The sequence below is a fragment of the Mus caroli genome, unplaced genomic scaffold (assembly GCF_978045245.1).
Source record: "Mus caroli unplaced genomic scaffold, Mus_caroli_1 scaffold_2, whole genome shotgun sequence".
Lineage (NCBI taxonomy): Eukaryota > Metazoa > Chordata > Mammalia > Rodentia > Muridae > Mus > Mus caroli.
This window is the reverse complement of record NW_028227257.1, coordinates 141,943,007-142,191,219: the sequence shown is the minus strand read 5'-3', so window position 1 is coordinate 142,191,219 and position 248,213 is coordinate 141,943,007. Positions and strand designations below refer to the sequence as shown.

The following is a 248,213-nucleotide window of genomic DNA, read 5'->3' as shown; positions in this document are numbered from 1 at the left end:
TAGGCAGCGGCTTGTTAGCGACTGGGTGGGAGTGGGACCTGATTTATGGCCTGCTCCCTCACCAGGCTGGGAGTTTCTCCCCTTGAATGGCTTCCTCCCTGGGTCCTTGCCTGGGCTGCGTGGTCCAGCTTGTCCCAGATCTGAGTGAGGAGTCAGAATGGCTAGTGTGGAGAAATGGCATGGTGGAACCCATCAGGTGGGGTTTGTGTGGCCTTTTTGGTGGCTTCTCTGGGAGCTGCAGATATGGTCCATTGGTAACTGGGGAAACTGAGGCTATGCCAAGTCTGCTGGACTAAGGGTGTGGCTTCAAGGACTTCAGGTAGGACTATGTGGGTACTAGGATCAGATAGGAAAGGAGGTGGGGTTTTTTGTTTGTTTGTTTGTTTTGTTTTGTTTTTTTGTCTAGATGGCCAGGCATCCCTGCTTAGCCAGTTCCGGAACTGGCCTAGCTCTATTGGATCCTGATGGCTGAGCCCTTCATGGTCCCCCATCTCACACCTCTCAAGTAACCCGTCTGTGCATTCCTTCCTTCTACATCTCCTATATAAGTGAGCTTTGTGAGCCAAGCACTGTTCTAGGCATTAGGGGACAGCGTGATGAGGACCAGGGAGCCTCTGTCACAAGAGAATTTGCAACCATTTGTTCTGAGGGGTGGTTCAGGGGCATGAGTCCACAAAGTAGGGACCCCTGCTGAGAACCCCAACTTCACTTGAAGAGACAGGCAAGTCAGGCAAAGCTTCTCATTTCTGTAGCGCTGGATGATAGGGCCTTTTCTGGATTACTGAGCCAATTAGATTTGGGTTCAGAGTGTCTTCTCCTCATGTTACCACTTAGGGTTTTTTGTTGTTCAGCTTTGAGACAGTGTCTCATTATGTAGCTTGGGCTGGTCTCTGACTTTCCAGCTACTCCCTTGTGAGGGCTGGGATTATAAGCATGCCCCATTGCAGCCTGCTTCAAGTTAAAAAAAAATACTGAGTTCCTATTAATGATACTCTGTTATGCTTGCAGACAGGAGCCTAGAGTAACTGTCCCCTAAGAGGCTCCACCCAGTATCTGGCTGAAATAGATGCAAAATAGACCTACAGCCAAACATTGGAGGGAGCCCAGGGAGTCTTGTGGGGGGGGGGGAGGGAGGATTGAGGGCTCTGAAGGGGATAGGAACTCCATAGGAAGATCAACAGAGTCGAGTAACCTGGACTCTTGGGGCTCTCAGAGACTCAGCCACCAACCAAAGAGCAAGCATTGACTGGACCTAGGCCTTCCCCACATATGTAGCAGATGTACAGCTTGGTCTTCATGAGGTCCTCCAACTGGAGTAGGTGCTGTCCCTGACTCTGCTGCTGGCCAGTGGATACTGTTCCCCTAACTTGACTGTCTTGTATGGCCTCAGTGGGAGAGGATGTACCAGGCTGGGTTGGTACAGAGGAGAGAGGTCCCCCTTCTTGGAGGAGAATGGGAGGGGGAGGGGGAGGGGAAGGAGGGGTTATGCAAGAGGCAGGGCTGGTGGGGGGCTTCAATAAAAATAAGAAAAAATAGTGAGTTCCACAGTGATTTTACTACTGTTCGACATAATATTTGAGTAAGTTAACCTTGCTTGTTTGAATTATATCTGTATCATTGCATGCAGTTTTCCTCAACACTCTGGCTTCGGTCATGCCTCTTTAACCTAGAAAGTCATAGTTTTCTTGTACAGAGCTAGCATTTAACCCCTTTGTTTTGTTTTTATTATTTCTCAGTCCCCCACTTCATTATTTTTGTTTCATTTAAACATTTTTTTTCTGATATTTAAATTTTTTTTGTTGGAGATAAGCTACCACTCTGTAGTCCAGACTAGCCTCTGATTGGTGGCAATTCTCCTGCATCAGCCTGGAGTGCTGGAATTGCAGATGTAAGCTGCCATGCCTGACTCTATTCTCTGGCTGTCATGTACAGGGTCTCACTTTGGAATCCACACTGTTCATCCTCTGAGTCTAGTAAAGAAATGGACCAGAAAACGACATTTTACCCTGTGGCACACACAGTACCACAAAACCCTAACTCTTTGCACCCCTTTTGATGGGAGACTTCATGAAGTAAGTTCTATATCTCCTGGTGTGTGTGTGTGTGTGTGTGTGTGTGTATGTGTGTGTGTTGTGTTACTGGGGTTCAAACTCAGGACTTCAGAAATGCCAAGCCTGCCTTTTTTTTTTTTTTTTTTTTAGAAAATATTTTTCTTTTTTATATATTTGGTGTTTTTGTTTGTTTGTTTGTTTGTTTTGAGTCAGGGTTTCTCTGTGTAGCCCTGACTGTCCTGGAACTCACTTTGTAGACCAGGCTGGCCTCAAACTCAGAAATCTGCCTGCCTCTGCCTCCCAAGTGCTGGGATTAAAGGCATGCGCCACCACTGCCCAGCTAGAACCTGACTTTTTAAACAGGTTAAGTGGGATCTTTCAGCACCATGGTGCTTTGGAAATAGCCAGCTAGCTTAGCTGTGATGTCCTGACAAGTCCTTGAGATTTGAGAGTTGCTGGCAGAGACTGGGTTCCATTCCAACTTGGCCCATCTCTGGCTGTGTGGCCTGTTTACATCTCATGTTCTTCCTTTATAAAAGGGGTATGAGGTGTGATGGCACACGTGACTTACCTAGTGTCCTCTTAGGATGCCATGTATGCTCAGTAAATGTCACACACACACACACACACACACACACACACACACACACACACTATCTGCTGAAAGCTTGGCTGCTCTGTCCTTAGAGGCTTTTTCCTTGTTGAGTCTGACATTGAAACATCACTGTTGACATTTCTTGCCCTTCTGTGAAAGTGTGACTCACTAGGGGAACCCTCTTTGGAAGACTTGCTCTATCTCTGGGTCCTCAGCACTGTTGAATGCATATCTGAAGGTCTAAGGCTCTGCTAATTCTTGTGTTGTCTCCTCTAGGTGTTAGCTGTCAGTAACACTTAGGCAGGGTGTTCTTTATTTCTAGCCAACCTTGGATATGATATACCCACATCTTCAGGGCTGCCTCCTATTCTGGCCTGCTGGCCTCAACTCATAGAGGTGCTCCACCACTGGACCAGACAGAGCAGGAAGGAGCTGGGGTTGTGGACATGGGAATAGCGTTATATATTCCTGTGAATCATTACATACCTAGGTTTAGTCTCAAACCCTTGCTACCATCCTGGGAATGGGGTAGAATATCTTTATTTCACCTGCTGTGAGCAATGTTCAGGGCCTAGCAGAGTCAGGAGGTATCTCTCTAACGTTACCCAAGCACGGACAGCTTAGCAGTAGGAAAGCAAAGACTACACTCCATCGCCTGTGTCCTGGGCAGCCTGCGTTCCTGTGTAAACTCAGCTCCGACGCTGGGGGTCTAGGCTAGGAGACCTATGGCAAGGAAACAGAGTCACAGCCCTGATTCAGCACTGCCCCCCAACCCCCCAAGGCAAACAAAGCATACAGGCTCACTCCTGAGGAGGGACTTTCCCAAAGTGCCAGGCTTGTTTCCTGGAGGGAGAAAAAAGGACAAAAGAAGCAGAGACCTAGACACTGAGAGGAAGGGGAGGGGGGACAGTTGTGATTGGGGGACAGTGGGGAGAAACAGCTAGAAAAAGAATCTAGGGAGAGAGAGGGAGAGGGACAGAGACCTGCTAATGGTAAGGAAGACCCCCAGACGGTGGAGGAGAAGAATGGGGGGACTTCAAGAGGAATAGAGAAAGAATTGTGCAGGAAAGGAGAGGAGGGGAGGGGAGAGAGAGAGAGAGATAGAGAGATGGAGGCAGAAAATGGACTAAAGGCCAAGGGGCCCAGGGAGCTGAAGGCAGAAGAAACTAGCTGTGGAGACCCCATTCCGGGCAGTGTAGGGGGGCGGGCCTGCTGGCAGCAGCAGAGGCTGTTTCCGCTGCACCCCTTATCAGCCTGCTGCCAGATGTTCAGATCCGATGCCAATGTCAGAGAAGTCCACAGTGCTGGGTCAAGGCCGTGGAGGAAGCCTCAGCTGCATCATGAGGAGGGTGGTGGCGGGGGGGGGGGGGGACTTCATTAGACCTGCTGGCTTTTCCTCCTCCAGTGGCTCACTAGGCTGGACCACCTGGTGAGGGGTGGGGAAGACTGAGCACATCTAGTGGCTACTTCTGAAGACTGAGAGGCAGGGACTTGTGGAGGCAATCTGTAGAGTCTGCCAACTCGTAGATGAGAATACTACTGCACCCCTACTCCAACACTGGAGGTAGTGTGTGGACACACACACACACACCACAGTGCAGAATCACATGGGGACAACTTTGGGTTCATTCAGAACTGACTGCCTCACTATCTCTCTGCATCCCAACCTCCCAGCACTCCTGTTCTGCAAGAACCCCTTAGTGTTCATCCCTTTCCCATCCTCCAAACCTGAGCCAAGACTGCAGCCAGCCCTGGAGCTGCCAGGTAAATGCCTCTTGGTGCTATTCCAACAGATGCACTTAGAAGCTGCATGACTTCCAAGGAAGGCAGGGCCCAAGGGACTCGGGACCTTCTAGAATGAAGCCCGATAGAGCCCCTGCAGGCAGAGGCAGGTGCTGGGTGTCTGGCAGGGCTGAACCTCTAGCCTTGGGCCTGGGCCTCTCTGCCACGCTCCTGGAGCGCAGCTGTGGCCCCTTCCTGGGGCAGTTTATCTCAAAGCGCACACGCTTGGCCCTCAAGAGGTGACCCAGCCTTGCTCCCCACATTCCTCTCCAGTTCTGCAGCCGGGTGGGCCCCCCACAGCTCTGAGTCCAGGCCTGAGCTTGGGAGGTAGTCAGAGCTGCCACTGGGCCCAAGCCCATTGCACTCTGGGCTTTCTCTGCTTCTTTGCCTCGATGAATCTGTTTATTCCCATATCTTTGTCTCAGATTACCCCAACTTGTTTCTCTTTGCTACTTTCAATGTTCTAATATATTTTTTCTTTGCTTTTTCTCCAGGGTCTCTGAATTAGACCAAATCTCGGGGACATCTCTGCTCTTATGACTAATGACCAACATCAATGGGAAGAGTCAGACTGTGGCGAGAGGACCAAAGGGCCAGGGAAAGGGGAGTCTGTCCTGGGAACAATGGGGTGACTGGAACATTTAGGCCCCCTTCCACCCACCTAGGAAGCCATCCCTAGTAGATACATGAAGCAGGATCTGGTGGGCTCTTCCACATAGTGGAGGAGGCAGGGGCGTGAGGTGGGTGGGGGTTGGGGGGAGGGGAGGAAACTGGGACTGGAGGTCTTAGCCTAAGGACCTCCTTCCTGTTTGTAGGGAAGCAACTGCCTCAGAAAACTGCTGGGGGAGAGGAGGGAGGCCATGGTGACTTCCAGGAAGAAGGCCAAACCTCCCTGTGCCACATGGGATTCTCCAGTCCTGGCTTAAAATAGTGCAACTCTGCCATTGATGCTGGACCCAGCCTGAACCTCGAAGGGTTGCAACCATGGTTTGTGCTGCCAGTAGGAGCGGTGTTTATGTGTGAGGGTCTACCCAGCTATCTAGTTCAAATCAGACTGTGCCCCATGGCCACAGGGACTAAAAAAAACCAAAAACCAAAAAACAAACACAGATCCCAGACCTGAAGCTTTGGATGCAAGTTTCAGCTCTTGCACTGATCAGCTTTGAGACTTTGGTCTGGTGCCTGCCTGGCTTTCAACCAAAATGAAGACAGTAGCATGGCACGGTCTGGTGCCTTTCAACCAAATGATGACAGAGCCTTGCCAGACATAAAGTGGGTGCACAGAACTGGACTCCTGTTGTTTTCATACTGCACTCTGCTGTACCTGCATGCTCTAAGGACTGGGTGTAGAGCAGGGAAGGCTTGTGGAGAGGGAGCTTGCAAGGAGGGCAAGGATGGGGCTGTGGTCTCCATGGTGAGACTTGTTGCCAAGGGAACAAAGTCTCCAGGAGCCCTGGGTCTGGCAGTTGGGCACTTTTGCCATAGGAGCTGGCAGGCTAATTGTCATTGCACCCAAACTCCTGATGGGCCATCAGGCCAAGGCCGGGCCGAACAGAGAGGAGGCTCCTGGCTTTGTTTGGCCTCTGCTGCTGGAGTGGAGGGGCTGCAGCTTCAGCACACAGCCTCCATGTATGTCTGGACTTCAGTGAAGCCTGTTAGAGCTAGCCATTGTCATTCCTAAACTCCTCAGCTACAGGTACCATCCTCGGCTGATGCCAGTGGGGACCAGGGAGGCATCTATCCCCTTGTTGATGTTCCTGTTGCTCACAAGCTGCCTGAGGAAAGTGGACCCTGGAAAGGACTCTCTGCAGCCAGATCATCCAATCCCAGCAGCCTCCCCTGTCACCACTTCTGGATGTTTCTGGCTTCACCGTTGGAACCTGGAGCGCTAGATTTTACTGCTGGTTACACAGAGATATCCTTGCTCATCTCCAGCCTGGAGAGGAGCTCAGAGAACATAGATACTTCCAAATAGTCACCCAACATTTATTCCTATGAATTCCTGAGTGCTCCCTAGTTAGGTCTCCTTACGCAAACTATTTATTGTTTGGGGCTTCAGTTTACTCATCTGTAAAATGGGATCATTCCAGCACACACTTCACTGAGCTGCTCTGGAATGTGACCTCAGTCACCCACTCTACATCTGTATCACTTAGGACTTTAGTGCTGGAACAGAACACTAAGCTATCACCCTCCATTCGTTCTTCCTAGACTGTCACAGCACAACCATTCAAAGTTCAAAGCTCACCATTACTTAAGAAGCAACTTAGATATTTGGGAGAGCACTACCCCTAATTTTACCCCATGGAATGCTGACTCAACAGAACTTTTACAGATGACAAAAGTAAACCCAACAAACAGGTAGTTTTGGTGCATCCTGGCTGGGCTAAGTGGGGTGTTCCTTCATGTAGGGCTTTCCAGAGCCTTGGCTATAGACAAAGGAGGGCTGGGAGTCTGGGATTAATAGTGTGGCATTTCCTCAGTTTCTGGCACACACTTCACTTCCAGAACTGTTTCTCTTTTGACAAAACCTTCATGAGTGACTATGTTCAGAGAAATCATAGGCTGGGGTCTTGGGACACCATTGCTTTTCAGCCTGATTAGGTTGAGCCTGTATGCAGTTTATAGGGTTAATCTTTCTTGGGTTGGCTTGTTTTTGAATAGTGAAAGGTTCAACCAAAGGCTGTTTGTTCCTAAGCTTTGTTACAAACTCCATTTGTGCTCAAAACTGCTGAAAGAACAGGGAGGAAGCTGTTGTAACTTTGGTATCAGATAGACCTGAATTCAAAAGTTAATTCTCCAGCTTGCTCATGTGTCATCTTAGCCACGTGGTTAAACTTCCCTGGGCCTGTGTGCTTCTGAGCAAAAGGGATGGCGGGGCATGGTGCAGGTGGCTATAGGGTGTGACTGTCGCTAGGCAGCCAGTATACTCCCTTCTCCTGAGTCTGTTTCTATCTGCTCCCTCTTGTGAGGCTGTGAAGACAGCCTATTACCTCCTGCTGCTGTGGGCCCTTTGTTTCAGATCACCTCTTTCAAGCCTCAAGAGCTCTTTGGTACCTTGTGCTGGGTATGGAGCACAGAAGGCAGCTGGGTGTTTCTGTTTCATGCAGGACAATGTAATAGACTGATGAGGCTCTCCTGGCCTTTATCTTGCCATGGAGGACCCTCCCCCTGTCCTCACAGCCATCACCCTGCCAGAGTGTGTCCTGGCCTTTATCTTGCCATGGAGAACATCCCCCTCCCCCCCCGTCCTCACAGCCATCACCCTGCCAGAGTGTGTCCTGGCCTTTATCTTGCCATGGAGAACAACCCCCCCCCCCCCAACCTGTCCTCACAGCCATCACCCTGCCAGAGTGTGTCCTGGCCTTTATCTTGCCATGGAGAACCACCCCCCCCCCAACCTGTCCTCACAGCCATCACCCTGCCAGAGTGTGTGAGCAGGACAAGATGGCTGGGTTTTGTAGCTGGGTGGACCTGGGTTCAAGATGCTTCCTGTGTTGCCTCTGCCCTGTCCCTTGACTTTTCAGTCACTATTTGCTCACATCCTACAGAAGTTATAAAGAACCTTAAGAGTTGTTTGGAGGGTCAGGTATTAACTTGCTGGACCACTCATTGAGCAGGACAGGCAAGCTACCACTGCCCAGCATACTGTTGTCACAGACACAGCTGAGACTCAGCATGTGGCCTTCTCTCAAACTTCAAACTCCTTCCAGCAGTGCTCCAGGCCCCCTGGTGTCCCCAAACTCAGTCCCTTCCTCGTGTTCAAAGTGCAGTGGTGACTCTACCCTCGTGGATAGTTCTCAGCTTGGAGACTTTCTCATCTGGGAAGCCCTCCTCACTACCTGTACTCATCCCAAGACCCAGTACTCTCCTCACAGCACTTCTGAGGTCTGTGCATCTCCCATCTAGTTCCCCCTCTCCTCACAGCACTTCTGAGGTCTGTGCATCTCCCATCTAGTTCCCCCTCTCCTCACAGCACTTCTGAGGTCTGTGCATCTCCCATCTAGTTCCCCCTCTCCTCACAGCACTTCTGAGGTCTGTGCATCTCCCATCTAGTACCCCCTCTCCTCACAGCACTTCTGAGGTCTGTGCATCTCCCATCATCTAGTTCCCCTCTCCTCACAGCACTTCTGAGGTCTGTGCATCTCCCATCTAGTACCCCCTCTCCTCACAGCACTTCTGAGGTCTGTGCATCTCCCATCTAGTTCCCCCTCTCCTCACAGCACTTCTGAGGTCTGTGCATCTCCCATCTAGTTCCCCCTCTCCTCACAGCACTTCTGAGGTCTGTGCATCTCCCATCTAGTACCCCCTCTCCTCACAGCACTTCTGAGGTCTGTGCATCTCCCATCTAGTTCCCCCTCTCCTCACAGCACTTCTGAGGTCTGTGCATCTCCCATCTAGTACCCCCTCTCCTCACAGCACTTCTGAGGTCTGTGCATCTCCCATCTAGTTCCCCCTCTCCTCACAGCACTTCTGAGGTCTGTGCATCTCCCATCTAGTACCCCCTCTCCTCACAGCACTTCTGAGGTCTGTGCATCTCCCATCATCTAGTTCCCCTCTCCTCACAGCACTTCTGAGGTCTGTGCATCTCCCATCTAGTACCCCCTCTCCTCACAGCACTTCTGAGGTCTGTGCATCTCCCATCTAGTACCCCCTCTCCTCACAGCACTTCTGAGGTCTGTGCATCTCCCATCTAGTTCCCCCTCTCCTCACAGCACTTCTGAGGTCTGTGCATCTCCCATCTAGTACCCCCTCTCCTCACAGCACTTCTGAGGTCTGTGCATCTCCCATCTAGTTCCCCCTCTCCTCACAGCACTTCTGAGGTCTGTGCATCTCCCATCTAGTTCCCCCTCTCCTCACAGCACTTCTGAGGTCTGTGCATCTCCCATCTAGTTCCCCCTCTCCTCACAGCACTTCTGAGGTCTGTGCATCTCCCATCTAGTTCCCCCTCTCCTCACAGCACTTCTGAGGTCTGTGCATCTCCCATCTAGTACCCCCTGGTTGTGCCTTTTTCTGGCTGAGAAACTTGTGCAAGCCTTTTCATCATTCTCAACCTTGGTTTCTTTGTTTACAAAAAGAGTCAATAGTCCTCAAAACTCATGGTGGTCTGGGTTTATGAAAAATTAGCACAGTGCCCAGCAGGCCACAGGCATGCACTGGCTCCTGAGGTTCAGGAGCAGACCATTTCCTACAAGCCCTCAGTAACAGAGATGAGAGTGGTGTTGACTATGAGCAGGAGTCCATGCCTCAGGACACCAAGCCATCCCTCCCCCAAGCCCAAGATAAGCTTCACAGACAGATGGCATGTGCAGAGGATTCACATTTATTGGTTCAAATACAGTACCTAATACTTGCTAAACATGCATTTCATACTAATTGGTCACATTTCCACAGGTAGTCAATTCACAGAACAGGGCCCACCCCTTGCCAGCAGGCAAGTGTGGGAGGTAGCAGAGGGCCTGAGTAGCCTGCAGAGCCCGCCAACTATCATTTGGTCATGCAGGGTTGGTGGAGCCAGGCTGGCAGGCAGCCCTTGGCCGGCCCTTTGGGAACAAGGGCTCAGAGACATCCATTCATTCGATTCCTACATAGGACTGTGGGAGGACTGGGAGGTAGCCTGAGGTAGGTTCATGATGCACTTGCCATCAGAGTCCCTGAAATCCAAGCTATGGAGCATAGGAGGGGGGTGGAGGCCTCTTCAAGCGATGGCTTGTCCCTAGTTGGGCAGGTGAAAAGGACTCCCCAGACACTGCCCAGACATTACAATACAGCCACTAGCTCCTATCACAGGCCTGGGATGGCAACACAGACAAAAACACAACAGTCCAGGGTTTCGTTCCCGACAGAAACATGTAAACAGCACGGGAGCTACAGTATTCTTTTCCCACAGGACTCCTCAGAGAGGAATCGACCAGGATGTCACTCAAGAGGTAGTCTTTTTTCCCCCATGGAAATCTGAGTAAAAAACATTATCACCTATTATATTTCGGCTAAGAAAAAGGTCAGCAAAGAGCAAGAGAACCCTTTGGCTGGCTTCCAGGTTAGAAGACTAGCTTTCACCAGTAGCACATTTTTTCTTGGGTTTGGAGCAGGCCTTAGCCTTTCCCACAGCTTCCATTTGAGCCTACAGCTGATACCCAAGCGAGCTGGGTGTACTTAGGACTGCCAGATAAGACCCTGGGCAGAGGGTCTAGGCTTCTCATGAGCACTAGAGAAGCTCACGTGTAAGACAGTCAAAAGTCTTGAGGAAGCCCAGACCCATAGGCAAGCTTGCTTTCAGTTCAGTGGCCTGGGGCTGCTCACTCTGAGGAAGTTGTCAGGGTCTGACTCTCAAGTCCAGGAAAGATGCTACTTGTGGCAGCCAAGAGAGGGCTTTCTGGGGACCCTGTAATTAAATACACATCCCTGAGCTGTGGTCCCAGAAGTGCCTGCTTCAAGGCTGACCAGTTTCCAGCACCTGGTGGGATGATTGCCGTTTTTCATCCTAAGAAACAGATAAAACTCTACTTCACAGACGCTGCATGAGGAGAAGGGAGGAGGACGGACGGCAGAGTGTGCGGGCATTCCCACAGACCAAGGTGGGGGAGTCACTGAGTGGGCTTTCTTTCTTTCCTTTTCTTTTTTTTTTTTTTTTTAGGTTTAAAAAAGCAGTAAAGAAAAAGAATCAAAGTTTAGTGGAAGGGCTGGTCTGAAAGATTGAATTTCTTAAAACAACTGCAATTAAAAAACCAAAACCAAAACCCCAGTATTCTAAAGCCAGAGAGTGTGGGGTGTTCTTCACTTCCACTGTTCTAAGATCAGGACAGGGAGGTTCCTGCCTGCTTCCCTCTACCCTAGAGGCCTGCCTCCTTCACTTGTAGGCTGGCCCTGGGGACTGGGTGTCCGGACCCAGGTAGAGTGCTTTGAGATGAGTTGTAGGGAATTTCATCAAACTAAGGGTGAGACTACCAAACCTTGAAAAGGACAAAAACGGCCTTTAAAGGGAGCCAGAGAACAGGAATTACAAAGCTCTAAGACTCCATACTTCTGCCTTGGGTCAAGAAAGCATACATAAGAAAAGGCAGGGGGAAACCTCTATGTTTCGGCACAGTGCAAGGAGGTGGGCTCTCCTTCTCCACATGGCTTTGGGGGCTATATGTTTTTATGGTTGAAAAATTCTCACTCAAAGTGAGTATTTTCAGTGGTCTGGATCAGAGAGGACAGGAGAGTGAGAGAGAGGAATGAGATATAGCATGCACAAGTTTTTCCTTCTTCCACTAGCTAAAAGGCTGCCTGTTAACCAAACATTATAGGAAAAAAGGCAAAAAACAAGCATACCAAACCTCCTCCTCCAACCTTTCTCTGTGTCCTTCAAACCAAAATCACAAATACATCTAGTGGCTGACCTAATGTCTCCACGCTGCTAGCTACACTCCTACCTTCTCCTCATAATACCTGAGTTTGCAAAGCAGCCCATTTACTTTACCCTGTTTAAAAGAAGCCCATGTCATAAAAGGACTGGGTGCAGAAGACATTAAAGGCGGTCCACAGGTCAGGCTCCAGCTCGGAACACACAGCCACTTGGCTCAGAGATTCTGCAGGGCTCTTGGCAATGAATGGGCTCTTTGTTCTGTGGAATCTGCTGCAAACATTTGTAAAAATGGATTTGTACAATGGCAACTTGCAGAACCTTTCCCCCACTCTACAAATTAACAACTTGCTCTGTTTAATACTACATTATTGGAAAGATATGTTCTTGTCTCATCAGAGCTTTGACATTCAACATAACAGGTAAAATGCTAATTTGAAAAGCAATTTAAAAAACTACCAATTTGATAAATGGAAGTCTAAGCAAAGAAGGCTGCTGTGTGCACAGAGGTGCTGTCTCTGATCTGTGTCTCTGATTTCTAGCTTGAGGAAAGCAGCTGAGAATCTGACCCAGAGCCAAATAACGTGATCTGGTTGGTTAAATATAAAAATTCAGGCAAACAAGAAAATATTGTGAGCTCAGAAACAGACACATCGATACATATATCTTCCCACAAACGTGAAAAACATTCTATTTGGAACTTTCTCGAACTTTTCTCTTCTCTCTCTCTCTCTCTCTCTCTCTCTCTCTCTCTCTCTCTCTCTCTCTCGGCTGGGGAATAAGAATGAGAAGAAATAATGTTCTGAACTTTGGACATCAAAGGACATATTGTCACTTTGCTGGTACCTGTAACATTTCACTAAAGAGAAAAGCTGACAAATGGAGGCACTACCTAGGAGGCACAGGATGCTGTGGTCTCCAGGGTAAGTTAATAGGCTTCACTGGGAGAATGTAAACAGTTCCTGACAAAACAGGCTAAAAAAGATACTGTGGGTGAGGCAGACCCAGCACGAGAGACAAGCCGCTTAGTGGAGCATGTATCTGGGGTACTAGTGGTAGGAGAGCCTGGTACAAACAAAGGGAAAAGCAGCTGAAACAGCTCTAAGACAAACCTAGTTGGTCTGGCCAAAGTCTGGAGGGTAAAAACTCTTCCTAGAACTAGATGGGGTAGGCAGTAAAGCACAGGGGTCCAGGCTGCAGCTGCAGAGCAGCAGCCTGGCCCTTAGAAACATGAGGTAGTTTAATGCCCCTTTCCTTTCTAGGTCTTTCTGGCTCCATCCCTCCAAACCCTGGTAGGTCAGACCCCTGATAATACTTGAAGGAAGAGCTGGTCTTCTCTGGGTCTTGACTTTCTGTTCTAGACCCTGGCAAACGAATCTCATTTTGGAACTAATGGGAGAACTTACAACAAAATTTTGCTGCAAAGTTTCTGGTCCTTTCTACTGTTTAAAAGTGGCAGTTTTGGATTTTGGATTTGGTTCAGGGGATAAGGTGGGGTGAGAACAGGGACTTCCAAAGGAGTCTTTATTCTTTCAGCAGCCTGGTCTTTGCCCCTCTACCTTTTGAGGGAAACAATGTAAAAAACAAATCAGAAATGGCATCAGAATTCAGAACATGGCATTTTCCTGTCCCTTTCTAAAGGACTGACAGGAAGTCAAATTCATAAGAGGGAGGGATGGGGTCTGAAGAAGGTAGGCCTTGGTAGATCTGGAACAGCAAACTAGGCAGCTATGAGCCACAAGGGTGCTGGGAGGCAAGTCCTATATACTGACTTATTGTCAGGACTCTACCTGGATGAAAACTTGACAGCAGCATCAACAGACAACAGCGTATGGGGGAGGGGTGCAGCAGAAGGTAAGGCAGAGTTTCTGCCCTTCAGGCTTGCGGGACGAGATGACCAAAAATCAAATTGCCTCTCAGATGTCCCACTGGCCATTAGTAAATCTCCCTATACCACTTCGCTCCTTTGTTTGCTTCTTTTACTTAGAAGTCTGTGGCTATAAAAAAGGCAGTTTGCTCTCTAACAGACAAGTGTGTATCTGTTGAGAAAATGTGGAAAAGGTAGGGATGGTCATACACCTGTTTCCATTGAGGTAGTTGTCTTTGTCAACATTATGGAAATACTCATCTAGTCCATCCTACCCTCTCCCTCAAAATACAAAAAACCTATCTCTAAACAATGACAACACGGTAACATTAAACATCTTCACATTCTGTAAACTGCAAGGAAATGCATCTGCTGCATTCACACAAAAGCATGTGCATCATGTTGAAGGCCATACATTCAACTCTGTCGTGAAATAAATATATAGAAAAATGAGGTTAAAAACAGACAAACAAACAAATTCTTCTTGTGATGGAGGTAGCTGCTCCACAGTCTCCATCTTGGTCTCTGGCTCTTTCCTCTGGAGCCTGTGCTGCCTACCCAAGGCACTGTGGGTGGCCCAAGGAGGTGCAGGGCACAGGTCACTCCTTCACGGTACTTGTCTTGCAGGAGTGCAGCACCACCTTAAAGAGGAGGGGCAGCTGCTCCAGGGGCACATTCACCATCTTGCCTAGGTAAAGGGAAGAGACAGTTAGCAGCGGCCAGGAGGGAAGGAAAGCCTGCCTTGTCTCCACTCAGGCTGCTGATCACCTTGGTCCAGGATGAGGGCAAGAGTACCAGAAGTACTGAGACGGCCACAAGGGTTTGATAATATCAGGGTGTCTTCGCTCACTCTCCCATCTGCTACACTTGCTCTGTGCCAGCCAGTTTAATGCATTGTCTCATTAGACTCCATATTTCTGTCTGTGATAGCCTCTTATCCCTGTTTTAGAGCTGAAATGGAGAAGGAGTCTCACTAAGCTTTTCACAGCTGAAAGACTATAGGAAACTTGCTTCCCACCAACTCTCTAGCATTCTATAAAAAATTACTCTTCAAAAGAAAGTAATGATTAATAAAAGTTCTAGGAAAAGTAAGGAGAAGAATTACAGGGAAAAATAAATTTGAAATGTATGGAGATAAAGTTTGACAGTTTTTTTCACTGATAAACTTCTCAGAGCTTTAAGTACACAAATTCTGCAAGCAAAATACCCAAGGCTGTAGTTCTCCCTGACAGTACCTTAGAATCACCTTGAGGGCATTAAAAAATACTGATGCCCGGCCTTCACCCCATACCAGTTGTCAGAATGTCTGGAGATGCAACCTACTAAGCACTGCTGTTTTTCAAAAGCTTTCTGGGTGATTGAAAATACTGCCAGGTCTAGTCTACATCTGTAGACTCAAGAAATAGAGAAAAAAAATTCTGTCAGACTGACATGTTTTCCTTGAAAAGTTGTGCTGCTAAATTTTACAGAAAAACAAAACAAAACAACCCAATCTAAACATCATCCCAGTGAGTGCTGGACAACAAAAGCAAGAATCCTCGTTAAATGTCATAAAGCAACAACAAAGAGCCAAGGTTATACACTGAAACAGGCCTACTGATTTTTAGGAACTTAGCAGAAGGTGCAAGACCATGAACACAACACACTGCAACACACAAAATCTCTTTGTAGACACATAAGCTTAAAGGTGCCACTTTATATGGCCCTGGAAAGAGTTTGCACAATCCTATGAAATAAAGTCTTTGAAAATTGGCATATAATTCACATATAAAATTCATTATCTAAAAGTTGAAAGTGTACAGTTGAGGGTCAGAGAGATGACTCAGTGGTTAAGAGCACTGACTGCTCTTCTAGAAGTCCTGAGTTCAATTTCTAGAAACCACACGGTAATGGATCCAATGCCCTCTTCTGGTGTGTCTGAAGATAGTGACAGTGTACTCACATACCTAAAATAAATAAATAAATCTTTAAAAATTTTTTTGAATAAAATTACTTCTGAGCAATATATATAGTTCAGGACATAGACACAGGCTGCTCTCCTCCTCCACACTATCTGCATACCACAGGAGCCTGGGAGACGCCAGTTTCTCTTCCTATTATAATAGGACTTATCTGAGGACAAAGGTACTGTCTGCAGTTGGTGATAGCTTAGAGTGAATACCCTATGAACACTGCTCATCTCAATCCCTTCACAGGCTTGGAGAAGCTAGGAAGGTTGGAAGCCTGGACCCAGAATATTACCTGCGATGTATCGAATCTCTGGCAAGCACATCATCAGATCAGGAAAGCGGTTTGGCTGATGTGTGTATTTATATTCAGTGAAATCCTGACAAATGTACCAATACCGCTTGTTCAGTTGTTCCAGCTGTGAGGCACTGGTCAGACCCCTGATATCTGAAAACAAAAACAAAAATCACCCAGGGAATGGGGGGCGGGGCGGCGGCGGCATCAGATTTATAAAAAATGAGACATTGTTAAATATAGTCATAACAAAGATTTTTTCTTTTTCTAATGTGGAGAAACTAAGATCTGGATAAGGGAAAGTAAGATAGAAAAGGGAAAATATGCAAAGGTTAGCCCTTTGCCTGCACCTTAAGAGTGCTAAGCTCTTAATAAAGGGTATGGTGGCACAAAACAGGCACCAACGAGTGTGGTGGCTAACAGCTTATTCAATAACCCTTCAGAGCATCTTTGAAGCAGAGGTTGTCAGGAGCCTGACATCTATCATCTCCATTGTCCCTGTGTTCTTACTATTCTGTCTTGCTGTACACACATATGCATGCATGGACATACATATGTATATCTATCCTTATGTACAATGGATAGGAGATGAATAAAGCATTCAGCATGGAAAGTATACCAAGCGCTTGAGGTCCAGTACACATTTTTCCTCCTCTAAGAAGTTGCTACCGTCATCCCCCGTATACAGTACAATTACTGTGTAGAGTGTTACTGGAATGTAAATTCTCCAGGGACTTGGGGGCTGGCCTGTTTTTTTTCTACTTTCCCCAAACCCTGCCAATATCCTTAATACATAGTATAGGGCTTGACTAGAGAAGGCATGTAGGTCACCTGATAAATGCATGATGGTATACAGACTGGAGTAGTATGCTTATACTGCACTGGAAAGTTGAGTGGGGAACAGTGGTAGAAAGGAAGGGCTGATCAAGTCTTCGGATTAGAAAACTGAGCACTTTTGAGGCTACGGTAACAGAATCACTCAGGTCCACTCTGAGATTGGGGCATTCGTATGCTACTTTTTCTTTCACAGGCCAGTTTCCAGCAAGTACCACATGCTACTTGCTGGCACTATGCCTATAAATCAACTGGATTCCTCTGATGAAGAGTGGGCTTCATGTGCACATGGAGGGTTGCGTACCACCACTCTTCCCTGACATCAGAGCCATGGTCAGCCTGTCAACTAGCCTTATCTCCAACAGTTTCATCAGTCACCCTCTCTTCAGTTGCTGGTAAACTTGTACATATTTTAAATGACGCACGTTCTGTCCTTGATGTCTGTGTTTAAATGCATTAAAACTGACTAAACAAAGTGAATCCTCTTCCTTCCTCTGTGAGTTATAGAGATTGTGGCATTTAGACTTCAAGAAAAAAAAAATCTAAGCATTCCTTGCACTGTAGAGTACCAGGGTGATGACTAGGGGAGTGCAGGCCTTCCAAGACTTATGGTCACATGGTGTGACAGATTCTGTGACAGTCCTGGGGACGGGAGGTAGGGGTGGGGGATGGGGAGTTGTGTTTGTGATACAGAAGGGCAGGGGCTCTTGCCTACCACCTACTCACCTTGATTCAGGAAGTTAATTGCTTTCATGCATGCGTACTCCTCATTGCTGACCTTTAGCTGATGAAACTTGTGATATAGGTAGATGAGTCGTTCAATCACCTCCATCCCTTCATCACTAAATCTGGAGAACAGATACAGGTTTTTACCTTGGATAGAAGCAGAGGCCTGGAAGGGCACACAGACGTTATCTATGATAGGAAAGAAGCTCCACTTGTGGGAGAGGGAGCCCACAGGGAACTCTGCTTTGTATGGCAGTCAGTATAGGTTATGTAAGCTGCTGTTTCCAAGGTCAGACAGTCAAGTAAAACCAGGTTCGGATCCAACCATACCACAAACAGCTGTGAGATTCTGGGAAAGTCATTTGACCCTGTAAGCTTTTAGGCCTCCCGGTGCAAAATAATGTTTGTTTGCTTATGCTAACAAGAGCTGAAGGAGATCTGGGGTAAAAATGAAGAGGAATGTGACAATATTAAGATACAGCTTTTGTGGAGATGCAGTCTCCAGTATCAATGACAGCTGCCATGGTGACTCTATGAGAGCCTCAGCCACAATGTGGAAAATGCTTCCAATTATGTTTGTTTAGGTTCACTGTTTCTAGCAAGGCTGAGATTATATACAATTAAAAAATCTTACTGGCATTCCTGACTTCAACCCAAGGTAGAAGGAAACACTTGCTGAGTCTTTATACTACAAGAGGCTTTGTGCTGGGCACCTTCTGTGCATTCTCAACCCTAAGAGCTGGGTAAAACAATCACTACCAACATACAGCTAGGAAACTCAAGTTCAACATGGAAAGGGGACTGGCCTGCCTAAACACAGCCAGCTGGTGGTGGGATGAGAACCTGAAACCTGGACTAGCTTCCCAAGGCTCTTCTAGTATCCAGGGTAGTTGGCTCATGCACAGCTGATAGGCTTCTTGAACTATTTACACATAACTTCTTTTCACCTGATGAATTCTTTTTTTTTTTTTTTTTTTTTTTGGTTTTTTGAGACAGGGTTTCTCTGTACAGGCCTGGCTGTCCTGTAACTCACTTTGTAGACCAGGCTGGCCTCGAACTCAGAAATCTGCCTGCCTCTGCCTCCCGAGTGCTGGGATTAAAGGCGTGCGCCACCACGCCTGGCTGATGAATTCTTACATAGGTAATAAAAAACAGGTATACAAATCTAACCTAACACTAATAATAAACCATAGTGGAATTCATCTTTACTCTTTTTTATATGGTGTATGTGGTGTGTGTGTGTGTGTGTGTGTGTGTGTGTGTGTGTGTGTGATACATAAGGAGCCAGAAGTTGACACTGTGCCTTTACTATTGTTCTCCACCTTATTTTTAGGGATACCAGTCTCTAATTCAATTCCGAATCTCACTAATTTGGCTAGACTGGCTGCCCAGCAAGCTGTGGGGACCTGCCTGTTTCTGCTCCCATTCAGGGCTGTGGTTATACACATCTCTAGGTTTTTACACGACTACAGGTACCTGAACTAAGTAGGTATAAGTACTTTACCTATTAAGCACTTTTTTCCAGTCCCAATAGACTTAAGGCAATTCTTTGGCATGTAATTCTACCATTAAAGATAAAATCAATTTTGAATACAAATGAGATAGACATGCTGCTTTTTTTTTTTTTAAAACGAAGAATTAAATTGCTTCTGTGTGACACTTCTGGTTGACACTGCAGGACACACACCAAAGTTTTTAGAGTTAATTTTTTTTGTTGTTGTTTTTGTTGTTTTGAGACCAAGTTTCTAGACCCTGGCTGGGCTAAAACTCACTATATAAAACAGGATGGCCTCAAATTCAAAGATCTGCTCATCTCTGCCTCCTGAGTTTGTGGATTAAATGAATGTTCTACCACATCTGGCTTAATTGATATTTTGATCTTATAACCATCAATGGTGTAGGTATGAAGTAGCAGAAGTATATTTAGGGTTATTTCAGAAATTGTTAAAAACCGCACCCTAATCCCAAGTCAAATTCATTTAACACTTTTTCAAAATTAATTTCAAGTCATAAACTCAGACAGGAAACTTTTTTTTTTTGAAATAGGGTAGCCCAAGCTGGCTTTGATCTCGGCATGCAGTAGAGATGGCCTTCAAATGCTAAGGTTTCAAGACTACATGTACCACCACACCTGGCTAAAATAAAACTTGACATAATCTAAAAACATCTAATTTGATACTTAAAATAATGAGGAATGGATGAGAGGATGATCCTCAAAGTCTTTGTTTTCCGTAATTACACCATCTTGTTTCTAGAAGAGCAAAAACGACAATAAGCTGGGATCTAAGCTAAGGTATCTGCGGCAATATTTATGTATGAGGGCATGTGTGATCAAATGAGTGCTGAGAACCAAGGTGGCAGGGAAGCTCTGGTCAACACGTTTGATTGCTGCCAGAGACACAGTGTTCACAGGGAGACACTGAGGATACATAGTGAGTTTGATTTTGAATTAATGTCTACTTGTATAGAAGGTTTAGACATCTTTTAGTAATGCCTTTACATTCAGTTACACAGCCTCATGCAGGGTTGTGACACACAGTTTAGGAAGCTGGGCTCTAGCAGCCAGGACCAAGTTTGGCTGCACTGTCTACTTTGGGCTAGGAAATGGGCACCCTGGGGATAGAGTATGTTTAGGTGGAGAGGCCCCAGACATGCCACCAAAGCAAGAAACCTCTCATTTCCTATGTGAGCTGCTGTAAGCTGTGAAGGCTAGTTCAAGTTCCTCACTGTTCTAGCCCAATGGCCTTTAGGACTCTATTACTACTGTCCCAGACTGATTAATGGACAAATTCATATTGAGTACCCACTCTAAAACCCTTACCAACCATTCTATTGCATGTTGAATGCTTGGTACTTTCAGCATTATATATATATAGCCTTATCCTCTCAATTAAAAATAAAGAAGTGGGCCAGGCGTGGTGGTGCACACCTTTAATCCCAGCACTCGGGAGGCAGAGGCAGGCGGATTTCTGAGTTCAAGGCCAGTCTGGTCTACAAAGTGAGTTCCAGGACAGCCAGGCCTATACAGAGAAACCCTGTCTCAAAAAACCAAAAAAAAAAAAAAAAAAAAAAACAACCCCCCCCCCCAAAAAAAGTGTATTAATCAAAATCTCCTTTGTTCCTGTGTGGGAATGATGGCTTAGAGCAGCCACTGACTGTGCTCCTGACATAAAGACCTTTTCATAGGCATTCTTATTTTCCTGATAACTTGTGAGATGAACCATATACCTCTGTATTAGGGTAAAGAAGAGGTGACTCTCCCAAAGTAACTAATAAGAAAGAGTCAGGACTTTTGAATTCCAAGCACAGGGGCTTTCCTAGTGCTGTACTACCTACCCCAACCCTGTCAAGTTCTTATGTGCTACCTGGGAAAGGCTGCCACATGCTATCTCATCAGAAAACATAATAACATCTCATCTTGGTGCCTGGCCCTAGGAGGTGCCAGGTACTTCTGTTCTACTTGCTTGATGATGAATCTTGTAGGAAGTAGTATGCCTGGGGGTGAAGACCACTCCTTATAATAGTACTTGCTGGCTACTTAAGCTGTTGAGAGAAAAAAGGGTTTACAGATGATTCCCTATACTGTCTGCATGGAGCAGTAGGGTGGAATAAGTAAGGTGGAGCATGACAAACAAGATGGGGAGGATGCTGTTGACATCTGTCTGGTAGTCGAGCAATGCAGCCAGCACAAATAATGCTCTGTCCCTTAATCAGCAAGCTCTCGCTCCAAGTGCTCACCATTGCATGGTAGGATCTGCAGGTGTGTGGCTATCATCCAGACCCTGAGCTGGCAGTGCCAAACCTGTTCCTGGCTATCTTGATTTGGGGGACACAAAGAAGTTCTCAAGTGTTTGGACCTGTATATATATGCCCAGGATCTGTCCTTTCTCTTGGGAATAGTACACCCCTCTTTTCCAAATATCTTACAAGAAGCCATCATAGTCCCTTGGCAGTGACTAGGGTTGGCAGCCAGCCCAGCAGTCCCCACAGCTTGGCTGTAAAGCTTTCCTCCACACCCGCATCCCACCCTTTGATAAACAAAGTTGTTCTCTGTTCCACGGGCCTGCTTTCTCTTCCAGCCGTTCCTCCTCCACATCTGCCCACTCTGCTGTTCTGATGCCCCTGTATTCCCTGTCTACAAATTATCAGCATTCAAAGCCATAAAGCCAGACAAACACACCCATTCTTCTCCCAGGTTCCTATCACACAAGCATTCTAGGACAAGGAAAACATTCCTGCCAGGATCCCCCAAACCACTGGACCATTCAGTCAGCAATTGAAGCTGACACTATGTAAGTTATATCCTCTTCAGGGGCAGAGAGGACCAGCTCTGTTTTTCCATTCATCTAAATGTAGCCTCCCCAGCAGCAGTCTTCAGCTATAATCTTTAAGGAACGGTCATCTTCATACCACATATAAATCAGATTACAGCTCCATGACACATTCTAGAAAATCATTCCTCCTAAGAACATGGTATAGTATAATGGTGGAGAGCTCTGGCTTTGGAGTAAACAGACCTGTATAGTAATCTTAGAGTCATCTTTTTCTACCTTTGTAGCCTTACATTTTATTTTCTCTGAAACTCAAGGTCTATATATTTACAGGGGCTAATAGTACTAGTCTCATAGTATGGCAGCAAGGACTCAACAATAATGTAGGTAAAACAATAATACAGTTGGTGCAACAAGCCCTGTTGATTGTTATACACTTAAAGTGTCTCTATTGTTGTCATTCTTCTGTTAAAAAGGAGCAAAAGGACTGTGTTTGCCCAGCTGGAGAACTAGTACCCATTAAAGTCTCTCTAACTCAAAGCATCTTCTCCAGGGAGTGAAAGGGTGTTGATTAGGGCTAGGAGCAGTCACTGGCTGGTGCTACAATCTGCTTTAAATCACATTTGTCCACCTCTCTGTCTGATAACAGTCTGATGAGGAATAGGCACCATAAACTTGATTCAGTATTGGGAAGAGAAACGGAGCTGGCCATGCATCATCTGGGAAGCCTTTTCCTGACAGCAGGCACTCACACTCAGGAACTGTGACGAAGCAAAGGCTGCCTGGGGGAGTGGGAGTAGGACAGCAAAGTAGGAAAGAGCTATGGCCAATTAGACTCCTCACCCTGGGATTCTAGCAGAAAGGGGATGCTTGGCAGTGATTAACCTAACCCCAGAGGCTCAACTTCCAGATCTGATGACCTCCTGGTCCTTCTTGTATGCAACTCAGACTTCAAGATACCCAAGCCAACACAGAATGGGTTATTTCCCACCGTTCTTCCCAGGGCTTGGTCCTAGCTAAGACAACTTGGGCCCACAACCATCCTTTCTCACAGAGTCCTGCTGAAGCCACATCCCTGACAGCCCTAGCTTGGTGCTGCCCTCTCTTCCCAGGTCACTGCTGTGTCATCCTGCCTTGTTTTCCTCTCCAATGGATACAGAGTAGCCTCACCCTGTGCTCAGCTGTGCTCTAGTCTTGCCCACACCAAACACTTCCTCAAATGCAACCTGTCCAACACACCAAATCCAAAGTCTTCTTTTCTTATTAAAAAACAAAAACAAAAACAAAAAACCAAACAAGGTGGTAGTATACATCTTTAATTGCAACACTCAGGAGGCAGAGGCAGGGAGGAGGATTTCTGTCTCCATTCACTTCTCTTCCCTCAGTTTTCTGTTCCCTAATACCCAGGACTGACTTTGGAGCCTTACACATACAGTCACCTAAGATTATTCCCTCCCTCCCTCCCTCCCTCCCTCCCTCCCTCCCTCCCTCCCTCCCTCCCTCCCTCCCTCCCTGTCTCTTTCTAGGCAAGGTCTTACTGTGTGTGTCCTCGGCTGTCCTGGAACTCACTCTGTAGAGCAGGCTAATGAACTCAGAGATTTTCCTGCCTCTGCCCAGTTCTGGGACTAAAGACACGAGTCACCATGCCCAGTTCTTATAGGAGTTCTTTTAGTCTCCTGCCTTCACATTACCATCTATACTGTACTTAGAAAATTCTCACTTCAAAATGCAGCTCAAATGTCTGTCCTTGGGGTAAGTCAAGTACGAAAGTACAGCCATCTTTCCCTTAGTCAGTGTTTGAATAGTTCTTACACCCTCTGAAATCTATTCAATGACCTTGCACTATAGATTGTATCTGCTACTATAAAATAAGAATTGGGACTCAAAACCATGTCTAAGTTAGGTGTGGTACTCGGGAGACTGAGGAAAGACAATTCTAAGTTTGAATCCTGCCTGGAAAATTTAGTGAGATCTTATCTCAAAGTAACTGAGAAGGAGTTGGGGATGTCATCTCAATGGCAGAGCACTTATATAGCATATGTCAAGAGGCTAGGGATATATCATCTCAATGATTGAGCACTTACATAGCACTTGTAAGATCCTGGGCTTAAATCTACGGAACTAGACATTAAGGAAGGGAAAGGAGGAGAGAAAAAGGAACAAAAGACACTTTATCTACATGGTCTCTGTTCTTAGATGCCTTGTTCCCAACATCTCCCAATACATGTAATACCTTCAGAGTATCTACCTGGAAAACTGTTCATGCTTGGGAACAGAACTTAGAGATTGATCATTTGTTATCATCTTCTACCACCACCAACACCACCACCATGACTACCACCACCACCACAGGCAGTCAGTCCCAGGAAGAGCTAGTAGATCCCAGGCAAACAGGGAAGCTGGGCTCCCTGAGGCCAAGGCTACAAACCAACAACAATACAGCAAGCTTACTGCTATCCAAACAGCCCTTCAATCCAAAGCTATGAGCTAAAGCCAGAAATCTGATAGAAACAATGAATTAGAGGCTATAGACAAGGGATTGAGTCATCTGTCAATAGGACAAAATGTCAGGTAGGTGCACCCTGAAGACACTGAGCAAGGCAATGACTGCCTGAAGAGCAATGGAGAGAGCAGGTTCCCAGGTTCCCACTTAGCTGTGCACAGCTCCTAAAGGCCTGAAGCTTTGCTCTCTCCTTAAGTGTTGGCCTTGTTCATATGTAATATATAGGATGGTGGGAACCGATATACCCCAACCTGTGAAGAGAATTATAGAAGCTGGTACCCTATCTTCTCCATATCTCATTTATCCTTGTTTTGGGTACCTTTAAATCATATAACTTCTATTATTTAAACTGTCCAAAAGTGGTTTATTTAATAAAAAGGTGGTGGTATTTAAATGTGAATTAAACTATGTAAAGCATTTCATATGAATAAATTAATAAACCAGAGGAATTATTGAAAAAAGTACTTGTCTTAATTTGGGGATCAGAAATCAAGGGTCTCATCTGCCCTAGATCTTCAAAGAAAGTGTGTAAGGTTATGGAAATAGCACGGAGGAAAAGAGCTGTTCTAGAGAAAACGTTAAATGATGTTGGTCAGCTAGAAGAGAACGTTACAACAGCCAGTTTGCTTGGCTCAGTCCTCTGTTTTCAATATCTCACAGCGCCTCAGGGACCACAACAGAGCCTAAGCAGCCAGGCAGGCTGTAGCGGGTGGGGATGCAAGGATGTGGGACAAGTTCAAGGGCCGCTGTAGACTGAAATCTAAAAGCCTTAATGGCTGGATTCTATGAACTTCAGCTTCCTCATCCTAAACAAGTGCAAAGGCACCTGTGCTACCACAAGCTGTGAGAGGGAGTCAGTAATATAAAGCTGCCTACAACTGATACCAAGATAACGCCCAAGTCCCCTAAGGTTAGAAGCTAGATTTTTATTTTTCCCAGATATACCATCCTACCAATCTAGATAAACATTTAAAGCAACAGCTTAGCACTCTGCCTGTCTGACTGCGTGGCGCTTACTCGCCATCCTCGCTTTGTGGGAGAGGGATTTACTGTTCCACCTACTCTATCCATTTAGAGCCTGAGATGGGCTGACCACACAAAGCTAGTATGTGCCAGGGTAAGGGTTACAGTTTAGGCCTGTGGGACTCAATGCTCCTCCTCGGAGGCTAGGCAGTCTTGCCTCACAGGGAGGATGGGGGCTTGCTTAGTCCAGATCGCCTCCCCAGTTCAGCGCTCTCACCTGTGGAGTTCTTCATCAGAGGGTGAGTACTTGGCTGTAACATCAGCCAGCTCCCCAAAGATCTGCTTGCTGTACACTGTGAGGGAGGAGAGCAGGATTAACTCCTGCCACGTAGAGCTCAAGAGGCACGTGTAATCCTTGATTGAGAGCTCGCAGAAGAAAGGCAGCTTCTTGATCCAGGCAATCTGCCTAAAGAGCAACTCATCGGCCAGACGGCAAAGCAGAGCAAACAGTTCTGCCTGTGTCACAGCATACCTGGGAGCAGGGACAGGACAGAATCATTTCCATCAGCCAGAGAGTGAGACTAGGAGCACAAGAGAGGGATTCCTTGGTAGTAGGCCTCTTGCTCTTGACCACAGATTTCCATTTTCACTCAACTTCTTATAAAGGGGTAGGGTTGAGGCCAGCAAAAAGCCGAGGTGGGGGAGGGGAGAGGGCACAATGAGAGGATCTGGTGAGAAGAAGCTGCTGAGGGGGAAGGGGGCTTAGAAACTTCTGGAACTATGAGGGAATATCACTCGTAATGGTGGTGTTCTCTGATGTTTCAAGCCTTAGAAGAAATTCTTACTCATTCCTATTCTAATTTTGGCAAAGTAAACTTCAATGGGGTGGGCCTGGGGCATACCCCCTATAAGGAACAACACCTACACATGCAGGAAAAATGAAACAAAACCCCCAAAACACGCCCTAGGGCCAGAGGCAGAGGAGATGCTGAGAACAGAGGCATTCAGAAGCCTTTCCTGTTCTCACTGTGCCCCCTAGTGGTGATAGTCCAGGAACCAGAGTTGCTCAGCCTTTCTAGCTATTTCTCTAGCCCAAGGCGGGTCTCTGAGTCTCATTTTCATTCTTCTCAAGGTCCATGTCCCCTCATCATCCTCTTCCTTATACACTACGTAAAAGCTTTGTGAGACCCTTTCTGTAGGTATTTAAGTCTCCTCTTCTGAAACTGGAGCCTAGCTTACGATCTCAGGATACCCTCTGGAGGCGTTAGATTAAGATCCTAGCAACCCTTGTTTTCTACCTAAGAAGTACTGGGTACAACAACAGGTGGCCCAGATGGCTAACTACACAACACTCAAGTAGAACTAAATGCAGACTAAGATCTCTTCCACATATTCAGGCCTACACCAGAGGCTGTCAGTCATGTGCCATTGGTTACTCAAGGGCATATTAGCTAGGTCATGTTTGACCTGTTTGACAGGTCAAAACCAGTTAGGGTTTGAATGATTTAAAAACCCAAGGCCTGATACAGAGCCTAATTTTGTGCTAGAAGGCACATGAGCAAACATTCCAGGGCTTGGTTTACCTAGACCCAATGAGAAACAAAGGCCCTGATATCCCAATTTCACAGGAACTGAAAAGTAACCTGAATTCTCTGAGAAAATATGATTAAGGAAACATGAAGGACAAAGCTGGGATACAACTGATGCGTGGTAGGGACATTTTGGAATTGTAATGGGTCAAACAGGACAGAATTAACTCACCCATCTTCAATCAACATAGGTGTGCCCAATGGCTCCAGGTCTTCGGCTGACATCAGCTGATGAATCAGACTGTAGGACTGAGGGTCCAGGCTTCGAGCTTGTGGGGGCAAAAGTGGTGAGTGGCCAGAATAGCTAAAGAGGTGTGGTATGTATTGATAATGTGGAGGCACCGACATCCCCATGTACTGATCCCTGAATGTCATGAATCCATTTAGTTCCACAGACCTACTGGAGAGAAAAACTTCACATCAGGAAAAGCCATTGCAGGTTGAATACCTGCTCAAAGAAAATAACTTGGAGAAAAGTTGTTCTCTGGTCATGAAGTCTGTGAATCATCAAGGTATGGGAAGGAATTAAAGGTTACATATATGTCTATGCTATTAAATTCCACCCACAAGACAAGGATTCTGTGTGGGCTCACCAATGTGGCCAGCAGAATAGGACTAAGTAGTTATGGATTGGATGAAGTTTTTGTACTGATGTCACACCTAGCACCTTGCTAATGCTAGGCAGGTGCTTTGCTACTGTGCTATATCCTAGCCCTCTTTTAACATATTTTGAGACAGGGTATCACTAAGTTGAAGGGCTAATCTTGAATTCACTCTGAAGCCCATGAGCCTCCGCCACCTTGATAGCTGGGACAGTAGATCTTCATCACAAGGCCCAGCTTTGAAGAGTTTTTAGTATATACTAGTAATCTATGATAATAAAAACGTGTGCTTTTATTGTTATTTTACTGTTAGGAAAACAACAGCATAAGACAGGCTAAGTGGACTTAATTAGTCTAAAATCCTAAACAAGTATCTAGCATGGAATGTACCCTGAGGCCCCTAAGTCCCTAACTATTAAAAAGAAGAGGGATACAGCTGAATGGAATAAAAAGCTCTAGTTGCCTCTGAAGATTGTTTCCCACTTCCTCTCCTTTGGAGAAACCCAACCATTTTCCCAATTAACAGTAAAAAATTACATCTATACATATGTGTATATACATGTCCAAGAATGCACGAGTGAGTGAATGCCACAATGCATGCGTGAGAGGACAACTACTGTGACCCAACCATGTGAGTTCTGGGTCATCTCAGGTAGTCAGGCTTGGCAGCAGGAGCCTTTACCTGATGAACCACCTCACCAGCCCACTGTTAATTAACATTTTAAAAATCATTTAGCTTTCCTATAACTGTGTTTAGCAAACTGCACCTATAGGCCAGATCTAGCCTAGGACCGATTTTTTGGTGAATTAAGTCTTACTTGAATAAAGCTGTACTCATTGCTTTATATAGGGTATGTGCTATGCTGCTTCTGAGTCACTAAAGTAGAGTTGGAGAGCTGGAACCTAGGCCAGCTTACAAAGTGTAAATAGTAACTATATGACCTTTTAAACTTTTGTTTGTTTGTTTGTTTGAAGGCAGGCTCTATGTAGCCCTGGCTGTCCTGGAATGACCGTTTTTAAAAAGAGAATTTCTTCCTTTCATCATTTGTGTATGTGTTTGTGCATGTGTGTGTAGGCCTGAAGTTGACATCAAGTGTCTTTCTCAACTGTTCTCCACCTTATGCTTTTGACATAGGATCTAACAGGACCTGGAGCATATCGATTCAGCTAAGTTAGCTTGCCAGTGAGCCCCGGTGATCTTCCTCTCTGTTTCTCTAGTGCTGAGAGGAGACAAAATCCATTTGTTCCTCATAGCACCTAGCTTTTACATGGGTGCTAAGGATTGAACTTAGGGTCTCACACTTGCAGATCAATCACTTTACCATCTGAGCTATCTCTACAGGCTCTATCTACTCTGTGATATTTTACTTATTTATGTATATGAGTGCTCTGTCTACATGTTTTGTATGCATGCTTGGAGAGGTCATTGGATCCCATTATAGATGGTTGCTGGGAATTGAACTTAGGACCAGTGGAAGAGCAGCCAGTGCTGTTAACTTTTGAGTCATCTCTCTTGTCCCCTACTCTGTGACATTTCATGAAAATATCTGTTAATTCTTGTCTTATATGAAAGATTTCTGGGGTAAGGAGCCCTTCCAAGGTACCTCAAAGCTATACTTACAACCATTAGCTAACTTAAGAAAGCACGATTGCCTCAAGAGGCTTTAATTTTGAATTCCCTAATAACACTACCTCTGGCAAGTCAGAAAAACTGTATCTCAGTTCAACCGTCTATTGAAATTTTACTGCTAAATGAAGTGGGCAAGTACAGAAGCAGCACTTAGCAATCTGCAAAACAGATGGCTGATGTTTTGTTTTGGTATTTGTTAAAGACCTGGCCTTGCACCATCCTGTTCCCCAAGAGCCTGAGGGCCCTAGGGCATGAGGGCTGGGACAGCCGGGCAGAGGAGCACTCCACCAGCAGTTCTTTGGAGGATGACTTACTGGATGGGACCTAGATTATGATACTGGGGTTACTTTTAGCTCACCTGGATGACAGTGTGGAGCCTGGTGAGGGCTGGTTGCTCTCTGAAGCCCTGTTCCCAGGGGAACTGTGGTCGCTGTCACCATGGTTGCTCCAGTGATTGGCTTCTTCCTCAAACTCCTGCCCAGACATGATTCTTTCGATTTCTTCTTCTGATATCTTTGACAAGAAATGGATACATGTTAGCTTTGGTGCCAGAGATACCTCCTGTTCTCTCTTTAGGAGTCAGAGTTTTACTCAAGGTCTCTGTTAATCTTTAGACTTCTTTGGATTGCCCGGTATATCTGGGCACAATCTAGAACCATGGTTTACTGCTACTTTCCCCTTGACCATTTACTTTACCTTCACAATCTCCTACTTGCCCTACCCAATAATAAGTATTCCCTCCTTTGTGAAATTATCTACTGTTATTTACCCACTCATAATTATGTAGATTCTGAGAAAGGAAGTACAGTATTGTGGATAATGGTATAAATTCTGGAGGCAGACCTGTATTCAAATCCACTTATAACCTAACCTTGAGAAAGTTACTGAATTATCTGAGGCTAAGTACCTCCATCAATTTGGTAGACAGAACAAAAGCTCTACCTACCTCATTTGATTCTTGTGAGGATTAATAAAATCAGATACTTAGAAAGGGGCCTAGCCAGAGTAACAACTATGGAAGCATTGAGAGTTACAATATTATCTTTTTGGGGGTTGTTTTTTCTTTTGAAAGAGGGTCTTGTTACAGTGCCCCAGGCTGGTCCCAAATTTCTAGATTCAAGCAGCCCTACTTTAGTCTTCCAAGTAGTTCAGACTACAGGTGTGTGCCACCATACTGGGCTGTTACAATTATAGAACACTTAAGAGTAAGGTATCATAAAAAAACATCCTCTGTAATACTTAAGACCAAAACAGGACCTAGAAAAGAAGAAGTACTCAATAAGTGAATATTGAGTAAGTAAATGTTTATTTGTTAAGTACTGGTATGAACTTTCATATAGAATTTTTTAAAGAAAGATCTCCCCAAGTCTATTAAATAAAACTTGAGGAAACCACAGTTTACATTAAGTCATACTGTGTGTGTAGATGTGGGTCAGGAGTATGAGGAAGGAATAGAAATATGTAGTAATCAGTCCAGTACTCTATAGAGAACAAATTACCTTTGATACAGTTTCTATCCTAGGACTGAGGCCTAACTGGTCACAGTCAACACAGCAAAGGACTAAGGAGGAGCTGCCAGAGGAATTTTTATATGTTGTTTCTATGGAAACCTCAAAGGCCATTTTCTCCCAGGCCTGTGTGGCTCAAACTTGCATATTAATTGCTCTAGTAGTCTCTGAGAAAACCCTTAACTGTTCTGATCATAAACAGAAGCTTTTGGAAGTCTAAGCTAGCAGGGCCAGTCAGATGGCTCAGCAGGTAAAGGTGTTTGCTCTGCAGGTCTGAGGACTCGACTTCGACTCCTAGAACCCAAATAAAGGCATACATCACACATATGAGCATTCATGGGCTCACACGTGTAAAAATATACACAATAATAATAACGAAAGTTTTTTTTTTAAAGAACCAAATGCTAATGACACTACAGGGCAGAAGGATTTAACTAGTAGATAAACAAAGAGGTTGGTCTAGAAATTGTTTGGTGTATACACTGAAATGGAGTAATCGTGTATAAAAATTAGGTCTTAAATACATAAAAAACAAACTCCAGCTTTTCTTTTCAGGGTCCTCAGTACTCTGAAATCACTGCAGCCTGACTGATGGTGGGGACGGCAAGAACAGAGTTTGAAGGGCATGAAATAAAGGCTGGCTGCGTGAAAAGAGCCAACCCATGAAGGCAGTTTACTCCAGCTGGGGGTTGGACCATCTCTCCCCTGGAACCCCATGGGACAGGACTGTGGGCAGTCACGGATACACTGACAACATGAGGGAGAGAACTTGTTGGGAAAGCTTAACCTGGGTCAGGCTTCATTTGTTTTTCCCAGCTAGATGCTTCTGGGCAAGTCAAGTCCCACAAGCTCTCTGTGTTTCACTTTATCTGCCTGCAAAAGAGGCAGTATTACTCTTCTGTAGCTCATGGCTATCACACTGAAACTAGAGCCAAGATGTACAGGTCAAGGTCGGATAGACTTGGAAGTTAACTAAAGATAAAGTTATAAAATATGAGACAAAATATTTTTTCAATAAAATGAAAACCCATCTCTCCTTTATTAAGAATAGCTAAGCACAAGCTGGGCACATGCACATACTTTTATTTTAACCCCAGCACTCAGAAGGTGAGGCAGGTGGACCCAATTAAGAACTTACAGCTCTAATATATCAATAAATAGGGAAAAACAAAACAAAACAATATGTCCAGTATAAAAAAACCAAACACAGCAGCAAATGAAATGGCTTTTCTGAGCATTGGTGTCTCAGTTCTGAAAGGAACAGTTTACACTTCTATGACCTGAGTGTCTGTCCCCTGGCAGAGCAAAAGACTTACACAGCACTAAGAATGCATTAGGTGCTACTAGAGCTGTGACTCTTTAATATAGATCCTCATGTTGTGGTGACCCCAACTATAACATTATTTTTGCTGCTACTTTATAAATGTAACTTTGCTACTATTATAAGTTATAATGTAAATATCTGTGTTTTCTAATGGTCTTAGGTGATACCTATGAAAGGATGGTTCAACCCTCCCAAAGGGGTTACAACTATACTAGAGTATTTTTTTCATTGCGAAAATACTTAAGAATTTTCCCCAGTAGATGATCTATCCCACCTAAATATGAAAAGAATGAATAATGGTCAGGTATGAAAGACCCAAAGCTAGTGTCAGATGTTGAATATTGAGAGATTTTCCTCTAAATTCAAGAGCAGAATAAAGGTGCCCACCTCAGTCTTCTTATTCAATGAAGTATTAGAAATCCCAGCCTGAGCAATTAAATAATAAAAAGAAATGCAAGGAAGCTAAGAAGAAAGAAGTTAATTATCTGTGTTCATACAGGACATGAAATAGAAAACTCTTAAGATCCTATAAAACTGTCAGATCTAATCCACGAATTCAACAATGTTGTAAAATACAATTAACATAAACCAATTCTTTTGTCATATGCTTTCAAATAAACATTCTAAAGAAAATTTTAAGAAGATAATTCCACATAAAATAGCATACAAATGTAACAAAGTTATAAAAGGATAAAAGACCTACACAGTGAAAAGCATAAAGTGTCAGTCACAAATTACACACAAACATATTTGTGGGCCACACAACTTAATTCTAAAATTTAAAAAGCATCCTAAAATCCATATGCAACCAAAAACACTCCAAGCTTCCAGGATAATCTTAAGAAAGAATAATGCAGCTACATACTTCTGGTTTTAAAGCATACTTCAGAGCTACAGTAATCAAAACATGGTGGTACAGATTTACACTTTAATAAACTACACTCAGAAGTATATGGTCAAATGATATTCAACAAAGACACAGGACTACACAGTAGGGAAAGAATAATCTCTTCAACTAACGGTGCTAGGTAAACATGTATACAGGTAGGAGTAAAGAAGGAAAAGGAGAGACCTCTTGTCTCATACTACACACAAAGATCAACTCAAAGTTTATTAAATGTAAAGTCTAAAACTGTAAAATTTCAGGAGGAAAACAGAAGAAAAACCTTTTAAGGCGGGTCTTGGGAACAATTTCATAGATAAGACAATAAAAGCCCAGGGGGCTGCTGAGTAGTTAACAGCACTGGCTGCTCTTCCAGAGATCCTGAGTTCAATTCTCAGCAATCACATGGTTGCTCACAACCATCTATAGGGAGATCTGATGCCCATTTCAGGCAGGAGGATATATATGCAGCAGAGGGCTCATATATAAAATAAAATAAAAGGCATCAAAAGCCTAGGCAACAAAAGCAAGAAGCAGGACTATGACCAAGCTCCTGTGTAGCCAACAATCAACCCTTGACAGGCAGCCTGTGCAACCAGAAGAAGAGCCAGCATCCGAAAGAATGGTGAATTCAACAAGCAGAGTTTTTAGTTATGCAAGATGAAAAATCTCCAGTCTACTGGACACAGAGTTAAAGACACTAATATTAAAAATTAAGAGAGCTCAATGAATAAAGTGTTTGCTGTGCAAGTAAGAGGGTATAAATTCAGATTCCCAATACCCACAGAAAAGCCAGGTGTAGTGATGTGCCTGTAATCTTCGTGGAGGTTCATGCCTGGGCTCTGGTCAGGCAGTGTAGCAGCAATAGCAAGCTTGAGGTTTAGCGAAAGACCTTGTCTCAAAAATAAGGCAGTGAAGCAAATAAAGACATGTCAAACTCAACCTCTGTCCTCCTGCCCTCCACAGGTGCCTATGTGGATGACAGCACCCCCTCATACATGTAACACACACACACACACACACACACACACACACAAGCAATCACGTTTTTAGTATAGACTAAAATAGATTAATTTTCAAGAGATAAATAACAGGCATAAAATGCTTGATTAAATAAATCAAAACAGTAAAGTTAGGAATTTTACATACAAATATATACACCCTGGTTTTAGTACATACTGTGTATTCCCATAGCAGGAAATTTCCCATATATCAGTAACATATTTCTAGATTCTTGTCTTCCATTTGTTTATCTTTAACTGGAGAAATTCTACTAACTTTCTTATGAACAATCTCTTGGTTCTCTTTCCTCCTTCTTTCTGATTTGTGCTCATTGTCCTACTTCAAACTATTACCTGTATCTCTTTGAATACGTGTGTCTCTCTGCAAATCCACTTAAAACCATCCCCGTAAGTATTTATTCATCTCTATATGACACTCTCCCTTATTTTCAAAAGCAACCGCTTCTTGGCACATAGCAAAAATTCACAAAACTGATCCCAGCTCTTCACAAGCTTGGGGATTCATTTGACAGGTACGTCATAAAAGATGTCCAATTCCCTTAACTCATGAGGCTCTTCTGTGAGCAAGAAAGAACAGGAAGTACAGGCTGTTCCCACAAACGTTTTACTTAGGAGGTGTGGTAAAGACAGCTGAGGTCACTCTTTAGAGAACTGATTGAAGTTCAAAGACTCTGCCTCATTTGCTGCCACTCTATGACACGTGCCCAATGTTCCAGTTTCAGTGAATACCTCCGTGATTCTGTAAGGATCTGTCTGCGGGTCACTTCAGTCCATTCTCTCTAGCTTTGATAAACCTTGCTTAGCTTCTTAATACAGCTACTTCTTCCTTTCCATTCAGAATCAGGTCAAAAGCATCATAAAGATTCATTTCCTGAGTGTTTCCAGCCTCCAAAAGAAGGGAAGCTTCCCCGGGCATCTTCTTTTAGCTCTCATTGTTACCTGGTGCCTATCTACTGACTCTCTCATTAGACTAAGCCCACAGTATATAGATCAGCAGAGTAGGAACCTGGTAGATACCTACGGGACAGAGTGGAATATTATTATTCCTATTTTACTACTAAGAACATGAACAACAAGGTGATTTTTTCTGATTTCTGGCAGGCTAAATTACCTATAACTTTAAGTAATGGATCAAAGTAGGAGAATAACTTTTTGTATGGTTTAGAATCAGAACTGCCTATGACATTTTAGGAAGGATTGAAGGATCATAAGAAGAGCTTGAATCTATTAACTCACTCCAACACTTAAAAGTGGGGGATGGAGAAATGGCTCTGCAGTTATAAGCACTGAATGCTCTTTCAGAGGTCTCAGGTACAATTCCCAGCACCCAAATAGCAGCTCTGTGTGAAATTCCAAAACCTGGCACCCTCACCCAGATATGCTTGCAGGCAAACACCAATGCACGTTACTAAAAAAATACAGACTTTAAAAGTGTTTTCACGCCGAGCGTGGTGGCACATGCCTTTAATCCCAGCACTCGGGAGGCAGAGGCAGGCGGATTTCTGAGTTCGAGGCCAGCCTGGTCTACAGAGTGAGTTCCAGGACAGCCAGGGCTATACAGAGAAACCCTGTCTCGAAAAACCAAAAAAAAAAAAAAAAAAAAAAAAGTGTTTTCACATTTAGATTATAAAAGCAGTTTTTATAGAAGTAAAAACAAAGATGGCAGAGAAGAGGATCAAGGTAAATGGCCTGGGGAGCTTTACATTATCACGCTTCTAGACCACACTTAGAGAGTGGTATAGGACTCACCTGGACAGGCCCAAATGCTCTTCTAGACCACACTAAGAGAGTGGTATAGGACTCACCTGGACTGGCCCAATGCTCTTGTTCCGGCCTCCAGGCATGCCATCTTCTCTGATAGCTAGAAGGAAATGTAGACAGAAGCACACTCAAAGTTGTTTATGAACAAAATGAAAACTTAACTGTTCCAGTTCTTAGTAGACAGAGGCAGGCAGATCTCTGTGCCTTCTAGGCCAGTCTACATAGCGAGTTCCAGGACAGCCAGAGCCACACAGTTAGACCTTGTTTCAAAACAAACAAACAAACAACCACATATACATACACAAAAACTTACCAGGCTAAAAGTAAAATGTAATAAGTAGTGAAACTATGATTAAAACTCAGGTTTTTCTGGATCCATATTGTACTTTATTTCTGTAAGTTGCCCCATAAGCAGCAGATACTTTTGGGTCTCCAAGGCACTAGATACATACTGTACACATTTAAGATATTCAGCAAAAATGGTGACATTGTTAACAAGTCCCAGTTTCAAATATCCCTCCAGAATATGGCACATCTCAAGACTGAGAGATATTTTAGTCAGAGTTTTATTGGGAGAAGTGAACAACACCTGCATTTTAATATAAAATATATTTCATTCTCTTCCTAAGTTTAAATTTAAAGGATCAGGACAAGGTTTTTGGTTTTATTTATTTTATCTTGTTGTGTTTGTGGGACTTGAACCCAGCAGTTCATACGTGCTAAGAAACACTCTGCTATCCAGATAGACGCCCAACCCTGGAGAACATGGCTTTTGATTTTTTTGTTTTTATAAACTGGAACATTGGCCTCACTAATTTCTCCTTACAAAAGCAGGAAGTTGAAGCTGAAGGAACTTAAACACACACGCACGTATGTATGTATGTATGTATGCATGCATGCATGCCTGTCTGCCTGGTGCCCACCAAGATTATCTGGGTCCTCTGCAAGAGCAGCATGTGCTCTTAACCACTGAGCCATTTTAACCAGCCCCCAAATGATACTTAGATGGGGGGGGGGTTATTGTTATTGTGTCTCAGTCAGGGTTTCTATTCCTGTACAAACATCATGACCAAGAAGCAAATTGGGGAGGAAAGGGTTTATTCAGCTTACACTTCCATACTGCTATTCATCACCAAGGAAGTCAGGACTGGAACTCACGCAGGTCAGAAAGCAGGAGTTGATGCAGAGGCTGTGGAGGGATGTTCTTTACTGGCTTGCTTCCCCTGGCTTGCTCAGCCTGCTCTCTTATAGAACCAAGACTACCAGCCCAGAGATGGTCCCACCCACAAGGGGCCTTTCCCCCTTGATCACTAATTGAGAAAATGCCTTACAGTTGGATCTCATGGAGGCATTTCCTCAACTGAAGCTCCTTTCTCTGTAATAACTCCAGCTGTGTCAAGTTGACACAAAACTAGCCAGTACAATTGACCCCTTGTCAACTTTACACACAAACACATCACTAGTAAGCCTCAACCCTTACATTCTTATTCATCCCCAAGATCTAAAGAACTTTAAACGTCCCACAGTCTTTACATATTCTTAAAATTTCTATCTCTTTAAAATATCTTATCTCTTTTAAAATCCAAAGTCTTTTAAAATTCAAAGTCTCTTAACTCTGGGCTCCGCTAAAATAGTTTCTTCCTTCAAGAGGGAAAAATATCAGGGCACAGTCACAATCAAAAGCAAAAATTAAACTCCAACTATCCAATGTCTGGGATCCAACTCATGATCTTCTGGGCCCCTCCAAGGGCTTGGGTCACTTCTCCAGCCCTGTCCATTGTAGCACACAGCTTTTCCTCTAGGCTCCAGATGCCTGTACTCCACTGCTGCTGCTGCTCTTGGTGGTCATTCAAGGTCCTGGCATCTCCAAAACACTGCATGACCCCTTCAGTCCTGGGCCATCAATTGCAACTGAGGCTGCACCTTCACCAATGGCCTTCCATGGCCTCTCACAGTGCTGAGCCTCAGCTGCTCTGCATGACCCCTTCATGCCTTCAAAACTAGTACCATCTGAGTGACTCTTACACATTACCAAGTCCAGTCACAGCACAGGTACAACCTTGGCTCTGTGAGAGCCTCTGTGCTCTCAGAAAACACTTCCCAGAAGATGTCACCTCAGTGATGCTGGTCTCTTCTTAATCACCGCTAATTTCTTAGCTCCTGCTAACCAGCATCAATAGTCCCAGTAATGCAAAAGTTTCACTTTAGTAGTTCTGGTATCTTGTTAATCACAGCTGATTCTTCAGCCCCAGCTAACCAGAACCACGGAATCTTACCAATCAAAATAGCAATGGCCCTGAAAAGAGTCTTTAATTTTCCCTATGAAATTTCACAAGCCAGACCTCCATCTTCTGCACTGTTCTCAACATTATCTTCCAAGCTCCTACACAACTTCAACAGAGCTCTTAACAACGAATGGATCTTCAAGCCCAAAGTTCCAAAGTCCTTCCACAGCCCTCCCCAAAACATGGTCAGGTTGTCACAGGAATACCCCACTGTGCTGGTACCAATTTGTCTTAGTCAGGGTTTCTATTCCTGCACAAACATCATGACCAAGAAGCAAGTTGGGGAGGAAAGGGTTTATTCAGCTTACACTTCCATACTGCTGTTCATCACCAAGGAAGTCAGGACTGGAGCAGGTCAAGCAGGTCAGAAAGCAGGAGCTGATGCAGAGGCCATGGAGGGATGTTCTTTATTGGCTTGCTTCTTCTGGCTTGCTCAGGCTGCTCTCTTATGGAACCAAGACTACCAGCCCAGAGATGGCACCACCCACAAGGGGCCTTTCCCCCTTATGGAGACACTTCCCCAACTGAAGCTCCTTTCTCTGTGATAACTCCAGCAGTGTCAAGTTGACACAAAACTAGCCAGTACAGTTTGTTTTATGCATGTAGGGGTTTTGCTTGCATATATGTCTGTGCACCAAATGTACCTGGTGCTCTGGAGGCTAGCAAAGGGTGCTAGATACCCTGGGACCAGAGCTTCAGACAAACAAAATAAAACAATATCAACAACCATTATTACTATTTTTATCATTGTTTTGTTTTTATTAATCAATCAATCAATTAATTAAAAATTGAAGATAGTCTTATTGTAACACAGACAGGCTTGCTTTGTAGACCAGGTTGACCCCAAACTTCTAGAGATCTGCCTGTCTCTGCCTCCCAGGTGCTGGGATTAAAGGAGAACATCTTATATATAGTGAGTGTGAACTCTGGTGGAGGCTGAGCTAGAACTCCCTTTTGTCATCTCTTCACATGTGCTGGTATTATAGGCATGGCATGGATCACTATGCCTTGCATCATTATTAATGAAGGTTCTTTTTTTTTTTAAAGATTTATTTATTTTATTTATATGAATATACTGTAGCTGTTCTCAAATACACCAGAAGAGGGCATCAGATCTCATTACAGATGGTTGTAAATCACCACGTGGTTGCTGGGAATTGAACGCAGGACCTCTAGAAGAGCAGTCAGTGCTCTTAACCTCTGAGCCACCTCTCCAGCCCATGAAGGTTCTTAATATGGGGGCACAACACAGGAAAAGGCCTCAGAAAAAGACATCTTTTGAAGTGAATCTTACAGGAGGATTTAGGAAGGTAGAAAAAGATTGCTTCAAGTTCAATAAAGAGCGACCTGAAAGGCTCAACAGGAGGTAGTGGTGCTCTCCCTTAATCCCAGCACTTGGGAGGCAGAGACAGGTAGAACTCTAGAAGTTTGAGGCCAACCTGGTCTACAAAGTGAGCTCCAGAGCGGCCAAGGGTACATCCTGGAGGGAGGGAGGGGGGAGGGGGAGGGGGGAGAGGGAGAGGGAGAGGGAAAGGGAGGGAGAGAGAGAGAGAGAGAGAGAAGAAGGAGGAGGAGGAGGAGGAGAGAGAGAGAGAGAGGAGAGAGAGAAAGAGGAGAGAGAGAGGAGAGAGAGAAAGAGGAGAGAGAGAGAAGAGAGAGAGGAGAGAGAGAGGAGAGGAGAGAGAGGAGAGAGAGAGAGGAGAGAGGGAGAGAGAGAGAAGAGAGAGAGGAGAGAGAGGAGAGGAGAGCGAGGAGAGAGAGAGAGGAGAGAGGGAGAGAGAGAGAGAAGAGAGAGAGGAGAGGAGAGAGAAGAGAGAGGAGAGAGAGAGAGAGAGGTGAGAGAGAGAGAGGAGAGAGAGAGAGGAGAGAGAGAGAGAGAGGAGAGAGAGAGAGAGAGAGAGAGAGAGAGAGAGAGAGAGAGAGAGAGAGAGAGAGAGAAACTAAAAGGCTCAAAGCCTATTCATTCTGGGAACTTCCAAATGGTTAAATCAGGAGAAAGCATTCAGGGAGGATGAGTTAGTTATATGTGGGAAGAATAAGTGAGTAATGGGGCCAGAGAGACCAAGTACGGCAGATCCTAAAAAGCCAAGGCTATCAGGCCTTGTGGATTATAGCTGATGGGGCTGGAGATAGGCAGCAATGCAGGGGAGTGATACGGTCCAGAGCAGCACTTCTGAAAAACTGTGATGAGGGCTTGAAAAAAGCAGTATTAACTCCAGCAACCAAGGGTAAACTAACACGCCATGGAACCAAGTCTGGCTATAACCTTGGGGTGGGGGTGTTGCCTCAAAAGGTGATAGCTTCAAATATGAGTTTCTGTATTAATGAAAGGCTAACAGGAGTTGCATTTTCTTTCAAGTAAACATTCTCGGTGTGCTAAAAAAATATATACTTCTGAATAGACGAGTATGGATCTAAATCCTGCCTGCTCTGTGTAATTATGGTCAAATTTCTTCATTCCTCTGAATCTAGGCTATCAACAGCAAAGAGCATATTGGTTCTTATCATCTTATATCACTAACAGTGTGACTAAAAACTGTGGTTAAAAGCTGGTAGGAAAAGTAGGCTCATAGTAACTATTCCTTCTCCCATCTCTTTACTATGAACACAGAGGTTAAATAAACCAAGATTCCTTTTTCAACTTTGCAAGAGTCTGTATACTGTCATCTGTATAAGGGATACCATATTCTACTGAATTTGGAAAACATACATAGCCTATATTGAAAATAAATGTACACTAACTGTTGTCCCAAACCCTTCTTTCAACATAACTTCAAATTTTAAAAATCTTTAAAATACTTTCCTCATCTTTCAGGGTTAATGGCAATACTGAAACACTCCCAATTTCAATAATGACATCTCACATGTTTTATTTACCTTTAACTCCCAGTTACAGAAGGAAGGCTTATCACTGGCAGATAAAACATGCAGGGCAGTGGTGGCACTCACCTTAAATCCCAGCACTTGGGAGGCAGAGACAGGCGGATTTCTCAGTTTGAGGCCAGCCAGTGAGTTCCAGGACAGCCAGGGCTACACAGAGAAACCCTGTCTTGAAAAAACAAAAAACCCCCAACCAACCAACCAACCAACCAAAAAAACTGGGGACATACTTCAGAAGAGATCTCACACTCACTGTTCTGAAGATGAGGAAGAACTTTGCAAACCGTACTCTTGCTTAAAGGACCACTCATCTCAGACCTTAAAAAGTGCACATACTATGTGTTAAAATACTATTGTCTTGAGCAAAACCCAAAATTAGTCCACTCTCACTGAGACTCAGAGAAATGAAGCAACAGAGATATAGAAACTCAACAGCAGAATCAGTCCTAGTTTTATTTCTTATACTACAAGTGTCTTATAGTAGAAATAAAAGACTTTTAGAGCCATGCAGTGGTGGTGCACGCCTTTAATTCCAGCACTTGAGAGGTAGAGGCAGGCAGATTTCTGAGTTCGAGGCCAGCCTGGTCTACAAAGTGAGTTCCAGGACAGACAGGGCTACACAGAGAAACCTTGTCTTGAAAAACAAAAAACAAAAACAAACAAAAAATAGACTTTTAGATGGTATATAAACTCTTAACTATACATTTACTTTATTGTGTATTAAAATACTTAGTTGTAGTGGCTTATGCCTTTATTCCCAGCACTCAGGAGGCAGAAGCAGTCAGATATCTAAGTTCAAGGCTAGCCTTGTCTAAAGAGTGAGTTCAAGGAAAGCCAAGATGACATACAGAAATCCTGTCTTGAATACCATCCCCCTCTAAAAAAAGCTGATTTAAAGCTGGCAATAATACCCATTAATCAGAGATGGTAAATCTGTCAAGATAGCATGAAAATGCCTTATGCCTTTGTTAAAATAAAACCCATTTCAAAGCTTATAATACACTGTCAGACAATCTTTCATTAGATCTTCACAATTCCCCATGCATTTCTCAGATAAGGTAACCAGGTAGACACCTGCTCAGAGCTGCACAAGGAAGAATGACAGCTTGAACTTCAATCTAGGTCTTTTAATTCTGAACCACTTATTCTCATTTATTTTTTTATTATTTTCTTTATAGTTTGTTGGGACAGGGTCTAATGTAGCCCAAACTTGCCTCAAGCTAACTGTAGCTGAGGCTAACCCTGAACTTCCAATAGTACCAGTACACAGAACTCAATGTTACAGGAGAGCCTCTCCTGAGGTTCCAGTCCTAGCCTATGACAACAGAGCTGCATCATTTCTTTATCTGCCCAGAAGCAGCATGCACACTTTTCCTAAACTGGACCTCACTTATCTGTCATTCCTCAACCAGAAAATGCAAACACATGAAGACAAAACCAAATCCCTGTTCAAAACCTGTTGGTGGCTTTCTCTAGTCTAGGGCTAAGTCTGAGCTTGTCAGATTGTTAAGATTCTTTGTGATCTGTTTCCTGGGAGACTTCCAATCCTTATTTCTTACCATAAATGGGCATCTTCATCTACAGAGCTCTTTATACAAGTGACATCATTTCACTCTACTGATTCAAGTTAATACCAGGATTGTGCAACAAGTATATCAAATGCTTTCGTTATCTTTGATATACACTACTAAGGATGTAGCATCACTTCTATGACATTCCTGCCCAAAATATGTAACCTGAATCTAATGGTGAAGGAACAACAAATCCAAATTGAAGACTAATCCATAAAATAAACCACCTACTTGCTTTAAAAATCAACAATGTTACTTCGAGGCCAGCCTGGTCTACAGAGTGAGTTCCAGGACAGCCAGGGCTACACAGAGAAACCCTGTCTCGAAAAACAAGTGCTAGAAGTAAAGGCATGTGCCACCACTGCCCGGCATATAGCATTTTCTTAATCAGTGACTGAGAGAGAGAGGGCCCAGCCTTCATTGTGTGTGAGGACATGCCTGGGTAGATGGTTCTGGGTTTCATAAAAAAGTAGCCATGAAGCAAGCCATGAAGAGTAAGCTGTGAGCAAGCCAGTAAACAGTAAACAGCACCACTCCATGGCCTCTGCATCAGCTCCTGCCTCCGGGTTCCTGCTCCAACTTCACTCCATGATGAATAGTGGTACCGCAGCAATAGTAACCTCACTAAGACACCAGCCTTCATCACATTCTAGCTAAACTCTCCTTGGAAACAATTTTCCCTATCTAGCTATTAATTATTTTTAGACTTCACTTTTGGTCAAACCAATGCTCATTTCTGTTGGACTCCATTCAATGGATTTGGCTGCAAGTTAGAACTATTGTGTTGTACGCCTAATAGTGACTAGTATTTCTATCATGGATACTGGAATTCTTTCATAAGGAAGAATGGTCACTTGTGTTCATTCAATTACATCTTTCTCTCCTTCCCTCCCTTCCCCTCCTCTCTTTCTTAATATTTATTATTATAAATAAGTACACTGTAGCTGTCTTCAGATGCACCAGAAGAGGGCATTCAATCTAATTATGGCTGGTTGTGAGTCATCATGTGGTTGCTGGGATTTGAACTCAGGACCTTCGGAAGAGCAGTCAGTGCTCTTACCCACTGAGCTATCTTGCCAGCTCCTAGTTATTTCTATCAGTATGAGCACGCACATACTTATTCCTGAGCCTACAGACAAATCTAAAGATATTCTGCTATCAAGTTAGAACCACTGTGTTTCCTGGAAGCTCCCAGGCTGAGTTCTATGCCCTTTCACTGTGCCCTGTGTGCTCACTCACACAATCCCACATACTGTCTTTCTTTCTTATTTATTATGTGTATGTGGGTTCCTGTGGAGGTCACAAAGGGGTCCTGAATCTCCCAGAGACTGACTGAAAGGTGATTGTGAGCTGCCTGACATGAGTGCCGGTGTCCAGACTCTGGGTCTCTACAAAAGCAGCAAATGCTCTTAACCACTGATCCATTTCTTCAGGCTCCCCACCCCATTATCTCTCCAAGCTCCTCCTATTTTTAGGCACTCTAAAACTCTCCAAGTTTTTACTTTTCTTGTTCTAGCCCTGCATCCAACTAGTTTTCCATGGAGACATCACTCTTTTTACTGACACTTAAAACAAGATCTGGGTGCTCTTGCTTGCTCTCCCCACCCCCATACCCCTCTGTGTGTGTGTGTGTAGCCTCATCCAGTGGTTAGAGTTTAGAAATACATGTATGTGTACTCACCCACTCCACCCACCTACCTACCTACCTACCTACCTACCTACCTACCTAATCATCCATCCACCCAGCCATCACACCCATATTGATACCACTGATTCTAACCCAAATTTTCATTCTGGCCTTTCTTGATTGATTAATCTTTCTCAAATATAGTGTATTTATTTGCTTGGCCAACTATTCAATTAGAGACAGAATTCCTTACATACAACCTTGAGAGAAACAATTTTACAAACCTGAGTGCTTTGTTTGTATACAATTGTTTTGTCCTTACCATTACAAAATGTAGTTAAAATACTGTTTTCCAAGGCCAGCTCTCTTCCCTCTATCATCTCAGTGTGGTTATGTGATTCATTTTAATACTAGTTGCATCCTCAGTGTTGACTATATCTCTCCACCACAACATATTTGGTTTGATAAGCTCTTTATCGCCATTAAAATTCACCTGTTTTATAATATGCAATTCTATGACTTTTGAGTTATAAATAAAATTATTATCACCAGCGATGAAAGTTTCAGAGTATTTTTTTACTTCCAAAATAGTCCCACTGCACATGTAATTTAGTCCTGTAATTTAGTTCTTAAGACCAACTAGAAGGTGGTAGTTTCCCTCAGCAGCCTTAACTAGGCTACTAAACCAGCTTCTGGGAAGGCAAACAGTCTGTGTCCATGTGTCACAGTCTCTGGGCTGTAGCTTAGGATTCTCAGAGATGTTATGTTGTCAAGAAGGTATCCTATAGCTGGGCAGTGGCAGCACATGCCTTTAATTCCAGCACTTGGGAGGCAGAGGAAGGCAGATTTCTGAGTTCGAGGCCAGCCTGGTCTACAGAGTGAGTTCCAGGACAGCCAGGGCTACACAGAGAAACCTTGTCTGGAAAAAAAACAAAAACAAAAACAAAACAAAACAAAACAAAAAAAGGAGGAGGGGGAGGGGCAAGGGGAGGGGAAGGGGAAGATGAAGACAAAGAGGAAGAAGAGGAAGATGATGATGATAATGATATCCTATAACCTCAAGGCTTGAGGTATTTAGCACTCACAGGCCCTGGGCAATGAAGGAAGATGAGAAAAGTGGAGTATAAAGCCAAATCAGGGTGAGGTTAGAAGGACATATTGGTCTGAAATTGGTAACTGACCAGGGTTTCTGAATGAGACAAGTAATAGTAGGGAAGATAAAGGACTTCCAGGTAGAAGAGCAAACTTGAACACATGTGGAACAGCATAACGTTGGGCCCTGAGACCTTCCTCTAGCCAGAGAAGTTACAAAGACAGGCAGGGAACAATCTTGGCAACCCTTCAAATGCCCTACTATGGTATTTGTTTAACATATAGCCAACACACATATTCTAATATGCAAATAGCTATACCACACAGGAGATTTGTGGATCAGTATATTGCCTCTGTGATTAGGCATAGCTCTGCTTAATAACACATTATAACTTCAAAATGATTAAATATGATCATAATCATAATTAAGCTAAGTATTACTAAGTGATTTTCTGCTCCTAAGCTGCATGTGTAAACTGGGAGTAAGAATCAATAGGATTAGTGTGTGCAACCAACAGACGAAGAATACAAAGTATAGAACAGTTTACAGCACATGTAAGTGCTCAATAAATATTAGTTCTATGAATAAACCGTAAGGCACTACATTATCTAAATGTTCTTCAATAAGTCTTACCTTTCTTTTTTTTTCCTTTTATTTTAGCGGGGGGGGGGGGGAGCATCTATTTAGTGTGTGTGTGTGTGTGTGTGTGTTGCACATGCCACAGCACACCTGCGAAGGTCAGCAGACAACTGTCAGGAGTTGATTTGCTCTTTCTTAAATATGGCTTGGTGCCAGGACTCTCTCACTTTTCTTCATAATTGTAAAGCTCTCAAAATAACATTTTTTCTTACCTATTATTTTTCTCATTTCCAGTTTGGTTTTTCATCATTTCTATTCTTCTTCTTTTTTTGGGGGGGGGGAGAAGGGAGGGGTGGGGTTTCTCTGTGAAGAAACCCTGGCAGGCATAGAACTTACTCTGTAGACCAGGCTGGCCTTGAACTCAGAGATCCGCCTGCCTCTGCCTCCTGAGTACTGGGATTAAGGGTGTGTGCCACCACTCTCTGGTTTTTCATCATTTCTGACTCCTTGATGGCTCAGTGGTTATAAGCACTGGCTGGTTTTGCAGAGGATCTGGGTTCAGTTCCTAGCACCCACATGGGAACATACATATGTCTGTAACTCCAGTTCCACAGGATCCGATACCTTTTCTGACCTCACAGGTTCCTTCCTATGTGCACATGAAACACATACACTCAGGTACACATATACCATGAAATTAAATAAATGTTTACAATTTTTATTTATTTGTGTGGGGTACATATATGTCAAGGTGCTCCTCTGGAGGCCAGAGGGCAACCATAGAGGTCCTATGGATAAAACTCAGGTGAAGAGTCCTGGTGGCAAGCACCTTTACTGACTGAGCCATCTTGCCATCCCAGTATTTTTCTTTTTAAATATTTATTTTAAAAGAATTTAAGTTATGTGTCTGTGCAGGAGATATGTGCCTGTGAGAGCAATTGTCCAGGGAGAAGAGAAGAAGGTATGAGATCTGAACAGGTATGAGGAGCTGGAGTCACAGTCAGTTCTGAGCTGACTCATGTGTGGGTGCTGGGAACTGAGACAGAGTCCTTTCCAAGAGCAGTACGTGCTCTCTCCAGGCCTCTCCTGGGCATTTCTAAGAACTTTCTAACTGGCTACTTTGCTTTCTCTACTCAGTCCTTCAAAGCTTATTCAATTCAGTTTACTCATGGCATCTCAGGCTAATAGCTCCCAGAAAACTTCTCAATAATAGGCCCAGTATCTGAGTAGGCTATGGTTTTGTTGTTTTTTCGAGACAGGGTTTCTCTGTGTAGCCCTGACTGTACTGGAACTCACTCTGTAGACCAGGCTGGCCTCGAACTCAGAGATCTGCCTGCCTCTGCCTCCTGAGTGCTGGGACTAAAGGTTTGCACTGTCACCACCGCCTGGCTGAGTATGCTGCTTTTAGTACACAAAATGACATCAAGTCCTACTTCATGCCTTTCCAATTAAACTCCTGTCATTTCTTGAAAGTTTGTGGAGTATACAGTACATGGTTAAAAACTACTGAAAAGTATAATAGTTGCAGATGAGTGAGGGGATGAGGGGTAGGCAGTGTGCCCTGAGCACCAACTCACCCTTCCTGTTCATGCCCATCTGGAGACACTTGAGCAGGCGGCAGTATTGACATCTGTTCCTCTGCTTCCGGGACATGACACAGTTCTTGTCACGACTGCACCGATACACCCGTTTGTTGCAAATGCTCCTCTTGAAAAACCCCTTGCAGCCCTCGCAGGAGATGATCCCATAGTGCAAGCCCGTAGCACGGTCCCCACAGATGAGACAGGTTCGTTGTTCAGCTCGATCATCTGGGACGGAAACTAAATTATGGATAAGTCAGCACTGTAAAAACAATGGGGTTAAACTCACAGTTCACAAAACCTTCAGCCCTGCTCTAGGTAAATCACAAACACCACAACTCAGGCTACCTGAAGTGCCTTCTCCAAATCATCTACCCATTAGCCTTTGGGAAAGAGTTGCTGTTGTAACTCCATGCTTTTAATCTAGTAATGCGGTGTTCTTCCTCTGTGTCATTCCTAAATCAGTGTTAAGAAAAATGGGCAAATAAGCACTTTATAGTCAAGACCAAAGCTCATAGTAGACACGGCTGAGGAAGAGTTAAGTTTACAACAAAACATGCCCCTGAAGCCTTGAATGAGTAAATTTATCAAAAAAAAAATCAATAGATGAAAAATAGTCTGGGCAATGGAATTTATCAGAGAAACAGCATGTTTGCAGTGGAAGGGCTCAGACTTAAAATGGTCTCTATATCAGCAGGATCTATGACACTTTGGGGGAATTTGCTGATCCCAGTAAAAAACATACAAGATGAGCTTTATTGTGGTATTCAAACCACATGATGTCATGTCAAAAGGGAAAACAAGACAGTATGAAAATCTTTCACTAGTCTAAAGATAAAGCAAGCTATACACCAAAAAGAATAATGAGAGAATGGATAAAGCATTTCACACTTAAGGCCAGTGAGGTGGCTCAGGAGGTAAAAGCACAGGTTTTTACCTGAGTTCAATCTCCAGAAGCTGTGGTGGATAGACAAAGCCAACTACTAAAAGTTGTCCCTCGCCAGCACAAGCACATGACCCTGACATACACCTCACACAATAAACTTTAAAAATTTCAAATTCAAAAATCAATAAACGTGCTAAGAACATTGAAAATGAAAAGTCTCATGAGTTATCACTGAAGGTTTGCCAGGACCTGAATTCAGTATTTTAAAAATATGTTAAATAAAGGAAAGGGGAGTGGAGTCAAGCATCTAACTCATGTCTTGTTCCATGTCCCAATAGTCAGAGAAGGGAGCAACATGGAAAGGCAGTTCAGAGTTATAAACTATTGAACTTCATGCTTAGTAGAGAATTATTAGGATTTGGTGAAGAGCTAGATATAGACAATATGGTGGGAAGAGCTTACCTGAAGGCCCCCAGCCCAGGAAGCCTTGAGGTACAGGAAGAAAGGAAGGTAACATTTGGCTTACAAAGCTCTAGAACAGGGGCAGGATAAGGCCTCTTTAGGCCTCTGGGCCCAAAACTAGGCTCTGCCACTTGTTAGCACTGTCTCTGTGAAAGGAACTGGCCATTTTTTAAAGTGTAAAAACCTACCAGCAAGACAAGCAAAGGTGGAGAAGAAGGTGTAACTGGAAGTAACCTTTGCCATGATGTAGTGCTCAATAGCGTTCTTCAATGAGAGTTTACTGAGAAAGAGTCAAACTCCTTTCTAAAGTACCCAAATAATTCACTAAGCTTCACCAAGAAGAGCTCCATGGAACCATCTCGTGACACAATAAGGGGATCTTACCCTAATATGGAAAAGTCATGATCTGACCATAACCTTAATCTGAAAATTGCTTTGTTGTTTTGTTGACTCAGGATGTTGCGTAGCTGAGACTGTTTTTAAACTTCTGATCTATTTGTCTTCATACATACATACATACATGTCTCCATACATGTGCTGGGATTATAAGCCTGTGCCACCATGTCTAGCTGTTTCCAAAATGTTTCTGGTCATTTATGGTAGCTAGCAGTAAGTAAAGGTTACATTACCCCCTGTTATTCACAGCATGCAAGAGTGGGGCAAGACTGCTCAAGGCAAATAGGTGGTAGCCATGTCAAAGAATGGCTGTGAAGCAGTGAAAAGAAAGCTTAGGGATTAAGGTAAATGGGACAAAACCGCAATTTCTTGAAAACATCCTAAATGTGGCCTTTATACATGTAGTCTTTCATATAGTCTTGCAAACCTTAAGAGCAATCTTAAGAACTTTTCTATAGTTAGAAATTACTCTACTATGAAGAACACATACTGTTATGTTGAATGTTGCTTTTTCAAACTCCTACTAAGAGAGTTAAGGCTGGGCATGGTGGCACCTTTAATCCCAGCACTCGGGAGGCAGAGGCAGACAGATTTCTGAGTTCGAGGCCAGCCTGGTCTACAAAGTGAGCTCCAGGACAGCCAGGGCTATACAGAGAAACCCTGTCTTGAAAAATTAGAGAGAGAGAGAGAGAGAGAGAGAGAGAGAGAGAGAGAGAGAGAGAGAGAGAGAGAGAGAGAGTGAGTGAGTTAAGAAAAGATCCAGACCTCCATGGACACATATTAGTACTCAAATGTAGAAATGTCAAAGTGAAAAAAAGAAGAGGAAAAACAAACAAACAAACAAACAAACAACCCAACAACACTGAAAATGCTAGGAGAATGTCCCCCGCCATTGTTTTAGAGCGCCACCATGCTGCATTTGCTTGAAATGTATGTATTCATCTTCACATCATTTAACAGCAACAAAAAAGCAAGTGTGGTCATTAATCTGACTAGAAGGTTACAAATTTTGGCTCTTGTTTCATAAAAGTGATGGGTCCTTTTAGTTACATCACATCTACCAAAGTTACTTTTGCGGGCAAATTTTAATCAAAGAATTAACAGTAACATCTGCTGCCAAGTACATTCTAGAAAAGGTATATTTTGTTTTTAGTTCTGGAATTTGAACCTAGAATCTCCCTTACTTGTTTGTTTGTTTGTTTGTTAAAACAGACAAGTCTCAGATATGTGTATAATTCTCTGCCTCACCCTCCCAAGAAGTTGAGATAATATCCCACACCAGGTCTAGCTTGTACACTTTCAAATAAATGTATAAGTGGGTAAACAGTATGACTTAGTAAAGTGGTTCAAAATTACAAATTATAACACATAGCATTGTGATTTAAAAAAAAATAGAAAATATTGGGTGGAAAATGGTGAAAAAGACACCCAATGTTGACCTCTGGCCTTTACATATACACATGAATATGCACATAAACCACACACACACTCACACACACACACTAAAATGTGTCAAAGGTAGTAAAGATAAAATATTGTCAAATATACTCCAGTTAAAGCAGGCACACATGTTTGTATGCATCCCAATGAGCAAAGTATCAAGCATTGAACAGTTCAAAATATAAATGACCTGATGTTTAAGACTAAAGCTGAGCCGAGCAGTGGTGGCGCACACCTTTAATCCCAGCGCTTGGGAGGCAGAGGCAGGCAGATTTCTAGTTCAAGGCCAGCCTAGACTACAGAGTGAGTTCCAGGACAGCCAGGACTACACAGAGGAACCCTGTCTCGAAAAACCAAAAAAAAAAAAAAAAAAAAAGACTAAAACTGGAGCCACTTTAATCCCAGCATTTGGCAAGTGGAGACAGTGGATTTTTGAGATTTCAAAGCCTGCCTGTTCTATGTAGAGAGTCCCAGGACAGCCAGGATTATGTAGAGAGATTCCTCTTAAAACAAACGAAAATACTGGACCTGGACATAGTGATATATATAAAATCTTAGGATTTGGGGGGGTGGGGGGTGGGAAACAGAAGTGTCTTGAGTATGACATCAGCCTAGACTACCTAGAGAGTATTTATCTCAAAAAACAAGCTTGTTTCAAAAAAAGACACATGTGCACAAACACATCCAACATGTCTCTTCCTAGCTTTGGAACCATGAGTAAGTAACTCACTTCTTGGGGGCTGGGGATATGGCTCAGTGATTAAGAGCATTGACTGCTCTTCCAAAGGTCCTGAGTTCAAATCCCAGCAACCACATGGTGGCTCACAACCATCTGTAATGAGATCTGACACCCTCTTCTGGAGTGCCTGAAGATAACTACAGTGTACTTACATATAATAAATAAATAAATCTTAAAAAAAAACCACTTCTCTGAGTCTCAATCACTATAAATCACTTAATGGAGATATGATTCGGCAGTTAAGAGCATTGTCTGCTCTTCCAAAGGACCCAGGTTCAATTGCCAGCATGAACATAGTGGCTACAAACACCTGTATCTCTAGTTCCAGGGATCCAAGCCCCTTTCTGATGATCTCCTTGGGCTCCAGGCATATTACATACATACATACATACATACATGCTAAACACTCCCTTACACACAAATACACAAATGATGATGGTGGTGGTGGTATTGCTGCTGTTGTTGTTTTCATTTTATTAAGTTAAAAAAAACTGGTAAAATAGAAAGAGTTATATAGTATGGAGAGTAGGGGCTGCTGGAATACCTTTAGATTCTGGAAATGTTCTATTTCTTGACCTGGGTTGCTGCTTGTTTTATACATTGTACACTACACTGCATTTCTCATACTTTTCTCTGAGTGTTCATATTTTACAATAAAAATCAAAGCAAAAAATGAAATACTCCAGGAATGGAAATAAAATCAACAATGGCAAAAGCTGTGAATATTTGATGAAACTGCATCAGATATTAATGCTAAGCACAGAGATCTTCAGGTGATAAGGCTAGAAAACTAGTTTAGAATGAATTGCAATGTACAGTTTCTGCTGAGAGAGCACTACAGGTCAAAGCAGTGTGCTAAGGGTTACTAATCCCACAGCCATGTACAGGATACAAAAGAGGGGGGAAACATGTGTCACAGACGCCCAGATAACAAGATGTTAAAGAATAGCTGAGTGGCAAAGAAAAGAAAGGTAAGAAAGCCAGAAAGTGTTGTCAACTGACTGGACAGCCAAGAATAAAAAAGGGAAAAAGAAGAAGGCAAGAAAATGTCTACTATGAATTCTATACCACGGTTATGAGAAACATGACTTCATTAGCAGCAAAGTAGCACTTAAAACAAAAACTGAGGAGGAGGCACAAGCAAAATGTTTGGTTTAAAAGAGGGTGGCATTTAGGAGATAAAGGCTAGGCCCAAATGAAGGATATGGGAGTAATCCGACATTTAAAGAGCTAAGGCTAGGGTCACAGATCAGAGCCACCATCTGGGCAGAAGGCTGGAGGAGATACAGCAACAGGATATCCAGGAAAAGGTACATAGTGGGGAAGTCAAATGAGACGGCAGTTTCCATAGAAGAAAAGAAAAGACTATACATCCATGATTACTACAAAAGTAGATAAAAGAGGGGCTGGAGAGATGGCTCAAAGGTTAAGAGCACTGTTCTTCCAGAGATCCTAAGTTCAAATCCTAGCAACCACATGGTGGCTCACAACCATTTATACTGGGATCTAATGCTCTCTTCTGGCATGTAGGCATACATGTAGGCAAATACTGTATAATAAATAAATAAATAAATCTTAAAATCCCAACTACTTATAGGTTACAATCCATATAAAGACTGATAGAGTGCTGGGAGATGGCTCAGTCAAAAAAGTGCCTGCCATAGGCACCACACCTTGAATTTAGATCCCTGACTCCAACAGTCTGTGAGCCCCCCACGACTGCACGCAGGAAAGGAAGGCTGGTGGAACTTAGATCACTGGCCAAGCAGTCAGTCAGCCAATCAACAAGCCTTGGTCCCTAGAAGAACAAGGCAGACAGAAATAAACAAAGACTCCAGTGTCAGCCTCCAGCATCCATATGTACCTGCACACACACACACACACACACACACACACACACACACACACACAGAAGTGCACACACATGTACTTGCATACACATGCGCACATGCCCTGGAAAGCATACAGCATGTACACGGATATGTATATAGTATATAAGAGTATCAGATAACAGTTTGTTAGAAGCAGCAATACAGTCAAGCAGATTGCTTTTAATGTATATTTAAATTAGGAAATATTTAAACATTTAAAGAAGACAAACCTAGAAACAAAGGCTTTCAAGAGAATGATCACCTCCACAGTACCAAGTGGGGTATGTGGAATAAAATATAATTCCGGCATATTTAACAAATTCAATTGTGCCTTAAAAGTAAAATCAATTAATTTTAAAAGTGACTCGTGGACTGGAGAGATGGCTCAGTGGATAAGAGTACTGACTGCTCTTCCAGAGGTCCTGAGTTTAATCCCTAGCAACCACATGGTGGCTTACAACCATCTGTAATGGGATCTGACGCCTTCTTCTGGGATGTCTGAAGGCAGCTACAATGTACTCATATACATTAAATAAATAAATAAATCTTTAAAAAACAAAAGTGACTCACACTGATCAGAAAACTAATGTGATTTGCTCAAGGCCATATAGCAAGTCAGTGACATATGTGTGCTTCGATGGCACCACTTTTCTAATGATAGACTTCCTGGGCTGCCAGCTGCCTCTTGTGAGGTAAGGGAAGGAAGGGATTGGGGATGCGACAAGCATGCCAAGACAGCTGCATGTAGCTTATTTATACAAAAATAAACTTCAGGAGTGATTAAAAAAATGTGAAAAAAAGAACTAACTACATAGTGTCCTCCTACCAAGCAATAAACAGGCGTCCACATAAGCAATGCACTCACTATAACTTGGCTAAGGACAGGCTAGAGCCTGTGACAGAAACACTCTGAGTCTCACTCTGTCACTAAGCCGGCTGTTACTACATACCATCCCAAGCCCCAAGGACAATTTACCCAGTTCATAGGCTCCGGTTACACAAATTACAACTTGGAAACTGATTTTTATCAAAACCTGTTATTCAAGCTGTGATGAAGACCAGATTTAGGAAACAGACAGTACAGCTGCTCACTTGACCAAAATTATACTAAGAACCAAAGCAATTTGAACATGCCTCGCTAAAGAGTTGTTAGAGCAAAAGGAATCTGTTTTACCTAAATTACCAGTTCCAACTTCTAGATCTGCTGCACATTTTAAGATCTGAATCCAGTTTCCTGGTTGCCACTGTCTAAAATGAAAGCTTCAAGGTGTATGACAGAATTGAAACTCAAATTCTTCTTTAGAAGTAGGGCTTCACTTTTATTTGCATACCACTCCTTCTCCACTTACTACTGTAAAAATCAATTTCAAGAGGCCATTTACTGAGCTCTTCAGAAGGCCTTTCCAAAAACTCACATCACTTGAGTGAAAACAAGCAAGCACCCCATAAAACTGGTATGAGCTGACAGTAGTTAAGTGCCAGTACTCTGGGGCTCAGCAGCTGATTCAGCTCACAACAGGTTATTCTGTATTCATGGAGTACTAGAGACTGATGGTTGCTAACTAAGGAAATGATACATGTTTAAGGAGATGGAATGCTAATTACCCTAAATCTGATTACTATACATTCTCTACATGTGTGGAATTATCACACTATATCCCATAAAAATGCAAGTTTTTAATTTTTTTTTTTTTTGAGATAGGGTTTTGCTATGTAGCCCAGGCTGGCCCCAAATTTGCTACTTGGGTCACAGGCATGCATCACAATGAACAGCTCAAAAAAATACACGTGGACTGAATGTTTGGGACTTGTTTTAATGCCTGATAAGTAGAAAATGGAGAAAAGGCAAAAGAAAAGCTGACTGATGTTATTAACTGCTTTGACCTAAAAGTAAAGGGGAAATGAGTCACAGATCGTAACTGGCTGAAGCTACAGTGATCCAAACAGAAGGTGATCCATTTACTCAAAATCCCAAATGAAGCCGGGCGTGGTGGCGCACGCCTTTAATCCCAGCACTCGGGAGGCAGAGGCAGGTGCATTTCTGAGTTCGAGGCCAGCCTGGTCTACAGAGTGAGTTCCAGGACAGCCAGGGCTATACAGAGAAACCCTGTCTCGAAACAACAAACAACAAACAAACAAACAAACAAACAAACAAACATCTCAAATGAAAACAGAGGCAAGCAAAATCTAGATTATAGTCACTGCTTCCCTCCTGTGCTCTGAGTGCTAGGGTCTTTGAATCAGGAGTCAGCTGTCTAGGTGTGAAGAAACTGTTTTCACGTTTATCTAAGTTTAGGTTTTCCAGTTGAGAAAAGGCCTTGTAAATCTGCTGTTTGTTCTACTTGGATTTTCATTGAGAACTTTAAGGATTTCTTGTTCATCTATATTATTAAAACATATTGAATCTGATGAAAAATATAAAATTCTCTTTAAAAAAAGACATACTTATATTTCATTAATTTATAGCTTGAGCAGATGCACTGTAACTCTAAACACATATTTTTGAAGTTAGAAATATAAAGGAAACATTGATTCACTACTAAATAATTAGTGTTTCTTGGTTCTAAACACCTTAAATGTAATCACTGAGTCAACACTTGAGTGGGCAGAGAGGAGTGGTAGTGTGAGACGGAAGGAAGAAAGAAATTACCCTGAGTACCACAGGGACAAAGCCTTGGGATACAACTGTGCCATCAGCACAGACCAAAGCTTGCTGGCTATAGTTGTAGTTTAGGAGTTAGCTGTTTGAGGTAGATGAAGATGAGGAGGTAGGCTAAGAATGCTAAACTGTGATTCAAATCAGCATGGCAAGTCCTGTCGGGACACCTGGCATGGTAAGATAGACAGACAGCAGATTCTGTAGCACAGGCCTTCTGAGTGTCTGTTTAGATTACACCATGTTTTCCTTCTTTGAGAACAGTCCATTGCTTCTTTGTAAGACACTTGGTTTACATTGTAGACAAGTGCACAGAGACAGTTATGGTTATGGTTACTGCTGCTTGGACTAAAAAAGGATACTTATCGAAGTTGATCCACTGAAATTCTTTGGCCCTGAGATTTTGAACTATAGACAGAGCTTGCTAGCTTCTTATGAGACTGGGTCTGTTTTAGAAAGCCATGCTTGGCTATGTGGAAGCGATAATGATCACGGACAGGGAATAAAGTAAGGCAGAGGTGCCTACCATATTGCTTCAGAGAGCCTGAAAGTGGTTGCTGTGTTTCCTTATGTCTTGTGCTCTGTTGCAGTTTTCTTCCAGTAACTTTTACTCAGGGCTTGAGTTAGTTAAATTTGATCACAATTTTTCTTACATTCAAAATAAATTCCACTATGACAAACTTTCAAGAAATCCTACCTCTATCTAGAGGTCAAAAAGAATATGGAGAGACAGAGAAATGGGTACTTTATCAGGAAGGGAAAACACAGATAGTACAATATTGGGGGAATCACAGAAAAAAACCAGTTGTACAAAATAAGGGGTAGCACAGAGAAACTAGACAGAACAAGCCAAGGAACAGAGTTAGAAGCAGTGTTAGGTCTGGTGGGTAGAAACTCACGGTGTGATTAAGCTGAGCAGTGGTGGCGCATGCCTTTAATCCCAGAACTTTGAAGGCAGAAGCAGGTGGATCTTTGAGTTCCACGCCAGCCTGGTCTACAGAGTGAGTTCCAGGCCACCCAAGGCTACACAGAGAAACCCTGTCTTGAAAACAAACAAAATGTATAGCATAAGGAAGAGTTCAGTAATGATCAAAGCTGTGCTATAATGTGAAGTATCGATAGTCTCATATACAAAATTATACTAGCATTCACTACTTTCTAAAAGCAAAGTACAAACAAACTGGAGACCTAGGAAATAATAGGAGGAGTACTATGAACATTACATGACTGGTAGTCTGTTCTGGGGACTGAGGTGCTCCCTAAGTCCCAAGCATTAGACAGTATGAAACTCTATAGGTAGTCATTTTCCCAAGGAATGGGCATAAAAGAGCACCAAAGTAAGGTCCAAAGGATACTGATAGTATTGTTCTGGCATGAGAAAGGCCAAATACACGATATAAAATCTAATGGTCTTTGTAATTTACTTGTTTGTTGTTCTGAAATGTTCACAGACACAAATAGTGCAAAACTGTCTGGATTCCCCAGTCACAGGTAATAAATCTGCAAACAATAAAGTGAACAAATAGAAGACCTTGTCCACCTGAAGGGCACCATGGAAGCTGCAATTTCTCTTGAATGGGTAGAATTTCAGCTCTTTGGTGCTTAAAGGGGCACCAGAAGGTCATTTACTCCAATCTAAGTAATATATGTTAGCATACATATCCAAATGAAGTACTATTACTTTGTCATTGTAGCTCTAGCTGAACACAGACATGCATTACTTCTATTCTCATGTTGCTGCCAAGGTCTGACAATCTCAGCTCAATCCCAGGGACCCACATAATGGAAGAAGAGAACCAACTTCCACACTGGTGTCCTCTAACTTATATACCAGTGGCACATGCACATCCACACAAATAAACAAATACGTTAAAAAAGCTTTAAGTGAGAGCTACACATTCAGGGAGTGTTGAAGTGGTGTTGCTAGTTCCACAGTATGGATTCAGGGACTCAAGAAAGAGCCTTTGGTTCTCACAGAGCAGTGAAACCAGAAGAAAAAATGTGTGACAGTGTGCTCATGTTTAAACAGCAGCTTGTGAGCTCAGAGTGATGAATGCAAACAGACTTCAAGATTTATTCTTGTGATATGGAAAAAGTTATAAAAACTCTTTTTTGGTAAATAGGATGAGAATGTTAAAAAAATGTGTGTGGCTACATTCAGGATCTATTATGTCAAATCTGGTCAGGATTCTAGAGAAAGTGACAATGATAGTTAATCTTGAGTGTCAATATGTACAGCAGACCTCTGCATGTGTCTATGACTTTTTTTCCAGAGAAGATTAACCAACAGAACAGCACATCCTAAATATGGGCAACACTATCCTACCAGCTGGGGAATCCAGATGGAATAGAAGGGAAATTGAGAGAGCGCCAGATGGACAGACATCCTCTTTCCTAGATGCCATGTGAACTACTGTGCTCTACCACAGCTTTTCTGGAAGGACGTACTACAGCTGAAACTGTGGACTACAACAAACCCTTCCTCCTTCAAATGTATGTCGTGTACTTGCTCACAGTAACTCCAAAGTTTTAGGACTTCTCTTAGTGAGGTAGTGTGGCAACTATACTCTGCACACTCCTAAAACACGTGGTTTCACTTAAAGCAGACTTCAGAAGGGACCTAAGGAGTTGATTACCAAGCTCTGGGCACATATACAAGGGCTCTGTGCTGGGCCCCTCATTTGCCACCTGGAGTTCTTATAAACTGTGCGCTTTTAAACAAAATTACAGTTCACTTATTTATTTTCTGTATGTTTGTACCTGCTTGTGTGGAGGTTAGAAGATAATCTTTGGGAGTCAGTCATCCTCTCACCATGTGCATCTGGACTCAGGTTATACAGCTTGGCAGCAGCTGCCTTTCCCCACTGAGCTATCTTGCCAAACAGTGTGCTTTCATTTAAAGACAGAAACTACACTATTCATTAATTCAACTGGTATTTTCTGGTGATCACTTTGTGTTTGGTTTGGGGATAAGTATTAGGGGTACAGAAAAAAAAATCCCTCTATGTTCTGTGATGCATTCTAGTAGAAGCAAATAGTTCCAAACATTTAAAAGGTCAGCTAAGTATTAGAAGCATAATGATAGCAACACAACAGGATACAGAAGGTATGCTGGCCTATAAGGACTAAGCCACAGCAGTGTGAAGTAAGTGTTTCCTAGGCTGGTGATGTGGAAAAGTCTCCTAAGCAGGAGAATCATGAGCAAACATGACAACTGTGGTGGTTTGAATAAGAACCTCCCTGTCTTAGTCAGGGTTTCTATTCCTGCACAAACATCATGACCAAGAAGCAAGTTGGGGAGGAAAGGATTTATTCCGCTCACATTTCCACACTGCTGTTCATCACAGAAAGAAGTCAGGACTGGAACTCAAGCAGGTCAAGGAGCAGGAGCTGTTGCAGAGGCCATGGAGGGATGTTCTTTACTGGCTTGCTTCCCCTGGCTTGCTCAGCTTGCTCTCTTATAGAACCCAAGACTACCAGCCCAGAGATGGCACCACCCACAAGGGGCCTTTCCCCCTTGATCACTAATTGAGAAAATGCCTTACAGTTGGATCTCATGGAGGCATTTCCTCAACTGAAGCTCCTTTCTCTGTGATAACTCCAGCTGTGTCAAGTTGACACAAAACTAACCAGTACACTCCCCCTCCTCCCAAGCTCATGTATTTGAATGCTTAGTGACCAGTGAATGGAACTGTTTGAAAAAAAAAAATCACAAGTTATAGAGAAGGTGTGGTCTGGTTAGAGGAAGTGTGTCACTTTGAGGTTTTAAAAACCCATGGCAGGCCCAGTATCTCTCTCTGTCTGTGGACCAGGATTTACCTCTCAGCTACTACTTCAGCATCATACTTCCTGCCATGATGACAAAGGACTATGCCTCTGAAACTGTAAGCAAGACCCCAATCAAATGCTTCTTTTTTTTTTTTTTTTTTTTTTTAATGAGTTGTCTTGGACTAGAACAGTGACTAAGACAACAATATAAAGATACTTGGTAGTGTTTGGAGCATAAATTAGTTTGTGACAGGACCTCATATCCCAAGCTGATCTCAAACTCCCAAATATTGTTAAGGATGACTTGAAAGGGGTTCTCCTGCCTTTATAGCACTAAGGTCATAGGTTATCACATCCAGTTAACCTTGTGCTAGAGATTAAACTCGGGCTTCCAACATGCTAGGTGAGCAATCTACCAACAGAGTTACATCTCCAGCTCCCCTCAAAGGCTCGTCACTTCAAGAGATTCTACTGGGATCTAGAAACAGTGTATGATACCCTCAGTTACCACTGTGATAAACTGCTGCCAGGAGAAGTCCATGTTAAGAGGCTCTAACGAGTTATATTCTCTGCACAGAGGCCATCTGTCCTGGGAGAATGTTCTACACAGAAATGAGGTAGTTCTATTGTGCCCAGCTACAACTCCAAATGTGAAAGAGAAAATGCAGTCTTTATAATTATCTATTTTTTTTCACTAGTTAAAAGTTTCTATTCTTTTTTGGGATGGGGGAGCAATGCTTGCTTTACTGAAATCATTGTATTCTTATTTGTATCTATAGTGTGAGAGTTGATCTAGCAACTAAAGTATCCCAGTTCTTTTGGATAGAGACTTTAAGGTTCTTTTGGTTTAAGTTTCATTTTATGGTCAATACTCAGTAAAAAACTGAGTTTTGCAGAGACAGAGAAGGAGAAGGGCTTACTGATCTAAGAACACGGATTTGTGTACCACTGTCACTACTACAGTCAAAATACAGGATAGTTTCCTTAGCCCCTCCTTCATTGTCTTCCTTCACATTGACACAGCCACTTTGCTCTCAGTCTCTACCATCTCCTGATCTATTCTGCTATTCTGGTATTACAGAGAAAGTCATACAGATGTAAAAAAAAATTTTTTTTAAATATATGAGTCATCAGTTTGTCTTTTTTTATTTTAATTTTGCAATGAGCTGTATCAAATCTAGGGACTAGTGCATATTCCTAAAACCAAGGTTGGCTTGTTTGTTTTTCATAGCTGAGCAATATTTCATCACGTTTGTTGAGGTATTTTTTTTAAAGATTTATTTATTTATTATATGTAAGTACACTGTAGCTGTCTCAGACACACCAGAAGAGGGAGTCAGATCTCGTTACAGATGGTTGTAAGCCACCATGTGGTTGCTGGGATTTGAACTCAGGACCTTCGGAAGAGCAGTAGGGTGCTCTTACCTGCTGAGCCATCTCACCAGCCCTGAGGTATTTTTTTTTAAAGACCTATTTATGTATGTGAGTACACTGTCTAGCTAGCTCTTCAGACATATCAGAAGAGGGCATTGGATTCCATTAAAGATGGTTGTAAGCTACTATGTGGTTGCTGGAAATTGAACTCAGGACCTCTAGAAGAGCAGTCAGTGCTCTTAAATGCTGAGCCATCTCTCCGACCCACAAACAATGTTTTTTTAAAAAACATTTTTAAAAGATTTATTTTTTATCTTATGTATGTAAGGGTTTGCCTCAATACAGGTAAATGAACCATATGCATGCCTGGTGCCCTTGGAATTCAGAAGAGAGCATCAGATTTCCCTGGAGTTAGGGATATGGTGTCATGTGAGTGGATGATTGTGGTGTCATATGGGTGCTGGGAACCAACTGCTGTTCCTCTACGGGAGCAGCTAGTACTCTCAATCATTGGGCCATCTCTCTTGTCCCTGAACAAGATGTCTTAATTAAAAGTTAAATGACAGATGGAAAGGGGATACAACTTCTAGTTATTGAAGTGAAGTGACCTGTTCATACCTCACATCCTGTTGCTCAGCCCTCTTCTTAATAGTCAGGAGAATCTCTATGAGACCTATTGGAAGTCTATAGTCCTTTGTGAGATTTTAAAATGTTAAGCAACTGAATTGATGTATTGTGATAGTCTTCCATAATCCTGTCACAGAGTAACCTGCTTTGGAATGTGGGTGAAGAGAAAGGATTATTTCTAGTGAGTCACAGTGAGTGGGAGAAGTGTAGAATTAAGTGAGGCCAGATAATTAGGCTGCATCCTAATCACAGCTTTCATTTTATGTTCTAGAAGTAGTAATTAGGATGGAGAATAAACTACAGGGAATCTATGAGGAGGCACACAGTAGGTGAAAGGTGGTCATCTAAGAGACAATGCTAGCTCAAGCTGGATGGTTAGAGGATGCCGTGTGCAAACTTTGCATCTATTGTGGTGGGAGAATTGACAAAGCTAGATGATGGAATATAAAAGAACATAAAGGAATTAAGGCGAGCTGGGCGTGGTGGTGCACGCCTTTAATCCCAGCACTCTGGAGGCAGAGGCAGGTGGATTTCTGAGTTCGAGGCCAGCTTGGTCTACTAAGTGAGTTCCAGGACAGTCAGGGCTATACAGAGAAACCCTGTCTTGAAAAACCAAAAAAAAAAAAAAAAAAAAAAAAAAAAGAATTAAGGAATTAAGGCATGACTCCTAGATTTCAGTTTTAAACAATTAAAGGATTTTCAGTGTTTACCAAGATGAGGGGAGATCACTCAGGAAACAGGCTGACATGAAGTAGTCTAGCATTCTGTTTGATACTGATAAGCTTTTGGTGCCCATCAGAAAGCTAAAAATTAAGACAGTTTAAACACAAAAGTCTGAAGTTCAAGGAAGGTTTCTGCTTAAAGATACACTTTGTGTAGCAGTTCCAATACAGACAGACAACCAAAGTCAACAAAAGAGAAAACACTAGCTGAAAAGAGGTTAAAGGACTAACTCCTGGAAATATACCAACATTTATAAGTCTTAAAGAATCTCATGATGTAGCCCTGACTGGCCTGGAACAACATACCACATAGACCAGGGCTGGCTTGGAATTCACTGAAATCCGCCTGCCTCTGCCTCCCAAGTGCTGGAATTAAAAACATAAACCACCATTGTAGGCAGAAGTACTCTTTCTTTTTTCTTTTTTGGTTTTCCAAGAGAGGGTTTCTCTGTGTAGCTCCAGCTATTCTGGGGCTTGCTTTATAGACCAGGCTGTCCTGTAAGTCTCAGAGATCCACCTGCCTCTGCCTCTCACAGCTAGGAATAAAGTTATGTGCCACTACTGTCCAGTTATCTGTGTGTGTGTTTTCTTTTCTTTTTATAAAACATTTATTTATTACTATATGTAAGTATACTGTAGCTGTCTTCAGTCGCACCAGAAGAGCATCAGATCTCATTACAGATGGTTGTGAGCCACCATGTGGATGCTGGGATTTGAACTCAGGACCTCTGGAAGAGCAGTCGGTGCTCTTAACCGCTGAGCCATCTCTCCAGCCCGTGTGTGTGTTTTCTTAATTAAAACAAACAAACAAACAAACAAACAAACAACCCACCCCTCAGTAGCCAAATGAACCCATTGTCTGATGATGGGAGCACCAGATCTTAATCATCATAAATTGTTTTGACGAATATTCCTGAGACCCTCTTTGGGATAAACCCAAAGACAATTTTCTTTGGTAATTGATTTTTGATATATTTTTGATATGCCCGTGTCTTTTAACCTCATTAGTAGATGGCTGTAAATTAAACTCATATTTAATTGGGATGCCTCTAAGAAGAATTATAGTCCCTGGTTGAGAAATAATAACCATAACCGGACAAAGTACAACCAGATTTATTGATTCACATCTTTACTAGGATACTACAAGTTTTTGGTTTTGTTTTGTTTTACCAACAATCTCTTGTTTTCACATCAACCCAAGTTAAGTACAGTTTAATCTTTCTTACTGGGTGTGTGTGTGTGTGTAGTATTTAAGAGTCTCAGTATAAGTCTAAGTTGGATGGTAGTGGTGGTGGCAGCTCACACCTTTAATACCAGCACTCAGCAGAGGCTGGCGGATCTCCGAGTTCCAGACGAGACTGGCTGGTCTACACAGCCAGATCCAGGATAGCCAGGGCCATACAGAGAAACTACGTCTCAATAAAACAAAACAAAGCTAAACAAACAACAATAACAACAAAAAGGTCAAACTTGTTGCATGGGTAATACTGTCGTTCCTTTTTTTACAGATGAAGGAAAGATGACACAGACAAATGAGGAACTAGGGCTTTGCCACAGAGCATAAGCAATGAAACCGCTAGTAAATGTCAAAACTAAGTTTTTAATCTAGATATTTTTGACTTGGAAGCTTATGCTATTAATCACCATTCTATACTTCTTTACAATGTAGGAGTAGTCTGAGATCATAGGCCTACCTTACTCCTTACTAACTTTTCACTACAGAAGGGCTAGAAGTATGTTATATAATCTGTGAACTTCTATTAATGCCCCAAAACTAGTGAGCTATGGAGGAGCTATGGGGGAAGAAGCAGTCTGAGGTGATGTGCTTTCTTCTGAGGTTCTTTGCTGGCAACATCACCAGCTCTCTGTGCTGCACAGGACTCCCCACCCCACCCAGTCTGATAAAGCATAAAGACTGGGATACAAGGCTAAGCAAGTTTATGTCATTTATAGGATTCATGTTAGCCATGATAGTTGCAAACGCCCAGTTCCTAGGGGTACGACTTAAGGCAAGCCACCACGTGGCTTAACGGTTAACCACGGTGTTAACCAGCTGAAATCTGCCCAAAGCCTTCAGTCTGTTGCTGAGGAGAGAGCTGGGTGCCATTGTGGGGCTTTGAGCACCCTAAATTCCTACGAGGTTGGTGAAGATTCCACATATAAATTTTTTGGGGTTATCTTCATTGATCCATTCCATAAAGCTATCAGAAGAAATCTTGACACCCAGTGAATCACTAAACCAGTCTACAAGCACAGAGAGATATGTGGGCTAACATCTGTTGGCCACAAATTCCACCACACTATTGGTGGCTCTATCTGTGCAGCCTGGAGAAGGCGCAATACACTCCAGCTCCACCATTACCTCTAATACACATGGTATCTGTAAAATATATATCCAATAAACAATTTAGGACAGTAAAAAAAAAAGTGTTAAACACTTGAAAAGTAGCTTTATACTCTAGAGTCAATGTCATAATTTATAGTTATGACAGATATCTATGTGCTATTCAACCACTCATATGATCACCACATTCAACAGCTTTTTCACAGAGTCATTCATGTGTATGAATGGGTGTTTTCCCTGTATGATATCAGTGTACCATTCAGTACCCATGGAGGTCAGAAAAGAGTGTCTGACCTCATAAACTAGAGGTACGGGTTGCTAAGGGATGCCTTGTGGGTGCTGAGAACCAAACCTGGGTCTTCTACAAGAAGAACCACTGAGCCATTTTCTCTAGCCTTACAGTATTTAAAACCACTGTGCTTGTGAATTTTATATTCCTGGTATAAGGAAGGGTTAATATTTGCTTTTATCACTTATCAAAGAAATAATAAGAATTAAAATGTTGCTGGAAGATTGTAGCACACACCTTTCCTTTAGTCCCAGCACTCGGGAGGCAGAGGCAGGCAAATCTCTGTGAGTTTGGGAACAGCCTGTCTGCATAGTGAGTTCCAGGACAGGCGGGACCAAAAAAACCAAAAAAAACAAAAAAAAACCCCAAAAGACAAAAACCATTCTCAAAAAACAGACAAGCGAGCAAACAAATGTCTTCTTGACTATCTTCTGTACTCTTCACACACTCAATGCATTGTTTAGTGAGTGTGTTATTAAACTTTCATCCACAGAAGTAACTAAACATCATATATATATATATAGGTACATGTATTATAGATTTTTAAAAGCTTTTTCTTTTTAAATGTTTAATTATGTGACTACTGTGTGAGTGCAGGAGCCCGTGAAGGATAGAAGTATCAAATCTCCTGCAGTTGGAATTACAGGAAGCTGTGGGCCCCTATATGGTGATGGGAACCAAATCTGAATCCTCTGCAAAAGTAGCTAGCACTCTTAACTTTTGGGCCATCTCTGTAGCACAATATATGTTATAAAAATGAAAAACCAGAAAGAGGATCACATCATTCTATACTTTGTCCCCACTTTCCTTTGGCTATCTTCCTGATGATACAGTTAAGTGACTCCCTATTATTCACTGTCTACCTGTGATAGTTTACATACGAATGTGTATATAAATCTATTCACAACTTTTCACTATTCATAAAATGTTTACTATCCTCTATTCTAGATTATGATTTGATCTTTCCACTGTCTTAAGGTTAACTCCAAAATTTTCTTTCTCCTCTAATCAACACAAAAGGTTCTAGCAAAGAAAAAGCTCAAGGAATTTGCAGGTATCCACTCAAATTTTCACTAGCATAGTACTTGCTCTAGAGAGTTCTCTGCAGCCTGTCTCACTGGTCCTACACCACTTCAAGGCTGCATTTCTAAAGCACTGATTATTGCCTTCTGAACTGAAGCAGTCGCTGGAGACTTTTCCCTTGAGGTATAAACAGCATGAGCCACAGGCTTACCTAAGAACTCTCTTTCCTAATCTTCCTAAATTTGCTACTCTCTGAAAATCATGCCCATTTCAAGCTATATTAAACATGTCACAGGCACTATCACAGATGCTCTCTATTTAGTGTCCCTAGCAGTTTGCCTAGGATAGGTGTTACTGTTCCCTATTGTATATAAATGAAACTGTGGCCCATATACTCAAATGATTTGGCCAAGTAACAGAATCAGGCTGATGAAATTCACTCCCCAATACCAAAGAAAGCCAGAAGCAAGGCAGTAGATGTAGTCAAGTATGAGTCATTGAGCCAGCAGGGGCTAGCCTTTACCACAGAAACCAAGGGGTCCACGAAGAGGTAACAAATAGCAGCAGTTTGGGGTTTGTTTTGATGGCTTAAAATCCTATGGGAATTATGACTACCCCTCCTGAAAAGTCTTAGAGAGCCATCAGCCTGGTAACTCCAGACCCCTCCCTGTTTCTCACCCTAATGAATGAAAGGTCCTTGGATCACAATGTGAACATCAAGACCCTGTTAGAGTAAGCGATTACCTTCATTTTTCAGGATTTTCAAAATATGTATAACAGCTGGGCATTGGAAATATCCTCCAACTCTCAACCCTGACATATAGATAGGTACCTTTTTTTCTTCCATAAATATGGTATTCTTATCCAAGGTTTAGAAAAATAATTTTTGTTCTACTAAAAAATATTTAAGATGTGAATGTTGGCCGGGCGTTGGTGGCGCACGCCTTTAATCCCAGCACTCGGGAGGCAGAGGCAGGCGGATTTCTGAGTTCCAGGCCAGCCTGGTCTACAAAGTGAGTTCCAGGACAGCCAGGGCTACACAGAGAAACCCTGTCTCAAAAAAACCAAAAAAAAAAAAAAAAAAAAAGATGTGAATGTTTTTCTTTCTTTCTTCCCTCCTTCTCTTCTCTTCTCTCCCCTCCCCTTTCCTCCCCTCCCCCCTCTCTCTCTTTTAGGTTTTTCGAGACAGGGCTTCTCTGTATAGCCCTGGCTGTCCTGGAACTCACTCTGTAGACCAGGCTGTCCTGGAACTCAGAAATCCACCTGCCTCTGCCTCTGCCGGGATTAAAGGCGTGCGTCACCATGCCCGGCCGTGAATGTTTTTCAATTGCTTCAACAAACTACTGAGGCATGTAGAAAGAAGAATCTTGAAAAAAAAAAAAATTAATTCCTTGGATTAAAAAGAAATCTCAGTAGCAAGGTGACACAAGAATGTCCTTTAAAAAATTGGTGGTAGAGGGATTGTTTGATTTTCATACTAGTCCCTCTAATATTCTTTTTTTAATCCTACCTCTAAATCAAACACGATCACAGCGATGTCTGTGTGTAAAAGTGACAAAAGCAATGAGCCCAAATCCCAACCTCATCTTGAGCCCTGAAGACTTTAATGGCTTTTCCCTTCACTAGACTCTCCCCTAATACTATTAAAGACCACATTGTTCAAAGAGATTTCATATCTCATTTTAATACAATGTATATGGTAACTAAAGTTCTGAGTTTGTTAAATAATGTCTTTCATTTAAGCTTGAGTGCAGAGTTACAATATATCTGAGATAGAGGAAAAAATGCTACCAGGCAGGCTCTAGTTGCAGTAATTAAATCAGAGTTTCTTTTCATTCATTTTTCAAAGGGATATGGACGAAAAGGGTGTTAAATATATATATCCAAAAGATCCATGAAATGTCTAAGTATTTGCCCCAATTGTCCAAAATAAGTCAGATCTTATTTCAAGCCTAAATAAATTGAACTTGCTGTTAATTTCAAATGCACGTTTCCTCCTCCCCCACTTATTCCATTTGTATGTCTGCAAGTCACATTATGGACCCCTAGCTGTTTTATTCATGTATTCCATAAGATTTCAAGGGAGGAGAATTGGAGGCTATTTTTAATTCCATTTTTTTTTTCAGTTCTTACCACTAATTGTCACCTATACTTTGACAGGTTAGTGGTAAAGAGACCGCAACCAGTCTTTCAGCATTACTCAACTGCCAAAAACAGTTTGCATAATAAAATAGCCACTGATGTCCTCTGGAGAAAGATGCAACAAAATAGGGACCTTACAGATGGACTTGGGAAGAGAAGCTTGGGGGATGAAAATCTTCACTGGAGCAAAGGGAGACAACCCTTTAAATCTTTAAAACTATAATTTAGTTGGCAGAACTGCTCACTTTCCCCAACTTGGACATTTCTGTCTAATGTTTGTATAATACACCAAAATATAACATGATTTTATAACACCAGTGTGTTTTAAGATAATCCTAGGATCTTTGCACAAACCTGGGTCTAAATAATCTCCAAATTACGTACTAAGAGCATCTGTGTAGTTCAATTCAAGTTTCAAGAGCCAATACCAGCTGTTGGGGGAGGGATTTCACACGTGTTACACAAATCCCAACCAAATCTTGTTGTCATCCTCTCTCCACCCCATTTTCTCATTGATGGAAAACCAGTAAGTAAAGCAAATGCTCAAAGAAAAAATGGGCGAAAAGGAAGACAAAATCCTTAGTGTTTAGACACACACAACCTCCTCCAAAATGCTCATCCTTTCCAGTCCCAGGCAGTGTCAGCATGAGGACAAAAGGCATTTAAAACTCAATCTGGAGTGATTTCTAACAGGAATTCCCTAGCTCTACAAGTTGGAGAATGGGAACATTCCCAAATGTTGAAAGGCACTTATTTTTCCTCTTTTAAGGAGCAATCCAGTTTTCACAGGAAATTCATTTTGTAGCATTGTTTTGGTTTTAGGTGGCTGTCCTGTAAGCCAGGCTGTTCACAAGAGCTGCATCTATCTTGAAGTGTGCACAATAGCCTCTCTTGCGGCTCTCTCTTCCTCTGTTATTGATCCTTACAGATGCTCCAAGACCCTTCCCCCACCTTTCTCCAAATCCCAACCCCCCATTCTGAAAGATAGCTTAAGAAATAAGACTTCCTGCCTAGCGACTGGCAGGGCTGAAAGACCAGATTGTATGACTCCACAGATCAGGCCGGCCACAGAGAAGCCTTGAATAGAGTTAACCCTCTGTGAACTAAAACAAAACATTTGCATGCCCAGCTGTGACAAAGGTTAATTTAAATGGACAAGGGCCCAATATCTAAAACCAGGGCACACTTTTTTTTTTTTTTTTACAGTAGCATTTTCACTGACTTTTGTAAGCAGTCAATTTTGCCTCTTAAGCTTCCAAAGACCTCATTCAGCTGTGATAATTAATTTTGCTTTCTGGCAGTTGGCATAAAGATTAGAGTGAAACAGATTAGAGTGAAACAATACACTTTCTTGTTTTGTACGTGCCCTTTTTTTTACTGCCCTAAGTTATATTCTGACACTAAATGGCTAAGAAAAATTGAAGTTTTAGAACTTAATAAAATATACACTTTGAGAGAATTATCCAGGCATCAGGAATTAGTAGATAAAGATCTCTATGAGATTCAAATTGGCTAGGGGAAAAAAAAATCTCCCAAGCCCTAAATTTTTCACAACTGCCCCTTCCAAATTCATGTACCCACTGCTGTCCTGAACTCAAATTCACATAACCACCTCTGCCTATCTCTAACCTATTCAATGAATCCCAAGAAAATCTTAGTTCTTAAACTATTCCTTTCTATAAATATGTTTAACAATTTCAAGAGCAATTAATAAAGAATTACTGTGCATGTTAAGGGGAAAAGGAAGCTATTTATGATAAAACTACAGATCTTACACATAATTGATAATTTCTGCACTCCTTTGTTTCTACTAATTTACAAAACCCAGTAATGCAGTAATGCTGGCATGTAATGTATATAAGGAAGGAGAGTAACAATATTATAAAGAACGCTACCGTGAGTGGAAGGCTCACTTCCCTGGTTCATGCATCCCCCAGAGTGATCACAAACCTGCAAAGCTGCCTATGACAGATGTTAGCCATGCTGAAAGGGGCTGGGGAAGCTATCCTCAGACAATTTCATGGGGGCACTGCCGTTACTAGAAATTTATCAATTGCTTCAAAGACTTAAGAGCTCTTTTCGCTTGATAATGTCTTTCAATAAGGAATCAAACTATTAGATTCTACATTATCAGCATAGCATCATTAATGCTAAAACTCACTTCTACACTGTTTGATAGCTGTATTTTTCTTTCCAGGCCAAATAATAATGTGGAATTCTGGAGTTTCTCACATAAGCAGGAGTTTATTCCATATAAAGTTATAACAATATCTAATCAGTGTTATTTACAATCACACGGAAAAAAAAAACACCTCAAAAATAAAACCAAATCTACTCACTTAGAAACACTTAAAAAGAAATTAGTATGGACTTAGTCTTATACCCCAAACCATAAAGCTTTAAGTCCCCTAAGAGGATGAGGCTACCTTATCAATGGCCTCACGACCCCAATCCTATCTATAATTAACAGTACTAAATAAGGTTTAGGCAGATTGTAAACTGGATTAAAGAATTTAAAATATAAACAAATTCTGTCAAGAGGTAAAACACACAATGTTTAAAGATAAAATTTACCGTGTACTGAAATATGAAGCTTAAGATTTTTTCAAATCAATATTAAACTCAAATCTATCACCTCTCCCTTTCCTGCTCTTTCTACAATCAATTAATCCACCAGTTTCCCATAGCTTCTTTTCTGTATCTCACAACATTTGCAGGCAGTTCCTATAATAAAACTTGACTGAATTCTGCCAAGCTACAACAAGAAAATCAATGAAACAAACAAACAAAAAACAAAACAAAACTCAGTTGTCTGTGAATCATGTCTAAACCTTCCAGGAATGTTTCTAAGCTTTCTGGTCCCAGAGTTAAGCAATCAATTCCTTTACCTTCCCATGTCTCCATTTCATGCTTCTCCAAGTCTGCTGAGAAGTTCTGCCGAAGCCATGAAGAAACCGAGATTACAGGGTAAACTCCGCTTGATGACTACCCTTCCCACACTTGCTCAGTTTCTTTCTCTAAGCCGAACTACGACCGGACCGACCGTCATCCTCACAGGTCAGTTTACAAGCCGGTCATGTGATTACAAAGTTCAGGCTCTAAGGTCACAGTGTGCTTGGAGTTCGTTTATTACCAAAGGTTATCTGAGTGGAACTGATAGACTTATTTTCCTCAGTTAACAATACTGTCGCACACACTTTCCTGAGAACTGATACAGGAACATTTAAAGTGAAATGCTCCTCTAGTTTAAAGCAGATCCTAATAACGACACAACACAAAACACAACAAAAACCAAAGACATTTTTGAAGAACTAAATTTAAAAGGGTTCTACTATGTAGGGTTTTTCTTTTTCTTCTTTACCCTAAGTCCTATGCTACACTATGTTTCTAAACTCTGGATTAAAACATTTAGTGCTAACTAAAAGCTTTGACAATTCAGGCAAGACAATTCAGGGCAAGCAAAAGGGGTTTGCTAATTTTTTTTAGGAGTTGGAGTTCTCTGTTTTTTGTCGTAATAATAAATAAGGACAGGCAAACTCTTTTTGCTAAGCGCTCTGGGCAGGGTCCCCTTACCTTTCTTCAGCCTCTGGACCAGTGGATACAAGATGATACATACTTGAAAGAATGTGGGAAAAGGACACTAGGACTTCACAATCCTTTTGAAAACCCAAAGGTTAGAATTCCTGCCCCTAGCCGAAGGAAGGTTACATCTTTTAAAGTAGGATTCTTGCTTCATTCCCCAAGTGCCAAAGATCTTAAGTAAGCACCTTGCCTCAGCCTTCCTGATTCCTGAACACTGAGTAAGAAAGGGTTTGCAGAAGCAGGAAATCTGGGTCACATGCAAATGACACCTGGTCAAACACTCAGCTGTCCATTGCTGTATCAGCAGACAAGCATCAGAAGGGAACGCTCCTATATGAAAGGCCTTGACTTTGATCCCCAGCACCACACAAAGGGTGAGGGTGGGGTAGGGTAAGCATGTTCCACTGAGAAGGTAGAATAGAACTGAATTCCTAAGGATAAATGCTACATATATATCTGTGATGTGCATTCACTCTAACAAAGTTCCCCTTTTCTCCAGCTTAGCTTAAAAAACAACCAATCAACCAACAACTGGAAGAAAAGGAAAGGAAAGGAAAGGAAAGGAAAGGAAAGGAAAGGAAAGGAAAGGAAAGGAAAGGAAAGGAAAGGAAAGGAAAGAAAAGAAAAGAAGAGAAGAGAAAAGAAAAGAAAAGTCTCCTTGCATACTAGTGGGACTTGTCACCCACCAGCCATGTAACTGAAGGGTGAGTAGTCCTATCACCATTAAGGGCTTTCTTAACCAATAGTATGCACCAGGATTATCTCCCAAAGAAAGGCTAAGAAACAAGACACCAATTATTTAGAAAACAAGAAAAAAGATTCAATTCACCTAAAAATGCTTTGCCACTGCACTCCTTATCTAACCAACCAACCCCAACCCCCCCCCCACACACATACAGACAGAGAGAGAGAGAGAGAGAGAGAGAGAGAGAGAGAGAGACATTACTAGTTTTCACATCACCATAAAACAAGAAATTAAAAAGATTTTCCTTTGCCAGTAAGGGCACACACCTTTGATCTCAGCACTCCAAAGGCACAGGCAGGTGAATCTTTTGAATTTGAGGCAGCCTGGTCTACAGAGTTAATTCCAGGACAGTCAGGGCTATACAGAGAAACCCTGTCTCTGGCTTCGGGGGGGGGGGATCAGTTTCTATCAAACTTAATGATGCTTTTGATTAATTTTACTCAAGTGGCAATAAGTAGAATGAGGGGGAAGCCTGGGGACGTCACTAATTGACAGAATGATAATTTAGTATGCACCAAGCCAGAGTCCATCCTCAGCACAGTAGAGGTGGGGGAGGATGTGGATCAAAAACTAAACAGGGAAATGGCCATTAACCAAAAGCTATTCAATTGGAAGCACTTATTTTCAAAGGGCAGTTTCTAGCTCCCTGAAGGAGATGGGCTTATCATAATTTACACCTTTGCACAACTGAGTTCTGGAAACTCCACTCTGTACTACAACTACAGTAGGAGAAAAAGATAAACAGCCTGGCTCCTCCTGGTGAGAAGATTGAAGCAGAGAGCTTAACTCGCCTGCTGCTGTTACATTCTGAGGATCAAACCAAAAGCACTGCACATTCTAAACAGACACACTGCCTCGGGGTCTGCTCCTCCTCCCTGCACACCCCCAGCCCCCAGCCCCCAAAACAGGGTCTTACTATGCAGCCTTGGTTGGCCTGGAACTAACTTATTTTGTAGAGCAGAATGGTGGGGATTAAAGGCACAGGCCACCATGCCTGGCCTTCCTAACAATTCTTGATATACCTATAAGTCTAAAAACAATTTAAAACAAAACTTAGTTTATATTTTAATTATAATTTAAAGTTATATTAAAACATAATTATGTTAAGACAGGCAAGGTTTAGTCTGGATCCCAGAGCTCTCTCCATATTCTCATTTTCATAGCTTTTTGGAATGGAACACTTTACAGGAATTTCTGGTAGGCAACAAAAGAAAGGTGAACATGTGCCTCACTGCCTATAAGATGTCAAAGTAAAGCTCTGATATCAGCTAAGGCTCTGGACACTACTGAAAAGCTACTTCAGAGAACACAAATCACTCAGGATTGTTTTAATACTGGAATTTGTGAGTAAGAAGAGGGGGGGAGGGAAGAAAATGAGTCGGAAACATTTTTTATTTGCTAATATTAGCTTTCTAATCCAGACAAGAATAGATGGATTAAATCTTATCAGCACTGCATTTGAGTCCAAATGTAGGTGGAACGTTAGCTAGCCATAAGATACTTGTTTACATTTTCATTTTTTTAGATGGAGAAATCAAAACCTAGAGGAAGGACAAGGCAGATCATCTAACTAATGGAAAACAAATATCCTAACTTCTCACTCCTCTATTACATCATGTGGCTTTAGGGAGAGGTAAGACCTCTCTTTAAATGCCATGCTTACTGCTATTTCCCACGTGTTTGTTTATTCAAATAAAGGCTTTCAAAGAGGCATACATGTTCTAAACCTGAAGTGGTATCAAGACTAATATAAGTTTAGTGCATTAACATTATTAAAAGACTGTGTAGTTCCAGTGGCCTCAGGGTCATGGCAGTCATTTCAGCCTTGTTTTAAAGAAACGTTTGATGAAAATCTGAAACAAAGTAAAAGCCATGGGACCACTCATATAGAGAGACATCTGATAATTTCAGAAACTCAAATATAGAGAAATATTTTTAAACTTTTTAACCTTGAAAGATAAAAAGAGAAAATATAGGCCCAAAGACTCTGGTTCTCCTGCATTAGACCTTTGATAAAGACCATCTCCCATGGCAAAAGAAAGGGTTTTCAGCTAAAGAGGAATAATGAAACCACAATCAGATTGCGCTCACACTATCTGAGCCGACTGCAGAGAATGGGAGTGAGCAGAGAAGTGATTTCCAAGTTCTACTTCTCAAGCTGGAAAGGAGCTTTAATGCTTTCAACGTTGAGGTAAGCTTCGGTATTAGGACAATAAAGCCCTCCAGAAGCTGGAGATTTCCATCCAATCCTATAAACACACATACTCTCCTATAGGAAGACACTACGCTATCTATGGTAGCATGTGACCTTTGCTCTAAAGGTGCTCACACTCCAGCCTCACCTCTCCACTGCTCAAAATTAACCCACTGATAATGAAAATACACTACACACACAAGTGACAATATAGTGTTATGAATACATGACAGAATTGGGTAAGAAAATTATTATGGAAACACAAATGAACTGGTTTAGTAGGTAAAGGCACTTGCTATGAGAACCCACATATTATTAGGTCCTGGCTATATAAGAATTTTCTATTTTTACACTCACTTGATATTAGACCTTCTACTGAAAACCTAGTTCTCAAAGTAAAAGATTTCCTTCCATTATCTTCTATTTACTATATATATTTGGGTGCCCTTTTGACTAACATACACATTATAGATCTCCCATTAGATTCCAAGCTATTTGAGACTATGCTTATGTTTTTGATGACCACTGCATTGCATAGGTAGTGCAAGACCAAAAAGGCAGTCAAAAAAAGTAAAGAGTAGCTGGTCCTGAATCCAGCAACAAGGAAAAAGGAAAGAAAATCCCTTCAAGAACATAACCAATCACCAAGAAATCTGCCCCAGGTCATTTCTGCAAAGCCAAACCAGTTCTCCCAGTCCCAATTCTAAGGCAAGTATACACATCCATATGCAAAGCTTTCCTCTATCTGAGGAAATTTATGTAATAAAGTTGAAGACTTTAAACTGACCAGATAGTAATCCTACTATCAAAAACATCTATTAGTTACTCTTTACCAAAAATAGAAGACAAAAGAGAAAGCAACTGAGTCTTACCAGTGTGTTTTGGAGTAGGACTTGGTTCCAGTTGGCAAACAGATAAAGTTTTTTCAAACAAGATATTTAATTCAAATCTGAGTCAAGAATACAAAACAATCAAGCCCTCTCCTGGGTCCTGGAGTCAAATACTGCTCCTTGGAACCTCATGTCCTGATAACTGTTTCCAGGGCATCCTCATCTAAGGTACACCATCTTAAGCCCTCAAATACAGCTTTTCTTTAAAACTTGCTCTTTGTCTGGGCTCTGTTCAATTAATGATATCAACAAGCCTCCTATGCCAGAAACCTATGGCTCCTTCCTCAATTCCTTCTTTCTCTCTGAATATCACCAACTTCTGACTTTTTCTACCTACTCAAAAATGATAGAATCAGCCACTGTGAAGAGTTATCAGTAACCAAGAGTAGCACAATTCAAGCATCTTTAAATATATAATCAACTGCAATACAAATGTTTAAATCTTCAGGCTAGGGAGCATTAGTCAGTGGTGGAATATTTGCCAAGTGAATGAAACTGAGTTCACTTGCCAGCACCACCAAAAAGAAAAGGAAAAAAAAATCCATGACTTAATGATGCTAGGAGTGGGGATATAGCTCAGTTGGTACAGTGCTTGCCTAACATGCATGAGGCTTCTGGATTTGATATGTAGTACCAAATAAACTAGGCATGGTAGCTAAAAGGTTCTGTCTAGCCTTCATGGGGTCTGGAAGAGAGGAGGAGTGAGGACAGAAAAGAAATGCTGAAAAATTCTCCTATCATCAATGGTTGAATGTGTTTGAGAAGATATCATCTTGAAAATTACTAAGTAAGGAAAAGAAGCCTTTAATCTGTCTTTTCTAGATAAATTATACTATGTGTGCTGGCTAGTTCTACGTTAACATGTCGTAAGCTATAGTTATTTTGGAAGAGGCACTCTCAATTGAGAAAATATCCCACTAAATTGGCCTGTAGGCAAATCTGAGGTACATTTTCTTGATTGGTAATTAATGTGGAAGGCCCCAGCATACTGGTAGCCACTGGTGGGCTGGTTGTCCTGGATGTATAAGAAAGCAGGCTGCACAGGCCATGAGAAAAAACCAGTAAGCAGCGTTCCTCTACAGCCTTTGCATCAGCTCCTGTCCTGATTCCCTGAATAATAGACTATAAACTATAAGATTAAATTCCTTTTCATCTATAAACTTAAGATAATTCCTTTCTGCTCCAAGTTGCTTTGGGTCATGATATTTTATCACAACAACTGAAAAGTAACTAATATACTATGGAACAAAGGACAACAAATGAAAAAAAATTGGAGTTAGAATATTACTATGGAACAACCCTAGGTACCGATCATCAAGATATTACAAGAATAGAGAACCCAACAATTCAACATCCTCAGGGAGTATTCTCCTCAAAAGTTGAATCTGTGAAGATGATAGTCTCTAGCCTCCATCTACAAAATTATACAACTATAAGATTCAGAAAGACACATTTATCTACGTCACAAAGATATACCAACAGAACCCTTCCCAACACCCAGTGTTCACAGTGTGCTAAGAAGTTCTGAGTGCACTACTCACTCTGCATGATAAAAAGGTGAACTGCCCCTCACCGCTTTGTAGTTAGCAAGGTTAAAGAGATTATTTTAACTTTATCTGGGTGTTTCAAAAAAGACCATAACTAACCTTCCTCTTTGAACTAATATTAAGTTAGAGTGCTATTGTGAGAGACCATCTGGGACTATGTTCTTTCTAATCGATTAGTCTTCCTTAAATTCACTTTCTTTACAAATCAAAACCAAAACCAAAACCCCAAACTAGGATCCAGTTATCCTAGTTGAAAATACTATCCTGTCACTAAGATCCTTTTACAAACTCACAAATTTAGAAACTTTGTTCTTGAGTACAATGAGTCAGTTTTCCCACCAGAATCTTTGTCCCAAAGCCCACTGGAACGTTTGTTCACACATCTCTTAGAGGTAAGGAAGGGGACACCATCCTCCTTTCCCTTGTTCCAGAATTAGTGACAAAGAGTTCAACATTTAAAGCAAGTCAACATTGAGCAAGCCCTACTCTGTGACAAATAGGTTGGAAAGTCAAGATCCCCTCCTTGTAGAGATCAAGCCAGCAGGAGATACAAGGACACTTCTGAGATGAGGGGCAGAACACAATGTGTGCTCAGAGAAGAATGACCTGTCTCAGCTGGGGTGGGAGCAGATCCTCACTGTGGTATTGGTATCTACATATATAGCTGAGTATTTAATGAATTAAAAACAAAGGCTGGGGCTGGAGAGATGGCTCAGTGGTTAAGAGCACTGACTGTTCTTCCAAAGGTCCTGAGTTCAATTCCCAGCAACCACATGGTGGCTCACAACCACTTGTAAGGGGATGAGATGCCCTCTTCTGGTGTGTTTGAAGAGAACTACAATGTACTCACATACATACAATAAATTAATAAATCTTTAAAACAAACAAAAAAAAACAAAGGCTGGCCTGGCATGGTTGTGTACACCTTTAATCCAAACATTCAGGAGGCAGAGGCAGATAGATCTCTAGAAGTTTGAGATCAGCCTGGTCTTCAAAGCAAATCCAGGATAGTCAGGGCTGTTACACAGAGAAACCAGTCTCAAAAACAACAAGCAGGGTAATGGTGGCACACATCTTTAATCCCAGCACTTGGGAGGCAGAGGCAGGCGGATTTCTGAGTTCAAGGCCAGTCTGATCTACAAAGTGAGTTCCAGGACAGCCAGGCTATACAGAGAAACCCTGTCTCGAAAAACCAAACAACAACAACAACAAAACTAGATATCAAATAAAAGATATTGGGCTTCCACTGGTGACTTGAACACTACCTCCTCTGTGTCATCTCTCAGAGATAGAATCTTGGGAGCAAACCTTCTTTTGGAACCAAAGGTATTATCTACGCAATCCTTAAGACAACAGCAGTATGGCAAACAACGACTTTCAGGAATTCTTTCCTTGAACTTGTCCAAGCATCTCTTCCTAATAATGCTCCTTAGAAAAAAATCCAAGCATTACTGCAGGATTTGAATGTCACTTCAGCCAAAAAAAAAAAATTTGGGTTACAGGAAAAGGAGTGCATACTGGATAGTGTACAAAGTAACCTCATAGATTATTCCCTTCTTTGAGTTTCTTAACTGAGTTAGTCAGTTGCAATTCTTATCAGTCTATGAATCTGCTTGGTCATGCCCTTAAAAATTACCTACTTAAAATTCTTACACTACTGGGAAGGTAAATCCTCCTATATAATGGATCACTGTCAAAAACTAGTTTTCAGGATCACTGTCTAGCCTCCTCTATTACAAGGTTATTACATAAGCTGGTACACTGAGAGATTATCTGTCATACTGTTTCTCAAAACCAAGTCCATTTTAAATGCACATACTATTTAATCCAGCAACCTGAACACTTCTAGGAATATATAACCTATGGAAATGCCTGTATATGCAGGAGTAGAAAAGATATCATTGCAGGGGGCTGGAGATGTAGCTCCATTTGTAGAGTGCTTGCCTAGGAGGCTTGATTTCCAAGCACTGCATAAACCAGGCATAACTGCTCACACCTCATATTTAACACAGAGGTGGAGAAAAGAGGATAAAGGGCTGAAGGTCATCCATGGCTTCAAGGCCAGCTTGGGCTACACAAACCCTGAACCCTCTCTCCAAAAAATAGTTCTTTTAATATTTTATATAGTCTGCTTCTGCCTCCCAGGTACTGCGATTAATGGTGTGCACTGCCTTAAAAGTGTAGAGTAGGTCAAGGCAGGTAAAGATACTTGCCACCAAACCTTATAATCTGAATATGATCCCTAGATACATATGATGGAAGAAGAAACTGCTTCTCAAGGGTGGATAGTCCTTTGAGCCCCCATATGTACATTGTGAGATATATGCTACACCCTCAAAATAAAATGTAATAAACAAAATACAAGTATATAGAAATATAGGGCTTGGGCATATTTCTGTCAACAGAGCACTTGCCTAGCATGCACTAGTCTCTAGGTTTGACACCTAGCACTGCATAAAACTGGATTTGCTGCTTTATGCCAGTAATCCCAGTACTCTGGGAGATAAAAGCAGGAGAATCTGAAGTTTAAAGTCATACACAGCTACATAGTGAGTTTGAGATCAGCCTGGACAACTTGAGACCTAATCAGTCCCACCCTACCCCACCCAGGAGATGAAATACACATACGTGTACTTCAATACCTCTTGCTGAATTAGAGTTATAGAATAAACTAAACAACCATGGTACTTGTCAGAGTATATAAAGCAACAGTTCCAGGTACTAGACTTCAGGAGACGAAGGACGATGATTCCTGGGAGGCAAATAGAATATGGTGAGTGGATCTGTATTAGATTAGCATTCACATATCTCCCAATACCTATCCTGAAGATATTCTCCTTAGAGCACTGGCTGGCTAATCAGACTAACTACTTGATTCATTCAGTTCAAATGACAGACTCTAGGCAACTGGTAATGACTAGTTTGTGGAATAAAAGATGAAGTCAGCAGGAGCCAGATGAGACAAATCCAACAGGTTGAGAGGACAGTAGATCTTAATAAACTTTTCCTTAGCCTCCTCTTAATAGAGACAAAAATCCAATAGTATAAGCAGAAATTCCCTTTGCTCTGCAGCTTAATACAAATGATTGAAAAAGAAAATCATCATAACTTTCTTTCAATGACCCTTACACTGAAATTTTCTATTGGATACTTTTAAGGGCTCTACAATGGACCTTAACAATGCATTAAGGCAATCCTTGTGAGCCTATTCCTAGAAGATGGTTCTTTATAATCTTACATGCCCTCATGGCTGTAATGAGATAATTTTAAACTCAGTTTGGCATTGTCCCTTTATGTTGTTTACTCAGTCTCACACAAATAAGACACTTAGATTCGTTGAATATCTCTGCCCAGATAAGTTAATGCAAAGCTGAGAAGCTTGGATCCTTAATTGTGTAACATCAAGATTTTTCAGATGAATGAAGCATGAAACAAAAAACATCAAGAATACAATTATATCATCATAATGTCCCTATTTTAAAAAGAAAATTCACTACAGAGAAAACAAAAATAAAATGAGTTGGGAACGTTTTAGGTATGTGCTTCACAGTAAAAGACACAATGAGCAATATGATGACATAACTTGACAGACCATGAAAAGGCAACTGAAAAGGGCACATGGAGTTGAGCATCCAATAATGGGAACAAGGCATAGAACTGGAAGTAAAGTACTACTGCACTAAACACTAACACAGCTTCTGAGATCATTATTATGACTGATCCCATAGATACTACATGCTGCAGACTAGAGAGGGATACTAGGCCAGCAGCAATACAATATTTCAACCATTTCATAATTCTCATTATCCCACCATCTCATTCTTTATTCTGCCACTAAGCACATAAAATACCCTTCAAAATCATTGTAAGGGTTTTTATTTGTTTGGTTTAGTTTTTGCTCAAAGAATGGAAAGCTACTTCTTCTAGAGAAGTACTCAAACAAGCAGTCTCAGGCTTCTTTCAGGGCAATAATGTAGGTCTCTACATGCATATTAATTCTACACCTGCATAATTTGGAGAACACACAATGCCAAAAACTCAGGAGTGTTCTGAGAACAAGTTAGGATGTGAATAAATATTTTAAAGTGGATGTACCATACAAGTGCTATTCTGATAACAGAAACACAGTCATCCAGAAAAGACTGTTGGGAAAAGACAGCAGTGACAAAACAACCCTGAGATTCCACCTCACACCAGTCAGAATGGCTAAGACCAAAAACTCAGGTGACAGCAGATGCTGGCAAGGATGTGGAGAAAGAGAAACACTCCTCCATTGTTGGTGGGATTGCAAGCTTGTACAACCACTCTGGAAATCAGTCTGGAGGTTCCTCAGAAAACTGGACAGAGTACTACCGGAGGATCCTGCAATACCTCTCCTGGGCATATATCCAGAAGATGTTCCAACCGGTAAGAAGGACACATGCTCCACTATGTTCATAGCAGCCTTATTTATAATAGCCAGAAGCTGGAAAGAACCCAGATACCCCTCAACAGAGGAATGGATACAGAAAATGTGGTACATTTACACAATGGAGTACTACTCAGCTATTAAAAAAAAAGAATGCATTTATGAAATTCCTAGGCAAATAGATGGACCTGGAGGGCATCATCCTGAGTGAGGTAACCCAATCACAAAAGAACTGACACAATATGTACTCACTGATAAGTGGATATTAGTGGATATTAGCCCAGAAACTTAGAATACCCAAGATATAAGATACAATTTGCTAAACACATGAAACTCAAGAAGAACGAAGACCAAAGTGTGGACACTTTGCCCCTTCTTAGAATTGGGAACAAAACACCCACGGAAGGAGTTACAGAGACACAGTTTGGAGCTGAGACGAAAGGATGGACCATCTAGAGACTGCCATATCCAGGGATCCATCCCATAATCAGCCTCCCAACGCTGATACCACTGCATACACTAGCAAGATTTTGCTGAAAGGACCCAGATATAGCTGTCTCTTGTGAGACTATGCCGGGGCCTAGCAAACACAGAAGTGGATGCTCACAGTCAGCTATTGGATGGATCACAGGGCCCCCAACGGAGGAGCTAGAGAAAGTAACCAAGGAGCTAAAGGGGTCTGCAACCCTATAGGTGGAACAACAATATGAACTACCCAGTACCCCTCAGAGCTCGTGTTTCTAGCTGCATATGTAACAGAAGATGGCCTAGCGGGCCATCAGTGGAAGGAGAGGCCCATTGGTCGTGCAAACTTTATTTGCCTCAGTACAGGTGAACGCCAGGGCCAAGAAGTGGGTGGGGGAGTGGGTGGGGGACTTTTCGGATAGCATTAGAAATGTAAATGAAATAAATACCTAATAAAAAAATTAAACAGTTGATTTTCAAATAAATGCTTTCATAAGGAAAATTAAAAAAAAAAACAGCAGTGAGTGAGCTACTGAGATAAAAGGTGACCTGTTTCCAAGTCTACCAAAAAATAAAAAAAAAAATCATGAACAAATGGGCATATTGTTTCGATTTTTAACCTTTCTGGGGTAGAGAGGCATTTTTTCAAAAAAAAAATCTTGCTAACTCATTAAATAGAAATTTTTTGATATATAAAAGAACTAATTACACACAAAGAAAACTGAAGTATAGAAGAATGAGAAGAAGAAAGTGGGAGAAAGTATAACATGAATTCCATGTACCACTGAGGAAAGCAAGTTGTAATTACCCTTCTATTAATGTTTAACCTCCAAGAAGCACATAGGTTTAAACACAGATGTTTGTAGACATATTTATTAAACATAAAGAGTTCCTATAAATCAGTAAGAAAAAGATACACAAAATCACTAATGGACAAAGAATGTGTCCATGGAATGATCTCTTACAAAAGATGGGTTTGTCAGGCCTGTAAAGATGGCTGAGTAGCTCAAGAGAACTTGTTCTTCTTCCCGAGGACCTAAGTTGGGTTCTCAGTACACACATTAGATGGCTCACAGCCATTTTTAACTCTAGCTCCAGGAGATCTCTTCTGGCATCCCAGGGCCCCATCACTTTCACGCAAAAATAAACGTGCATGTAATTAAAAATAAATTTCTTGCCAGGCAGTGGTGGCGCACGCCTATAATCCCAGCACTTGGGAGGCAGAGACAGGCGGATTTCTGAGTTCAAGGCCAGCCTGGTCTACAAAGTGAGTTCCAGGACAGCCAGAGCTACACAGAGAAACCCTGTTTTGAAAAACAAAACAAAATAAATAAATAAATAAATAAAATTCTTTTTAAAAAAATTAGTGTGTATACAATGAAAAAGTCATTTTCAGCTATTACCAACTGTTTCTCTAGTTAGGAATGTAGCTGAGTGGTAGGGTACCTAGGTTTACCTTACAGTAAACACATACATACACACACACACACACACACACACACACACACACACACGGGGCGGGGAGGGGGGTGGCGATAAGAGGGAACCATAAACCACTCATTAGACTGGCAAATAGTGTGATTATTTTATTTTACTTTGGAAAAAATGGATATGTTTTACAGTTCTGGCAGTTAAACTGTACGTATCCAAAGCTCAAGAGTATTCGCCCTTTCTCTCAAAGATGAATGCATAACAATGACACAACTTTAGAGGAATAGCCAAGATGGGGAAATGAGGTAAGAAACCAGACTACCACACATTGTCCAGTCTCCCTACACACTCGCATTCTAGACTTTAGCTGGGCTGTCAGTCATTTGGGTAGTCCCTTTCCCCAACTCTTCACTAACAGTAATAATATCCAAGGAATTCATTTCTACTTTATGAAAAAAAAATTTTAAGATTTATTTACTGTTATATGTAAGTGCACTGTAGCTGTCTTCAGGCACACGAGGAGAGGGCATCAGATCTCATTACAGATGGTTGTGAGCCACCATATGGTTGCTGGGATTTGAACTCAGGACCTTCAGAAGAGCAGAAGGTCCTGCTCTTAACCACTGAGCCATCTCTCCAGCCCTCATCTCTACTTCTAACAACTCAGTTTGTGAATAAGAGGTTAGTTAGCCCTGTACTATATGAGATAGATCTTTCAATGTTGCAATTTCTGTGTTCTGCTTGGGGGTTATTTCGTGGTGTTTGCATTCTGCTATGCTGTGCTTTGCCTGGCCACATTTGACAGCTGCTCTGTGCAGACATATAATTAAGCAGTGGTCAACAGCTTGGTAATATCTTTTGTACTTACAGACAGTAAGTACCATACAATGAAAGCTTCTGCATATGTATCTTTTCTAATGCCTACTGAATAATTTTCAAATGAATAAGTCTTGGGATCAGGTCATGGATACTAAAAAAAAAAAAAAAAAAAAAATACTTATGACTCCATAACTTTGCCAGGTCCCAGTGATCAACTTAATCACACTATTGTGGGTGTTCTTCAGCCTACCAGCAGAGGGCAGCATTTCCCACATAAGCGAAGCTTCAAAATGCAGAACTCAAATTGAAGAATGGAAAGTCATGATCAGATCACGAAGGCAACCTCCGAAAAGCATGGTAACAACTGCGTTGTAGAACAGACCCTAGTTTCTCTGAGGCCATACAACAGAAACTTAGACCTAACAGCACCTAACACTGTGAACTGGCACTGTGATGGAAAAATAAGACTAACATCCACATACATATATACTATTAGCCATAACATATGTGGTATACCTTTATTAAATTGGATCTTACTAGCAGCAAAAATTCCTGGAGCCCTACACCAAAGAGACTAGAGAGTCCATTTACACTTGAATCTACTTTTCCATTTTTTGCTTCCAAAAAAAAAAAAAGAATGAAAGGGGCAAACCCCTTGATCTACCATAGATATTTGTATGTATCTGTGGGTGTGGGGTACACATGATAGAAGAGCTATACAGGCATGAGCTACACAGACACATGTGTAAGTTGGGATTTAGTTCTCAATACTATCACCATTGCTTTATTGTTTTAAAAACAGTCTTACTAGCATGAATACATACATACATACATACATACATACATACCACGCCTACAATCCTATAGGTAAACAGTCTACATAAAGAGTACCAGGACAGCAGACAAGGCTACAAAGAAAGAACCTGCCTCAAAAAAACAAAACAAAACTTTTCACTGGACCTTGAGATTGCTGTTTTAGTTGGCCTGGCTGGCCATTGAGCCCGTGTTCTTCCTTTTGCTGATATTCAGCCAGGGATTACATTATATACATGGCAGGCCTAGATTTCCTAAGAGCTGACTTTCATAGAGTATCTGAACTCAGGTCTTTATGCTTGCATAGCAAATACTTGACCCACTAAATCATCCCCCAGCCATGACCACAAATGTTTAAGCTTAGCTTCACATTAGCAGAGCAAGGTAGTAAGGAGAGCAAAAAGAAACCACTAGGTCATGCAGTGGTGGTGCACACCTTTAATCTCAGCACTTGGGAGGCAGAGGCAGGCGGATTTCTGAGTTCGAGGCCATCCTGGTCTACAGAGTGAGTTCCAGGACAGCCAGGACTACACAGAGAAACCCTGTCTCAGAAAAAACAACAACAAAAACCAACAACAAAAAAACAAAAACAAAAAAAGGAAAAAACAAACAAAACAAATAATACAAAAAGAAAAAAGAAAGAGAGATCACTAGTTCACAGCAGATGATGGAATTATAGGTCTAAAATACAAATATCTACAGTTACAATGTCTCAGCCCTGGGCTGGAGAGTCGGCTCACTTCTTGCTCGTACAAAGGACCTCAGTTCAATTCTAGCACACACATGGCAGTTTTCAATGTTTGTGACTCAAATCCGAGGGGATTTGACCCCCTTCCTTTTCAGATTTCCAAGAGCAGGTGTGCTTGGTATACATACATACAAGTAGGCAAAACAGTCATGTGCATAAAATAAATGAATCCAAAAAGTTTTTTAAGGTTTGTTTGTTTGTTTTTGCCTTTTGGAGACTGGGTTTTTCCTGTGTGTATACCAGGCTTGCTATTCTTTATCTCAAGAGATCCTCCCACCTCTGCCTCCTGAATTCTGGGATTAAAGCCACCATGGCCGGCTTTCACTGTCATCTTAACTGGACTTGCCGTGGAAGTCATACTTTATGACTTCAATTACTTAAAATCCTTATATTCTGGATTTATCTATGAGGGCTTCCAGAAAAGTTTAAAAAAAGAGGGAAGATTGTCCTAAGTGTGGGTGGTGCCATTCCAGTCAGACAGATGGACATCAGGATTTGTTCCTCTCTGCTTTCTGACTTCAGATATAAATGCCTTTCACCCCTGAGTTCCACTCCACTTCCACTCCTTCCATACCTCAGGGTATGTGAGGAGGTGAAGGAAAGAGGCAGGTAGGGTAGAGCCATAAAGAAAGAAAAAGCATTCCTTACATAGGGTATAGAGAAACAATCTATACTTTATGACTTCAATTACTTAAAATCCTTATATTCTGTCTTACTATGAGTATGAAATAAAGAAAGCATAGTTTAATCATTCTAGATCTGTATCAGCTATACTATGGGTTCTTAAGGAGAAAACCATTTATCTCTGCTTCTATCAGGGTTGAAGAATGGCTAACACCGATGACTGGCTTGTAGAAAATGTAATTTATTGAGTTGCCCTTTCGTCTCGGTGCCAGCACCTCTGGGATGGCCTCGCAAAACCGCGACCCAGCTGCTGCCAGCGTTGCTGCGGTTTGAAAAGGAGCCTTGCAAGCCCTGCGGGGGCGCTGCCCGATGCCTGCAGGAACTGATGATCCTCATGACTTCTGGTGACAAAGGAATCTCCGTCTTCCCTGAGTCAGACAACCTGTTCAAATGGGTGGGGAACCATCCACGGAGCAGCCAGCACCGTATATGAAGACCTGAGGTATAAACTCTCCCTAGAGTTCCCCAGTGGCTACCCTTACAACGCACCCACAGTGAAGTTCCTCACACCCTGCTACCACCCCAACGTGGACACCCAGGGCAACATCTGCCTGGACACCCTCAAGGATAAGTGGTCTGCACTGTATGATGTCAGCCATCTTGCTCTCTATCCAGAGCCTGCTAGGAGAACCCAACATCGATAGCCCTTTTGAACACACACGCTGTGGAGCTCTGGAAAAACCCCACAGCATTTAAGAAGTACCTGCAAGAAACCTATTCAAAGCAGGTCTCCAGCCAAGATCCCTGATGCAAGCTGGCCATCCCTCTTTTGTGTCGTCTTTTTTCTTAGACTATCTGTCCTTTCTCCTTGATTTCTACGCTATGTTATTTTTTGTTTTGTTTTGTTTTGTTTTGTTTTTAAATTAAATCTGCTTGACTAGCTGGGCGTGATGGCGCACGCCTTTAATCCCAGCACTCGGGAGGCAGAGGCAGGCGGATTTCTGAGTTCAAGACCAGCCTGGTCTACAAAGAGAGTTCCAGGACAGCCAGGGCTATACAGAGAAACCCTGTCTCAAAAAAACAAAAATTAATTAATTAATTAATTAAGTCTTCTTGAACCCTTAACAATGTATATTTAAAAAAAAAGAAAATGTAATTTATCAAGTTTTATACTTCTGTACATAAAGAAGTATGTGTCTTTTCTCTCTCCCAAATTTCTTCTATTCTTACTGGATTCCTTACGTTGTCCCTGGTGCCATATTAAGTGCTTTATGTATAGCATCTCATCATAATCTCTTAAGAAGACTAGAAATTTATCACCTCCATTTTAGAGATAAGCCAAGTTTCAAAGAACTTAGTAAGTGTTGAAGATCTAACAGCTAATATGAACCTTTGGGACATGAGTTTTTAAGAACTAAGAGACAATTAACTACTGTGCCATATTGGTGGTAACAGTAAGAGACCTCAAGGACACTGTGGGTCATAGGGGAGACTTCACTTAATTTACCCCTCATGAAGATTTTCTACCCAACAAATGACAAATTTTCTATTTTTTTGAGGGATGTGGCAATTTCCTTGTATATGGTAGCAGCAGTTGGATTACAGTCAAGGTCAGCAAAGCATCCCGACAGCTTCACATGTTACTATCTTCTCACCTTCCTGTCCATTCTTATATACTATACTGGGTACTGATAAGACTTCTTTTAATTTTAATTCCTTCTATGAATGGGTAATATTTAGCTCCTCCAATTAATTTCATATTAATTAATTATCCTTTCTTCCATAATCCCTGGTGATGCCCAAGGGGCTGAATGCTGGGATGGGAGGTATTCCAGAACTATCAAAACAAGTCCATTGGTATGATTCCTTTAAAAAAAAAAAAAAAAAAAAAAACAGCTGGAATCAGGGCTATAGAAATGGCTCAGAGGTTAAGAGCACTGATTGCTCTTCCAGAGGTCCTGAGTTCAAATCCCAGCAACCATATTGTGGCTCAGAACCATCTGTAATAATATCTGATGCCCTCTCCTAGTGTGCCTGAAGACAGCTACAGTGTACTTATATATAATAGATAAAATCTTAAAAAAAAAAACCCAAACAAACAAAAAATGGAATCAAGAAAACAGATCTCTTGATCTATAAAACAAAACTCTTCTAACACATGAAAGACTGTTTTCATCAAACCTTGAGGCTGGAGCCTCAGCACCGATGAGCTTCTACAGCTTGTTCTGTGCCCTAGGTTTTGCTCCAGTTCAATTACATTTCACTAGTGCCCTTCCTCATCACAGCCTCCGGAAACAGCAGCCTAGAGCACTAGAAAGCTGCGGCACAACTCTTCTCTTTTACTCTGATTACTACTGCTTGACATTACTCTTTTCATTGCTTAAACTCACCCCACTCCACGCCAACCTCAGCGTATCATTAATGACACCTGAAAACAAAATCCTTATATTCTGTCCATAAATTACTGGTTACCTTTCTATTCTGAAATGGTTTTGAGTAGAATACTGGATACAAGAAGAAAGGTCACAAGACTATTTCCAGGTTTCCTCAAGGACAAATAGGACATAGGCAAGCAACAAGTGCCAGAGGCTGGAGTTAGAAGACCACATGCAAGCTGCAGCTCTGCTTGCTATCTTCATAATCTCCAGCAAGTCTCCCAGTGTCCAGAGCTGAGGATACTTTGCATAAGTGAAGTTGTATCTGTACTCTGATAACCTTATAGGAGATATGATGATCAGTTGAGATGATATATGTGACAACAGTGGCAAAGCCACAGGTATATTATACACGATCACTAAAAAGCACAAAATAATCATCTAGGGCTGGAGCTTACTTAGTATGTATGAAGTACAAGGTTCAAACACCAACACAATAAAATAAAAATGGTTAATATTGCAAATATCTTCATTAAATCTAGAGTTTATATCATAAAATCTATTTGTATTGCATACACATATGCATCTATTTGGGTCATAAGATTCCTAGATATTTGGAGACCCACAGTGTGGATAGGCCTCAATCAGTGGCAGGCCTGAATTGAACAATACCAGCAGCAGTAGTCTCTCTCAAACATTTTCCCTCTATCACACAACACTTGACTTTGGATTCAAACTGGAACATGAGCTCCCAGGGCTATCTGTCCTGAAAGCCTTCAGACTTTAACTGTAGGATGGGTTCCCAGTCTGCTAATACTCCCTGTAGATTTTTCTTTTTTAATTTGTTAGTCTCCATGGTCATATAAACCAACGTAGTATGATAAATCATCCACCCAACTACCCATCCACTCATCCATCCTATTAATTCAGCTTCCCTGAAAAAACAAACAAGACTAATAAACACATCTAGGGTTGAGTTTTATTTAGAATTCACAATGATCTAATGCTCAAATAAAGTACAAAAATATAATGGATAAACTAAACCCAGTTTATCTTCTTTATCTCCATATCACTCAGGCCAGCTGTTAAAGAGTAGACGGCTCCCCCAGTGATAATCCTGAGTCTGTGGACAAAGGGTTATTAGGAAGCTATCCTTATAAGAGATGATCACTATGTACATGGCATAAGTATAGAAACAATCTATCCAGAAAATGCTTGTGGAGGAATATGAGATTTGTTGAGCAATTCACGAATGCTAAGTGTTGGGCTGGATATAAGATTCAGCATAAGGTTTGTAAGACAAAAACTATGATTGTTTACTTGTGCAAATTAAGCTGAGTTGTGAGAGGTGTATAATGCTTAGTACAAGAATGTAGTGGACTAAGAACCAAACCCAAGTGCAGCAGCTATCGTGTTAATGACTAGAGGGTACCTATGATAAGTAATTTATATTCCATGTTTGCAAATGAGAAAGTGATATTTGGGGTTGAAGAGATGATTCAGCACTTAAGAGCATTGACTGCTCTTCCAGAGGTCCTGAGTTCAATTGCCAGCAACCACATGGTGACTCACTACCATCTCTAAAGGGATCTGATGCCCTCTTCTAGTATGTCCGAAGACATACAGTGTACTCGTATATAGTACATAACTAAATAAATAAATCTAAAAAAGAGAAAGAGAGAGAGAGAGATTGATTGATTTACTTATGCATTTATAGACATGGCATATGTAGCTCTGGTTGGTCTGGAACTCTGTAGATCAAGCTGTCCTTGAACTCACAGACATAGCATGCCTGTCTCCTGAATGCTAGGATTAAATCCATGAACAACCAAGCCCAGCTTTTTCTAGACTGAATTTCTTTTTCTTTCTTTCTTTTTTTCTTTAAAGGAAAGCAACAGAAAATAGAGTAGTCATAATGCACTAAATGTAAATGTCTTGGCCATTATATTCAGTGTTAAGAAGCCAGTACATCATCTGGTATACACTTCTGTTACAGGTGACGAATCAAGTCAAAGACAGGCCAAAGAGGCCTTTGGTCTCCATTTTCCCTCTTTGGAGGCCTTTCAGGATCCTTCATTAACAGTCCTTCTTGCCATCACTGGTTACAGTTGAAAAGAGAAATTATTTATACATTTAAAAAAATATATCATATTGATCCATTTGTTTATCAGTCCAAAGGCATCTACTGTTTTTTTTTAAAGATTTATTTTATTCATATAGTGCTCTTAACACCACTGAGTCATCTCTCCAGCTCCACCTTTTTTTTTTTTTTTTTTTTTTTTTTAAACCTGTGGTACAGAGCCTACCTACAATCACAGGTTGGAACTTGTAGAATGATTGGAAGTAATGAGAACCATTTATTATTAGCCTAATTAAATTCCATTTTAACCACATTAAATGGACCAAGGAGAACTTGCTATATAACTAGAAGGTATTTACCTGCAACAAAATGTGACAGTAAGTTATTTAAATATAATTACTGTTAGAATTACATCACTGGTAAAATGCCATAATTCGTGTACCTTAAAAGCATTCAAAAAATGCTTAATTACATTTACCCTGCCCCCACCCTTTGTGTGTGTGCTGGCACATGTACAGAGGTCAGAGGACAACTAGGTGGAGTCACCTCTCTCCTTCCACTATGTGGATTCCTAGGGATGGAATTCACGTCATCAGGCTTGGCAGCAAGCACGTCTACTCACTGAGTTATCTTGCCATCTATCAAAAATCCTGATCATTTAAAAGTGAATTCATTTAAGACCATGAATTCAGAAGAATTTCTTAAGAAGGTGTAATTAGTGACAAATCAGGCACATACAAAAAAACAAAAACCAAACAACAAAAAGTGAGTCAGATGTCTGAGTAGCTGGAGCTTGACTAAGTTTAGAGTACTGTCTCCTTTCTCAAGGCCAGTTCCAAAGTTCCCAGATCCTCCATGCTGTCCCTTTACTTCTTCTTCTTCTTTTTTTTTTTTTTTCTTTTCCTGAGACAGGGTTTCTCTGTGTAGCCCTGGCTGTCCTGGAACTCACTTTGTAGACCAGGCTGGCCTTGAACTCAGAAATCCACCTGCCTCTGCCTCCCAAGTGCTGGGATTAAAGGCGTCCGTGCACCACCACGCCCGGTCTGTCCCTTTACTTCTAATAACCTCCACTGCCTTGGAACACAGAATGTTTCCTCTTCTACCTAAAACAATGCCATTTGTACAACATGGATAAGTACTGTAATTATGCCATCTATTCATCTCAATTAAAAGAACAAAATCATACAAGCTTTAAGTTACTTGCAAGGGTTTTCCAAAATATGTCACTGGCACAAGGTAGGAATTAATAACCTCCAATGGCTCCAACTTTCCCCTTCAACACTGTAAATGCTCTGGGAACAACAAGCAAGAATCTTTGCCAAATAAGCATTTTTCTATTCTTTCTTCTCTCCCTCCCTCCTTTCTTTCTTTTCTTACTTTTTTTTCCAAAACAGCATTTCACCATGTAGAACTAGTTGTCCTAGAACTCATTATGTAAGCCAGGCTGGCCTTGACTCATAGATACACCTGTCTTTGCCTCCCGAGTGCTAGGATTAAAGATGTCCACCACCACTGCCTGTCACAAATGAACATTTTAAATGCTAATTCTTTATAGGACAAAAGAAGAAAACCATGTCTTCCAAGTTTTTCATACATATATCAAAATAACAGAATTTGAAAATGATGGTTCCAGATCAAAATTACAATGAACACTGTTAGATATGAATTCTATTTTACAATACCTAGAATTAAAACTTAAGATGCTGTTAGAGTCACTAATCTTCCCACACTTATCCATTCCAGTCCCCTTAATCAGCTGCTTCTGAAAAGCAGCAGAGGCTGCCTGTAATAAGGGGAAAGAAAGTAGACTCTGTGGTGAGACAGGTCCTCTGTAGTGTGGCTCTACTGCTTGATGCTTCTGATATTTGGCCAAGTTATTAAATTGCTCAATGTCTCAGTTTTCCCCTATGAAATTCGGGGCCACCACCTCTTGCCTTTCCTGATCCTTATGAGGCATAAAGTAAATGGACAAGCATCAGTCCCTAGGACAGAATGCTCTTCAATGAACAGTGATAGGTGCTCCGTGGATATTGTTAGGAATCAGCTTTAAATGTCTTATAATGAAGGTCTGTTGTATCTCCCCTTACCTACAGAGAAAAATGACGATTAATGACATAGTTGATAAAAATATTCCTATCTCTAGTTTTTCTGCATTTTAGCATTTATATTGAATAGGAATAAATATGGTCAACATTGAAAATTATCTTTACAATAAAATATTTGGATAAAGGGATCACAGTGATTAAATAGTAGTGATTTTTTTCTTTTTGCTCTACATATTAAATAATCTCTAAATCACTACAAAGAAAAAACCATTGTAACAGTTTGTTCTTATGTAGAATAGCTTTAAAAGAAATGAAACCGCCCTGTAATCCCACAGATTATGTTTAAAAATAGAATGATAGACCAGCTGTCAGATGCACACATTTTACACAGATTGGGGCCAAGAATCTTCTCCTGAAACCCACTGTTGTTCCTATGGCACTGGCCATCACTAAATGGGAAACTCCATCCCATACAAGTCTAGCAGCTCCCAACCCCTACCCACCAAGATCTAACTTTGTATCTCCTAGCTGGCTGCAAACTCACTAGTCCACCTACCTCTGCCTCCCAGTGCTGGAATTAGAGGCATGTGCCACAACACCTGGCTACTGAATGAGTTCAGACACAAGTTTGGATGTAGACGATTGTAAAACTGCCTGTGAGACCTCACTAAACTTAAAATATGTTATTCCTAACTGACACACAATGGAAAGGCTGTATGATAGAGAATCTCTCTTTCTCTTTCAATGTAACTTTAGTTTTTTAAAATGTGTGTGTGTGTGTGTGGTGTGGTGTGGTGTGGATGCATGTATGTATGTGTGTGCACAGAGAGCGGGGGGGGGGGCGGGGGGGGGGAGGAAACATGTGCTCAAGTACATGTGTGATCTCTTCTGAAGTCATTTAACTTGCCAGGTATGGTGGCACATACCTTTAATTGCAGCACTTGAAAGGTAGGTCTAGGCCAGCAGAGCTAGCCAGTGAGACAAACAAACAGAAGACCATTTCAGTATCTCTAACACTGATTTAGATATATGGGACCAGTAAGGAAATGTCCTATTGAGCACACACAACTGCATTCATTCAAATACTGAGTACCCACCACCAAGCAATTTGCACCTTTAAGGAGCTAAGGACACACTGATAAGCTAGAGAGGTGACAGAAAGACTATAAAATTGTTCAGCCTCATATCTAGCCACTTGATACTAATAACTGAGAAAAGGCCTAATTTACTTCAATGTCTTTCAAAGTTAGCAGTTTCAAAGAAAAATAATTATATATGTTATGTGACCAGGAAGTTGTTGGTAAGACAATCCCATTAAAAGTAATATACCTGCCACTTTCAGTACCAATCTGCTTTTTTATTTCACCCTACCCAAAAATGGTAGCATCAATAAACAGAAAAATGATAGAGTAGAAATGTAAGAGTGCACAGTTTCAGAGCTGTCTACTCTACTAAGCCCTATGTAAAAGAGGAGAGGCAAATAGATGCAGGGGATGGAACTGCTCAATTGTTTTTGTTTCCCTACATCAAGAGCAAGGCTGCTCCAGTAGAAAGGAGTAGGGCTTTGGGGAGTACTAGAAAACATGTGTTCTGGCAAACAGTGGTTAATGATCAGAGACTTCTGTGTCTTTTATTTGGAAGCTAAATAAATGGTCAAAGGTAGGGTAGAAACTCCGGATCAGGATTAAAAATTTCTACATCAGCAATCTCTGCAGCCCAAGTTTTGTTTATTCTAGAGAACTCTAACACAGTGTCTTTCTTAAATCAGGTCTGTCTGTTTCCAAAAGGTATCTAATCTCTTATAAAAAGAACTCTAGCTCCTCTGATTCCAAACTTCTCAGGCTCCTTTCAACACAACACAGGTTGTTTAAGAATGATAGTTTGCATTGGAAATGTAAATGAGGAAAATACCTAAAAAAAAAAAAAAAAAAAAAAAGAAGAAGAAGAATGATAGTTTTGGCCAAGCAGTGGTAGCACACGCCTTTAATCCCAGCACTTGGGAGGCAAAGCCAGGTGGATTTCTGAGTTCGAGGTCAGCCTGGTCTACAGAGTGAGTTCTAGGACAGCCAGGGCTATACAGAGAAACCCTGTCTTGAAAAACCAAAAAGGGGGGTGGGGTAGGGGTTGGTTACCTGCAAAGCAAGTAGAGTAAAAACTCATAGAACTTTGAGAGCCCTGCAACAAACTCTACTACATAGGGCTTAGTAGAGTAGCACACCTACTCACTCTTGGCAGTCTCCAAAACACTGATACTAAGAAATCTATGATTAATTGTTCCTATAGTACTTGTATGAAAGTTCACTCTCGTAACCAGACAGCACTGGATATCAATAGCTTCTTCAGGACACAAGGGAATGAGATTCCTCAAAGAACAAAATTATTGGTTAAACAGAATACCACAAAATCTAGTATCTAGCTATGAAAATTTGATGTGAAGAAAATCGTCACTTTGTGCATTATGTTCAGGCTTTAAAGTTCATGGGCTGGTTGAACTTGGCTCTGCTGCCTAACCTTTCTGAGACTGAGCTTCTTCTGTTTCAAAATAGAATAATAAGCAACACCTTTCTGGGTAAAAATAACAACTAAAATGGAATAAATAATGTGAATGGAGGACTTAACCTAGAGAACATGCATGGCATTGAAACCTACCCCTTTTGCCTAGGCAGCCAGTTAGCTGTCATTCTGTCCACTCCATCAGATCCTGGGAGGCTCAAATAAGGTAAGGTGTGTGAAAGCCCTAAAATATGTCACCATACCCACATCCAAAACAGTATTCAAGGCACACGAATGAGTATTCTCATTATCTTTAAGAGGTTAACTCCCACTTAACCAAGCATACCTTTAATCCCAGCACTCGGAAGGCAGAGGCAGATGGATCTCTGAGTTCGAGGCCAGCCTGGTCGACAGAGTGAGCTCCAGGACAGCCAGGGCTACACAGCGAAACTCTGTCTTAAAACCAAACCAAACCAAACAGAGGTTAAGCCTCTAAAACGGAGCTGTAAGTGTACAAGTGTCCCAAAAGCAAGTAGGAAGTGCTAGAAGACTGGTAACAGTGAGTAAATTAAATGAGCATTTATAACAAGAGCACACGATAGCTAAATATCTGCTAATATTTCTACATTTGTGACAGGGCAAATTTAAAATCCAACAATTCTTGGTTCTAGAACTCACACTATTAGAGAAGGAAAAGTGTGTGTTAGAGAAGCAGAGCTGGGGCTGGAGAGACGGCTCAGAGGGTAAGAGCACTGACTGCTCTCCCGAGGGAGGGAGGGAGAGCTATACAGAAACAACAGAATGTTGACATTTGTGAAGCACTCTGAGTATTCTGTGCCTTGTGCTAAGTACCTTATATGCAAGCTTTAACTCACTCCCAGCAACCCTGGGAGCTGGACAACATGTCAAGCATTTTACAGATGTGGTAGAAGCCTAAACAAATCTGTTCCTTTGTTCAAAGTCTCAGAGATAAATTATCAGAATTAGTGATCAGTGCAGGGAAGCAGAGGCCATTAGCCTCTATTCTCTAACAGCCATGTTCAAGCTGAGTCCTGAAAACCAAGTAAGGTATGAATCACTTAGCATGAGGCATATGAGATTCTAGACCAAAGGCACAGGGCAAACTATCAAAGGATTACACAGAAAAATTCTAGAGACTTCTTAAAAGGTACTGGTAGCTGGGTGTTGGTGGTACACTTTAATTCCAGAACTCCAGAGGCAGAGGCAGGTGGATCCCTGAATGGAGTCCACCCTGGTTTACAGAGTGAGTTCCAGAATGGCCAGGGCTACACAGAGAAACCTCGTCTCAAAAAGCAAGCAAACAAAAAAGTGCTGGCATAAAACATAAAACATCCAATCTTTTTTATGTACTGTGTGCACACATGAATAAATACATGTGTAAACACACACTATGTATGAGAAACTCTTGGGGGAAGAAGATACAAGAGCAGACTCAGGTAACAGAGGTGAGAAGATAAAGTCGCTAAAATATATTTTATTTGAAAATGACATAATGATATCTAATATTTCATATAATAACTTTTAAAAACTAAAGAGAAAATTTTTGGAGGACAGAGCAGAACAAATCTACGGCTTCAGATATACTAAATAATCACTCTGGCACTTAGCTACAGTCTTAGCACATTGTTTTAAATAAGAATAAGATCATTTTACTTTATGATTCCTGAAATCTCAGGTGGGTTTTATTATCGTAGGATACTTAGGAATACACTTACTCAAAAATAATAAAATTTAGTTGAGTCTAGAGAAGTTTGCAGGGGTAGATATATTAAAATACATTGAATATATGTATGAAATGCTCCAAGAATCAAAATTTTCTTTTTCCCCTCTTTCCCCTTTTCTTTTCTCTTTTCTCTTCTCTTCTTTCTTTCCTTTCTTTCTCTCTCTCTCTCTTTCTCTCTTTCTTTCTTTCTTTCTTTCTTTCGTTCGTTCGTTCATTGTTGTTTGCTTGCTTTGTTATTACGTTCGTTCGTCGTTGTTTGCTTGCTTTGTTATTATCCAGATAGGGTTTTCTGTGTGTATTCTTGGCTCTCCTGAATTTACATTATATTTATAGCCCAGGCTGGCTTGACCTCAAGACAGATCTGCCTGCCTGTGCCTCCTGAGTTCTATGATTGAAGGTATCACCACACCACTGCCCAGTTAATAAGTTATTATTATTACTATTATTTACTTATTTATTTGGTTTTTCGAGACAGGGTTTCTCTGTATAGCCCTGGCTGTCCTGGAACTCACTTTGTACACCAGGCTGGCCTCAAACTCAGAAATCTGCCTGCCTCTGCCTCCCGAGTGCTGGGATTAAAGGCGTGCACCACCATGCCTGGCCCAAGTTATTTTTTTTTATTTTTTAAAAAAAGTGCAGCGCTGGGCGTAGTGGCGCACGCCTTTAATCCCAGCACTCGGGAGGCAGAGGCAGGCGGATTTCTGAGTTCGAGGCCAGCCTGGTCTACAGAGTGAGTTCCAGGACAGCCAGGGCTACACAGAGAAACCCTGTCTCAAAAAGCCAAAAAAAAAAAAAAAAAAAAAAAAAAAGCTAAGCACATTATTATTTAATACTGGAGAAATTCTTCATAAATCAATTTTCTCTTCCCTCCAAAGTAGTTTGCCTTTAACAAACATTATATACATGGAAGGCAACCCACATTATTTGTCATGGGCTTGCATTCGCACACGAATACACACACACACACACACACACAATTATGGACAGAATGAAAAGGTATTTATACCTAATACTGATTTAATACTAATACTTACCAGATTGTATTAAATTCTTGGAGATAGGAATTCCTGAAGAAAATAAAAATGGGTCCGTGTAGAATAGACTTCTTATCTTAGAACCAAGGTTTTATAATGCAATTTTAAAAATTATTTAGCCTGTATGTATGTATGTGAACTACTTGTGTGTCAGGTGCCGGAGAAGGCCAGAAGAGGGCATTAGATCCTTGGAACTAGAGTTACAGGTTGTTGTAAGCTACCACTTAGGTGCTGGGAATTGAAGGTGGTTATTCCGGAAGAGTAACCTGTATTCTTAACCTTTGAGCCATTTATCTCTCCAGTCCCTCATAATGAAACTTTATTACATCAATTAAAAACAGGTCAATTTAATTAAATAAAGTAACTGCCTTTTACTAAACAACATCACAACTGATAGTCCTTTATGGCAACCTGGTTTCCTAGTGGCTCAGAAAAACAGCTGGTGAACCTGAAGGACCCTAGTTCAGAAATATCGTCTAAAGACTGCCGGCTAAGGCTGTGTTGCAAGTTTAAAGGCTCGATGGAGTCTATGCTTTCATACTACCCATCTCCAAAATCTCCTGTATGACTAAAGGGTGATTCCAAAAAGGAATAATAAGAGATTTAAAGCTACTTCCTCATGTGTTCAAACACTCTAAAATCTAAAAACTCACTTCTCTGCTGTTCATTCACTTTTCATTAGGTATAATTTAGATCTATAAAACTTCCCTCCTCCCTCCTTCCTTCCTAGAGACTATGCTACTATGTAGCTAAATTTGGCCTAAAACTCACAATCTTTCCTACTTCTGCCTCTCAAATGCTAGACTTACTACAGGAACACACCATTTCTGCTTCAAACACCACTTTTATAATTACCTTATCAAACTGCAAAATCAGGTCCGTGGTCTGGAGAAGAAGCTGGCTAAATCAAACAATTAGTTTAGTTACAGCACAATTCATCAACAATAGGCTGGCTTAGGACTGTGGCATCAGCTGCATTATTGTATTTTAGAAAGACTAGTTCCCCCTTACATGTATATAGGTGTAAGCAACTACTCCATGGGTCATGCCATCAAACAAAAGCAACACCTACAAAGTCTCTCTCAGTGACTAGAAGCAGCCAGACACTCAAACTGCCAGTCCTGAATTATGGCCTCTGAATGGTGAGGGCTTCACATTTCACCGATCAGGGCACAGCCCAATCAGAAGACAAACCCCTGCCCTGCCGGGGACCAGCAAATCCGCTTTCTTCCAGTGTGCACATGACTGAATGTGCTTCTGTCCATCATCTGGGTCATATATAGTTCAATGCGAGCTAAGCAGACAGGGCTGCAAGGAAACCTGGTGCGGTTCAATACCTTGTCTAGCCTGGGCTCCAGGATTTTTTTTTTTTTTTTTTAACTGACAAACTCATTTTTCTACTGGGACAGGATGCTGTGCTGGCTGAAGTTCCATTTCTACAGCAAGAATCCTATCTGGAAGCACAGAAGTTGTCCTCTAGCCACAGCAGCTCCAACTTTTTTGTTGTTGCTGCTTTCTTCTATCACCCCCTTCCCCTTTTGACAAAGATCCAACTGTAGAAAGTCTTACGTAACAGTTCAGGACTACTTCGGTTCTTTTACCGGGTAAGCACTTTCATTTTTTTTTTCCAGCTAAAAACCATTTTAAAATTGCATCTGTTGAGAGGCTTTGACTAAAACCTTTTCAGTAATTTGTGTAGTGAAATGCTGTCACTGATTTTTTCGGCTCATTTCTGCACGTGCTCCTTTGTTCTCGGAACAGAAGCTTTATACGCTCCCCATAACGCAGCTGCAGAGTTATTAAGTCAGTTATTATAAGGAACACAAAGGTTGCTTTGCATTCTTTGCCTTTAGGTAATTAATTTTCTATTTGTTTTTCTTAAAACAATATTTAAATAAGGCAGAAATTAACAAAAGAATAAACTGCTAGAAAATTTAGCAAAGTTTGAAGTTTTTACCACCTTTTCTATCCGCAGTTTTGCATGGCCAAACACTTGTGCCGCCTGGGGCGTTGGGGGTAAAGGCAAGCATAGACAGAGAGGAACTAAGCCAGACATGGACAAAGGCATGAGCCAAAACCAGACAGTCCCGGCCGTTCGATAGGCCAGCAGCGGGTGAGACAGGTCAGCCAGCTGCGGAGGTGGGAGGGGGGAAAGGGGGCATGGATGTGTGAGGTGCTCATGCGTGCAATCGTGACTAGATTCTGAAACTGCCAGCCATTTTCCAAGCTATGCTTTGTATAATCTAAAGGAATGTGTGTCCCCTGAAGCAGTCTTAGCAGAGGCATGGAAAGAAAGGAGTACAAGAGACACCAGCAACACACAGAATCAGAAAATACTGGGAACTTGAGTGGGCAAGAGGGAATGCAGTGTGTGGAAATTTTTTAGTGATCTGGAATGTGTTGAGTGACAGGAAGTGCCCCAAGCAACCCCCCTCCACTCTTCTCAGTCTCGCCTGCTTTTGTCTAACTCTTGTAATCTACACACTACTGCTTACAAAGCTGTCTGAGTTTAAGACAAAAAGAAACATAAAAGGCTCTCTCTGCATTTCATAGTACCTGTGATAGAAGAGAAATGTAAATGCAATCCTATCGAGATTTTCTTTTTCAGGTATATAGAAGATACTTAAAATAACTGTTTATAGATAAATGAGAATTGTAAATTATAGTACCATTTTAAACCTATAATTAAAAAAGATTAACCAATTCTGGTATAACTTAGGTGGGTTCCTAATTTGAAGGCCAACTTGTTTTCTTGGGTTTGTATGTTACATGTGAAGCTTGATTCTCTTTGTATAGATGTGGGCTTTGGGGAAAATATTTGAAGTAATAAGAAGAAAGTACTTTTTAAAAAGGGTGGGGATGGTTTCCCTTTGTGGGGTGGAAAGCAGTTTAAAGGACTAGTTCCTTGAGAAAAGCAGCTGTCTCTTACTTTTGTTTATGTGCAATCAAGTAACTTTATAATATAAAAAATGCTAAAGAGAACTTTTCAGACAATATAACATTATTCTAAGTGGAAAAAAAAAACCTAATCTGGCATGTTTCCCAAAGTTCAGGAACACTTAAAAAACCAGTTAAATAATGTAATAGCTAGCCCAACTTAGGAAATGGAGAATTAAGCGTGTGTCAGATGCTTCTTCCTAATGGTTTAGCTCCTACAGAGGAATGTTACTGGGCAGCCTAGGAGTTAATCTTGCCTAGCGTGGCTCTGAGCTCTCATCCGCGCAGACGTTATTCACATGACGATTCCAAAAGTCCATTCATATATCTCACTACCTGGATTTGAATAGAAACCAGACAGCAATTCTTTAGTTCCAGCCACATTCGCCCCACTGGACAATAGTGATTTGTTAGCACAGAGTCGCAGGCTGGGGAACACAAAGCTCAGAGCTGCAGAGAGATGCAGAATTCAGAGAACAGGAAGTTACAGGCTCCACACACTCCTGGCAGCTCTGAGATTTGAAGAGGAAAAAAAAAAAAGGAAAGAAAGAGAAAAGGGCAGCACGGAGATCCGAGATGCCATGGTTAAGGGCTACTCTAGCATTTTAACCACCTCCAGTGCCATAAAAGCTGTATTGTTAAAGTACATAAAGTCACGAGTCCAGTGTGCTCTCTTTTCGCACTACAGAATACTTCATTCAAAGCCCTGGAACAGTCAGCAGTTCTAAAGTATCCACAGTGTGCGGTTGCTTGGTCTGCTCCTATAGAAAGGAGAGGAGCATTTGATAAATAAAGCCTACTATCATAAGTAGAACATAATAAAGTTGGTATCCTTTTAAATTTATTTCATAAAACCATTCAAACCTAAATTAAATGTACCAAAACTCTATAGAAATTATTTTTTTCTCCAAGATAACATATAAGATTTATTATTAAATTTCAAACGAAGTTTTCTTATAAGACACAGTTTAAAACTAGCCTAACACAGAAAACTTTTGTTTTAGGTTGTATTTGCCAATTTAAAATCAAAGTCCCATGTACTTAATTTTGGAAACAAAAGAAAAATCATATCTTCTTTTCTGGATTAACAAATTATAATAATCTGTATCTGTCATGAAATTTTTAAAAAAATATTAATGTGAATTCTAAAAGGAACAGGGCAGATAATTCTCCAATCTCAATTAATAAGAAAAAAAAAAAAAAAAGAAAGGATCTATGGTTCCTATTCAGAGCCTTGTGGTGAAATCTGAGTATCAACAGGCCAGACTGGTATCCACTCCATCCAGTAGGAATAGGAGATCCTTGCAAAAAGAAGTTGTATTTGTTTTTTGGTTGGTTGGTTGGTTTTGGTTCTGTGATCTATGAGGAAAACCAAGCAATAAATAGCATCATACCCAAGATCTCAAACAATCAAAAATTGCTTTGGACACATGAACTGCTCAGTTATATCTCATGATAAAAAGGTTTTGAGTTGGACACATGCCAGGTTTCATATGGCTACCAATGACTAAGCTTCCTCAACTTCTATCACTGCTAGTCAAAAGCCACATATCACATACTACCTCTATCTGTGCACTGTCCAATATTTTGACTTACATAAAAGAAAAGAAAATTTCAATTCTTCATCCCTACTAGCCTTATTTCAACCCCTCAATAGGCACATGTAACTACAGGTTATTATGCTGGATGACCCAGATAGAAGGTACTTCCATCACCACTGGTCACTGTACAAAAGTGATCTAAGATATTCTTATGCCATACACGTTGTCTTTAACTACACATACAGTTGGACACATGCACAAAATCTTTAGGTACAAGTACAATGGCATGCATGACAAAACAGTAAAAGGACATTTTATACATAGCTTTTTAAAAAACAGGGCTGGAGAGATGGCTTAGCAGTTAAGAGCACTGACTGCTCTTCCAGAGGTCCTGAGTTCAAATCCTAGCAACCACATGGTGTCTCACAACCATCTGTAATGAGATCTGATGCCCTCTCTGGTGTGTCTGAAGACAGCTACAGTGTGCTTATATATAATAAATAAATTAATTAATTTTTTTTTTTTTTTTGGTTTTTCGAGACAGGGTTTCTCTGTATAGCCCTGGCTGTCCTGGAACTCACTTTGTAGACCAGGATGGCCTTGAACTCAGAAATCTGCCTGCCTCTGCCTCTGCCTCTGCCGGGATTAAAGGCGTGCGCCACCACGCCCGGCCAATAAATAAATCTTTAAAAAAAAAATCTTGGAACCAATGATAAGGCAGACGGTCCAGATCCATTTTCTTTACTTGGTTTACAATGAAAACTACAATTATGAAAAATATAAAGAGAATAGTGGCAGAAGGGGGTAGTGGTCAAAGTCAAATGAGCCACAGAAGTTCTTTCCAAAGATTTGAGATAAATCAATAGTTTCTCTTCCATTACCATTGTTTTAGATTAAGCATAGAGTAACAGAGCACTGGTTGTTGGATCAGTCAGACCTGGGTGACTTTACTAACATTCACTTTCATAATAGTTGCTACAGGCAAATTAATTCACTGCTCCCAAACTTACTGGCAAAACAAATAAATAGTCATGGAACAGGAAATACAAAAGAGTCCAAAATAAAGCATCTAATAATATGCCAAACACAAAAGGGACAGCAATTATTTACTACATTTTCCCTTTAAATCTTTACAATGTAACTCCTTCTAAACAGATATTATTCAGAACATGAAGCAAGTCTTTAAAAGCAATTACCCTGGCCATGTCAGCTAAGTGATGAAAGCATATGGGTGCTGGGCAACTTTTCTAAGCCACTAAATGCAGGTGACATTTGTGATTTTTAAGTCTTAAAACAGTCTTGCAGGGTGGCATTAATATTTTTGTTTTATTAATGCAGACTGTGTGGCAGAGGAGGAAGTGACTTACTTTAGGAAAATCTCAGATCCTATTTGGTTCAAATAACCAGCACAGTCTCTATGTGTTCAGAGCTTTGAATTTACAGATTGTAGGCATTAAATGAAGGCCAGAAGACTAAAGAGCTTGCTCAGTCATAAAATGCTTACTATGTAAGCACAAGGATTTGAGTCCTGAACCCCAGTGATATGTAAACAGTGACTTGTCACCCAACCCTGCCTAGGCAAATTAGTGAGTTCCAGGTTCAGGAGGTGATCTTATCATAGAAACCAGGTGGAAAGTGAATAAAGAAGGTACGGGTTGTCAACCTCTGACCTCTGCACACATGTACATGTGTGCCCACTTATATAAATACTCTGTAGCCAAAAGAAGACTAATTTGTCAAGAAATGTCAACAAGTATACAAATATTGGGAACCTGACACCTGTTCAAGAATAAAGGAAACTCTATTGTATTAGATTTACTTATTATTTTCAGAGAGCCTGAGCCCTCATGCATATAAATATCAGCGGATAACTCGTAAGGAGTCAGTTCTCCCATCTCCCATGAAGGTTTGAGAACTGAACTCAGGTTGTCAGACTTGGTAAATATCCTTATCCACTGAGCCATCTCATTCTACTAGAAAAGGCTATTTGAACTTAGTTTATTGTTAAGACTGAATGCAATGAGTAGTACCTCCTCTCAAAGCTTTGGTGATAAACAATAAGAAAAACAGAACAGCATGCCAAGTGACTTCTACTTTGACCACAAATTTTAACCCCAAATCTATCAACAAAATTATCTGATGAGATTCTTAGACTGTGATACCTTTTCTCAACCAACCAATACCAAACCTCCTTAGTGCAAGAAATATATATCAGGGTTGGTAGACATATGTCAGAATTCTGGCTCTACCACTTATATACAATGGGTATTGAACAAGTCCCTTTCCCCTCAATCACAGAGTCTGCATCAATAAAACAGAAATACTGTCACCTGCAAGACTGCTTTAAGGTTCAAGAATCACAAATATGAAACACCTAATACTGGTTCTGGCACATGGAAAACAAATTCTCTCCTAACTTCTAAAGGCTTTAAGGCCAGATCAATATCTGACACCTTTCCTGGGTACAGAGAATGAAAACAGAACTGTTCCACCCTGCTTATAGCACCTAGTATTCTCTGTTCAAAATTAAATGCTCGAATGTAAGAATACTCAACATTGCATAGGTATTTAAAATCTTAGAGAAAAAGACTAGATGAAGTAGCTGAATTAATACACAAAGCTTATTTGAAAAGTGAGGTAGGATATCAGATTTTAAATATATACATGTATGAGTGATGTTGTCTGCATGTATGTATATGCACATGTGTGCAGTGCCTTCAGAGAAGAATGTGTTAGATTTCCTAGAACTGGAGTTACAGACAGTTGTAAGATACCATTGGGTATCAGGTTGCAATAATGTAATGCAATGTTATTGTTGAAACAAGTATAGTACTATTATTAGATCTAAGTAGATCTAATGTTATTGTTGAAACAAGTATAGTACTATTATTAGATCTAAGTAGATCTAATAATAAATAGATCTTTTTCCCCAAACAATATCTCACTATGAATTGGGTTGGCCTGGAGTTTTCTACATAACCCAAGCTAGACTTAAATGTATAATATTACTGCCTGCTTCCAGAATACCAGAACAAAGAATCTTTTCCTTTAACAGATGCCATTTTCTAAAGACTCTTATAGAACATTTTTCTATAGATTCTTCTTAGTAATTATAATAAATACATGTCCTAAAGTACATACAGCCCATGGTAAAGAAACTAAAGTAGCCAACTGCATGCATGGAAATTTCTGTCTTTTAAAAAATCAAAGCTACATACAAAGAATTCCTATGCAAAGTATTTCCCAACTGCATCTGTGGATACATGTCAAGTTGAAAACAACTCAGCAGCAGTAAGAAGTAACAGGTGTCCTTGACTAACGCTGAGTGACGGCAAAAGGCAGGTCTGCAACACGAACCTTTCAGAACATGCACAGCAGGAGATTTTCTAAAGCAAATAAAATGGTAAGAGAGATAACACGGTGTAGTAGGCTCTCTTAAAAGGTTGTTTTTCTAACAGAAATAGGCATATCTAAGATGTGATACTCCCTTACTTCTTCACAACTCCCTGAAAATAACCAGAGCAAAGGATCTGTATCCTCATTAACATGATGAATCTAATTAATACTAAGTAATATGCATCATATATACTGTTCAACTTAGACTGAATAGTGGGCTGGGTGTGGTGTCGCACGCCTTTTATCTTAGTGCTTAGGAAGCAGAGGCTGTAGGATATCTGTGAGTTCAAGGTCAGCCTCTTAAGTTCCAGACAATTCAAAATACGAACAATGGCAACAATAAAAGACTAAATAGTGCAGAAAATTTTAAAAATAAAACAAATATCACCTGCCTTCATGGAGCAAAGCAGCTATAAACCTGGATAATCAAAAGCTATCAAAAGCTAGAATTTATATCATTCAAAAAATGGTAGGGAGTTGAGCTTAGAAACTTTGAGAACAAGTCCAGTGATTTGGAGGCACCGTTTTGCCACGTGTTGGATTAAAAAAATTCATAAAATAATGAAATATATATTCTTAGCTACAACTGATTCAAGCAAAAATTAAGCTAAACTATATATCTCACTAGACTCATTAAAGCTATTAAGGAAATGAAATAATTTGATGAAATACCTATAGGCTGGCTTTACAATGAACATTAATCAGATCTGTGGTAAATCACTATCTCGTACAAAATCTCCATATATACAAAACCTTTGATGGACATGTAAATATAAAAAAATTTCTGGACAGGATGAAATATAAGTGATCTGGGGAGGCAGGGAGAGATGTTCTGGTAGGATTCTATGATATTCTAGAACATCAAATGTGACATGTATTTCCTTGTCATCCCCATTCTGCTTTCCCAAAGACCATGTTCCTACATTAACTATTTCCTTTAATGACACTCAATAAGTTCATCATGACTGTACTGGTGGTTAGCATTCAACCCATAACTAAGCTGCCTCTTGGTTATCAATAGTATGTAAGATACAGCTACAACTGTAAGGTAGCTAGAATCGTTGCGGGGTTACTGTGAAGGCTTGGGGTATAAACCAGAATCACTAATGCCTACAAAGTATGGAACGATTATTAATCCTTCTTTCAACTGGAATTTACTCTGTCATCACAGGAATACACAATGAAGCTGCTGCTAATCATGATGAAAATAGTACAATATTATCTCTACAGAACCTGCTACTCCTAAGAGAAACACTTATAATCCACAGAATTCACATCCCAGCTACCTGCTGCTTCTAGAACTTGGGTTTCCAAATACGTTTGTCTCACTGATAAAGACTAATTATCAGCAGGAACTGCAAGTATCTAGACTTGGGCAGTTGAGGCAGAAGGCTACTGAAACCAACCTAGGCTATGTAGGCTATCACACACATACAAAGATCCAATTATGTGGATTTTGCTTTTGTTTTGTTTTCTTCAAGAGGTGAAACAATCTGGCAAATATACTGAAAGAAACTTAGTTACCTTAAAAATTATGGCAGAGGCACAGGATACAGGGCAGGATTTCTCTGTCCCCTCTTTTTGTTTTTGAAACAAGTTCTTACTTTACAGCTCTGACTGGCCTGGGACTTGGTATGTTATGTAGACCAGGTCTGCCTCAAACTTACAGAGGTCCACTTGCCTCTGCCTCCTAGAGCTGGGTTAAAGGTGTGTGCCACCACACCCTGCCCAGAAAAAAAAAAAAATCTTCAAAAGAGCTGGCCTTAGTATCCTCTCAAATTATTCAATCTAGCCAGGCATGGTGGTTTGAGGCCAGCCTGACCTACAGATTGAGTTGTAGGACTGTTAAACAGAGAAACCCTATCGTGAAAACCTTTTTAACCCCACCCCCACCCCCCAAAAAAGCCAGGCATGGTGGCGCACGCCTTTAATCCCAGCACTCGGGAGGCAGAGGCAGGCGGATTTCTGAGTTCGAGGCCAGCCTGGTCTACAGAGTGAGTTCCAGGACAGCCAGGGCTATACAGAGAAACCCTGCCTTGAACACCCCCACCCCAAAATCAACCTTTTCCTTGTTTAACTGTTAAAATACTATATCCCTGCCAACAGCTAAAAAGAGATTGTATTAATGATGTTTATACATAATTTTTAAAATCAGAGTTTCTTGAGGAAAAATAATTCAACACAACCTAGTTAAATAGGTTTCATTCACATGGCCTTTTAACAGTGTATCATGTTTATACAAGTACCTATAGTCAAGAGAAATTAAATGTTAATGGGGGGGGTGTCCTTTAGGGGGCTGAAGAGATCGCTCAGCAGTTAAGAGCACTGCTCTTTCAGAGGTCCTAAGTTCAATTCCCAGGAACCACATAGTGACTCACAACCATCTGTACTGGGATCTGATGCCCTCTTCTGGCATACAGGTGTATATGCAAATAGAGCACTCATACATAAAATAAAATAAATAATTAAAAAAACTCCTTTAAAAAGAATAAAATTAGCTTCATAGTTTCTTTCTTTTTTTTGTGATTTTTCCCTATAAATCCTGCTTATGCCTTCTGAGAGTGACTTCTTGTCAGAAAAGGTTTCAGCTTTACTGCAAACGCTGGAGCACATGTACTACTGTTAAGAGGAATCACCACAGTGTCCACAGGCTCCAGACACAGAGGCTGCCCAGCTCAGTGGGAAGTCAGGGTCCTCTTCAAGAGTTACACTAGCTTGAGGACTCTGACATCTGCATATGTTTAGCCCCCACAAGTAGTAAAGGCCATTTATGAAGAGTTTACCATGTGTCCAGCAGTGTGTGGTGCTCTTGTAAACATTCTACTTAATAACCAAAGTCACTCAGAAAGACCCTGCTACCAGCGTATCTTATTGATGAAGATTCCAAGGTTCTGAAAGAAATGACTTACCTGCTATCATCCAAATTCAAACTTAGATATCTAGCTCTAGAACTGTTCATTTCACTATCCAATTTGTTTTTCTATGGCTTAGAAGAACAACCTATTAGCCCATTTCCTTTTGTTCCTGCTAAAGACCGGATATATGAAACTATACAAGACATTTCCACATATGATGAAAATAGATATATAGATGTCAGCAAGTATAGCGTTTAAATTATGCATGGAACTTTAAAAAATAATCAGATATTATTTACTGATTGATTGATTTGGCTTCAAGTCTTGGAAAAGAACTATATAATCACTTTTAAAATTTATCAAAGTGGGGGGCTGGAGAGATGACTCATCAGTTAAGAGCACCAAGTGCTCTTCCAGAGGTCCTGAGTTCAATGCCCAGCAACCACATGGTGGCTCACAGCCATCTGTAATGGGATTGGATACTCACTTCTGGTGTGTCTGAAGAAAGTGACAGTGTACTCAAATATTAAATATATGATTTTTTTTAAAAAAATTATCAAAGTATAAGCAGTAGTCTAATTTAAAGAACTGTATTCAGTACTTTCTGAAATAGCAAAAAATATTCCATCCTGTTAATACAGTTAGAATATTTTATTATTAATTAAATTTTATAATATCTTTAACAGTAACATTGATGTTGAGTATAAAAGGCATTTGTAAACAGAGAAGCAAAAATCATTAGCACATTTACTTATTTGTTTATTTATTTATTGTTTTTTTTTTTTTTGAGACAGGGTTTCTCTGTGTAGTCCTGTAAGATATACTCTGTAGACCAGGCTGGCTTTGAACTCAAAAGTTGGCCGGCTCTGCCTCCAGAGTAATGGATTTAAAGTGTGGAACCCCCCGCCCAGCATCATTAACATAATGTTAAAGACCCTTTTTCTACCTTAAAATACAACCTAAAAATTTATAGTTAATTTTTTAAACACATTACTCAATAAATAGCATCCTTAATTTGAGGCCAATAGCAAATTGTAAAGAAAAGAAGCTAAGGTAAACTAAATCAAAGCTTTATTACTAAATTTTAACTAAAGATTACTAAATATGTTATCTCAGCCACACCAAAAAAAAAAAAATCAGAAAATACTGTTACTCATATAGCTACATGAGTCTTCTAGTGACACAGTGTCTATCATATAACCAATACAATGTTCAATTATTATTTGTCCTCTTCTCCTTTGTTTGTTCCCTTTAAAATTTTTAATTTTATGAGTGTTTGGATGGCATGTACATGTGTGTATAACATTCAGGCCTGGTCATGGAGGTCAGAAGAACATGCCAAATCCGTGAGTACTACAGTCACAGACAGTTGTGAGCTGTCACCATGTGGGTGCTGGGATTTGAACTGGCGTCCTCTGTGAAAGCAGCCTGTGCTCTTAACTACTGAACCATCTCTCTTCTTTATCGGGTTTAAATAGAACTCCAAGTTTACTAGTGAATACACAGGAACAAGGACTATACTGGTCATCACTTATGGCTAGAAGGCAAATGATCTGTTCACATGTCTTCAGGAAGTCATTTCATTCAGGCACTTGCTTATTGAACTTTCATCATAGTATAATTTATTCAAACAGTCACTGAGGCTAGGCAATGGAGGTACAGCCTTAATCAACACTTAGTTGATAAAGGACTGACACAAGTTTGGAGTCAGCTTGAGCTGCAAATGTATAAACTCTTGACTTTAAAATATTTTAAAAGTCACCGAATGCCTACTCTGTAGCATGCGAAGGACAGTAATGCCTTCAAAATCCTCACAAAGAGCTCTCAGTCTAGTGTAAGAGACAAAAGTGATTATGGACACTGCCAAGAAACTTCTAGGATGTGGGAGGCACAAACTAAAACACTTCATCTTCTACTCAAAGACAACTTTGAAGACAGGATGGCTGCAATGAGATTGAAAGGCAAGTAGACTTTGCGGAGGAAAGGAGAGATTCTCAGACACTTACATTATAAATGAAAGCACTTACGTGACAGATCAAATTGTGAATTTAAGAAATCAAACTCAGGCTTTGCTTAAGTTCAGAGAAAAGAGGTTGAAAAGGCCTGTTGGGGTCAAGCTATGAAAAACCCCAGCCACAATGCAGTATTTCACTAAGCGTGTACTGACAGACTGACTTCAGGGGCTGCAGAGATGGCCAAGGAATCAAGAACACATACTACTTTTGCAAAGGACCTGAGTTCAGTTACCAACACACCCATATCAAGTGTCTCACAAATGTCAGTAACTCTTAACTCCAGGGGATCTGATGTTCTCTTCTGGACTCCATAGGCACCTGTACATACATAGACATAATTAAAAATTTTAAATTATTTTTTTAAAAAGTGAATTTAATTTCATTTTGGAGTTCATTATACAGCCAGACATAGTGGTGCATGCCTTTAATCTCAGCACTCAGGTGGCAGACAAATCTGTGTTTGAGGTTGGTCTGATCTATAGAGCTAGTTCCATGACAGCCAGGGCTACCTGGAGAAATCCTGCCTTAAAACAAAACAAAACGGATGAAAAGGGAAGTTTGTTTGTGGTATGAACAAGAAAGTAAGAAGGTAGGAAGAAAGGGAGGCATTTTGTTCTAACTAATCTCTGTAAAATGCCTTTGCCTTGCCCCTAGTTATAAAATGAATAACTATATGGGATCTGATTTACAGGGTACCATAAAATTTAACATGGTCTCAAACATCTACCCTATTACTCATCATGCTACTTAACATCTCCTCGACACAGCCATTCTTTCTTTAAATAAACAGAACATTTAAAATATAAAAAATAACTCGAAATGTGACTTAGAAAAAAAGTATAACCTTGGGCTAGGGTAGCTTCGTGGTAAAATGCTTATCTTGTGTGCCCAAGGCCCCAAGTTCCTTTCCCAGACAACCACTAAAAGGAAAAAAAAAAAAAAAAAAGCAAGTATGATATGTACGTGTGTGAAACTCTACTAAGTCTCTCTCTTACAACCATACTGTTCTCCTGACACAAACAGTTCAGACACCAGCCCAGAGCCTAGTTTAACAAGCCCTTGACCCCAACACTTTAGCTCAACCTTTTAACCAAATTGCTGCCTGGCTTTAAAAAAAAAAAAAAAAGAAAGATATTTTACTCATGTCAAAATACAGTAGATATATATGCTACAAATGTATAAATCACAATACATTGCTTTGCAAAATGAACACATGTGGAAATTCAACCTCTAAATCCAGATACAGAATGTTACTGACAGCTGAGACTACTGCTAACCTGTGGCCTCCCAGTCATTTTATTCCCCCTGTAAATGTAGTCAATGTATTCTACCACTACCACCTAGTATTAACTTGGTTTATTTTTTTAACTTAATGTCTGTATGCTAAATGATACAAGTGTGTCATATTGTACGTACTCTTTTTAAAAAGACATATTTATTTACGTTATGTATACACTGTCATTCTCTTCATGTACACCAGAAGAGGGCATCAGATCCCATCACAGATGGTTGTGAGCCACCATGTGGTTGCTGGGAATTGAACTCAGGACTTCTGGAAGAGCAGTCAGTGCTCTTAATCACTGAGCCATCTCTCCAGCCCCTATGTACTTTCTAGATCTGCTTTACATGTGTACAAATTCGAAAAAAGGAGGCCTGCATGCCATAGCCAGAAAGTAACCATTGTTTCTCATGCTCACCTTATAAGAGCTTGACAAACCAAACAGCTACAACTCCAAGTACATGCTCAGATCTTTCTTAGATAAAGAAAACATTATTTAGACTAGAATGATCAATTCTGGAAGCTTATGTCTTAGAAATGCCTTCCTGTATTATACTTGTTTTTACAGTTGTGACACTCCACAAATTGTCAATCCTGGGCAAATCAGAACAGTTGGATAAAGAGGCAAAATGCAAGCAAATTTGTATATTTAGGAATTAACAAGAAATCCCATACTTGTTCTTAAGGGGTCAGTCCTGTAGACTGGCTGCTGTTAGCTGATTTACAAAGTAAACAAAATACTAAACTACATGAGCAAATACACTTAGTATAATTATCTGCTTCAGAAGCAATGTTTCACCCAGACGGTAGCTTCTGTGGGGAAAAAAATCTTAATTCATTGCCAGTATCTATCTATCTATCTATCTATCTATCTATCTATCTATCTATCTATCATCTATCTATCTATCTATCTATCTATCTATCTATCTATAATATTTATGTATGTATGTATGTATGTATTGTATTGTATTTATTTTATGTATATGAGTAGACTGTAGCTGTCTTCAGACACATCAGAAGAGGGCATTGGATCTCATTACAGATGGTTGCGAGCCACCATGTGGTTGATGGGAATTGAACTCAGGACCTCTGGAAGAGCAGCAGTCAGTGCTTTTTTTGTTTGTTTTTGTTTTTTGTTTTTCGAGACAGGGTTTCTCTGTGTAGCCCTGGCTGTTCTAGAACTCACTTTGTAGACCAGGCTGGCCTCGAACTCAGAAATTCGCCTGCCTCTGCCTCCCAAGTGCTGGGATTAAAGGTGTGCACCACCATGCTCGGCACAGTCAGTGCTCTTAACCATCTCTCCAACCCCCATTTCCAGTATTTATAAGCAGTATGTAGTCCTCACAGTGGGTATGTAGTAAGTGCTGTGTTTAGTTTGGGAGCATTTCCCCTATGTGCAAGGTGCCAGAGACCCCATAATGGCTAGCTTATGTTGAAATGAAATGAACAGGTTCTGTTTAAAATGTAAGCAGCCAGGCATGGTTAAGGGGCTGTAGCTGTCTGTTCCCATCAGAGATTTCCCAGTAGCTGCATCTCCCCTTGGTGTGCCCATTACTCTGTCTCTTAATTGCTACCGTGCTCTCATGGAACTCCAGCATGTAACTTTGTTCAGCAAAAGGAGCACACTCCAGAATCTTTTGGTCATAAAAATATGGTTAGCAAGAGAGTAAGTCTGCACTTCAAAAGTCTTGGAACCCAGAATTCTGAGTATCAGGGACAAGACTCAATCGAAAACATCTTTCTGTGCTTACCTAGCTTCAGTCTTTCTCCAGTGGAAGCAGGAAAAAATGATGCTCCTGCCTGTATGTAAATGTGTGATTCCATACTCAAAAACTACTCTGGGGGAAGAGTCTATGACTGAGCAAATGGATGGGATATAGCACATGGAATACCTAAATATACCCATGCAAAGGGTAAGATACACATGGAAAGTACAATTATACAAGGTATGAACTACTGCCCTGAGTTACTAGTCTGAAGAATTTATCCAGAATAGTAAGAACTTGGAATTAATCAGATGAAATATTTGGGAGCACATCAGAGACAAACCAGGACCATTACTTTGGAAAGCAACATATTTATGACCCTTTGTTTTCCTTATTGCAGTGAAATGAAGCTGTGATAATGTGGTAAATATGGGGAGACACCAAGCTGTGACTCTTGAGGACTTCAGCAGCACTGAAATGCAACACTGTGGGCTTTGGCAGCTGCATTCCGTACTCTGAAATTCTTATATCATTACTCTGGTAAGGACCTATCACCAAGTCAGCTTGGGTTCTGATGTGGTTTAAAAGAAAGAATTTTTAAAAACTTAATGAATACTCATTACATGCTACAAGAAATATTTCATTCCAGGTTCTTTTTAAAGGACAGAGCAGTATTTCCAAGTTACTAAAGAAATAACTTTTGTAGTACAGCATGCCTGTATTTTAGCACTCAGGATTATAAATTAGAGACCAGACAGAGCTAATACGGGGAAACCCAATCACAAAAGTAAGTGAGTGACTAGACTGCCTCTAAGGAGTTTAAGTGACCTTAATGGGGACCCTTTAAAGAATTCTGGAAAAAGACTGTGAGTGCCTAGCAAGGCACCTAGGCCTGTGATAGGAACAGGATGTTTGCAGACCTAAGGCAGACTGAAGCTTCCACCCACTCCCTTTGTAATGCTTCAAGTCGCTTTGGTCTAGGGCTCTTTTGTCTTTGTGTGCCTTAGCTGACCCTGTGGGTAAGTCTAACAGTTGGAAGAGCTATATATATGAGCCTTACAGACTAACCCCTAAATGTGTGGCTTTGAAGAAACACAGTGGTCTTGATTTGCTAACTGATCTACTGACTTCAACTGCCACAATGAAACTAGCTTGGGAGAAGCCAGCATTTACTATTTTTTAAAAAGTCACTGTTTGACAAAAGATCCTCTTGAAAAACAAAAAAATTAAGCCAGAGATAAAGCTCAGTTGGTAGAGCATGTGCCCCAATACCATATATATATATATATATATATATATATATATATATATATATAAATATATATATATATATATATATATATATATATATATATATATAAACTAGGTATGGTGGTACAGAGTTGTAATTCCAGCACTCAGGAGGATGACAAATTCAAGACTATCCTGAAATTCACAAGACACTGCTTCAAAAAACAAAAAGAGACAAAACAAAACAACAACAAAAAACCCAAACAACAAAAGTCTCAATATAGTGATTATTTAATTGTAAAAATAGTCAACTATAAAGAATGACAATTACCTTGATATTTCTACTCTTAACACTGAAGTACCTTTCTAGAGATGTTGAGGAACCCTTCTTTCTTCAGTCACAGGCCCATAAACAAGTTACTTGACCTAAGATCTCAGTCATCCCACAAAACAGTTTTCACATGAATACATGGGATGTACTTATGAAAGAGAGAACCCTTAAATTGGGGGTTAATCGGGGCTTCATGGTGCTAAATGATCTGACTTTACTCATGCAGAATTGAACTTACAAATAAATTAGCTAAAAGAGCCAAGCCTGGGGACTGATTGAGGCTGTAGCTCGGTGGTCCAGAGCTCCCCTTTGCAAGTGTGAAACTCTGTTCAATGTCAGGTTGGGGTTTTTGTTGTTTTGCTGTTTTATGGGTTGGTGGGATCAACAATGGATCTGTTAACTTCCAACATTTCAGTAACTGCTATTGAGAGAGTGAGATGGCTGGCTAGATGGCTTAGCAGGTAAAGGTGCTTGCTGCCGAGCCTATCAATCTGAGTTCAAGCTCTGGAAACCACATGATGGAAGAATAAACCCCTATAGATTGTCACTGGATGTCTATCCAGGTCTCATGCATGAGACTTTATCCTCTAAATACTAAAAAAGGCTTTAATATAAAATATATCTTGATCTCTCTGCGTGCCAGATTTCTTAAAAAGTTATTTTAAAATATTTCAAATTTCATAAAAATATGGTAAGTTTTTAAGTAGAATTTACATGACAGGGTGAACAATGTGAAGGTTGATCTGATGGCTTTTCACATCTGTATACACATAAACAACCACTATTCACATCCATGGACTGATGGACATTTTTCAGGAGCCTACACAGCTCCTCCCTGACCTCCTCTCCAAATCCTGCCTACCCAATGACCTTCAATAGGCATTATTATTATCATTGGGTTTTCCTTGATCACATAAAATATATTTGATCAACTTTAATCAAATATATTTTAGTTAACCTGACCTCATTATAAGGAGGAAGTCTACATAACAGGAAGAAATTGTACATGTTTAGAAAGCACAAAGCCTCCCCATGCCTAATGAGACAGAACAGAGACTAAGGATTCTGACAGAAAATAAATCAATGGGGAAATAAACCCTAAGGAACCTATATTAAAATTGTTTCTTCAATAAAATAGACTATAATCAGTATATGTTTCTAAATCAGTTAGTAAGAGAAAAGTCAACCCAGGAGTGGTGGTGCATATATCTGATTGGTTTTTGTTTTGTTTTGTTTTGTTTTCCCTGCATGCCTAGCCTATAAAAAGCCAATGTAGTGATATTTTCTTTGTGGATGTGAATGCACCTGCATGTTGAGGTCAAATAACAGTCACAGGTGACATTCTTTCAGCCCCATTCAATTTATTTTCTTTTAATAACAGTGTCTTTCATTGGTATAAAACTTGACCAAGCTGGTCACCCTAACTGGATAACAAGCCCCAGTGGTTGTTATGTCTTTCCCCTCTCTGATACTGAGTTTACAAGTTTGTCCATCATATCTTTATATATATATATATATATATATATATATATATATATATATATATATATATTATATATTCATCAAAAACTGGACATGATAGTGCAAGCCTTTATTTTGAGTACTCAAGAGGTAGAGGCGCTCTCTTGCTCTCCTGCCCCCGCTCTCTCCCTATTCCCCTCCCTCTTCTCTCTCCACGTGATCATAGATAGACTCTACTTCTCTACACTCTCTCTCTGCCTTTCTCTGCCTGGATTACCCTCTTGACTCTCTTCCCCATGCCCTGAATTAAAAAAAAAAAAAAAAAGGAGGAGGAGGAAATGATGGTAGAGGCAAGCAGAACTCAGTGAGTTCAAGGCTAGACAGGTCTACAGAGTGAGTTCCAAGACAGCCAGGAGAGATTTCGAAAGATGCATGAATGGATGAAGAATGGAGGGTTTTAGATATTTAACCCAGGTCCTCTGACTGAGCCACCTTACCAGTTACACAAGCTACTTTGTCTTTAAAATTCCCAACCAGTTTAAGAGTATGCACCCATGTCTAGAAGCTAAAATCTTTCACAAAGAGCCAGATTCATTAAAAATTAAAACTTAGCACCTGTTGGTATAAACCAACGGGTTCACAAATAAAGAGGATTCCTCTCCTCCTCCTTTTTTTTTTTTTTTTTTTTTGGAGACAGGGTTTCTCTATATAGCCCTGGCTGTTCTGGAGCTTGCAATGTAGACCAGGCTAACCTCAAATTCACAGATATCTGCCTGCCTCTGCCTCCTCCCAAGTACTGGGACTAAGAGGTGTTTACCACTACTCCTGGCTAGTTCCTCAACCATGCCTGGCAAAGATTTTTCTAACGGCAAAAATATTCACTAGTGTCTGTATAATGAAATACAGCTGAATAGGAAATTTGGAGAGAGATTCATATCTCTCATGTAGCTTTATCAAGACTCAAAGAAGGACTCAGTCCTACGAACTTCCTGGAAGAAAAAAAAAAAGGTGCTGAAAGCTAATGTGGTTTAGAAAGTACTTAATTCTTCCTTTTCTCTTTGGCTTCAGTCTTCCACTGAAAATTCTATGAAGCACAGAAGGCAAGAGTTCTATTGCTAGACTCTTTTAGAGGTTACACTTAAATTTTACAGAATCTATAGAAAACAATTTAGCAATTATATAACTGGTTGGTTCAGAATAGTTTATTTTGCATTTTTGTTTTCAGTGGTAAGAATCAAACTCAGGGCTTCCTAGCAGTCTACCACAGTTCAATCACTGTTTATTTTGAAAACATGAATCTTCACCTAAGAGTTACTGTATTTATGATGACAGACAACTTATAAATGCTGATTGACAGATAAAACTACAAACTGATTATATCCTATATATAGCAGTCTGGCCTGATCTAATCGGACTCACAAGGCCTTGGCTGTAACTCTAACACCACAAAAATAAACAAAGGCAGCAGTGTCACCTAAGTCAGCACTGACCTACATTCTCATCTTGTCTAAGGTGCCAGAGATACTTCCTAATAACAGTTTTTAAAAAGATATTTAATCCATAAAAAAAGTGTGTGTGTATACATAAGCACTTAGGGGCCCACTGAGGCCAGAAGCAAGAGTCAAATCCTGTTCTAATTAAGTTTCTATTGTAAAAGGACCATAACCAAAAGCAACTTGCGGGTGAGGGAAGGATTTATTTACCTTATATACCCATTGATGGAACCCAATGCAGGAAGCTGGAGGCAGGAACTAAAGAGGGGCCGTGGAGGAATGCTACTTACTGGCTTGCTCTTCATGTGTAAGGAAGCTCAGACAGCTTTCTTATACAGGATCCATTGGTAGCACCTCCTCACAGTGAGCTGGACCCTCCAACATCAATTATGAATCAAGAAAATGCCCTACAGACTTGCCCATAGGCACTCTGACAGAAGTATCTTCTCAAGTGACATTCTCTCCAGACAATCCTAGCTTGTGTGGAGTTAACAAAAAATCCAAGCAGCATAGAACTAGCACTGGAGCTATAGTGGCTATAAACCACCTCTCCTGAGTGCTAGGAGATGAATTCTGGTCCTCTGAAAGTGCCATGATTGCTCCTGATTTTCGACCCATCTCCAGCCCCAACATGAGAATTTATAAAACTTAGTTTTTTAAATTTATAAATTCAAAGACTTTCGATATAACATAACCCCTACAATATATGTACATGTAATTCTCCAAACAGACAAAACTTATACTAAATATTCACATATAAAAAGAAAGTATGTATTATAGTCAGTTGTATAGTAAACACATATAGACATTTATATATATGCACATCTTTGTGGTGTTTCTGTATATATAAAAAATTCATGATTCTGAATCAAAATTTTTTTAAATAAAAGTTACTTTGTGTGAAGGTGTTTTGCCTGCATGTATACATGCAGAGCCTGCAGAGGTCAGAAGAGGGTGTTGGAACCGTCTGAACAATAGTCAAAACTTAAGTTTTTAATCCAGGTGTGGCACTGTATACCTTTAATTCTAGCACTAGGGACAGAGAGGCAGAGGGGTCTCTGTGAGTTTGAGACCAACCTGGTCTACACATAAGTTAGAGGTCAACCAGAGCTAGATGGTAAGAAGGACCTTGTTTCAAAAACAATTTTGGCCTTTTAAACAAAAGTTCAAACTTTGAAATTTTTGATAGTATACTGTGAGTTTCATTGCTTCCCAGTATTGTATAACTTATTTAACAGCTGTGTTCTAAATTGCCAGTTATGTTGCAAAAATAATGATTAGGTAAAAAGTCCATACAATGGATTTTTTCTTATTTTTTAAAGGATTTTATGCATTTTATGCATATGGGTATTTTGTCTGTATGCATAGCTGCATACCAGAAGAGGACACTGAATCTCACTATAGACAGTTATAAGCCAGTCACCATGTGGGTGCTTGGAATTAAACTCATGACCTTTTAACCACTGAGTAATTTCTCCAGTTCCCATGAATGAATATTAATAAGACACAGTACATAAAATTCAGATATCCAGCACCTACATAGAAATCCAGGTGCAGCAAACACATCTCTAACCCAGGGCTTGGAGATTGCTGGCGAGTCAGTCTAGTCAAATCAGGTCAGGTCCAAGATCAGTGAGACCCTGACTCAAAAATATAAAATAAAAATTGATAGAGGAGCAATAACAACAAAGCCAGGCAGTCGTAGTGCACGCCTTTATTCCCTGCACTGGGGAGGCAGGCAGGTCACTGTGAGTCTGAGTCCAAGGGCAGCTTGGTCTACAAAGCAATTTCCAGGATAGCCAGGGTTATACAGAGAAATCCTGTCTCAATAAAATGAAATAAAACAAATAAAAGAAGTTGATAGAGGAAAGGACATCCAGTGTTGACTTCTAGCCAAAATACACAAGTACATGTACATACATACATACATTAGACATATGTTTTTGTTTAGTGACTTGTTTTGTAGTATTGGGGGTGAGAAGGCTCAAGGGTACTTATGTTAACTGTAATTACACAGATTTACTATATTTTAAAATTTTACCTAAATCTTATCATTCTGGGGATCAAACCCAGGAAGGACACCAATGATATTTCGTAATGGTCTATTACATTGAGATATATTGTCAAAACTTTAAAATCTGTCTAAACAAATGAAAGTATTTTAAAATTTATCCATTTTCATTCCCGCTGCAAACTTATGGACAATTAAAGCTCTGCAGACAATGCTTCCAGCAGCAAGAGACCTTCAGACTCTGCTTGTGTTTCTGACTGGCATAACCTGCTTCTTCATATGAGGATGGAAACTGAGTAACAAGTGGCATGATTAAAACTGGGCCTCCTGGCTTCAACTCTATGCTTTTCTGTACAGTAATTCTCTGCTAAGACACTTATTTAGACAGTCTTACAAGCACACTGCAAATTTAGCCAAATTATTATAATACTAGTTGTAACTAAAATTTAGATATTATATGCCAGAAATTGTTTATCTCTTATTTAACTCTCAGAAAAACTCAGTGATAAAGAGATGTATAAATTTCCATTTTGCATATAAGAAACTTGTGCTGAAAAAAAAAATCACAAGATTAAAAATCGCTTTATATATAAAAAGAATAGGTCACTAGCCTAAAGTATACTCATGCAAATTCAGTTTTATACAAGAAAACAAGCGAAAAGAGAAATGCACTAGATATAACCATACTGCCTTATATCCAGTATCAATCCATAAGCCATTAAAAAGTTCTGACAAGAGTCCAGGGTGAAGGACACATATAGTCAGGGCAAAGGAAACTCTTGGCAGATTTTCTCTAAACTATAATTCCACTCCTATGCAAATTAAGCACCAACCTCTGTCTTCCCAGCTTTATCATACTAAGCCTTGACAACAGCCATCATTAGTGTCCAAAATCCACTTTTCCCAGGCTAATGACACCTGTCAGGCCTTGATTTCTAGTGCCACTTTTGCCTGCCAACATACAAAGGCTTCCATAATGCCTTTGGCTTTTCTGAAATACCTTCAACTCACAAGGCAGCAGCTGACACTAAATCTATCCTGAAGATGGACACTTGGCCAAAAGCCCAAGCTGAGTGGAGTACAAGGTTTTTGAACTTTATTAAAACCATCCCTACCTTCTCATTACCAATTAAAATAAAATCTTCTCAAGAGCAGCCCCAAATTCTACAATGATCCATCTAGTGGGAATCAGTCACCTTTGATTAGAGAAAAGCAGTAAGTGTAGCAGGACCTGGTAAGAATCAGAGCCCCAAGGACTGACAAAGGGTTTTTTTTGATCACTTAACAGATGCTTCTCACTTCATACCATAGACAGTTTTTAAGCCAACACCACTCAGCATTACTTAGTCAAATGCTTCAGAAGAGCACATCAAGTCCAAGCCAATAGTCCATTGCCTCTAGTCTGCATGCCCCTCTAAGACTAAGATGTTTGACCTATCAGAAAGACTCACTTGAAAGCTATGGACTTTGCAGACACTCATTAAGGCCTTATAAAACTTCTGCCCCCCCCCCACAAAAACAAAAACCAAGACCAAAACATTCTTTTCAGGATGGGACAAAGGCAGTGTTTAATAAGTAAACCACAGAATCAAGTAAGTATGACTTTGGGGCCGGGGGGGGGGGGGGGGTCTTCATTTCTCTTCTCAGTTTGTTTCCTTACCTGTAAAACTAAGATCTCGAGCTTAGAGATTCAGAAATGATTATGAAATGGCTACATGAGAATTATTTGGGGATATACATATATACAAAACTGAATATTAAGTCTGGGAATGTGCATAGAATCCTGCATTACTACCAAGTTGCATTTCCCACTATTAACACTATAATATAGAATGTAAAGTCAGCAGCTTTTTTTTTTTTTTTTTTTTTTTCTTCCCCGAGACAGGGTTTCTCTGTGTAGCCCTGGCTGTCCTGGAACTCACTCTGTAGACCAGGCTGGCCTGGAACTCAGAAATCCACCTGCCTCCCGAGTGCTGGGATTAAAGGTGTGTGCCACACTGCCCGGCGTAAAGTCAGCTTATAAATCATCAGACTACTAGTCAGAAGTCTGACTAGCTTGGAGAATTTAGAAAGAGAAAAATAATATAGAGAACAAGGACTTAGCAGTAATAGAAATTATACTTGCCATGTACAAGAAGAATCTGGAAAGAGGAATGGGGGAGGGAGTCGGTGAAAGCGAGGGGCTGGGAGTCCTCTGTAAAAGCAGCCACCTCTGTGTGCTCTTATTAACCTCCAAGTCACTTCTCCAGTCCCATGGCTTTATATTTGTAATTTATCTAATCAATTTAGCTGACCAGTCCCTGGTACAGTTAGTTATTCAGAAGACCTGTTTACTGAGCACAGATAGACTAGAAATTAATTTAACAAAGAAAAGGAAAAGACCCTTGAGTATGCAAAATCAAAATATCTCAAACACATAAAATCAATTTTAACTGTGGGATTAAAAAAAGTCAGGTGGGCCTTGGAGTATTTTGACAAATACTGAAGTACATATTCCATTTGAAAAACAGAAACTGCCTTTCATGCTGGGTCAATCTGCCATCTTGGTAGCCTGGCCTAACAACTTCCTCTTTAACTACTGTATCAAATCACAAACAAAATGTTCGCAAGTATTGCATTTATGAAAGATTTATTACTTTTAATTATGTGGGGTAGGGGGAGCGCGTGTATGTGCATGTGGGTGCCAAAGGAGTCAGAACACTCTGGAGCAGCAATCAGCTCCCCACTGTGCGAGCTGGGAATAGAACTCAGGCTCACTGCAGGAGAAGTATGTGCTCAAATTGCTCGGGCATATCTCCAGCCACTTGAGTTTAAATTTCCAATTTTTACCCTTACTTTGGCACAATCTTTTTAAATTTAAATTTTATTGTACTTAGTGTGTGTGCACATACACACATTCACATTAGTATATGGGGAGAGCACTATATATGCCACAAAACAAGTGCAGATATCAGAAGCCAATCTAAAAGAATTGGCTTTTTCCATGTGAGTTTCAGGGATTGAACTACAGATATCAGGTGTGGTAGCAAGCACTCTTACCAATGGAGCCATGTTGCTGGCCCATCAAACCATAAGCTTGGGAAGCTCTGTTTCCTCCTTCCCAGGACTGAAGAAGACACTCTGTATTCAGCAGACTTCTTTCTGAACATTGCATTGAAGTAACATACTTATTCACCCTAACTTAAAACTAGACTCAGAGTAACCATACTGGATCACTTCCAAAGGTTAAAGTCATTCAATATTTGTGTAATTCCTCATTTGGTAATTTCTTTTAGAAGTTGTAATCATAATAACTGGTGTCTGCAATTAGTACAAAATTTAGTGAAGTATAAATAGCTCTTTTGCAGGAACCATCACTGTCCAAGTCAATGTACAAAGAGGGTAAGACTGGCTGGCAGCACCAGTTCCTAAGCTATTTCTACCAAATGGAGACCAGGTAACAGAATTTTATTACACAACTCCCCAGCAAAATGTTGAATGAGTTCTTAAACTTAACTCAAATTTGTTTCCAGAATTCTGGGTTTTATGTGAAATATTTAGAGAGATACAGTTTTCAATTATGTTACCTATCTTAATCCTCACAATAAATGAGGTTGGCAATTATATTCTCACTTTACATATTAAGGGAAGTGAAATGTGTGAGAGAGCCGGGCAGTAGTGTCGCACGCCTTTAATCCCTGTACTCGGGAGGCAGAGGCAGGTGGATTTCTGAGTTCGAGGCCAGCCTGGTCTACAGAGTGAGTTCCAGGACATCCAGGGCTACCTGGCTCAAAAAACCAAAAAAAAAAAAAAAGAAAGAAATGTGTGAGAGAGGAAATCCTTACAAAGTGGTAAAGCATTAATTTATAATTTCTTTTAAACATGTGTACATGCCAAGTGTGTTGGCACACTTGTTGATTTTAATAATGTAGATAATTTTGAAATAGCATAAAGATATCAGAAGTTATAAATTGAGGTTATGGGGTTTATAATATTGGCAATTTTCTCACAACCATTCTATGAAGCACATAGTATTTCTAGTTTATGGAGAAGAAAACAGAAAGAGATGATATATATTTTTCCTAATTCTACAAAGTTAGTGTTCCAAAATCTCTGATCTTATATAATACTGCTTTTGCAAACATGCAACATGTTTAAACTATGGTCATTTTAAAGGAATGATAAAGAAAACCAAGCATTCATTCAATGTGGAAACGTCTACTATAACACAGTTCAGTTGTTCTATTTTTGCATAAGCCAAGAGCTATGACTAGAGAGAACACAGCAATTTTACATGCATTTTTGCATGTACCTTAACTTACAAAGTTGTATATGCAGTAAGTGTTGTCATACATTTTCAACAGAAGATAACTAACTGTCTGAGAGGTTACTATCACTATTCATCAGTGTCTGCACACTCCTTTTCTAGACTGTCCCGTCAACACCCTTCAGCTCTATCTCTGTCTAGTGAAGGTCCAACTACGTGTTTAAAACCCAGTGAAAATCCTACCAAGCATTTCTGTGATCTGTTTAGATGAAGCATTCCTAGCATTCAAGGCAAAGTTAACACTGTGATTCTTATCTTCCCAGCAGCATCTCAGTCATTCTCTTTGTCATCTGCTGAATATCTCATCTAGATGACACCGTGCTCATGATGTCAGGGACTAAGCATTCCCTAGGGTTCTCTACAGCTTCAGTCAGTAAAAAGGTGAAACAGTAGCACTTTAGCTAAAGAATGTCCATGCTGACATACTCCTAACTTTGGTTGTTGTTATTCCTTTATTTGTTTGTTTGTTTTTCCAGATAGGGTTTCTCTGGGTAGCGTTAGATGTCCTGGAACTCACTCTGCAGAATATGCTGGCCTCAAACTCAGAGATGCCTCTGCCTCTGCCTTCTGAGTGCTGGGATTAAAGATGTGTGCCACCACCACTTGGCCATTTCTATCATTTTCAAAATAAAAATTTAGCCTCAGGTAAATAACCACAAACGTTTCTAGCAATGCCCCCTGCATAGTACTTTGGAAGTAATTCTATAGACTCCCGACTGTGACAGGAACTCTCTACTAACGATGCAAACAGAAGAGTTTATACTTCTTGTTTGTCACAATTTCCAGAGGCCCAGAAAGACTCTGGAAACATTTACATCTCTGTGAGTAACCACTGAGCCACCTCTCTAGCCCCTATATTTTCATTTCTTTGGGCTTCCATTCCACAACAACCGAACTCAGCAAAGATTACAAGAGAAGAATTTTGATGGAGAATGAAATAAAGTGATGCAGAATGTAAACAATTCCATTTGAACCAAATTCTCACTGATTTTTTTTTTTCTCTCAAGAAGTGCCATTTGGCTACTTTAAAAATGAATCTTCATCACCGGGCGTGGTGGCACACACCTTTAATCCCAGCACTTGGGAGGCAGAGGCAGGTGAATCTCTGAGTTCTGAGTTCGAGGCCAGCCTGGTCTACAAAGTGAGTTCCAGGACAGCCAGGGCTATACAGAGAAACCCTGTCAAGAAAAAAACCAAAACAAACAAACAAAAAACCAACCAACCAAACAAACAAAAAAAAAATCTTCAGCTAGGTCAACCATCAGTATTTAAACCCAAAGGGGCTGGAGAAATGATGGTTCATTGGTTAAAGAGTACTGGGGGGGCTGGAGAGATGGCTCAGCGGTTAAGAGCACTAACTGCTCTTCCAGAGGTCCTGAGTTCAAATCCCAGCAACCACATAGTGGCTTACAACCATCTGTAATGAGATCTGATGCCCTCTTCTGGTGTGTCTGAAGACAGCTAAGGTGTACTCATATATAATAAATAAATAAATAAATAAATAAATAAATAAATAAATAAATAAAAGAGTACTGGTTGCTTTTCTAGAAGACTCAAGTTTGATTCCCAGCATCCATATGTGGGCTTATAACCACCTAACTCTAGTTTCAGGGTATCTGACACATTTCCTCTGGCCTTTGAGGTTATCAACTATATACTTAGGCAAACACCCATACACATAAAAATAATAAATTTAATAAATACATTTATGAAAATATTTAAACACAAAGTATCCTAGATTAGATATTAACCTCAATTCAGCCAGCAGCTCTACAAAGTTTCTATGTTGCTTAATATAAAGCCAATAGTCTGAAAAATGTTTAATTAGTTTTCAAGACTTTTCATAAAAATATTCAATAAATAGCCAGGCGTGATGATACAAGCTTTAATCTTAGCACTCAGAGGAAGGCAGGCAGATCTCTGAGTTTGAAGCAGCCTGCTCTACATAAGAGAGTTCCAGATAAGGGGAAGGGAAGGAAAGGGGGGAGGAGAAGAGGAAAAGGAAGGGAGGGAAGGGGAGGAGAGGAGAAAAAATGAGAAAGAAAAGAGGGAGGGAGGGGGGAAAAGAAAGTCAGTAAGTAATAAAAAATAACCACCCAAAACAAAGATCACATACATCTGGCATTTTAGTTGCTCTGTGTTCTTCTAAAATTTTTATTTTGTTTGTATGTATGTATGTATGTATGTATGTATGTATGTATGTGTTTGTTCAAGTGCCTGTGAAGGCTTGAGTTGACAGATCCCTGCAGCAAGAATTGGTAGTTACAGATTGTGGTTAAGACGGGTGCTGGGATCAAAGTCCCGCCAAGAAAAGTACAAGTTCTTGTCTGCTTAGTCATCTCTCCAGAAACACTCTCTGCGCTCTAGTACACATAGAATTTTTGCTTTTCCTATATGGGAAAAAAAATCATGGAGCATCACTAGCACTTCTGTGGTAATTTAGCAGCCCATGATTCTCAGCTACTGAGTTTTGTTTTTCATCTTTTTCTCTGAAATATACGACTTTAGATGTATTTTCTACTATTACAGGCAAACAAGAAGGAATTTGCTTGTTTGATTTAGCTCTGCAGTAAAGGTTCAAATCTGAGACTGGTAAAGGAAGGAGGAAGCAGCATAACCAACTAATACTGGAACAATGAACTCTGGTGTTCAAGTTCTGGCTATGGAACTCTGGGTAAGTCTCTATTTCTTAAGGAAAACATGGTTGGAATTAAATATACAAATCCTACTACACATAAGTCCCCTGCATATGTTATGGTCTTTCTTGTTTTTATACCTTAATAATTAAAATATTACTATAAAATTGCTAAATTGATGTTTTCAGAATGATACCATTGAAAATATTTCCACAGATGTCCAGTTTTAGTCAGCAGTGTAAACTGCTGATTTAGTCACAATCCTGCAGCTCATTTCTGCTATATGCAAACTAACTTCACAGGGTAAGTACTGTTAACTTGAAATTTTGGGAAGAATGTGAGAGACCCAACAGCAGTGGTCCTTAGAACATGAGAGCAGGCCAAAGATGGGCAACCAAGCCAGCCTTAAGAGGACTCCATGGAACATTCAACGCTGTCGGTGAGTTTGGGATTCAAAAACAAAAAAACCACCGACCGTTGACTGTACCTTGGGATTCTTACAGACAACAAGTTTCCTGAAGCAAAGGAGTAGGCTGTACAGATATATCATGTGACAGACATCACAAGATACAGTCCTGTGGCCTCTTCTCTAAAGGGAACCAGCAAGTCTTTTTTTTAAAGCTCCCATGTATTTATATTGTCTATTTTTTGTAATTTCTTGATAAATGTTTCATTTTAACAATTTATGGGAAGTGCTATCATAGTGCCAAATGCACTCAAATATCTTCTAGAAATGTGTCATTCTAGTCAGAAATAGGGTGTATTAAAAATGTCTATTTACTGTAGAAATAAAATCTAGTTAAGTCTTTTATTCTCATTTCTTCTACATCCTTTCAATTTTTTGCTTTACAGTCAAGGAGAAGATTTACTCAGCAAAAATACTCACAGAATTACTCAATGTCTATACAAATCATATTGTACCTCCAGTTTCAGTTACTGTGGTTAGGATTTGACAGCTCCATGGGAGAACCAGGTACATTTCCATCTCCATGTGCTAATTTAATGAATTCTGGGTCATCTCTGTGACATCCAAGTATGTTTTCTCAAATGTAGAATAGGAGAGGAGAGAACCTCAGAGTTTTGATTTAATGAGAAGATATATGAGGGTGCTTTGAACAGTTTCTGGCTCACAGCAAATGTTTACTACAAACATTTTTACTTAACTGCAATCATAATCCATACTGCTTTACCTTGAAAAGGGACACTTAACGTCTCAGCTTGAAACAAGATGAAGCAATGTCTCTGAGGGCTCCTTTACAGACATCAACACCCAAGTCTCAGCCCATGTGATCAGAGCTACCTACAAGGTTCTCACATAGTGCCTTCTTCCTCACAACTTTTCTGTCTTGAACAAGTTCTTGCTATACAGTCAAGGTGATCTATAATTATGAGTCCACAACCATACAGATGACTAGTTACTAACATACAACAGACTTCAAAGAACCATAGTGGGAAGAAGACCCAGGAGATAGAAAAGACCAAGACAATTTCATCAAAAGGAAACATTGATGGCTGCACTCAACATTCATTGCTGTCGGTGGGTTTGAATGTCAACCAACTCACTGATCAATGAATGCAAACTGCGGGCCAAAAAACGCAAAGAAACAAAAGTACTCCCAGAGAGTCACCAGAGTGCGGAAGTACTGCTCCAGGTGGGACCTCAATCTTTTATCTAAAGTCTCTTTAGTTTCTTTGCTTCTAATATGGAAGAAGCTCTATAATTCCTAGTATTTTTTATTTTCTTCTCAAATATTCCAAGTTTTGGGAAATTTATATTATCACAGGCAAAATGAGTAATATGCCTTGACATCATAATATTTAAAAACAATACTTAAATACACATGCTTATTATTTTAAAATACAAGTATATGAAAAGAATTTAAATCTATCCTCATCTCAAATACATTTCTTATATGAAAACTACATAAAAACATCCATTTAATAGTATTACTCAGACAAAACAACATAAAGTAAAATTTTATACCTTTGAAGACTTATCTACATGTATAAAAACAGAGGCATAACTGTAATTCAGGGGAAGTTCAATGGCAACTCACTGCTCTTCAATTTACCTTTGCACTCAGCTATATACTTTAAGCTTAACAAACCACATTTACTATTATTTTGACTATTTGTTAATTGTTTTTGAGACATAGTCTTACATATCCTATGCTAGGTAGCTGAAGTAAGTATGTACGTGTTTATGTCTTCACAAAACATGAAGGCCCAATGAATGAAGGTTAAAATTCAGGTGACTGTGTCAATTGAAAGCCTTGCTTTCACAGGTCAAATGATTGCTGCTATGTCAGAACCCAAGAGACTCAGAGAAACAACTTCTACAAGGTTATCCTCAGACCTCTATAATATGCTGCAGTAATTATGAATTATTTTAATTTATATTTTATACAGATATAAGAAATAGGTATATTTATTATTCAACTTAGATGAAATACTTATAATCCCTACCTTTAAAAAAAAAAAAAAAGATTTTTTGAGACAGGGTTTCTCTGTCCAGCCCTGGCTGTCTTGGAACTCACTCTATAGACCAGGCTGGCCTTAGACTCACAGATCCACCTGCTTCTGCCTCCCAAGTGCTGGGCTTAAAGGCATGCACCACCACTACCTGGAAAATCCCTAGAAATAACGAAGTTTTTTTAAAAAAAGGAAGGAAGGAAGGAAGGAAGGAAGGAAGGAAGGAAGGAAGGAAGGAAGGAAAAGTCTAAAAGCTATCTGACATGCTGTCAGATGGTATATAATTTTCTTAAATCTAGAATATTAGTAGGCCTAACTACATCAATAAAATATTTCTATTTCAAAAGTCAAAAACCTTATGTGGCTTCTTGGGAAAAAAATTAAATCCTAGTTACAGAAGAGAAGACAATTATAAGAGTTTGAGGGTGTTTTCTAAACTAGGACTCAAATAAATACCCATCTCACAGAAAATTAAAGCACAGGGAAATAAAGATACATCCTGTATCTGTCATTATCACTGTGAATAAAGCCATGTAAGGAGCTTTACAACAATACCTAGTGCTGCCCAAAGTACCCTGGGCTCACATGGAGCCAGCCCCCAGAGCAGTGGTTCATCCTTCCTAATGCTGCAAACCTGTAATGCCATTCTTACCATGTTGGGGTGACCCCAACCACAAAATTATTCTTATTTATCATTACTGTTGTTGTTATTGTTGTATATTTTTTGAAACAGGTTTTTTCATTTTTTGTGTGTAACCTTGGCTAACCTGGAACTAGTTCTGTAGAGCAGGCTGGCCTTAAACTCAAGGGATCTCCCTGCCTCAGACTCCAGAGCGCTAGGATTAAAGACATGCACCACAACCACCAGGCTCATAAAATTGTTTTTGTTGCTACTTCATAATTATAATTTTGCTAGTGTTATAAATCATAAGGTAGAATCTGTGTTTTCTGATGGCCTTAGGCTACCCCTGTGAAAAGGCTGTTCAACCCCCTAGGATGATTGTCTATTTTCAGCATCACAGACACAATCCCTCTGCTCACCAACCAGCAACACATAAAATGTCTGGAAAGAGGTAAGTTATAACCCAGGGCTTGAAGGCAGTTTTTTTCCTACATCAGTCTAAATGGTATGTGTCATTAACTCTGGGTCCCTTAGAACCACATACCAAATAACTGATTCTAAACATGTTTCTAGTAAATTATGGAAGGGGACGATTATGTGGAGCGCAGGATAAAGCCTCCAAAGTACAAACTTCCAATGCAAAGGATAGTAAGAGAGCTCACAAATCTTAAAACCATTTAACCAAAGTTCTTCCTTTAGAGCCTTCTAACAAATCACAGACATTTTTACAAGCAGGATTTAGGTGTAATTTACATACTATATGACTCATCCACTGTATACTTACAAAACTTTTATTAACTTAGCTATGTGACTATTACCAAAATATAAGAACAAACATCTCTATGACCGTTCAAAAAAAGCCATTTATCCCCAGTGGCTTCCTACCCTAGCACTGGGTCATGGGTAACAGTCACTAACCTGCTCTCTCCATAAATAAATGTGCAGCATATAGGTAGTGACATGCTTGGCCAGACTGCTTTAAATATTGAAGCACACTTTTGTAGCACTGTGTTAAGGTTACAAAACACAGTGCAACCAATCACGACTGTCCACATCTAGACTTTGTTATAATCCTAAAGTGGAAACTTGTTAAATAACAGCCATCTAATCCCAATATCCCCATGAAACTATTTTATTTGTTTGTGAATTTGCATACTCTAGTTCTTTTCAGTACATGGACTCATACAGTATTTTTGGTTTAATTTAAAAACTGGTCTGTCATTTCATTGTAAGAATTGTCTAAGCCAGGCGTGGTGGCGCACACCTTTAATCACAGCTCATGGGAGGCAGAGACAGGCGAATTTCTGAGTTTAAGGCCAGCCTGGTCTACAGAGTGAGTTCCAGGACAGCCAGGGCTACACAGAGAAATCCTGTCTCGAAAAAAAAAAAAAAAAAGAATTGTTTATAAATCAGGCACAGTAGCATATACCTTGTCATTTCTAACCCTGGGAGGTGGAGGCAGAAAGAGCATTCAGTGTCACCCTCTCCTACAATAGCCTGTCTGAGGTTAGCCTAGGCTGCCTGTGGTAAAAGGCAATGACATTTCTAAAACGTTTATATATTGGATACATTCCTTTGAAAGACACTTAATTTGCAAATATTCCCCTTCAGACTGTACCTATCTTTCCATTTTCTTAATGTCTTTTGAAGCCCTAAGCTTTCTACTTTAACATTTTTCTTCATGTTTGCCATTAACCTAAGGTCACAAAGCTATTTGATATGATTTGTAATTTTAGCTTTTACACTAAGTATATGAACCCTGTGAGATACTTTGCGGCCTAATATAGTTTTCATGTGTGTTGTTTTCTGTCTGCAGGCTAGATGATTTTTTTTTTTTTTTTTTTTTTTTTGAGACAGAGTTTCTCTGTATAGCCCTGGCTGTCCTGGAACTCACTCTGTAGACCAGGCTGGCCTCGAACTCAGAAATCCTCCTGCCTCTGCCTCTCTCTCTGCCTCTCCTGCCTCTCCTGCCTCTCCGCCTCCTCTGCCTCTGCCGCCTCTGCCTCCTGCCTCCTGCCTCCTGCCTCCTGCCTCCTGCCTCCTGCCTCCTGCCTCTGCCTCTGCCTCCCAAGTGCTGGGATTAAAGGTGTGCACCACCACACCCGGCTACATTTAAACTTTTAATCCACAAACATGGCATGTTTCTCCATTTATTGGCATCTTTTAAATTTCTCTTGGTAATATTTATAGCTTCTAGTATATAAATCTTGTACATGTTAGATTTATTCATTTGCTTCAATTATGAATGCAACTTAATATTTTACTACTACAGTTAATATATGTGTGTGTGTGTGTGTGTGTGTGTGTGTATCCCACAATTTTGTACAGTGATCTTATAACACTGCCAATTCAGTTCCATCTATTTTGTGGAATCCTTAGGATCATGTATAAGATTACATTTTCTACAAATACAGTTATAATCCCTTCTACTCGATTTGGATGCTCTTTTCCCTTCACTGCCCTGGCTAGAACCAGTGCTGAAAGAACTGGCAAGACTCTTACCAGCTCTTAAGTCTTCTAAAAAGTTTTGTAAAGATTTTTAAAATAAACTCTTGACCTGTATGGCCAGATTGCCTACTTTTGTACAGCAATTTTAAGGATCCCACAAAACAGATGGAACTGAATTGGCAGTGTCGTAAGATCACTGTACAAAATTGTGGGATATATATATATATACACACACACACATAGTAGTAGTAAAATATTAAATTAAGTTGCATTCATAATAACCCAATCATACACATTTACTTATTTACATATGACTATTTTAGTAAAAGAGTAGAGAAAGCTGGGAGTGATGGCACCCAAGCAGGTATAGCTCTGAGTTTTAATGTGTTGTTTCTGTGCTGCAGCTGGTCTACTGATCCACAGTGTGAGCTCCAGGCCAGGCAAGGCTACCTAGGAAGAGCCTGTCTTAAAAGGGGGGAGAAAAGGTAGGTGTGAGTAGTTCCAACACAACTAAATGGCTCAGAAGCCCCAAATTTTTTCCTACCCTGCCTTTTAAAAATTACTTGTGGGACCAGTGAAATGGCTCAAGGAGTAGCAATACTTTCCACCAAGCCAGATAATCTGAATTCAATTCCCAGCATCCACAAGGTAGGAGGAGTGAGCCTCATCTGGTGGGTCATCCTCAGATCTTCACACAGGTGTAGTGTGCACACTCTTCCTTCCTCCCCACAAATACACAGGTGAAGAAAATGTCAAAGGGAGAACACCTATGGTTACTTGGTAAGCTAAACCTTGTGTTAATTCGTTTGCATTCTTAAAATAAACACCAAGAAGTCATAGTTTATGTATTAGGTATTCATACATTTATTATATTGTAATAAATATATTATTATATTGTTGAAACTAATTTGCAAGTGTTTGTTAAATATTCTTCTGCCAATGATAAAAAAGAAAAAATGGTCAAGGGGTTTTTGTATGTTTGTCTCTGGTAGAGGGACAACGTTGTGCTCATATAATGAGTTAAAAGGCACCCTCTTGGGTCTGCAATCCTATAGGTGGATCAACAATATGAACTAACCAGTACCCCCCCTCCCCCGAGCTCATGCCTCTAGCTGCATATGTAGCAGAAGATAGCCTAGTCGGCCATCATTGGGAAGAGAGACCCCTTGGTCTTGCAAACTTTATATGCCTCAGTACAGGGGAACACCAGGACCAAGAAGTGGGAGTGGTCGGGAGGCAGAGGCAGGCGGATTTCTGAGTTCGAGGCCAGCCTGGTCTACAAAGTGAGTGCCAGGACAGCCAGGGCTACACAGAGAAACCCTGTCTAGAAAAACAAAAACAAAAAAACAAAAAAACAAAAAAAAAGAAGTGGGAGTGGGTGAGTAGGGGAGTGCGGGGGGGGGGGGTGCTTATGGGGGACTTTTGGGATAGCATTTGAAATGTAAATGAAGAAAATACCTAATTTAAAAAATGGGAAAAAAAAAAACACCCTCTTTTCTACTTTCTAAATGAAAGCGAAACTTAAATATTGCCACTTCTTAAAGCACCTGAGCTCAGGCGCAGCTGCCTAGTCCCTCTCTTGGCTTCATTTGTATGAAACTGTACTTTAATTAATATCCCACATTACAGATATATCTGCATATTTCCCTCCTTGGTCTTGATAATTTTATCCTTCTAGGAACTTATCTGTCTCAGCTAAGTTGGCTGATTTGTTTGGAATAAAATTTCTCAGAAGAGCCACTTATTCCTCTTGTTTTTCTTGGCCAGACTAGATATAGGTATGCTTCATTTATTCAGACTAAGCAGGTTGGTTTCATTATTTTCCATTTTGTTGTTTTTAGTGCTTTCCATTACTGAAAATTAGAAAAGTTATGGAAACTATAAGCTTCCTCCAAACATAGCTTTGATTATAGAGCATAGAATTTTGGCATGTAATACTTCCATTTCTATTTAGTTAAAGTATTTTTAAGTTTAACTTGAAAAAAGATTGGTTTTGAGACAGTTTATCTTTGTAGTCCTGGCTGTCCTAGAACTTGCTCTATAGTATAGACCAGGATGCCTCAAACTCAATCCACCTGCCTCTGCCTCCAGAGTGCTGGGATTAAAGGTGTTCGCCACCATTGCCCAGCTTTTGAATTTTCTTCTCTGTCTGATATAACTTCACATATTTGGAGACGTCATAGGCTTCATTCCACTGTTGATATCTAACTTAGTTCCACTCTAGTTACAGACTGTACCTGGTATGGAAATATTTGAAATAACAGACTTAAGTTACCAACACAGCAGCAGCTTCCTTTCATCCTTAACACCCTCCTATAGTATCTAAGAGCCTCGAGAACAGCTTCTCCCTAAAGGTAAGAATATCTTTTCAACTCATTTTGGACTTTTTTTTATCCCACTGACTTCAGCATTATGCTCACAGAACTCAACCATAAATCCCATACTTTTTCTTGCTACTTTTCAGATTTTCTCATTATCCCTGTTTTCCAAGTAAATGCTTATTACACTAAGGGTTTATCAGGTGTTCTGGATGTATAGATTGTTAACATTTATTTGCATTATACTGTTTATACTACACTGTAGAATGTTTATTATCAGATTCTGGAAATCTAAAGCAATTATCCCTCTATTTTTTTCTACCCCTTTTTCTCACTTCTCCCTTTTTTAAAAATTTTATTTAGTTTTAATTTATGCACATTGGCGACTTGACTACATATATGTTTGTGTGAGGGTGTCAGATCCCATGGGATAGGAGTTACAGACATTTGTAAGCTGCCATGTGGGTGCTGAGAATTAAACCTGGGTCCTCAGGAAGAGCAGCCAGTGTTCTTTCTTAACTGCTGAGCCATCTCTTCAGTCCCTCACTCTTCCCTTTCTGATTCTCATTAAAGGCACACTTGATGCTATCCTACAGATCTCTCAAGTTCTGTTCATTTTACAATTTTCTCTTCCTCTGCTCTGCATGTTAAATAAGATATACAGAAATCTCTCTCCAAGTTCATCTTTTTTTTTTTCTTCTATCACCTCCAAGTTTTTACTGGCCCATCCTGCTTAATATTTCAGTTCAAATGAGCTGTTCATCCCCCAGTTTATTCTTAGTATCTGTCTATTAAAATTCTTTGTATTAAGTCAATGTCTTCATATTTTCTTCTAATTCCTTAAATATTCTTTCTTTGAATAATCTCTATGCTGCATGCCAACAATGTATAAGCTCTGTTGAAAGAAAAAATGGAAAAGCTTTGAGGAGCTCAAGTATGTCCTATAATCTCAGAACTGTAAAAGTCTGAGCAAGGAGGATTTAGAGTTCAAGGCCAGCCTAGGCTAAACAGGAAGACTGTCTCAAAACCCAAAAAGAAAGAAATAGCTGGAGTGCCAGATCCACACTTGGGTCATCTGAGATAATTTCTACTAACTCATTTTCCCTTTCACATGCAGGTCAGATATTGTCCCTTTGTATATTTATAACTGCTGTTGATACTAAATATTTAAAATGAATCATGGATCTGAGGCAGAGGAATGTAACTTTGAGGCCACCCTGAGCTACACAAGACCCAGCCCCCAATGATGATTTAAGTTAGTGATAATGGTGGGCTTCTGTTTTCACCAGTTTCTGAACTAAATCTATTAAGTGTGTCTCTCCCTCAATGACAAAGTTCCTCGTATCTCAGGGTTTCCCCTTATATATATTATGTAGCCTGATTTCTACAGCTCACTCCTTAGCATCTTTTATCTGCATAGCTTACTAAAGACAGGTCAGATATGAATTCACTCACTCAAGATAATGGATTAGAGAATCTATGCTTGGGATAGATGGAATAAATCTATTTCAGATTTCTATTTCACTTGGGCTTTTCCACAAAACCCTGGCATTGTCTCATACTGGTTTTGTTTTGGGGGTTTTTGTTTTTGTTTTTTTTATTTTTTGTTTTGTTGTTGTTGTTGTTTTTGTTTTTTGTCTTCTTTTGAGTCAGGGTTTCTCAGTGTAACCAGTCCTGGCTATTTGGGACTTGGCCTCAAACTCACAAAGATCTGCTTGCCACTGCCTCCCAAATGCTAATAACTAAAGGTGTGCACCACCCACACCTGGCTTACTGTCTGTCCTTTCGACACAACCTGTCAAAGCCCTGTCACCCCCATGCTGGGAGCCACACGCAGGCCCAGAGTTGTCTAGCAAGTACTCCACCATCCTTCGCAATAGCTTCAACTCCTTTCAACTCAAGACATATCAAGAGGTGGTAAAGTAGCCCTATAGCTGTCTCGTCTCAACATTTTCCAGCATAAAGCCCTGGCTAGTCTGATTCTGCACTATCACAACAGAACTATAACCTCAAGGTTATATAGAGTTGTCACCAAAATTGTTATGCTTTTCTTTTTTAAATTCGTAACACTGGAGATAAACCCAGGATCTTATAAATGCTGAATATACTTTCTACCACTCTACACCTAATATCATCTTTTTTTGTTTTTGTTTTTGGTTTGGTTTGGTTTTTTGAGACAGGGTTTCTCTGTATAGCCCTGGCTGTCCTGGAACTCACTCTGTAGACCAGGCTGGCCTCGAACTCAGAAATCCGCCTGCCTCTGCCTCCCGAGTGCTGGGATTAAAGGCTTGCACCACCACACCCGGCTAATATCATCATTTTTAACAAGCAGTTTCTCAAAGTGACCTGCCACAGCAGAAAGCTTACCAGCCCATAGCCTGCTTACAACCCCAGACAAAAGCAATGCATGTTGATCTTATCACAAGTTCAGTGGTTTTCATTAATAAACTTGTCAGAATGGTTTTGTATTAGTTTATAGCTTCTTTGGTGAGAAAAGATTTGCTATCCTAAGCTGGTCAAGCATACTTTCAGGGAATTACACCCAAACATCATAGCACCTACAAGCTAAAATACAAAACTCAAGTAAGAAAGGGATACACTAGGGAAAAAGTGAGGAAGGATAGAACTGCTCTGGGATTGTGAAATCAGTTCCAATTACAGGACACAACAGTTTAAAACAAATGTGGGAGGTCAGGTTTAGTTCCTACTTCACTAAAACCCTAAGTATTAGAAGTCCCAAGAGCCTTCTTGTGTGTCTAGACCAGCTGAATAATGGATCTCAAGTAGGGCAAGAGTACGAAGATCACCTCAGACCTTGTCATTATACTGGTATTCAAACAGGTCCTAGGCAAAGAGTATGCAATGTTACGGATGATCCTGGCCACTACAACTGAGCCCACTAAAAAATAAACTAGGAATTTGAAGTCTAAAAAACAAGAGAAGAAAAACAACAACAAAAAGACTGTGTATTTTTAATTAGTATTCATATATGCTCTTATAACAAGCTACAGTTATAGCCTCCCAAATTTCGAAAGTTAGCGACATTACTTTCAGAACATACTGTTTTATGGTTCCAAAGCAAGTAACATTATATCTTGTTTTTTTCAAGGACCTCCCTCTTCATTCTTCAGTTAGGGCCTGTCACCACCTAGTGGACTATGTAAGAATAATACAACCACTACATCACCACAGTGGCCCACCTCTTCTGTTCTAGAACAAATCTCTAAAAGGACTTTTCAGAATCAGATAAGAGCTTCTGTACCTATCTAAAAAAAAAACAGTTGGGTAATTTGTAACTATATAAAATACAGATTTAAACAAATAAAAGATATGTACTCAAGATAATGAATGGGCTAAAGAAAAACAAAAATCGCTATAGACAGCATGGTACAGAGGTTAAGACAAGCTTTGGCTCCCAAAGATTAACCTGTTTAACAAAATTAATTTCCAAAGCTTAACTTATCAAAAAAATTTTCATACCTCATAACTACATGAGTTTTCCCCCAGGTTATATGGGTCACTCAACTTTCAAACCTCAATCAGTAAACCACATCAACAAAACATATACATCAAGATACAGAAACTGTATTTAAACACTTGGACATTGTTCATAATAAAAATCCTACCAAGCTACAAATAGAAAAGGAAGGAAGTTTCCAAAAGCTGATTGTATTTTATCTTTTTTAATCTATAGCTTCCTGACCTCAAGACTGGCTAAAAGCCTAGGCGTGGTGGCACATGCGTGCAATCCCAGCATTTGAAGGCTGATATAAGAAGACTGCATATCCCAAATCAATCCAGGATACAGGGAGAGATTCTTTCTCACAAAAACAAAAACCAGACTGGGCCTGGACATGCTGATACACACCTAAATCCCAGTACTTGGGAAGAAGAGGTAGGAGGGATCTCTTATGACCCTTCCTGGTCTATACAGCAAGTTCTGGGCAGCCAAGACTAGTAAGACACTGTTTAAAAACAAACAAACAAAAAACAAAAAGCCTGACTATAGACCATAAAAGCAAAGCAGCTGTGACACTGGGAGATGGGGTGTGGCTCAGTGGGAAAGTACTTACCTAACATACTCATATACTTGAGTTCAAACTCGAGTATTGAAAAACAAAAACAAAACAGCATGTTATAGACAGTATGACAGGCAGGCCAATAGAATGTCTGCATGTCTGTATCTTACCAAATATTTGTTTGTAGTTTGTTTGATTGTTTCTTGGTTTTGTGTTTTGTCTTGTTTTGTTTTGTTTTTGTAGTGCTAGGTACTAAACCTAGAGTCTTGTGCATGCTAGGCAAGGCCAAATAATTTTTTGACAATTTTTTCCATATTCAATAGGGAAAGAAATCTTTTTAACACAGATACTAGGAAAAACAATGGCTATATACAAAAGAATGAAGTTATATGTTACCTTGCACTATATCCAAAAAATTATCAAATATAAAATATAAAGAAAAACAATAAAAATTTTATGAGAAAACAGGGAGAAAGCTTCATGACAGTGAATGCACATCTAGAATACCCACCTGCGTGGATAAAAAGTTTTTACAAAACTGGTAAAGCGCACCTCTGGGTGTGTCTGTGAGGGTATTTCTATGGAGGATTAACTAACAGGGACAGGTAAATAAGCTGGGGGCTCACATGCAGCAGCAGAGGGAAACTGAAGAAAATACACATATATTTTGCTTCCTAGCAACAGAGAAATATTTAGCTAATCACTTCACCACCACCCCTTGCTCAGTTGTTAATCCAAGTGACAAAAAGACTAACAAAGAGAGCTGGGCGGTGGTGGTGCATGCCTTTAATCCCAGCACTTGGGAGGCAGAGGCAGGATTTCTGAGTTCGAGGCCAGCCTGGTCTACAAAATGAGTTTCAGGTCAGCCAGGTCTACACAGAGAAACCCTGTCTCAAGAAAGAAAGAAAGAAAGAGAGAAAGAAAGAGAGAGAGAGAGAGAGAGAGAGAGAGAGAGAGAGAGAGAGAGAGAGAGAGAGAGAGAGAGAGAGAAAGAGAGAGAGAGAGAGAGAGAGAGAGAGAGAGAGAGAGAGAGAGAGAGAGAAAGAAAGAAAGAAAGAAAGAAAGAAAGAAAGAAAGAAAGGACTAATAAGAGTTGTTACAAAGAAAGTGGTTGACCTGTGGTTCATAAGCTTTTGGAACTGGCTCTCAAGTGGAACATGAAAGAGTCTCAAAAAGCTATAAGAAGCTAACTAGGGCAGTGACTCTGGTATTCTCAGATAGGCATGTTAGTGGAAATGCACAAAGTCTGCACTCCCGAGGTTTCAGATGGACTAAAATGTGAATTATAAAGATTGCTCTTGAGGTTTCCAGTGGGATTGAGGACTCTATTGGGAAGTCATTCACGTAACATTCTGGCAAAGAGCTTTCTTACATGTGCTGAGACTTCTCGCAACTCCCAAGTTTAAAGGTATAGACTAAATTTAGGCTGTGCCATGGCTATGGTTGATTGTTTTCAGTCAGATTAACAGTGATAATCATGAACAAAAAAACAGTCAAAAGACAAAAACCTTTCCGTGGATATTAAATTTCTTAAGAAGAAACCCTACTTTGCAAGGTACCAAACATGTCCTTAGGGCATCACAGAACATGCCAAAGTCTACCCAAGGGAATGAATGTTTTAAACTCATCTCCAAGAATTCCCTTAAGCAAAATCCCACAGGGCTGCCTAGGGAAGCGGATTCAAACATGTGGGTACTCATAGGCTACTGTGACTTTGGTCCAAAGGGTTCAGCTACTCTAGCAATATATAGACAACACCAAGGTCTGCTAATAGCTTGAGTGTTATCCTCAAGACAGTAGTTTTGCAGACATGCAAAATTCAAGAGTTAGTAAAGATACAATAGGAAATCCCTGTAAGCTAGAAATGCCAAGAACATGAACTAGTCACTAAAAGCTGCTAGCAGCAAGCAAAGACAGCCCAAAGGAGAAGTTGTGCAGGCTGAAACCTGAAAGGCCATGGGGTGGGATTGCACAAATGTCTTGGAGCTTATATCATACTATTTTGTACCTCCCAGATAACACAGATTCCAGAAAAAGAGCTACAGATTTTAAATGCTTGTCTTACTAGGTTTCTCTCTTGCTTTGATCTTATCTCTTCTTTCTATGTCCTTATTTCTCTCTTTTGGGCAGAAATGTGACATTGTGATCTTGGAAGTGTGCAACTTGCTTTTGATAATCCAGGTAATTCATCTAAGAGTTTCTCAAAGAAGGAATTTCAACTTATGAAACATGTTTGAATTGCTAAGATTTTTGAGAACTCTAGGAAATAGATTATGTGCACTGTGCTTTACAAGATGGCTCTGAGAATGGAGGGGTAGATTATTATGATTTGAATATGAAATGCCCGCAAAGGCTAATGTGCTATCACTATTTTGAGAGGTGGTAGAAAGTCTCAGAGATGATGCCTACCTGGGGAATTATCAATTCAAGGAGGGAATCTCTGAAAGTTAAACCTGGTCTCCCATCCTTCACTTTCTGTTTCCTATATATCATAAAACAAGTGACTGACTGCTGGCCATACATTTCTGCTATATCAGGTGACCAAAGATATATATGTGAGTATGTGGGGTATTTCATATTGAAACTGTAATAATGACTTTGGACTGAGCAATGGTTTTATGGCTATAAAACTCAAAAGTACAGACAAAAATAATAAGAATAAAGCATATTGGACAACATCAAAATTAAAATTCCAGGGCAGTATACAATTCAGCTATTGAAGACATACTTGGAATGTATAATATCCTGAGTTTGATGTAAACACAAAAAATTCAAGATAAAAAAAAAAGCCCTGTGTGTCTATGAATATATTCAACAAAGTAAAAAACTCAGTATGCAAAATGGGGGAGGTTGCAAATTAGGTATCTGATAAATTGTTATTACCTAGAATTTAAAAGAATTCCCCTATAACTAAAATAACCAGGCAACCCTACTGAGACGCTAATTTAAAAGGAAGCACAAAAGTTGAATACATTGCAGATACAAATTTCAAATAAGCACAAAAAAATAACCACTAAAGATTAGGGAAAATACAAATAAAAATAAAAAATACAGGATGTGGTAAGGATGTAAAGAAACTGGAATTCTTAAATATATATGTTAGCAAAAATATAAAGTGGTGATTCTGGTATTGAAAACAATACAACATATATACATAACAAAAATTAAAGAAAAAAGAATCCGTGAATTTGAAAGAAAGTCAGAGGTAGTATTTGGGAGGACATGGGTGGTGGGTGGATGGATAAAATCTCAAAAAGTAAAAAGTTATATAAAAATAATTTTTAAAAACAGAAGTTACTTAAAAACAAAAAACACAATTATCACATGGTTCAGCAATTCCACTTCTGGGTATAGTCCCAAAACAATTTAAAATAGTAACTCTGAGATACACTGCTGTACACCCATGTTCACAACAAGATTCACTATAGCTCAATGTTGAAGAAAACCAAGCATCTACTAACTAGTGAATAAATAAATAAAATATGGTATATACATGTAACATTATTCAGCCTTAAAGAATAAGTGAATTCTAACAGATCATACAACAATATGAGTAAATTTTGAGAGCATTGCTAAGTCACAAAAGAACAAATATTATGATCCCACTAACAGATATATCTATATGGAGTAAAATCCATCGATACAGAAAGAACTTATTACAAAAATATAATAAAACACTGTGGTACAGAGATAATGACATATGGGATGCCCAGAACAATGTCCTGACATATATAGCCATTCTGTTCCATTTGTCGATTGACAGGTAGGTCCTAGGAGATACAGGAAGTTACTATTAATACAGTATGAATTTCAGTTCTAAATATGAGTTCTATAGATGGATGCTGATGGCATTATATATGCTGATGATGTGAATGTAAGCAATACTACTGAATGGCATGCTTGAAAGTACTGAAAGCAAATGTCACCTGTCTTCTACTACAAATTTAAAAGATAAAAGGAGAGCCATGCCCTGGAGAGATGGTTAAGTGGGTTAAAAAAAAAAAAATTGCCACATAGTTTGAGGCCCTGAACCCATGTAAAGGGCAGATCTGTAGCATAAGCATCTATAATCCCGATGCCACTACCAGGACATGGAAGGCCAAAAAAGGAGAATTTCCAGAAAAGCTAGTCTGACTTATGCAGTGGAAAACACACAGACCCTCTTTTCAAACAAGGCAGACAATGGGGACTGATGCCAGAGGTTGGCTGCTGATCTCTACATGCACGCAGTGGTGTATGTCATGCACATACTCACATACACACACACACAGATAGACAAGTGTGTGTGCACTCACACACATGAAAGAGTCAGACATGGTAGTCGGTGCCAGTAATCCTTGAACTAAAGAGGCATAACCAAGACAATTATGAGCTCAAGGCCAGTCTGAACTGAGCTGAGCTGAGCTGAGCTATATGGTGTATTATATCCCACCAGGAGCTACACAGAAAAATCTGCTATCTAAACACACACACAGACACACACACACACACACACACACACACACACACACACACGAAGTGTTATATTCCACCAGGAGCTATACAGAGAAACTTGGTATTCATTACATGCATGTGCACATACATGCAATTGAAAAAATTATTTAAAATGATAACTGAAAGAAAAATATATATAGAATTAACATTACATTTGATAATGGAAAATTACCTCTTTCTACCTAAGATTCAGAACAAGACAAGACAATTCAATCATTGCCATTAATATCCACCACTATACTGGAAATCTTACCCAGAACAGTAAGAAAAATAAATAAACACCATAAACATCAAAAAGGAAAACATAAGGTGGTCTTTATTCACTGTTATGCACACAAGAGTCCCAACAAATTTTTTTAAGTGACTAGCAGAACTAGTAAACAAATCCAATACAAATTCAATACACATCCCATTACAATTGCATTTCTATACAACTAGGCAACAACTGAGCAAATCCACTTTAAAACCAGTTTGGTTCATAATAGTATTCAAAAGCAAAATAGTTACAAATAATTTTAATGAAAAGCAAGATAAATATTAATATTCTTAAAACATTAATGAGAAAAAATAAAGATGCTACATTAAGTGGCAAGAACAAACTAAATGCAAGGATTAGAAGACTGCTATTGTTAAGATGGCAACTTGAGCCAGGATGGAACACTTCGCTCCCAGGGTCAAGAGCCTCAGTTTACCCAGCACTGAAAAGAATACAACTCTTCTGATAGGATCAGTGCAATTCAATAAAAATCTCAGTAATGTTCTTGTTTTTTAAATAAGTTGATTCTAAACTTTATATGGACTTTAAAAAAAAAAACAAAAACCAAAACCAAACAAACAAAAAACTAAGCCAAAATAACTTTGTAAAGGAAGAATAGAAGTACCCTCTAGTTTCAAGATACTATAGCATTTGTAAGAAGATTCAAAAAGATTAATGAAAGAGAATAAAAACCCCACAGATTCACATAGGTTTTTAAGAAACACTTCAAAATATTCATTGAGACTTTGACAAGAAACAAATTTCCAAATGAAAAAGACTTTCATTCCTATTTTATAAAACATGCCAAAATCATGAACATGAATTTAGTCCTAAAATCATAGTTTCTAAAAGAAAATGGAATTTGGTTAAATTAAGATTTTCTAGTGAAGATAGTAAGAATTAATAACAAAAGATTCCAAAAATAAGGCTTCATAAAAAAATTACAAGTTATATTCACCATATTAACATGTTAAAAATGAAAACAAAAACAAGACTAGGAGAAAATATTCATACTACATATATTGTATGACAAACTCAGAATATAAAAAAAGTAGACAAAGAACTTAATGTTTCTAATGGTCAAGACTTGAGCCATTTAAAAAGATGATGTATGAATATTCAACAAGTGTATGATAACGTTACAAGAAATGCAGACTGAAAAATCCCATCCCATTACAATGTTCATTGGAGTTCTAAAAATAAAAACCCTGACAATACAAATTACTTGCAAGCACGTGAAAGTGAAATTCACATAGTACTAGAACTAGAAAATGTAAAAAACATTTTGAAATACTAGTGACTATAAAAAAATTTACTCATTTACACAATGGAGTACTACTCAGCTATTAAAAAGAATGAATTTATGAAATTCCTAGCCAAATGGATGGACCTGGAGGGCATCATCTTGAGTGAAGTAACACAATCACAAAAGAACTCACACAATATTTATTCACTGGTAAGTGGATATTAGCCCAAAACTTAGGATACCCAAGATATGAGATACAATTTGCTAAATGCATGAAACTCAAGAAGAATGAAGACCAAAGTGTGGACACTGTGCCCCTTCTTAGAATTGGGAACAAAACACCCAGGGAAGGAGTTACAGAGACAAAGTTCGTAGCTGTGATGAAAGGATGGACCATTTAGAGACTGCCGTATCCAGGGATCCATCCCATAAGCAGCTTCTAAACGCTGACACCATTGCATACACTAGCAAGATTTTGCTGAAAGGACCCAAATATAGCTGTCTCTTGTGAGACGATGCCGGGGCCTAGCAAACACAGGAGTGGATGTTCACAGTCAGCTATTGGATGTATCACAGGGCTCCCAATGGAGAAGCTAGAGAAAGTACCCAAGGAGCTAAAGGGATCTGCAACCCTATTGTTGGAACAACATGATGTACTAACCAGAACCCCGGAGCTCTTGTCTCTAGCTGCATATGTATCGAAAGATGGTCTAGTCGGCCATCAATGGAAAGAGAGGCCCATTGGACTTGCAAACTTTATATGCCCCAATATAGGGGAATGCCAGGGCCAAAAGAATGGGAATGGGTGGGTAGGGAAGTGGGGGGCGCTATGGGGGACTTTTGGGATAACATTGGAAATGTAATTGAGGAAAATATGTAATAAAAATATTAAAAATTAAAAAAAACAAAAACAAAAACAAAAACAAAACAAAACAAAACAAAAAATTTACTGTGTATTTACTACCACCAATTTTTATTATGCCTTAGAGGATCAATAAGCATTACGTATACAAAATGTTGTGTAAGAAATCTAAAAACTGCATTATCTGTAATAAAGCAGAAACAGTCCAGGTATCAGCAGAAGAATTACCTGTGATACTGTCAGTGGAATACTACTCAGCAATGAAAAGAAATGAACTATTGGGCCAGTGAGATGGCTCACTGGGTAAAAGCCTTTGACATCAAGCCTAACAACCTAAGTTCAAATCCTGGGATCCTCATGGTGAAGGAGAGAACAGACTCCCACATATTGTCCTCTGACTTCCATATGTGCACTCTGGCACACACACACCCTCACATAATAAATAAATAAATAAATAAATAAATAAATAAATAAATAAATAAAAGAGTTTTTTTTAAAGGAGAGAAAAGAAAGGAAAGAAAAAAGGAAGGAAGGAAGGAAGGAAGGGAGGGAGGAAAGAAGGAAGGAGCTATTAACACGTGAATTATGGATTATTGTCAAATATTGGTCTGCAGAGGCACAAAAGAGCAAATGTGTGTGAAATTATGCATGTAAGACTGTAGAACAAGTATTAAGAAGTTACTAGGTTTTAGGGATTAAGTAGTGGATCAAAATAAGAAAAAGCATAAGGAAATTTTGATGATGGATTGCAATGATTAACGAACAACCTTGTGAACACTGCTTTGATTTACATTTTCAGATAGGAACATTTCCTTGTATGAAAAAATTCATATTTCAATTTTAAAAAGAAACAAAAAGTGAGGGCTTTGGGATCATACAGAGCAGCTCTACCACTTACCAGGTATATGGCCTTGGCCAAGTGTTAAACTGTCAGTCTCTCCATCTGCAAAGCAAAAAGAACTAGAGTTGAGAATAACTTCATAGAGCTGCTAGGAAAAGTAAACAAAGCAATATTTGAATGATATAATACAGTAAATGCTCATTAAATATTAACAAAGAAGTTAGACATTTTATTCCCATATTTTAGCCAAGGAGAAAGATTCAGGAATAACTAGTGGGTAAACAATGGTAACTTACATAACCTACCAGTACTTGTGTTGTTACAGTGACCCCTAGCAGGGATCATTTAGTTTTATGGATGAAGAACTCCTGCTCCACAGGTGTCAGCAGATGTCAGCATGCAAGCTTCTGCTTGTGCATTCTCTTTTCTAACATGGTCTCATGTATTTCAGGCTGGCCTGGAATTTACTGTGCATCCCAAATGATCCTGAACTCCTGATTCTCATGCCTCTACCTTCCACTGGGATTACAGGTATGTGTCAGTATTTTCTACTGTACTATGCATTCCAATAGGGGCACTTTCAGCAGTTAACCCTGCAATTGCCAGTATATTCCATCTCATAAAAAACTACTGAACGAATGCGCCATTTATTCTTTCTTTTCTTCTCTTTTCAAGACAGGATGTCACTGAAGTCACAGAGCACACCAGCCTCTGTTGATATTAAACATGTGCACTGCCACCAAGGCCAACCTCCATTGTGGCCAATACTAAGTTCAAGTCTTGGAGGCCAGGGAGCTGGAGAGATGGCTCAATGGTTAAGAGCACTGGACTGCTCTTCCAAAGGTCCTGAGTTCATTTCCCAGCAACCACTTGGTGGCTCACAAACATCTGTAATGGGATCCAATGCCCTCTCCTGGTATGTCTGAAGACAGCTACAGTATCCTCACATACATAATAAATAAACAGATCTTTAAAAAAAAAAAAAAAGGAGACCAATTCTAGAAGTGGGGCTGTAAGTAGGCACTTCAAAACATTCTAGGCTTTAATTTTTCATTTACACTGTGAGTGTGTATATGCTTACATATGCACACGCATATATACATATATGCATGCACATGTCAAAGTGTGCATGTGTAGTTCAAAGGACAACGTGAGAAAGCAGGTTCTCTCCTTCCACCATGTGGGTTACAGACACTGAATACCTGGCTGAGCCATCTCACGGAGCTATTCTAGGCTTTTAGAGTGTTTCTTTCTCAGAGCAATTTCAAAAGAAGAGAATTCTGGCTTGGTATGGTTGACAGACACATGTAGTTCTAGCACTTAAGAGGCTAAGGTAAGAAAATCTTGAGTTAAAGCCAGCCCTGACAACACAGAGTTATCAAGATCAACCCAGCTACATAAAAATTCTTCCTCAAAAAAATAAAAATAAAAATTGAGGGACAGGAGGGATAAGAATGAATGCATATAATCTAGATGAATGCATATAATCTAGATACGAAGCCTGTGCTCTAAGTGGGAAGCTAGAGCTAAGGCTTGAAACTATTTGGCAGGATAGTTTCAGAAACTTGGCGGCTGAAAGGGAACCAATATTTCATTAAAACATATTCTATTTTCCTTAATCATAAAAGATTCTTACTTTAAAAAGTTTAAATGGCTGGGTGAATGTAGTAGTGCACTCCTTTGAGCCTGGCACTTAAGAAGCAAAAAACGAGTAGGTCACTGAGTTAGAGGCCAGCCTAGTCTTCAAAGTGAAAAAACAAAACTAAAGTGAAAAACCAAAACTGGATAAGGAAAAATTCTCATGCATTCTATTCCAAGGTATTGAACTAAAACAAACATTTTCAGCTTTTTTAAAACTAAGAGGGCCAAAGAGATGACTCAGTGGGTAAAAGCAAGTGAGACACAAGCCTGATGACATGCAAATGATCCCTAGAACCCATCTAAAGTCAGAAGTCAAGAATCAACTCCACAAAGTTGTCCTCTGACCTTCACACGCTTGCTTTGGCAGATGTACCACTACCCTCTCCTCACACACACAGGGTTGTCTCAAACTGTTACAATACTGTTCCCACAGAAAAAAATAATTGCTAAAATCTAGCCTCAGATTTTTTTTTTAGACATTCCTTCTTAGTCATCCATAACAAATCTCAAAGCATTCCCTGCACCCACCAGATAGTAACAGGCATCCATGGCTACACAAGGACTCAACAATTGCCTTTGAATCCAACTATCTTTTCACCAATTGTAAACAAGTCCTCAACTCTTGGCTCCATAGAGAATGCCTACAAGTCAGTATAAACTCTGAAACAGGGGCAGAGGTCAAGTGACTGGGAGAGTTCAGCCTAAACTCTCAATCTCATCCCACCCCCACCTTGTTCAAAAGAATCCTATCAGAAAGAACCTCCCAGCAAAGGGCCACATTCAGGAGACCTGATGTGGTAGTGTTGCCACATACTGAGCTGGGCCTTTAGAAGCACAGGGGAACTGCTAAAGCCAGGAACCACCTAATCACAGAATAAATGCTACGGAGGAGGAAACATTAAGGGAAAACAGAGAGACTTACAAATTTATCTTAATATGCTTTAGGAGAGAAACTGTCTCATAAAGGATAAAACAATCCTTAACCTGAGTCATAAAAGAAATTTCTTTGTGGACTTAATTTGCCAGTGAACTCTTCCAGTTTGTGTCCAAAAATCATCCTATAATGCAAAAGATGCTCAGTTGATACTTTTTGAAAAACCATCAGAGCCGGGTGGGGGTGGTGCCTTTAATCCCAGCACTCAGGTGGCAGAGGCAGATTGATGGATCTCTGTGAGTTCAGAGTCAAGCCTGGTCTACAGAGTGAGTTCCAGGACAGCCAGGGCTATACAGAGAAACCCTGTCTTGAAAAAAGAAAAAAGAAAAAAAAAAAGAGAAAAGAAATGCCCAATAAATAGTATTTCTCAGGGTAAGGCAAAGTCTAAGTGAATAAACTTCTGACATCCAAATAAATTAAACCTGAGTCCAGATTCCCAGATCCCATGCACCTGTAATCCCACTGTTTGTCCAGAGCTAGGCGGCAGAGACAGGAATTCCCCAGAGTGTGTGGCAGTATGTAGCACTGAAAAAGACCCTGTCTCAAGGTCAACAGCAAAGCCCAACATGCAATGTTGCCCCTGTACTGGCTGGTTTTGTGTGTCAATTTGACACAAATTAGAGTCATCAGAGAAGGAGCCTCCTTTAAGGAAATGCCTCCATGAGATCCAGCTGTAAGACACTTTCTCAATTAGTGTTCAGCCAGGGAAGAGTCCAGACAATGGTGGGTGATGCCATCCCTGGACTGGTGGTTCTGAGTTCTATAAGAAAGCAGACTAGGAGTTACAGAGACAAAGTTTGGAGCTGTGATGAAAGGATGGACCATCTAGACACTGCCATATCCAGGGATCCATCCCATAATCAGCTTCCAAACGCTGACACCATTGCATACACTAGCAAGATTTTGCTGGAAGGACCCAAATATAGCTGTCTCTTGTGAGACTATGCTGGGGCCTAGCAAACACAGAAGTGGATGCTCACAGTCAGCTATTGGATGGATCACAGGGCTCCCAATGGAGGAGCTAGAGAAAGTACCCAAGGAGTTAAAGGGGTCTGTAACCCTATAGGTGGAACAACATGATGTACTAACCAGTACCCCGGAGCTCTTGACTCTAGCTGCGTATGTATCAAAAGATGGCCTAGTCGGCCATCACTGGAAAGAGAGGCCCAATGGACTTGCAAACTTTATATGCCCCAATATAGGGGAATGCCAGGGCCAAAAGAATGGGAATGGGTGGGTAGGGAAGTGGGGGGGGGGGTATGGGGGAATTTTGGGATAGCATTGGAAATGTAATTGAGGAAAATATGTAATAAAAAATATTAAAAATTAAAAAAAAAAAAGAAAGCAGACTAAGCAAGCCTTATGAATCAGGCCAATAAGCAACACCCTTCCTCCTCGGCCTCTGCATCAGCTCCTGCTTCCAGGTTCCAGTCCTATTTGAGTTCATGTCCTGACTTCCTCCAGTGATGGATTATGATCTGAAAGTGTAAGCCAAATAAACCTGTTCCTTCCCCAGCTTGCTTTTTGGTCATGGTGTTGAGCCTGAGTCCTGTGTTAAGAGCAGATAGTATGCTTAACCACTGGTACAGCACCTGTACTACTTTTTAATATTAAAAACTATGATATATTGCTAGGTGTGGTAATGCATGTCTTTATTCCAAGCCCTTGGGAAGAGGAGGCAGGTAGATCTCTGGGAATGCCAGGACAGGCTGGGCTACATAGAGAAACCCCACACCCCAAATTCTCCTTGAGATCCCAAGATACTTGACAGCTAATTGAAAAGCCAGAACAAGTTAGTAGTGACAGGCTATCTTACGAAGCTGTTCTTTATCTTGATTGTACATTTCACTATCTTCCACATATCCCCAATGCGTAGTCATTTACCATTATGGTAGGAAAGGCTAACAATTGATTGATTTAAAGTCTCTGAGATCAGGGGCTGTTTTAGGGTTGTGTTTTTTGGTTGGTTGGTTTGGCTTGTTTTGTTTTTAAATGTTGGTTTGGTTTGGTTTTTGATACAATGTCTCACTATATAACCCAGAAAAGCATGACACTCAAGGACCTCCAGTCACAACCTCCCATGTTTTAAAATCATAAGCATGTATCAGCATGCCTAGCTCATCTCTCTTTTTTCCCTTCCTTAACTTGGCTTATTTTTTCAATCAATTTCAGAAAATATGGAACTTACATAGGATTTATGAATAATAGGGAGGTAGAAGATGTTCCTATATTCATTTACCTAGTCTTTTGGACAACGGATACATATTATTTTTAAAAGTCCGGTAAACCCAGCAATCCTAGCATTCAGGATGCAGAGTCAGTCAGCCTGGTTTACCAAGTGAGCTCCAGGACTGTCAGAGCAATTACACAGAGAAACCCTGTCTCAAAAACAAAAACAAAGAAACAAAGTCTGGTAAGCTGAGCACTCAGACAGAAGGCAGAGATAAGAGTTCAAGTCTGGCCTATCTGTCATAGTGAGTGAGTTCCAGGTTATCCAGAGCTACATAGTCAGATCCTGTCTTCAATAGAATAAAAAGGGGAAGAGGGGTGCGGGGAGGTTGAGGGAGTTGAAAGGGTGCTGGAAAGATGGCATAGGCTAAAAGCATTGACTGCTCTTCTAGAGGACCTGTCTTCAATTCCCAGCACCCACATAGCAGCTAGTAGCTGTCTGTAATTCCAGGAACTAACACTTCACATAGATATTCATGCAGGCAAAACACTAATGCACATAAGGTAAAAATAAAATAAATTAAAAATGAAAGTTGGTAAGAAAATCTAGGTAAGCAAAAACCTAAAATATACAATGTTTTTAAAGTAACGATCAAATATTAAACAGTACAAAAATCTTTCCTGAATATGCTATTAACCTTGCTGTAATGGTTTGTATATGCTTGGCCAGGGAGTAGTACTATTAAAAGGTGTGGCCCTGTTGGAGTAGGTGTGACCTTGTTGGATTAGGTATGTCACTGTGGGTGTGGGCTTTAAGACCCTCATCCTAGCTGCCTGGAAGCCAGTATTCTGCTAGCAGCCTTCAGATGAAGATGTCAAACTCTCAGCTCCTCCTGAACCATGCTTGCCTGGCTGCTGCCATGTTCCTACCTTGATGATAATGGACTGAACCTCTGAACCTGTAAGCCAGCCCCAATTAAATGTTGTCCTTATAAGAGTTGCCTTGGTCATGGTGTCTGTTCACAGCAGTAAAATCCTAACTAAGACACTTGTATAATGTGAATATTTTAAAAATAATATGACAGTTAACTTCTTCAATCTACTAAAAAGTTAAATAAATGAGTAATTGATAACGTATCCTATGCTGCTGATTGGAGGAATGATGACAAGTCCCCTATGAGCCAAATGGTAAAGAACAAAATGCCAAACAAACATCAGCCTGTAATACCAACAAGTAAACTATTTTTTTTGAAGCAGTAACATATGCTAATATGTAGAATGGCTTATGTTTATGTCATTAAGAAACATGGGTTGCTGGAGAGGTGGTTCAATGGTTAAGAGCACTGGAGCTCTTCCAGAGGACTTGGATTCAATTCCTAGCACTGACATGGTGGCTCGAAACTGTCTATGACTCCAGTTCCAGGGGATCTGACACCCTCATACCAATGCACATAAAATAAAATTAAATAAATTATTTTTTAAAAAAGACGGGTTACTCTACTAAATACAATGTGATTACAACAGCCCATGAATACAGACTGAGAATTTCAACAATACAATAATAGCCTAGAACAGCATACACTTACTAGTGTTTGCCATTTGGGGGAGGAGGGGAGCGGGGGAGAAGGGGTTTGAGACAGGGTTTCTCTGTATAGCCCTGGCTGTTCTGGAACTCACTTTGTAGACCAGGCTGGCCTCGAACTCAGAAATCTGCCTGCCTCTGCCTGCTGGGATTAAAGGTGTGCGCCACCACGCCCGGTTGTGTTTACCATTTCTTAAACACTGTTCTCTACCCTTTATATATATTACTTCACTTAATCCTCATAATTGGAATACTTTTACTATTTGCATTTTCAGATGAGAAAACTGATACACAGAGATTACATAATTTAACCAAAATTGCAAAGATAGCAAAATATTGAGGCCAAATTGAAACTAACCAATCTTGAGCCAGAATGCACACTTTTTAATTTCTTATTTACTTTTCTATGTATATGTGTGTCTGTGTAGGTTTGTGTATATGTATGCATTGTTCGCAAAAGCCAGAAGAGGGCATCCGATTCCCTGAAACTGGAGTGACAGATATGAGCCCACTATGAAGATAACCCTGGTGCTCTACAAAAGCAGTCAGCTGCTCTTATCAACAAAGTTGTCTCTCCAGCCTCCAGATCATGCTTCTTTAATTCAGAAGTTTTTGCTTATATAAAAAAAAAACTAAAGCACTAATTTGAAATGTGCACTTATGAACTATGAACATGTGCATTGGCACAGGGTATAATGTAGGAAAAAGAGCCATCTGAATGCCCAGAAATAAAAAAAAAAATTGGCTACATAAACCTTGGCAAAGTTGTTCCCCTTCAGTGAAGTTGCCATCCTGCTATTAAAAATATTTATTAAGGCCGGGCATGGTAGTGCACGCCTTTAATCCCAGCACTCAGGAGGCAGAGGCAGGCAGATTTCTGAGTTCAAGGCCAGCCTGGTCTACAAAATGAGTTCCAGGACAGCCAGGTCTATACCGAGAAACGCTGTCCCAATAAATAAATAAATATATATATCTGTCTCATGACTTGGGGATAATGCTCTATATTTATAAGGGAAAATGGGGTACAAAAATACATATATGATTCTTAATAATTAAAAGATGATCTCAAACCTGCAAAGACTATTCTCTAATGGTAACATTTCTTAGTGAGGAGATCAGGGATTCTTATATTTACATTTTAATGTTCTAAAGAAAACTACAAGTTAATACTACCAACTAAAACAAAATTGTCATTTTTCTCTTAATTCAACTATATTATTAACCTCAACCAGTTTGGGATGAAAAAAATGCTAAAACAATTTGAAATCTGTCTAATTCCCAGTGGCTGTTTTCCTTTGATTTGTGCCCTTTGAACATCACACAAATACTAAGCATAAACCAAAAAGAAACTTCAACTTCAGTTTTGGAAACAGGATGAAAGTATTTTCATTTTTTTGTTGATGTTTTCTCTGTGGTTATTTTAGAATCATAGTACAAGAAAAGAAATAGACTTAGTTACATATAGGCCAAAAAACACAGACTATCTTTGCGGAAGTAGATTAGAGACAAAAGTTGGAGTAGGGAGAAAGAACAGCTGTTGCTAATCCAACTGTTTACCCTCTGACCCTCTATCTACCCCATAACTGAACAGTACCAATTGTTTCCCTGTGTTATGGGGTGTTTACAATCCCTGAGAGGCATGAAAGGAATTAATAATTTAGCCTAGAAAGCTGACAGCCTTTATTGGGGAGCCCCTTGTCTGGATGTCAGAAATCAGAGCAAGTGCTGTCTTGAAATCACAGGTCCCTTTACTGTTCCAGCTTTACAGCTTAATTGGACCCCAAACATAAATCACTTATTTCTCCTGTTTTAGGCAACAATGACTTCTATTCTCTACTTCCCTTGTAGCAAGGCAGCCCTTGTTCTTTTGAGTTTTACAACTACATGGCAAACAAGGTAGCTGAGGGGAAACTCAGGGAGCAGAGCAGACTGGGGTTACTTGGACATAGCACAGAAAGGTTATGGTGTTTTGAACTTCTCTCGACCTCTGGCTACCCTTGTACCCAGCTTATGCTAAGGGCACAGTAGAGGACACTTGTAGAAATGAACTTAGCCTGAACCTGGGCCATAACATTGGACTCTGAGAAGCCCAAGACTTGTGGGGAGGAGCCAGAATGTGAACAGAAGCTCATATTTGAAGCACGCTGTCCATCTGCTCTACCACAGAAAAGGTAACTAAAAGAACACCTGGTAAATAAAATCTTCCCTTAAGTAGTTCCAACACATTCCATTTGGTACAACACAGCTGTACCAAATCTACCATCTATAACCACTACCGAGCACAATTGGAAATTAGCTGCAAAGGTGTTCCTGTCACAAAATAAACAGGAATAGCCTTTCTCCTAGGAATTTGCAGTGGGAAGACATTAGGACCGCTAAATTCCAAAGATACAATGAAGAGAAAGCTCTATTATATTCAATTTAATATGTAAAAATACTAACATGAGAGATATTATTCCTTCTAGTCAGAATACACAGAAATGCAGCATAAAAAAATAATAATCAGGGATCTGGCAAGAGGGCTCAGATGCTTCCTACTCTTACAGAGGACCTGAGCTCCAGACACAGCAGGGGTGAGGTGACTACAATCACCTATCACTCTAGCTGCTCCATCGAGGTCACCTACAGTCACATGCAGATATACACAGATGCATACACATAATTTTAAAAAAAAGTAAAGGCTAGAAAGATGGCTCAGCCATCTAAATCTTAAAATCATTACAATCAATATCATCACTATCGTAACCACGACCATTGTCATCAGGGTTAGCCTGGTAGAACACACCGATAACAAGCATTCAAGAGGAGGAGGAAGAAGGGTTACTTTGAGTTTGAGGTCAGAATGGACTCTTAGTGAATTCAAGACAGTCCAGACTACAAAGGGAGATCCTGTCTTTAATAAACAAAACATCAAAATCTAATACAATTTGCACAGCCCACCTCAGCCTTACAGCTTCCTATAATCCTTGACTCCTTAAACAGAGTCAAGTCTGTGCACACTCAAAATCCAACACTAATATAGACTCAGATCGTAAATTTTACTTTTGTCAACCCATTATTATAATAATTATACCCTTACATGTTTCTTCAAAGACACAGGACAAAATTAAAGTACTAAGTTCACAAAAGTGATGTGGAAAAGACTATTACCCACATGTACTAAGCAAGTACAGTTTTCAAAAGAAAAGTCATTTTTGGTGACTCCCACTCTATAATAATATATAAAATCAAGTTTAAGTTTATTTTCATGTAATGGAGAAGTCTGTAAACCACCATATTCAGTAAAGGAGCTCGTGTAATCAAGGCTTTGCTCTACAAATAGCATGAGGTACTTTAAATATATATTTTAAAAAAGAATACAGAATTGGATGCCACTTGCTAATAAATTCAAGATTTGAAAATTATCTTATACTATCAGTATATTGCTAATGTGTAAAGGCAAGAACTATACTTAGTCATTTGTGCAATTTAAGGCTAAGAACTGAGCAAAGAAAAACAGTGTTTCACTTAGTTTTCAATTATTTGGTATACTTTCACATGAAACACTGCTTACAAAATACCAGTACCTTCCTAGTACTGAAAAAATGCTTCTATAACAGGACCATAACTCAAGAAAATAACTTGGGAGGCAGAGGCAGAGGCAGACGGATTTCTGAGTTCGAGGCCAGTCTGGTCTACAAAGTGAATTACAGGACAGCCAGGGCTACACAGAGAAACCCTGTCTCGAAACAACAAAACAACAACAACAACAAAACCTTGAATTTACCTTTTCCTCCTCCCAAGGCTAGTCATAAGAGAATGACAGAGACAAAACATTGTATTAAACCCTCAGCTACTGTACTGCTACACAGTCTGTAGTCATAATATAAAATTGATTCAAAATTTTGTGAATTTCACAAAATCACATCTAAAACTGCTAGGATGACTCAGTGGGGTAAGATCTCTACTACCAAACATTCCACATTTAATCCCTAGAATACACATGGTAAAAGAAAAGAACTAACTCTCACACTTTATCCTCTGACTTCCACATGTATGTTGTGGTATGCAAATGCTCCCTACATACACGATTAATTAAAGGTTTTGTAAATAGGAAATTAACTTCCTGGCATTTGATAAATATCATGGACTTATTCTGCTTGGCAATATAACACTAGTTGAACATGCATTAATATTTATCTTATGGTGTATGGGGAAAATACATGAGAAAGCTCATCTTCTCAGGGATATTAGCCAGTGGGTAAAAGATAAGCTTCATCACGTACCTAATAATATAATGGTTAGTTAGCCCCATGACTCTTTAAAAGTCCTAAAACTATAAGGTATCTAGACCATCTCCTAAATTTTAAATCTAAATTAACATTTAACCTTTCAGCACTACAGCAAAATAAGGTCAATATCCAGTAGACAAACTCATGCTTATTTCTCTAACAGCTATAACTATGTCCCAGATTATTTCATGCAATAGTATGAGAGCACAGGAAATTTAAATGACTTTGACTAAGACTTCCATAGTCTTGAAAGATATCTTAAAATAGTCACTCTTATACCTTATTTTTTGTTTTGTTTTGTTTTGTCTTTGTTTTTGTTTTTTTGAGACAGGGTTTCTCTGAGTAGCCCTGGCTGTCCTGGGACTCACTCTGTAGACCAGGCTGGCTTCAAACTCAGAAATCCACCTGCCTCTGCCTCCCAAGTGCTGGGATTAAAGGCGTGTGCCTCCACTGCCCAGCCGATCTTAATCTTAATAGTGTAGATGCAAATGCTTTACAAATTAAACTGGCACAAAGATTATCAATTATAAATTTATAAATATAAACATAAAGCTGAGCATGGCAGCACACATTTGTAATTCCAGCACTGGGGAGACATAAACAGGAGAATCGGAACCTCAAAGCCATCACCATCTACAGTGAGTTTGAGACTAGCCTGAACTATAAGACCCTGCCTCAAAGAAAAAGAAAACATCAAGAAATGAGGGGTAGTTGGGCATGGTGATATACACCTGTAATCCTAGCACTTGGGAGGCAGAGATGGGCAGATCTCTGTGAGTTTTAAATCAGCCTGGTCTACAAAGTGAGTTCTAGGACAGTCAGGGCTGTTACACAGAGAAATCCTGTCTCAGGGAAAAAAAGGAGAAAAAGAAAGGGAGGAAGGAAGGAAGGAAGGGAGAGAGGGATGAGGGTATTAGGGAAGGGAGAGAGGGATGAGGGTATTAGAGAGAGGGTTCAATGGATAAAGTATTTGTCGCACAGCATGCTGAGTTTAGCTCCGTAAGACCCATGTAAAAGTCAAGCAAGTGGATGTGTGCCCATAACCTCAACACTGGAGAAATGAGAGACAAGTAGACGTCTAAAGCTTGATTCAGGATTAGTGAGAAACTCTGCCTAATAATAATAACAACAACAAAAACAAGAATAACAACAGCAGCAAACAGAGGAGGACACACAACTGGCCTCCAAATGCATATGCACAAACACACACATGCACACACACACACACAAAGGAAGGAAGGGATGCAGAGAGGGGAAAAGACAGGAAAGAGGGACAGACAAACTATCATTCTTATGATTGTTAGGAGAAGATACAATGTGAGGGCCATTCAAATAAGAGTATCAAAGATACCTTAAGTTTGACATATATAAGTGCACAGTCACACCTTTTCTTACCAACAAACAGTGAGTAAACACTGGGTAACATTTAGAACTTACTAGTGCCTGGATCAAGCTCTGCCAATTCATCCTGACAGAAACCTAAAGAGAGAACAATAGGAAAAAAAGTTATTATTTTTCAATTACTCCAAGCAGACTCTAAACATTAAAAAACAAATATATTCAATGGGGGAGGATGCAGAGTTTAGGCTAGGATGTGACTCAGTTCTTACTGAGGATGTGCAAAATACTGGGTTCTATTTCCAGTAACACTTCCACACTCTAAATTAGACACAAAAATTAGTTTGTGTTTAAATCCTCATTCTAACAATTATCTGCTTACTGTAAGGACCCTCTCTGGGTTTCTACTTTATCACCTACATATAGAAATGGAGATAAGAGCATGTACCAGAGTTGTACCAGGATTAAGAGAGTTTAGAAATATTCCTTAGTACACAGTAGGGGCTCAATAAACAATAGCACAGTAAGTATAAATAAAAATGCCAATGTCTACTGGAATAAAAACTAATAGGAAAGTTAAATCTCATTTAATATTTGTTTTTATTTAATGTTATCAATTATGTCCCAAAAGAAAGCAAAATAAATAAACAAGAATTTACAACAAATATACAAGATGAGTTTACTAAAGATTATGACCAATTAGGGCTAGGGATAAATCTAAGTTGTTACAGTGCTTGCTTAGCATACATGATGTGATCAATTTGATCTCTGGCATTGTATGAACTAGGCAGGGTGGTACATGCCTACAATCTCAGTGTAAATGTAAATGTCTCTTACTTCCTCAGATGAAGGGATGAGATGAGAGACATACCCAAGTTGTGTGAATACAAGGCCTGGGCTGAACCCAGTGTGCTTCTCTGCACTAACTATTCCTAGGCCTAGGTCTAGCCAGCTTCCTTACAATTTAACCTTCCAAGCTGACTGATTCAATCTGGTTTCTCTTGGCTTCTGACTGTTATGATTGTTATGCTTAGCATCATATGTACCTTGGCAATATGTTCTAATCTTCTGGCTCCTTCTGTCTTCAACTGTGTCTATCTTGTTCTCTCTGAAACCTGTTTCTATAAAACTGCCCTGACCAAACACCTGTCATATGCCCTGCCATAAATATACCACACCTTTTTTATTCTCCCCTTTTTTTTAAAACATGGTTTTAGAGCTTTATTGTAGAAAGGCAGGGAGAAAGAGAAGAGAAGAGAAGAGAAGAGAAGAGAAGAGAAGAGAAGAGAAGAGAAGAGAGAGATCGGCCATGGCCACCTGGAGAGAGGGGGGAAGGGAAAGGGAGAAGGAAGACTAGAGAGTAAGAAAGGTAAAAGCTTAAAGAGAGCTCCCTGCTCTTAAGTAACCTCTCTTCCTCTGTTATTCTCCTGTGAGTTGTGTGTATCCTATCTCTGACTCATTCAAATATTTTTCTGATTTTTTACTTTGTCTGACCCTTAGAGATCACTTCAAACATGGCTGATTCCTTCTACAAACTAACCTTCATTGTTAGGGATTAAAGGATCTGTCTATATTCCAGCCAGATCATACTATATAGTATGATCCAGGCCATGTTTGTATTCTAGCCAGATCATATCTTTGGATGTGATCTCTTGCCAGAGCAGCCATGTTGCTGGATTAAAATTTCTCTACATCCCAGTACTCAGTAGGTAGGCACAGGAGAACCAGCAATTTAAGGTTATCTTTGATAACATAGCAAATACAAGGTCAACCTGAAATATATGAGATCCAGTCTCAAAACAAAACAAAACCCTCAAAAAACGTTACCTACACACAGATAAAACTAATCCTTCTGTTACTAAGCATGCTTATGCTTATGCTTGCTCACAAGACAGAGTGCTTAGCAACAATAAAACCATGGATTCAATTCCCAGAACCAACAAAATAAGCATGAGAATTACCATCACAAAAGACATTTCATATTAATAACACCTGTGCTTTGTATCTGCTTGGTGTGTAACTAACACTCTATAGAGAAAAATCAAGCATACTAAGTGGCAAACACAGTAAGTCCTTTGTACACACTTGGTGAAAGTTATTTTTTTCAGCCAATGACTACTTTCTCTTCATTGGCTTCTATTCATCTTTAAATATTTCCTCAGAAAAGTGTTTTCGAGTATCCTTAACTACTATCCCTCATATATAAGGTCAAAATTATAGTTAAAACTATCTCCACTGTCCTTATTGTTGGAGTCTGGAAATCACTGCACAAACCACTCAGACACCAATCTCAGTCAAACAGGGCTGGTTTATTGAATGCACACCCCAAGACTGATAGAACAGGGACACAGTCTAGACTCGGGAGCTGAACTTCGACCAAGAGCCACGATTCTACGGGACTTTTAAGCCTGAAATCCACAAACATCTATGCCAAGTTATTCCACCACTCAGGATTTAGAAACAGGGTACTTCTTTAGGAACATGTCCTTGTACATTTATCCTGTCTTCATTGGTTGGATTATTCAACTGTGCTAGGGGACTTGCCTTGCCTAACATTCATGTCTTAACTTGCAGTCTTAGTCAGGGTTTCTATTCCTGCACAAACATCATCACCAAGAAGTACTTGGGGAGGAAAGGGTTTATTCGGCTTACACTTCCGCATTGCTGTTCATCACCAAAGGAAGTCAGGACTGGAACTCAAACAGGTCAGGAAGCAGGAGCTGATGCAGAGGCCATGGAGGGATGTTCTTTACTGGCTTGCTTCCCCTGGCTTGCTCAGCCTGCTCTCTTATAGAACCAAGATCAATACCTACCAGCCAGGGATGGCACCACCCACAAGGGGACCTCCCCCCTTGATCATTAATTGAGAAAATGCCTTACAGTTGGATCTCATGGAGGCACTTCCCCAACTGAAACTCCTTTCTTTGTGATAACTCCAGCCTGTGTCAAGCTGACACACAAAACCAGCCAGTACACTTGCCGAGCAGGATTTCAGTTACCCCCATACATGTCTCTTTCGGCTAAGTTGGATGTCAATTTCCAGGGAGGTCTTGGGAACTTAAAACTTTATTCAATCCCTACTCAAAATAAAGTCTCATTCCAAATGGCTTCTTATATTGGAACAGGTGTCTCTTTTATGTTGGGGTGCATCTCAGGAGCAGCTTATCACAGGTGCAGGAAGTGTTACTGTGAGACTGGTTTGGGTCCAAGCTTATTGTGGCTAACTGTACAAAGCATAACTGACTTCTATTGTGATTGGTTTCCAAGAACACCAAAGCACAGAACATAACAGAATATGCAATCAACTCAGGCATGAGAAAGCTTCCTAGTAACAGTAGTTATACCATATGTGAAAGTAACTGTTCAAAATGGCTGGCTAGACAGGCATCAGTTTCCCAGGCCTTAACACTTATCATAGAATTATTTGTTTAACATGTGACTCCACTGTTAGACTGTTCCCCAGAAACAGGGGGCTTGTCCTGTTCTGTTCATATGTATTCCTTTACCATTTACAAACCTAAAACACAGCTGGTCAATAAGCTGTAGTAACAGCAAGTACAAAAATAATGGGGAGAAAACTCAGCAGTAACACACACATACAAAAACTTTGTCATCAAAGCTGGGCATCAAGGCAGCAACTCAGAGCCACATGGAATAAGGATTCAAGTAGTAAGTGAACTGCTTAAAAGCCCTAAATAAGTCAGATGTGGTAGCTCATACTCAGGAGACTAAGGCAGGAGGATCAATACCAGTTCAAAGCCTGACAGGTCTCCCTCCTTTTTTCCCCCATCTCCCACCACCAGGAAGTCAAGGCCTGCCTTGGCTAGTACCACCCACCACCCACCAAACATGCTATATCACATCCTTTCTTGCCTCACCACCGGCAGCCACCACTGCCCCTGCTGCTGCCACCACCGCCACCATCACCACCACCACCCTCCTCCCACACAGTCTCCCGAAATTAAAGTCAAGCTCAAATCACAATCACAGCTATGAAACAGAAAAAACTTTGCCATATTTACAAAATAAACCATATTTATGGTTTAAATGCCTCTTTCACTAGGTAACAAACTCCTCAAATGTAGGGACTGTTTTAGCCAGTGAAACTGCTTCTATCCCTTGAAATTATGGAAGGTACTCAAACCCAAGATGATCAAAACAGAAATGCAAAAAGACTGTTGCTCCAGTCTAGGGTAGGAAAGTCATGGAATCAAAAGATCTACATCTAGCTTGTACAGTGTGGAAGGTCTGTAGGAGGCCAAACCTCAAACAACAGAATTCTGAATATATTGAATAGTAGTAGCCTGAGAAGGCTACTTACAGTGTCTATAACACTTCAGGTACCAGCAATGGGGACTGGAACAGCTGTGCTGAGATACCAGTGTCTGAGTTCACAGACCACTCCTAATAACAGAACGTATTGCTCATAGTTATAGAGGCTAGGGTTCAACAGATTCAGTGTCCCTAAAGCCAGCCGTCTGGTTTACAGGTCACACCTTGCTGGTTTTCACATGTAAAGCTCACATAAATGAGCTCTGTAGGTTCTCTTTTATACAGAAACTAAGAGCCCTAATAACCTAACTACCTCTTTCCCAGTCTTAATATAATCACCTAGGGAATAGGATTTCAACATAAGAATGTTAGAGGGGGCCGGGCATGGAGGTGCACACCTTTGATCCCAGCACTCAGGAGAAAGAGGCAGGAGGATTTCTGAGTTCGAGGCCAGCCTGGTCTAGAAAATGAGTTCCAGGACAGCCAGAGCTATACAGAGAAACACTGTCTCAAAAAAACAAAATAATAATAATAATAATAATAATAGAGGGACACAAACCTTCAGACCATAGCATTAGGCAATAAAGAAATAACCGTTTCTATATACAGGTTACAGAACATACCAGAATACTGAACTTAACAGAAGACAGGTATAGTCATTTGCTTATTAATCTATATTGTCCTGAAAATACTATGAGTGCAGGAAGACAGAAAGGTATAAGGATAAAAGCCATTTTAGTTATATGACTTGACAAGGCAAGGCAAGCAAACTCTGAGTTGAGACTTCAGGTTTTTGGTTTTTCTGTTTTGTTTTGAGACAGGTTGTTTTTTCTCTGTGTAGCCCTGGCTGACCTGGAACTCACTCTGTAAACCAGGTTGGCTTTGAACTCAGAAATCTGCCTGCCTCTGCCTCCCAAGTGCTGGGATTAAAGGCGTGCGCCACCACTGCCCAGCTCAGGTTTTCATTAGGTAAAAAGAGTGCATAAGAGGTATCAAGAAAAGATAGAGCAGGGTTGAAGAGATGGTTCAGCTGTTAAGAACTGCCTGTTCTTCCTGAGTTCAAATCCCAGCAACCACATGGTGGCTCACAACCATCTGTATTGGTATCTGATGCCCTTTTCTGGTGTGCATGAAGGGAGGGCATTCATATATATTAAATAAATAAATCCTTTTTTAAGAATAAAGCTTAACATATCCTCTAAAAGTATTCAACATTCTTAACTCCACAAAGACAGAATGACCCAAAACCTGAAAATACCAAGAAAAATGGGTTAAAGCAGTGCTTCTCAGCCTTCCTAATGCTGTTATCCTTTAATACAGTTCCTCATGCTGTGGTGACCCCCAACCATAATGTTATTTTTGTTGCCACTTCACAACTGAAATTTTGCTACTGTTATGAACTATAACATAGTTATTTTGAGAGACAGGTTTGTCAAAGGGGTCAAGATCCACAGGTTGAAAATCCTGGATTTATGGGGAAATTCATTCCTTTTACTTATCTACCAACCACTCCCTCCCCTCCTGTTAACAACTAAGTTTTCTTTGGAGACTTATTTCTTTGAATCCACATCCATAGGATACAAGGAAGATTAATTCCAACCTTGCTATAAGATGGGATAAACAGAGAATTATCCTATCTGTGGTGGTCTGACCAAAAATTGAGGAGACAAAGAGACTGTTGGTTCTCTGAGTTCAAGGCCATACTGGTCTACAGATTGAGTTCTAGAACATCAAGGGCTTCACAGAGAAACCCTGTCTCAAAAAAACAAAAAACAAAAAGCAAAAAGCAAAAAATAAAAAACAAAGGACTGATAACAATTTCCTAACTATCAAATAAGTGTATAAGCAAGCAACCTAAAAATATATGGCAAAGTTTATATCCCCTTACCAAGCTGGAGATAAATACATAGTGAAAGGGAATCCTGTACTCACCTGCTTCTTTAACAACTATAAACCAACTTTGAAATGTCAATACAAAATAGCTACCATGAGCAATTGGTTTAGTAAAGCATCTATCTTATGGCATGTGATCCCTAAATGGCTCTAAGTTTAGGACTCTTCCTTTTTCTCTTAAATGTGAATGTTTGTCAAAACAGTGTCTCTATGTAGCCTTGGCTGTCCTGGAGCTCACTCTGTAGATAAAGCTGGCCTTAAACTCAAGAGATTTGCCTGTCTCTACCTCCATCGTGCTGAGACTAAAGGGGTGTGCCTCTGCACTTGCCCCAGACTCTTCTTTAATACAAAAGGAACTTTCAGATGACAAGTTCTTCTTCAGACATTTGTTAAAATATAAAGATCAAAATCTTGTTTGCCTAGGGTATAGTGACAGATTATAGAGTTACGGATCTTTTGTTATTCTGACTACAAAGTAGCATATTTACCTCAAAATTAGCTTAAACTTTTAAGTATATATTTCCAAGTATGAACAAAAAAAGTTTATAGGGGGCTGGAGAGATGGCTTAGTGGTTAAGAGCACTGACTGTTCTTCTGAAGGTCCTGAGTTCAAATCCCAGCAACCACATGGTAGCTCACAACCATCTGTAATGAGATCTGACGCCCTCTCCTGATGCGTCTGAATATAGCTACAGTGTATATTGGATATAATAATAAATAAATCTTAAGAGAGAGAAACTTTAAAAAAAAAAAAGAAAAAGTTTATGGGGAACAGGTAATGCATTCCAGTGCATTTTGCAAAAGCAAGGGACTGTCACTATGGGAATGTTTTCATCTGACCATAAAAAGACATCACAGTACAAAAGAACCCTGAAACCCGTAAAATCTCAGCAGCCCAGAGATCCTTTAGAAGGCCAAATTTTCAGTTATATTCAATCATCCGACCTTCATAATCAAGCAAGGAATACTTCAACTTTATGACCTCTACCACATCCCAAGCAACAGTATATCCAGAACTCATAATTTCCTAACTACAGCATGGTTCTCTGTCCAATATACTTTTTAGCCTCCCTTCCTGTACACATGCTACCTTCTATATCTAAGTCCACCTTTGCTTAGTATACCTAGATCAGAACTCAGGTTAGGTCTTAGGCTCTGCCAATATACACACATATATGACTGAATGCAGATACAATGGATTTTTATCTACTAGCTTTTCAGGGAACCTCTGAAAGGGAAGGAGAGAAGGAAGGAGAATGAAAGGGAGAGGGAGGGAAGAAGGGAAGAGGAGACAAAGGGGTGGGGAGAAAGAGGGAGAACACACTGGTTTCAAAATCTAATAAACATTACCTACAAATTTGAATCTTAAATGAGATAACATCTCATATATACTATTATAATTCAAGTTTGATATAATGTTAAATTTGAAGTACAAGGTAAAGCAGAGCTAAGAGTAAGAAAATCTAGGGTCAGGGATGGACTGACTACTCAATTGCTAAGAGCACTGACTGCTCTTCTGGGTTCTATTCCCAGCACCAACCTGGCAGCTCACAACCATCTGTAACTCCAGTTCCAGAGGATCCAATGTCGTGATCTGGCCTCTGTAGCACTGCATATACATAGACATATATGTAGGCAAAACACCCATACACATTAAAAAAAAAAAAAAAAAATCAAGGATAAAATTTTTTTTCTCCTACTTTAAAAGGATTTATTTTATTTATTTTTAATTGAAAATTTACTTACAAAGTATTTCATATGTTATTAATGTATATATTAGTATATAATATAGTATATGTTATATAAACATGCATATAAATATACATGTATATTAATCCTAGTTGCCAAAAATATGAACTAACCAGTACCCCGGAGCTCTTGTCTCTAGCTGCATATGTATCAAAAGATGGCCTAGTCGGCCATCACTGCAAAGAGAGGCCCATTGGACTTGCAAACTTTATATGCCCCAGTACAGGGGAACCCCAGGGCCAAAAAGGGGGAGTGGGTGGGTAGAGGATTGGGGGGGTGGGTATGGGGGACTTTTGGGATAGCATTGAAAATGTAAATGAGGAAAATACCTAAAAAAAAAAAAAAAGTTCCTCACATGAATACCCAGATACTTAGGTTTAGTAGATTCCAGATACTGACAAGTTGGCAACAAGGATAAAATTTTAAAAAGAGGGCTGGAGAGATGGCTCAGCAGGTTAAGAACACTGACTGCTCTTCCGAAGGTCCTGAGTTCAAATCCCAGCAACCACATGGTGGCTCACAACCATCCATAAAATGAGATCTGATGTGTTCTTCTCGGGTGTCTGAAGACAGCTGCAGTGTACTTACATATAATAAATAAAATTTTTTAAAAAATTTTAAAGGGGAGGATGAGAGAGAGAGAGAGAGAGAGAGAGAGAGAGAGAGAGAGACTGTGTCAGTGTCATTCTGGGGTCAAAAGAAAGGCCTTAAGTGCTGGAGAGATGGCTCAATGGTTAAAAAACTTAGTACTTTTGCAGAGGACCTGGGTTTAGTTTGCAGCACACACGTGGCAACTACTAACTATCTATAACTTCAGTTCCAGAGGATCCAACACCAAAAAAACTCTTCAGGATCCTCGGGCACCAGGCACACACATGTTGCCCACATGTATATCCAGGCCCTCATATATATACATAAAGTAAATCTAAAAAATGTCTTGAGATTGCTCTAATTAGCTCTGTGGCCCTCTTCACAGGCTCCTATGCTTACTATATATTCATTGTGATCAGGCCCATTAAAATCTGAGGTTCAAAAACACTTTACAGGGCCGGGCGTGGTGGCACACACCTTTAATCCCAGCACGTGGGAGGCAGAGGCAGGCAGATTTCTAAGTTCGAGGCCAGCCTGGTCTACAGAGTGAGTTCCAGGACAGCCAGGGCTACACAGAGAAACCCTGTCTCAAAAAAAAACAAAAAACAAACAAACAAAAAAACCCAAACAAAAAAAAACCCAAAACAAACAAACAAAAAAATACTTTACAGGACTTCTCAAAATCTTACATTTTAAAATGTTTATGTGTATGTATACATGTAGATACCTACAGAGGTCAGAAGGAAGCGTTAAATCATATGGAACTCCAGTTATAGGTAGCTGTAATTCAACATATAGGTGTGTAACTCAACATGGCATTGGGAAACAAACTCAATCCACTCTAAGAGCAGCAAGTACTCAAACACCAGACCACATCTCTAGCCAAGAACCCCAAAACCACTTTACTCAAGACTTGTACCAATACCCTCAGGACACGCCTTTAACCACAGTACTTAGACAGCAGAGGCAAGCAGATCTCTTGAGTTCGAGGTCAGTCTGGCTTAGAGAGAGAGTTCCAGGACAGCCAGGGCTACACAGAAAAATTCTGTCTCAAAACAAAATAAAACAAAAATAACAGCACCAAAAAAGCAAACAAAAAGCAAAACACAGAAAATGAACACAATAAAAAGACTTGCATAAATGAAGAAAATACCTAATAAAAAATTGGAAAAAGTTAAAAAAAAAAAAAAAAAAACCAACTCACACTGAAATATGGGAGTTACTTGCTAATCCTTTCTGGATCACCCAGCTCAGGTGTATTTTATTGTCTGCCTTATCTCCCATGATTTTGAGTTCTTTTCCCCTCCATGAAAGTGTGCCCTTTATTCAATCAAATCAACTACCCTGAAAGCCTTAGAACACAGTCACATCCCAGATAGGTAGGGTTGCTAAGTAAATATCTGAAGAACTCCTCCTCAAAAGACTAAAGTAGTAAATAACATTGCCCCCCAATGAAGTAACTGTCAAAGGAGTAACTTGTAGGAGAAAATAGCAGGTTCCTTGTTTTCAACTTTAAAATCCTAAAAGAGTGCTGTCAAACATAATTTTGACATGAACAGATATGCTATGTAACTATAATACCCACCAACCACCTGTTATGCGGAGTACTCGGCATGTGACTAGTGGCTGGTGAACTGAAAGCTGAGGTGTTCCGATTTCACTCTATCAAACAGGGTCTCACTATGTACAACAGCCTAGCCTTGGTCTCACAGATTTGCCTCTCAAGTGCTTGGAATAAAAACAGTGTACCATTACACCCACTGAAAAATATTTTCCTTTTTGTTTTTCTAGACCAGTTGTTTTGGTGTTAACAGCCCTGGCTGTCCTGGAATTTGCTTTGTAGACCAGTCTGGCCTCAAACTCTCAGGGATTCACCTGCCTCCAGAGTGCTGGGACTGAAAGCATGCAACTTCAAAAGTAATCTTGAGTTGGGGTCTCACAACGCAATCCAGCAGGTCTCAAACTTGAAAATCCCTTGCCTTTCTCCCAAATACTAAGATTATAGGCATGTGCCACTATACCAAGTTCATGTAGCTACTTAAATTCATTAAGGGCAAAATTAAAAATTCAGTTGCTAGTTGTGGTAGAGACTGAGGCAAGAAGATCAAGTTCTAGGCTAGTCTGAGACCCACAGAGCCCTAAGCCAGAGTGGGCTGAGAGGTAAAAGGAGGGCGAGCAGGGCAGTGGCAGCTGCAGCCACCAGGCAGGGTAGCACATTGTGATCTCAGCACTGAGGAAGCAAGACAAGAGGATCCATGATTATGGCCAGTCAGCTTAGTCTAATCAGTGTATCCCATGCCAATCAGAGACCCTGTCTCAAAAAAACAATGTGGACAACATCCTGAGGAATGACACCCAAGGATGATCTCTGGTCTCTACATAAATGTGCACACATGCACATGGCAAAGTCACAGAAAGAGATTCAAACCTACTTTAAAAAATAAAACATTTTGAAAATATACATCAGACAATGTACAACTGGGATAGTACACAGTAGTAAGAATCATTTTATTTCATGTGTGCTCACATGTTACATGTGTGCATGTGCATGTATGCATGTGGAGGTCAGAGGAGAACTTAAGGGAATTGGTTCTCTCCTTCCTGCAACGTGGACTCTGGGGCTAAATTCAGGTCATCAGAGGTTGGTAGCAAGTGCCTTAACCCACAGAGCAATCTCATCAGCCCTATTTATTTTAAAAGCTTTTAAGCTTTATTATTCTGTGAGTGTGTATGTATGGTGTGTTTAGTAAGAACAAGGCTGCGGAGTCAGTTCTCATTTCAACCTTTATGTAGTTTCCAGGAATCAAACTCAGGTCCTCAGGCTTACATAGCAACAACTTTTCACTCATAAGTCATCTCACCAGCTTCAAAATAGATTTGAATTCTGGTACCATTACTTACAAATTGTGTTGGCTTAGAGAGTGACGCCACCACTGTGATCCAGTATCTTTGTCTATAGACTGCTATAAAGAGCTAGAGATATGAAGCACTCAAGGCAGTGAAAACACTTAATAGCTGTAATCAGTACTGGTAAGAAAAGAGAAGTAGCAATCAGAGACATGGGAATATTACAGGAAGATGGCATTTGACACAACAAGACTATCCAAAGAACAAAATACAGAGGACATGGCATATGAGAGTGATAAACAGAGAAGCAGAATGCATGGTTGTATCATAACGATCTTTATTTAACTATCATCCAAGAGAGGTTTGGGCCTTTTAGCCTGTAGGCAAGTCACTTACAAAACTAAGAAGCTGGTCAATGGCAGCCCAAATGTACTTCAATATAGTGAGTTCTAAAATACCAACCAGAAAAAGCAAAGTACTTGGAAATTTTTTTTTAATGAAATATTAAACACCACTTTTTTTAAGATTTATTATTAAATCTAAGTACACTGTAACTGTCTTCAGACACACCAGAAGAGGGCGTCAGATCTCATTATGGATGGTTGTGAGCCACCATGTGGTTGCTGGGATTTGAACTCTCGACCTTCGGAAGAGCAGTCAGTGCTTTTAACCGCTTGAGCCATCTCTCCAGCCCAGTACTTGGAATTTTTATAAAACAAGGTTTTCTTGGAGAAGCCTACAAATACTGAACAGCCCCTGAAATTCTAGGAAATGGTTCTACTTTACAGGACCTACCACCAATTTCACCCATCTCCTAGGTTCTTTCTGGTATGATGGATGCCTGCCATACTGTCATTTGTGGTCTACAAACAAGCTCCATGTCCAAGCAGATATTAAGTCTATTTACCTTTGGATTGGCTGTACATTAAATTCACATCTCTCTCTTGCTGTTCTGTCTAGCAAGTGAGGTGCCACTTTACCCATTAGCTTCTTGTTTTATAGCGCAATCTGACAATCCACACTTTAGCAAAAGCAAAAAAATAGTGTTGAATGCAAGGATATTGCACTTCATGTCCACACACAAGACAGCTGAAGAGCTTCAAGTAAATAATAAGCCTTCTCCGGTTTTACAAATGTCAAGGTCCCATTTATAAATTTCAACAACAAAAATGCCCACTTCCTAATTTCATTCCATTTCTTTAATGTGATATCTAAGGAGTTACACACACACACACACACACACACACACAGATGGGAAGTGTGAAAGTGTTGGGGGCATAGCATATTTAAGTTCTTAGTTATATAACCTAGTATGCCCACATATTTATGTTAAGTGTAAATGCAGCTTATGAGGAATGCCTGAATTTCTACAGAAACACTAATAACGTCCCTCTTATCAGCCTGCATCACCTTTCATATCATTCTTCAGGCTTCTAGCTTTGTAATTATAGCCTTGAAAGCAGACTAAGGGTAGAAAAGCCAAACCAAGTTTACAACACTTCAATTAAAATATTTTAAAAATAAATACACAGCTTCAAGGCTATGGCTACAGAATCTGAAAGGAAAACAGTCTAGGATGCAATGGTCTAATGAGTCAGAGGCCATTAGTGTTTATGTGAGAAAACAGTACAAGTCTTTCTCCAAAAACTGCATTTCTTGATGAGTCTCTAACATTTTTTATTTAGCATCTCTGATCCTTTGGAGGAACAAGGACTAATATAGATCTTTATTTGACTTAGAGGTGAAAGAAACTTCAAAATGCATACATAGAAAAAAGTACAAAATAAATTGCCAGATGCCATTTATATAATTTTTAGTGTGTCAGACATTACCTTGATGCTTCATAAAAATTCTTCCCTGGTAGTTACTGTTATCTCTAGCTTACAGATTTAAATAGATTACTGTACAGCATTACAGGAAATGAACCAAAAAACATCAGAAAGCATCCCATATCAACCTCAACAGAAGGCTTGATGGAACAGCAAAAGCCAAATCCTTAGGAGAAAAAGATTACTGAGGCGAGATTCAATTGAGAAACGACCCCAAAACAGAAAAGGATCTCTTTCTCATTCCCATTAAGAATCCCTTTTGCCAGGCACGGTGACATTCATCTTTGATCCCAGCACTTGGGAGAGGAGTGAAAACTTCCAGTAATACAAAATGTCCTGAGATTCTATAGCAAGTTTAAGATCAGCTTGGCTATACAGTAAATTCAATGCCAGCCTGAGCTACATGAAACTTTATCTCAAAAAACAAACAAACAAACAAACGAACAAAAAAACCGTTTAATATAAAAGTGTAATATGGAAGCATGATGATCTGAGATATCTAATCAAGAACAGAAATAATAAAGAACATAGGAGCCGGGTAGTAGTGGAGCACTTGGGAGTCAGAGGCTGGCAGATCTCTGAGTTCAAGGCCAGCCTGGTCTACAGAGTGAGTTCCAGGACAGCCAAGACTACACAGAGAAACCCTGTCTCGAAAAACCAGAAAGAGAGAGAAGAGGAGGGGAGGGGAGGGGAGGGGAGGGGAGGGGAGGGGAGGGGAGGGGAGGGGAGGGGAGGGGAGGGGAGGGGAGGGGAGGGGAGGGGAGGGGAGGGGAGGGGAGGGGAGGGGAGGGGAGGGGAAAGGAAAGAAAAGAAAAGAAAAGAAAAGAAAAGAAGAAAGAAGGAAAGAATGAACGGAACGAACATAGGACGAAATGTGGAAGACACCTAAAAATTCAACCATAGGGAATGATTACATTCTAATATACATATTGTTCATTATGGTATTTTCTGAATGTTACCTATGTGTAACGTTGGTTGTGGTATAAGAGGCCAGAGGTGGTGATACACTCCTGCAATCCCATGGAAGGCATGGTAGCATATGCCTTGAATTCCAGTTTTCAGGAGGTATAGTCAGGTGGATCTACATAAGTCTGAGGTCAGCATGGTCTACACAGTTTAAGACTAGCCAGGGCAACATAATAGAGAAAAAACAAGATCCTAATGTCACATTGCTACTCTTCCAAATTCCTTTTATAGTCCATCATGTCACTAGAAGGGCACTTTCATTCTCTCCCAAATCTGGACCTAGTTCAAAAACCTTCTACTCACCCTACAACCCTAGACCATTAAAATTGTTCTTCATCAGCTAGATGGTGGTGGTGGTTCATGCCTTTAATCTCAGCATTTGGGAGGCAGAGGCACACAGATCTCTGAGCTCAAGACCTGCCAGCCTATAGAGTGAGTTCCAGAATAGTGAAGGCTACATAGAGAAACCCTGTTTCAAAAAAAAAATATTGTTCTCCCTACCTGTGATGGGTACTTTTAGGTCAACTTGACACAAGCTGAGTCACTGGAGAGGAGGATGCCTCAGTTGAGAAAATGCCTCAATAAGACAATAAGACTGGGTTATAGGCAGGCCTATTGGGTATTCTTAATTAGTGATCAATGTGCAAGGACCCAACCTATGGTGGATGTTGTGACCCCTGGGCTGGTGGTCCTGGGTTCTATAAGAAAACAGGCTGAGTAGGCCATGGTAAACAAGGTAGTAAGCAGCACTCTTGCATGGCCTCTGCTCGAGTTCCTGCATCAAGGTTCCTGCCCTATTTGAATTCCTGTCCTAACTTCCTTTAATGATAAACAGTGATATAGAAGTGTAAGCCAAATAAATCCTTTCCTCCCCAAATTGTTTTTGGTCATAGTATTTTATCACAGTAATAAAACCCTGACTAAGACAATGCCAGCTCTTCTCTCACTTTCTAGTGGATTTCTACTGCACTCCAAAATCCTGTTCCCTCCCTCTTTAGCATGGCATTGATGTCTTTACATTACAAAAATAAGGTTTTTATTTTCCCAACCTTATTTTTTCCTGACATACCTTCAAGTTTGAAAAGGTAATTTGTAAACTCCTATTCCCAAACTCCCTATAATTTACATAAAGATTTTTAAATGCCAACTTTAATGTTAAAAATATTTTACATGAAAATACCATACATAAAGTGATACATCAGAGATGTAAGACATCTAAGCACTAGTCTTGTTCTGGTACTAAAAAGCCACTTGGTGATGTTATACATCTACACTCTGTACCTCTATTTTCCTCCATTTCATCTTCAGTAAAGGACTTCTACTTTCTTGGTATTCCTCTCAGGTCTGGAATCTAAACTAATGTATGAAAAGTTGCAAACCCTATAACAAAAGAGAAAAAAACCTGCAATCTTGGGGTTGAAGAGCATACTGGTTAAGAGCTGCTCTTTCAGAGGATCTGGGTTCTGTTCTCAGCATCCACATGGCAGCTCACAACCCTCTGGAATTCTGGTTCCAGGAAATCCTTCTTTTGGTCTCATGAGGCAAGACATGGATTTTGTCCACAGACACAGAAAACACTTCTAGACATAAAATATTAGAAAAAATTTGAAATCATTAAACTACCTTTTTTTTTTTTCAAGTTGCAGTCTTGGGGCAGCAAGATGGCTCAATTGGTGCCTGATGCCCAATGGTGCTACCTCTGGAACCCACTCAGAGGTAAAACCATAGAGCCAACTCCACAAAGTTGTCCTTGGACCTCTACACATGTGCTCATGTTTACACATGTACACACACACACACACAGGAAAATTGGTGTTTCTGAAGTTGCAGCATTGTATACAGGTAGCTACCAAGGATAATGTCATCTTGACACAAAATAAGACAGAACCTCGACTAAGAAAATGCCTCCGCCAGACTGACCTGTGGGCAAGCCCCAAGGGGTATCTTTTTGACTGATGATTGATCCAGAGGGCCTAGACCATTGTGAGCAAGGCTACCTTTAAGCAGGTGGTTCTGGGAACCATAAGAAAGTGGGCCAAAAGAAGCAAACTAAGAAGCAGTGTTCTTTCATGGTCTCTGCTTCAGTTCCTGCTCTGCTTGAATTCCTGCCCTGACTTCCATCCCCCTTCTGTGACAGATTTGTTACCTAAAGGTATAAGATAAAATCATTCTGTACTGGAGAGGTGGCTCAGTGGATAAGTGCACTGTTGCTCTTGAAGCGGACCTGGGTTCAATTCTCAGGTCCTACATGGCAGCTCACAGCTGTAACTCTAGTTACATGGGATCCATCCCCTTGGGGGGCTGCAGCCGAGAAAGCTGTTTCATTTTGTTGAGATAAGGTTTCTCTTATGTCATAGCCCTGGTTGTCCTGGAACTTCATCTGTATAGATCAGACCCAAGTTGGCCTTGAACTCACAGAGATCTGCCTTTCTCTGCCTCCCGAGTGGTGGGATTAAAGGCATGTACTGAAAGAAAATAAAACTTGAGACCTGTGATTCATGTAATGTATGTCAAATAGCCCAAAGAGTTGTTTGTGAGCTTTGAAACCTGGGGCTGAGAACAGAGCAGAACAGGCCAGGACATGCCCAGGCAGGCCCGTTTTTTAAGACATTCCTGAGGCTGCTTGGCCATAAAGATAAAGAGAAAGACATGTTCAGACTGGCCCCGAGCCTCCCTATCTCCCGCCCTTCTGACCTAAGTTAAATGTTATCTGCATGTACAGTCTGCTGATGTTTAAATGAACCAATCATGTGAAAGTGCACCAATTCCTTCCCCAGCCCCAGACCCTTTTCTATAAAAACCCCTAGCTTCCAAGCCTTGTGGTCGAATCCACTGTCTCCTTCGTGAAATACGTTTCAACCCGGAGCTCCGCCATTAAACTACCTCATGTATTTACATCAAGACGGTCTATTCATGATTCTTGGGTGTATGCCGAATCGGGAGTTGAGTGGGGGTTTCCCCACTAGGTTCTTTCAGTACCACAATGCCCAGCCCAACCTCCATAGATACCAGGCATGCATATACATATATTCAGGCAAAGCATTCATATACATAAATTAATCTAAAAAGCCAGGCAGTGGTAGCTCATGCCTTTAATCCCAGCACTTGGGAGTCAGAGGCAGGCAGATTTCTGAGTTTGAGAGGCCAGACTGGTCTACAAAGTAAGTTCCAGGACAGCCAGGACTACACAGAGAAACCCTGTCTTGAAATAAATTTAATAATAATAATAATAATCTTTTTAAAAAAAACACAAAATAAATAAGAAATAAACATTACATTCTCTCAGGGTGGTAGTGGGCAAGCCTTTAATCCTAGCACTCAGGAGGCAGAGATAAGCAGATCTCTAAATTCAAGGCCAGCATGATCTACAGAGTGAGTTCCAGAACAGCCAGGGCTGCACAGAGAAACCCTGTCTCAAAAACAAACAAAAAATATTACATTCTTTTTTGTTTGTTTGTTTTTTGTCTTTTTTTTTTTTTTTTGGTTTTTTCGAGACAGGGCTTCTTTGTGTAGCCTTGGCTCTCCTGGAACTCACGTTGTAGACCAGGCTGGCCTCGAACTCAGAGATCCGCCTGCATCTGCCTCCCAAGTGCTGGAATTAAAGGCATGCTACATTCTTGTTTTAAACTAAATGAACAAACTGTAATCTCTAATCTCTTCCATTCCATCCTAACATTTTACAAAAGGAAAAATAGCATTATCCCTATGATTTAAAAAATTAACCACAATCTCAAAGACTTCAGAATTTTCCAGATCTAAAAATGAATAGCACTTACTTCAATCATAGAACTGTTGGAAGGCTCAAATTAAATAATAAAGCAGTCAATAATACCAAGAACACAGTAAATATTCATACTAAACTACCCATTATTATATGTGACAAAACTCTAATCTTCACCTCACAAAACACAATTATAAATAGACTTGAGAAAGACTTTTTTTTTTTTTTTTTTTTTTGGTTTTTCGAGACAGGGTTTCTCTCTATATCCCTGGCTGTCCTGGAACTCACTTTGTAGACCAGGCTGGCCTCGAACTCAGAAATCTGCCTGCCTCTGACTCCCAAGTGCTGGGATTAAAGGCATGCACCACCACGCCCGACAAGACTTTTTAAAAAGGATTTATTTATCTATCTTATGTATATGAGTACATGGTAGCTGTCTGTCTTCAGACACACCAGAAGAGGGCATCGGATTCCATTATAGAGGTTGTGGGCCACCATGTGGTTGCTGGGAAATGAACTCAAGGACCTCTAGAAGAGCAGTCAGTGCTCTTTACTGCTGAGCAATTTCTCCAGGTCCCGAGAAAGACTTTTTTTTTTTTAATATTTTTTATTACATCTTTTCCTCAATTACATTTCCAATGCTATCTCAAAAGTCCCCCATACCCTCCCCCCCACTTCCCTACCCACCCATTCCCATTTTTTTGGCCCTGGCGTTCCCCTGTACTGGGGCATATAAAGTTTGCAAGACTTCTTAATTTCAAAATCTAAACCACCTTGGAACAGCTCTAAAAAACAAGTAAACACTTCAGGAACAACATTATTTAGCATTACTAAGTTATCACTCAACGATACTGAGATGTTGGCTCCTTTGTGAGGCTACAGCTCTTTGATCATCAACCTCAGATCCAAGATCTCAGCTAAGGCAACTAATGAAATAACTAGGTGCCACAGATACTACTAATTTACCTGTCTTACTCCATGTGCATGATACATGTTTCCTTATAGATTCCTTACAGTTCTGGACTTACAAGGGAAAGTTCTACTATTACTATGCATAGCAGCAGTAAAAACATGTTATTAGAATTGCATCTTAACTTCCCTGTGCCTCAAAATCACGTGAGATACCACAAGCAACTGGATTCCTAAGTAGGCTCATGAGGCAGACAGCTGCTCTGCTCTGACTTCAGCAATCCTCTGAACAGGATTCACATTCCCAAGTAAGGCAAAGTGACCATAAGTGTCAGAAAGTGAATGCTGTAAGAGCAACAAGGCAGACTGAAACACAAGATGACCTGGAAACGAAAGCTTTATACCACACTGGTTGCTTACAACCTGACCACATTATGCCTCTCGAAATTTTAGTTCCATTATTCATTCCTCATCTTATTCCTAATGGCAGGCACTCAGGTAGCCTAGTATTCTATTTCCTAAAAGTTTTCTTAATGGCTAAGAGTACTTGTTCTTGCAAAGGAGCCAGGTTTGATTCCCAGTACCCACATGGAAGCTTACTACCTCCTCAGGCACCAATCACACATGTGGTATTCAGATATATACACAAGTTATATACTCATACACACAAAATAATAAAATAAATTTAAAAAAATTCAAAAAGCACAGGCAAACCATTTACTACACAATTCTTACATTAATACGTTATACCCAAGGCTTATCAGGCTAATATTTGCCATTAACAAAGCTACAAAAATCACAATTTAACATAAATTTAATATTAAAAGAATCTGTTAGACAAACCTTTCTTTTTATTTTATTTTGTTTTGTTTACTTTATTTATTTATTTATTTTTGGTTTTTCAAGACAGGGTTTCTCTGTATAACCCTGGCTGTCCTGGAACTCACTTTGTAGACCAGGCTGGCCTCGAACTCAGAAATCCACCTGTCTCTGCTTCCCAAGTGCTGGGATTAAAGGCATGCGCCACCACTGCCCTGGCCTTTTTATTTTATTTTATTATTTTATTTTTTAATGTTTTTAAAGATTTATTTATTTTATGTATATGAGTTCACTGTAGCTGTCTTCAGACACACCAGAAGAGGGCATCAGATCCCATCACAGATGGTTGTGAGCCACCATGTGGTTGCTAGGAAGTGAACTCAGGACTTCTGGAAGAGCTGTCAATGCTCTTAATGGCTGAGCCATCTCTCCAGCACTCTTTCTTTTTAATTAGGAACAATTCGATGTATACTCCAAGTGAGAAAAGAGAAACTATGGGTTCTGTGTGTAATTTATAAAGCGATAAAAAGTTCTCTAGAGAGGATAGCCAGAAATGCACAGAAAAACTCGTCTTGAAAAAGCAAAAAGATAAACTAATAAATAAATAAGGAAAATTAGAAAAATTATTATAACCATGACATATGAAAATTTCTCTGATAATTATCAAGTGTAAATAATTCACTCGGTCTGTGTAGTTTGGAAGATAAGGGCCCTCATTGAGAGTGGCACTATTAGGAAGTGTGGCCTTGTTGGAATAGGTGTGGCCCTGGAGGAAGTGTGTCATTGTGGGGTGGGCTTTGAGGCCTCATATAATCAACCTATGCCCAGTGTGGCTCACAGTCACTTCTGCTGCTTGCGGATCAATATGTAGAACTCTGAGCTCCTTCTCCTGCATGACACCATGGCAATAATTATCTAAACCTCTGAAACTGTAAACCTGCTCTATCAAATGTTTTCCTTTATAAGAGTTGCCTAGCTGGGCCTGGTGGCACACGCCTTTAATCCCAGCACTCTAGAGGCAGAGGCAGGTGGATTTCTGAGCTCGAGGCCAGCCTGGTCTACAAAGTGAGTTCCAGGACAGCCAGGGCTACACAGAGAAACCCTGTCTCAAAAAACCAAAATAAATAAATAAATAAATAAATAAATAAATAAAAGAGTTGCCATGGTCATGGTGCCTTCACAGCAATAGACATCCTAACTAAATTTGTGTAGTGGTACATGCCTTTAATTCTAGCACTCAGGACTCAGAAGCAGGCAGATGTGAGCCTAGTTTACATAGTTGAATTCTAAGATAGCTAGGGCTATATAAAGAGAGCCTGTCTCAAACTTTTAAAAGGGAGGGGGTTTGGAGAGAGCTCAGTAGCTGCTCTTACAGAGGATACAGTACTCATGTCCATGTGGCTGCTTACAACTATCTGTCACTCCATTTCCAGAGGATCCAATTTCTTCTGGCCTCTATAATAATCATAATAACAGTGACAACAACAACAGTTATTAATTATTAATTAGTGAGAGTTATTATTATTCAGGCTAGAAGCCTCTCATGTATAACTAGCACAGCAAACTTTTTAAAACAAGGGAAGGAAACTCTTTCCTTTGTATCTGAAGAAACTGCCAAAATATAAAATTTAATACGAAAACTTAACAAGGGGGCTGGCGAGATGGCTCAGCAGGTAAGAGCACTGACTACTCTTCCAAAGGTCCTGAGTTCAAATCCCAGCAACCACATGGAGGCTCACAACCACCCATAATGAGATCTGACTCCCTCTTCTGGTGCGTCTGAAGTCAGCAACAGTGTACTTATGTATAATAATAAATAAATCCTTTAAAAAAAAAAAAAGAAAAAGAAAACTTAACAATAGGACAAGCTTTTCTCTTAGTTATTTAGGAAGCTTTAAAAATAAAAAAATTAAAAATATAAAACTGGGCAGGGATGGTGCAAGGCTTTAACCCCAACACTCAGAAGGCAGAGGGAGGTGGATCTCTGTAGATGGAGTCCCAGAACAGCCAGAGCTATACATAAAAACCCTGTCTGACAAACAAACAAACATAAGTAAATACAAGTTAAAATACAAGTGGTGATACACACTTTTAATCTCAGCACTCAGAGGCAGTGGCAGGTGAATCTCTGAGTTCAAGGCAGCCTGATTAACAGAGTGAGTTCCAGGATAGCCAAAGATACACAGAGAAACCCTGTCTCGAAAAACCAAAAAAAAAAAAAAAAAAAAAAATCAATTATGGGGCTGGAGAGATGGCTCAGTGGTTAAGAGCACTGGCTGCTCTTCCAGAGACCCCAGGTTCAATTCCCAGCACCCACACAGCAGCTGACAACTTTCTGTGACTCCAGTTCCAGGGGGATCTGATGCCCTCACACACCCAGGCAAAACACCAATGCACACAAAATGAAAATAAATCTTTAAAAAATCAAATTATGGACTAGAGCGATAGCACAGCAGTTAAGAGCACTGGCAGTTCTTCCAGAGGACTTGGGTTCAAATCTCAGAATCCACGTGGCAACTCACAGCCACATGTATCCTACAGCTTCTTCTGGCCTTTGCAGCACCAACACAAATGTGGCACACAGACAGACATGTAGACAAGACTCTCATACACATTAAATAATCATAGGCTTTTTAAAAGAATTGTTTAGTTAATGTGTATGAGTATTTTGCCTACATGTATGTTTGTGCACCACTTATGTGCCTGGTGACAAAGGAGGGCAAAAGAGGATCCTCTGGGACTGAAATTACAGACAATTATGAGCTGCCATGTGGGTAGGGGAATCAATCCTTCGTTCTCCAGAAGAGCAGTTCTCTGAGCCATCTCTCCAAGCCCATAATAGTTTATTAAATCAAATTATAATCTAGATTCTAATCAAGATAGTTATATCAGGTATCTGTTTACTGTCTCTAACAAAATCATGCGCTAAAGTGGCAATTAAATTTATAGTAATTATAAATTACAAAGCTGCAATGTTTTTTAATTGTACAAGATAAAAATCACACTAGCTGGACATGGTGGCACAGGCATACATCTTTAGCACTCAGGAGGCAGAGGAAGGTGGATCTCTGAGTTCAAGGCCAGTCTGGTCTACAGAGTGAGTTCTAGGACAGCTGAGGCTACACAGAGAAACCCTGTCTTGAAACACCAAAACCAAACCAGGCCAAACCAAACAAACAAACAAACAAAAATAGGCATTACCTTTTCAATTCTCTTTTAATCTTTCTGATGACACCAAAAGAAATTCAGTTTGGCTTTGTGCTGCCTCTCTAGTGCTGACCACTAATCACTGTCCATCAAAAAGGTTTAATCAGAGCCTTTGGTAATAACTCCGCATACTAGTACAACTTAACACAACTTGGTTTTTAATCATACATAATTTTAGCGTTCTATATTTTGGCAAATAACTTTTTACTTAGGATAGCTCAAATTCTTGAAGTGGAAACTTAAGGATTCTTTGAAAAGTCAGTTGTGTCAGATGGCGTTTTGCTGGGGCAACACATGAAGGACTGTTTCCTGAAATGGACATAGGTGCAAGGATGTTCTGCTAAAGCAAACACGTGAAAGGACTTTTGACAAAGGATTCTTTACTAACAACACGCATGTATTGGTTTGCCTAACATTGAGTAGTTGAGCTTCTTGTCCGGACTCCAGAGAGAGAAACGAACGAACCAAAAAACTTCTGGTGGTATGTGCTGTGGCTTCTTACTGCTTCCTCAGACTCAGGCTTGATTGGCAGAGTGATGTCAGCTGAGACAGACTCATGTGCTGAGGCAAGATACATAATGAGGCAAGTCCAAACATGATGTTTGGAGGGAGTATAAATAGGACTCAACAGACTGAGAGAGAGAGGCATGCCTGTAGAACTAGCTGTGCAATACTAGTCTCTCATCTTCACTGATCTTCACTTCGCTGACAGAGGCACAGCCGAGAACTTCTGGCATTCCTGTTGGCCCTGGTTCCTCCCACTGACTCGTGCCAATTGGGCTGAGGCACAGCTGTCTCTGCTAGGCTGTGCCACTGCTGTGATTCGTGTTTGCTATCCTGATTCTACCGAACTCTACTGCTGGTATATCTGTAAAATGTTTGCAAATGGATTGAGCTAGCTGCTGCTGCCGCTGATCTGTGAACTGAATTGCCAATTTCTTAACAATGTAGATCGGATTTGCTCCAAAGAACCATTTCTAAACAGGTCCACTTCCCCCATATCCTTTCTTTTCCACTACCTCTGGTGGGTGGTGGGCTAGAAGGGAAGCATTTAAAAACCATCATTAAAAATAGGCTTTAGGGCTGGTGAGATGGCTCAGTGGGTAAAAGCACCCGACTGCTTTTCCGAAGGTCCGAAGTTCAAATCCCAGCAGCCACATGGTGGCTCACAACCACCCGTAATGAGATCTGACTCCCTCTTCTGGAGTGTCTGAAGACAGTTACAGTGTACTTACATGTAATAAATAAATTAATTAATTAATTTTAAAAATAGGCTTTAAAAAATTAAAGTTGCAAGTTCTTAAAAGTTGTGGTAACTAGGCATAGTGGGCCATGTTTTAATCTCAGCACTCGGGAAGAAGAGGTGGAAAGATCTCTGTTAAATTTAAAGCCAACCTGACTGCGTGCTGAGTTATAACCCAGCAGGAACTTATCTAATAAAAGTTTCAGTTTACCTAGTACAGAAAACAAACTCCTCAAAGCTGTTCTCTGATCTCCATACAAATATTGTGCCATGAACTCATGAATGTATATACATATATAGATAAATGTAAAAGCTGGGTTTGCAAACTATTACTATTCAATATTTAAAATGTTAAAAGAATATCTTATACAATTGCAAAAATTATGATTTTGATACAAGAAAGACTGAAGTTTGAAACCACTGGCTTAGAAGACATGCTTAGCATGCAGGATTCAATCGATCCCCCAGAACTGGGACAGGGGCTGATGTACTGTAATAGCTGTATGAGTAATGCTATTTTCAACTCTAAGTCTCAGTTCACTCATCTATAATATGGGCTTATAGCATCTGTCAAGGAAATGTGGAAAGGATGACATGAGTTAATGTAGCCCAATGTCTGGTTCTCAGTATCAAACACCTATCTGTCCCTTCCCTTTTTAAGGATATGGTCAGAAAGCACTCACAGAGAACTCCAGGGAAAAGCTTTGAGTGGAGACTGGGGAAGTCAGGCTTCCTGTGTATTAAAGGAAGGAGCCTATGCTTTACTTGAAATGCTCCCCACTAAGAACCTCTGGGGACCTTGTTTTGCTGCGAAAGCTGCAGTCTGCTCTCCTAAGACTCATAATTCTAGTTACACACAAGTGACCGGGAATAAAGTGCTACAGAAAAAGTGGTACTTATCTTAAATCATGGAGAGGCCTGGTTAAAAAGGTAGGGTAGGGAGAAAGGACAATTCTACAACAAAAGCCCAAGCTAAAAGACCCTTAAGGGCTGGAAATTCTTCAGTGTGTAAGGGCATTATCCCCCAAACTCTCAGAAACCACAGAGAAGAAGAAGAGAATGACTCCATAAGCTGTCCTCCAACTTTCACACACATGCCATAGCACCAGTACTCTCACTTTCTGCTGTTATTGTTGTTTCGGGCAATTCATTTAGGCGAATTCAATAAGAGTCTAGCTCAGTGGTTTTCAACCTTCCCAATGCTACAGTCCTTTAAACACAGTTCCTCATGTTGGGGTGACCCCCAACCATATGAAAGCATATTTTCACTGCTATTTCATAACTGTAACTTTGCTACTGTTATGAATCATAATGTAAATATCTGTATTTTCCAATGGTCTTAGGCAACCCCTATGAAAGGGTCCTTCAACGACCCCTAAAGGGATCCTGTCCCACAAGTTAAGAAACGCTGGTCTAAATCATCCACAAACCAGTCTTGATCATTTCATCATCTGCCACTGTGCTGGAGCCCACAGATGAGAAAACCCTTGAGGGGAGCTGGACCTGGAGTACAAGTGCTTCAAATTACCTGACAAAAGAAGAGTGAGAAAGGAAGAGCACAGGGAGGAGGGCAAGCAGGGGAAGGCAGAAACCAGGAAGAGGTGACATTGGGGAGGGGAAAGGAAGGGGAAGAGACAAAAACAACACTCAGCACTTAGTACCACTGTGTGGTAATAGGCACTTTACACAGATGGCTTCACTTCTCTCAAACCCCTCCATAAGGTTAATTCTAAGATAATTCATCAAAGGACCAGATCTCTAGATTAGCCAATTTCTAGATTTACTGGTGTATAACTCACCTGAATAATTCTCACTCATGAGACAGTTTGCCTGCCTTTTCAGGATTTCCAACAAGTTTAAAAATCAAACAACAAGGTAACAAGCAATTTCAGGAATGTTCAATTTACCAGAGAAAACTAGGAAAGAGGCCGTGGCTGGTAGAGAGATACTGCCAGGCTTTGCTACACACACACATACACACACAGAAGGGGGGGGGGGGAGAAGAGAGAGAGAAAACAGGAAGAAAAATGGGAAAACAGCAACTAAGGAAATTAACAACTGTAAATACTACAAAGCCGATTAAAGCTGATTCAGCAAACTGATTACAAAATCAGACATAAGTAAGCTGGCCGTGTGTGGAAAGCTGGTTTTCAGCAAGTTGGAGTTCAGTAGACTGGTTTCCTTAACTATCATGTTAATTTTAGTTACAGATTGTGATCGCTATTCTTGGTTGTAGAGGGCATGCAGTGAGGAATTTTTGCTTAATTTGAAGTAGGAAGAGCCACCTCTAATCCAGATCTTAAGGTAGAAAGACATATCTTTAATCTGATATGTCTTCCTTCAGCCTATAAAGGAAGAAGAAAGTTTTTGCTCTTTGCCTGCTTGCCTTTGCCTGAATAGCAAGTCTCTTTCCTTCACTGGCATTAGAACCTACTTCTTCAGGATTCTGGAGAATACTGAAGACCAACTGAGACACACAGCCCCATGGACTAAGCAACTATTGGATTCTTGCTTGGACTTTTTTTTTTTTTGTTTTTTTGTTTTTTTGTTTTTTCGAGACAGGGTTTCTCTGTATAGTCCTGGCTGTCCTGGAACTCACTTTGTAGACCAGGCTGGCCTCGAACTCAGAAATCCGCCTGCCTCTGCCTCCCGAGTGCTGGGATTAAAGGCGTGCGCCACCACGCCCGGCTTGCTTGGACTTTTTGTTCATAGCCAGCCATTGCTGGATATTCTAAGAAATCCTCTTTCTATATAGAGAGATTCATTTTATAAGGTCTGTAACTCTAATCTGACTAAAAAACAAATTAAAAAAAAATTACCAGGAATTGGTGGTGTCCGCCTTTAGTCCCAACACTCAAGAGGCAGAGGCCAAGGAATGTCAGTGAGTTCGAGGCTAGCCTGCTATACAAAGCAAGTTCCAGCCAAGCTTCACAAAGAAACCTGTCTTTAAAAACCACCAACAGGGAATACCATTCCCACAGTAAAATGTATATATCCAACTTTACTGAAATAATACAACCTAATCTCTAAATAAGAGTCACAAGTCTTTGTTGAACTATGCAGTTGTTATAGTTGAGAATCTTCTGCAATGGAGAGGTGTGGAACTATTTCAGCAAACTGTTCTGCTGTAGTAACTGCTAGATGCAGCAGTTCTCAATCTGTGGATCACAACCCCTTTGGGGTTGAACGACCCCTTTCATAAAGGTTATATATCAGATATTTACATTATGATTCTTAACAGCAAAATTACAGTTATGAAGTAACAATGAAATAGTTTTATGGTTGGGGTAACCGTAACAAGAGGAACTGAATTAAAAGGTCACAGCATTGGGAAGGTTGAGAACCTGTTGTTAAGAGCATGAACCTCAGAGTTAGATCTAGTTAATTTGTTTTTTGCTGGTTTGTTTTGGGGAAGAGCAGTGGTAGATAATGTAGAATCACCAGTCTTACTGGACCATAAAATGAGGTAGTATATGGAGAATCTAAACAGAGACATTATTCTTTTATTTAGCCAGGGCAAACCTGTTTGTTGCTCATGAGATTACAAATCCTTTTTTATAGCACTAAAATTGCCCCCTCCCCTTCCCATTGCCATCCTTAGGGGCTGCCAGGACTGGCAACAACAGTTTTAATTTCTATTATATTAGCTTCATTCACATACACATAAACATACAATGTCGTGATCAATTATTCTATCAAAGTATGGCTAGCTTAGTTTTATTAAATAAATGTGAGAATCTGCTGGGCCTGGTGGCCTCACTGAGGTAGGGTGAAGAGTTAAAGACAGGGCATAGGCATGAGGGCTTGAGCCTTTAATCGCAGTACTCAGAAGACAGAGGGTGGATCTCTGCAAGTTCAAGGACAACCTGGTCTACTGTGAGAGTTCCAGAACAGGCAGGATTGTTCTGGAGACATAGAGAGACCCTGTCTCACAAAACAAACAAAAAAAAAAAAACAGTCAGAAGGCAGACTGGTTTATATTTAGCAAGACTCTGTCTCAAAACAACAAAAGAAAGTAAAAACTAAAATAACCCTAAAATCTGTAAGTACACACAGACACACACACAGACACAGACACACACACACACACACATACACAACATGAGTGCTTTACTGTACACCCCAGGAATTTATCACATCATACATGATGCTGGGGCTATGTCTTATACCAACCACCTAGTGACAAATACAACTTGACTTTTTCTTACAAAACTTCCTAATTCCTTAAAAATAAAAAGATTTATGTATTTTATGTATATGAGTACACTGCAGCTGTACAGATGGTTGTGAGCCTTCATATGGTTGTTGGGAATTTAGGATCTCTGCTCACTCCAGTCGGCCCCACTCACTCCGGCCCAAAGATTTATTTATTATTATAAATAAGTACACTTTGCTGTCTTCAGACACACCAGAAGATGGCACCAGATCTTATTATGGGTGGTTATGAACCACCATGTAGTTTCTGGGATTTGAACTCAGGACCTTCAGAAGAACAGTCAGTGAGTGCTCTTACCCACTGAGCCATCTCGCCAGTCCCTTCCCAAACCCTTCTATCATTATGATTATAGGTCAATAGTTTTGTCCAAATAAACACATTTATTTTGTTTTGTTTGTAGGCAAGATCTCCTAGAACTGTCTTGCCTTCTCATACTGGGTTTGCAGGGCTGTGTTACCATGCCTGTCAAGGAACAGTATTTATTCACAGATCTTACAAAGTATGGGAGGGTGTGGGTGTGATGTTGGGCTCCAAACACATTAACCACATGCTCAATCAGTGAGTTTGCACATCCCAGCTCCTAAAGCTTTATAAATAGTTTACTGTATTAAAAAAAATAAAACCTCTTACCACCAAAGTTCCTGCTTATTCATATGAAATATTGAAGAACCACTAATTGTTACTTCTAAAATGTGTTAAAAACATTCTTCTGATTCCCCACTGGGTTCAGAAATCTCTTTGATGTTAAGATAGTAAAGACAGACCTTCTCAACAAATATGAATAGCACAAAATGATATTTGGTAAAATGCCACCATACCTTAAACCCTTTCAAGTACACATTTTAAATGTTCAACAAATAAATGATATTTTTGTAATCTATTTTGAGTTTCTCTTTTGTACTTACGAGTATCTTATTAACTATTTCACTGTATACCCAAGGCTATGATTAATGTTGTAGCTAGTAGAAGAGATTCTACCTCATTTCTTTTGTAATCAACACAAGCTATAAAATTAACTCGACAGCTTTTATAGTTTAGACTCAAGGTCATTTCAAGGCTTTTAATTACCAAACGGGATTTGAAGAGAAAACATCCACTCCATCCAAGGGGAAGAACATATGGTTTATTCCTTTTATTTTCTTCCTTTCTTTCTTTCCTTCATTCGTTTGTTTTGGGGGGAGCCTTGGGGGTGTGTTTTTTGTTTCTTTGAGACAGGGTTTCTCTATGTTTATTACTGCTTGTCTTAGGACTTGCTTTGTCGACCAGGCTGGCCTTAAACTCATAGAGATCCACCTGCCTCTGCCTCCCAAGTGCTGGAATTAAAGGTGTACACCACAGCCATCAGGCCCACTTATTCACTTTCTTATTAAAGTATTATAAAAAAAAATAAAATAAAACTTGGGACTGAAGAGATGGTTTGCCAGTTAAGAACACTAGCAAAGAAGCAAAGCAACACTCTTCACATGTCGACGCTTAGTCTCAATCAATAAATGTCGATCAATCAATAAATGTCGATGCTTAGTCTCAATCAATAAAAACTCAAGTGGTCAGACTGGAGAGATGGCTCCGAGGTTAAGAGCACTATCTGCTTTTCCAGAAGTCCTGAATTCAATTCCCAGCAACTACATGGTGGCTCACAGACATCTATAATGAGATCTGGTGCCCTGTTCTGGCCTGAAGACATACATGCAAGCAGAATGCTGTACACATAATAAATAAATCTTTAAAAAAAAATAGCAAATGATTACAGGACTCCTTAACTTTTATCTACCTCTATTTAAAAATCTATAAATAACTAAGCTCCCAAAATGTTTCAATTTCCATTCTGAAACCATCTCTATTAAAAATGAGTATGCCAGATGTGGTGGTGTATCCCTTTAATCCCAGCACTTGGGAGGCCAAGGCAGGCTGAACTCTTGAGTTTGAAGCCAGCCTGGTTTACATAGAGAGATCTTGTCTCAAAACAAACAATAAAACATTGTGAGTACCTTTTAAATAATTCTGAGATAATTTAGGTCCTCTAACCACAAAACTCCAGGCAGGATCAACAACCTACAAAATATATACTCATTCTAAAAACAAATCATTTAATTTCTCCTTCCATGTGCCTAATTTTCAACCCCACTCAGTTGTAGTGGGATTGTTTGTAGCTTTGTAGTTCAGTTGTAGCTTTGATTCTTTGTGCCTGTTACTAGTCTGCAAAACTTGAAGTTTGCCAACAGTTTTTTACTCTTTATTATTATTATTATTATTTTGTTTGTTTTTCGAGACAAGGTTTCTCTGTATAGCCCTGGCTGTTCTGGAACTCACTTTGTAGACCAGGCTGGCCTCGAACTCAGAAATCCATCTGCCTCTGCCTCCAGAGTGCCAGGATTAAAGGTGTGCGCCACCACAGCCCGGCTGCCAACAGTTTTTTAAAAAACTTTTTAAATGATTTTTTTGTTTTTATTTCATGTGCATTAGTGTTTTGCCTGCCTATATGTTTGTATGAAGATGCCTGGAACTGCAGTTACAGACAGTTATGTTAGTGGTGGGAATTGAACCCAGGACCCTGAAAGAACAGCTAGTACTCTTAACCACTGTGCCATCTCTCCAGGCTCATGCTGAAGGCACTGTGGAAAATGATACAACCATATTCAAACACATACCATCCTTTAAGAATAACAACTAGAAAAATGGTTTTTGTTACCCATTCATTCAACAATAATCTCTGAGAAGAAAGATCACAACAGCAGAAAGGTCTGCAAGCAAGCACTCCTGTGCCCAAGATGAAAACACTGACAAAAAGGAGAAAAACCAGTGCTAGGACCTCAAAGATTCAGAGAGAAAGGAGGAGTGGGGAAATTCCTCAGAGGAGAGAGCATTTGCATTATAAGTGTGAGGTGAGAGCCAAAGTTCAGACCACAGCACCTAAGGCCAGCTAGTCTGTAATCCTAGCTGGCTAACAGGACTATCTCACCCAATCAAAGATCCTGTTCTCAGTAAATAAAGTGGACATTTATTTAGGAGTCAATCTCTGCCCTCCAGGTACACACCTGCACCATATATATATAAAAATTATACTATATATACTATATATATAGTATGTGTGTGAAATTAAAAATTCTTTTATCTATCAAACAAAAATAAGAACAAGGCAAACAGCCTACCAACGTCTCAATGCTATCTGTAGCATAGGTATTTTCTTTTTAAATAATTAGTATTGCAGCCCTAGTTAGCAGAGGTATCTCAGAATGGATTAAGGCAAATACTAGTTAAAGAACAGGAAGGTAGATCTTGATAATTCTAGAATGTCCTACAATCAAAAGCCAAGATAAAAGAAAGCACAAGACAGTATGAGTGTTACTGGTTTTGGTTTTCTTTTTATAATTTATTTATTTTATATATGGGAGTACACCATCACTGTCTTTCAGACACACAAGAAGAGGGCATCAGATCCCACCACAGATGATTGTGAGCCACCATGTGGTTGCTGGGAAGTGAACTCAGGACCTCTAGAAGCAGTCAGTGCTCTTAAATGCTGAGCCATCTCTACAACCCAGGTGTTAACTGTTCTAAGAGTGAAAAACTGCTGGGCGTGGTGGCGCACACCTTTAATCTCGGCACTCAGGAGGCGGAGGCAGGCGGATTTCTGAGTTCGAGGCCAGCCTGGTCTACAAAGTGAGTTCCAGGACAGCCAGGGCTATACTGAGAAACCCTGTCTCGAAAAACAAAAAACAAAAAAACAAAAAACAAACAAACAAACAAACAAAGAGTGAAAAACTATTAACTAAGAAGACAGTAATTCATATGCCAAAAAACAGCTTCAAATAAAGTCATGCTGAATGAATGACATTTTTAACATTAATAAAATAAAATAAAAAGCAGAAAAGTTTTTGGTCACAAGAACAGGCTAATTAATTAATTAATTAATTAAAAACCAAAAAAAAAAACTAGAACTTGAAAAAAAGTTTTAAAAAGATTGCTTGAAAGTAGAGCTGTGGGGGCTGGTGAGATGGCTCAGTGGGTAAGAGTACCCGACTGCTCTTCCGAAGGTCAGGAGTTCAAATCCCAGCAACCACATGGTGGCTCACAACCATCTGTAACGAGATCTGGCGCCCTCTTCTGGAGTGTCTGAAGACAGCTACAGTGTACTTACATATAATAAATAAATAAATCTTTAAAAAAAAAAAAAAGAAAGTAGAGCTGTATTTTCAACCTTAAAAACAGCAAATTGTTAAGGAGCTCATGCCTAAAATCCAAATAGCAACAGGTAACTCAACCAAGAAGTTGCTATTTAAAATCTAAACACAGGCTACCACAGCCCCCCCTCTTTTATCTATATGCAAGCATTTCCAGCTGCTGCACCCCAGAATACGCCCACTCCACAGTGCCCTAGCACTGCTTTACAAGCAAGGCCTTCGTAAGACTAGGTTTTCTCCAGTCGTAAGTCTGAGAATCATTTTAAAATACTTAACAAGTTACCCATAAATTCTAAGTTTTAATTAATGGAAATATTATGTGAAAAGCAAACTTAGGTGAAATCTTTTTGGAAAAGGCTCACAGCAGACAGGAAATTTCATCTTCAAATGTTAACTAACTTCATCACAGTATTTCAGTAACTTACATGATTGAATCCTGACTATCACCCACCCCAACTATTTTTGAGATTTTAGCTTATCAGCAAGAAAGGGAATATTTGGGGAGAAAGCAATTGTACTTTCCCACATTAGGTGACTGATTAAGCTCTCTTCTCTAAAGGCTGATTGGCTTCCTGGTGCCAGTAAAATGATTGATGAGTGCTTCGAATGCAGCTCTGGGCTGCACGCCCCCTTTGCCCTTCCCCCATGCCACTGCAGCCCCTTTCCTGCTGAGCGCCCTTTCACAGTCCTGCAGCATGTGGTTTCCCTTCTGTTTTTCAATTTTCCTTAATGAATCAATGTTCTCAAATGCAAGGCACTTGATCTTCAGAAGTTGGCACTCTTCTCAAGGCTCAAGGAGTTTTACAGTTAAAAATCCCTTTATACGCAAAGAGCGAAAGCTCTGAAATTAACTATGGACTTGGCTTAGTAAATAAAGCTGTACTCACAAAAGAGAAAGTGTGACAGAAACAGGTTACAAATGGGAAGAAAAGTGATCCTGTTTTAAAAGAAATATTGAATTTCTCTCAAATTACACTACAAATTACCCTAACATCAGCATTCTAATAGTAAACAGAAAGGTGACTTATACAGTAATTTACATATAAGTGTCAGGACACTGCACTTTTTAGAAACCAGGCCTACTAATATTAAAACAGACAACTTGTATGTAAGAATGATTAGATAGTATCTGAAATCCAACCCTCTGAAACTCTGGGATGTGAAGACTTGATTTACACAGAGTTCCATATTCCCAGCTTCCTATTCTACCCAATTCATTCCCACCAGAAAGCTGGAAAAATCATTCTCGGGATTAATTCAGTTGCATTTTAGAGGTGGGCCCATAGAAACATACATATCTTTGAGATGGAGTAAGAATCTGAATCCAGGCAACCACGACTTGGATGTGCTTGAATCTTCTCTGGAGTCATTTAATTTTCCTGCTCAAACTACATTGCTATCACAAATCTACGACCCACAGTGCCTTTTTTGCATTATATCTCTCCTATATCCTACAAGCCTTATGCAACCAGCTTTTATATTTGCATTTGGGAAGGGTCCCATCAACCTCTTGGCACTGGATCTCTCTTTATATAACCAGCTTTTATGTACCAGAAATGAAACAGGTAGTAAAGACAAAGGCCACATTTTCCTAAGCTACATCCTGCAAACAGGCAGTTTGTTGGCCATTTCACCTTAATCTGGGATATCTAGTCTCTTAAACTTTAAGGAGAACCAAGTTTCTATTTAGGAGGGCCCATCAAACTTTAAATTTAGCTACAAAACACTTGTTAAAAACACATTGCTGCCGCAAATTTTCCAATTTCCTTCTCTTCTATTTTGTAGACTGTTTCTAACTACCAGCAAGGGCTGCTAACAGCAAAAGATTGAGATGTTTCTTTCATTCATTCAACACTCATGAAACAGCAATTTCATGTATGTTGTACAAGAACATCAGGAACTGCCGGGCGTGGTGGCACATGCCTTTAATCCCAGCACTTGGGAGGCAGAGGCAGGCGAATTTCTGAGTTCGAGGCTAGCCTGGTCTACAGAGTGAGTTCCAGGACAGCCAGGGCTATATGGAGAAACCCTGTCTCAGAAAAAAAAAAAAAAAAAAAAAAAGAACATCAGGAACTCAAAACCTCTTCTTTCCTAAGTGCCCAACCCTCTTATTCAGCAAGAACTGTTTCTTTTGTGGCAAAATTATCATCAATCACTTAGTAAATCCATGATGCAAAGAAGAAATAGCTGCTTGCATCTCAGAGTGGATTTTGTGACTTTCATCTGTAAGAACTAAATTCTGAACTTCCTCATCAAATATAAGTAGCCTGCATTCTCGGATATCTGTTTTGGGGTAAACATATGCTTGCCACTTCACATATCTTGTCCCTAATCCTAGTACACCATCAGATAATTTCAGAGATATTAGAATATATAAGAAGAAGGGGATGTTTAATCTAAAAATAAATTATTAGTACTGTTACTCTGAAATGGAGTGGGTTTTAACCTCTATGAGCTTCAGAGTTATTCTTTTTTTCTTTTTTTTTTTTTTCTTTTTTTAAACACTGTGTATGTGGGCAGGCGTGCAGAAGTCAGCAGACAACTTGTAGAGCAGCTACCAGGGTCCTCAGTGTTGGGAGAGCTACTACCTCCCTAGGCCCTAGGTCTCAGTTTCTAAAAACTAAAACATGGATAACAGAGCTCACTCATGGTTCACAGGGTTGTAAGGATAAAGTATATGGAAGAGGCTTAAAATAGTATCTAAACACTACAAATTAGCTATTATTAAAGGTGATACTGAATTCAGAGAACAAAGTTACACTGGCAGGATCTTTATTGAGTCACACTCCAATCCAGTGGTTCTCAACTTGTAGGTCCTGTCACGGGGGTTGGGGGTGAGGGTGTCCCCTATTACCGTCAGAAAACACAGATATTTACATTACAATTATAAAGATAGCAAAATTACAACTATGAAGTAGCAACAAAAATAACATTATGGTTGGGGGTCACCACAGCATGAGGAACTGTATTAAAGGGTTGCAGCATTAGGGAGGTTGAGAACCACTGCTCCAGATCCTGCTCTTTGCCTCACACACCATTTAACTAAAATCCTTCCTCCCTAGCTGGCACTAGCAGCACTTCCAAAAAACAAAGCCCTCTAAATGGATGTCAGTAGGGGGTTCCCCCAGGTGGTTTATTATCCTTTGGTGAAAGGCATCTTTGGTGAAAGGACTGAAAGGATAAGTCAGATTTAAAAGGTACAGTATCAACATGGAGGAAAAAAAGGATTGGCTTCAACAATTGGGTTAAAATCATTTGACTCGACTAAAGAACTCGTTTAAATACTTCATCTGAAATATAAAATCCAGGCATCAAAATCAAGAGATAATAAGCTTATAATTTCCTTATAACCAAAACTGCAAACTCCATAGAACACATTTGTAACAAACATGAACTCTCAAACACCAAGATAATTATAGAACTCTTTAGGACAGAACCCCAGATACTTTAATGACTTTTCCTTATCCACGCAAACCAAGTTCTGATGCAGTAATTTCCAATTGTTATTCACGCCATTATGTGACATTTCTTCACTTCATTTCATTCTTCATTATGTGACATCTCTAACAAATGCTGGAGAATGAGTTCTAGCTAGCAACTACCTACCCTTAACAACATAGCTCCCTAACCCTTAACAACATAGCAACTGACTTACATAGTAACTGACTTACACTAAAATGAGCCTCACACTAAAGAAGGGTATTCTCAGGCCACGGAAGGATATGCTTTTTCTATGCACACTTTATTACCATCTCAGTGAAAACCAGGCTGAAAGCAAACCAATCTACAAAATGGCACCGCCAAATCACAACTTTAGCAAGAGTAAAGACAGACTTGCCTGAGGAAAGTGAAAAGGCCAACCTCTTCGTTATATTTTTATTTTATTTTTAATTATGTGTATGTGTTTGTGTTGGGGTGCAGGTGCCCATGGTCAGTATAAATTCAAGCCCCTGAAGCTGGAGTTACCGACACTTATGAGCAGCCCAACTTGGATGAGAAACTGAACTCTGGTCCTCTGGAAAAACAGCAATTGCTTTTATCTGCTGAGCCACCTCACTAGCCCATTGAATCCTTAGTTTTAATTGTCAACTCAATTGAATCACCTGGGAAGAAAGACTCAGTAAGGGATTATCTAGATCAAGCTGGCCTAAAGACAGACCCTCAAGCAAGCATGTTATTCTTCTTTAATGTACTTTGTATCTCTTCTGAGTATTTAGCATTTTGTAGCAATGATTCTTATTGCTTTTGTTACTAAATTTGGCTCCATAACTTTAAGTATATACTTCTTGCAGAGAAATAGTGCCTGTTGGAAAACTGCTGCCTAACACAGCAGTCAAGCAACTGGGTTCATGAAGCAGTAACAAAAGGATCATCAGAACTCAATGAGAGCAGACACATTTCATTTAGCTGCGAACAGAGACAAAATAATATGCACTCTTTTCCAGTAAAAGATAAAACCATTATGGAAAAAAGAAAAGAATCTAAGTCAGGCATGACAGTGGTACTTGACTGTACCTCTCAGTACCTGAAAAACCTATAGAAAGAAAAAGTGTTTGAAGGCACACACTAGACTACATTTGGCAGCAACACTATCTCAGAAAAAGTGGAAGGGAAGGGAGATGATAGGGGAAGACGGAAGGAGAGGAAATCTAAAGAGGAGAGAGAGGACAAGGAAGAAAAAGGAGAAAAAACAAAAAACAAAATAGTTAAGTACTAGTAATAATGGTAAAGTCACCCTCTTCTTATACATTATTTTCACTTACATCAAGGGCCTCTCATATTTTGGTTTCTAAGCTATAAGAATTCTTTATACACTCTGAAAATTTCCTGAAGAACCCAAAGAGCTGGTACTATATGGATTTATGTATTGATACTTGAAAACTTTATTATGTTCTTAAAAGTAATTAGTAACATGTTATATCTTAACAAGGCCATTTGTAATAAAATATAAAATTGTAAGGATGACACCACTCTCCAAATCTCTTCAAAATCTGCCTTAACAGCTAGATTCTTCCACTCCCCCATTCAGTATATTTATGTTGACTACAAGTGTAGGCTGAAAATCTGGCCTCACAGATTTATAACTAGAAAAAGAATGCTTGCTTTTTAAAAAAATGGATATTTTTCTTTTATGTCAATAGCAAGATTCAGTAATTGATGGTTTCTTAAAGGTTAGTTGGAGATAGAGCTTAAAACCTTATCGTTAATCTGGGAATGTAGTTCAGTTGTAGAGTGTTGCAAGCACAAGGGCCTTGGTTTCAATACCCAGAACTGCAAAAACTAAAAACATTATCAGTAAAATATGTGCACTTGGTTACACCAAATTTCATGTTGAATGATCTTTGACCCACACAGAACTTATTTTCTCCTGCTTCAACCTCCATTGCAGGCACCATGCCCTTTCAAATAGCACACCTATACATGTTTTGGTAAATAATGTATTATTTATATAATATAAAATTACACAGATCTTCTAAGTGATAAGCACCCTTTATTATACAATACCAAAAATCATATTTTTAATATCATTAGCTATCTCGCCATAAAGTTTTTAGCACTAAGAAGCTGTGAAGCTCATAGCAGCAGATGCAACATTTTAAAAATCTCATTATGCCTGGCAGTGGTTGTGAATGCCTTTAATCTCAGCACTTAGGAGACAGAGGCAGATGGATCCCTGAGTTTGAGGCCAGCCTAGTCTACAGCAAAAGTTCCAGGACATCCAAAACTACATAGAGGAACCCTGTCTCTGAAAGAAGAAGAAAAAAAAAATTAAAAATCCCATTACTTGCAAGCTCAACCTGTAATTACTGGCAACAAATGCTGTTTTCTTTGGTGTGGTAAGTTCACTAAGAAAACAGTAATTTTTTTTCAAATAAAAAAGATGGCTCATGAAAAAAAATTCAATGAATTCAGCTCAGAACATACACACAAAGCATTTTACCTCAAAACAACCTTCCTATTACACAGAAATGTTTTCACTTCTGTGAAACTTCATTACACAAAACATCAAAAACATATACTCAAAGCTTGAGATCTAACTAATCGTTTTTACTATTTCTCCAAGGAAATTCTCAAGTGTATATATAACATTGATATTATATATATGGATAGGCAGACAGATCAACTTTGATCTGGAAAACATCATTGAAAGGGTCTCAGGGACACACACAGACACACACCCCAGGTCTATGAACTACATTTTGAAAACCACTGGTTTAGATACAAACTACATTTTAAAGACTCAACATGTTGAAAAAGATTAAGTGTAAAACAATTTAGTAATAAATGATCAAGAAGTGATGAATGATGGGAAATGCAAAGAGTAGTACCTCATTACTTTGTAACTACATTATTTAGTATACATTAAAGCCTCACAGTGGTGTTCAGACTTTTCATAATATTGAATCTAATCCAGTAGACTATACATTATCAAAAATGGTCAAACTGAATCTTTCAATTCTTCCAAGATGATGTGTTTCAAAGCTAAAAAGGACACATGAATTAGAGATGCTTTTAAGTGAAAACTAGTGAAGCTAGTTCTCCACTGAGTCAATCTCTTCTTTATTTTGAAACAGATGTTAATGAACTCTTTCATAAATCTTTATCAGATTTTATCTTGAGGAAACATAGACAAAATATCAAGGGCAATTCAACTATCTCTTTACCCAATTAATCTTTTAGAGGAAAATAAAAAATACAGAAGTCTTAGCTATAACAAAGAATTGGGGAAACAGAATAAACTAGACCTCTAAAATGCTTTTAAAGAAATCTAAAATTCCACAGTTCTATCAAATAAAAGAAGTTGAAATTAAGAAGTCAATGAATTCTACATGAGGAAAAGTATCCTCAGATACACTTAAAAGTTTCCAATGAAAAGAGTAGTCTAAGAAACTATAAGACACATTCGTTACTTACAACACTACAACCACAGATCCAAGGTGCTATAGCTACTATTTTAACAATTACTTTAATTTCCATTACCAATTAAAAAAAAAAAAAAAACTCACTTTGACAGCAAGAAGTCAGTCACTATTGTGGCACAAACCACCCACCCACAGTGTTTCTCCAAATCAGATGCTGGGATCTGCTTCTCAGAATATATTACGTGCTGCTGTCCAGGGAAATATTACATCTGCCAGACGACTTACCAACTGTGTCCATAGAATTGACACCTGCTTAAAAGCAAAAATCAGTCTAGAAAACAGAAAAATACACTACTACTGCCATCTGTGGTTTATGGTTGAATAGCTTTTCTGCTTTAAATAAATTTAAGGGTTCAGAGCTTACAACTAGAATGCAAAGATATTTTTGAAGATAATTTTCAAAGTTAATTCTTATTATAACCAAGTTATGGATAGCATCTACTTGTAAGAAATTTAAGAATTTATCATTTCTTAATCTGGGATTATATAATGCTACAGGAAAAACCACAAACTACCTTGAATAAAAAATGCTTCCATTGCACAAAGGCTAACTTGAAAATTCTAAAACAAAACCTGTCATTTTTTTTTAAGGCAATCTGGGAATTTTCTCTTAGACATAATTGTAAAGCTGGCTTGCTTCCAACATGTTAAAAATCTGAAGTACAATTATTCCCATATTTTAAGAACAAAAACTGAAAACTGCAAATGATGCTCAAGTGGGCTATTTTCCCAACTTACTTTCTCTCAATTTGCTTTCTCAAATGACAACCATGGTAGTAGCATGGGGATCAAACGATTCTGTGCAGCTGGGGGTGGGGAAAAAGGCAATTCAGCTCCCCAGCAGCCAGCTGAGGAAATCCTGGTCCCTCCCCAGCTAAATCACTGTTAATTAGAATTGCTGGGTACACTAGAAAAGTCTTATTAAAATAATTTAAATAACTGTAACCCACAGAAACCAGTAGAAACTGTTCTAGAAGAATGTTATTTAACAGGTCATAAGAACAGAAAAAATTCGCAAGAAATATTTCATTCCAATAAATTATGCCTACTTGTTTCTAAACAATGGATATCTCACCACGTTACCCGTTTGGGTGTTGGTTTTTTGCCTTCTAATTGTCTATGAGTTGCAATCAAAGCCCCTAAACTATGATGTAAACACTGAGAAACAGAAAGACTGGGGTTGATTTTAGGAATATAGTACAGCAACATTACACCCAGAGATGTTTCTAAAATGTACAATTCAGATGAATTCAAAACTTCAGCTACAAAAACCTCTATATCCAAACAAAATTTTCTGGCTCAATACCAAGCCTCCTTGACAACTTAATAATTCTGACATCTCTGAATCTCATTTATCAAACAGAGACATCCATAAATGTTCAAGGAATTACCTGAACCAGGAAAACATTTAATAAGGAAAAAACATTTTTTTATTTTTAAATTGACCTCAAGAATACAAAATTTGAAAGCAAACACTTTCCTTCACATTTTCTCTGGAGAAATTAACACTACTCATAGGAAGCTATCTGTTTATCTGTAGAAAGAGCCTTCTCTAATTCTGACTCTTTTCCACAAATAAGATGACTATAATCTGGTTTTTACATACAAATAAGTCATTTTCTTCTTCTATTTAAAAAGCTTTTTTAACCAACTGTACTAAAATTATGTGTTTTAACCTAAAATATATTTTCTACCTTTGCCCCCAAACCCCAGGGGGAAATCAAGAAATAATGATATAAGTTTCAGCAATGTTTTGAAAATCTTCCAGCATTTTTTTCATTAGCTTCCTTTCTCACACCTTCTTGTATACTTGCACAAGCATAAAACTTTCTGCTACAAAATACAGAACCAGATTAGTAACTCGCTCTGCTCAGACTCTGCAAGGAGGAGGCATACGCAGCACTTGGTGAATGGTACATCCAAGAGAGAAAATTTGGCCATTTAACTAACACCTCAGATTTCTCAAGGAAACCAGAAAATTCTCTCAGTTGATTCAGAATTAAGTTCTCAAGTCCCAGAACTAAGAAGTTAAATTTGTGACGTAAGGTACTTGTTAATTTAAGAAATAAGCTTTTTTTTTTTGGTAAACTCATGTGGAGAGAAGCACACAGTATTTAGTGAACGCATTTTCTGCAAAGTACAATAAAGTGAAATATGCCTTTAATTCTTTATAATGGCTTATAGCCTTCTTTTGCTTTAAATATTTAAAAATCTATTCTCCCACCCTCTGGAAATAAAATGAACAAATGCTCCCTCAAATCATTCATCTTCCTTTGAAATCCCAAAAGGGAGCAATCACTATTGCAACTAAATGAGTTTGTTTGTTATGAAAACCACAACCAACAGCCGAAAATAGCAGAGTCAGCACACGGAATTCCTGAAAGGGTGATGGTGCATCAAAAGGCTAGCAAGTCTGTTCTGATGGAATCATAAAAACATCTGGAGGACTGTAAATTCAGCATCAATGGACTTTACTTCTTCACAACACAGACCAAAAACCCTCTCTCTAGATAACGACTTCACGAAAAATAGAAATGTCACCACCATGGAAAGTTAAAGAAGTACTTTTCTCCGCAGAAATCAAACAATTTCATTTATCTTTGGAGAAAAATATTCATTAGAAAGGAAGAAAGAAAGAGTCCACTATTCCAAAGGCAATTTTTATCTCATGAGCACTTCTTGGGTACTAATTAACTAACATAAGCTGTAAAACACTACCTAGACCATGCTTATTTTTTTTACTGAAAAACAAGCTATGGTACAAAAATTTCCTATTATCTTTTGAACCAATTAAGCTGCCAAAAGTTCCCATTGTTTTTTCGGTAAAAAGAATAAATTTGTTATCACTAACTTGGACTGAGGTGAAATATTAGAGATATTTCTTAGCCTTAACGGACTGATTGCTCCTTAAGATTCTTTTCAGTGTTTCTGACCAGTTAAGGAAAGAATGAGTATTAACAAATAATCTGATTAAGAGCTAAAACTGCCACTCAGTTCTTTAAAATGTTCCAATGAATAATTAATAGCAAATGCATTGTTCTCTGGCTTTCCTTACAATAATATTCTCATGTAGAATTGAAAGTGATGGCTGCAATAAAATCTGTCATCTGATAGTAAGCACAGGTGGGAACAGAAACTATCAGGAAACAGGAAGGCATTTCCAAAATACATTAAGAGGGATACCCGATAGATCTGGAGACGGAATTTGAAAACCTGCGTGGCAAACCTTACATCAAGAATTACAACATTTACAAATTAATACCAAACCAAATCTGTGCATAAATTTAAAACGCCAAAACCATCACCTTTGCTCTTCTACACACTGTCTCTTTCTACCCTAACTATATTCCTTTCTTTCCCTTTGTGACGTGGGACTTTATTGATCCCAAACATGCTCACATTCAGATCAGTCCCGACCGGATGCCCGGCCAACTAGATCCACACACATCATACACATCTTTAGGACTCACACGCTTAGAAAACATCACCATTTGATCACTATCATATCAAATTAATCAGGCTCTCTTCTTCGCAGACTTTCCTTTTAACTAGCTTAAAAGAAACTAAAGATGTACTGAATTAATGATGAATGTTTAATGAATTTATACGGTTATGAAGCACCAAATCCAACTCAAGATTTCTCTTCTGTGCGTCCCCACTCATTCACCAAAATCTCGGGGACCTATTTTCAGGTTGCTTTTCCCACACCTGCCAGGTCACTGTCCTGATTGAGAAATTTCTTGCCAAAGCAATTAATTTTTAGTGCCTCCTAACTGTCCCCAGTGTTTGCATTCAATCTGAAATCTGTTACTTGTTAGACACTGTTCGGGTCCTAGATCTTCCAGAGAATTGCGCGTTTATGGCGCAGAGAGGGGAGGAGGCAGGGATCTCTGAGAGCCTGCCCTTTATTCGGAAATGAGGAGATGTGAAAGGTGGAAGGCAGGGCAAATAAATAAATAAATCGGGTTTGCCGCGGGAGCGTTGGCCTGCCGCAACGAGCACCCTTTGTAATGCAGGCCTCCCGGGGCTATCGCCTGCGCTAATTGCTCCAGGGCGCTTTCCAAGTTCAAAAGTTCACCTTTTACGACCTCACAAAAGCTCCTTACACTTTACCAATAAAAACATTCCGCAGCAAACACCGAGGGGGGGGGGGGGGTGGATATCAAACAGAAACAAATAAAACATTGAGCCAGGGAGGGAGCGAGAGCCAACCCGGAGGAACCTGAGGACTGGGCTGAGAACAAGGGGACGCAAGCGGCCGGGCCAGGTGAGGAATTCTCAGCACCCCGGAAGAGATAGGCTGGGCGGCGCGGGAAGCGTCCGGCAAACGCCGGGAAAAGGCAGGTGTCCCGGGGCCCCAGGATCCCGCTGGCGACCTGAGCCAGCAGAAAGTCGTCGCCTAAAAGAAGGAGCCTGGGTAAAGGAAGGCCAGGGGACAGGAGTGAGCACCGAGGTCCGAGAAGGACCATTACCGGTCTGCCCAGAGGCGGAGGCTCACGGGCTGGGAGGAAGCTCGGGACAGTGGAGGAGGAAAACGCTCCGGGATAGGTGCAGGGCGCAAAGGTGTGGAGTCTGCGAGCTCCCTGGTGAAGGAAGAGGGTGCTCCGTGCACCAGGGCCTCCTGGGGGAGGAGAAAGGGTTGGCGCAGAGGGGACGGGGGGAGGGGAGGGTCCGAGCAGAGGGGACCCGGGACCCTGCCTGGAGAGTGCGAGCCCAGGGTGGAGTCCTCACTGAGGAGCTGCCCGGCATCCCGGAGCTAGAGTCAGCTTAGAAAAAAAGGGGGTCGCGGGCGTTGGCACCGCCCGGGCTCAGAAGGCCCCTTACCCACCGTTGCGCGGCGGCGGAGGGAGCGCGGCGGGCGGCTCCAGGAACCCCGCCGAGCCCCCGCCGCCTCCCCCTCCGCTAGGTGGCCGTTCGTCCCGCTCCATGCGGCGGTGCTCAGGGCCCTCTCGGGCTTCGCTGCTCCGCCATGACTTGCGCCTTCGTAGTCGTCGTCCTGGTCTTCCACGGGGGGAGGGGGCTGTCAGGGGCCGGCAAGCTCTCGGCCGCCGCACTCTCTGGGCCCCTGAGCAGCCCGGCTCCGCGCCCCTCCGCGCCGCGCCCCCTCAGCACTGGCCAGCTCCCTCCTCTGACGTCACGCGCCGCTGCCACGCACATGCCCGTGAGGAATTCCGGGAAATGTAGTCCTCCCAACGAGGCTGGCCACACGGGACTCTACCAAATGAAGGGGTGATGGAAAAAACAGGAAGACCTAAGTAGGGAGAACCCAAACCTATCACTATTACAAACTCTAACAAAATTTCTGATATATTAATATAATAAACGACTATGTCAGAGTTTTCTCTCTATTGTAACTTATTCGTGATCATAGTGCTCTATGATTCCAACTGTTTCCCCACACTAATAATGAGCCTTTCCAAGGAGGCGTATCCACCGGGAACCGGGTGAGCACGTGCAACCAAGCCCAGCCCTGTGGGGGAAGGCCCCAGGGGGCGGGGTGTTGTAGGTACTCATGAGGGCTTTCCTCCCGGGCTGAGCGACAAATTGGACCAGAGATTAAAGGACCCGAGTTTAACCCGAGGTGACTGCGTTCGTATGCAAATAGAATCTATACAACTCTGCTTTCCGGAGAAGTGTTTAAAGCCCCTTTACCTCCGGGTGGGCGGGAAAGATTAAAGTTTCTCTTCCTCCTCTTTCATTCCCCGCACCCTGCCCATAGAACAGATGGACAAACTAAGATCCCTTCCATTGATGCCACCAAAGAAAACTTGAGACCCCTGACTCCGTGTGTCTTAAAGAGCTCTGTTTTAAGAGTGTCCCTTTCCCGGAGTGTTCCCCTTCCCACTCCTGTTCATTTTACCTGTCTGAAAAATGAGAGGTATAATAAGAACCGGATCCAGTGATAAGAGGCCAACTCTCACATACACGCTATCGCCTCAGTTTACCGAAGTTCCCACCAAATAAAATCCTGGATTTTCTCATCCAGGGTCCACCCGCTGCCACCAGATGGCGCGCGGCCATGGGGCTCTCAGGATCAGGGGTGGTGGTGGTTTTCAGAGATGCCCCCACACACACACACGCCCTCCCTGCGCTCGCTCTCTCTCTCTCTCTCTCTCTCTCTCTCTCTCTCTGTCTCTGTCTCTGTCTCTCTCTCACACACACACACACTACACAACCCGCACACACACACACACACTATACAACACACACACCTCCCTTAGGAAAAGACTTACTAAGTTTCAGTCTAGAACTTAAATGCTCTCTGGCCTACTATAAATCAAAGAACTCTGGTGCTTTGCTCGGCTTTCCTCTAACGGGCCATATCAAAGCCGTTCTGCCCCATGTGCCCCTGGAATCCTCTGGCTCTTGTGAGTCATTCTTTACTTAATTGTTTAGAAGTCTTTACTTGGCTTATGAAATCTAACCTGTTCCTGCCCAAGTTGCTTCCATGCCTCTTCCCTTACCTGCTATTGAGAAGGCTTTGCCACGCCTTCCTGCACTTTCCATTATCAATATTAATTAGCCTGGTCTCATCCTTAGTCTGTGCCAGCAGCTGTTATGAGAAATTGACACTAATGCTGTGTGGTTTAAAGCTCCCACACCTGCTCATTGAGGTAGCTCTGATATTGGTGCTCTCACATACAAATGAAGTGGCACAAAAGTGATGTCTGTTATATATTCAGTGGATCAGAAAGCCGAAATGCCCTTGAACTAACCTCTATAAAGTCTTTAACTCATCTTTCTAGATCCTGTTCCATTTCTTCAGTAGCACCTTCCTTATACCTCCCATCAAGTGGGTCCCTCTGTGTTCCTACATGGGCCTATCTAAGTAGACTGTAAGAAATTATCTTTTTTTAAAAAAGACTTGTTTATTTATTTTATGTATATGAGTATACTTATACATGGTAGCTGTCTTCAGACACACCAGAAGAGGGCATCAGATCCCACTACAGATAGCTGTGAGCCACTATGTCGTTGCTGGGAATTGAACTCAGGACCTCAGGAAGAGCAGTCAGTGCTCTTAACCGCTGAGCCATCTTTCTAGCCCCAAGAAATGATCTTGAAGTGGTTATGTCCTTGACAAGGGTTCTGAGCTTTCCCAAGGCCAGGGAGCAGTGTTCTGCAGCAGGCCCCTGCAATATAAGATGAGTCCTTTGTGTCATGGGGAAGAAAGCCTTCTTCAGTTCTGGATTCTGAAATGTGCCAGGATCACATAGCCTTCCCAGAGCCAAAGTTCCCCTCTACCACAGGATCCTGGTGCAGAAGATTCCTCTTCCCTGGAATGAAGCCAAGTGGCTCTGCAGACATCGTGTGCCTGAGGTTTGAAAAGTGGATGAAGATTGTACATCAACTCAAAGAGGAGTTCAACCACAGCCTCAGCTCCTGGAAATAACTCTTGATTCCTTTCAGCTCTGAGCTCCCTCCTTCCCAAAACCTTCCCAGATACTCCTGTCCAGCCAATCCCTTTACTCACTCACGGTTATCTCCTCTGCTGCTAGTCAGCATGTGGTACACACTAAATAGGCGTCCACTAACAGTCCAGCACCCACACTGGGGCTTTTTTTTTTTTTTTTCTAATTTCTTGACATTTTCCTAACAACCCTGAGAAGTGCCCTCTGCTCTGAGTTTACAATTGTCGAGACAGGTTTACTAAGACCGATTTAAAGGGCTCTCAGCATTTACAGGGAAGACAGAAGAAATGGAAAGGAATCTATCGAAAGGAATCTATCTAAGGATGAGTCTGAAGGAGACTCGTCCAGAGGTCCCGAGGTCCCGAGGTCCCGAGGTCCCGAGGAAGACGTTAAAAACAAGTCAAGTCTGGGCCTCAACATGGGGTCCTTACCTTACAGTGAATGATGTAGACATAAATCAAGTAATTGCATGAGTGCTATAGTTAAGAACTGTTAGGTATGCCAGATGGGCTGGAGTTGGGGTGGGGTGGGGGCAGGGTGATGGGATTTTTGAGATAGAAAGCACCAAAAGTGGGGTGGTCTAGCATGAGTGAGCCAGCCTAGGTGAGAAGACTGTGGAAGTGACAACACAAACCAAGGTCCTAAGGCCTTAGGGACTTGGTACATTTGAGCTGTGGGTTATTCATGGTGATAGGATGTTGTCGGAGGACAACATATGTTGTCCAGAGGGGACAGAGCTCCACCCGTGGTCTCTGCCTTGCTCTATCTAGCAGGGCCTGCCTTAAAGAGTCAGCCAGGCTGCCTGCATCCATGAGAAGACTAAGAAAGAGAGTTCCTTGTTGAATTTGTTTTAAGTACACTTTATCTATATTTTGAAAAGATTGGAAGCATGTTACAAAACCTATAATTTAAAAAAAATGAAAAAGGAAAGGAAAGTAGCTAATGAAACTCTTCTTCAATTCTTGCCTGTAAGATGCTGGTGTCCTGTGTGTCCTTCCAGACTTGGTCTGTGTACAGAAGAGCATGCCCAATAATTGGTTTTTATACTAAGCCTTGACTTCTCTGCAGGGAACTCCAGAAACTTGCTTATAAACAGTGCATGATGGCACACACCTTCTCAGCAGTCAGGAGGCAGAGGCAGGTGGATCTCGGTGAGATTAGAGCCTAGCCTGGTCTATAGAGTGAGTTCCAGAACAGCCAGGAGCGAGGATTGTTACACAGAGAAACCCTGTCTCAGAGAGAGAGAGAGAGAGAGAGAGAGAGAGAGAGAGAGAGAGAGAGAGAGAGAGAGAGAGAGAGAGAGAGAGAGAGAGAGAAGGAAGAAGAAGAAGAAGAAGAAGAAGAAGAAGAAGAAGAAGAAGAAGAAGAAGAAGGAGGAGGAGGAGGAGGAGGAGGAGGAGGAGGAGGAGGAGGAAGGAAGAAGAAGAAAGAGAGAGAAAAGAAAGAAAGAAAGAAAGAAAGAAAGAAAGAAAGAAAGAAAGAAAGAAAGAAAGAGGGCAAGAAGGGCTGGAGAGATGACTTGGCAGTTAAGAGCACTGACTGCTCTTCCAGAGGTCCTGAGTTCAATTCCCAGCAACCACATGGTGGCTCACAACCATCTGTAATGAGATCTGATGCCCTCTCTGGTGTGTCTGAGGATAGCTACAGTGTAGTCACATATATAAAACGGATAAATCTTTTTTAAAAAAAGAAAGAAAAACTCATTTATAACTAACACTGACAGAACACATGACTTTTTAACTGAAGTCAGCTGAGAGTTAATACAGTCATCTCTGGCTAGGCCAGTGGTTCTCCGACTCAAGAGTCCCTAGGAGTTTTCTGAGAACACAAGTTGCTGGATCCCCCACCTCCCATGAATCTCTGGTTTAGGAACTAGGCTGGGGCCTGTGAGTTTGTATTTCTAACAAGTCCCCAGGTGATCCTGAGGCTGTTGGCTGGAGGCAGAGGGTCATCTGAGTGCCACTGAGCCAGCTTCAAGGGGAGACGAAGCATGCGTACACCGGTGGCCTGTTTGCCTCTCTACAGGGAGCTGAGAACACAGAGCACCCTGTGGGAAAATGGCAATGAAGAGGTGCAGTTCTTTGGAGGAAATACTTGAGAGCAGAGGTAAGGAGTGAATGGGTGTGGCTGAATGCAGGGCACAAGACAATGTTCCTTGCGAGTGCAATCCAGGCTCAGTAAGCCAGGTAAACATGCAAGTGATCAGAAAAGGAGTCACCTTCAGTGACAGCAGAGAAAAGGAGCCCAGCCTCCACGGGGCATGCAGAAGGTTAGAAGAGCCTACAAAAGAATCTGGGAAGGACCCCCTGTTGAAATCAAAGGGGAAACCCAAAGGGAAACTGAGGTGGGAGGCCGTTTAAAAGAGGAGGAGCCAGATCTCAGAGGCTATGCAAGCGAGTGACTGACTCCACAGCTAATTGCTTGCTTTGCAACTATAAGAACCTGAATTGGGATCTCCCAGCATCCACATTAAATGTGGTCGTGGTCTTGAGTGTGTGTGAGTGTGTGTGTGTGTGTGTGTGTGTGTGTGTGTGTGTATAAGTAACATCAGAAGTGGAGAGGCAGAAACAGGAGGGGCCTTAGAGCTCACTAGCCAACCAGTGTAGCCAAAAGAAAGAGCTCCGGGTTCAGTGAGAGGCCTTGTCTTGAAAAAATAAGCAGCAACGGAGGAAAAAGTGTGTTGGCCTAACCATCAGGCTCACGAACTTTCAGGAGAGCAGATGGAAATATGAGAGAGAGAGAGAGGAAGGGTAAGCGATACCCTCTTGAATCTCATTACAGTGGATCTCAAAAGACCCAACACAAGCACCTTGGTGCAGCAGAGGCCTGAGACCCCTGGAGCTAGCAATTGCTGCCTGGGAAACTGAGAAAGCAGACGCCCTGCTGAGGATGCAAAGGAGTGGGCTGTTCTCGGCATAGCAGAGAGAGGAGAAAGACGGAAGATGTGGAAGAGAAGAGGTTGAACCTTGAAAAGGCTAGAACCAACAATGTTGGGGGACGAGTGGGGGTGGGGGGGCAGGCAGGATGACTTTGTCAGAGCAAGGACTGAACTAGAATTATCACTTGAACTTTGCAAGCATTCCAAAGAGACTATTTTCTCCCTTTTATCGATGGGGAAACTGGATCTCAAAAAGGCAAAAGGACACGTGCGAGGTCCCTCATTTCACAGAACCTGACCCCAGTACGTCGCGAGGCTGCACCTCTCTTACCGCCTGGCTGCTGCCTACAGTCCTCTCCCAAAGACAATTTGCAAAGACGCGGGACCGCAGAGGATGGGCGGGGAGGGGAGGGGAGAGGCGGGCACCCCTCCACCCTAGCTCCGCCTCCAGCAGAGCTACTAAGACACCGGGCTGGGGGTGGGGGGGCGCCCCCTCGGCAGAGCTGGGCTACAGGCCGAGCTCGCAGTACTGCCGGCGCTACCTAGCGTGCGCGCAGAGGTGTCGGAGCCCATCCAGCCATGGAAGCGGCAGCTGTCCTGTCTAGGTACCTCCAGTTGAGGCTGCTGCTGGTGCTGCTGCTGCTGGTTTTGCTTCGGGCTGGTCCTGTGTGGCCCGACAGTAAGGTACTGGAACCTAGCACAACTAAGCGGTGATCGGCGCGAGGGGGCGCTATGGCTGAGGGTGCTTGCCAAGGAGGATGCATTCAGCAGGGAGTGGGGACTAGGGAAAGGCAGATCAGAGTTGGGACTTAGTCTAGACTCTGCTGGAATCAAAGCCCTGAGAAAGGAACATGTTCGAGAAGAAACGCTGGTTATGATAGGGTACTTAGGTCCTGGAGCCTGAGGAAGAGGCGCTTTGGACCTTATCACTACTCAGAGATTGGACTTCAAACCCAGGATCAAGTTGGGATGTCCCAAGTGCTCTGGGGTGGGCGAGCAAGAGAAAATGGACAGTAAGAGCAACTGGTTGAGAGTTTCCATGGAAGGCTGACCGCTTAGGGGTAGACCGAGGGACAACTGTTACCAAAGGACTCCCAGGTTTGCAGTAGGCCTTAGACCAAGGCTTTCAGGAGAGGCTGGGAACCCAAAGTTTCTTTTTCACTGAATCTGGGCCCGCCCACTTGCCATTTTCTCTGAGAGTTGAGTTCTCATACTGTATTCACCTGTCAGCTGTGTTTTACACCTCTCTCTCTCCCTCCCTCCCTCCCTCCTTCCCCTCTTCTACCTCCCTCTTTCCCCCCACCCCGTTTGTTTGTTTTTGTATAGAATAGAGTTTATTCTGGGCATAGGGAGGGGAGTTGAGAGGGTAATAGAGACAGAGAAAGTGTGAGGGGAGTGGGGGGGGGAGTGGGGGGGAGTGGGGGGGGAGTAGAGGCCAGCCATGAGCACATAGAGAGAGGGGGGAGGGGGGTATAGGACAGAGGGAAAGCAAGAAAGCAAGCGTGCAAGCCCCGCTCCAGTTTTTTCTTGAAACAGGATCTCAGTGTATAATTCTGGCTAGCCTGGATCACACACAACATGTAGACCAGGCTGGCCTCAAACTCACAGAGATCCTACTGCATCTGCTTCCCCAGTGCTAAGATTAAAGACATTCACCACCATCTCTTCACTTATAAGCATGGGGAGGGGGGCATTGTACCCACTCACTCACAATTGCTTTCTAGACTTAGTGAGGTATACCTGCAGAATGCTAAGCACCTTGCTCACTAGTTGCCCAGTAGATGATTCCACAGGAATCCCAAAGCCCCGGATTAGATCCAGAACATAGACGGAGCAAGCACTTGAGACAGATCAAGAACCCTTTAAGAGCATTCTAGAAATGAACTGATGAAGATGGGCCTGGGGCAGCAGGTTCTCAACCTGTGGGTCGCGACCCCAGGGTAAACCGACCTCCTCACAGGGGTCACATATCCTATGTTTACAATTCATAACAGTAGCAAAATTGTTGTTATGAAGTAGCAGCGGAATAATTTTATGACTGGGGGTGGGGGTCACCCACAACATCAGCTGTATTAAAGGGCCACAGCATTAGGAGGGTTGAGAACCCCTGACCTAGAGAGAAACTGTAGGGATCTACTTGCAGAGGATGGGGCAGCAGTGGCTTCTCTAGATGTCTTTCCAGTTTTAGGTTTGGTTTGGTTTGGTTTTTTAGTAGAACTTGAGTCCACCTGTGAGTAGGTAAAGGGTAAAATCTATTCTTTTGCTGGACAAACTTGGAAATATGACTTCAGTGCTTCTATATGAAAATCAATGTCCCCTTTGGCTCCGATAGCACTGATCAATGCTCTCTCACCCGCTGCCTATCCTCTCTGGCTCAAAGGACATTTAGTCTTGGGCATTTCTGAGCTTCGAAAAAAGGCTATAGAGCGGGAGGGCTCACATCCAAAACAAAGCTAAGACAAAGAAAACCCAACACCCTGTTTATGTAGTGAGTCAGCCAAACACTTGCTAGGTTGGGAAGGGGGTATATTTACTTGTCCCAGGGCAAGCTGGGGCTGGTGGATAAGGGAGGCTAAAGCAGCTGGGGACCCAGCACAACCCTCCCCCAGACACCTCCCATGCCTGCTCCACTTCAGCCAGCTGGGAAAAATAAAAATCAAGCGATGGGTGAATTTACTCTGCATTCCTTAGCCCAGCCAGACTCCTGCTGGCTCTGCAGAGCTGTTTTCATTATCACCATCTCTCTCTCCACAGTAACAACCCCAACTTCTTCCCCTGCAAACTCGGCCTGTTTTTGTTGGGGTGGGATGGAGGGCTTAAGAGGACTGACTGTGTTGGAACTTGAAGTGAACTCAGGGTCCTAGAGCCTTTACTTGGCCTCTCTGCAGGCTTCTTCTTCTTCTCCTTCTCCTTCTCCTTCTCCTTCTCCTTCTCCTTCTCCTTCTTTCCTTCTCTTTCTCCTTCTCCTTCTCCTTCTCCTCCTCCTCCTCCTCCTCTCCCTCCTTCTCCCTTCTCCCTTCTCCCTTCTCCCTTCTCCCTTCTCCCTTCTCCCTTCTCCCTTCTCCCTTCTCCTTTCTCCCTTCTCCTTCTCCTTCTTCCTGGCAGGCTCCTGCTGTGATACTCACTCACCCTGGTATTCTGTTGGTCTCCCTGCATTTTAAGTTGATGTTCATGGTGAGGCTCTCCTAAATAGGATTTGGAGTTTCCATCTAAGGAAGTGCTTTGTCTGACCTGAAGTAGGAGGGGGACTCACAGCTGTCCTGCATGGCTGGGGTGGTTGGGCATGTATTTCTGCATGACTGCCCAGCATTGAGGTTGGGGTGGACGGGCATGTAGCCCCAAAACACCATGGCAGGGCAGCAGATACTCTTGGGAAGTGATAATTTACCAGTCTCTTCAACTGAGAAAGGGCTGCTGGGACCTCATTCTCTGTGTACATGCAGGGGTGGGAAGGGACTTGAGCAGAGAAAGAAGACTGAGACCTGGAGGGAGGGACCTGAGCAAGGGAACAGAAGGGGCCTAGCAAGCAGGCCATGGTGGTTTCCTGGGCCAGGTCAGATGTTCCAGGCAGGCCAGTCCCAGGGGCTTAGGTGTTGTTTCAGATCTACTCCTGGAGTTTCCGCATGTGGGCGTAATTGGAAGCAGGCCCCTGAGTAGAAAATGCAGAATGACAGATAATGGAGTTCTCTTCCTCGTACAGTGTTAGGCCAAGCCAAATTCCACCATCTCTCTATGAGAAGTGAGCCTGCCTCAACACTCCTTTTGGGAGAATACCAGGACCAAGGTCTATGCCCAGCATCTTATATCCAGCATCACGTACAACACTGCCAAGTGATCGTGGCCCCGCCCCAGGGGATAGATTTGAACACTCTAAAGAATCACACTGCATTTTCCAAGTGCAGTCCCAGATAACAGCTCCCTGTGGAGTCATCAAAGGAGGTGATTTTGAGAGATGAATCCAGCATAGAGGAATACATACTGACATATTGGCCTATGGCCATGGAGTTGACAGCAAGGTGCAAAGTTAAGAAATATGGTGACACCTCAGAAAACCTCATGTGAACCTGCCCCACCATTAGGAGAATATTCCTAGTCCAGCCAGATCTATCCATTTCTCCCCAAAAACAAAAAAAGAAAAACAAACAAACAAAACAACAATAAAAACAAAACTAAGAAAAAAAATCAGCCTTCGAAGCACAAACCACCTCCACACCTGGGAGCTTTGGCAGGCGTGCGTGCTGGGCACAGCTGCAGGGAAAGGTGGGGGCTGAGGCAGGGGCTTTCCTACTTGACAGCAATGTTCAGCCAGGAGGTAATCCCAGACTCCATGCCATGCTTCTGTATACATCTCTGTCTGTCCCAGCTCAGTCGCTGGGGTAGAAGTCTTGGCTTGGTGCTTGTGGGCACTCAGGGAAAGCATACCATATAAACAAAATTGTTGAAACAGGCTGTGCTGAGTGACCCTGGACAAGCTTTTAGCCTTCCCTGACGAACCATGGAGTTATGGTAAGGGTGAAGAGAGATGATGGAAAACAGGGAGGGCTTCCAGAAGCTGCCTATGTAGCACAGGATGCTTAAATGAGCAACTACTTTGGTCCAGAGCTATGACAGCTGCTCTGTGTACATTGTTTCATTGATAAGTTTAAGAGGAGATTGAGAGCCACCCCATTTTACAGAGAGGGGAACTGAAGTTCAGAGGGGTCCAGGCCATGCAGGAAGGAGTTGTGGGTGCTAAGACTATAGCCAGACCTAGCTCTTCGCTATGGTGCCTGGTCATCTCCAGCTTTACCCAACTGGAGCAGGACCCTGCTGCTTTGCTGGCACCTGGATCTGGGAGCAGTGGCCTTCTTCCAGCTCCTTCCTGGCAGTGTGAGAACTTTGACCACCCCTGTCAGGACAGAGCACCTCATCTGAGGAGGAAGGAATGTAGCAGACTAATGTGGAAGCAGCTGCTGGATGGGGGTGGGGGGTTAGTGTCAATAGATGGGGGTCCTCCAGGAGACCCCTCTCTGGTGATTCCCTCTCTGTTGGGGTTCTGGGACCAGCAGAAGCCTAGGGAGTGGATAGTGTTCTGATCCTGACTGTTCACAAGCAGGGGAAAATGAGCCTGAAGCCCCCCAGAGTACATTTCACTGGCAGAGGACCAGAACAGAGGGCAGGACCAAAGCATCCTTTCTAAATCCCCTCACCGCCCACTATTCCCTGGCCCCTGTACAGCTGCAAAAGAAACAGAGGAAATCTATATAGCCCAGGCTCATCCTCTCCAACCTGGCATTTCACGACTTAGGGGTCCGTTTCCTTGTCTGTAGGATGTTGCTAACAAAAGAAAAAAGAGTAGACCAGTACACCCACACAGAGAAACAGATAGCCAGTTCCCCGTCAGGATGCTGATCCCCGTAATAACTGTTGCAAATGCTGTACAGCCCGGTGTGTTCCTGCCCTGGCTGAGTGTGGCACTGACACTCCCACTTCCACCTCTCAGTCCACATGTGTCCTTGGGATCACACCCATAGCAGAGATCTGTGCCCACACATGTCAGCCTAGTCAGATGAGCACAGGCAACTTGGCTTGGCTATGGACTCCAGCCAACTTGGGCCTGTGTCAAACAGCACGTTGGAGAGGGTGAACTCAGGCTGTGTAGACTTCCTCTGTTTCTGCTGAAACTACGGAGGGTGCAGGTTTCAGTGAAGGCAGTGGGGAGGGGGAAAGAGAGGAAAGGGGAACAGAGGAATGGGATGGGGATGAGAACCACTCTTCAGGGGCACACCCTCACACCTTCCCCAAACTGGGCCCCCTCCCGGGGTGCAGTGCCTCCCAAAAATGCCATCCAATTATGAATCCTTCAGTGGATTAAGCCACCGATGAGCTCAGAGCCTTTGTGATTCCACCTCCCAGGCTCCTCAGCAGGCAACTGAGACTTCAGCACAAGAATATTGGGTAACATTCCAGACTTAAGCAGAAAGCTGAGATCCTCAGCCAGCCCACTCCAGTACTCCAGTACCCTCCGAGACTGGGCTCTGCCATGACCTAACGCCTCACCTCCTGCCACCCTGCACCCCTGAAATCACCAGCCAGGGTGACCTCCCCACCCACACCGCCTTCTGAAAAGCCACTCTTGGTTTTGCCTATCTGACTTGCTTCCCAGCAATGCCTTCTCCACAAAGGACACCCATCTCCTCCTTGCCACCCTCAAAGTGTCAGTGTGCTTGAGAGCCTGCTGGGTTGGATCTCTGTGGCTAAAGAAGCCAAGAATATTCCCTGGTCTAGTTCCCCTGCGCCTCTAGCTGTCATCCATTCAGGGCCTGGCAGAGGCCAGGTCTCAAACAAGCGTCTGAAGACCTAGAAAGGAAATAGGTGTCTCACTTCCTCTCCTTAGGACCCTGGTGCTTGGCAGAGGCGCAGGGTGCTATGAGTGTACCTGTGTCCTTATGGTTCTTTCTCTTGTGATAGCTGAAAAGTCACAGGCCTGCGGTGAGTTTTTGTGGACTGTACTGGGACTAGCTGTGCACGAAGAGTTGGAGCCCAGGGCTTGGCCAAGTGTATCTATGCAAGGCACCTGTCTCTCACTGCATTGATATCTGAGAATACAGAGCTGGTGGTGTCCCAGAAACAAGTGGCTACATCTGGTCATAGGGCGTGTTGCATCCAAGGGTGGTGCTGAAGGGGGAGGAGGAGAAAAACACTGGCTTGAGGTCATGTCTCCTGTGAGCCTCACTTTGAGAAGGCTGCATACTAAAAGTCCTCCATTCTGCCAATGAAGAAATGGGGTTAGAACCCATTGAAGGTCACCAACTACCCAGGGCACAGGAGAACAATTCTGTGGCAGTCACATAGAAAGAGGGGCTTGAGCTGGAGAGATGGCTAAGCGGCTATGAGCACTGATTGCTCTTCCAGTGGTTCTGAGTTCAATTCCCAGCAACCACAGGGTAGCTCACCATCTGTAATGGTATCCGATGCCCTCTTCTGGTGTGTCTGAAGACAGCTGTAGTGTACTCATATAAATAAAAATAAATAAATCTTGAAGGAAAGAAAGAGAGAAAGAAAGGAAGGAAGAAATAAAGAAAGAGAGAGAGAATGAGAGAAAGAAAGAAGGGCTCTTGAGGCCCCTCTCCACTCAGTGAGACAATTGACAGTTAATGGTTGTGGGGGAGGGGTGTCGTTTTCTTCAGTGGTGCAACCCTAATTAAATCTCAGTGGAACACATACAAATATACAGACAAAGTAGGAGGGGGGCTTGGGAAGATGAAGGGTTTCAGCAGGAGAAAGCAAGAGATGATAAAGGGTAATGGGGGAAAAATGACCAAAATGTATTGTATATATGTGTGGCGCTGTCAACAAAAAGAGCTAACAATGGTTTACCTTAGACCCAATCTTCTACATCAAAGGCATGTGATCTTTGAACTTGTGACTTTACCTCTCTGAGCCTGTTTCCTTGTATCTTAATAATGGCTCACACGGTGGCACATTTTGTATGAGCCAGCTCCTGTTTTCTGTTTTGTTTTATATTTCATCTAAACCTCACAAGCTACTGAGTCAGGACCACACTTTGCAGATCCAGGAAGATTACAGGAACAGAAAATATGAGCTTCCTACTACCCTCTCACCCAGGATCCACACATCTTAAAACCCACATCTACACACTCAGATTTTATGCAGCAGGTATGTGCAGTATCCAAGGAGACTAGAAGAGGACGTTAGATCTCTGGAACTAGAGTTGCAGATGGTTGAGAGCAGCCATTATGGGTGCTGGAAATCAAACCCCGCATGGTGCACTCTTTCAGCCTCCCCTGCCACTGTGGCTCCCATGGAAAAAGCTTGTGGTGAAGGGGGACCAAAAAACAAAAAGAAAAAGCATGTTTTGAAATTCACTCCTGACTGGATCCACCACATAGAAGATAGCGTGTAAATGCTACCAGGTGGGAGCAGTTCCTCCAGGAGAGACTCAAGGTGAGCAGGAAAGCTTGGAATCTTGGTGGAGGGGTTGTGACCATCAAAGTGAGCAAGAACAAGACCTCTGTCACTTCTGAAGATGTCTTTCTCCAAAAGGTATTTGAAATGTCCCACCAAGAAGTATATGAAGAACTAACTTCAAGACCGGTTGTGTTTTGTCGCCAACAGCAAAGAGAGCTATGAGCTATGTTACTTCCAGATCAACCAAGATGAAGACGATTAAGACAATTGGTCTAGAATATTTTGTATTAATTCATAAATAAAATTTGGGAGCCACAACAACAACAAAAAGGACATATGTGTTGTAACACCTAGAATACAATAAGTGTTCAATTGAAGGTACTTTTATTAGTGTGAAAAGTACTAATAAAAATGCCATTTTGTGGTCTGTGTTTGAGATAGTGCTTTGCTATATGACCCAAGTTACAAGGACTATCTGTAGGTACACACCACTGTGGCCATCTTGGCCATCTTACAGTGTATAAATCAGAGACATTTGGTACAATGGCAGTTTGTTCAACCATCACTGCTATCTTTTTTTTTTTGGGGGGGGGGCAGGGTTTCTCTATGTAGCCCTGGCTGTCCTGGAACTCACCCTTAAGACCAGGCTAGTCTCGAACTCAGAAATCCGCCTGCCTCTGCCTCCTAAATGCTGGGATAAAAGGTGTGCGCCACCACGCCCAGCATTACTTCCTCAAAAGAAAGCTTTTACTCACCGAAAGAAAGCTGTCCCTCTCTCCCCATGCTCAAGTCCTAACAACCAGTGTGAATAGTTCATAGGAATGGGATCATGCAGGGAGGGATTGTTTGTATCTGGCTTCGTAAGATTTGTTGTTGTTTATTTTTATTTTTAATTATATGTATTAATGGATGTGGGTATGAGCACGTGAGCGCAGGTACCATGGGAAGCCAGGAGAGGAAATCATCTCCCCTGCAGCTTCTTACAGAAGACTTGTGAGCTGTCCAGTGTGAGTGCTAGGAACCAAAGAGCAGTGTGTGCTCTTAATGGCTGAGCCATTTCTCCAGTCCCCGTAGATCCTGCTTCTTTCATTTAGCATAAGCTTTCAGAGTTGATTCATGTTACTGAAATTCCTTGTGTTTAGACGCCACGTTCTCTGTCTGTTGATTAGCTGGATAAATGTGTTGTGGCTATTGTGGACATAGCAGTTATGAACACAAGTCTTTGGATATCATTTTTCAGTCAATTAATGAATCCTGTGCCATGTCTCCTTATTATTCTGTCTGTCTGCCTGCCTGTCTTTTTTGAGACAGTGTCTCATTATGTAGCTTTGGCTGTCCTGGATCTTACCACGTAGAGACAAAGCTGGCCTCTAACTCACAGAGATCCACCTGCCTCTGCCTCCTGAGTGCTGGGATTAAAGACAAGAGCCAAAGGTGGACCTGTTGGATTTTTCTACAACCAGGTATTAGCATTTGAATTGTCATTATGACAATGCTACCAAGTGCCTGGTTACCTTTCTGCTGCCTCTAAGTGCCACCCAGAGACCAGCAGGCTGGATTCTGCCACACCCACACACTTGTAGCACTGTCCTCATGGCATTGGCCAAATGGAGCCCCTCTTGTTCCCTCTCTGCAGGTATTCAATGACCTGGACCAGGTTCGGATGACTTCAGAGGGCTCTGACTGCCGCTGCAAATGCATCATGCGACCTCTGAGCAAGGATGCATGCAGCCGGGTGCGAAGTGGGCGAGCACGAGTAGAGGACTTCTACACTGTGGAGACAGTGAGCTCTGGGGCCGACTGCCGGTGTTCCTGCACCGCACCGCCCTCCTCACTCAACCCCTGTGAGAACGAGTGGAAGATGGAGAAACTGAAGAAGCAGGCACCTGAGCTCCTCAAGGTACACTGTCAGTGTTAGTTAGCCTGGCTTTCCGATGACATCTGTGTCACAGGTTGGAAAACTGAGGCTTCCTGAGTGGAGCCAGCTTAAGTCAGTGCCCCTTGAATCAACTCACCATCCTGGGTATGACCCAATTCACTTCATATGCCTTCACCTAGCTATATTATAAACACTGGGACACTTTATTATTTTGTTTGTTCTGTCTTGCTTTTTTGAGTCAAGGTCACACACTCTGTTGCCCACATTGGCCTGGAATTCACTCTATATACCAGGCTAGCTAGCCTGGAATTTGCAGCTGTCCTCCTGCCTCTGCCTGCCTGAGTTCTGGTATTATAGGCATGGGCCCCCCTATATGGGCTACCATACCAGGCTTACTTTTGTTTGTTTACTTTAATTGAGATAGGGGTTCATGTATACCAGGCTTACCTCAAACTTCCTATGTAGTCCAAGATGACTTTGAACTTTTCATCCTCCAGCCTTAGCTTACAAAGTACTGACAACACAGTCACGCCAGAACTCAGTGGGCTTGCTGGGGCTGAGATTTGAATCCAGGTCCTGCTGTGTCTAAATCATTCCTATGAACCATCTACTCCTCAGGTCTCTAAAGGACCACTTTGTTAGGTATTATAAAGGGCCAGAATATTTCATACTGCGACTCCTCTTCTTTCCCCCTGAGACAGGGTTTCTCTGTGTAGCCCAGGCTGCCCTGGAACTCACTCTATAGACCAGACTGACCTCAAACTCAGAGATCCACCTGCCTCTTGTCTCCCAAGTACTGGGATTGAAGACACGCCCCCACTGCCATCCAGCCCATATCTTTATAAAATAATGTACATGAGTGTTTTACCTATATGTATATAAGAGCAGCACACACATGCATGCTGTCCATGGAAGCCAGAAGAGAGCATCAGATCCCCTGGAACTAGAGTTGCAGGTACTGGGAGCTGAATTCAGGTTCTCTGAAAGCATGAGAGGTGGTCTTAACTGTGGAGCCATTTCTCTGTTTCCTTGTTGCTATCTTTGAAAGTCTTTTTCTTTAACAGTCCCTTCCAAACATGCATCTCATTAGCCTATTTAGTATCAGCGGCCATGAAATATCTGAGATGCTGCCCTGTGTGTTGTATAAGCTTACAAGTGATGGAGCCCTAGATGCTGGTGACACACATGGCCTACTGGGTCACAAAGGACCTCATGACTCTCAGCTAGTCATCATTCTCTTTTGCTGGCTTACTGTGCTCCTGCGTACTGTGTTCAGTATGATGTGGGATAGAGGAGTCGCGAGGTCAGAGAACTCACCTGTGTCATTTCTTGCAGGAAAATGCGGTCTCATAACCTAAGGCTACTCTCTAACTAGATGACTTACAAAGTAAGATGGTTGGTTCATTTGCATGCAAAACACACAGGGAAGCAAGAAACAGACCCATGGAATACTGTTTCCAGCATCTGGCTAAAAATATTTTCTTTAAATTTAACTTTAAGTTTATTTTTATACTACATAAATTGATGCCAAAATTATCAAGCTTGGAAGGAGCAGCACATTTTAAGCCAAGCGGTCTTCTGACAGTTTGGCAGTGCCTAGATAGCAATGTCTCCCTGGGGCCTCCCCAGTGCCCCATCTAACCCACAGGACTGTCTGCAGTTAAAGGGGCAAATCTGGTTGTTTTTTTTTCTCAAGTCAATGGTTCCAGCTGGGTGATCTTAATTTGGCAGTCTCTCTGAGCCAGAGCTCCTGAGTTCCCTTGGTGGAACATTGCCACGCCAGCCCTATGTGATAACCGTCCACCCCACGGTCAGCCACCACAACACCCAGCATCCTGGTAGAAGCCAAACTTGATGACCTGCAGGCTTCTCACACTACTGTGGCAACTCTCTGCCCTGTGGGGTTGGCCGGCCATGCACTGGTGGGCAATGGCCGACCTGTTTTTATCTCATGGAGACTCTGACTCAGAACTCCAAAATCTCTCCACTCACCTCGCTAGGTTCCCACTAGTGGGACGTTACCACACCAGTCCCATGCTTCAAACCCCCACGGCCTTTGTGGTGTATACAGGCAAACCTACGCTTTGCTGCCATACCTTTCTCTCTGGAAAACACCACACAAACCTAGCTTAGTATCAATGGTAACTCAATTTCTAGGCACAACAACTAAAACCTAATCCTTTAAGTCTTATTAAATCTGATTCCTCAGGTGGCGAGTCCTGGCGGATCTGCCATGATACTGGGAAACTCTAGCAACTCCATCTTGCCCTTATGCTATCCCCATCCAATCCAAAAGTCCCGCCCACTCACCCAGTGATTGGCTCCTTTATTCATGAGGGGATTGGTTCACAAAAAGTCACCATGAGTAGTGACTCACTCCTTATCCACTCTACACCCTCCCGGGAGAGAGGAATTAACATCAAAATACAAACAGCACTAGGCCTATCCACAACGCTCCTACATCTATTGCTGGGTTATGAGCATGCTCACTATAAAGATGCACAGGGCCCTCTGTTTAAAGACTGCCTCATGTCTTCCCTGTTGGAACCCTTTGGGGAGGGAGTTTAATGGGGCCAGTTTTACTTGAGCCCAAAGAAAGGATGAAAGTTGCCTGAAATCATAGAGAGGAGAAACAGGACTAAGCTGAGCCCCAAATTCTCTATTACATTCCATACCCATCTACAAGATCACTAGGCTGATGTTCTCCCACCAACCCATTGTCCCTTAGGTCTTTTTGGTGCATGGCAGACATAATGTTTTGTATATGGTCTTGACTTGGCCTTAGAGATGGAGTAACCCCACCAGGTAGGACACTCCAGAGGCAGGAGAGATTACCTACAGCACAGGGTTTCTCCCACTCAGTTGGCTCCTGAGATGTGTAAACATCTCAGGGAGGAAATTAAGAAGATCCCCTGGGTGCAGAACTTGCAGCCCACCTTTTTATACCAGCCCCTTGAACCATGCTAAGAATTACACCTATGATCTGGGGCCTACACTACATGGCTGTGTAGGAAAGAGTACTGCTCCACTTTTGGGGGTGGGGGGGCGTAGACTGGCCAAAAGAAATGCCTCTTACAACGTCCTTTTTTTTCTTTTTGGACATAGGTCAGCTATGGCCCCATCCTTGGGGAGTTGCCAGGCTGAGGACACAGCTGCTGACTAACAATGGCAGTGTGCTCTGTACTGGGCCAGGAGTTATGCTAGGTTGGGCTAGAGAGATAGCTCAGCAGTTAAGACCTCTTTGCTCCACCTTCAGAGGACCAGAGCTTAGTTCCTAACACTCCCTTTGGATAGCTCACTGACTATAATTCCAGCTCCAAGGGATCTGACATCCTCTCTTGGCTTTTGCATCCTGTACACACACACACACACACACACACACACACACACACACACACACACAAAATTAAAAACTAAAATAAATCTTTATAAAAAAGAAGAAAACTGAAGTTTTAAAAAGTCCTGTTGGTGCCAAGGATAGTGTTATACCCTAGCAATTGAGAGGCAGAGGCAGGTGGATCTCTCTGAGTTTGAGAACAGCCTAGTCTACAAAGATAGTGCCAGGACAGCCAGGGCTACATAGTGAGATCCTGTCTTGAAACAAACAAACAAAGTCTGCCAAGGCCTAATACTTCATGAAACACTCTAGAAATAGATTTTAGGAAAATGAGTTGGGAGGGTAGCTGAGCGGTAGAGTGTCTGCTTGGTATATGTAGGTTCCATCCTCAATGCAGAAAAGGGGAAGAGTGGGGAGAGGGAGGGACAAGAACAGGAAGCTGCTAGGTAAGCCTGAGGACCTGAGTTTGAGTCCCCAGCACCCATATAAAAGCCTGGCATGTAGGCCTGTGCTTATAACCCAATACTCATGGGAGCAGAGACAGGAGGATGTTAGAGCTTACTGACCAGCCAGTCTAGTCAAAATGGTGACTTCCAGGTTCTCCGTCTCAGGAGATAAGATGGAGGCAGACACCTAACACTGACCTACAGCTTCCACAGCTGAGCTGGCCTGCATTATCCAGGGAGGGGAGACGAAGGGAAGAAAAGAAGGAAATCAAAAAGGAAGAGAAAGCAGGCATGCCAGATTTTAAGTCCAATGTCTTATGAGAGTCAAAACATATAAAATTGCTCTGCCAAGGGAATACAAAACATGGTGAAAACCCTGAACTTCTTCTCCCATTCTGTACTGATTTGGCCACAGGTACAACAAGCAGTTTGTTTCCATGTCACTCACAGAGCAGTAAATCCATGGTCACAGCTCACCCCAGCTCCTATCTCTGCTCAGAATGTCCTGTCTCGACAGCTCTGCAAGTGTATGTTCCTCCTCTAGAGCTTACTCAATACTAATTGACTGGGGCTGAAGAGATGGCTTCCTACTTAAGAGCAATGGCTGTTCTTGCATAGTAGCTCACAATCATCTGTAACTTCAATTTCAGGGGGTCCAGTACCCTCTTTTGGCCTCCACACTACCTATGTGATGCACAGACATATGCATGCAAACACCCATACATATAAAATAAAAAGATCTAAAAAGGAAAAAAAAAAAAAGGCCTATACTTTGGGTTGATCTCATGACCAAGTATCCCATTATAAATGCACTCCCCAGAGACATTATAACAAATTACATAAGGCAGGGCCACAAGGGGAGACCTCCCAAATAAAGATGTGGCCCCAAGCCAAGGGTCAGCTGCAACCTGGCTCTTCAGGAGCCAGGAAACTGACCTTATCCATGCACACGCTATCAGTTAGAGTTCAGGGCTGCCTGGAGGGGACATAGGGTATCTTTGGACACACTTTGGAGTTTAGCCACTTTGTCACCCAAAAGGGAGGCATGTACAGAGAGGATGATATCAAGTTACAAAGTACAGATCAGAGGAAGAGCTCTCCATGTTCCATCATACAGAAGGGTAATTGTGGGAGTCAATAGTTAAATCTCTATTTCAAAATATTTTACCAGAGAAGAATTTGAGTGGTCCCATCACAAGAAGCTGGACTTATAGTATATATTATATTTATAATATATATAACATGATATATATATATATATATATATATATATATATACATATATATATATATATCTCCCACATGTATCTCTTTCTGCTGGGGATGTGCCCAATGGTGAAATATTTGCCTAGTGTGTAGGAAGCCTTGAAATTCTTCCCCAGTACTTCAAAAAAGAAAAAAAAAAAGAAAGAAAACGTAAATACTCACATTTGCAAAATATGTCAATAAAATCTAATGTGCTACTTGTCCTGTGATGATGCGTAGGTTGGAGTCCAAGTAGCCACTGTGAGGCTCTGGAATTGTGGGGTTCTTTGCTGAAGTGGGGCTCCCTGTGTGTCCTCTGGCCAGGTGTGTTGATATCCTTGCTTAACCATCTCTCTCCCCTCTCCACCCACCACCTCTAGCTGCAGTCTATGGTGGATCTCCTGGAGGGTGCCCTGTACAGCATGGATCTGATGAAAGTGCATGCCTACATCCAGAAGGTGGCCTCCCAGATGAATACACTGGAGGAGGTAAGGCCAGGGCAGTGCCAGGGCCAAGGGCTGCATCCAAAGGGGCCTGGACCATTCTCTTTCACTTTGGTGGCCACTGGAAGCAGAACTCCAGCAGGCAGTTACAGGCTGCAGAGTCCTACCTTGGGGGGGAGAGGAGGCTATGCTGCTAATATCAGGGTCCATGCTGCACAACTCTGGGTACCATTCACGGAGAAATACCATACCAGTGGTGCCTCTGGGTTTGACAATTCCATTATGACCTGTGTGGAAGCAAAGGCACTACAGACATCACAGACTGTGTGCTACAGGATTACCCTCTCAGTACAAGAAGAGTTGGACAAACCTGGAGGTCCAGGCTGAAGCTTGCCTCTCTCCTGGCATCGCCTGGCCTCCACCCATTTCCTGCATCCGGCCTCTGTTGAGCACCAGGGGTCTGGGGACATACAGCTGCCAGGAGCAGGCGTCGGGACTTCCTTTCCCAGCTTCCTTTCCAGAGGGAGGCAGTAACTGGGCATCCTGTGCCACAGGAGGGAAGACAAACCCCTGACTAAACCCAGAGCTGAAGGTCACAGTCGCTTAGATTATCTGAAGCCTGTTGGAGTATCTCTTCCTGGCTGTCTGATCCCAGACCAGCTTGGAAAGCTGACCTGACCTTTTCCCTGGGCACAGTATTACCTGTGCGTTCTAGGCTCACACTGCTGGCTCTCCTCCTCCACCCTTTCCTCTTGTTACCTCTGGAAATGCAAACCAGTTCCTCAGAGCCCTGAGTCTGCTGATGGTCTCTAACAAATTTGGTTTGAGGGCTGGGATCAAAGCCCAGCATTACCACACCCAGCTCTGAAAAAAAGTAATATTAAATTAACAGGTTACTAGAGACTTTCAGGGGCCGTCCATAGAGACTGATTAAATTATGACCTAAGCATACAGTGGCATATTATGCCTTTATGAAAAGGAGAGGGGAATGCCTTGTGGACAGATATGAAATTGTCTAAAACTAGACTTTTAAGTGAAATCCAAGTGTTGAAAAATAAGTTTCCCTACCATAAAGATGTATAACATTGTCATCACTGAGAAATAAACAAATGAACGTGAGAGGGACTCTTTTTATTTTTTTTGGTAGAGGGTCTCACCATGTGGCCCTGGCTGTCCTACAACTCCCTATGTAGACCAGGCTGGTCTCAAACTCACAGAGATCCACCTGTCTTTGTCTCCCTAGTACTTGGGATTGAAGGCGTACACCACCATACCAGGCCAACTCACACCTCTTTCATTTATTAATATAAACATATTATTACCTAATTTTCATTTTCTCTTAAGAATAAAAATCATAAGCCAGGTGTAGTGGCGCACGCCTTTAATCCCAGCAAAGGCAGGCAGATTTCTGAGTTCTAGGCCAGCCTGGTCTACAACGTGAGTTCCAGGACAGCCAGGGCTATACAGAGAAACCCTGCCTTGAAAAACAAAACAAAACAAAACAAAACAAAAAGAATAAAAATCATTGACTACAAGGTCTTATAGGGCGTTCTTGGTTCCACCTGTTCACCAGTCCCACTTACATCTTTGCCCCTGAAGTCTCGATGGCAAAGTTAGGGTGCCCTTCTAGGGTGGCAGCTCAGAAGAAACAGGGCCAGGAATGACCATGAATCCTTCCCCACAGAGCATCAAGGCCAACCTGAGCCTGGAGAACAAGGTGGTGAAAGACAGCGTACACCACCTCAGTGAGCAACTGAAGAGCTATGAGAACCAGTCAGCCATCATGATGAGCATCAAGAAGGAGCTGTCTAGCCTGGGCCTCCAGTTGCTGCAGAGGGATGCAGCCGCTGTCCCTGCCACTGCCCCAGCTTCAAGCCCCGACAGCAAGGCTCAGGTGAGGCTTTGGCTCTGATCACAGGGACAGAAGGTAGCTAGGCTTGAGGACACAGGGTTGGGTGCATTTGGAGCCTTAGGAGAGGGTTAACAGAAAGCACAGCAGGAGCCCATGGTAGAGGGCTGGGCAGCGAGTGTCTATTCCGTTTTGTGGCTAGCACAGGTAAGCCGGGGCAGAGTTGCATGTTCAGTCCGGAGGGATGGGTGGGCCCTAAACTGGGTATTTATTCAATTCCCCATTCCCAAAGTACTGGTAATGAGGTTATAGGAACCTCCTGCCTGGTCCTAGATGAGCAAGCCAGCTTTCCTGCAGCATTGCTTCTAATCTCTCCTGCTGTGGCTGGGCCCCTGGGTGGGTGCAGGGCAAATGAGTAGTACCTCGGGGATCCTTGAAGATTAATATCATTTCACCCATGGTGGCTAGCATGTGTGCACAGACAAGATTCCCTTGCTCTGCTAGATCCCCTTGTTTCAGTAGATCCCCTTGTTTCAGTAGATCCCTTGCTCTAGTCTGCATTCAGAAGTATTGCTATGATAAAGACCCTGGCCAGAAGCAATGTGGGTCTTACAGCTCTCAGGTCACACTGTATCACTGAGGAAAGTCAGGGCAGGAACTTAAGACAGGAACTGAAGCAGAGGCCGTGAAGGAACACTGCTCACTGGCCTCCTTAGCCTGCTTTCTTATATAACCTGGACTACGCGCCTAGTGGTAGCACCACCCACTGTGGGCTAGCTCGATCAACTCCACCATTAACCAAGAACATGCCTCACAGACTTGCTTACAGGCCAATCTGGTGGAAGCATTTTCTCAAATGAGAGTCTCTCTCTTCCCAGATTGTGTCAAGCTAAGGAAATAATAGCCAGCATAGCCCTGTAGGCAGACACACGGACCCTCCCACTTTCCAGATAGGTCAGGAAGCTCTGTGCCACTTGGTACAGAGTGCAGCTGGTAGTCACCACCCTTTTAGTGCCCCTCAGATCAGTCATCCATGGGCCCGACATGACCCAGTGGCTTCATTTTCTGGTGATATTTGTCGGACTCCTCTGAACCCGACTTCCTCAAGTACAGTATTAGTTCATCCCACAACCTAAAAGTACAATTGGCCCCTGCCTACTTGGCACATGAAGAAACATGGAGAGAAGTCACAGGGAGAGGGGGTGGCTGAGCCAGAGCTGTAGCCAGCCTACGTGACTGCCTGGTCCCAGCCCTTCCTCCTCCACTTGCAGCCTCCTGTGCTGACACTGTGATAGTAGCACCTTTGGTGACTGCTAGTAAGACCGCCTAGACACAATAGAGCATGAGGAAGCCTGTGTCGTGGCCCAAGCTGGCTGCCTGCTCAGTAAGATGCCAGCTCTGCAAGTGTGAGTGAGTCTCACTTTGGCGGCTGCCCAGATGACGTCAGACACTGTACAAGCCTTATCTGCCCTAGCTTCTGTCTCACAATGGGTGGTGTCACAGGCCCTGTGTTCTTGTGCCAAGTCAGCCTCAGAGCATTTGAGTAGGAAGTGAAAATAATGAGGCTCACAAAATGTTAGACACGGCATTCATTCCCTAGGGGTAGCCAGACCAACACGGGACTGAAGAGCTCAGAATGCTGGGATTTCAGTGCTAACATGGGGAGCATTCTGGGAACTCTAAAGCAACCTAAGAACCTCTCCCTTTCCCATAAACCAAGACCAGTGAGCGAGAGACAAGGCTAGGAGGCCTTCCTAAGAGCCAACAAAACAACAGGTGGACAGGAGTTGGGAATGAATATGTAACCTACTGGATTGGGTCCCAAGCCTGCAGAGAAAATCTGTATGGAGAAACAGAATCAAACAACTATGGGTGATTTTACTCTGGGAACAACGTCACAGACACTGTGACTACCTCCAGCTCCCACACACTGAGCTTCTGTGACTGGCAGCCCCTCATTTTACTGTCACTCAAATCTGACACTTCTATTCTTCCCAGGACACAGCTGGAGGGCAAGGCAGAGATCTCAACAAATATGGCAGCATACAGAAGAGCTTCTCAGACAAGGGCCTGGCAAAGCCTCCCAAGGAGAAGCTGCTGAAAGTGGAGAAGCTGAGGAAGGAGAGCATCAAGGGTAGAATACCCCAGCCCACAGCCAGGCCACGTGCGCTGGCTCAGCAGCAGGCAGTGATCCGAGGCTTCACCTACTACAAGGCAGGCAGACAGGAGGCCAGACAGGAGGCACCCAAGGCTGCCGCTGGTGAGTGGAAGGGAGCCGGGCCTGGTTGACGGATGGCTGCCTCCAGAGATCCACCTGCCTTCGAAGCAGCCACAAAGTCATAGATCTCCCCATCACTGTTTAGTTTTCTAGAATCCTTTGCTCAACCATACACTGGGAAGAAGCCCACAGGCAAGGTTGCTAATGGGGAGAGAATAGAGGCCTCCCTTTCAGTACTTCAAGCCTCACCTTTTCTGCACTTCCTTTTATTCAATGACCTGCTGCAGATCAGCTACAGACCAAGTGACAGGTGATTTAAGTCAGATCTTACAGTCCAGTGGGAGGAGCCACACCTGTGACACAGTAGAGGTGGGCAAACATGGGGTCCTTGGGGAACCCGTTCACCTCTGGACTGTCCTCTCCTGTTCTTTCATTTGTCGTCTTCCTGAAGAGCCCATGGACCCTGTACTTCATCTCTGCCAACTTAGTCCCTGGTATCTCCACATGACTCACAGCCAAGGGCAACGCAAGAAGTAGTTCCTTGGGCTTATCCAAGGACAGGAAGTTGGGGCAGTTAAGAGCCCAGGATTCTTCAGGAATTCCCTCCCATCGTGTGCAGTGGTAAAATTCCAGGTACTCAAGAGGTTGAGGCAGTTCAAGGCCAGCCTGAGCTACACAGTAATAGCCTGATTCAAAAACAACAAAAAAGGGTTACCCTAAGCTTGGTAGCACAGGCCTGTAAATTGGACCTAGTTGTTGCTAGGCAAGAGTATTGTTCGCCGGGCGTGCCTTTAATCCTAGTACTCGGGAGGCAGAGGCAGGCGGATTTCTGAGTTCGAGGCCAGCCTGGTCTACAAAGTGAGTTCCAGGACAGCCAGGGCTACACAGAGAAACCCTGTCTCCAAAAAAAAAAAAAAAAAAAAAAAAAAAAAAAAAAAAAAGAGGGCTGGGGATGAGAGAGAGAGAGAGAATGCTTATCCAGACTTCAAGACTTTAACCTAAATTCCCACCACAGGTACTGTTGAAATGGCTCAGCCAGTACTTACTTACCTCAAAAACATAGGGACCCAAATATAATATCCAAAAGCCACATCTAAAAAAAAATACTGGGTGTGGTAACACATACTTGTTTCATTGTTTGTTTAGGGTTTTGTTACTTATTTACTTTTATTTTATCTTCATTGGTGTTTTGCCTGCATGCATGTCTGTGTGAAGGTGTTGGATTCCCTGGTACTGTAGTTACAGACAGTTGTGAGCTGCCATGTAGGTGCTAGGAGTTGAACCCAGAGCCTCTAAAAGAGCAGCCAGTGCTCTTAACCTCTAAGCCATGCCATCTCTCTAGAAAACATCCCCCCCTTTAAATATATATATTAGTTTTTAAAGATGTATTTGTCTTATGTGCATGTTTGTGTGAAGGTACCAGATTTCCTAGAAAGGAAGTTCAGACAGTTGTGAACTCCACATGGGTGTGGGAACAGACCCCAGGTCCTCTGGAAGATCAATCAGAGTTCTTACTGCTGAGCCGTCTCTCCAGCCCAGTAGCACACACTTGGAAAACCAGCACTGGGAAGGCAGAGACCAGAAGAGCCTTCAGGCTCACTGGCCAGCCAGGCTAGCCTAACTAGTTTTCTCAGAGGAGGTAGATAGTATCTCTGAGGATGATCCCTAAACTTGTCCTCTGCCTTCCACGCATATGCATACACATGCACACCCATACACTAACATGGGTATATACATACATTCATTTAAAAAAAAAAAACCCACACTGGAAAAGAAAAGGTCCTTTGATTTCTTAGCCCATCAGGGTACAACCTCCCCACTCTAGCCCCTGATGCCAGCTGTTGTCCTTGAATCCTGCCAGCTCAGGCTGGCCACAACACAGAGCCTCTGACCCCCAACTGGGCCACTGCCCAGGCACAGCTTTGGGCATCTGACTCTGCCAAGAAGGCTCGTGGGAACAAACTTCCTGCCCTACAGGCTGCCAAGGCCATGTTCCCTGGGGATCCCCTGAGTAAAGTGTCTTTTCTTGTTCCCACTGGGTTCCAGGTGTGGGGTCAGACTGGACTGCCCAACTACAGGCAAAGAGAAGCCTGGGCAGCTAAGCTGCTGCCCGCAGTGGTGGGACCGGGAGGACACAGACACAGCTAGAGAGGTCAGTGTTGAAGGTGAGCAAGGGTCAGAGGCAGTACCAGAGATCTGTGGCCTAGAAGTGACCAGACCCCAACTGCATCCGTCTCTTCCTTGCTTGAGGTGATAGACACTAGGTAAGAGAGGTCCAAGGTTATCAAAGTCCTCAGGAAGGTGACCAAGATAAAGTCTACAATTCCTAAAGCAAGAAGTTTTGTCCCTGGAACTAAGTTTAGGGCATGACAGAACTGGAACAAAGTCCATAACACTCAGGAGAAAAAAGTTCTTCACATTTAGCACTATGTGTTGGCAGGATCCGTACAGATGTTTTATATACATTTACCTCTAACCAACACTATGGTTATGACATTCACTTTACAGAGGTGGGAATACAAGAGGGCTTGCTCAGGAAAAACTCACCCAGTTGGGGAGGTCAGAGTGATCAGAAAGTCCTACCCTGTTCACCAGGAAGCCTGCCCATTTGAGGCCTTTCAACTCCTCCATGGTCCGGGAAGCAAGGTCTGTGGCAGATGTGCATATGTACATATCAGTGTGGCTGAGACATGGGTACTGAGTTGTTTTTTCTCCACAGACAACACCCTCAAAGGTACTTCCTGGCTGGAGAAGCTACCACCCAAGATAGAGGCCAAGCTTCCGGAACCTAACTCTGCCAAACATGATGACGTCCGGCTGCAGGCTTCAGAAGGAGGCAACTTGACCCCTGACATCACCACCACCACCACCACCAGTACCAGCAGCAGCAGCAGCACCACCACCACCACTACCAGCACCACCAGCACCACCAGCACCACCACCCCAAGCCCTATCACCACTCCCTGGCCCACTGAGCCACCTTTGCATCCAGAAGTCCCCAGCCAAGGTGAGCGAGTCTCCTAAGCATCAGAAAACTCAGTTTAAGACTAAATCCAACATGTGTCTTGTTGGGTTCTTGATCTAAGAATTTTCAGCTTATCAAATTGATGAGGGTTTTTTGTTTGTTTGTTTGTTTGTTTGTTTTGCTTTTGTCCTGAGTTTTCATATTTTGAGAAAGGCTACCAGCGGAGCTTATACCCTCCTGTCTTAGCATCCCTAATGTTGGGATTATGGACATGTGTCAACCTGCCTGGCTTACTTGGAAATTTTTAGTTTTTAATTTAAAAAAGAGACATGTATATGTTTGTGAGAGAGGGACACACACACACATACACACTGAGAGACAGAAAGACAGAGAGACAGAGACAGAGATCCTTTCTTTCAATCACTTTTCATCTAGTCCTTTTGTGGCAGGGTCTCACTTTGTAGTCCTGGCTCTCCTGGAACTCACTATGTAGACTGGACTGGCCTCAAACTCCCAGAGATCCACCTGCCTCTTTTTCCCAGGTGCTGGGATTAAAGGTATGTGCCACCATGCCTGGCTTCTATTCCATTTTTTGAGACAAGGTTTCTCCCTAGACCTGTGGTTTGTGTTTTCTTGGCTCAGCAGAAAGCCAGGAAATTCCAGTGACTCTCCTGTCTCTGTACCCCTTAGAGCTGGGGTTACAGATGTGTGTAGGATGCCCTACTTGTTACAAGGCTGCTGGGTTCCAAACTCAAATGGTCAAGGTTATGCAGCAAGCTTCTGAGTCATCCTTCCAGCACATGTGCTTTTAAAGAATCAGGGAAAAGAAAGAGTGGAGGGAAGACCTCCCAGCCTGACAGGTACCCCAGGATTCTCTACAGAAAAACAGCCAACAATTAAAGTGGCTATGAAACAAATTATATGTGCAACACATTCTCTTTACAGCATGACCTGAAACCTCACCGCTAAATCCAGTCACTGTTAGTTTTCTCTTGTGTCTTCCTCTAGTCTGCTTGGTTTTGGTTTCATGTTGCTAGACCTGAGCTCTTGGCCTCCAGCAGCCTGGTACCTCTGAACTACACCCCAACACTCTCTGGCTGTTTTTATGTCCACACCTATAGCTGTAGTTTGTGTCACACGGTAGACATTGTCCTCAGTAAATCACAGCTCTGTCCTTCTGAAGGCTCTTGACTGACTGTGTGACTGTAAGCCTTCAGACCCTTCCTCACTCTGGCCCGAGTGCCATCTCCTTCACTCTTGTCTTTCCAGAAGGATCCACAAACAGTGTGGACAACAGCTGTGACTAACGTGGTTTCCTCCCAACACAGTTTCTGAAAAACTAGAAATAACCTACAGAGCTGACACTGGGGGTGGGGAGTTTTTAATAAATCAAAAGGCACAGCTGTCTGGGTCTGGTGGCCTGGCAGGACCCAGAAATCACATCATTAAAAGGCTACTTAATGGTGTGAGCGTCAGTCAGTAGAAGGAGAAAACAGGACACACAGAACCATGTATTCAGAGGGCTCACAGTTTCTTAACTGCCCGTGTGATTGCAGGCAAGGAAGCGGAGAGGGGGAAGGAAGCACAACGCATTCAGTTGTCTACTAGAGTCCATCTTAGGACCTCCCTCCCTCCTTTCTTCTTTTCTTTCCTTCCTTTTTGAGACAAGGTCTTGCTATGTAGCTTGACTGGCCTGGCACTATATATAGCCCAGGCTGGCCTCAAATTTACAGCAAGGGCTATCTTCCCACCTCAGCCTCCACAATGGAAGGGTTACAGGCATTCCCACAGCACCCAGCTTCAGTTTTCAAGTATTCACAAATACCATGAACTCATCCCTTCTGCCAAACTGCCAAAACTTTTGAAGTTCTGGCCAAAATCTTTATATCCTATTATTGCCCACCATTGTACTCTCTGCTTCTCTGAGATGGCCCTTTTGTTTTGTTTTGACGTACGGTGGATGCTGGATTTTTGAATGGTGTTCCCTTCTCTGACTGTTCATTCTTTTTCCAGTGATCAGGCATTGCTTTGCTTATAGGTCAAAGGTCACCAGCAAAAACCATAAAGAGAGAGTTAAGATGAAATCGGATGAGTCAGGTATAGAGGTGCACACATTTAATCCCAGCACTCAGAAGGCAGAGGCAGTCAGGTCTCTGAGTACAAGGCCAGGCTAGCTGATCTGTAGAGGGAGTTTCAGGACAGGCAGGTCTATATACAGAAAACCTGTCTCAAAACAAAGATGGCTTACTAATTTGAACAGGTATGGCTCCCATATACTCCTGTGCTTGAATGCTTGGCCCATAGGGAGTGACACTGTTAGGAGGTGGCCTTGTTGGAGGAAGTGTGTCACTGTGGGGTGGGCTTTGAGGTTATATACGCTCAAGCTATGCTCAGTGTGGCACACAGTCTTCTTTTGCTGCCTGCATATCAAGATGTAGAACTCTTGGCTCCTCCAGCACCATGTCTGCCTGCATACTGCCCTGCTTGCCATCATGATGATAATAGACCGAACCTCTGAAACTGTCAGCCAGCTCCAATTAAATGTTTTCCTTTATAAGAGTTGCCTTGGTCGTGGTGTCTCTTCACAGCAATGAAATCCTAAGACGGGGGAATATGGATCACCTTCCTAGACCAACTGTTTAGGTTGAAGTTAGTGGTTCTGCATACCAAATGCTGTGCCCTTTGCTCCCCATAGGTCGGGAGGACAGCTGTGAGGGCACACTCCGAGCTGTGGATCCCCCTGTGAAACACCACAGTTATGGGCGCCATGAGGGGGCCTGGATGAAGGACCCTGCAGCTCTTGATGACAGGATCTATGTCACCAACTACTACTACGGAAACAGCCTGGTGGAGTTTCGAAACCTGGAAAATTTCAAACAAGGTCAGGGAAACTGGGAGGGAGAAGGGGAAGGATGTGGGTGGTCTGGGGAGGGCCTCCCATAAGACTCAGCCTTCCTGTGCATTTTCAATGTCCACCCTGCCCTAGTTCCAGATAGCCACCCCTGCCCAGGGAAGGGTGTCTGGGGGCCCAGAGAATCCTGTTAGCCATTGCTGATAACTGAGTACAGGGCCAAAGGAGATAAATGTTCTGCCTCATGAGGCATGTGACTTGCTAACAAGGAAAATAGGAGAATGGTAAGCTTCTACTTGCTGAGTGTTCTGTGCCAACTGCCTATGTCTGTCTGACTTAGAGTCTCTATTACTGCAATGAAACACCATGACCAAAGAAACTGAGGGAGGGTTTATTTGGTTTATACTTTATTTATGTATTTATGTATTTATTATTGTATGTTAAGTACACTGTAGCTGTCTTCAGACACACCTGAAGAGAGCATCAGATTTCATTACAGATGGTTGTGAGCCACTATGTGGTTGCTGGGATTTGAACTCAGGACCTTCAGAAGAGCAGTCAGAGCCATCTCTCTAGCCCCATGGTTTACACTTTCATATCACTGTTCAGCAACAAAGGAAGTCAGGATCAGACCTCAAGCAGGATATGGACCTGGAGGCAGGAGCTGATGCAGAGGCCATGGAGGGGTGCTACCTACTGGCCTGCTTCACATGGCTTGCGCAGCCTGCTTTCTGTCTTTTTCTTCTTTTTTGTTTTGTTGTTGTTTGTTTGTTAAGACAGGATTTCTCTGTGTAGCCCTGGCTGTCCTGGAACTTTCTCGGCAAACCAGGCTGGCCCTAAACTCAGAGATCCCCCTGCCTTTATTTCCTGAGTACTGGAGTTAAACACATATACCACCACTGCCCAGCTGCTAACATCCTTTTAAAAACTGACTATGTCTGTGTCTGTAGCAGCTTACAGACTGTTGGATGTGTCAAGTGTCAAGACAAAGGGTTAGGGGAAAGCCCTTCACTATATCCTACTACATCCTAGGGAGGTCATACTGGCTTAGGACACTGAAAGATGTAGGCTTTCAGATGGGGAATAGCAAACCTGACTCAAGGAATAGCATATGCAAAGTCTCCAAGACAGAGCACAGGACCCGAGTCACCCTGCACCTCATTCCTAGGTACCAGTGTCACAACTGGGGACCCAGAGCCCAGGACTCACAAACACATGAATGATGTTAGTGCTTCCTTCATGACACTATCTTTGTGAACTAGATGATGGACCTAGGTCTAGCCACATGGTTGAATTTTGGTGCAAAGTACTTGTTGGGCACTAGTGAGCCCTTGATGGTCTCTGTTGCTGTGATAAACCCAAAGCAACTTGAGACAGAAAGGGGTTACTTCATACTTCTAGGTATCAGCCCATCACGGAGGGAAATCGGGACCAGGAAATCAAGTCAGGAACCCCCGAGGAACATTGTTTACTGGCTTGCTCTCTTATTTGTTCAAAAGCTCAGCTAGCTTCTGTCCTTGCTTGTCTTTTTGTTGGTGTTTGTTTGGTTTTGGTTTTGGTTTTTTGAGACAAGGTCTCACTATATACCTCTAGATGTCTTGGAACTCACTCTGTAGAGATCAAACTGACCTCAAACTCACAGAGATACATCTGGCTCTGCCTTCCAAGTGCCAGGATTAAAGGCATATATCACTACACCTGGCCCAGCTAGCCTTCTTATACAGCCCTGACCATCTGCCTAGGCATGGAACAACAACCCACAGTGGGCTAGACACTCCATCTCAAGCAAAATAATCTCTCACAGATAGGACCACAGGCTGGGCAGTTCCTCTAGGTTGTATCAAACTAGCCAGAACAGGGTACCCTAATATGACCCTCTACTTTCCATATGCAGGTCGATGGAGTAATATGTATAAACTACCCTACAACTGGATAGGCACAGGCCATGTTGTATACCAGGGTGCCTTCTACTACAACCGTGCCTTCACCAAGAATATCATCAAATATGACCTGCGCCAACGCTTTGTGGCCTCCTGGGCCCTGCTGCCTGATGTGGTCTATGAGGACACCACACCCTGGAAGTGGCGTGGCCACTCGGACATTGATTTTGCCGTAGATGAGAGCGGCCTGTGGGTCATCTACCCAGCTGTGGATGAGCATGACGAAACACAGCATGAGGTGATTGTGTTGAGCCGCCTGGACCCGGCAGACCTCTCTGTGCACCGGGAGACCACGTGGAAGACGCGGCTGAGGAGGAACTCCTATGGCAACTGCTTTCTGGTGTGCGGCATCCTATACACCGTGGATACTTACAACCAGCATGAAGGCCAGGTGGCCTATGCGTTCGACACCCACACCGGCACTGATGCTCACCCACAGTTGCCCTTCCTCAATGAGTATTCCTATACCACCCAGGTTGACTACAACCCCAAGGAGCGGGTGCTCTATGCCTGGGACAATGGCCACCAGCTCACCTACACTCTCCACTTTGTGGTCTGAGTGGGCATCTACGTTCACAAGGGAGAACAGCAGAGGAGAAAGTGCTATCCCTAGCAACTCTTGCAATTGATATAAGTATCAGTTGGGGGTGTCGTGGGCTAGGTATTGGCTTTGATGGCTTTGAGTGCTTTCTCAGTGCCCAGTAACAGCAACGCTGCACCAGGAGCTTTCCCTGCACTTACCCTTTTGACTCTCTCTACTTCTTCCCTTAAGACCATTGAGCAGATGAAGTGACTAAAGCCCAAAGGAGCAGCATTCCAGCTGGAGTAGGCTATGTCTTCACGATAGCCCCATTTTACAGATGAGATGACCTTGCCACAATCTTCCCACCTCCAGTCCCCTTCCAGGGCTCTGCAAGCCTGAGGTCTTTGGGACCTACACACTGCTGTTGTGCAGTTCCAGGCTTCTCTTCTGGTCGAATGCTGGTAACCTTGAGCTTAGAGCCTCTTGACCAATGGGCAGCCCCTGTGCTCTCCTGCTCTTCTGTCTAACCACATTCCAGAAGGTCACCATTACAGTCACTAAGCAGTAACTGAAGCAAATGCTGGCCAGGTCCATGGCCCTCCCTCTGTAGCTACTTCTAGTCCCCATGTTCCTTGCACATTTTGCAGCAGATGAGAAGGTATAGGCAGCTCAGCTCTGGCAGTGTGGGGTGCTAGCCTCAGCTCCCCTGACCTCCTGTACTAGAAGTCCTCACCTTGACCATCCACTAGGCTTCTGCTCCTTCCTTAGCCCTTCCCAAAGCCTTGGGCCTGGGGTATTTTCTGGGCCTTCAAAGCTATTCTGTTCACACTCAGGGATTGCTAGGAGTAAGGCCTTTGTCCTCAGAGTGGGTGGCCCCAAGATAGAACAGGCTCTGTCTCCTTTGTTGATCTTAATCTGATCATTTGGTGGGCTGACTCAGCAGCCTGGGAATCTGAGGGAGACAGGACAGGGGTTCAGAAGAGACTTCTCAGCTTCCAGGATAAAACCCGGAGGCAGAGACAGGGGAGCATAGACTGGGCTCTCGGCACTAGGATTTTCTTTGAGATGGGACTTGGGATGGTGGACACACAAGTGAACATATATAAGCTACCTTAAAATAGGATTGGCAGCTTGATGCCCTGGTACCGCTTGTGACCTTCAGATCCAGATAGCCCTAACATGACCTTTCAAGCCAGCCTATGGCAGCTTTGGGCATTCTTTTTAAAGCTGGAGAGAAGTTCTTTTGCCTATCTCCTTGTTTTACCAAAGAAAATATAGGTCCCAGCAGTTCTAGGGTATGAGCAGAGCCATACGGGGTGGGGTACAGCTGATCTCCTTTGGTAAAGCCCTATACTGAGACAGTTCTGCCTGCAAAATCAACTGATCCCCAGTACCCTTGAAGGTGTCTACTGCTGACCCCTACCCTGCTCCTGGACCCTGGAGACTTCCTTGTGCTCTGTGCCCGTTCCTAGGATACCTAAACTGAAATGAAATCCCACTAATGCCACTATGCCGTACTGGGTAGGGAGATGCAGGTTCCGTGCAGACTTCCTTTCTTCCAGACATTGTTGGGTGATGTTTTACTTAAGGAATAACTCACTCCTGAAATAAAGAGGGACAGTGACAGCCAGCCCAGCCAGGTCTGACTCACAGTGGTAGCCACATCCAGCTTCCCCCACCCAGCTGACCACCACGGGCTCCTCTTCCAGCCTCTTTAGAGAACTTGGAGGCCGCGGCCTTTCCCTTGGCCCTGGGTGTGGGTCTTTTCAAGACTCTGTGTTTTGTGATGTCATAGCCTAACCATGTGAGAGGTGCTCAGGCAACTGCAGCAGCCTGAGAAAAGGGGACGCCAGGACACACTGGTTTTAAAAAGTAAATACGTGGCATAGTTTCCTGGGGTGGGACAACAGGGCTTGCCATAGTCCTTAGTTGTGCTCCAGGCCCCTTCTGTTTTCAGGCCTTTGTGTGTTGTATGGTAAACATAGTTCATTTCCTCATTTGTAAATGGTCAGACTGGATCCCAGGTAACTTACTTGTCACATAGGCTGGTAATGGAAGAGCCAGGTTTCCAAATCAGGTAAACTGTCACTGTTATCTCAGGACCATCAGTGTGCTGGACATACTGTGGAAAGTAAACTAAAAAGGGGCCCATTGATAGGTGAGGACAAGGACAGGAATTTACTCAAGATCACACAGCAGTGTAGTCAGTGGCAAGACTAGGGGTTCAAGACTCGTCAGAGCATGTTTCCTGCTATCTTTGTGCCATGCTGGTAACAAGCCCCAAAAGTGCTGGTAGGTGCAGTCATTCAGGATGGCCAGGGCAAGAGCTCTCTGAAAGGCTGGTTTCTACAAAGCTTTGAATACCAAGCCAAGGAGGGGCCACATCTAATCTTGTCTAGAACAAAACTGTATAAATTAACAGAGCCAAGGAATTTCTGACACGGTTTCTAATTAGATTTTGTCCTGTTGGTGATGAGAAGCAGGCAAGGGGCTGTGCTAAGGAGATGGAATCTGCTGATTGGTGAGCTCTAAAGGAAACCTGGCTTCCCACTACCACACATGCAAACACACATACAGACACCTTCACACACTTACCACATACACACCACACATATACACACTATATGCACATTCATACACATACACTCATCTACCATACATACACATGTGTGCACTCACACATAACTTGGGTTGTATTTTTCTGGGCAACAGGTACTTCATAGAAGGAGGGGTCTGGATTGAATAGAAGAGACCTCACAGCACCTCCCAGAACTGGAAGTCACTTTGACCTGCAGTCACACTAATCCACCCTGGAACCCCCAAATCGGCAGTATTTTCCCTCATTATAGGTTATGAAGTTGAGCGATTTGGTCAGGGTTGGGTATCTGGCATATGAAGGTGAGATCAGACCTAGGTCTCTTTAAACAAAGCCCCCAACTAACTGTTGAAATAGTCATGTTTTTCTTTTTCTTGGTTTGAGACAATAGGAAGCTCAAAGACAAGTTTGATATCATTTTAAACGCCTGTGTGGAGTTTAACCAGCTTCATTCTAGCTTTGTGCATGTACCTTTACCCTGATTTATTTTATTCTACTGTATTTTTTTTATATATTTTTGTAAGGTGCCACACAATCTTTTTGCAACAGGGTAGCATATACATAAATAAAACCCATGACTATAGTTGGATGTGGTGGCGCATGCCTTTGGTCCATGCACCTGGGAGGCAGAGGCAGACAGATTTCTGAGTTCAAGGCCAGACTGGTCCACAAATCAAGTTCCAGGACAGCCAGGGCTACACAGAGAAACTCTGCCTCAAAAAAAAAAAAAAAAAAAAAAGAAGAAGAAGAAGAAGAAGAAGAAGAAGAAGAAGAAGAAGAAGAAGAAGAAGAAGAAGAAGAAAAAGAAAGAAAGAAAGAAAAGAAAAGAAAAGAAAAGAAAAGAAAAGAAAAGAAAAGAAAAGAAAAGAAGGAAAAAATGTGTGCATGTACTGAAAGCTTGATTGAGAATCTTAAGTACTGTGGATTGGGGGTAGCTCCATGGTAGAGCACTTCACCTAGTGTGTGTGAGGACCTGAGTCTGGTTTCCAGCATCAAACATCAATTAATAAAGTGTTTCTGGGTCTCTGTAACCCTGGCTGTCCTGCATCTATCTCCCTTTGTAAACCGTCCCCCGCCCCCTGCCTCTGCTTCCTGAAGAAGTCACCAAGTCACCGCTCGGCTCTAATAACTTCTTTTTGACACAGGCTGCTCTCAAACTTTGTATGCCTCAAAGGATGGCCTTGAATTCCTGATTCTCTTGCCATCGTCTCTTGAGTGGATTGCAGTCATGAGCTACTATATCCCACTGTATATTTATTTGTCCTAGCTAGGTTTATGTTGGTGGGATAAAAGCATGATTTAAAAAAACAAAACAAGGGCTGGTGAGATGGCTCAGTGGGTAAGAGCACCCGACTGCTCTTCCGAAGGTCCGGAGTTCAAATCCCAGCAACCACATGGTGGCTCACAACCATCCGTAACGAGATCTGACTCTCTCTTCTGGAGTGTCTGAAGACAGCTACAGTGTACTTACATATAAATAAATAAATCTTTAAAAAAAAAAAACAAAAAAAAAAAACAAAACAAACAAGCCGTGTAGAGAAGAGGGTTTATTTCATCTTACACGTCCATGTCCAGGTAACAGTTTATCATTGAACAAAGCCACAGAAAGACTCAAAAGAAAACCTGGAGGCAGGAACTGTGAAGGAATGCTGACTGGCTTGCTCAGCTTCTTACATAGCCCAGGGGTGGCTCCACCCACAGAGGCCTCGACCCTCCCTCACAATAGTTAATCATGAAAATGTCCCCAACTCCCTGGAGAGCCACACTCACAGGCAATTACATTACTCTGCCCAGGTCTGAGATCCAAACGACTATCTGCAGGCTTGTGTGGCCAATGAGCCTCCTTCCCAACCCCTTGATTCTCTATTTTTTTACAAATGCTTCCTTCCTTTCCTTTTATGGAAATACTTTTAATTCCCAAATAAGCTTTTATAAGCTGTTAGCCAAAGCAATTGTTTTTAATTTTAAGGCAAAAACTTAATTTTACAGTAATAAAAAAGAAAGCTGGTCTCAATGAGTCCACATAGACACTGGCTGTAAGCCACTTGAATTTGGGCAGTGCTGTGGCATTCTAGCTGGTTGTTTGTCGACAGACCAATGTTCTGCCCCGTGTTTAAAAGGGAGGTAATTAGCCGGGCGTGGTGGCGCACACCTTTGATCCCAGCACTCGGGAGGCAGAGGCAGAGGCAGGCGGATTTCTGAGTTCGAGGCCAGCCTGGTCTACAGAGTGAGTTCCAGGACAGCCAGGGCTACACAGAGAAACCCTGTCTCGGAAAACCAAAAAAAAAAAAAAAAAAAAAAAAAAAATCATAGCAGAAAACTCTAAGGATCTGGAGAAAAAGATGCCCACCCTGTTTATAAGAGGCATATAGAAAACCAAGACCAAAAATAAACTTCATACATCATACTACAGTTAAAACACTAAATTTAAAAATTGTATTAGTTGGATACAGAAAATGTGGTATATTTACACAATGGAATGCTACTCAGTTATTAAAAACAATGGATTTATGAAATTCTTGGAAAAATGGATGTATCTGGAGGATATCATCCTTAGTGAGGTAACCCAATCACAAAAGAAGTCATTAGATATGCACTCACTGATAAGTGGATATTAGCCCAGAAACATAGAACACCCAAGATACAATTTGCAAAACACAAAAAATCAAGAAGAGGGAAGACCAATGGGAGACTCATTCCTCCTTAGAATAGGGAACAAAATACCCATGGAAGGAGTTACAGAAACAAAGTTTGGAGCTAAGACAAAAGGATGGACTATCCAGAGACTGCCCCACTTGGGGATCCATCCATAATCAGCTACCAAACCCAGACACTATTGCATATGCCAGAAAGATTTTGCTGAAGGGACCCTGTTATAGCTGTCTCGTATAAGGCTATGCCAGTGCCTGGCAAATACAGAAGTGGATGCTCACAGTCATCTATAAGAAGGAACACAGGGCCCCCAATGGAGAAGCTAGGGAAACCACCCAAGGAGCTAAAGGGGTCTGCAACCCTATAGGTGGAACAACAAAATGAACTAATCAGTACCCCCAGAGCTCATATCTCTAGCTGCATATGTAGCAGAAGATGGCCTAGTCGGCCATCACTGGGAAGAGAGGCACCTTGGTATTGCAAACTTTATATGCCCCAGTACAGGAGAACACCAGGGCCAAGAAGCAGGAGTGGGTGGGTAGGGGAGCAGGACGGAGGGAGGGTATAGGGAGCTTTAGGGATAGCTTTTGAAATGTATATAAAGAAAATATCTAATAAAAAATTAATTAATTAATTAATTAATTTAAAAAAAAAAAAGAAAAGAAAATGAAATTACCAGGCAACCCTTGAATGTGTTGTCCTCCTGCTTTGGCTCCCAATAAACTGTTTGCAAGGCCTTAAAAAAAAAATTGTATTGGGCCAGGTGGTGGTGGCGCACGCTTTTAATCCCAGCACTTGGGAGGTAGAGGCAGGCAGATTTCTGAGTTCGAGGCCACCCTGGTCTACAGAGTGAGTTCCAGGACAGCCAGGGCTACACAGAGAAACCCTGTCTAAGAAAAAAAAAAATTGTATTGGAAGTTGCAGAAGACAAGTCACATATTAAGACAAGCCCATAAAGATACTAGCTGACTTCTCAATAGAACCGTTAAAATCCAAAGGGCTTGGAGGGGCTGGTGAGATGGCTCAGTGGGTAAGAGCACCTGACTGCTCTTCTGAAGGTCCAGAGTTCAAATCCCAGCAACCACATGATGGCTCACAACCATCTGTAACGAGATCTGGCGCCCTCTTCTGGAGTGTCTGAAGACAGCTACAGTGTACTTACATATAATAAATAAATCTTTAAAAAAAAACAAAACAAAAACAAAAGGGCTTGGAGAAATACATTTGAAGTTTTGAAAGATCAGGGCTGCCAAACCAGACTACTATACCCAGCAGAACTATTTGTTGTATTTGAAGATTAAAGAAAATGTTCCCATGATAAAAGCAAGTTAAAGAAATTCATGATAAAAAGAAAGGAAGGAAGGGAGGGAGGGAGGGAGGGAGGGAGGGAGGGAGAGAGAGAGAGAGAGAGAGAGAGAGAGAGAGAGAGAGAGAGAGAGAGAGAGAGAGAGAAAGAAAGGCAGAAAGGAAGGAAGAAAAGAAATTTATGGTCACGTTCCACAGAGGATACTGAAAGGAATTCTTCAGGCTAATGGGAAGATAACATATACACAAGTCTACAGGAAGATCTAAGTCATGTTAGAACATAATAATAATGGGTGACTTCAATACCTTACTCTCATCAAAACCCTATTGATCATTAATCTAACAAAATAGAATACAAGGGGTTATTCTAACAAAATTTGAACAGAAAAACATCAGAGTTAAATGACATCATATATTAAATGGACTTAGCAAACATCTACAGAATAGTCCATGAAAACACTGCAGATTATGCTTTCTTCTCAGCAGCCCATGGAACTTTTCTAAAATAGATCAGGGCACATAGCAAGAATCAATAGGTGTAAAAAAAAAATGAAAGTAATTTATAACTATTTCTTATTTTTTTTCTTCTATTTATTTATTTATGTTTGTTTTGTTTTTGAGATAGGGTTTCTCCACATAGCTCTGGAATTCTCTCTGTAGACCAGGTTCGCCTCAAATTCTCAGAGATCTGCTTGCCTCTGAGTATGGGGGTTAAAGGCATGCACCATCACCACCTGGCTTAAAGTCACTCCTTTTTTTTTTTTTGTTTTTGTTTTTTTTTTCCGAGACAGGATTTCTCTGTGTAGTCCTGGCTGTCCTGGAACTCACTCTGTAGACCAGGCTGGCCTCGAACTCAGAAATCCACCTGCCTCTGCCTCCCGAGTGCTGGGATTAAAGGCATGCGCCACCACTGCCCGGCTAAAGCAATCTTGAAAAGAAAAAATAGTGCTGAGAAGACCGTGTCTGTCCTAGCGTGCTCTCCCTCGCTGTGGTAGACACCTCAAGCAAATCAGCTCATTACACGCACCCTGAGGTAAGCCAGGACACACTCTCAAGCAGGAACCTGGAGCCAGGAATTGAAGCAGAGACCGTGAAGGAGCACTTCTTCCTTGCTTGCTCCCTTCAGCTTGCTCAACTACCTTCTTTATAGAGGCTGACTTAGTCAAGCTGTTTCAGAATTCTGGAATCTGACCCTGGGCAGTTTTGTTTGGTTTGTTTTATTTATTTATTTATTTATTTATTTATTTATTTATTTATTTATTTATTTTAATGTATTTAAACACAGGAAAACTTTGGGGGAAAGGTTTTCTCATGACAATTATCACAACAAAGCTTAAGGCATGACTTAGGCCTTGAAAACTCCCTGTGTAGCTTTTGCAGAGTACCTGTGACCTCTTCCACAAGAATGGTTTCTATTGACTGCTTGGGATAAGGGCCAGGGAGGAAGATGCTCAGGATAACGGTCTAGGGAGGAAGAGCTTCAAATGAGCATGATAGCAAACTCTTTTGCAAAGTACAGGGAACTTCTTTTATGAGGATGGGTTCTATTGACCGAGAGCAGAGCTCGGGAGTCTGGGAGACTTGGGTGAGCACTGACTCCACAGAACACCAAAAGATCACCAGCTACTAAACAACATCCACTCTAGCCTTCCTGGTGAACAGATGTCCGTTTCTTCTGTTGAAGAAAAAAGCTTGTGTGTTTAACAATTCTGCTGTCTCTAGTGCTTATCTGTGAGCACAGGGACCTATGCTCCCCTGCAATCTGTCATGGCAGGGAACCACCCACAATGGGCTGGGTTCTCCTCCATCAGTCAGCAATGAACAAATAACGCATGAACGTGCCCCACAGGCCAACGCACTGAAGGAAATTCATTAACTGAAGTGACGAAACTCCCAGGTGTGTCAAGTGAAGCTATGATACTATCTGGCTTCAGAGCCATTATAACAAAGATGGCAGAAAAGCAGAAATGCTGGCACAAAAGCAGAAATGCAGCTCGGTGGAACACAACAGAAGCTGTACAGATGCCAAAAAACACACATGGGAGAAAAGCCTCTGGAACACACATGGGGAAAAGGGGGTGTTCCCGTGTGAAAGAATAAAATGAGCCCCTCTAGTCCAACAAGAGGTGGTGAGGATGTGGCACCAGGGGACTCTGACACAGTACTGCAGAAATGCAAATGAGTCCATCCATTTTCAAAGTCAGGGTGCCACAGCCAACCAACCAACCAATCAACCAACCAAACAACCAAACAACTAAACAGACAAAAATTCAGCAACAGGCCAAGCACATGACTTTAGTCCCAGCGTTTGGTAGGCAGAGACAGGAGGTTCTCTGTGAATAGGAAGCTAGCCTAATCTACATATTAGTGAGTTCTAGGCCAGCAAGAGTGGTATTGTGAGACCTTGCCTCAAAAACATTCCAACAAACAAACAAACACACACACACACACAAACAAGAAGCCTCTCACAATGGGGTCACTGAGATGGCCCAGCCAGGAAAGTCGGGAGGAGAGAACTAGCCACACACAGTTGTCTTTTTGTTCTCTGCCACATATGCACCATGGCACATGTCACACACACACACACACACACACACACACACACACACACACACACACTTGACACTCCTGGGACTCCCAAAAGAGTTCAGAATGTTCTCACTGCTGTCTGTTATCCACCAAAAACTAGATGGTAAACCTAGCTCCTGGAAACACTACACAATTTGGTTGCATGATATGGAGAAACCCAGTGAGGACCAAGCAGAAAGCCTCCTCCCTGTGGGCCATTCTCACAGTCCTGGTCGGTACTGTCCAGGCTGCTGGGCTCCTCATCAACACTCTTGTTTACTATGGACCGGCATGCTACAGTACACTACTGTCCTGTCGAGGGGGTGTGCCTACATGTACAGCCTGTTACTGCAGAGGTCATAGACCATACTGGGTCATCTCCTGCTCCTGTTTTGCTAAGTGGACATGGTATGTCTATGTCAAATCGCCTTCTAAATACATTTATGCCTATCCATCAGTACTGATGCCAGCTTTAGTCAGAGAAGCTGGGTGTTTTCAGTGGTCAGTCATTACTACAGATAAAATCATAACTGGTCAAGTGCTGACAGTGTGACTGTTAAACCCTGAGCCCTAAACATCTGTATTACCTTTCCAAGGTTCAGGGAACATCAGGAAGGGGGTGGGGGGAGGAAAGAATGAAAGAGCTTGGGTGTTGTGTTGAAAATCAGGAGCTAACACCTAGACCTTGCAAGGTTAAAAAAAAAAATACTATTTTTATGGCTGGGTCAAATTTACAGTCTCCTCAAGAGTAAGAGAAGGAAGCAGCCTGGACTAAGAGCAGGAGGTCTCTTTATAACAAGCAAGCGAAGAAAAAAACGCAATTTCAAAGTTGTTTTTATGATCATAAGAAGACAGTTACTGGCATACCATAAAACATTTCATGGTCAGTCAGTTTTTGGACCATATCATGAAACAATGGAAAAATTTGTGACATGTAAATCACAGGGTTATAGAGGAAGCACAAGCAAAACAAACAAACAAACAAACACAACAACAAAACAAGTCAACCTTCAGCTTGGGATATGATTAGAGAAAAACATCATAAGGAACAATATAGAGCCGGGCGGTGGTGGCACACCCCTTTAATCCTAGCACTCAGGAGGCAGAGGCAGGAGGATTTCTGAGTTTGAGGCCAGCCTGGTCTACAGAGTGAGTTCCAGGATAGCCAGGGCTACACAGAGAAACCCTGTCTCGAAAAGCAAACAAAACAAACAAAAGTAACAATATAGAAAGAAATCAAATTCTAACATTATGTGTAACGAGGAAAAGAAAGAAAGTGTGGAATCAGCTCCACAAAAAGCTCTCGGTCTGATCCTCAGCACCTCATGTGTGGCGTGTATAACTATGTATACCTGCATAGGCATCGCTGGGTGTAGCTGTGATCCTATCACCTGCGAGATGGAGACATAGGGTGAAGAGTTCAGGGTCATTCTCACCATCCACTAGCATAGCAAGTTAGAGGCTAGCCTAGCCTACATGATACTCCATCTCAAAAAACAAAGCATCATCATCATCATCATCACCATCATCATCGTGACATAAGAGCCCAAAGAAGGAAGGAATGATAGTGTGCTCTCTTCTGAGCACACTATTCTGTCTTTTAAATTGTCAGTGTCACTGTGATCACCTCCATAAGATGCACCCAAGACAGGGCTCATCAGCATTCCATCCTAGAAGGGGGTAGGGCTGATAAGGTTCTATCCCTCCCAGATGATTAATCCCGGACCGTTACTGAGACATTTTCTTCAGAAGCATATACCACTGTTAAGTTGCTGTTATAAATAACCTCTAATCCATGCCTCAATTAAATGTACTCTTTCACAGAAAGGAAGAAAAAAAAAGACTAATACAAACAAACAGCATTAATACAAAATAAATGTTGGAAAGGATCTGAGAAATCACAATTCTTGTGCACCCAGAGCGGAGGAGAAAGATTAGCAACATGCCTTCATGGCCGCAGGGGAACAGATTTGGGTGGGTTGGTTTTTCCTCAGGTTTCCACTCTCCAGAGAGACCCTGAAGTCTTTTTCAAGAATCTTGAACTTTGCACTTGTACTCCCTACTACTTGGGAACCAGAGAGTCCCAAGTCAGGCTCCCTGGGATGCACTGCATCTATAATGTGGGGTAGTTCCTGGGAAACTGAACTTCACAGCTTGAAACTTCCCCAGACCATCTCAACCTGAGGTGCCGAAAGCCTGGGGGAGGGCATGAGGCATTTCTGAAGCAGCTTTTATCTTTGATTCTCCAGAGACATGATACATATTAATGGAGTTAGGGGTGGCGTTTGCCTGTATTTGGAAGATTATAAGGACTTGTCTCTGAAATGAAGTTTGGACAGTGCCCTTTCTGCTCCCACAGCTCTAAGGCGACATGTGCCTCTCCCCATGGGATATGTGGATTCAGGAAGTACTGGTGTGTTGTTATTCTAATAAATGTGTTAGAAAGGGCCCCCTGCTGGAACTAGCACCAGTCCTTGGGTTTGGTCCTAGTACCACATAAATGGGGAGTGGTGGTGCCTGTCTGTAATTCCAGGACTCAGAAGGTAGAGGATTGAGGATAAGAAGTTGAAGGTCACCCTCAGCTACATAGTGAGTTTGAGACCAGCCTGAGATACACTGACCCTCGCCTAAAAATTAATTAATAATTTTAAAAGCTTGGCGTTGTGAGTTGTGGCTTGGTAATAGAACAATTGCCTGGATTATACACAGTCTGGATTTGATTTTTAAAAAAATACTCTGAAAGTTAGGGATGGTGGTGTGGACAGAAGCTGATCATTTAAGACCAGTCTGAGCTGCATAGAAGGACCCTCATCTCAAAACAAACTCACAGAATCATAAATGAGACTTAGAAATGTAGAGATGCCTTGGAAGAATGCCAAGCGTGATTAGGAAGAGGAAATGTCACCGTGGAATATCACCAGGGCTATTGGTGCTGTGCCAGCTGCTGCTTCAGCCTGCCAGGTCCAGCCTCAGCTTTCTCTATCTGCAGTATAACAAGGACCTAACCAAAGAGCGGGATGCCCTCAAGCTGGAGCTGTACAAGAACAGGTAAGAATGGGAAGGAGGCCGGGCAATGGTAGCGCACGTCTTTAATCCTAGTACTTAGGAAGCAGAGGCAGGTGGATCTCTGAGTTCGAGGCCAGCCTGGTCTACAGAGTGAGTTCCAGATCAGCCAGGGCTACACAGAGAAACCCTGTCTCGGAAAACCAAAAAAAAAAAAAAAAAAAA

The 248,213-nt window shown here is 41.5% G+C and overlaps 2 protein-coding genes and 3 pseudogenes across 7 annotated transcripts; 4 read left to right on the top strand and 1 right to left on the bottom strand.

The window, feature by feature from the left end:
- Positions 1–9,735: 9,735 nt before the first annotated feature.
- Positions 9,736–203,164, bottom strand: Nr6a1 (nuclear receptor subfamily 6 group A member 1). 6 transcript variants are annotated; one of them, XM_021185940.3, is made up of 11 exons: positions 202,796–203,164; positions 158,701–158,742; positions 146,724–146,768; positions 47,113–47,355; positions 35,545–35,600; positions 29,361–29,515; positions 26,943–27,167; positions 25,459–25,713; positions 17,445–17,566; positions 15,885–16,037; positions 9,736–14,331 (listed from the first exon to the last, which is right to left on the bottom strand). In XM_021185940.3, the coding sequence occupies exons 1-11, from the start codon at positions 202,893–202,895 to the stop codon at positions 14,243–14,245; spliced, it is 1,485 nt and encodes a 494-aa protein (XP_021041599.1). In that variant the 5' UTR covers positions 202,896–203,164; the 3' UTR covers positions 9,736–14,242. The 6 variants fall into 6 exon arrangements, with proteins under 6 accessions (XP_021041599.1, XP_029330457.1, XP_085691081.1 ...); XM_029474597.2 differs by having other exon boundaries at positions 26,943–27,170; positions 202,796–203,108; XM_085834955.1 differs by lacking the exon at positions 146,724–146,768 and having other exon boundaries at positions 26,943–27,170; positions 202,796–203,108.
- LOC110289293 (large ribosomal subunit protein eL15 pseudogene) lies at positions 63,841–64,424 on the top strand (annotated as a pseudogene).
- Positions 86,400–87,208, top strand: LOC110312390 (ubiquitin-conjugating enzyme E2 C pseudogene; annotated as a pseudogene).
- A 5,594-nt stretch (positions 203,165–208,758) lies between the features above and the next one.
- Positions 208,759–239,123, top strand: Olfml2a (olfactomedin like 2A). The gene is made up of 8 exons (XM_029474601.2): positions 208,759–208,941; positions 217,805–218,068; positions 223,456–223,563; positions 225,203–225,412; positions 227,366–227,627; positions 230,305–230,592; positions 233,246–233,431; positions 235,296–239,123. The coding sequence occupies exons 1-8, from the start codon at positions 208,837–208,839 to the stop codon at positions 235,898–235,900; spliced, it is 2,028 nt and encodes a 675-aa protein (XP_029330461.1). The 5' UTR covers positions 208,759–208,836; the 3' UTR covers positions 235,901–239,123.
- Positions 216,059–216,466, top strand: LOC110305823 (large ribosomal subunit protein eL22 pseudogene; annotated as a pseudogene).
- Positions 239,124–248,213: the final 9,090 nt, after the last annotated feature.

Coding starts and splice junctions, on each gene's coding strand:
- Nr6a1 (XM_029474597.2), bottom strand. CDS start 202,895: ATGGAGCGGGACGAACGGCCACCTAGCGGAGGGGGAGGCGGCGGGGGC. Junction 158,743..202,795: donor CCCTCCGCCGCCGCGCAACG/GTGGGTAAGGGG, acceptor TTCTCTCTTTAG/GTTTCTGTCAGGATGAATTG. Junction 25,714..26,942: donor CCTATGTTGATTGAAGATGG/GTGAGTTAATTC, acceptor CCCTGCTCCCAG/GTATGCTGTGACACAGGCAG.
- Olfml2a (XM_029474601.2), top strand. CDS start 208,837: ATGGAAGCGGCAGCTGTCCTGTCTAGGTACCTCCAGTTGAGGCTGCTG. Junction 218,069..223,455: donor AGGCACCTGAGCTCCTCAAG/GTACACTGTCAG, acceptor CACCACCTCTAG/CTGCAGTCTATGGTGGATCT. Junction 233,432..235,295: donor CCTGGAAAATTTCAAACAAG/GTCAGGGAAACT, acceptor TTCCATATGCAG/GTCGATGGAGTAATATGTAT.